The following is a 288358-nucleotide window of genomic DNA, read 5'->3' as shown; positions in this document are numbered from 1 at the left end:
GCGGGTACTACAGGTGCATTCGATTGATAAAATGATTATTAGTGTTCCAAGTTTGATAAGAATGAATCTAAGTGGATGACGTCTCTGAATAGTGTATCCTGGAGAGTGTGAGTATGATAAGGTGGTGAACGTGTAGCTAAATGGGAGTGCGAGCCTAATTTGTGTAAGTGAAGTAATTAAAAAATTAATCTTTCCTTGATGCTTGCGAAATGGATTCAGGGTGAATACAGAGAATAAGAACTACAGTATTGGTCATTAATCATCTGCAGCTGTGTACAATGACATGTTATTATCACACATTGCCAGTGTATGATTAGTCACATTGTTGGTCCTTTTGGCATTTGAGGAACCTGGCACTTCTTGCACATTCTCCTTATTAGTCATTGTCAGAATTCCAGATAAGATTAGCCGTAGTACTGTAAAAGGTACATTTCCTGTTTGCAGCTGTCATAATAGATTAAGATATAAATTAAATATAAGCATATTTATTCCCTTCACTATAATCCTTCTTTAAACTAAATCCTAGGGAGAGTTTCCAAGACTCCACCTCTGACCTTCTGACAGCTCGCCTACTTATTATTCTGGTAGTGCACCTAGAATGTAGGAAATTAGTAGGATTTTACTATCCATATAAATTAAATGTTTGTTAGTACTAGTCAGGGCCGGATTAAGGTCTGTGGGGGCCCCTATTAAATGTGACGAACTGGGGGTATGCACAATGGGGACCCCAGTAGTGTCAGTGCCCACAGTGGTAGTGCCCCGTATGTAGAGCCCACAGTAGTGGTGCCCTTTATGCAGTGCACCCAGTAGTAGTGCCCCCAGGAGTGGTGCCCCTTATGAAGTGCCCCCTATGCAATGCTCCCATTAGTAGTGTCCACAGTAGTTATGTCCCCAATAGTAATGCCCCCTGTATAAATACCCCTGTAGTTGTGCCCCCAATAGTAATGCCCCCCAGTAGTCATGCCCCCTGTGCGTGCCCAAAAGTAATGCCCTAGTAGTAATGCCCCCTGTATAAATTAGAGAGAACATTGGGGATCCGAGTCCACCCGAACGCTGTTCGGGTGTTCCCTGCCTGACTTGGATCCCCGTTCGAGGCTGAGCCGCAGCCTCCTGATGTCAGATTCTCGCGAGAGAATCCGACGTCAGGGCTCCTCTAGTGTAGGGCAGACTGCTGTGATAGTGGTCTGCCCTACACAGATCAAACACACAGCCACCAGCGGACTCTCATTGGCTGCTGCACGGAGGGAACCAGTTGGAGCTCACTCATGAGCGCCGTCTTCCGGCTCCCTCATCGCGTTATACAACAGAGCAGAGCGGACGGTGGCGGGAGCGGGGATTCAGGTACGTTTGTTTTATTTTTTATGTGTGTGTGTGTAAGGGGGCATACTACTACTGGGGGGGGGCATGCTACTACTGGGAGCCTGCTAAGGGTGGGCATACTACTGCTGGGGGCCTGCTAATGGGGGCACTACTACTACTGGGGGCCTCCTAAGGGGGGGCACTACTACTACTGGGGGCCTGATAATGGGGGCACTACTACTACTGGGGGCCTCCTAAGGGGGGGCACTACTACTACTGGGGGCCTGCTAATGGGGGCACTACTACTACTGGGGGCCTCCTAAGGGGGAGCATACTACTACTGGGGGCATACCACTACTGGGTGCATGTTAATGGGGGGCACTACTACTGGGGGCATGTTAATGGGGGCACTACTGCTGGGGGCACTGCTACTGGGAGGCATTACTACTGGGGGCCTGCTAATGGGGGCACTGCTACTGGGGGCATGCTAATGGGGGCACTGCTACTGGGGGGTGTACTACTACTGGGGGCACTGCTTAGGGGGCCCTACTACTAAGGGAACTGCATAGGGGGCACCACTACTGGGGCCATTGTGTAAGGGACACCACTGCTGGGGGCATTGTATAAGTGGCACTACTACTGTGGGTATTGTATAAGGGGCATTACTACTGTGGGCTTTGCGTATAAGGGTCACTAATGTGGGCATTGTGTAAAAGGGGCACTACTGTGGGCATTGTGTAAAATGGGCACTACTGTGTGTCGTAACATAAATAAGAGACACTACTTTATGGTGTAATGTGAATCAGGGGCACTATGTGCGGTGTAATGTGAATAAGATTGTGCACTGTGACTCCTTGGGCAGTAGCCCACTATGTAAACAAGTACTGTGATTCTGCTGGCCGTACCCCACTGGGTGGGTGCACTACTTTTCATTTCTGCCACTGCTGTGTCATAGATGTGCTTTAAATTGTGGTGTCTGTGCCGCTGCACCGCTGCTTTGTCGCTTGGTAACCAGTCAGCTCACTACAACCTTTGGCCAAAAATGTTGAAAACAATATTATAAGCTGTGAGTTGTGTCTAAATTGACTGTAAATGACTGGAAATTAATGATATTGAGGTTAATGATACTCTAAGAAGAAAAAAAGGACCAATTTATGTGATTTTAGCTTTTTTTGTAAATTTTTGTAAAAAAATCCAAATCCAAAGCCAGTCACCGCAGTTTGGCAAATCCAAATCCAAAGACGGACGACGAATTAGAACCAAATCCAAATCCGGCAAAAATGGTCCGGCGCACATCCCTAGTATAAATGCCCTCAGTAGTAATACCCCTGTAGTTGGGCCCCCAGTAGTTATGCCCCCTGTGGTAGTGGCCCCAGTAGTAATGCCCCCTGTAGTAGTACCCTCTGTATAAATGCCCCAGTAGTAATGCGCCTGTATTAGTGCCCCTAATAGTAATGCTCCCTCTGTAGTAGTGCCCCAGTAGTAATGCCCTGCCTTCAAGAAGTAGAGCCTCCAATGGCAATGCCCCCAGAAATGATGCCCCTAGTAGTAATGCCCCCCAGAGTAATGCCCCCTATAGTAATACCCCCACCCCGACTGTAGTAATGCGCCCCCCCCGAGCAATGTCCTCAGTAGAAAAGCTGCTTGCGCTTAAAAGATTTAAAAAATCATACTTACTTTAAGCCCCACTCCTGCTGCCTTCTGGTCCGCTCGGCTGCTCCTCTGCATTACGTCTCTCCCATAGTGCATTGCGTGAACCGGAAGCCGAAGCTTACGAGTGAGCTCCTACCTCTGGCTCTGGCTGCCGCTGCGGGGAGGTAGCCGGGCGACCGCTGAGATTGTAACCAAATGGTGTCTCAGTGCGGTGCCGGGGTTAGGTTGGCCGGAGGAGGCGGAACTGGTTCCATCTCCTCCGATTCACTTTAACCCCGATGGCTGGGTGTAGGGGCCCTTTAGGTGTGGGGGAACAGGGACGATCAACCCCTGTCTCCTGCCCTTTAATCCGGCCATGGTACTAGTGTTCTGTTTGCCCATTAATAGATACATTAATAACCTTACTGACGTCAACTTTAGCCACTGATAGAATTTTGGGTTACATTAACATCTGATGCATACCGCCAACTTGCACATGCATGCCGGTGTTAGCAACGCCAGTATGCATGAAGAAGACCGCAAAGGACAGCTCTCTCGGTAAGAGTGGTCCTTTGTGAATGAGGGACTTCCGGGTCTATGACCCAGAAGCTCCTCTAGCGTCCTTCTGCGCATGCGCAGAAGGAAGCATGTGGGGTTCTGGGAGGGATCCAATTGGATCCCTCTCTCTGCACTCTCCTGATAGAAGCTCATAGGTTTCTATAGTGTAACGCTATAAGATGATGGCATAACACACCGCAACCAAGCCTCGGAATGCATCGCTCGCTGAGGCTTGGTGCACATGAGAAATGTGGTTAAACCCACATTATCTGGGTTTGACTTCATTTTTCCCTTTGCTGTGTCCTGCCCTGTATCTCTGTTTTGATTGGCTCCTGCAGCCTCTTTGTTCTATAATTCATGTTTGTACGTCTGAGTTCCATACTTTTACTAGTTACAGTAGATAAAAACTTAACATGGGTCTTGGTTTAATAATAACTCAAAAAGACAATTTAAGTGGATATGAATAAAAAATGCACCAAAACTGTTGCCTGTGTGCAACAGGAGGCAATATTAAATGAGAGATTTTTATTAGCTAGAGGCAGTTTATGTAGAAGTCATTTAAAAAAAAATGTAGTGTCCCCAAAACCACATGAGATTTTAGGAATGAGTTTATTTTTAAAGAATATTAGTCATTGTACCCAATTCAATTAAGTGAGATGATGAATAGCCGCTGGAGGGAGCTCCCGCAGCTATTCAATACACCGCGCTGTTTGGGTGGGCTAAAGGATTTCTTCACAAACCCCCCTGGGGATGCGAGGAGAAATCCGACAAAAGTGCCGTGCTCACAGCTGTTTCCTGCTTAGCGCGACGCTAACAGCCGCGAGCCCGGCACTTTAGTCAGAGAATGCCAGTTCTCGTGCCTAAACACGCTGGATAAGTCGCGAGAACCGCATTCTCTGACTTAACCAATTCCCGACCAGGCAAACAGCATGGTGTATTGAATAGCTGCGGGAGCTCCTTCTCGCATCTATTCAACATTGCACTGAATTGAATTCGGCCCATTGTGGTAATGCTAAGTCATGCCCCCTTTCCACATCCATGAAAGACTGCATGTATGTATTTCTGGATGTATACTGGATTTCTATAATAATTCTGTAAGGTACCATCTCCTACATGCAAAGGCAGTGGGAGCCTGGGCACGCCGACTCTCCAAAGGTTCCCTCCAGTAACGGACCGGAGCTCCAAATCAGTTCCCAGATTGTTAGTACGCACTCTGCAAGCCGGCAGAGCAGCTCTCAGATGACAGGACCCGCCCATCTGACCTCGGCCCTAACACACTGCTCATTTCTGGATTACCTTTAGTAACCTAGCGTAACCTAGCAACAGGGCCGTAACTAGGGTGGTGTGATCTGTGCCATGGCACCGGGCACCGCAGAGCAGGGGGCGCTGTTTGGGTCTGTCAGTTTTCCTGTTTATTATCATTCTCACATGTAGCTTCCTCTTCTTTTATCCCCAGCATCTCCTGACCTCCCCTATCTCTTCCCTGGCCCTTCCTTATGAGGCCATGGCACTTTTCCATATGCGCTATCTTATGTGCATATTTAAAAATTGGCGGGTGGGGTGCGCCAATGCTCGCTCTGGCACAGGGCACCAAAAAGTCTAGTTACGGCTCTGCCTAGCAGTTCTCACCATTCAAGTCTATGGTGGGAACCGTCCAATGGCTGAGAGATGAGGAGACTCACCTCTCTCAGCTAATGAACGCTCAGCCCTGGCATTTGGGTAATACTGTCCTTAGAGGATGGTACTAAGGGCCTGATTCAGGGTCACTCGCTAGATGGGATCGATTGCACGATGTGTATGCAAATTGCATAGGCAGTGCTATCGTACAGCAATGCATTAGCACACCCAGTATTTCTTAGAGAGCGATCACACAGTGTATGTAGACACCCACCAGCCTGTTTTAAGCTGACCACTTGTGCACTTAATGTCCAGTAAGTGTATGCAACTATCAGTACATCGGGTAACATCGGATGCTATCGCAGCGCTTGAGGTTGACCAGGGCCGGATTAAAGTCTGTGGGGGCCCCTGGGTAACAAACATGTGGGGGCCCCTATTAAATGTGAGAAACTGGGGGTATGCGCAATGGGGACCTTATGCAGAGCCCCCAGTAGTGTCAGTGCCCACAGTGGTAGTGCCCCGTATGCAGTGCACCCAGTAGTAGTGCCCCTTATGCAGTGCCCCCTATGCAATACTCCCATTAGTAGTGCCCCCTGTAATAATGCCCTCTGTATAAATGCCCCCAGTAATAATACCCCTGTAGTTGTGCCCCAAATAGTAATGCCCTCCCAGTAGTAATTGGGCGTGTGCCCAATAGTAATGCCCTCTGTATAAATCCCCCAGTAGTAATACCCATGTAGTTGTGCCCCCAATAGTAATGCCCCCAGTAGTCATTCTCCCTTTAGTAGAGCCCTCTGTAGAAATGCCCCTCTATTAGTGCCCCCAATACTAATGCTCTCTCTCTAGTAGAGCCCCCAATATTAATGCCTCCTGATTAATGCCCCCAGTAGTAATGCTCACCCTCCGAGTAATGCCACCCCCCCCGAGTAATGCCCCCAGTAGTAATTCCCCCACAGTAATGCCCCCAGTAGTAATGCCCCCCCCGAGTAATGCCCCAGTAGTAATTCTCCCCCCAGTAGTAATGCCCCCCGCCAGTAATGCCCCCGTGGTAATGCTCCCCCCCCGAGTGATGTCCCCTGTAGTAATGCCCCCCCGCCAGTAATGCCCCCAGGAGGCCGCTTGCACTAAAAAAAAAAAAATAAAGCTCATACTTACCTTAAACTAAGCCCCGCATCCGCTGCAGTCCGCTCGGCTTCTCCTCAGTACTATGGCAGAGACGTCATGACGTCTCTGCCATAGCGCACTGCGTGAGCCGGAAGCTGGAGCTCACGTGAGCTCAAGCCTCCGATTCCAGCTGCCGCTGCAGGGAGGGAGCCGGGCGCCCGCTGGTTACAGCGGATGCCTGGTAAATGGAGCCTCCGTGCGGTGCCGGGATTAGATTGGCCGGAGGAGGCGGAACTGGTTCTGTCCCCTCCGGTCCACTTTAACCCCGATGGGTGTGGGGGCCCTTAATGTGTGGGGGCCCAGGGACGATCGCTCCTGTCGCCCCCCGTTAATCCGGCCCTGAGGTTGACCATTCCCTGCCACAAGCACTGCGAGCACTTCAGTGTAAAAACAAGCCAGGTGACGTATACTATGATACTGCACACCTCTAAAACGCCGATGAGATGCTCAGGCACGCCTGCTTTTGCACCTCCACTCCCCCGTTTTTAATGGCCAGCCCCTGTTACCACCTACAAACAGCTTCCCCTGTCACTCACTCTGCTGGGCTGTCTATCTGCAGCGAGCAAACGCATTGTGAACTTTCGCTAAGGTATGCACATGCGCACAATGCATACACACTGCATACCATCGGCAGCAGCGAGAGTATGCATCTTAGCCAGCGGGTCTGAATCAGATCCTAAGTTTGTGGGTTGGGCTCCTTGTTTTTTTGTTTTAAGAAGACGCTGGATGCCTACTTGGAAAAGAAGACCTGTTCACGTATTGTATGTATGTGTGAGTGTGTATGTGTATTAAACTTATACTTTCACGGTGTGTGTGTATTGTGTGGAAGTATCACCAGAGATGGTGCTGGTGAGCAGCAGATTCTGTGTGCGGCAGGAGAGATCCACCCACACAGAGTACAAAAGCATTGTGGGAAGATATGTAATGGCTGCCATATGACCAGAGCTCAGGTGAGGCTGCTGGTGGACACAGTCAGACAGTCCATGTGGGGCTGCAGTGTGAGTGAAGCAGACCAGTTGGTAAGGATCATACCTGCAAGGAGACAGGCAGATCCATATACCTCTGACACTGTCCTTGTGAGAGGCGGCAGCCAACAAGCTGAGAAAGTTATACCAGGCCAGGAGGCCAGTGTCCAGTCCTGCACGTGGCAGGAAGGACCAGAAATCTCAGAGACTGTGAAAGACTTTCATGCAGAATAGATGCTTCTATAGAGAGGGTTCAAGAAGTGAGCTAGTGCCCTAAGAAAGGGCTAGGTTGTTTATTGTTTTATTTCTGTTTACTGGTTTCCATGCTGGAAGTAAAGCACCATTTTCGTTTATTTCCCTGGAATGCCACGTGTGGACTCTAATTCTGCACCTAATCATTCCACCACTGACACCAATCTACCAGGCTAAGTACCCCAAGTTGTCACAATTCTCTTTATTTTAACATTTCTTTACAGGTGAACTACAGGTATCAGCGTGCCCTTTATGCTGCACAAGCTGGTACTTGTGGTTCTCAAAGTACCAGCATGTGGGGGAGGCTTGCTGGGACCTGTAGTTCTACTGGTAACACAATGTTATCACTTCTATTTTTACACCACATTTTACATAATCAAACCGACACCCTAGTGCTCAGGTGTAATGCTTTGGTCGGGGGACCCGGTGGTAGGGATCCCTTGGCTGTGTCATTACATACCAGCTAGTTATGGCAACCCCTACTCATTTTGTCCCCTGTATTTTCAAAACCAGGACAGGCTCGCTAAGGCCAGTGCTGGTTGTGCAAAATACAGGAGACCCCTATGTCTTTTGGCCCTCATTCAGAGCCGTTCGCTATTTGCGTTCGTTCGTTCAAAAACAAGGGGTGGCTATTCAAATGATCCGTTCGCACATTGCAGTCTGTTCACACCTCTAAGTCTGAACGAGCAAGCAAAACATATGCTCGTTTATTTGTTAAAAACGCCCCCTGGCCGCTCGCACCATACGTCATGTCCTCTATTTATTAGATTAATCGAGTACATCGAACAGTATATGAACTGCTCGCTATTCTTGTGGTTGGTTTTTTCAACCGCTATTTTGCGAGCAGTTCTGAGTTAAAAAAAACCAAGTGACGTGGTCAATGACGCTGCTGGATTAATTATGCACACCCATAAAACGCCCGTTTTGACCTTTAAGCACGCCTGCGTTCTGATCTCCACTCCCCGTTTTCAAGAACCTTCCCCTGTTACCACCCACATACGCCTCATTCTGTCACTCAAAATAGCAGGCACTCGCTATATTGCGTACAAACAATTTTCAGCCGCACTGACTGGTTCGCGCATGCGTACTAAAAACCGTACAGATGTGCGAACATCGCTCGGAACGAGCGTACTGCCGCTAGCGAGTGGCTCTGAATGAGGGCCTTTGTCCCCTGGACAGGATTGGCTCTGAAATGTTTTTTTTTTTTTAAGTTAACATTTTACAAGCATTTTACACACAGATGCATGCATTGATCTTACTGATCTGTGCATACATCTGTGTGATTCATACCTGCTCATGCTAAAATCGAAAGCATGAAGCAGGTCTATTGATATGGGGATTTTAAGTAAATAAGGGATTTGCTTGTTGTTCTATGTAAAAGGTCTGATGTTTTTCCGATGTTCGATTTTGAGTGGGATTTGAGTGAAATTCGGTTTTATGTTTGATTTGACATTCTATTTTGCCTTTAATAAAAATCCAAACAGAAAATCAAATGCCAAATCACACTAAAAAACTCAAACATTAGTAAAAATACCCATTGGTGTCAGGAAGTGGTGGTGAGTGAGGAGAATCACAGTGGATGAAGTATGGGGTGATACCATACTATGGTGACAGCTATTGAGGGAGGGGTATCAAATTATGTGAGGTATGAGGTCAGTCAGTGATGTGAGTGAGGGGACTTACAGTGGGTGAAGTATAGTGTCGGACTAGTGGTGAGTGAAGGGAATTACAGTGGGTGGGATGAGGAGATAGTGAATGAGTTTATAGAGAGTGAGTGGAATCTACAGCTCGCTAGGTATGGTATGAAGGAGTGATAATGAGTGAGTGAAATTAATACAGTGGGTGAGGTAGGGTATGAAGGAGTGAGAGTAAGTGAGTGAAATTAAACTGGGCAAGGTATGGTATGATGGAATGATAATGAGTGAGTGGAATTAAAGCAGGTGAGGTACTGTATGAGGTCAGAGAGTAGTGGTAGTAGGTGAGATGAGTGAAAGGTATTACAGTGGATTAGGTATAGAGAATTTATCTCATGGCTCCCCTTCTAATTTCTACCAAGGGCTAATGCATTGTTTAAGGTCCATTTGGGTATAATACGTGGGGTTAATGTTGAATTTAACTTATGAGACACTTCAGTTTATAATGTACTAACATTAATAGTGAGAAAAGTAAATGAGGATAACGCATTTCGCATAAGTGGTTGAGAATTATTGATTTCACTATGGGTCCTTAAATAACGTATTCAGCATGTTTCATGACAATTCCATTTAGTTTTATAAGCTATGTTTACTTATGAAAATGATTAGGCAAACTGATTGTTTTAGATTAAGGAAATAAAAACAAAATATATAAATTGGCTAAAACTCACTGCAAACACTGTCATTCTGTGGAGCCGATACTTCCTCTTGCATTGCGCACTTTACATACCTGTTCTTCACCATATAACTGAGAAAATGATCATACAAAAGTATACTTTTTAAATTTTAGGGCATAAAATTGTGTCTTATATGGTTTTCTGTCCCTTCCCAACCTGTTTTAGCATTTAAGTAGCATGTCTGCCACATACTGTATATTTACACATATAACAGATCATTATACAGTACTAAAGCAGAATGATCATATTCCTGTTCAAATGACTGGAATTACAGCAGGAGAGGTATGGTATAAAGGGGTGATGGTGAGTGAGTGAAATTACAGTGGATGAGGTATAATATGGAGGAGTGATAGTGAGTGAAATTACAGTGGGTGAGGTATAGTATGAAGGAGTGATGGTGAGTGAGTGAAATTAAAGTGGGTGAGGTATAGTATGAAGGAGTGATGGTGAGTGAGTGAAATTACAGTGGATGAGGTATAATATGGAGGAGTGATAGTGAGTGAGTGAAATTACAGTGGGTGGGGTATGGTATGAAGGAGTGATGGTGAGTGAGTGAAATTACAGTGGGTGAGGTATGGTATGAAGGAGTGATGGTGAGTGAGTGAAATTACAGTGGGTGAGGTATGGTATGAAGGAGTGATAGTGAGTAAGTGAAATTACAGAGGGTGAGGTATAGTATGAAGGAGTGATGGTGAGTGAGTGAAATTACAGTGGGAGAGGTATGGTATGAAGGAGTGATGGTGAGTGAGTGAAATTACAGTGGGTGAGGTATGGTATGAAGGACTAATAGTGAGTAAGTGAAATTACAGAGGGTGAGGTATGGTATGAAGGAGTGAGAGTGAGTGAGTGAAATTACAGTGGGTGAGGTATGGTATGAAGGACTGAGAGTGAGTGAGTGAAATTACAGTGGGTGAGGTATGGTATGAAGGAGTGATAGTGAGTGAAATTACAGTGGGTGAGGTATAGTATGAAGGAGTGATAGTGAGTGAGTGAAATTACAGTGGGTGAGGTATAGCATGAAGGAGTGATAGTGAGTGAGTGAAATTACTGTGGGTGAGGTATAGTATGAAGGAGTGATAGTGAGTGAATTACAGTGGGTGAGGTATAGTATGAAGGAGTGATAGTGAGTGAAAATACAGTGGGCGAGGTATGGTATGAAGGAGTGATTGTGAGTGAATGAAATTACAGTGGGTGAGGTATAGTATGAAGGAGTGATAGTGAGTGAAAATACAGTGGGCGAGGTATGGTATGAAGGAGTGATTGTGAGTGAATGAAATTACAGTGGGTGAGGTATAGTATGAAGGAGTGATAGTGAGTGAGTGAAATTACAGTGGGTGAGGTATAGTATGAAGGAGTTAAGATAAAAACCAGCGCCAATAGAATAGAGGAATCAGACAATAGTTCAGCAGTCAGATAAGGTTATGTCAACCTTATTAAATGGGATAGAGCAAAGGAAAAAACTGCGCTCTAGAGTCTATGCCGGGACATCAGTTCAAAACATACAATGGAATAAAAAACAACATTTTAATATAATAAGGCTAAATGCCAATTCAAAGAATTAATAATACACACAATAAAATACATACAAGAGAGTTGATCAGACTCTCAGTATTAGAAGAACAATAAATGTAAACACACAAATGACACAAGTGGGTATAATTAACCAATCTATATTGGAGTGTAACAATATAGAAACACTGATAGTAAGGATACTTGTGACCCTGGAGATCCTTAATATTGAGAAAAGTCTCGTAAAATATAAATGACCAGATAAGGTATATCCAACCTTCTAAAGAAAGTCTCGTGTAGAATTCAATATAGAAGGTATATCAAAATTGTAATAGGAATTCTTTCTCCTGAAGGTACCTTATCAATAACTCAACGCTGTATTTAATCACAGCTGATTGGAACACACTTATAATAAAAATATCAACATTCAGCCTCCTCCAACATATGCGGCTGTGTCTCTGTAAACACAGCAACAGCCGTGGGAATGTAGAACTGGAGCCGTAGGTAACAGGAATGGTTAATGTATAAAGCCAGGTATATACCGTCAGCGTGAGGTGATGCCAGCTACCAGCCTACTCCAGAGTATACCAAATAGCGAATTATCAGCAGCCGGGACACTGTAAGGTGAAAGACGTAAACAATGTTTTTCACCTGTGAATGTTGCGCCAGATGACAGCCGTCTCAATGCGGTGCTGATACAGACAATGCCAGACGGTGAGGTCCCTCGGCTCTGGATAACAGCCAGATGATAGTCGTGTCAGTGAAGTAGTGGTAATACAGTGAATACGGAGGTGAGCAGGAGGTGAGCGTCCCAGCGGCACAATTAGTAGATACAATCTCCGCTGTTTAAGCAGTGAGACTCCCGATGGACCGAAGGTTGGTCAGGGCAACAGTTGCCAGCTTGTCTTTAAAAGGCGTGCAGACGGACGCTGAATGTAGATGAGCAGGTAAGGTCTCCAGGCACCGACAGGGAACGACAACGCATTTCGGCTACTGCTGTAGCCTTTTTCAAGTAAAAAGTGTTCCCCATTGTCCATTACATGGTATAAATAACCCTAGGACACAACTGATTGGTTGGTTAATTAGTTCAGTCTGGTCTGTTTTATCCATAATAGCTCATTAGGAGTTCAATTCAGCAGGTTTGTAGTTACTTCCAATGGATCTCATACTATCATTAGCTGCTTCTAAAGAACTCAAGAGAAGATTAACCATTAAACCACAAACCGACTAATATATAGTTCTATTATACTGATAGTTAATACAATAATAAATTGATGTAAAAAAAATATATATATAAAGATAAAATTATAATTAATTATTAGAGTATTGAAAAATATTATTATATAAAAAATAAAATTTGTAAATTTTTTTTTAATAATATATAGTATTATAGTTGATCTGATGTCCCGGCATAAATATGACTTGAAAAACCTAGGTATTAGTAATAAACTTATATAGTTAAATAATAATAATAATAATGATAGTAGTAATAATAATAATAATAATAATCATAATAATAATAATAATCATAATAATAATAAAAGTTATAATAATTAGAATTAATACAATATTAAATCATATTAAAGAAAATAAATAAAATAAAACAAAATAAAATGAATAGCAAGAGAGGAAAGGTCCTTTAAAGGATGTCAAAGATGAATGGTTAGAAAGGAATAACTCAATCCTAAAATCAGCCTAACCTAAGAAGACGTACATAGATTAATACATACATACATGTAAGGACATATATGTGCGTATATGAATATATGGATGGATACCAATAAGGCAAATTGGGCAAATGATAGCCCACTCATACACAAGCAAAAATATAGTAAATAGACTAAAAGCAAATGTACCGAAAGCAAGTGGGGATGGGCGGTGGGGGGTAGACCATAGCCACTTGGTTGACCAGACAGTACATGTAAAGTAGCTACGGTCTAACCCGCACCCACATATAAGACATATATATATATATATAAATGCATGTACATACATAATCACATAAACATACATAAACATAAATCTAATCATAAAAAATTAAAGTGCTTCGTTGAGGCCATCTGCAGAAAGTGTTTGAAGTCTGAAAATCCACTTGGATTCAGCTTCACATAGTCTTTTAAATCTATCGCCACCCCTGTTGGTAATTCCTATGTGTTCTATCCCCGTAATCTTGAGACAGGCTGGATTATTCTGATGAGCCTCAGAAAAATGTCTGGAAACACTATGTGTCGCCAAACCTTTGATGACATTAAGTCTATGTTCACGAAACCGTTCTTTGAGAGCCCTAGTTGTTCGGCCTACATATTGTAAAGAGCAAGCACAACTAAGTGCCTATACAATATAACTAGATTCACAATTGATATGACTGGTAATATCAAATTTAATATCTGCCATAGCTGATACGATTTGCTTATTTTTATTAATATGTTTACACGTAAGACATCTCATACGATTACAGGGAAAACATCCATTTGGTCTCAACGGAAGCCAAGTATTAGTATGTATATTCTCTTTGATATTTCTAGAAAAAGTGCTTGGAGCTAAGAAACTTTTTAAATTCCTATTCTTTTTGAAAATGACAGTGGGTTTTAAAGCAATATTGGATGAGAACTGAGTCACACAATAATATTTTGTAATTCTTATTATTGATTGACTTAATTTTATTTGATTTATTATTAAATTGAGATATAAAGGCCAAAGGAACATCTTTCTTCATAGATTTAGTGGTAGTTTCTAAGGATAGAGAGATATCGACTATATTGTCCAGGGTATTAGTTGGTTCAATAGTATTGTTAGCATAAGGCACAGTCGCATTCAACTTAGACTTATGGGTCATTTCAGCATGAGTTTTAGCACTCTCCACTAGTTCAAGGGGATAACCTCTCATCACAAAATTTTCTATTAGTTTGTCGGCATGAAGATGAAAATCCTCATCTCTCGTACAATTACGCCTAACTCTCCCCATTTGACTCTTAGGAATATTATCAATCCATGGATGATAATGTCCACTCTGGTAATGAAGATAAGAGCTCGAGTCTACTGGTTTAGTATAGAGAGTAGAGATGATTTTATCATCTGCAACCGACAACGTAACATCTAGAAAATCAATGGAAGTATGGCTAAAGTGCGAGGTGAACTGTAAATTAAAAGTGTTAGTGTTCAAAGCAGAGGTGAAATCAGTGGCAGAAAGAATATCCCCATCCCAAATCAAAAATAAGTCATCTATGTAACGACCATAGAACACCAGACCCGCTCCGGCTGATCCATCCCAAATATATTTATCCTCAAATGTACCCATATATATATTGGCAAAGCTCGGAGCGAATCTGGTGCCCATGGCCGTTCCATGAATCTGTAAATAGTGGGTGGAGTCAAACATAAAATTATTGTGCGTTAAAATAAAACGAATGCAATTCACCAAAAAATCTCGTTGAGCATAGGAAATGGTATTATCTTTGTTGAACATTTCTCCATGTATTAATCTATGTACGTCTTCTTAGGTTAGGCTGATTTTAGGATTGAGTTATTCCTTTCTAACCATTCAGCTTTGACATCCTTTAAAGGACCTTTCCTCTCTTGCTATTTATTTTATTTTGTTTTATTTTATTTATTTTCTTTAATATGATTTAATATTGTATTAATTCTAATTATTATAACTTTTATTATTATTATTATTATTATTACTATCAGTATTATTATTATTCTTTATCTATATAAGTTTATTACTAACACCTAGGTTTTTCAAGTCATATTTATGCCGGGACATAAGATCAACTATAATACTATATATTATTAAAAAAAATTTACATATATTATTTTTTATATAATAATATTTTTCAATACTCTAATAATTAATTATAATTTTAACTTATATATATATATATATATATATATATATATTACATCAATTTATTATTGTATTAACTATCGGTATAATAGAACTATATATTAGTCGGTTTGTGGTTTAATGGTTAATCTTCTCTTGAGTTCTTTAGAAGCAGCTAATGATAGTATGAGATCCATTGGAAGTAACTACAAACCAGTTGTGTCCTAGGGTTATTTATACCATGTAATGGACAATGGGGAACACTTGAGTTATTGATAAGGTACCTTCAGGAGAAAGAATTCCTATTACAATTTAGATATACCTCCTATACTGATTTCTACACGAGACTTTCTTTAGAAGGTTGGATATACCTTATCTGGTCATTTATATTTTACAAGACTTTTCTCAATATTAAGGATCTCCAGGGTCACAAGTATCCTTACTATCAGTGTTTCTATATTGTTACACTCCAATATAGATTTTTTAATTATACCCACTTGTTTCATTTGTGTGTTTACATTTATTGTTCTTCTAATACTGAGAGTCTGATCAACTCTCTTGTATGTATTTTATTGTGTGTATTATTAATTCTTTGAATTGGCATTTAGCCTTATTACATTAAAATGTTGTTTTTTATTCCATTGTATGTTTTGAACTGATGTCCCCGGCATAGACTCTAGAGCGCAGTTTTTTCCTTTGCTCTATAGTATGAAGGAGTGATAGTGAGTGAGTGAAATTACAGTGGGTGAGGTATAGTATGAAGGAGTGATAGTGAGTGAAATTACAGTGGGTGAGGTATGGTATGATGGAGTGATAGTGAGTGATTGAAGTTACAGTGGGTGAGGTATGGTATGAAGGAGTGATAGTGAGTAAGTGAAATTACAGTGGGCGAGGTATAGTATGAAGGAGTGATAGTGAGTGAGTGAGTGAAATTACAGTGGGTGAGGTATGGTATGAAGGAGTGATAGTGAGAGAGTGAGTGAAATTACACTGGGTGAGGTATAGTATGAAGGAGTGATAGTGAGTGAGTGCAATTACAGTGGGTGAGGTATAGTATGAAGGAGTGATAGTGAGTGAGTGGAATTACAGTGGGTGAGGTATGGTATGAAGGAGTGATAGTGAGTGAGTGAACATACAGTGGGTGAGGTATGGTATGAAGGAGTGATAGTGAGTGAGTGAAATTACAGTGGGTGAGGTATGGTATGAAGGAGTGATAGTGGGTGAGTGAAATTACAGTGGGTGAGGTATGGTATGAAGGAGTGATGGTTAGTGAGTGGAATTACAGCAGGAGAGGTATGGTATAAAGGGGTGATGGTGAGTGAGTGAAATTACAGAGGGTGAGGTATAGTATGAAGGAGTGATAGTGAGTGAAATTACAGTGGGTGAGGTATAGTATGATGAGTGAGTGAAATTAAAGTGGGTGAGGTATGGTATGAAGGAGTGATAGTGAGTGAGTGAAATTACAGTGGGTGAGGTATAGTATGAAGGAGTGATGGTGAGTGAGTGAAATTACAGTGGTTGAGGTTTGGTATGAAGGAGTGATGGAGAGTGAGTGAAATTACAGTGGGTGAAGTATGGTATGAAGGAGTGAAAGTGAGTGAAATTAGAGTGGGTGAGGTACTGTATGGTATGAAGGAGTGATAGTGAGTGAGTGAAATTAGAATGGGTGAGGTATAGTATGAAGGAGTGATAGTTAGTGAGTGAAATTACAGTGGGTGAGGTATAGTATGAAGGAGTGATAGTGAGTGAGTGAAATTACAGTGGGTGAGGTATGGTATGAAGGAGTGATAGTGAGTGAAATTACAGTGGGTGAGGTACTGTATGGTATGAAGGAGTGATGGGGTTTGAGTGAAATTACAGTGGGTGAGGTATAGTATGAAGGATTGATAGTGAGTGAGTGAAATTACAGTGGGTGAGGTATGGAATGAAGGAGTGATAGTGAGTTAAATGACAGTGGGTGAGGTATAGTATGAAGGGGTGATAGTGAGTGAGTGAAATTACAGTGGGTGAGGTATAGTATGAAGGAGTGATAGTGAGTGAGTGAAATTACTGTGGGTGAGGTATAGTATGAAGGAGTGATAGTGAGTGAAATTACAGTGGGTGAGGTATAGTATGAAGGAGTGATAGTGAGTGAAATTACAGTGGGGTAGTTATAGTATGAAGGAGTGATAGTGAGTGAAATTACAGTGGGTGAGGCATAGTATGAAGGAGTGATAGTGAGTGAAATTACAGTGGGTGAGGTATAGTATGAAGGAGTGATAGTGAGTGAGTGAAATTACTGTGGGTGAGGTATAGTATGAAGGAGTGATAGTGAGTGAAATTACAGTGGGTGAGGTATAGTATGAAGGAGTGATAGTGAGTGAAATTACAGTGGGGTAGTTATAGTATGAAGGAGTGATAGTGAGTGAAATTACTGTGGGTGAGGTATAGTATGAAGGAGTGATAGTGAGTGAAATTACAGTGGGTGAGGTATAGTATGAAGGAGTGATAGTGAGTGAAATTACAGTGGGTGAGGTATGGTATGAAGGAGTGATAGTGAGAGAGTGAAATTACAGCTGGCTAGGTATCGTATGAAGGAGTGAGAGTGAATGAGTGGAATTACAGTGGGTGAGGTATGGTATGAAGGAGTGATAGTGAGTAAGTGGAATTACAGTGGATGAGGTATGGTATGAAGGAGTGATAGTGAGTGAAATTACAGTGGGTGAGGTATAGTATGAAGGAGTGATAGTGAGTGAGTGAAATTACAGTGGGTGAGGTATAGTATGAAGGAGTGATAGTGAGTGAGTGAAATTACTGTGGGTGAGGTATAGTATGAAGGAGTGATAGTGAGTGAAATTACAGTGGGTGAGGTATAGTATGAAGGAGTGGTAGTGAGTGAAAATACAGTGGGCAAGGTATAGTATGAAGGAGTGATAGTGAGTGAGTGAAATTACAGTGGGTGAGGTACAGTATGAAGGACTGATAGTGAGTGAAATTACAGTGGGTGAGGTATAGTATGAAGGAGTGATAGTGAGAGAGTGGAATTACAGTGGTTGAGGTATGGAATGAAGGAGAGATTGTGAGTGAGTGAAATTACAGTGGGTGAGGTATAGTATGAAGGAGTGATAGTGAGTGAAATTACAGTGGGTGAGGTATAGTATGAAGGACTGATGGTGAGTGAGTGAAAATACAGCGGGTGAGGTATGGTATGAAGGAGAGATAGTGAGAGAGTGAAATTACAGCTGGCTAGGTAAGGTATGAAGGAGTGAGAGTGAGTGAAATTACAGTGGTCGGTATGGTATGAAATAGTGATGGTGAGTGAGTGAAATTACAGTGGGTGAGGTATAGTATGAAGGAGTGATAGCGAGTGAGTGAAATTACAGTGGGTGAGGTATAGTATGAAGGAGTGATAGTGAGTGAGTGAAATTACAGTGGGTGAGGTATGGTATGAAGGAGTGATAGTGAGTGAGTGAAGTTACAGTGGGTGAGGTATAGTATGAAGGAGTGATGGTGAGTGAGTGAAATTACAGTGGGTGAGGTATGGTTTGAAGGAGTGATAGTGAATGAGTGGAATTACAGTGGGTGAGGTGTAGTATGAAGGACTGATGGTGAGTGAGTGAAATTAAAGTGGGTGAGTTATAGTATGAAGGAGTGATAGTGAGTGAATGAAATTACAGTGGGCGAGGTATGGTATGAAGGAGTGATAGTGAGTGAGTGAAGTTACAGTGGGTGAGGTATAGTATGAAGGAGTGATGGTGAGTGAGTGAAATTACAGTGGGTGAGGTATGGTTTGAAGGAGTGATAGTGAATGAGTGGAATTACAGTGGGTGAGGTGTAGTATGAAGGACTGATGGTGAGTGAGTGAAAATACAGCGGGTTAGGTATGGTATGAAGGAGTGATAGTGAGAGAGTGAAATTACAGCTGGCTAGGTAAGGTATGAAGGAGTGAGAGAGTGAAATTACAGTGGTCGGTATGGTATGAAAGAGTGATAGTGAGTGAGTGAAATTACAGTGGGTGAGGTATGGTAGGAAGGCGTGAAAGTGAGTGAAATTACAGTGGGTGAGGTACTGTATGGTATGAAGGACTGATGGTGAGTGAGTGAAATTAGAATGGGTGAGGTATAGTATGAAGGATTGATAGTTAGTGAGTGAAATTACAGTGGGTGAGGTATAGAGGGGTATTCAATATGGGTGTTTTTTGCGTTAATATCGCACTTTTTAAAGTTTTTGCGTTAATATCACTTGTTTTACTCTTACACCCTATTCAATTTCAAATACTTATCGCAGTTTTGACAAGTCTTTGATAAAAAATGGTGATAACTTTTCACCATTGAATAGGTGTCGAAAAAAAGTGCAGAATTGGGGTTTAGGGGTGCAGGCTTAAAAAAAATTGCCTGCACCCCTGAGGTTGACATTTTAAAAAGAACTGTGTCAAAAAAAGTTTTAAAAAAAAATAGGGTCACCCCAAAAAATTAATTTAAAAATTGGGGTGAAAAAAAAAAATTGGAAAAATTTGTTAAACAATAGGGAAATAGGTTCAGGGCTATTCTGCAAGTATGCAGCAGGTGTTTTCTAGAATAGAATTATAGCGGCAGGTGCACAAATGCAGAATTTTAAAAAACTTACTTTAGGGACACCAAAATATGCTAGTACCCATTTTCATGTACTGAAGATGGGCAAGAAACTGCGCTAGTGTATAGACAGATGCTAAATATAGATATATACCAAAAATCAATCAGGTAGAGTGTGGAATGGTAGGTATAATAAATGGTGGATAGATATTAGAGGCTATATAAACCACAAACCTCTAGGCAATGAAATTAAGATCAAACATATTATTTAATATTACATAAAAATTAGATACATAAAAAACATACATGTGACATTAAAAACCACATTATCCGCAGCAAAATGTAGACTGGATAAATATGCTGATGCAAAAATTGATATGGATCATAAAAAATGAAACAGTTAAATGACCATCGTAATATGGATTGAATCCAATTGTATCAAGTGGCAATGTTAGTCACGCTAGTTGGTAAATAGCGTTATCTTGCAACATTGTAACTGCAAGCCTGCAATTAAATATCCTTTTCAGTATTCACAGTAGTATGTTAACTGGAGTTTATATTGAACAGAATGGTCTTTGCAAAGTTCAAAGTTTTCACCCTGTCGGGTGCACAGTGATAGGAAGGATATTGATACTGACCGGCTTCAAACTCTCAAACGGCTGTTGGTGTAGAGCATGACTTTCTATCCAGTAATGGGATGAATAATTTTGCCGGAGAGAGGAACACGGCCTCCGTGACTCGCAGTGATAGAGTGTCAGGTGGTATGGCTCTCTATCCGGCTGGACAGTGATGATAGCCTGCCGGTGGGTAAGGCCAAGGTGAGCAGGGGGTGTAGATGGATAAATATGCGCGGCCGCGGCTTTCCAATCCTCTGCGCCAGACGCTTGTTAAATCTTCCCACACCAAATGGAACTGCGGGCACTGGTAGAGTATGCAGGAGCTCGTTACAAGGCAGATTAAATGCAGTCAATACAGGCAGCTACGCGTTTCATCCCGACTCGGGACTTTTTCAAGCTGAGTACCTCTATCAGGAAGTCCTTCCCTTATATAGGGAACTTTGTATGGCACTTCAGACAAATGAAAGCAGGTGTGTTCACCATGTGCAGTCTCATTAACAAATCTAAAGCAATCAGCATAGAAAAAATATATTGCTTATATACCTAGAATTCAATATCTATACACAAAAATCAGAAACAGGGTGCTAATGACATGGAATGCCTTTCCATGCTAGAAACACTTGAAGGAGAAACCAATGAATCCACCAGATTGGAAGGTATGGCTCTTTTTTATATAAATTATCATTTCGATCCGCAAATGGGAGAATTTATGAAAGGAAATCTAAATTTTTTTCATTAAGTCATAAAAGTCCAATGATACAATTGTTTTACAAAAATACCTTGAAAGAATTTCAAATACTCTGTAGTAGAAATCCCCATCTAGATCTCAGCGCTCAGGTTGATTTTTGTTTCCCATTTTCATGTACCCCAAATTTGATGGGACCACTTAAAAAAATAACCTGTGCTCTTCTGCATCACTTCTTCAATGTCAGGAAAAAAACACCTGCTGCGGCTATTTAAATCCCTGACTTTCAATTAAAGGCTAAAACGGGGGTACCCATAGTGTTCCCCCATGTTTTTACAACTTTAGGGGGGACTTACAATTATTTTAAGGAAAAATTAGTAACTTTACGCAAATCCAACTTCGGAGTTTCCCGTATTCGTTAAATTTATTTTGAATACGGGGATAAGCGCGAGCGCGCACCATACCTTTACGCAGAAAAAAACTCCGATATGAAACGTTAACTTCGCCAGGGAAGTTAACCTTTCATATTGAATACCCTTCATAGTATGAAGGAGTGATGGTGAGTGAGTTAAATTACAGTAGGTGAGGTATGGTATGAAGGAGTGATAGTGAGTGAAATTACAGTGGGTGAGGTACTGTATGGTATGAAGGAGTGATGGGGTTTGAGTGAAGTTACAGTGGGTGAGGTATAGTATGAAGGAGTGATAGTGAGTGAGTGAAATTACAGTGGGTGAGGTATAGTATGAAGGAGTGATAGTGAGTGAGTGAAATTACAGTGGGTGAGGTATGGTATGAAGGAGTGATAGTGAGTGAGTGAAATTACAGTGGGTGAGGTATGGTATGAAGGAGTGATGGTGAGTGAGTGAAATTACAGTGGGTGAGGTATGGTATGAAGGAGTGATAGTGAGTGAGTAAAATTACAGTGGGTGAGGTTTGGTATGAAGGAGTGATGGGGTGTGAGTTGAATTACAGTGGGTGAGGTATAGTATGAAGGAGTGATAGTGAGCGAGTGAAATTACAGTGGGTGAGGTATGGTATGAAGGAGTGAGAGTGAGTGAGTGGAACTACAGTGGGTGAGGTATGGTATGAAGGAGTGATAGTGAGAGAGTGGAATTACATTGGGCGAGGTATGGTATGAAGAAGTGATAGTGAGTGAGTGAAATTACAGTGGGCGAGGTATGGTATGAAGAAGTGATAGTGAGAGAGTGAAATTACAGTGGGTGAGGTATGGTATGAAGGAGTGATAGTGAGTGAGTGAAATTACAGTGGGTGAGGTATAGTATGAAGGAGTGATGGTGAGTGAGTGAAATTACAGTGGTTGAGGTTTGGTATGAAGGAGTGATGGAGAGTGAGTGAAATTACAGTGGGTGAAGAATGGTATGAAGGAGTGAAAGTGAGTGAAATTACAGTGGGTGAGGTACTGTATGGTATGAAGGAGTGATAGTGAGTGAGTGAAATTAGAATGGGTGAGGTATAGTATGAAGGAGTGATAGTTAGTGAGTGAAATTACAGTGGGTGAGGTATAGTATGAAGGAGTGATAGTGAGTGAGTGAAATTACAGTGGGTGAGGTATGGTATGAAGGAGTGATAGTAAGTGAAATTACAGTGGGTGAGGTACTGTATGGTATGAAGGAGTGATGGGGCTTGAGTGAAATTACAGTGGGTGAGGTATAGTATGAAGGAGTGATGGGGTTTGAGTGAAATTACAGTGGGTGAGGTACTGTATGGTATGAAGGAGTGATAGTGAGTGAGTGAAATTAGAATGGGTGAGGTATAGTATGAAGGAGTGATAGTGAGTGAGTAAAATTACAGTGGGTGAGCTTTGGTATGAAGGAGTGATAGTGAGTGAAATTACAGTGGGTGAGGTACTGTATGGTATGAAGGAGTGCTGGGGTTTGAGTGAAATTACAGTGGGTGAGGTATAGTATGAAGGATTGATAGTGAGTGAGTGAAATTACAGTGGGTGAGGTATGGAATGAAGGAGTGATAGTGAGTTAAATGACAGTGGGTGAGGTATAGTATGAAGGAGTGATAGTGAGTGAGTGAAATTACAGTGGGTGAGGTATAGTATGAAGGAGTGATAGTGAGTGAGTGAAATTACAGTGGGTGAGGTATAGTATGAAGGAGTGATAGTGAGTGAAATTACAGTGGGTGAGGTATAGTATGAAGGAGTGATAGTGAGTGAAATTACAGTGGGGTAGTTATAGTATGAAGGAGTGATAGTGAGTGAGTGAGTGAAATTACAGTGGGTGAGGTATGGTATGAAGGAGTGATAGTGAGAGAGTGAAATTACAGCTGGCTAGGTATCGTATGAAGGAGTGAGAGTGAATGAGTGGAATTACAGTGGGTGAGGTATGGTATGAAGGAGTGATAGTGAGTAAGTGGAATTACAGTGGGTGAGGTATGGTATGAAGGAGTGATAGTGAGTGAAATTACAGTGGGTGAGGTATAGTATGAAGGAGTGATAGTGAGTGAGTGAAATTACAGTGGGTGAGGTATAGTATGAAGGAGTGATAGTGAGTGAGTGAAATTACTGTGGGTGAGGTATAGTATGAAGGAGTGATAGTGAGTGAAATTACAGTGGGTGAGGTATAGTATGAAGGAGTGGTAGTGAGTGAAAATACAGTGGGCAAGGTATAGTATGAAGGAGTGATAGTGAGTGAGTGAAATTACAGTGGGTGAGGTATAGTATGAAGGACTGATAGTGAGTGAAATTACAGTGGGTGAGGTATAGTATGAAGGAGTGATAGTGAGAGAGTGGAATTACAGTGGTTGAGGTATGGAATGAAGGAGAGATTGTGAGTGAGTGAAATTACAGTGGGTGAGGTATAGTATGAAGGAGTGATAGTGAGTGAAATTACAGTGGGTGAGGTATAGTATGAAGGACTGATGGTGAGTGAGTGAAAATACAGCGGGTGAGGTATGGTATGAAGGAGTGATAGTGAGAGAGTGAAATTACAGCTGGCTAGGTAAGGTATGAAGGAGTGATAGTGAGTGAAATTACAGTGGTCGGTATGGTATGAAAGAGTGATAGTGAGTGAGTGAAATTACAGTGGGTGTAGTATGGTATGAAGGCGTGAAAGTGAGTGAAATTACAGTGGGTGAGGTACTGTATGGTATGAAGGAGTGACGGGGTATGAGTGAAATTAGAATGGGTGAGGTATAGTATGAAGGAGTGATAGTTAGTGAGTGAAATTACAGTGGGTGAGATACAGTATGAAGGAGTGATAGTGAGAGAGTGAAATTACAGCTGGCTAGGTAAGGTATGAAGGAGTGATAGTGAGTGAAATTACAGTGGTCGGTATGGTATGAAAGAGTTATAGTGAGTGAGTGAAATTACAGTGGGTGTAGTATGGTATGAAGGCGTGAAAGTGAGTGAAATTACAGTGGGTGAGGTACTGTATGGTATGAAGGAGTGACGGGGTATGAGTGAAATTAGAATGGGTGAGGTATAGTATAAAGGAGTGATGGTAAGTGAGTGAAATTACAGTGGGTGAGGTATGGTATGAAGGAGTGATAGTGAGTGAAATTACAGTGGATGAGGTACTGTATGGTATGAAGGAGTGATGGGGATTGAGTGAAATTACAGTGGGTGAGGTATAGTATGAAGGAGTGATAGTGAGTGAGTGAAATTACAGTGGGTGAGGTATGGTATGAAGGAGTGATAGTGAGTGAAATGACAGTGGGTGAGGTATAGTATGAAGGAGTGATAGTGAGTGAGTGAAATTACAGTGGGTGAGGTATAGTATGACGGAGTGATAGTGAGTGAGTGAAATTACTGTGGGTGAGGTATAGTATGAAGGAGTGATAGTGAGTGAAATTACAGTGGGTGAGGTATAGTATGAAGGAGTGATAGTGAGTGAAAATACAGTGGGCGAGTTATGGTATGAAGGAGTGATTGTGAGTGAGTGAAATTACAGTGGGTGAGGTATAGTATGAAGGAGTGATAGTGAGAGAGTGGAATTACAGTGGGTGAGGTATGGAATGAAGGAGTGATTGTGAGTGAGTGAAATTACAGTGGGTGAGTTATAGTATGAAAGAGTAATAGTGAGTGAGTGAGTGAGTGAAACTACAGTGGGTGAGGTATGGTATGAAGGAGTGATAGTGAGTGAGTGAAATTACAGTGGGTGAGGTAAAGTATGAAGGAGTGATAGTGAGTGAGTGAGTGAGTGAGTGAGTGAATGGAATTACAATGGGTGAGGTATGGTATAAAGGAGTGATAGTGAGTGAGTGAACTTACAGTGGGTGAGGTATGGTATGAAGGAGTGATAGTGAGAGAGTGAAATTACAGTGGAAGAGGTATGGTATGAAGGAGTGATGGTGAGTGAGTGAAATTACAGTGGGTGAGGTATGGTATGAAGGAGTGATAGTGAGTGAAATTACAGTGGGGTAGTTATAGTATGAAGGAGTGATAGTGAGTGAGTGAGTGAAATTACAGTGGGTGAGGTATGGTATGAAGGAGTGATAGTGAGAGAGTGAAATTACAGCTGGCTAGGTATCGTATGAAGGAGTGAGAGTGAATGAGTGGAATTACAGTGGGTGAGGTATGGTATGAAGGAGTGATAGTGAGTAAGTGGAATTACAGTGGGTGAGGTATGGTATGAAGGAGTGATAGTGAGTGAAATTACAGTGGGTGAGGTATAGTATGAAGGAGTGATAGTGAGTGAGTGAAATTACAGTGGGTGAGGTATAGTATGAAGGAGTGATAGTGAGTGAGTGAAATTACTGTGGGTGAGGTATAGTATGAAGGAGTGATAGTGAGTGAAATTACAGTGGGTGAGGTATAGTATGAAGGAGTGGTAGTGAGTGAAAATACAGTGGGCAAGGTATAGTATGAAGGAGTGATAGTGAGTGAGTGAAATTACAGTGGGTGAGTTATAGTATGAAGGACTGATAGTGAGTGAAATTACAGTGGGTGAGGTATAGTATGAAGGAGTGATAGTGAGAGAGTGGAATTACAGTGGTTGAGGTATGGAATGAAGGAGAGATTGTGAGTGAGTGAAATTACAGTGGGTGAGGTATAGTATGAAGGAGTGATAGTGAGTGAAATTACAGTGGGTGAGGTATAGTATGAAGGACTGATGGTGAGTGAGTGAAAATACAGCGGGTGAGGTATGGTATGAAGGAGTGATAGTGAGTGAAATTACAGTGGTCGGTATGGTATGAAAGAGTGATAGTGAGTGAGTGAAATTACAGTGGGTGTAGTATGGTATGAAGGCGTGAAAGTGAGTGAAATTACAGTGGGTGAGGTACTGTATGGTATGAAGGAGTGACGGGGTATGAGTGAAATTAGAATGGGTGAGGTATAGTATGAAGGAGTGATAGTTAGTGAGTGAAATTACAGTGGGTGAGATACAGTATGAAGGAGTGATAGTGAGAGAGTGAAATTACAGCTGGCTAGGTAAGGTATGAAGGAGTGATAGTGAGTGAAATTACAGTGGTCGGTATGGTATGAAAGAGTTATAGTGAGTGAGTGAAATTACAGTGGGTGTAGTATGGTATGAAGGCGTGAAAGTGAGTGAAATTACAGTGGGTGAGGTACTGTATGGTATGAAGGAGTGACGGGGTATGAGTGAAATTAGAATGGGTGAGGTATAGTATAAAGGAGTGATGGTGAGTGAGTGAAATTACAGTGGGTGAGGTATGGTATGAAGGAGTGATAGTGAGTGAAATTACAGTGGATGAGGTACTGTATGGTATGAAGGAGTGATGGGGATTGAGTGAAATTACAGTGGGTGAGGTATAGTATGAAGGAGTGATAGTGAGTGAGTGAAATTACAGTGGGTGAGGTATGGTATGAAGGAGTGATAGTGAGTGAAATGACAGTGGGTGAGGTATAGTATGAAGGAGTGATAGTGAGTGAGTGAAATTACAGTGGGTGAGGTATAGTATGACGGAGTGATAGTGAGTGAGTGAAATTACTGTGGGTGAGGTATAGTATGAAGGAGTGATAGTGAGTGAAATTACAGTGGGTGAGGTATAGTATGAAGGAGTGATAGTGAGTGAAAATACAGTGGGCGAGTTATGGTATGAAGGAGTGATTGTGAGTGAGTGAAATTACAGTGGGTGAGGTATAGTATGAAGGAGTGATAGTGAGAGAGTGGAATTACAGTGGGTGAGGTATGGAATGAAGGAGTGATTGTGAGTGAGTGAAATTACAGTGGGTGAGTTATAGTATGAAAGAGTAATAGTGAGTGAGTGAGTGAGTGAGTGAAACTACAGTGGGTGAGGTATGGTATGAAGGAGTGATAGTGAGTGAGTGAAATTACAGTGGGTGAGGTAAAGTATGAAGGAGTGATAGTGAGTGAGTGAGTGAGTGAGTGAGTGAGTGAGTGAGTGAGTGAGTGAGTGAATGGAATTACAATGGGTGAGGTATGGTATAAAGGAGTGATAGTGAGTGAGTGAACTTACAGTGGGTGAGGTATGGTATGAAGGAGTGATAGTGAGAGAGTGAAATTACAGTGGAAGAGGTATGGTATGAAGGAGTGATGGTGAGTGAGTGAAATTACAGTGGGTGAGGTATGGTATGAAGGAGTGATAGTGAGTGAAATTACAGTGGGGTAGTTATAGTATGAAGGAGTGATAGTGAGTGAGTGAGTGAAATTACAGTGGGTGAGGTATGGTATGAAGGAGTGATAGTGAGAGAGTGAAATTACAGCTGGCTAGGTATCGTATGAAGGAGTGAGAGTGAATGAGTGGAATTACAGTGGGTGAGGTATGGTATGAAGGAGTGATAGTGAGTAAGTGGAATTACAGTGGGTGAGGTATGGTATGAAGGAGTGATAGTGAGTGAAATTACAGTGGGTGAGGTATAGTATGAAGGAGTGATAGTGAGTGAGTGAAATTACAGTGGGTGAGGTATAGTATGAAGGAGTGATAGTGAGTGAGTGAAATTACTGTGGGTGAGGTATAGTATGAAGGAGTGATAGTGAGTGAAATTACAGTGGGTGAGGTATAGTATGAAGGAGTGGTAGTGAGTGAAAATACAGTGGGCAAGGTATAGTATGAAGGAGTGATAGTGAGTGAGTGAAATTACAGTGGGTGAGGTATAGTATGAAGGACTGATAGTGAGTGAAATTACAGTGGGTGAGGTATAGTATGAAGGAGTGATAGTGAGAGAGTGGAATTACAGTGGTTGAGGTATGGAATGAAGGAGAGATTGTGAGTGAGTGAAATTACAGTGGGTGAGGTATAGTATGAAGGAGTGATAGTGAGTGAAATTACAGTGGGTGAGGTATAGTATGAAGGACTGATGGTGAGTGAGTGAAAATACAGCGGGTGAGGTATGGTATGAAGGAGTGATAGTGAGAGAGTGAAATTACAGCTGGCTAGGTAAGGTATGAAGGAGTGATAGTGAGTGAAATTACAGTGGTCGGTATGGTATGAAAGAGTGATAGTGAGTGAGTGAAATTACAGTGGGTGTAGTATGGTATGAAGGCGTGAAAGTGAGTGAAATTACAGTGGGTGAGGTACTGTATGGTATGAAGGAGTGACGGGGTATGAGTGAAATTAGAATGGGTGAGGTATAGTATGAAGGAGTGATAGTTAGTGAGTGAAATTACAGTGGGTGAGATACAGTATGAAGGAGTGATAGTGAGAGAGTGAAATTACAGCTGGCTAGGTAAGGTATGAAGGAGTGATAGTGAGTGAAATTACAGTGGTCGGTATGGTATGAAAGAGTTATAGTGAGTGAGTGAAATTACAGTGGGTGTAGTATGGTATGAAGGCGTGAAAGTGAGTGAAATTACAGTGGGTGAGGTACTGTATGGTATGAAGGAGTGACGGGGTATGAGTGAAATTAGAATGGGTGAGGTATAGTATAAAGGAGTGATGGTGAGTGAGTGAAATTACAGTGGGTGAGGTATGGTATGAAGGAGTGATAGTGAGTGAAATTACAGTGGATGAGGTACTGTATGGTATGAAGGAGTGATGGGGATTGAGTGAAATTACAGTGGGTGAGGTATAGTATGAAGGAGTGATAGTGAGTGAGTGAAATTACAGTGGGTGAGGTATGGTATGAAGGAGTGATAGTGAGTGAAATGACAGTGGGTGAGGTATAGTATGAAGGAGTGATAGTGAGTGAGTGAAATTACAGTGGGTGAGGTATAGTATGACGGAGTGATAGTGAGTGAGTGAAATTACTGTGGGTGAGGTATAGTATGAAGGAGTGATAGTGAGTGAAATTACAGTGGGTGAGGTATAGTATGAAGGAGTGATAGTGAGTGAAAATACAGTGGGCGAGTTATGGTATGAAGGAGTGATTGTGAGTGAGTGAAATTACAGTGGGTGAGGTATAGTATGAAGGAGTGATAGTGAGAGAGTGGAATTACAGTGGGTGAGGTATGGAATGAAGGAGTGATTGTGAGTGAGTGAAATTACAGTGGGTGAGTTATAGTATGAAAGAGTAATAGTGAGTGAGTGAGTGAGTGAAACTACAGTGGGTGAGGTATGGTATGAAGGAGTGATAGTGAGTGAGTGAAATTACAGTGGGTGAGGTAAAGTATGAAGGAGTGATAGTGAGTGAGTGAGTGAGTGAGTGAGTGAATGGAATTACAATGGGTGAGGTATGGTATAAAGGAGTGATAGTGAGTGAGTGAACTTACAGTGGGTGAGGTATGGTATGAAGGAGTGATAGTGAGAGAGTGAAATTACAGTGGAAGAGGTATGGTATGAAGGAGTGATGGTGAGTGAGTGAAATTACAGTGGGTGAGGTATGGTATGAAGGAGTGATAGTGAGTGAAATTACAGTGGGGTAGTTATAGTATGAAGGAGTGATAGTGAGTGAGTGAGTGAAATTACAGTGGGTGAGGTATGGTATGAAGGAGTGATAGTGAGAGAGTGAAATTACAGCTGGCTAGGTATCGTATGAAGGAGTGAGAGTGAATGAGTGGAATTACAGTGGGTGAGGTATGGTATGAAGGAGTGATAGTGAGTAAGTGGAATTACAGTGGGTGAGGTATGGTATGAAGGAGTGATAGTGAGTGAAATTACAGTGGGTGAGGTATAGTATGAAGGAGTGATAGTGAGTGAGTGAAATTACAGTGGGTGAGGTATAGTATGAAGGAGTGATAGTGAGTGAGTGAAATTACTGTGGGTGAGGTATAGTATGAAGGAGTGATAGTGAGTGAAATTACAGTGGGTGAGGTATAGTATGAAGGAGTGGTAGTGAGTGAAAATACAGTGGGCAAGGTATAGTATGAAGGAGTGATAGTGAGTGAGTGAAATTACAGTGGGTGAGTTATAGTATGAAGGACTGATAGTGAGTGAAATTACAGTGGGTGAGGTATAGTATGAAGGAGTGATAGTGAGAGAGTGGAATTACAGTGGTTGAGGTATGGAATGAAGGAGAGATTGTGAGTGAGTGAAATTACAGTGGGTGAGGTATAGTATGAAGGAGTGATAGTGAGTGAAATTACAGTGGGTGAGGTATAGTATGAAGGACTGATGGTGAGTGAGTGAAAATACAGCGGGTGAGGTATGGTATGAAGGAGTGATAGTGAGTGAAATTACAGTGGTCGGTATGGTATGAAAGAGTGATAGTGAGTGAGTGAAATTACAGTGGGTGTAGTATGGTATGAAGGCGTGAAAGTGAGTGAAATTACAGTGGGTGAGGTACTGTATGGTATGAAGGAGTGACGGGGTATGAGTGAAATTAGAATGGGTGAGGTATAGTATGAAGGAGTGATAGTTAGTGAGTGAAATTACAGTGGGTGAGATACAGTATGAAGGAGTGATAGTGAGAGAGTGAAATTACAGCTGGCTAGGTAAGGTATGAAGGAGTGATAGTGAGTGAAATTACAGTGGTCGGTATGGTATGAAAGAGTTATAGTGAGTGAGTGAAATTACAGTGGGTGTAGTATGGTATGAAGGCGTGAAAGTGAGTGAAATTACAGTGGGTGAGGTACTGTATGGTATGAAGGAGTGACGGGGTATGAGTGAAATTAGAATGGGTGAGGTATAGTATAAAGGAGTGATGGTGAGTGAGTGAAATTACAGTGGGTGAGGTATGGTATGAAGGAGTGATAGTGAGTGAAATTACAGTGGATGAGGTACTGTATGGTATGAAGGAGTGATGGGGATTGAGTGAAATTACAGTGGGTGAGGTATAGTATGAAGGAGTGATAGTGAGTGAGTGAAATTACAGTGGGTGAGGTATGGTATGAAGGAGTGATAGTGAGTGAAATGACAGTGGGTGAGGTATAGTATGAAGGAGTGATAGTGAGTGAGTGAAATTACAGTGGGTGAGGTATAGTATGACGGAGTGATAGTGAGTGAGTGAAATTACTGTGGGTGAGGTATAGTATGAAGGAGTGATAGTGAGTGAAATTACAGTGGGTGAGGTATAGTATGAAGGAGTGATAGTGAGTGAAAATACAGTGGGCGAGTTATGGTATGAAGGAGTGATTGTGAGTGAGTGAAATTACAGTGGGTGAGGTATAGTATGAAGGAGTGATAGTGAGAGAGTGGAATTACAGTGGGTGAGGTATGGAATGAAGGAGTGATTGTGAGTGAGTGAAATTACAGTGGGTGAGTTATAGTATGAAAGAGTAATAGTGAGTGAGTGAGTGAGTGAGTGAAACTACAGTGGGTGAGGTATGGTATGAAGGAGTGATAGTGAGTGAGTGAAATTACAGTGGGTGAGGTAAAGTATGAAGGAGTGATAGTGAGTGAGTGAGTGAGTGAGTGAGTGAATGGAATTACAATGGGTGAGGTATGGTATAAAGGAGTGATAGTGAGTGAGTGAACTTACAGTGGGTGAGGTATGGTATGAAGGAGTGATAGTGAGAGAGTGAAATTACAGTGGAAGAGGTATGGTATGAAGGAGTGATGGTGAGTGAGTGAAATTACAGTGGGTGAGGTATGGTATGAAGGAGTGATAGTGAGTGAAATTACAGTGGGGTAGTTATAGTATGAAGGAGTGATAGTGAGTGAGTGAGTGAAATTACAGTGGGTGAGGTATGGTATGAAGGAGTGATAGTGAGAGAGTGAAATTACAGCTGGCTAGGTATCGTATGAAGGAGTGAGAGTGAATGAGTGGAATTACAGTGGGTGAGGTATGGTATGAAGGAGTGATAGTGAGTAAGTGGAATTACAGTGGGTGAGGTATGGTATGAAGGAGTGATAGTGAGTGAAATTACAGTGGGTGAGGTATAGTATGAAGGAGTGATAGTGAGTGAGTGAAATTACAGTGGGTGAGGTATAGTATGAAGGAGTGATAGTGAGTGAGTGAAATTACTGTGGGTGAGGTATAGTATGAAGGAGTGATAGTGAGTGAAATTACAGTGGGTGAGGTATAGTATGAAGGAGTGGTAGTGAGTGAAAATACAGTGGGCAAGGTATAGTATGAAGGAGTGATAGTGAGTGAGTGAAATTACAGTGGGTGAGGTATAGTATGAAGGACTGATAGTGAGTGAAATTACAGTGGGTGAGGTATAGTATGAAGGAGTGATAGTGAGAGAGTGGAATTACAGTGGTTGAGGTATGGAATGAAGGAGAGATTGTGAGTGAGTGAAATTACAGTGGGTGAGGTATAGTATGAAGGAGTGATAGTGAGTGAAATTACAGTGGGTGAGGTATAGTATGAAGGACTGATGGTGAGTGAGTGAAAATACAGCGGGTGAGGTATGGTATGAAGGAGTGATAGTGAGAGAGTGAAATTACAGCTGGCTAGGTAAGGTATGAAGGAGTGATAGTGAGTGAAATTACAGTGGTCGGTATGGTATGAAAGAGTGATAGTGAGTGAGTGAAATTACAGTGGGTGTAGTATGGTATGAAGGCGTGAAAGTGAGTGAAATTACAGTGGGTGAGGTACTGTATGGTATGAAGGAGTGACGGGGTATGAGTGAAATTAGAATGGGTGAGGTATAGTATGAAGGAGTGATAGTTAGTGAGTGAAATTACAGTGGGTGAGATACAGTATGAAGGAGTGATAGTGAGAGAGTGAAATTACAGCTGGCTAGGTAAGGTATGAAGGAGTGATAGTGAGTGAAATTACAGTGGTCGGTATGGTATGAAAGAGTTATAGTGAGTGAGTGAAATTACAGTGGGTGTAGTATGGTATGAAGGCGTGAAAGTGAGTGAAATTACAGTGGGTGAGGTACTGTATGGTATGAAGGAGTGACGGGGTATGAGTGAAATTAGAATGGGTGAGGTATAGTATAAAGGAGTGATGGTGAGTGAGTGAAATTACAGTGGGTGAGGTATGGTATGAAGGAGTGATAGTGAGTGAAATTACAGTGGATGAGGTACTGTATGGTATGAAGGAGTGATGGGGATTGAGTGAAATTACAGTGGGTGAGGTATAGTATGAAGGAGTGATAGTGAGTGAGTGAAATTACAGTGGGTGAGGTATGGTATGAAGGAGTGATAGTGAGTGAAATGACAGTGGGTGAGGTATAGTATGAAGGAGTGATAGTGAGTGAGTGAAATTACAGTGGGTGAGGTATAGTATGACGGAGTGATAGTGAGTGAGTGAAATTACTGTGGGTGAGGTATAGTATGAAGGAGTGATAGTGAGTGAAATTACAGTGGGTGAGGTATAGTATGAAGGAGTGATAGTGAGTGAAAATACAGTGGGCGAGTTATGGTATGAAGGAGTGATTGTGAGTGAGTGAAATTACAGTGGGTGAGGTATAGTATGAAGGAGTGATAGTGAGAGAGTGGAATTACAGTGGGTGAGGTATGGAATGAAGGAGTGATTGTGAGTGAGTGAAATTACAGTGGGTGAGTTATAGTATGAAAGAGTAATAGTGAGTGAGTGAGTGAGTGAGTGAGTGAGTGAGTGAAACTACAGTGGGTGAGGTATGGTATGAAGGAGTGATAGTGAGTGAGTGAAATTACAGTGGGTGAGGTAAAGTATGAAGGAGTGATAGTGAGTGAGTGAGTGAGTGAGTGAGTGAGTGAGTGAATGGAATTACAATGGGTGAGGTATGGTATAAAGGAGTGATAGTGAGTGAGTGAACTTACAGTGGGTGAGGTATGGTATGAAGGAGTGATAGTGAGAGAGTGAAATTACAGTGGAAGAGGTATGGTATGAAGGAGTGATGGTGAGTGAGTGAAATTACAGTGGGTGAGGTATGGTATGAAGGAGAGATAGTGAGTGAGTGAAATTACAGTGGGTGAGGTATGGTATGAAGGAGTGATAGTGAGTGAGTGAAATTACAGTGGGTGAGGTATGGTATGAAGGAGTGATAGTGAGTGAGTGAAATTACAGTGGGTGAGGTATGGAATGATGGACTGATGGTGAGTGAGTGAAATTACAGTGAGTGAGGTATGGTATGAAGGAGTGATGGTTAGTGAGTGGAATTACAGCAGGAGAGGTATGGTATAAAGGGGTGATGGTGAGTGAGTGAAATTACAGAGGGTGAGGTATAGTATGAAGGAGTGATAGTGAGTGAAATTACAGTGGGTGAGGTATAGTATGATGAGTGAGTGAAATTAAAGTGGGTGAGTTATAGTATGAAGGAGTGATGGTGAGTGAGTGAAATTACAGTGGGTGAGGTATAGTATGATGGAGTGATAGTGAGTGAGTGAAATTAAAGTGGGTGAGTTATAGTATGAAGGAGTGATAGTGAGTGAGTGAAATTAAAGTGGGTGAGGTATAGTATGATGGAGTGATAGTGAGTGAATGAAATTACAGTGGGTGAGGTATGGTATGAAGGAGTGATGGTGAGTGAGTGAAATTACAGTGGTTGAGGTTAGGTATGAAGGAGTGATAGTGATTGAGTGAAATTATAGTGGGCGAGGTATGGTATGAAGGAGTGATAGTGAGTGAGTGAAGTTACAGTGGGTGAGGTATAGTATGAAGGAGTGATGGTGAGTGAGTGAAATTACAGTGGGTGAGGTATGGTTTGAAGGAGTGATAGTGAATGCGTGGAATTACAGTGGGTGAGGTGTAGTATGAAGGACTGATGGTGAGTGGGTGAAAATACAGCGGATTAGGTATGGTATGAAGGAGTGATAGCGAGTGAGTGAAATTACAGTGGGTGAGGTATGGTATGAAGGAGTGATAGTGAGTGAGTAAAATTACAGTGGATGAGGTATAATATTAAGGAGTGATAGTGAGTGAGTGAAATTACAGTGGGTGAAGTATGGTATGATTGAGTGATGGTGAGTGAGTGAAATTACAGTGGGTGAGGTATGGTATGAAGGAGTGATAGTGAGTGAGTGAAGTCACAGTGGGTGAGGTATGGTATGAAGGAGTGATAGTGAGTGAGTGAAGTTACAGTGGGTGAGGTATGGTATGAAGGAGTGATAGTGAGTGAGTGAAATTACAGTGGGTGAGGTATGGTATGAAGGAGTGATAGTGAGTGAGTGTAATTACAGTGGGTGAGGTATGGTATGAAGGAGTGATAGTGAGGGAGTGAAATTACAGTGGGTGAGGTATGGTATGATGGAGTGTTAGTGAGTGAAATGACAGTGGGTGAGGTATGGTATGAAGGAGTGATAGTGAGTGAGTGAAATTACAGTGGGTGAGGTATAGTATGAAGGAGTGATAGTGAGTGAGTGAAATTACTGTGGGTGAGGTATAGTATGAAGGAGTGATAGTGAGTGAAATTACAGTGGGTGAGGTATAGTATGAAGGAGTGATAGTGACTGAAAATACAGTGGGCGAGGTATGGTATAGGCTCTTCCTCAGCTAGTGACCTCCTCAATTCCCTACCTGAACCCTCTGGCACATTCTCTTCATTTGATCTCACAAACGAAGATGAAGTATCTAAACTCTTCTCATCTGCCTACTCTATTACCTCTCCTCTAGATCCTATACCCTTACAAATCTGTAAAGCTCTGTCTCCTGTGCTTATCCCAACCCTAACTAAAATCTGTAATCTCTCTCTCTCTACTGGCAACTTTCCATCACTGTTCAAGCACGCAGTGATTACTCCTATTCTGAAAAAACAAAATTCTGACCCTAATACTCTCTCAAATTACCATCCTATCTCCCAGCTCCCATGCCCCTCCAAGCTACTTGAGAGACTTGTCTACACCCGCCTCACACACTTTCTTAACTCACACAACTTATTGGACCCACTTCAGTCCGGCTTTCGTTCCCAACACTCCACAGAGACAGCACTGACTACGGTAGTAAATGATCTTGTCACTGCCAAGGCTAAAGGTCTTTACTCACTCCTAATTCTTCTAGATCTCTCTGCTGTTTTTGACACTGTTGACTACTCTCTTCTCATACAAACACTAAAATCCCTAGGTCTTAAGGACACAGCTCTTTCTTGGTTTTCTTCCTACCTATCTGATCGCTCTTTGACGGTTCGTTTTTCTGACTCTGCCTCCTCTTCGCTACCTCTATCAGTTGGAGTACCGCAAGGCTCTGTCTTAGGACCTCTGTTATTCTCAATCTATACCACCTTCTTGGCAAACTAATCAGCTCTTTTGGATTTCAGTACAATCTGTATGCGGATGATACTCAAATTTATCTATCCTCCCCAGATTTATCACCATCTGTATTGGTCCGTGTCACTGAATGTCTTTCTACCATTTCATCTTGGATGTCATCTCGCCACCTGAAACTTAATATTTCTAAAACAGAATTAATTATATTTCCACCGGCCAATAACAGTTACCAACCTGATCTCTCTATCACTGTTGATACCTCGACCATCCACCCCGCCCCACAAGCTCGTTGCCTTGGTGTCATCCTTGACTCTGAACTGTCCTTTGTTCCCCATATTCAATCTGTCTCAAAATAATGTTACATACATCTAAAAAACATATCCAAGATTGGACCATATCTCACACAAGACACTGCAAAAACTCTAATCCATGCATTTATTATTTCCTGCATTGACTATTGCAATAGTCTCCTTACTGGTCTTCCCAAAAACAGGCTATCACCATTACAATCCATTATGAATGCAGCTGCAAGGCTTATCTTCCTTGCGAAACGTTCATCATCTGCTGCTCCGTTCTGTCAGTCCCTCCATTGGTTACCGGTTTTCTACCGTATTCAATACAAAATACTGTTACTTACACATAAGGCCATTAACCAAACCACACCAACATACATCTCTTCACTCATCTCAAAATATCTCCCAACCCGACCTCTCCGCTCAGCACAAGATCTGCGTCTCTCATCCCCACACATTACTTGCTCCCATTCACGGTTACAGGACTTTCTTCATGCTGCACTCACTCTATGGAATGACCTACCTCGCACAATAAGACTTTCCTCTAGTCTCCAATCCTTCAAGCGTTCCCTGAAAACTCACCTCTTCAGGCAAGCTTATCAGATTCCAGAACCTCCCACATAACCTTCATAGCTTCCATATCTAATTATATTCCCTTTTACAGTCCACACACAATCTCACACATCGTCTTTCTCTCACATCCTCATGACATTTGGTCGACATTCCTGTGTGACTGGATCATGCAGCCAACCAAGAAACTGTGCATTCTGGCTGGTCCAAAATGCAATATATAGCACCTATCCTTGTGTATCAATGCCTATTTCCCTATAGATTGTAAGCTTGCGAGCAGGGCCTTCCTACATATATATCTGTCTGTTATTACCCAGTTTTGTTCTATTAATGCTTACAATTGTAAAGCGCAACAGAATATGCTGCGCTATATAAGAAACTGTTAATAAATAAATGGTGTGAGTGAAATTAGAGTGGGCAAGGTATGGTATGAAGGAGTGATAGTGAGTGAGTGAAATTACAGAGGGCAAGGTATGGTATGAAGGAGTGAGAGTGAGTGAGTGGAATTACAGTGGGTGAGGTATGGTATGAAGTACTGATGGTGAGTGAGTGAAATTATAGTGGGCGAGGTATAGTATGAAGGAGTGATGATGAGTGAGTGAAATTACAGGGGATGAGGTATGGCATGAAGGAGTGATAGTGAGAGAGTGAAATTAAAGCAGGCTACATATGGTATGAAGGAGTGAAAGTGAGTGAGTGTAATTACAGTGGGCAAGGTATGGTATGAAGGAGTGAGAGTAAGTGAGTGGAATTACAGTGGGTTAGGTATGGTATGAAGGAGCAATAGTGAGTGAGTGGAATTACAGTGGGTGAGGTTAGGTATGAAGGACTGATGGTGAGTGAGTGAAATTACAGTGGGTGAGGTATAGTATGAAGGACTGATGGTGAGTGAGTGAAATTACAGTGGATGAGGTATAGTATGAAGGAGTGATGATGAGTGAGTGAAATTACAGTGGATGAGGTATGGTATGAAGGACTGATGGTGAGTGAGTGAAATTACAGTGGGTGAGGTATGGTATGAAGGAGTGATAGTGAGAGAGTGAAATTAAAGCAGGCTACATATGGTATTAAGGAGTGAAAGTGAGTGAGTGTAATTACAGTGGGCAAGGTATGGTATGAAGGAGCAATAGTGAGTGAGTGGAATTACAGTGGGTGAGGTTAGGTATGAAGGACTGATGGTGAGTGAGTGAAATTCCAGTGGGTGAGGTATAGTATGAAGGACTGATGGTGAGTGAGTGAAATTACAGTGGATGAGGTATAGTATGAAGGAGTGATAGTGAGTGAGTGAAATTACAGTGGGTGAGGTATGGTATGAAGGAGTGAGAGTGAGTGAGTGTAATTACAGTGGGCAAGGTATGGTATGAAGGAGCAATAGTGAGTGAGTGGAATTACAGTGGGTGAGGTTAGGTATGAAGGACTGATGGTGAGTGAGTGAAATTCCAGTGGGTGAGGTATAGTATGAAGGACTGATGGTGAGTGAGTGAAATTTCAGTGGGTGAGGTATAGTATGAAGGAGTGATAGTGAGTGAGTGAAATTACAGTGGGTGAGGTATGGTATGAAGGAGTGAGAGTGAGTGAGTGAAATTACAGTGGGTGAGGTATGGTATGAAGGAGTAATCGGGTGTGAGTGAAATTATAGTGGGTGAGGTATGGTATGAAGGAGTGATGGCGATTGAGTGCAATTACAGTGCGTGAGGTATGGTATGAAGGAGTGTGAGTGAGTGAAATTACAGTGGGTGAGGTATAGTATGAACGAGTGATAGTGAGTGAGTGAAATTACAGTGGGTGAGGTATGGTATGAAGGAGTGATGGTGTGTAAGTGAAATTACAGTGGGCGAGGTATGGTATGAAGGAGTGAGAGTAAGTGAGTGGAATTACAGGGGGTGAGGTATGGTATGAAAGAGTGATAGTGAGAGAGTGAAATTACAGTGGGTGAGGTATGGTATGAAGGAGTGATAGTGAGTGAGTGAAATTACAGTGGGTGAGGTATGGAATGATGGACTGATGGTGAGTGAGTGAAATTACAGTGGGTGAGGTATGGAATGATGGACTGATGGTGAGTGAGTGAAATTACAGTGAGTGAGGTATGGTATGAAGGAGTGATGGTTAGTGAGTGGAATTACAGCAGGAGAGGTATGGTATAAAGGAGTGATGGTGTGTAAGTGAAATTACAGTGGGCGAGGTATGGTATGAAGGAGTGAGAGTAAGTGAGTGGAATTACAGGGGGTGAGGTATGGTATGAAAGAGTGATAGTGAGTGAGTGAAATTACAGTGGGTGAGGTATGGTATGAAGGAGTGATAGTGAGTGAGTGAAATTACAGTGGGTGAGGTATGGAATGATGGACTGATGGTGAGTGAGTGAAATTACAGTGAGTGAGGTATGGTATGAAGGAGTGATGGTTAGTGAGTGGAATTACAGCAGGAGAGGTATGGTATAAAGGGGTGATGGTGAGTGAGTGAAATTACAGAGGGTGAGGTATAGTATGAAGGAGTGATAGTGAGTGAAATTACAGTGGGTGAGGTATAGTATGATGAGTGAGTGAAATTAAAGTGGGTGAGTTATAGTATGAAGGAGTGATGGTGAGTGAGTGAAATTACAGTGGGTGAGGTATAGTATGATGGAGTGATAGTGAGTGAGTGAAATTAAAGTGGGTGAGTTATAGTATGAAGGAGTGATAGTGAGTGAGTGAAATTAAAGTGGGTGAGGTATAGTATGATGGAGTGATAGTGAGTGAATGAAATTACAGTGGGTGAGGTATGGTATGAAGGAGTGATGGTGAGTGAGTGAAATTACAGTGGTTGAGGTTAGGTATGAAGGAGTGATAGTGATTGAGTGAAATTATAGTGGGCGAGGTATGGTATGAAGGAGTGATAGTGAGTGAGTGAAGTTACAGTGGGTGAGGTATAGTATGAAGGAGTGATGGTGAGTGAGTGAAATTACAGTGGGTGAGGTATGGTTTGAAGGAGTGATAGTGAATGCGTGGAATTACAGTGGGTGAGGTGTAGTATGAAGGACTGATGGTGAGTGGGTGAAAATACAGCGGATTAGGTATGGTATGAAGGAGTGATAGCGAGTGAGTGAAATTACAGTGGGTGAGGTATGGTATGAAGGAGTGATAGTGAGTGAGTAAAATTACAGTGGATGAGGTATAATATTAAGGAGTGATAGTGAGTGAGTGAAATTACAGTGGGTGAAGTATGGTATGATTGAGTGATGGTGAGTGAGTGAAATTACAGTGGGTGAGGTATGGTATGAAGGAGTGATAGTGAGTGAGTGAAGTCACAGTGGGTGAGGTATGGTATGAAGGAGTGATAGTGAGTGAGTGAAGTTACAGTGGGTGAGGTATGGTATGAAGGAGTGATAGTGAGTGAGTGAAATTACAGTGGGTGAGGTATGGTATGAAGGAGTGATAGTGAGTGAGTGTAATTACAGTGGGTGAGGTATGGTATGAAGGAGTGATAGTGAGGGAGTGAAATTACAGTGGGTGAGGTATGGTATGATGGAGTGTTAGTGAGTGAAATGACAGTGGGTGAGGTATGGTATGAAGGAGTGATAGTGAGTGAGTGAAATTACAGTGGGTGAGGTATAGTATGAAGGAGTGATAGTGAGTGAGTGAAATTACTGTGGGTGAGGTATAGTATGAAGGAGTGATAGTGAGTGAAATTACAGTGGGTGAGGTATAGTATGAAGGAGTGATAGTGACTGAAAATACAGTGGGCGAGGTATGGTATAGGCTCTTCCTCAGCTAGTGACCTCCTCAATTCCCTACCTGAACCCTCTGGCACATTCTCTTCATTTGATCTCACAAACGAAGATGAAGTATCTAAACTCTTCTCATCTGCCTACTCTATTACCTCTCCTCTAGATCCTATACCCTTACAAATCTGTAAAGCTCTGTCTCCTGTGCTTATCCCAACCCTAACTAAAATCTGTAATCTCTCTCTCTCTACTGGCAACTTTCCATCACTGTTCAAGCACGCAGTGATTACTCCTATTCTGAAAAAACAAAATTCTGACCCTAATACTCTCTCAAATTACCATCCTATCTCCCAGCTCCCATGCCCCTCCAAGCTACTTGAGAGACTTGTCTACACCCGCCTCACACACTTTCTTAACTCACACAACTTATTGGACCCACTTCAGTCCGGCTTTCGTTCCCAACACTCCACAGAGACAGCACTGACTACGGTAGTAAATGATCTTGTCACTGCCAAGGCTAAAGGTCTTTACTCACTCCTAATTCTTCTAGATCTCTCTGCTGTTTTTGACACTGTTGACTACTCTCTTCTCATACAAACACTAAAATCCCTAGGTCTTAAGGACACAGCTCTTTCTTGGTTTTCTTCCTACCTATCTGATCGCTCTTTGACGGTTCGTTTTTCTGACTCTGCCTCCTCTTCGCTACCTCTATCAGTTGGAGTACCGCAAGGCTCTGTCTTAGGACCTCTGTTATTCTCAATCTATACCACCTTCTTGGCAAACTAATCAGCTCTTTTGGATTTCAGTACAATCTGTATGCGGATGATACTCAAATTTATCTATCCTCCCCAGATTTATCACCATCTGTATTGGTCCGTGTCACTGAATGTCTTTCTACCATTTCATCTTGGATGTCATCTCGCCACCTGAAACTTAATATTTCTAAAACAGAATTAATTATATTTCCACCGGCCAATAACAGTTACCAACCTGATCTCTCTATCACTGTTGATACCTCGACCATCCACCCCGCCCCACAAGCTCGTTGCCTTGGTGTCATCCTTGACTCTGAACTGTCCTTTGTTCCCCATATTCAATCTGTCTCAAAATAATGTTACATACATCTAAAAAACATATCCAAGATTGGACCATATCTCACACAAGACACTGCAAAAACTCTAATCCATGCATTTATTATTTCCTGCATTGACTATTGCAATAGTCTCCTTACTGGTCTTCCCAAAAACAGGCTATCACCATTACAATCCATTATGAATGCAGCTGCAAGGCTTATCTTCCTTGCGAAACGTTCATCATCTGCTGCTCCGTTCTGTCAGTCCCTCCATTGGTTACCGGTTTTCTACCGTATTCAATACAAAATACTGTTACTTACACATAAGGCCATTAACCAAACCACACCAACATACATCTCTTCACTCATCTCAAAATATCTCCCAACCCGACCTCTCCGCTCAGCACAAGATCTGCGTCTCTCATCCCCACACATTACTTGCTCCCATTCACGGTTACAGGACTTTCTTCATGCTGCACTCACTCTATGGAATGACCTACCTCGCACAATAAGACTTTCCTCTAGTCTCCAATCCTTCAAGCGTTCCCTGAAAACTCACCTCTTCAGGCAAGCTTATCAGATTCCAGAACCTCCCACATAACCTTCATAGCTTCCATATCTAATTATATTCCCTTTTACAGTCCACACACAATCTCACACATCGTCTTTCTCTCACATCCTCATGACATTTGGTCGACATTCCTGTGTGACTGGATCATGCAGCCAACCAAGAAACTGTGCATTCTGGCTGGTCCAAAATGCAATATATAGCACCTATCCTTGTGTATCAATGCCTATTTCCCTATAGATTGTAAGCTTGCGAGCAGGGCCTTCCTACATATATATCTGTCTGTTATTACCCAGTTTTGTTCTATTAATGCTTACAATTGTAAAGCGCAACAGAATATGCTGCGCTATATAAGAAACTGTTAATAAATAAATGGTGTGAGTGAAATTAGAGTGGGCAAGGTATGGTATGAAGGAGTGATAGTGAGTGAGTGAAATTACAGAGGGCAAGGTATGGTATGAAGGAGTGAGAGTGAGTGAGTGGAATTACAGTGGGTGAGGTATGGTATGAAGTACTGATGGTGAGTGAGTGAGTGAAATTATAGTGGGCGAGGTATAGTATGAAGGAGTGATGATGAGTGAGTGAAATTACAGGGGATGAGGTATGGCATGAAGGAGTGATAGTGAGAGAGTGAAATTAAAGCAGGCTACATATGGTATGAAGGAGTGAAAGTGAGTGAGTGTAATTACAGTGGGCAAGGTATGGTATGAAGGAGTGAGAGTAAGTGAGTGGAATTACAGTGGGTTAGGTATGGTATGAAGGAGCAATAGTGAGTGAGTGGAATTACAGTGGGTGAGGTTAGGTATGAAGGACTGATGGTGAGTGAGTGAAATTACAGTGGGTGAGGTATAGTATGAAGGACTGATGGTGAGTGAGTGAAATTACAGTGGATGAGGTATAGTATGAAGGAGTGATGATGAGTGAGTGAAATTACAGTGGATGAGGTATGGTATGAAGGACTGATGGTGAGTGAGTGAAATTACAGTGGGTGAGGTATGGTATGAAGGAGTGATAGTGAGAGAGTGAAATTAAAGCAGGCTACATATGGTATTAAGGAGTGAAAGTGAGTGAGTGTAATTACAGTGGGCAAGGTATGGTATGAAGGAGCAATAGTGAGTGAGTGGAATTACAGTGGGTGAGGTTAGGTATGAAGGACTGATGGTGAGTGAGTGAAATTCCAGTGGGTGAGGTATAGTATGAAGGACTGATGGTGAGTGAGTGAAATTACAGTGGATGAGGTATAGTATGAAGGAGTGATAGTGAGTGAGTGAAATTACAGTGGGTGAGGTATGGTATGAAGGAGTGAGAGTGAGTGAGTGTAATTACAGTGGGCAAGGTATGGTATGAAGGAGCAATAGTGAGTGAGTGGAATTACAGTGGGTGAGGTTAGGTATGAAGGACTGATGGTGAGTGAGTGAAATTCCAGTGGGTGAGGTATAGTATGAAGGACTGATGGTGAGTGAGTGAAATTTCAGTGGGTGAGGTATAGTATGAAGGAGTGATAGTGAGTGAGTGAAATTACAGTGGGTGAGGTATGGTATGAAGGAGTGAGAGTGAGTGAGTGAAATTACAGTGGGTGAGGTATGGTATGAAGGAGTAATCGGGTGTGAGTGAAATTATAGTGGGTGAGGTATGGTATGAAGGAGTGATGGCGATTGAGTGCAATTACAGTGCGTGAGGTATGGTATGAAGGAGTGTGAGTGAGTGAAATTACAGTGGGTGAGGTATAGTATGAACGAGTGATAGTGAGTGAGTGAAATTACAGTGGGTGAGGTATGGTATGAAGGAGTGATGGTGTGTAAGTGAAATTACAGTGGGCGAGGTATGGTATGAAGGAGTGAGAGTAAGTGAGTGGAATTACAGGGGGTGAGGTATGGTATGAAAGAGTGATAGTGAGAGAGTGAAATTACAGTGGGTGAGGTATGGTATGAAGGAGTGATAGTGAGTGAGTGAAATTACAGTGGGTGAGGTATGGAATGATGGACTGATGGTGAGTGAGTGAAATTACAGTGGGTGAGGTATGGAATGATGGACTGATGGTGAGTGAGTGAAATTACAGTGAGTGAGGTATGGTATGAAGGAGTGATGGTTAGTGAGTGGAATTACAGCAGGAGAGGTATGGTATAAAGGAGTGATGGTGTGTAAGTGAAATTACAGTGGGCGAGGTATGGTATGAAGGAGTGAGAGTAAGTGAGTGGAATTACAGGGGGTGAGGTATGGTATGAAAGAGTGATAGTGAGTGAGTGAAATTACAGTGGGTGAGGTATGGTATGAAGGAGTGATAGTGAGTGAGTGAAATTACAGTGGGTGAGGTATGGAATGATGGACTGATGGTGAGTGAGTGAAATTACAGTGAGTGAGGTATGGTATGAAGGAGTGATGGTTAGTGAGTGGAATTACAGCAGGAGAGGTATGGTATAAAGGGGTGATGGTGAGTGAGTGAAATTACAGAGGGTGAGGTATAGTATGAAGGAGTGATAGTGAGTGAAATTACAGTGGGTGAGGTATAGTATGATGAGTGAGTGAAATTAAAGTGGGTGAGTTATAGTATGAAGGAGTGATGGTGAGTGAGTGAAATTACAGTGGGTGAGGTATAGTATGATGGAGTGATAGTGAGTGAGTGAAATTAAAGTGGGTGAGTTATAGTATGAAGGAGTGATAGTGAGTGAGTGAAATTAAAGTGGGTGAGGTATAGTATGATGGAGTGATAGTGAGTGAATGAAATTACAGTGGGTGAGGTATGGTATGAAGGAGTGATGGTGAGTGAGTGAAATTACAGTGGTTGAGGTTAGGTATGAAGGAGTGATAGTGATTGAGTGAAATTATAGTGGGCGAGGTATGGTATGAAGGAGTGATAGTGAGTGAGTGAAGTTACAGTGGGTGAGGTATAGTATGAAGGAGTGATGGTGAGTGAGTGAAATTACAGTGGGTGAGGTATGGTTTGAAGGAGTGATAGTGAATGCGTGGAATTACAGTGGGTGAGGTGTAGTATGAAGGACTGATGGTGAGTGGGTGAAAATACAGCGGATTAGGTATGGTATGAAGGAGTGATAGCGAGTGAGTGAAATTACAGTGGGTGAGGTATGGTATGAAGGAGTGATAGTGAGTGAGTAAAATTACAGTGGATGAGGTATAATATTAAGGAGTGATAGTGAGTGAGTGAAATTACAGTGGGTGAAGTATGGTATGATTGAGTGATGGTGAGTGAGTGAAATTACAGTGGGTGAGGTATGGTATGAAGGAGTGATAGTGAGTGAGTGAAGTCACAGTGGGTGAGGTATGGTATGAAGGAGTGATAGTGAGTGAGTGAAGTTACAGTGGGTGAGGTATGGTATGAAGGAGTGATAGTGAGTGAGTGAAATTACAGTGGGTGAGGTATGGTATGAAGGAGTGATAGTGAGTGAGTGTAATTACAGTGGGTGAGGTATGGTATGAAGGAGTGATAGTGAGGGAGTGAAATTACAGTGGGTGAGGTATGGTATGATGGAGTGTTAGTGAGTGAAATGACAGTGGGTGAGGTATGGTATGAAGGAGTGATAGTGAGTGAGTGAAATTACAGTGGGTGAGGTATAGTATGAAGGAGTGATAGTGAGTGAGTGAAATTACTGTGGGTGAGGTATAGTATGAAGGAGTGATAGTGAGTGAAATTACAGTGGGTGAGGTATAGTATGAAGGAGTGATAGTGACTGAAAATACAGTGGGCGAGGTATGGTATAGGCTCTTCCTCAGCTAGTGACCTCCTCAATTCCCTACCTGAACCCTCTGGCACATTCTCTTCATTTGATCTCACAAACGAAGATGAAGTATCTAAACTCTTCTCATCTGCCTACTCTATTACCTCTCCTCTAGATCCTATACCCTTACAAATCTGTAAAGCTCTGTCTCCTGTGCTTATCCCAACCCTAACTAAAATCTGTAATCTCTCTCTCTCTACTGGCAACTTTCCATCACTGTTCAAGCACGCAGTGATTACTCCTATTCTGAAAAAACAAAATTCTGACCCTAATACTCTCTCAAATTACCATCCTATCTCCCAGCTCCCATGCCCCTCCAAGCTACTTGAGAGACTTGTCTACACCCGCCTCACACACTTTCTTAACTCACACAACTTATTGGACCCACTTCAGTCCGGCTTTCGTTCCCAACACTCCACAGAGACAGCACTGACTACGGTAGTAAATGATCTTGTCACTGCCAAGGCTAAAGGTCTTTACTCACTCCTAATTCTTCTAGATCTCTCTGCTGTTTTTGACACTGTTGACTACTCTCTTCTCATACAAACACTAAAATCCCTAGGTCTTAAGGACACAGCTCTTTCTTGGTTTTCTTCCTACCTATCTGATCGCTCTTTGACGGTTCGTTTTTCTGACTCTGCCTCCTCTTCGCTACCTCTATCAGTTGGAGTACCGCAAGGCTCTGTCTTAGGACCTCTGTTATTCTCAATCTATACCACCTTCTTGGCAAACTAATCAGCTCTTTTGGATTTCAGTACAATCTGTATGCGGATGATACTCAAATTTATCTATCCTCCCCAGATTTATCACCATCTGTATTGGTCCGTGTCACTGAATGTCTTTCTACCATTTCATCTTGGATGTCATCTCGCCACCTGAAACTTAATATTTCTAAAACAGAATTAATTATATTTCCACCGGCCAATAACAGTTACCAACCTGATCTCTCTATCACTGTTGATACCTCGACCATCCACCCCGCCCCACAAGCTCGTTGCCTTGGTGTCATCCTTGACTCTGAACTGTCCTTTGTTCCCCATATTCAATCTGTCTCAAAATAATGTTACATACATCTAAAAAACATATCCAAGATTGGACCATATCTCACACAAGACACTGCAAAAACTCTAATCCATGCATTTATTATTTCCTGCATTGACTATTGCAATAGTCTCCTTACTGGTCTTCCCAAAAACAGGCTATCACCATTACAATCCATTATGAATGCAGCTGCAAGGCTTATCTTCCTTGCGAAACGTTCATCATCTGCTGCTCCGTTCTGTCAGTCCCTCCATTGGTTACCGGTTTTCTACCGTATTCAATACAAAATACTGTTACTTACACATAAGGCCATTAACCAAACCACACCAACATACATCTCTTCACTCATCTCAAAATATCTCCCAACCCGACCTCTCCGCTCAGCACAAGATCTGTGTCTCTCATCCCCACACATTACTTGCTCCCATTCACGGTTACAGGACTTTCTTCATGCTGCACTCACTCTATGGAATGACCTACCTCGCACAATAAGACTTTCCTCTAGTCTCCAATCCTTCAAGCGTTCCCTGAAAACTCACCTCTTCAGGCAAGCTTATCAGATTCCAGAACCTCCCACATAACCTTCATAGCTTCCATATCTAATTATATTCCCTTTTACAGTCCACACACAATCTCACACATCGTCTTTCTCTCACATCCTCATGACATTTGGTCGACATTCCTGTGTGACTGGATCATGCAGCCAACCAAGAAACTGTGCATTCTGGCTGGTCCAAAATGCAATATATAGCACCTATCCTTGTGTATCAATGCCTATTTCCCTATAGATTGTAAGCTTGCGAGCAGGGCCTTCCTACATATATATCTGTCTGTTATTACCCAGTTTTGTTCTATTAATGCTTACAATTGTAAAGCGCAACAGAATATGCTGCGCTATATAAGAAACTGTTAATAAATAAATGGTGTGAGTGAAATTAGAGTGGGCAAGGTATGGTATGAAGGAGTGATAGTGAGTGAGTGAAATTACAGAGGGCAAGGTATGGTATGAAGGAGTGAGAGTGAGTGAGTGGAATTACAGTGGGTGAGGTATGGTATGAAGTACTGATGGTGAGTGAGTGAAATTATAGTGGGCGAGGTATAGTATGAAGGAGTGATGATGAGTGAGTGAAATTACAGGGGATGAGGTATGGCATGAAGGAGTGATAGTGAGAGAGTGAAATTAAAGCAGGCTACATATGGTATGAAGGAGTGAAAGTGAGTGAGTGTAATTACAGTGGGCAAGGTATGGTATGAAGGAGTGAGAGTAAGTGAGTGGAATTACAGTGGGTTAGGTATGGTATGAAGGAGCAATAGTGAGTGAGTGGAATTACAGTGGGTGAGGTTAGGTATGAAGGACTGATGGTGAGTGAGTGAAATTACAGTGGATGAGGTATAGTATGAAGGAGTGATGATGAGTGAGTGAAATTACAGTGGATGAGGTATGGTATGAAGGACTGATGGTGAGTGAGTGAAATTACAGTGGGTGAGGTATGGTATGAAGGAGTGATAGTGAGAGAGTGAAATTAAAGCAGGCTACATATGGTATTAAGGAGTGAAAGTGAGTGAGTGTAATTACAGTGGGCAAGGTATGGTATGAAGGAGCAATAGTGAGTGAGTGGAATTACAGTGGGTGAGGTTAGGTATGAAGGACTGATGGTGAGTGAGTGAAATTCCAGTGGGTGAGGTATAGTATGAAGGACTGATGGTGAGTGAGTGAAATTACAGTGGATGAGGTATAGTATGAAGGAGTGATAGTGAGTGAGTGAAATTACAGTGGGTGAGGTATGGTATGAAGGAGTGAGAGTGAGTGAGTGTAATTACAGTGGGCAAGGTATGGTATGAAGGAGCAATAGTGAGTGAGTGGAATTACAGTGGGTGAGGTTAGGTATGAAGGACTGATGGTGAGTGAGTGAAATTCCAGTGGGTGAGGTATAGTATGAAGGACTGATGGTGAGTGAGTAAAATTACAGTGGGTGAGGTATAGTATGAAGGAGTGATAGTGAGTGAGTGAAATTACAGTGGGCAAGGTATGGTATGAAGGAGTGAGAGTAAGTGAGTGGAATTACAGTGGGTTAGGTATGGATGAAGGAGCAATAGTGAGTGAGTGGAATTACAGTGGGTGAGGTTAGGTATGAAGGACTGATGGTGAGTGAGTGAAATTACAGTGGGTGAGGTATGGTATGAAGGACTGATGGTGAGTGAGTGAAATTTCAGTGGGTGAGGTATAGTATGAAGGAGTGATAGTGAGTGAGTGAAATTACAGTGGGTGAGGTATGGTATGAAGGAGTGAGAGTGAGTGAGTGAAATTACAGTGGGTGAGGTATGGTATGAAGGAGTAATCGGGTGTGAGTGAAATTATAGTGGGTGAGGTATGGTATGAAGGAGTGATGGCGATTGAGTGCAATTACAGTGCGTGAGGTATGGTATGAAGGAGTGTGAGTGAGTGAAATTACAGTGGGTGAGGTATAGTATGAACGAGTGATAGTGAGTGAGTGAAATTACAGTGGGTGAGGTATGGTATGAAGGAGTGATGGTGTGTAAGTGAAATTACAGTGGGCGAGGTATGGTATGAAGGAGTGAGAGTAAGTGAGTGGAATTACAGGGGGTGAGGTATGGTATGAAAGAGTGATAGTGAGAGAGTGAAATTACAGTGGGTGAGGTATGGTATGAAGGAGTGATAGTGAGTGAGTTAAATTACAGTGGGTGAGGTATAGTATGAAGGAGTGATAGTGAGTGAGTTAATTTACAGTGGGTGAGTTATGGTATGATGGAATGATAATGAGTGAGCGGAATTAAAGCAGGTGAGGCACTGTATGAGGTCAGAGCGTAGTGGTAGTAGGTGAGATGAGTGAAATTTCAGTGGGTGAGGTATAGTATGAAGGAGTGATAGTGAGTGAATGTAATTACAGTGGGCGAGGTATAGTATGAAGGAGTGATAGTGAGTGAGTTAAATTACAGTGGGTGAGGTATGGTATGAAGGAGTGATAGTGAGTTAAATTAGAGTGGGTGAGGTATGGTATGAAGGAGTGAGAGTGAGTGAAATTACAGAAGGCGAGGTATGGTATGATGCAGTGATAGTGAGTGAGTGGAATTAAAGCAGGTGAGGTACTGTATGAGGTCAGAGAGTAGTGGTAGTAGGTGAGATGAGTGAAAGGTATTACAGTGGATTAGGTATAGAGAATTTATCTCATGACTCCCCTTCTAATTTCTACCAAGGGCTAATGCATTGTTTAAGGTCCATTTGGGTATAATACGTGGGGTTAATGTTGAATTTAACTTATGAGAGACTTCAGTGTATAATGTACTAACATTAATAGTGGGAAACGTAAATGAGCATAACGCATTTCGCATAAGTAGTTGAGAATTATCGATTTCACTATGGGTCCTTAAATAACGTATTCAGCATGTTTCATGACAATTCCATTTAGTTTTATAAGCTATGTTTACTTATGAAAATGATTAGGCAAACTGATTGTTTTAGATTAAGGAAATAAAAACAAAATATATAAATTGGCTAAAACTCACTGCAAACACTGTCATTCTGTGGAGCCGATACTTCCTCTTGCATTGCGCACTTTACATACCTGTTCTTCACCATATAACTGAGAAAATGATCATACAAAAGTATACTTTTTACATATTAGGGCATAAAATTGTGTCTTATATGGTTTTCTGTCCCTTCCCAACCTGTTTTAGCATTTTAAGTAGCATGTCTGCCACATACTGTATATTTACACATATGATTTAGAGTGTTGTTTGTGTCCAAGCGCTGAAAGACCTGGTTCTCTTGCTGCGGGATCAGCTGCAGGTACGTGAGGTAACCAACCTCTGCGCTCAACCTTATGATGTGTCTATATGCAAAATAACTACTTGTAGTCAGTGTTTGTTCGTACAGTATTAAGTTTATTAAAATATAGGTTTTAACAAGAATATTAAAATTTGATGCCTTTTGCAATAGTTGTAGGCACCTGGTGGTCAAGTGCATGTTTTTATTGTCGGCCGGCTGATGATCTTTGGATGTGAACCCACATAACAGGATAAATATTGTATGCACAAAAATAACAACAGAGGGAGGGAGTGATGGGAGATGTGTGTGTGGTTGACAGGGACGGCATGTTACACAGTGGGGGAATGAGAAGAGGGGTATTGGGGAAAAAAAAAAACAATAGTAAATTGGTGAAAAAATAATAATACTGGTAATAAAGAGATCATATGAGTATGATCTGTGTTGTGGCAGAGTTTGCTCTTGTCCTGTAAGTTCTTGATATACGATCGTGGGTATTGTCTGGTGGGGAGCTCCCTAATGTTCAGCGGTGCTGCAGTTTTGAATGATGCCGGGCTGCCTGGGCCGTTGGCACTTTTTTCCCCTTTTCGTGTTATGCCCTGGGGATGGTCCTTGGCTGGAATTTTTGGGGGTACCTTGCTTCTCGGACGTGAACCCCTTAATGTTAAGGATGCCAGTATAGAGGAGCCTTGACGATGGCCTGGCGCTTATTCATATATTTGCAAATGTATGTAACTAGTACCTCAGAATCTCTATTATCATGTAGGATTTAAGTATTTTTTGTTGATTTTGTTGCAGTGTGCTGGAGGGCAAATCCCTTTTTTTCTGTGTCCTTTTGGCACCTACCCTTCCTTGCCGGGCGGGATGATGGTCTCTCTGTGTCAGCGTCTTCCAGGCGGCCACTTGCTGGTGCTGTACCAATGTTATTGTGGCACAGTCTTCCAGTACTATGTCCGTGTACTCGGGTCGCGGGTGGTGTCTCGGGACTGCAGCGGCTCCTCGTTATTTGCTGTGATCGCGGATTGCTTCAGCTTGCCAGTCCTGTGCCGCCTCCATGCACCCTCGTCCTCTGTGTGTCTGGTTTCATGGGTTAGGGGTTGTTTTAATCCTGGTGATGAAATGTCCGTGTACTATGTACCAACGTGTTTCGGATTTGTAAAGCCTTTTCAAAGGTGTGTTTTAGCATTTTAAGTAGCATGTCTGCTACATACTGTATATTTACACATATAACAGATCATTATACAGTACTAAAGTAGAATGATCATATTTCGGTTCAAATGACTCTTTCAGGGTGACTCAACTGTTCTGTGGGCACCCAAATGTAATGGGCACCCATTGGAGCAATTCAATTGTTCCCCCCATAGGGTGTAAGTGCCGCGTGTGCCCACCTCAGGAGGCAGCGAGTAGAAGTGTGCGCTCCCATGGATCTTCGTGCCCAAACGGAGCAACAATTGAATTGCTCCATGTTGCACCAAAAAGAAATAGCCGCATGTTCAAACAATTGAATTACTCCCTTTGTATTCACCCCTTGGTTGCTAATAAAATTGTCTAAACAATCCTCAGTCATGTGAAAAAGACATCTGGCCTGAATAGGGCTGTTGAGACAGCCATGGATCCCAACATTTTTCTCCCTCAGCAGCAGGCCCGGGTCAGCACTGGGCCCCTCCAAGAGGGCCAGGCCCCTCTAAAAGGCCTGTGTGATCAGAACCCACCCCCTCCTCTTCTCAGCGCCCCTGGGCCTGATCCTGAAATGGTCAAAAAGTAAAAAAGGGTAAGTAACTGGCCACCTTGGCATAATATTGCACTTTGGGTGGGGGCAGATTTAAAATGTGCAAAGAGATTTAAAGTCATATTCAATTGGTCGCAACGGTTTTGGCCGCAATAAAAATCACACGGACCTCGCAACCAAGTTTTGATTATCACTAGAGATGTGCGCCAACCCTCGTGTTTTGGTTTTTGATCTGGATCTCCCCTGGTTTTGGATCTGAAACTGGTTTTGGATTTTTCCCCTTGGTGTTTTGTTTTTAGGTTTTGGTTTTGGATCTGTATTTTTTCCAAAAAATTATGTAAACAGCTAAAACCACATAATTTGGGCCTGTTTTTGTTCCTACAGTATTATTAACCTTAATAACAATCATTTCAGGCATTTCTAAGCATTTTTAACCACCTCAAAGCTCACAATATTGATTTCACTATTTTTCACCAATACAGGCCAAAGGCTGCAGCGAGCTGGCTGGCTAAAGTAAGCAACAGAGCAGCAGCACAAAGCACGGCAGTTTAAAAAAATATAGAACATCTATGAAACATTGCCACACAGCAGTGGCAGACAGCATGGCAGTTTAATAAACTATAATAACGTCAGTCGGCAATGACCCAAATTGTGCCAAATGTAAAGGAAAGAGGTGCAAGATGGAATTGTCCCTCCCACCTACTCTTATTTGGGATATTAAAAAGGACATGCACAGTTTAACAAACCAAGCACTTTAGCCACTAGGACTGACACTTTCGTGGCTGAACTCCTTGGTTTGTTTGGGCCCCCACAAAACATTTTTTGGAAGGACTACCTTCAATTATAAAGGAGGAAGTTGATGATGAGGGTGTTGGTGATGAAGATTGCATGTGCTGGTCCAAACTGCTGGTAGCTGATACTGGACTGCTTGTTATTAATTTACAAATTATAATTTTGTTAAACAAATTGCATGAACTCGCTGCAAATGACGTAACAGGGAGGAGGTGCCTAGATGGTTAACGTCCCTTCCTCTGCTAACTTTGGCCTTACAAATGGAACAGATGACTTCACAACTGTTGTCATAATTTAGATTAAAATAATTCCACACCCAAGACGTGGCTTTTCTAGCTTTCTTTTTATCATTAGCAAGAACTGCTACCACTGGTGGCTGATTTATGCAAACCACATCCTTATCATTAACATCCACATTAGCGTCAGATAGGACACAAATTTCCCCCTCATCCTCCTTTTGCACTTCCTCCACACTATCGTCCTCATTTTTTATTATTTCACCATCTAATACTAGCACAGCCGTCATGGCATCAGTGATCCGCTGTGAAACTGGGTGACAGCTGTTATACTTACTTCCTCTATCAAAGGACTGTTTAATAGTCAATTGTTTTTTTAAATTATTTCCGATCACGAATGAGGATGTTGAAGATGATGCAGCTGTTGGTGTTGGAGATCAAAGGCGCTTGGATCCCACAGAGAGGGAGCAGGTAGGTGACACTGGACTTGTTACATTTTGAGTTTTGGAACTTGGCGACATAAACTGTGATATTTGATGAATGCGCTCCAAGTGACGTAACAAGGAGGAGGTTCCTAGGTGGTTTAGGTCCCTCCCTCTACTCACTTAACTTGAGAATCACTCTGATATTTTTCTAAGGGCCTGATTCATAGCCGCCCGCTGCTTGCAAGCGCTCGCTCTGAATCAGGGCGGGGAATTTTTTTTTTTCTCCTGCCCGTTCGCTAAGCTGTGAGTGCTCACCCACAGCTTGCGAGGAGACCCTATGGTAGAGTCTCAGCTCTCGCAAGCCCAAGTGGACTCCCTGCTCTAATAGTGATCACGAGTGATGTCAGTAGGGCTGCCCACAAACGGCAGGCGTTCCCAAGGAAACGCCTGCATTTGTGCAGCCACCCCCCCTCCCCGCCTACAAAACGGGGCGAGCTGTCAATCAACATCGACAGCCGCCCCGTCTTGTAGCGAGCCTTGGAGCGAGCCCCGGATGCGACGCATGCACAGGCGCCAAACATCGACCCGTTTGCAAGTGCTATGCGCTTGCGAGCGGGTCTGAATCAGGCCCTAAGTACTCTAATAGATGAAATCTATTATTTACTCATATTTGTGAGGTACATATCAGAAGTCATTGATATCCATACTGCGCCTCTAATCATATAGACTCCCTATACTCCCTATATTGTGATTATTTGCAGGTTCTCTCTGAACTAATCACAGCACATTTGCATACCAAGAATTTAAATATATTATATAGTTATAAATTAGTACCATTACCAGTTATAATATATTCAGTGGGCAAACGCCATCAATCCATTAATTAATAGAGCTAGGATTGCTTGTAACCTATACATATGCCCCATTCCTAGGTCAGAGTAATCAAGGATAAACCACAGAATAACCAATAAACTACAGGTAATTTCTCCTTAATGGGTTATAGGTTAGAATCAGCTAGCAATAACATCGGAAAGTGCTCCTGCTTGGTATATGCATGAGAAAACCAAGCAGAAGAAAGGGAGAGATGTACTTGCTCTTTTCATAGCCCGTGCAACACTCCGTGGTAAGAGTTTCTTGTGCTACTCGTGACTCAATCGGCGCTGTAAAGGAGCAAAGATGGGAAAGAGTGTTTCTCTCAATGTAGTGTGCGTGTGGTTAGCGGGGTGAGCCAGACGCTGGCTGGGAGATCAGCTGTGCACAACTGATTCTCCCAGTTCCTGTCCTGTACGCGCATTTCGCCGGTCAGGCTTTCTCAACAGGGGGCCATATCCAGTGTCATTCCAGGGCAGCTCCTTTCTAGGCTGCTGATTTAATGACCTCATTGGTCTCCTCCCCTAGTTATTTGGTCAGCATCATAATGTGAGAGGGTCGCCGTTTGTAAGAGAAAGGATATTTATTATAAAATGAGATAAATATCTCTATATTCTTAATGTTATTAGGATATCATTATATTAATCTCTATATTCCTAATGATATTAGGATTTAGCTAGCGAGAGCGCTGCTCTGAATAATTATAAACTATAAGAGGGGAGATAAATATCTCTATATTCCTGATGATATTAGGATATAACTAGTGAGAGCGCTTCTCTGATTTATTATTACTTATAAGAGGGGAACCTGATAATGTAAAGATAAAGGTATAAGAATCAGGACATAAAAAAATTATATATAAAAATATATATAAAAAACATATATGTATAAAGATGGGGAAGAGAAAATTGCAATTCATGTAAGGAGGATAGATAATCAAAAATAGATTTACATAGATTCTCAATATCACAAGAGCATTGAAAAAGTGCCCAACGAGAAATGTGTAGGTACATGTCATTTTAATATGCATACCTGTATCACATGTATCACAAAAAATGTATCCAAAACAATGATGGTACTCTTCATATTCCCAGCTACCTAATTGAGATCAGATTGTCTCACAGTGTGGGTTGAATCACTTCAGAGAAAAAAATTATGTTATAGAGGTGAGATCCTATAGCCACATTGACATTTTGGTCTGTGTGCTGTTATGCAGTGAACGGACCTATTTTGAGTATGTGTTGTATAGGGTCCCAATCAGAAAGAAGAAAAGGTCACTTCTGCTGTTCGTGTAGGGTGTTAGCCGGCATAGACCCTAGTGCTATTTAAGCATTGTAGGGTCTGCTTGCCGGACCGAATAAGAGAGTGAGCGATTGGAAGAAAAGAGATTGAAAAAAATAATCATAATAATATGGATCTGGTATATTGATACTTATTGATGTCCTCCTAATGACCAGTTGGTAATAGTCCATAGGACTAAATCATGAGATATAGTTCTAACCGGAACCCATTGTGAAGTGAAATAAATAAATACTCCAACTGGTGACAATCAAATAAGTCTCAGGCCTGGTAACATATTGACATGGAGGCATATAAATTCTCTGAGTACAGTATATGCATAGAAGTCACATTTGAAGCTGACAGATAAGGTGGTATATAATAGAGTTGTGGCTCTACACATACCGTAATCAGTCTTAGTCTGTAAAACTGCAGTGAACGGAATCAGTACAGATCGGTATTGTTCAGGCTCACAAATAGAAGAAAGAAAAGTCACTTCTGCTGTTCTTATGAAATGTTAGCTGTCATAGGCCATGATGCTAAATAGCATTGCAAGACACCTATGCTGGACCAAATGAGAGAGTGACTAAAGCTAGTAGAATATTAGAAAAGCTGGTAGAAAAAACTCTAAGCAATGTACATCTCTTATCATATATACAGGATGAACTATTTAGGGACTGAATAATCCCCAGTATGTTATAGTATTTATCTGTACCACGTCTATGGCATAGATCTCAGAAAGGTTGAGTATTAAATACCATATAACAGATGATCATCTATTCTGGAGAAAAAGTAAAGCTCGTCTCTTAAAGAATCTCCATTAGATTTCAGGTAAAAGTAAAGTGAAGTTTAGCTGTGACAGCAGAATAACTGAAAGACCCAACCATTAATAGATGAAGGAAATTACCAAGCAAAGAATATATGTAATTATTGGGGATATCATGTCATGATGTGATACATATCTATGAGAGGAAGTGAATGTGGGCGGGTGCTTATAAGTGACAACAGAAATTTGTTTGTCGTAACATGATAGATTGACTATACATTCTTGACTGATACCCAAAAACAAAAGGGGAAAATAGTATAAAAGTGTTGCAAAGAGCTATAAATATATGGTAATAAAGGTATACGATAACCGATTAGTGATCTCATTGACGTGCATATAGTGTATAGTGTGTGTAACATGGAGTGTCATGAAAAATAATAGTGTGGAAAGTATATTAAAATGTGAAGGCGGCCTGGTATATATCTTTAATATAGATTGAGTAATGACCCATATAGTTGGTAGGAATGGGTGTCATTTATTTAGATGGTAAAAAGATCCACTGACATTCCTTTCTAAGGAGTTATTTAATCATATCACCACCTCTAATACCAAGTCTCAGTCTTTCTAGGCCAAAGAAATTAATTTATTTATTCTTGTCTGGGTGTTTGATGTGGAAATGCCTTGCCACTGACGTCATTTGTTTCCTTTTGGCAATGTCTTGGCTTGCATTCCTCACATTACCTATATGCTCAAGAATTCTCATTTTGAATGGCCTTGTTGTCATGCCAACATATCTCAGATTACAGTAACAGGATATACAATACACCAAACCTTCTGTGTTAAAGTTAATAAAGTCTTCAAGCTTGATAGTTATTCGATCTTTATCCTGGATATTGTCCACTGGATAGTTTTAATAATGTAGTTACATGCTTTACATGAGCCACATGGGAAAGTGCCCTTGACTATTGGTTTGCCAATTCTGGTGTTGGTGAAATGGCTTGTGAATAAATGGTCGCATAGGCTTGGTGAGTGCCTCCAACTCATGGAGGCTCTTCCTTTAAGTTTGGTTGCGAGATCGGGATCTGATAACAGTATGGGCCAATGTCTGTTAATAGATTCCTGTATATCCTTCCACTACTGACAATAATTGCCCACAAATTTTATTTCTGAACTCTCGGATTTATCTCTTCATTTCTGAAAGATTAGGGATTCCCTATTAGTATTATACAAGGATGTCTGGGCCTTTTTGATGAGTCTATTACTATAGCCCCTTTCCTTGAGTCTTGCAGCCAGATCCACACTTTTCTCTTTGTAGACTTTATCCTCTGAACAATTCCGTCTTAGTCTGAGGAATTCACCCCTTGGTATGTTATTAACCGTGGGCAAGAAGTGGGCACTGGAGCTGTGCAGGAGGCTGTTCGTAGCTGTTTGTTTCCTTTGCAGTTCTGCTGCTAGCATATTCTTGTGATCTTTGTCGAAGCTGAATAATTGGCTGAGACAAGTTCAGTTTAAAATTTAATCGCGGCGACGCCATATTGTGAATGGCTGCAAGACTCCATTTTGGAAATGGGATCGCAAGACACCATTTTTGTGGTCAGCGTCAATTCAAGTTATAACTCAGGAGCTAAGAACAGATGGCAATGTTTTTGTTAACCTACCAAGGGCAACTGGAAAAACAAGCTTTCTGAGTAAAAGTAAATAAGAAGAGACAATGGGTATTTTTACATACAAATTGGGAATCCCTGGATGCAGATAAAGTATAGTTGTGGCAATTGTAATATAATATCTACACAATTGGATTTGTCTGAATCCTAGACAGGATGGCCCCAGATTCCACAGCTGAGGTGGTAATACATTTGCACTTCACACAAGAGTCTGTGAAAACAAAAGAGGTTTTGTTTTCCTTTGAACACACAACAGGTGGGGGTCTGCTGACAGAGGGCATGTAGAACTACAACCCTCAGCCATCCACACTGCTGGATGTTCACTTCGTGTATGAGAAATTATGCACTTAAATCTCACCCATTAATAACTAGCGTCCTTATATCAAACCCCGAATACTCACACACTACATATTCGTACACAAGGTTCCATTAGCATCAAATTGTATGATTCAAGTTGGTTAAGTTAGTTTAAATGCTAAGAAATAGAGGTTTTTGATATCTAAGGTATTATACATGATAAGCAAGGTGTGTTTGGTTTCGTTCTGATGCGTACGCTTTTTACAGAATCCCTGTGTTATCGGTGGAGAGATCGCATCATGCAAACTCAAGTTACGGATCGCAGAACTTACAAGCAACAAAATGTTTAGTTGATGGAATGTTACAGGAGGCGTTACCAGAAAGACTCCGGCTGTTAGAGGCAGGGAAAGTCTATTTGAAACAACCTGTTAAATGTGTCGTTACATATGCTTCTCCTCTGGGAACCAATGAGATCAGCAGGAAGTTCCCCCTTTGTCCTGTTTCAGTCTGGGGGGGAATAAATACATGTGTCCGAACACTGGTTTGCCAGTTCATGCTGAATTTTGGGTGAACTGAGGATATCTAGTCAGAAGTCTATCTCTGGGTCCAGAGGCGCAGTGTATGTATAACCGTACTTGGGTCTGTATTATTTCCTTTTTACGCCTAAATTATGTATGTATAGATTGCGTGTAACTGACTGTACTTTTACCTGAATAATACTTGTGCGTTGGAACCACAGATTCCACTCCTGTCTTTATTTGCGGTTAAACTGCGTACGCAATTAGCGTTCTGTTTAGAGGTTTTAGGCAGGGTTTTCTCTTAGAGGTTCTAGGCAGGTGAATCTTAGAGGTATATAGGAAGGAATATATTAAAAGGTTTATTGACGAATTCAACATCTTTATAGATCACTAAGTCCAGAAAGGTAATCCTATCTTTGCTGATGTCATGCGTGAGTTTGAGATTCAAATTGTTGCTGTTCAACAGATGAATACATTCCAGCAACTTGTCTTCACCACCATCCCATTTGACCAGGATGTCATCAATATACCGCATCCAGCCAATTACATTTTTGGTATACTGATCATTTCTCTCATGAAAGACCACTTCCTTCTCCTACCGGCCTAAATACAGATTGGCATATGTGGGGCACAAGCTGCCCCCATCGCTGTGCCCCTCACCTGCCAGTAGAATATGTCATAGAAAGTAAAGAAATTCTTGTGGAAAATGAAGTGGAAAAGTTCCAGTATAAACTCCTGAAATTCATCTAGTCCCTTCATTGTCAGAAAATACCTCACAGCTTCTATACTCAGTTTGTGTTCGATACTGGTGTATAGAGCTTCTACGTCCAAGTTGGCCAGTATATAGTCATCCTCCATAGTGACGTCATGGAGTTTCATCAGTACATCGGAGGTATCACATACATACGATGGTAGTGCTAATACGTGTTTTCTCAAGTGGATGTCCACGAAGGTGCTGACTTTTTCTGTCAGCCCCCTATACCAGATAAAATTGGTCTTCCAGGGAGTTAAGTGTGTTCTTATGCACCTTTGGTAACATGTAAAAAGTCTGTACCCTGGAATGTGTGGTGTATAGATATTGGTATTCCTGCTTCGTGATGACATTACTCTGCCTTGCTCAATCAAGCTTGTTGTTGTAATAATCCTTACAATTTTCCATGGGATTAAGGAGTACGCGTTTGTAGCAATTGGCGTCATCTAGTTGTCACTGGGCCTCTGCGATATACATGTCTTTCGGCCAAATTACAATATTACCTCCCTTATCAGAAGATTTTATGATCACATCATCCCATTCTTTGATCTCTCTCATTGCCCCATCAACCAGGTCTGACAAAGGTGACGTCAGTCCCCATCACCATGGTAACATAATAACAAAAATGTGCAAACCCTGAGATAAAGTACAATTTCATTACAACATCACCGCCAATGAACATTAAAAGACAAATTCATATGTAAATGTAGCATATAGTTAACAGACAACGCTGTACAAAACCTAAACTAAACAAAATACAAAGCTAGTAATATAATATAATAAAAAGACTATACTCAGTGCTCTGCATACACAAAAAAAGTACAATTACATTAGACATTGCAGGCCATGGTGCTCAATAAGCCCCTTGGGAGCAAGGATCCCCAACCGGTCTATCCACCTGGCCTCATTCTAGATAAGCTTTATTTTACTTTTTTAAACTTTTTTGGGGGTGGCATAAGTCCTCTGTGTATACAAGCTCCGTGACTGCTTGGGCCTTAGCCCTCTATATACAAGCACTGTGACTTCCTGGGCATAAGCCCTCTGCATATACAAGCACTGTGACTCCGTGGGCCATAGCCCTCTGTGTATACAAGCACCATGACTCCTTGGGCCTTAGCCCTCTGTGTGTCCATAACATGCAAGTACTGTGACTCAGTAGAGAGTGGCAATGTTTCTTGGATGTGCTTTAAACTGCAGTGTCTGTCACTTAGTAACCAGTCAGCTCACTGCTGCCTTTGGCCAATAATGGTGAAAACAATATTGTGAGCTGTGAGGTGGTGTAAATGACTGGAAATGAATGTTATTGGGGTTAATAATACTCTAGGAACAAAAAGAACACAAATTATATGATTTTAGCTTTTTTTGTACATTTTTGTAAGAAAATCCAAATCCAAAACCAGTCACGGCAGGTTTGGCAAATCCAAAGCCAGACAGCGAATCAGAACCAAATTCAAATCCAGCAAAAATGGTCTGGCGCACATCCCCAATATATATATATATATATATATATATATATATATATAGCGCGTGTAGAAACTTATATATATTGTGTTATATATATAATGGTACTACAGAGCCATATAGGGATATGGCATAGGTGTATATAGGCTTGCCATAATCAGGGGCGCAGAGAGGGGGAGGGGTGTAAAAATTACCTGGGCCCGGGCTTGCTGGAGGGGCACTGCAATACCCCCCCCCTTACATCACACAGCAGCCCAGCACATGCTGCTGTGTGCTGGGCTGCCCTGGAGACTGCTCGCGGCTACTAAGAAGCAGCCACAGCAGTCTCCTACAGTATGCCTATGGGGGGAGCGATCAAGTTGATCGCCCCCCCCACTGGTTATGCACCGGGCTGAGGGGGCTCACTGCTCCCCCCCTCGCCAGCACACAGCGCCGCTTCACAGCACTGCAAAACTTTTTTTAAAATTTTACCTAAGGGGGCTGTGGCCACGCCTCCCGTGATTAGGCCACACAACCTTTTTTACCGGGGCCCCACGTGGCTCTTGATGGGCCTGGTCATAATATCCTTTAATCCGGGACATAGGTGCCCCAAATTAAAGGTAATTAACACAAGCCGATATACACATAGGGCCTAATTCAGAGCCGCTCGCAAGCGCACATGTAAGATGATGGACAAACATCATCTTACATGGACTTTTGTCCAGGAATGATGATGTTTGTCCATGAAAGATGATATTTTGCCTCTTTCTAAGACCCAATTTTTGGCTGGAAAATCCGAACTAATCCGAGCCTGCACATCCCTAATATATATATATATATATATATATATATATATACATAATCATATAGGAGAAACTCCGGGGTGCACTCACCAGTCTTCTAAAATATAGCCGTTATTATTAATCCATAGAGATGGGATTTTAGTTACCCTGGATGTTTCGTCGTTGTATACGATAATCCCACATGGGGAGGGTTTGAATGCAGTGAGGTTGGCCCTGATGGAGTCTCATCTGGGTTCACCTCCTATTGCTTTTTTGATGGAATTGTTGGAAGTAACCTTGACCTGCAATGATTTCAAATACGGTGGCCAATACTATCTGCAAACGGCGGGTACCATGATGGGCAGTAACATCGCATCGGCATATTCCAATCTATTCATGGATGCCTACAAGATAAATCATTTGGTCCCGTCGTTTGGAGATAGTATTTTTTTTTACCGTCGGCTTATAGATGATATATTCCTTATTTGGAACAACACTGAGGAATCTTTACTGGAGATGCTCAATGTGTTGAACTCATTGGATTCTCCAATTAGGTTAACAATGAATTATGATGTTGCCCAGATTGATTTTTTGGATATTACCATATATTCCACAGGCTTTGGCTATGGTTACAGACTTTACAGAAAGCTAGTTGCAATACACTCCTGAACTATAAAAGTCACCATTCAGTTTCATTAAAGCAGAATCTACCAGTCTCACAATTCATTTGAGTTCTTCGCAACTATTCTGACCCTGAGGTGGTTAACCTCCAGTTGAAAGAGATGCAAGACCGCTTTACAGAAAGAGGCTATAATTTGAATACCACTGAAAGATGCTTAGAGAAAGCCACAAGGATTTTCACTGAATGTAATATAAGGAAACAAATGACCGGTGCTACTAACCCTTTTGTCATGAGTACTACTTTTGAAACGGCGGGCTCAATTGTTCACAAGGCCATAAGAGAACATTGGCATGTAGTGGCTACTGATCCAGCCCTGAAAGATCGAATACCAGATAAACCTCTGGTGGGCTTCAGATGAGGCCGGAATCTTAAGGATATCTTTATGCGACTAGAGTTGACGATACAACAGGATACTAAATTATGGCTTAATCGATCAAAGCCAAGGTGCTACAGGTGTGCAGGCTGTACCACATGGAGGAGCATGATGAGTGGTCAGTTTCTTCATCATCCGCTACGGGACGCAAGGTCCAAATTCAACATCGCGTGATCTGTACCACTGACCATGTGGTTTACATCTTGATATGCCCTTGTTTCTTATATTATGTGGGTAAAACTATTCATTCTTTTAAGAAATGCATGGCCAATCATAGATCTTCCATAAGGGTTGCTCTAACTGATGGGACATCAGATAAGCCTGTTGCTAGGCACTTCATTGAAGTCCATCATGCTTTGTCATCAATAAAATGCATGATTATTGATACAGTAGCAATACCAAAGAGGGGTGGTGACCGGCATAAGTTACTTTTTCGCAAAGAGGCCATGTGGACTCATAAACTGGATACAATTTATCCTCGTGGCCTTAATGAAACTTTTCATCTAAGAATGTTCCTGGATTAAGTATGTTATGATTATGACTACTTAGGGGTGCATCACCAGAGTGACTGTCATAAAGAGACACTTTCAATTTAATTTTTTATTTTCATTATTATTATTTTTTTCTCTTTGATACATGGAAGTTTTTTACTTCTGCTAGTAGCTTATCTGTGAAGTTTGTGGCCATGGTTATCAATATTTGCTATTATGATAATTGTGAACATTAATGAATTGTTATTATTGTTTGTTCCTCTTTGATAGGCAATTGTGAACATTATGTGTTGGTATGGCAGACACATTGGATCTAAGGCCCTCATTCAGAGCCGCTCGCAATTAGCGCTCGCTCGTTCAGAAAAAGGGGGTGGCTATTCAAATGAACCGTTCGCTCCTTGCGGTCTGTTAACTCCTCCATGTCTGAATGAGCGAACAAAACATGCGCTCGTTTATTTGAAAAAAACGCCCCCTGGCCGCTTGCAACATACGTCATGTCCGCTATTTATTAGATTAATCGAGTACATCGAACAGCATATGAACTGCTCGCTAGTCTTGTGGTTGGTTTTTCCTACCGCAATCTTGCGAGCAGTTTTGGCTAAAAGACACCCAACTGACGTGGTTGATGACGCTGCTGTTTTAATTATGCACACCCATAAAACGCCCGCTTTGACCTTTAAGCACGCCTGCGTTCTGATCTCCACTCCCCGTTTTCAAGCACCTTCCCCTGTTACCACCCACATACGCCTCTTTCTGTCACTCAAAATAGCAGGCATCTAGCAGCATCGCTATCTAGCGAACAAACAATTTTCCGCCGCACAGACTGGTTCGCGCATGCGTATTACAATCCGTACGCATGCGCAGTTGTGCAAACATCGCTCAGAGCGAACGAGCATGCCGCTAACGAGCGGCTCTGAATCAGGCCCTAAGTAACTACTATTATTTGGATACTCGGCCATTAGAACCTAACATCACTTGCCGCTGGTTATGTTGTCATTACTATTGTATTTCTGAAGCTGCATACACACACAACGATTTAGTAAATGAACGATTTTAGTAAACGATTTTCGTTAATTTTTTCAAGGGAAAAATGAACGAAAATCATTTACTAAAATTGTTCATTTACTAAATGTAATGAACGATTTTTTTGAACAACAAACGATTATTTCATATTACCTTACTGAAAATCATTGAGTTGGTCAGTCTGACTGAACTACAAATGTGAACGCGCATGAACGATAATCGTTTATCGTTTTAACTCAAAGTTAATGATTTTTTTCAAAGATTGAACGATAAATGATATCGTTATTGATAATCGTTCAAAAAATCATTGTGTGTGTATGCACCTTAACGGTTGATTATCACAGTGCAGGGCTTAGTGACCTCTATTACCTATTGTCCGCATTATTGAATACGCTAACAAGCTAGTGCTGTCATTTCGTTAACAGGAAGTGTTAGTTGGTTACCTGGACAACGTGCTGCAGTGCGTTCCAGGGAAAGGAAGTTGTTGCCTGAGGAACGCACGCTGACTAATAGCAAGGTTCTCTGGATATGCTTGGATTCTGAATACAACGATCGCGGATGTGACTTAGTGATAGATCCGAGTTATGGTAATACAGTTACGTTAATCATTTGTGGCATGCTTACATTAGTGTCTGTCTTCACTATGATCATTAATGCCAATCTTATTGTTGGGGGGTGGGGTTTTGGTGATTGGGGTGCGTATATACAGTATATGTCCCATGTATTACTTGTACTTTATTCTTGACACATCTATATGGATTAATAATAAAGGCTATATTTTAGAAAACTGGTGAGTGCACCCTGGAGTTTCTCCTATATGATTCTGTTATTAGGATATGGGTTGGTCACTCTAGCAAGATATTGAACTGACGTGAGTGTGGACCTATCTTGGACTTATATATATATATATATATATACTGTATATACTGTATATAATATATATTCTAGAGCTAAATAGTTACTTTTCTTAGGTGCAAGTGTTAGAGTTTTAAGGCTAAAAGTTTATATCGAGTCCTGGGACCATATTTATTAACAAATTGAAAAGGGGGAATCGCACAGGGGGGGCAATCTGGGGGGCGAATCGCTAGGGAGTCCCTGGGGGGGAAGTGCATATAAAAATATAGAACAACTGACATGTATACTACTGGAGCTGCGTTGGATCTCCATATATGCCCTGCGGAAGCACTGTAAGGAAGTCCCTGGCCTCCTGTGGACAAAGGGGGGTGGAGCACTGTGAGGATCCTGCGGCTGCAACCCGGAGCTTGCAGCAGGTCCCTTGCGGCCAGAGGATTAGATGGTATGCGCCTGGGGGTCGGAGGTCCTGGTGAGTAGCTGGGATAGCAGACATCAAACGTCTGCTTTCCTGGAGTCAGAGTCTGTAAAAAGTAGGTGGACACTAGTGGCCAGTGTCCGCCTACTTATCGTTCAGTTGGGGGGAAGAGCATAACCAGATACAGGGCCCCATTTACAAACAATGGGAAATACCAGTGACAATTTTCGTTTAGTATCACTGTGATACAAACGAAAATTCCACTGGTATTTAGTAAGGTCCCGCGAAGTCGAAGTTCTCAGCGAGGTCCTCCGCTGGGTTGCTGGCAGTGACGGGCTCCAGTGTCATGCGCATGCGCGACTGTCCGTCTGTGCATGTGTATGACAGGGAGACCCGGCAGTTCTTGGAAGGCTTCATTGAAGCCGGAAAGGCACCGCCGGGTCTCCATTGCCGGCAATGGGGCCCGCATCGCTCTCGCCATCTTTTAGATGGCGAGAGCGATGCTGTACAAACAGCGGTAATCTAAGATTACCGCTGCTTACTAAATACAGGAAGATGGTATAACCCCTTTAGCGAGCGCTAAAGGGGTTATATTTCATTTGTAAATGGGGCCCACAATTAGATCCGACCCTGTATTGTGATTCCATATAAAACATATACGTCCCATAGCCGGCACTAGACGACCTGGTCCCGATATGAAGCCAGGTGAACATGATAGAGCGATGCACAGGATATAGACCTGGAACGTAGTGCCTATTGACACTGCATTCCAATGTCAGCTGTTAGGGAGTTTCATCCCGTCACGTGTTAGAACTGGCCTATCCAAGAGAGGTGAATGTCAACACAGATGGGGACTTAATTGTTTTGATAATGATTTTTCGCCAAGTAAGTGTTTTAAAGTTTATATTTTGCTTTTCTTTGTCATTGGGGAATATTGGTTTGCCTCCTACCTTGTTTTATGAACTTATAATGATGTAAACAGTTTAAGATTTAAGATCGTTTTTGAATGTTTGATAGCTTGGCTATTAGGCACACCAGGTATGGCTTCAGTATTAATGAATGGCACTATATAAGAGCTACATTTGGGATTACCGAGCCACCTTAAAAAAGCTGCACTGGAGCAGTGAAATGCGTTGGTGAATACCCTGATTTCCTGGCATTAAACACCTTTTAAAGACAAGCACCTTTGCACTATATGGGACTGCGTCCAGATTCTGGACTTTCCAGCCTCAATACCAGTAACATTGGCAAAATGGGACTAATCTTATGCGTTTGGGTCAATCAGCCTTGAGACCATCGCTAACCAAAGGAAACCGCTGGACTATCCCACAGCCGGTAATATGTATCAGTAGCTGGACTAATGCTTCCCTAAAGGATTTTGTGCCTTGTGCTTATCCAATTTTTATTAAGTGCCTACAGCAGTGTTGGCTAACCTTGACACTCCAGCTGTTATGGAACTACATAACCCAGCATGCACTGCTACAGTTTTGCTATTAGGGCATGCTAAAACTGTGGCAGGGCATGCTGGGATATATAGTTCCACAACAGCTGGAGTGTCAAGGTTAGCCAACACTGGCCTACAGTGTTCTCTAGCTATCTCATGAACATTTATTATATGCATGCATGCTATTCAATGACCATTTTATGTGTCTATTGCTACATTTTATGCATTTGATTGCTTTTATAACTGAATTTGTTATTAAATTGTATATTTATATATTCATCCTTTTAGCGCTGCTTGCTGTTTTATATCTCTAATGATCTGATATTGTGGCTATTACGAAGTCATATCCTTGAAACTGTCCCCAAATGGACCTCAGTGAATTGGCCGTGAGTATCTGTCCACTTACCCTAATACCCTAACACAGTGTTGGCTAACCTTGACACTCCAGCTGTTGTGGAACTATATATCCCAGCATGCCCTGCCACAGTTTTAGCATGCCCTAATAGCAAAACTGTAGCAGTGCATGCTGGGTTATGTAGTTCCATAACAGCTGGAGTGTCAAGGTTAGCCAACACTGCCCTAACACTAATACCCAAACATTCTTAACCCCCGACCCTAAGAAACCTTTAACCCTATTACCTTAACATTAACCCCTAACTCTAATACCCTAGCACTAATACCCAAACAACCTTAACCCCCAACTCTAATAAACCCCTAGCCCTCTAGCACTGACCCCTAACTCTAATACTCAAACAACCGTTAACCACTAACAACCTACCTTACCCCTGACCCTAACCTAACCCATCCCTAACCCAAAAAGGGCAGACTAGATGGCCATATGGTTCTTATCTGCTGTCAAATTCTATGTTTCTAATGTATCTGCAGGTTATTGCAATCTCAAGTGACCTTTCTCTGGAGTGCTTAACTCCTTGTTAATCATTCATCATTTTTATGCTCAAATTATCTTAAAAGCTTTTCTACAGCTCTGCCAGGTATAAATATTGGCAGACACTACCATGGTAGGTGGCAGCGGTGTGCAATGGAGGGTAGTCCAAATGGCATGTCATTTTAACCAAGTGAAGGTTTATTAACCAGGTAGAAACAGGAACACAGGGTTAATAGCAGGTACGCAATATCTGGATTAAGCAGTTGCAGCAAGGAGCGTTAGGGTTGCTGGGCGTTGTGGTGTGCCAGGTTACACTCGCGGTAAGCAGCTTTAATATTAAGGGGTACAGCGAGAGAGAGGACAGGTACTAATTGCCTGGACTTGTTGGAGGGGCACAGCTCGGATCTTCTTAGAGGGACATTGTCCCCATGTCGCTGCTGGCACCCCCTGTACATCAGTGAGGAAGAGGGGACATGAGGACGGGAGGTGTGTGCAATGAGGAGGAAATCTCTCCCCATCGGTGCCAGATGCTGTGGGCGAGGCTATGAGATCTGCAGGAGGCAAGGCGCCTCCTGCAGATCACATGGCCCTGCTCACAGCAGCCAGCACCTATGGGAAGAGACTTCCTCCTGAGTACAGCCCTTCACCTCCTCCAAGCCATTCTGTGGGTTTATTCTCCTGTGCGGCTGCCAGTCCCAACTGTACTTTGCAACAACGAATACACATTTAAAAAAAAAAATTAAGAGTGGTCATGGCCAGACCTCCCTGGATTGGTCATGCCCCATCTCAGTATCGGGGCTCAAGGCCGCTCATTACGGCCTTGTGGATATCAGTAGTGGGAGCAGGACAGTTAATATATACTGCCGTGCTGGCACAGTGGATATTGGGGTCTATATATGTTCCCACAGTTTGAAGCTACTCGGGCACATCCTTCCACTAAGAGGACAGAGGAGAAAAATGTGTCGGGAAGCCGCACACAGGACCATAACTAGAGGTATGGGAGATTGCTGCCACACAGAGCACAGGGCTCAGTGTGCAGCATCGCTGCTTCCCCACAGCACCCTGCAGCTACTAGCGCTACTCCAAGGGATGCTCCGGGCAGGAACCCTGCTGCCAAAGGATCGGGGCAATGATCTACTTACCAAGAGTCAGACGCTCCACCCCCTGGAGGTGATGTCATGATGACACAGGTATAAGGGGCAGGGCTGGCACAAGGTAGCGCAGAGCTTTGTCATGGCTCTGGTCGAACATGCGCAGTAGCACAGGTTGGAGGTTGCGGCTCTGGCATCTGCCACTCCTCTGACAATAAAGTCTGGGCACTTTTGCAAATCCCTCCTTAAAAAAACTGTTTTTATTTGAATATGCTTAGATTTGTGACTGATTTTTACATGGCAGCTACACCACAACAAACCTCTGCATATAATTTAAATGTGTAGAGACTCATTAGTGGCAGGATTAATCATCTCGCCCGTCCTGGATGTGAAACAGCTAAAGAGGGCTTTAAGTCTTGGGACCTGATCAGGGCCGGCCCGAGCCTAATTTTTTTGGTAAGCGAATATAGATTTTGGAGCCCCTTGTTGAAATAAAGCCTCATTTCGGTGTGTGAAATATCGAGAGTGCATGTATTAATGCAACAATGACAAAATGGAGTCTGTAGATCAACAGACCAGCTTAATATACATATGGTTATAATTTAATACCATACTCAGTGGCGTCACTAGGGTTGGTATAACCAAGTGCAGTAACTAATGGTGTCACCCCACATGGACCTTCTCCTGCATCAGACCAAACATAGGGGGTCATTCAGAGCCGCTCGCAATTAGCGCTCGCTCGTTCAGAAAAAGGGGTGGCTATTCAAATGAACCGTTCGCTCCTTGCGGTCTGTTGCCGCCTCCATGTCTGAACGATCGAGCAAAACATATGCTCGTTTATTTGATAAAAACGCCCCCTCGCCGCTCGCATCATACGTCATGTCCGCTATTTATTAGATTAATCGAGTACATCGAACAGCGTATGAAGTGCTCGCTATTCTTGTGGTTGGTTTTTCCTACCACTATATTGTGAGCAGTTCTGACTATAAAACAACCAGGTGACGTGGTCAATGACGCTGCTATATTAATTATGCACACCCATAAAACGCCCGCTTTGACCTTTAAGCACGCCTGCGTTCTGATCTCCACTCCCCGTTTTCAAGCACCTTCCCCTGTTACCACCCACATACGCCTCATTCTGTCACTCAAAATAGCAGGCACTCGCTATATAGCGAACAAACGATTTTCGGCCGCACTGACTGGTTCGCGTATGCGTACTAAAAACCATACGCATGCGCAGATGGGCGAACATCGCTCGGAACGAGCGCACTGCCGCTTACGAGCGGCTCTGAATGAGGTCCATAATCCTTAGTAATAATATACAGTGGACCCAACCGAATCGGTATGACATACCACTGGGCGTAAGCCCAGCGGATGTAATACCGACGCCGGAAGACAGAAAGCTGAAAATCCCAACTAAGGTAAGTTCTAACCCTCTTCCCCCCCCCAAATGTAACCCTCCCTAAGGGGTGCCTAACCCTAAATGCCCCCCCTAGTGCCTAACCACAACCTCCCCCCAGGGATGCCTAAACCAAACCCCCCCTCCCGCACCCTAAACCTAACCCTCTCGGGGTGGTGCCTAACCCTAACCCCCCCTTCCCCTAGCCTAACCCTAACACTCCCACGGGGGTGCCTAACCCTAAGTCCCCCAGGGAGTCCCTAAACCTAACCCCCCTCCGTGGCTAAGAGGTCCCGACGCCCGGCTTACCTTCGTTCGGTATCCCGTGCGTCTGGATTTCGGCACCTGGATAATGATAGGTGTCTGTATTTTCGACGACTATCATTAGTCCCTTGTCGGGATTTCACAGTCGGGAAGCTTCCTGACTACATACTGACCCAACAGGGGGAAAAAAAAACATACACATTGACCTCCACTGTGTGGGGCCCCAAGTGATAAATAAAATAAATATACATAGGCCACAGCATGAAAAAAAATAAACACATAGATCCACACATGAGAAAAAAAACCACACACATTAGCATAAAAGTATTAAGACACATAGGATTTGCATGAAAAAAACACACACATAGGGCCTAATTCAGACCCGCTCGCGAGCGCTGAGCGCTCGCAAGCGGGTCGATGGTGCCCAAGTGCGCATGCGCACAACGGAGGCTCCTCTGTTGTGCGCATGCGCGAGACCCGAATAACGACGGCCAAGCCGTCGTTAAGGGTCTCGCACCAAAGGGGGCGTGCTGTCGATGGTGATTGACAGCACGCCCCCTTTGGTGGGCGTGCCGGGGGTGTGGTGTCCAGACGGAGGCGTTCCCATGGGAACGCCTACCGTCTGGGTCTGGCCCCACTGACATCACTAGTGATGTCAGTGGGAGTGCTTTTGGCAGCAGGGTCCTACCGCAGGGTCTCGTCACAAGCCCGATGGTCGCGATGGTCTTGACTATCGCAACCATCATTTTGGCCGCTCGCTATAGCTGTGGGTGGTCACCCACAGCTATGCGAGCGGCCAGGAGGCCGCTCAAAAAAGGAGCAGGGACGACCCTGATTCAGAGCGAGTGCTCTGTCAGAGCGTCCGGCTCTGAATCAGGGCCATAGGCCCTACATGAAAATAATTAAACACACACATAGACCACCACATGAAAATGTATGAAGTGTTATAGGGCCCCTATACAGCAGGACCAACCAGGGTGCTAACTGCTAAGCTACAATTATACCCTAAGATATGTATTCAGGGAGAGGGTGACAGCCAGTGGGTGACAGTTAGAGGGTGACAGCCAGTGGGTGACAGGGAGAGGTAGACAGCCAGTGGGTGACAGGGAGAGGGAGACAGCACTAGGTGACAGGGAGAGGGTGACAGCAATCGATGAGAGTGAGATGGCAACAGCACTAGGTGACAGAGTTGGTGACGGTGAAAGCAGTGGGTGACAGGGGGACAATGAGGGACAGGGTGACAACAGGCAGAGGGAGACAGTCAGTGGCTGAGAGGGAGAGGGTGACGACAGGAAGAGCGTGACAGCACTAGGTGACAGGGAGAGGGTGACGACAGGGAAAGGGTGACAGCACTAGGTGACTGGTAGAGGGTGACAACAGGGAGATGATGACAGGGAGAGGGTGACAGCATTAGGTGACTGGTAGAGGGTGACAACAGGGAGAGGGTGACAGCACTAGGTGACAGGGAGAGGGTGACAACAGGGAGAGGGTGATGACAGGGAGATGGTGACAGGGAGAGGGTGACAGCATTAGGTGACTGGTAGAGGGTGACAACAGGGAGAGGGTGACAGCACTAGGTGACAGGGAGAGGGTGACAACAGGGAGAGGGTGACGACAGGGAAAGGGTGACAGCATTAGGTGACTGGTAGAGGGTGACAACAGGGAGAGGGTGACAGCATTAGGTGACTGGTAGAGGGTGACGACAAGGAGAGGGTGACGACAGGGAGATGGTGACAGGGAGAGGGTGACAGCATTAGGTGACTGGTAGAGGGTGACAACAGGGAGAGGGTGACAGCACTAGGTGACAGGGAGAGGGTGACAACAGGGAGAGGGTGACGACAGGGAAAGGGTGACAGCATTAGGTGACTGGTAGAGGGTGACAACAGGGAGAGGGTGACAGCATTAGGTGACTGGTAGAGGGTGACGACAAGGAGAGGGTGACGACAGGGAGATGGTGACAGGGAAAGGGTGACAGCACTAGGTGACTGGTAGAGGGTGACAACAGGGAGAGGGTGACGACAGGGAGATGGTGACAGGGAGAGGGTGACAGCATTAGGTGACAGGGAGAGGGTGACAGCATTAGGTGACAGGGAAAGGGTGACAGCACTAGGTGACTGGTAGAGGGTGACAACAGGGAGAGGGTGACGACAGGGAGATGGTGACAGGGAGAGGGTGACAGCATTAGGTGACAGGGAGAGGGTGACAGCATTAGGTGACGGAGAGGGTGACGACAAGGAGAGGGTGACGACAGGGAAAGGGTGACAGCCATTGCATGACAAATAGAAATTGACTTGTAATATGAGGGTAGTAGAGCGCTGTTAGTATCAGTTGTACCTGATACAATGTTTCATATAAGCTATGTGTCAAGTTTAAAAATCATATGTAGGTATTGCGCTATATATAATTTTTAAACTTGACACATAGCTTATATGAAACATTGTATCAGGTACAACTGATACTAACAGCGCTCTACTACCCTCATATTACTAGTACAGTATCTTTTAATAGAGCTGCTTTTTCCCAGACAAAAGAGCGCGGTATTAACAAATACACTTAATTAAATTGACTTACCTGGGGCCAGAACTGCAGCGCGTGGATGGCTCCTCCTAACCCTGGAGTACTTAACGCCGGGGACGTTCACGAGATCGTGACGTCAGATCCCCGGCGTCCACGCAGTAGCACCGAGAGAGAGGAAGCTGGGGTTGGAGGGGAGGAGCTAAGGAGAGGGGAGAGCGAGGCCCCTCCTCCCCCTCCTGACGGGCCAAGACTCCTGTAAGCTGAGTCACTCATGAGGGGAGGAGTTGAGGGGAGAAGAGAGTGGCCACTCCTCTCCCTCTGGCCGTCCACGGCCTGTCATTAATGAATGTGTGGGCCAGTGTAATTACAATGAGTTACACTGACTCCTTTTATACCTCTGCGCAGCCAGCCATAGCCGTTCAGGCAGCGGCTGTGGCTGGCTGCGCAGCGGCATAAGAGGAACCAGTGTGACTCATTGTAATTAATTTCCGGCATCTTTGGGGGGACAGTGGCGGGACGTTGCCGCCCTTACAACTTGACTCCGTACACGACTGCGTACCTGGCGTAATGGGCCGGCCGGCCCTGGGCCTGATTCAGATGTGGATGGTATTGCACAGCCGCAAGGAAGCAGCTGTGCGGTACCGTCCAACTAATATGCTAATGCAGCAGGAGGTGTCTGTAGGAAATAGGCACCCCCTGCATGCAGCTGCAATCCGAGTTCCTTGGATCAACATCGTGACCTGGATCTGATCTCTCCACCAACAGTCGCAACATCAATTCCTCTAGCAGTCCCTGCGTGGCGCAGTCTCTCTCTTTTTAAGATATAACCGCTGCATCTGCGGTGCTGGAAATGAAATCGCAGCCACATGCTGAAACACGCCCATGCCACGCTCATGCCACCTCCTCTGTTTGCGAAGACTTTAGCTCCCCTCCCAGCCGTCACCCTAAAATGCACATGGATCGCAGAAGCCTATCTCCTTCGCAGCATGAGAGTTCTCTGCGTGTCAAGAGGTTATGCAGTCGGGTAGCCGACGGTCCAAATGCTGACCATCAGCATGATGACTGTCTAATCCTGGCAAGTGTCTAATGACAGGCGTCGAAATCCCGACGCCTGTCATTAGACCTACGCCAGGAGCCCGACACCCGGCATACCGATTGAAGGTAAGCCGGTCCCCAGGCGTGGACAGCCACGGGGGGGAGGGTTAGATTAGGGGCTCCCGGGGGGGACAGGGTTAGGCCCCCCACAGGAGGTTAGGGGAAGGAGGGGGGGTTAGGGTTAGGCACTCCTGGGGGGAGGTTAGGGTTAGGCACCCCCCGGGAGACTTAGGGTTAGGCTGCGGGGAAGGGGGGGTTAGGTTTAGGCACTTAGAGGGGTGTTAGGTTTAGGCACTTGGGGGGAGGTTAGGGTTAGGCACCCCTAAGGGTTTAGGTTAGCGATACTTACCTAAATAATTGATCAGGATTTTCACCCCTACCGGGCTACCACTGTTGGGATAGGAACCGTCCGGCGGTAAATCATACTGATTCTGTTAGGAGAGCCACAGTGTTTGAGACAGGTCAGACTTGACTTACAAGCTGCGCCAATGTTACTGATGTTTACTTTGTTGCAAGTCGTCGGACGGATCTGAGAAGGCACCAGTGGGCATCCATATGCTTAGCTAAGCTTTGGAAGACATTAGCATATTTTAGCAACTGCGATCTTTAAGAGATTGCAGTTGCAATTTCATTAGCATAAATCTCAGAATCAGGCCCTCTGTTTGCTTAATGCAATTGTGGAAGACTTTGAGCTGGAACTGTAAAAATGTAAGCCACAACATTGAAGCATTGGATGCAAATACATTTTTCTTGATTTTTGGAAACATTGCTTGGGAAAGGAAGTAAGATTTCAAAGCAAAAACTGAAGATACTATACTATCAAATTAGAGATGTGCACAGGCCCCCGTGTTTTGGTTCTAACTCATCATCGTGTTTGGCAAAACCACCCTCAAGTGTTTTGGTTCGGATTCGGTTTTGGATCCCTAAAATCTATAAAATTTGATTAAAAAATCTATAAAAATAGGCAAGTTCTGAACTGACAGCAGACCCGAGCCAGGACTAGGTTTTACTTGGAAGCCAAATGTGATTCCAGACTTTGACTTTATTCGTCTCGGAACCTCTAAGTTCGTGTATTTCAGGAAAACCGAATTGCAAATCTCTACTATCAATTGCTGGAGACGACAACCAGAACCGTAACTAGACTTTTTGGTGCCTTGTGCCAGAGAGAGCATTGGAGCCTCCCTATCCCATTTTTTAAATAGGGACATAAGATAGCGCACTTGAAAAAGGGCTAAGGCTTCATGGGGAAGGGCCAGGGAAGAGATAGTGGAACTCTTGGGGCAGCCAGGAGATGCTGGGGATAAAAGAAGAGGAAGCTACAAGTGAAAATGATAATAAACAGGAAAATTGACAGGCCCAAACAGCACCCCCTGTCCTGCGGTGCCCTGTGCCATGGCACAGGTTGCACTAACCTAGTTACGGCCCTGACGACAACCACCTTGTTTTTGAATGTAATTTTTTAACTATATGTTAATGTAGTTAATGACTGTGTTTCAACCTACATATGAAAATGATGAGCATTATCACCTGTTTGGTATGATTGGTTAATCATACACCTGACTAAGGGCCTAATTCAGACCCGCTCGCGAGCGTAGGACGCTCGCAAGCGGGTCGATGGTGCCCTAATGCACATGCGCACGACGGAGGGAGCTCCGTCGTGCGCATGCGCGAGACCCGGCTCGCTCAGGGAATCGTCGCTCAGGGTCTCGCACCAAAGGGGGTGTGCTGTCGATGGTGAGTGACGCCTACCGTCTGAGTCCGGCCCCACTGACATTAGTAGTGATGTCAGTGGGAGTGATTTTGGCTCTGATAGAGCCAAAATCACTCCAGGGCTTGCGGCAGCGAGACCCTACCGCAGGGTCTCGTCGCAAGCCCGATGGTCGTGATGGTCTTGACCATCGCGACCATCATCATGGACGCTTGCTATAGCTGTGGGTGGTCACCCACAGCTATGCGAGCGTCCATGAGGCCGCTCCAAGTTGAGGTAGGAGGGCCCTGATTCAGAGCGAGCGCTCTGGTCAGAGCGTTCGGCTCTGAATCAGGCCCTATAATCCTACAAAATCCCTAACTTTGTGCAAGTGTACCTAGAAGAATTGATGCTGTTTTGAAGGCAACGTGTGGCCACACCAAATATTGATTTGATTTAGATTTCTCTTCTGTTCATTAATTTAGCATGTTGTTAATTGATAAAAATAAACTATTAACACTTCTATTTTTGAAAGCAATCTTACTTTGCAGCGTTTTTTCCACACATACCTAAAACTTTTTCACAGTACTTTGTATGTATATAAACTGGTAACACATCACCGGCACTTTGAATACTTAAAATAGAAAGAAATGGTGATATCCTATGTACTGTAGTGCTTCACAAAGGGTTAATAAGCAGCCTACTAACTATACCTAGGTCATACCCATATGGACCAATATCACAGAGCTGAGAAAAAATAACGGTATGTATTGGCGCTGTATCTTAGGGTGTGGCAGGGGAATGGCATGGTTAATGAATAAACTATATATATATATATATATACTGTATATGTACCCAATGTTGTGGGTGGCACTGGGACCGGCTTCAATAAATGACAGTAGGGTCCCAAAATACAAATCAACGATTCAGAACTTTAATCGTTTCGTCAGGATAACGTGGTTATCCTGACGAAAGAACGATTAAAGTTCTGAAACGTTGATTTCTATTTCGGGACCCTATTGTCATTTATTGAAGCCGGTCTGAATGCCACCCACAACATTGGATATTTATTCCTTGTTCTTCTCCTGGACAAGGTAATTGGAAGGCACCGACTGCAATTAGAATATTGATGGAACGGAGTGCACACAGCTCATATATATATGTGTGTGTGTGTGTAAACATTTTTTTTTTGATTTTTGCAAATTTAATAAAAAAAAAACACTAAGAAATCACATGTACATAAGTATTCACAACCTTTGCCATGAAGCTCAAAATTGAGCTCAGGTCCACCCTGTTTCCACTGATCATCCTTGAGATATTCCTACAGCTTAATTGGAGTCCACCTGTAGTAAATTCAGTTGATTGGACATGATTTTGAAGGGCATACACCTTTCTATATAAGGTCCCACACTTGACAGTGCATGTCAGAGCACAAACCAAGCATGAAGTCCATCGAATTATCTGTAGACCTCCAAGACAGGATTGTCTCGAGGCACAAATCTGGGGAAGGGTACAGAAAAATATCTGTTGCTTTGAAGGTCCCAATTAGCACAGTGGCCTCCGTAAATGGAAGAAGTTCAGAACCACCAGGACTCTTCCTAGAGTTGGCCAGCCATCTAAACTGAGCCATCGGGGGAAAATGGCCCTAGTCAGGTAGGTGACCAAGAACCCAATGGTCACTTTGTCAGAGCTTCAGCATTCCTCTGTGGAGAGAGGAGAACCTTCCAGAAGGATAACCATCTCTGCAGCAATCCAACAATCAGGCCTGTATGGTAGAGTGGCCAGATGGAAGCCACTCAGTAGAAAAGCACATGGCAGCATGTCTGGAGTTTGCCAAAATGCACCTGAAGGACTCTCAGACCATGAGAGACAAAGATTGAACTCTTTGGCGTGAATGCCAGGCGTTATGTTTGGAGGAAACCAGGTACTGCTCATCACCAGGCCAATACCATCCCTACAGTGAAGCATGGTGGTGGCAGCATCATGCTGAGGGGATGTTTTTCAGCAGCAGGAACTGGGAGACTAGTCAGGATAGAGGGAAAGATGAATGCAGCAATGTAGAAAGACATTCTGGATGAAAACCTGCTCCAGAGTGCTCTTGACCTCAGACTGGGGCGATGGTTCATCTTTAAGCAGGACAAAGACCCTAAGCACACAGCCAAGATATCAAAGGAGTGGCTTCAGGATAACTCTGTGAATGTTCTTGAGTGGCCCAGCCAGAGCTCAGACTTGAATCCAAATGAACATCTCTGGAGATATCTGAAAATGGCTGTGCACTGACGCTTTCCATCCAAACTGATGGAGCTTGAGAGGTACTACAAAGAGGAATGGGCAAAACTGCCCAAAGATAGGTATGCCAAGCTTGTGGCATCATATTCAAAAAGACTTGAGACTGTAATGGCTGCCAAAGGTGCATCAACAAAGTATTGAGCAAAGGTTGTGAATACTTATGTACATGTAATTTTTTTTTTTTTTATTAAATGTGCAAAAATCGCAAAAAAACTTTTTACACGTTATCATTATGGGGTATTGTGTTTAGAATTTTGAGGACAAAAATGAATTTACTCCATTTTGGAATAAGGCTGTAACATAACAAAATATGGAAAAAGTGAAGTGTTGTGAATACTTTCCGGATGCACTGTATCAAAATGGCCCTCGGCAGAAAACATTTTCCCCTCCCCTGCTCTATCCAAACAGGTATGTCTGATTACAGCCCAGTGTAAAGGGGCCTATCCATTAGCAGATCTTTTTCTAACAATGAAAGTTAAAAGATTATCCCTTGAAAATTCCTGGGGCTGTGGTGACAGATCTCTGTCATGTACATGACAGCTTTTTGCAAACGACGAACGATATTGCATGACATCATTCAGGGAGTGGATTTTTTTTTATGTTTCTATGAATTTTCATAAAAAATATCGTTTGTCGTTTACCGCTTTGTAATATCTGGCAGCGATAAGTGATAATTGACCAACATGTTGGAGAGACGAAAAACACAATTTATCGGCCGCGGGAGTGCGCATCTGTCATCGTTCAGGGCCTATCCATTAGCAGACCAATTTATCTGCTAATGGATAGGCCCATTAAGAAGGACTTCACCACAGTTGATGAATCTGGAGCCTATCTTCAGGGGAGATGGAGATGACAGAGGAGGAGAGTTCTAGTTTCATATTGCTGGGACTGTTAAATATCCTAATTTTGATTTATGTCTTCTTATATATTCCCTGTTACTGACTATTTTAATCACTGATGATACATTACTTGTTAATATCCAGTCTAGTTATTCTGTGAAAACATATGCTATATTAGTTTCTGCAAAACATTCTCCTAAGTGACTCATCAATGCCTAAATGTTGTTTTAAGGTGCCTCTCCCTTTTTAATTCATAGCTATAGTGTCAAGTACACATGTATACTGCTAATATATTTTATATTTATCGTCACTGCCAATTTATGCCATAAGCCGATTAGACTATATTCTATCATTTCTCGTTATCCCGCTTGGTTACATCTGTGCCTCCGCACCAATTGTCTTGGTTTCCTGCCAGGGTTGTTAGTTTTCAATTATTATTTAATGGGGATGTAGGAGACGATGTGGAAAGGGGGGGAGAATGGAGCTAGAGGGTGCACCATTAAAGACACCATTCGAGAGAGTTGTAGGTAAATGGAGTGGGTGGGAAGGGTGTAAAAGACTGCAGGTATATCTGTCACTATGTATGCGTTTGTTTGTCAGACACTAGTAGCACCTGCAATCCAGTCCAAACAGGCTGTTGTGTATGTTTGTTAGATGTGAACTTAAAGTGAGCTGCACTGACAATTGTTTTTCACAAGGATATCTACACTGCAGTATATATTGGCACGTGTGTAACCTCATATGTACCGAATTTTGCTCTCTAGATGCATCACCTCTAAAACTGGCAAATCTGTGCACAAAAAGAACACGAAGGCTGAAGATTGAACTGTGTGTACACTAATTTCACTGATTGCTAAGGAGAGTCTAAGGGTATTCACAGGTGCTATGTGTGAGTCTAACATTTATGTGAGGATGAGTAGCAGTAAAAGTAATAATAATGACATATAAATTGAGGATGCTACTTTAGAAGCACAATGGTTGAGGGGGATAATTGTGTATCTGACACTAATGAGGATGTTAATGATGAATGTGTTGGACAAGAACAAGTTTATATAATCAGAAGGATGATAATTGTGTCAAAGTAAATCAACCAGCAGTGACAGCAGTTCTTGCCAGTGATAAGAAGCACATTGTCAAGCATAAAACCAAAAAAGCCTTCTCTTCTGTGTGGAATTATTTTTACCTAAATCCTGAAAACATTTGTCAAGGCATCTGTACCATTTGTAATAAAAAAAATAAGTAGTGGTAGGGACATTAACCGACTAGGCACCTTTTCCATGTTATGTCAATTGCTGGGAGTTCATTCAAATTATTTATCACAATCTGGAAAATCATTTAAAATAATAACAAGCAATCCAGCATCAGCTACCAGCAGCATGGATAGATCCCACCACATGTAATCACTGCTAACACATTAATCTACAACCTCCTTATCGATCAGAGGTAGTCTTGCATCCAATTTTCAAAGGCAAGCTAACTCCCTTATCAAGGTTTCTCAAGATACTCAAGAAGAATCCTTATGCACTAGGGCTGCTGCTGGGGGTGAATCCTCATTACAGAAGGGGACCAAGAATAAGATTAGTAGTTTCACACAATATTGTGAAACAATAAATTTCAAGAGAAACCAAGTATGACAGCCTCCATCCTGTTACACAGAGGATCACTAAAGCCATGATGGCTATGTTAGCATTAGATTTGCATGTAAGATCTGCCATTAATGCATCTGGTTTCAGATTAATAATTAATGTTATGTGTCCATGTTACCAAATTCCATTTCAATTCTATTTTACCTGAACAGCAATTCCTCAATTGTGCCGGAACATTAAACAAAAAGTTATTCTTTGCCTAGAAAATGCATTTGTACCGACTATCGACAGAATTACAGATATGTGGACAAATGGTACTGAAAAACAAGCAAGAAGAGAAAAACTCTGTCATGTGAGCACTCTTGGAAAGATGGACTAATTAAAACCTAGCTTTTATTGAAAACCTTCAAGTAAGAAAAATAGTACCAGCAACTATATGTGGCTAATCAATGGTACGAATGAAAAAAAATGGTCTGCGCGGCACAGGACATGCCAGCTATCAGTTTGTACCCTCTTATTATGCCTTTTATATGTACTTGGCAATACATGGGGTATTTATAGAATGGACATGTAACTCTGCCATTTTGCAATGGCGTGTTGATTTATCCTTGAGAGTAATTTCTAACATGAGCATATGTTGCTGTCTGATATGATCTCCCTGCTGACAGGTGTATTAGTTTAAACCTGAGGGTTATACTGCTTAGTATAGAATTCCATTTGTTTGGCTACATACTAAAGGCACATACTGAGGAACACTATGAATGCCAAGCCTACCTATTGAATAGCTATACCATTATTAATACCATTAGCATATGTTCAAAACATACCTTCATATGACTACCTGCTTTGTTGTTTTGAAATCTCTGTGCTAGATATATATTGTCAATCACAGATACTTTGTTACATCATAGACTTATTCCTTCATATGGACAGCTGTATGCCAATTGAGTTCAGTTTATAGGTGTGGACGCATGTTATATTAGTTATCTGCCTCAGAAATAACTTGGAGGATATATGTACATTATGCTATGATTTATGCCAGATTCTAACAAATCGATATTTGTATCAACATGTGCTATTTATACGAACAGCTGTATGCCAATTGACTTCAGTTTATAGGAGTTGATTCATGTTATATTAGTTATCTGCCTCAAAAATAACTTGGAGGATATATGTACATTATGCTATGATTTATGCCAGATTCTAACAAGTCGATATTTGTATCAACATGTGCTGTCATAGTGAATTACTGTGAGAATATTGTATAGGACATTTATAAATATAATTACTGTATATTATTTCTCCATATCTTTCAGTATCCACTACCTCATTTAAAGTAACTCTCTCATTGGGGGTCCAATGCTATCTGTAAGACCCCCAACAGCAGAAGTGAAATTTTGAGAAACGTTGCGGTTACACTGTTGTTCTAAGGGATTAACTGTTCTCAAATAATCTCTCACTCCATATCGATGGTTAAGGCTATGTAAGGAGAAGCAGAATTAAGAGTAACAACGTCTTTACCCTGACCATTCTGGCTTTTCATCTCAGCGGGAATCATATATACAAACTGATGCAGTCTCACATATCATGCCTTTTTGGCTATGAATGGGAATTATTTTTAATATTTCGCCTCTTATGTATTGTATTGTTTTGGAATTTGTTCTTGAGGGCATGTATTGTTATGTGATCATCTTTCTATACTAACTATATAACACCAATAATTTTCACCTGACAAATTTATTCCTATAGTAATTACATCCACCCAGGTGGAATATTGATCATACCAACAGCATCTTTATTCAGCTTATATGTGCACCATCCCAGTTTTTTGAGATTATCTAAATTTATGTTACTTGATAGTATTGATGCACATTTGTCTCTTATTCATGATACCAGTTCAGTTTTTGATACTATGAAACAATAACAAAATTTTTTACCTGACATATTATCCCTTTTTCTAATAAGGATTATATTATGCTTACTCAGGTAGAATACTGATTATCTCCTCATTTCACATTGAAACGAACTTGGGGCCTGATTATGACCCGGTCGCAAGCCAGCTCCATAGTGCGCACGCGCAAGACCCGGATAACGACGGGCAATCCGTCGCTCCAGGTCTCATACCAAAGGGGGCGTGTTGTTGATGTTGAGTGACAGCACGCCCCCTTTGGTGGGCGGGCCAGGGGAGTGGCTGCCCAAACGGAGGCGTTCCCATGTGAACACCTCCGTTTGGGGGCGGCCCCACTGACATCACGAGTGATGTCAGTGGGAGAGATTTCGGCTCTGTTAGAGTCGAAATCTCTCTGGGGCTTGCGGCAACGAGACCCTACCACAAGGGTCTCGTCGCAAGCCCGATGGTCTTGACCATCGCGACCATCTTCCTGGCCGCTCGCTATAGCTGTGGGTGGTCACCCACAGCTATGCGAGCGGCCAGGAGGCCGCTCTAAAAAAAAAATAGCCCGGCACTGATTCAGAGCGAGCACTCTGTCAGAGCGTCCGGCTCTGAATCAGGGCCTTGGATGAGGAGGGACACAGGAGAGTTACTAGAAGCCTTTTTATTCTCCTTACACATCTACCATTCTTGTCTGTTGAGACCATTCTAGTGTGTGCTACCTCACTGTATTGATATATACTTATCTCGCACATTTGACATCAGTGTAGTTTCTGATATGTAGTTGGTATATACACATATATATGGTAACATTTTGCCCCAGGTTCATGAACATAATTCCAATTTTGTGATTACATTTTGAGTCACAAGGTTGAGCAATAGGAGGTCATTGCATTTAGGGGTATACACCCCTATCTTTAGCATCCCTATTATTGTCTCCTCTCTGTTTTTATGTCTTTTTAAATTTATTTTATTCACATATGATACTTTTATTTTATTTTTATTTTTATCATTCGTACCATGGATTAGCCACATATAGTTGCTGGTACTATTTTTCTTACTTGAAGGTTTTCAATAAAAGCTAGGTTTTAATTAGTCCATCTTTCCAAGAGTGCTCACATGACAGAGTTTTTCTCTTCTTGCTTGTTTTTCTTATTCACTTTAACTCTAGTGAGCACCACCACCACCCTAGTGTACTTTTATCTGTGAACAGATACTTATTGATAGGAATAGTGGTCATTATTATCATCTGATTATAATTTTCATTTGTCAGTGCGACGATATTTCCCTTCTCCCTTGTCCCTTATTATTGTTGTAGACAAATGGTACTGATCAAGCTAAATATTACATAATAATTAATAATAATTTTATATAGCGCTTTTCTTCTAAAGGACTCAAAGCGCTTTACATTTACAGTACAAAATACAAAATAAGCTTAAACAAGGGACATTAGTGAAATGCTTGGGTGAATAGGTGAGTCTTGAGTCTATTTTTGAAGGATTCTAGAGTGGAGGCCTCTCGAACTGTGCGGGGAAGTGAGTTCCAAAAGGTTGGAGCCACAAAACTGAAAGCTCGACCCCCAGACGAATTCCGTGAGATTCTAGGTACTGTTAATAGCCCTTCGTCAACTGTGGCAGCTCACTGGGTGGGAGTATCGCCCTAAGCAGCAGTAGTATCTAACATACAACACCAGCTCACTCACATGCAGGCTACTCTCTGTATCAATGGCTTCACTAAGAGGCATACCAGTGTAAATTTTTGGAAAACTCCAGGATGTGATAGCCTACCCTGCTAAGCCTCTCCTCAGGATGTGTAATTTCCGATAAAACATGTTGCATTGTACTAATATTACAGCCAGGCTCGGCGACATGGGGGACCCAGGGGTACAACCATACCGGGCCCCTAGGTCCTAGGGGGCCCCGGGGTGTACTGCTGCCTGCACTGCTGGGAGAAATTAACTGCAGCCACACGCTGCATATACATCGTATTACGTAGAGCAGCAGTGACGCCCAAATCCCAATCGTTTATCACTTACTTACTGGTTACTGCAGTGCTGGCCGCCGGGGCTTAGAGAAGCTGGTGGGGGTGGAGCTACTGCCTGATGTCTCCTCAGATCACTGGATGATAGAAGCAGTCATTAGGCAGCCCGCCCCCACCCCAGTGCTCTGCCTCTCCAGTCCTGCCCAGCAGCAGTCAGGACTCAGCAGAAGGAAAGACTTGAGTCAGCACAATTTGCCCAGGAAGCTCCAACAGGTAAGTGCAGCCTGGAGGGAGGAGGGTAACACAAAATGTGGGAAAGGGTTGGGGAGCACAGGGGGAATGGGAGATCAGAGTGGGGGATGGGATAGCACAGTGTGGGATGGGGGATGGGAGAGCAGAGTGGGGGATGGGGGAGCACAGTGTGGGATGGGGGAGCAGTGTGGGATGGCGGAGCCCAGTGGGGGATGGGGGAGCCCAGCGGGGATAGGGGAGCACAGTGGGGGATAGGATAGCACAGTGGGGGATGGGAGATGGGAGGGCACAGTGTGGTATGGGTGGTCACAGTGGGGGATGGGAGGGCACAGTGGGGGATGGGGGAGCACAGTGGGGGATGGGAGAGCACAGTGGGATGGGGGATAGGATAGTACAGTTAGGGATGGGAGGGAACAGTGTGGGATAGGGGATGGGAGGGCACAGTGTAGGATGAGGTTAAGATAGCACAGTGGCGGATGGGGGGTTACAGTGTGGGATGAGGTATGAGAGAGTATAGTGTCAGATGGGGGAGCACAGTGGGATATGGAAGCACAGTGAGGGATGGGGAGCTTATATGTAAAAAAAATATATATATATATTATAGTATACATATATAAATTCTGCTTATGCAAAGGAGCTAATACCAGCCCCCATGCTGCTTAGGTTAAGTTCTTCGTGAAACAAGTGGCCAGAGAAGGCATGCCAGCACCAAGAGGCAAGAGAGGATCCAGCACATGGCAAGCTGAGGAAAAGACACAAGCAGAGACATAGAACAAGGTAAGTGTGGGACATGGAGGGACACTGGGGGCTCAGGGGTTACCCAGAGAAATCACATACAGATAAAGGCAGATACACACTAGTCCACAGGTTCTCAAACTCGGTCCTCAGGACCCCAACTGTGCATGTTTTCCAGGTCTCCTCACAGAATCACAAGTGAAATAATTAGCTCCACCTGTGAATCTTTTAAAATGTGTCAGTGAGTAATGAACACACCTGTCCACCTGCTGGGTGACCTGCAAAACATGACCTGTGTGGGGTCCTGAGGACCGAGATTGAGAACCACTGCACTAGATGATATGCTCCATGAATGATATTGTCAGTGTTTGCCCTTGATCTCCCAGGCAAACGACATTGTGCATACACACTGACAGATATCGTTAATGATATCGTTCAGTGACGTCATCCTGCCACATCACCAAACAGACAGTTCCCGAAGATATTGTCAAATTGACCTGCCAGTTCGGGTGATAGAAAACATCGTTAACAATTTGGGGGAGCGCGCATTGTTAACGATGTTGTGCATACACACTGGACGATATGAACAAAATATTGTTAACGATATCGTTATCATCCATATTGTTCACTTTTATTGTCTTGTGTGTATGCGGCTTAATGCCAGAAGGGCTGATGATCTGAAGTGCCGCTGCGGCACAAAAGACTGGCCGAGCAGCTCCACCTTACAGTTGGCAGGCAGGGAGGTGATGCGTGCCGCGAGGCCATGCACTGTGAGGCATAGCCATGTCCCTTCTCCACGTTCAGAGGGATGCCCCAGTCCATGCCTGATAATAGCAATTGCCTGTGGATTGTAATAATTTTAAACAACGCCACCAGAGTAGTGTAGTTGGACTCACATTGCTGTGGATGACAGCAGGAATGGCTAGAATGAAAGTGCCATTGTCAACCCACAAAGGGTCTAATCCAGAGTTGTATGGTATTTCACAGCTGCAGGGAAGCAATACCGTATAACATATATGTTAATGCAGCAGGAGGTGTCTGGTGTACATAGATGCCTCCTGAAAGCATTGCAGATCCCAGTTCTGCGTCCTAAGAAGCAGCGTCGAGTCTTCTGCGAGACCATCAGCAATCTGAGTAACCCTGAGGTTTGGGCTGCCGGCTAGCCTCCTCCAAGTCTTGTATGCACAGCTTAAGAGACTGAGGGAATGATTCAGAGATGGACGCCATGCAGATGTTTATGCAGTTGAACGATTATCGGTGGTCTGCGCATGTGTCTGAGTTGCATTGCGCATAAGTCATTACCGACGGCGCTTGCAATGATGATTTATTCGCAAAGTAGTTGACAGGAAGGAACAGTTTGTGGGCAACAACAGGGGGAAAGTCACTCAGATTGACAATCGCAGCTCCGTAGCCAAGGCCAGCAACTCTGCTGTCATGTCTGAGGGTTGGTTTAGGTTTGAACAGGCATGGAAGGACCGACTCATATATAGATGTGAGGAGGTAGAGATATGGCAGTGGATGATGGGCCCGCAGGTGAGGACAGGAACAGAATGTGTTTATTGAACAGCAGGTTGGAATGAGACTGGATATATAATACTGAAGGATTGGGCAGAATCAGACTGGAACTCATGATGCTGGATTCAGAGATGGATCAGTTTGAGACCGATGTTGATGAATTAAAGAACTTAATGGATTTGAATCCGTTCTTGATGAATTTATGAACTTGATCGGCTTGGAATTGATGTTGAAGAATTGGTGAACTTAATTGATGAGTCCAATATTGATGTATTAATGAACTTGATTGTTTGGGACCGATGGCGATGAATTCATGATCTTGATCGGTTGGGACAGATGTTGATTAAATGAAGAACTTAATTGATAAGAGTCCGATGTTGGAGGCATTGGATGGGACCGATGGTTGGAGGTATCGGCTGGAATCGATGGAGGCTGTTAGAACAAGTCTCAGTGGTAAAACGAGACTGGTGTGCAAGATGGTATAGGAGACTTGTTTACCAGATTTAGGAACTGGATATAATGGACTGGGACCATTCAGATACAGAGTACCTGGGAGCTCAGCACAGAGCTGTAACTTCAGCAAGAAGTGACAAGGTACTGCCAACAAAGGCCAGTCAGGAAATGGAATTTATAGAGGAGGATCCCCAGGGATTGGATTTAGTGATCAGCTGGTCTATGAAGAAGTGGAGGAAGAGCGTCAGGTGACAGTCCAATATGGCTGTGCTCATACTGTGGTTTAGGAAGGAACTCTGGCATGCAGGTTGTGTGCCATTATGCTGGGATGACATGCTGTGAGCAAGGAGATGCGGAGAGCCATCTCTATGCTCAGTGACCGGACACAGAGTGGACGGGGCAGGAGCAGCACAGACAGGCCTCAGTACCAGCTGGGAGCGATGTGCAGCGTGAGTGGACCTTTGTGCTATCCGGGAGTGATGCACAGCGCAAGCGGACTTCAGAGCTAGCCTGGACAGGCACCAAAGAAGTAAGAAAGTGGTTTTTAAGAGCCGGGGGTGTGACATCCATGCTGGCAAATGTAAATCCTGGTCTCCACACTCCCAGATATTGGGGATGATGCCCCTCTTTTTCCAGAATGGAGGCCATGCCCTCACCCTGCCTCCATATGGCTGCAGCTGTCAATCATGCTGTAGCTCAGGGGACACTGCATTGAACAACGCAAGACCTGTTCCGCACATCCGCTTCATTTAGTCTATGGTGTCAACATAGGGAAGCTGAGTACTACTGGCAACAATATTCAGGGTTGTAACTAGGACTATGCAAGCTGTTCCACCGTGCAGGGTCTAAGAGGTGGCACAGTAACTTCCCTGGTGGTACCTACAGGGCCGTAGAGAGCAAGGCCCGGTCACTGTAGAAGTGGTGGCCTAATTGTTGATATATGTATGCTAATCATCAGAATGGGCTCTGCAATGTATACTGGATATGTTCTGAAAAGCACAAGTATCTTATTTTATTGGAAAAACTGTCTTTCAGCCTATACTGACTTTGGCGCTACTTTACTCTTGGTGATTTCGGTGCTTCCACCCAGGTGTTCTTGCAATCCCTCTTTCAAAGCCTCCATTTTCCTCTGCAGCCTCAAATGCAAAAAGTGCAAACCCAACTGCTAGTACAATGGTGTGCTAATTAACACTTTCTGTTCTGTGACCCAGTATTTTCAAGAATGTGATAATCTGAGTTTAGAGAAAGGAAACTCACTCAGTTACCACATCTCGTGGTTGGTGGTTTCATCCACCGATGGGCTTCCCTGTTTTAACACTGGCTGGGCAGCAGGCCAATCAGAGAGTGAGGCCGGGGCTTCGCAGGTCGTAGAGGGGAAAAAAACATCTCTTGGCTCTGTGCCATTGATGCTGGTGATCCATTGGATCTCTGCCATCGATGGCAAAACCACTGGCCATTGGTATTTAACCATCAATGATTATTAACCATCGAGGGTCAATGGCCATCCCTAATCTTCACTAGGCAGTGGGCAGGATGCGGAAGATCAAGCCACTCTTCTGGGGGTCTGGGGGGCTACCCAAAAAAACAGGGGCCTTTCACAATGTCCTAAAGAGTAGGCAAGTATGATTTAATGTGGCACAGAGTTGGTCATGGATGGTGCCCCCCCTCTTAGCACCCAACTAATGTTCTGGGTCTGCAGCAGCATTGTCAATAAATAGATATGAATGTGCACAACTGTGCATTGTGTTGCAGGGGTGGCTTTCAGTGCCTGCCCTGGAATTAATAACTGGTTGTTGCAAACAGACTTTTTAAAGAAGTTGTCTATTTTCCCAAAAGACTTGACCTGTACATTCTGTACATGGGAAAAACATCATTATGCAAATATGGCAGCAAAAACAAATGTTGCACTGTTTTCAGAAGCCACGTACAATGGCAGTTACGTTAATTATTAATGTGACAAATAGCGAGAGTCAGACAATGGGGAGGTTATATCAGAAATAATAATGTGTTGGCAGCAGCTTAGGTGTAACAGTAACAACAGTGTGAGATCCACCTTGGTAACAGCAGTAAGGAAATTGCAGTCTGCAGGTACAGTCTGCCTCACAGCAGCTTCAGGATTTGTGACATAAAAAAAAACAATCATGACAATGACTTTGGGTTAAGTCAAAACCTACTAATCCCAGACACCTGGCAGGGTGGAGAAAGTGACAAGTATTATAAGATATTTGCAGAGATTGTTCCACAAATGAAGGTCTCTACCCCTGCCCATATAATGTACAGATACATAGGTTTAATGGATGGTGATTACTATCAGGGGCGTAGAGAGCCACGCCGGGCCCCGGTAAAGAGGGGGCGTGGCCTAATTTCAGAAGGCGTGGCCACGCCCCCTTGGAAAAAAAATAGTGTCTTGCAGCGCCGGGGAGGGGGCGCTGTGAGCCCCTCAGCCCGGCGCAAAGCCAGTGGGGGGCGCGATCAGTGTGATCGCTCCCCCCTTCAGGCATAGGAGATTGCTGTGTGCTGGGCTTCTGCAGAGGGAGGGAGGGAGGAAGTGAGGGGGGGGCGGCGCCAGACCCGGGCCCCCGCCGGGCCCCTCTGGAAGCCCGGGCCCGGGTAAACTGTACCCGCTCCCCCCCCCTCTTGGCGCCCCTGGTTACTATATAGCAGTGGTTCTCAAACTCGGTCCTCAGGACCCCCACACAGTTCACGTTTTGCAGGTCACGCAGCAGGTGCACAGGTGTAATTATTACTCACTGACACATTTTAAAAGGTCCACAGGTGGAGTTAATTATTTCACTTGATTCATTGTGGAGACATGGAAAACATGCACTGTTTGGGGTACTATAAATGAAAAACTATATATTTTAAAAAAAAATATTCTTCCTAATACTAATGGATATGTAATGATGTGGCCACAATCCAATATTGCCATTAATGTTTAACTGGTGCTTTAGCTGCACCCTTAGCCTTTCCTTCTCCCTGCATCAGTGGGGTGAGATGGAAATATGCGGCTTTGCAGTAGCAATGAGCTCAGGAAGGAGAGCAGACCCTGGCAATGGGGGCTCCTACAGGTCTTGCTATGCTCCTACTTATGAGCAACACTTAAAAAAAAACAAAAAAACTCTATTTTAAATAAATCTCTCTGGTTCCAACTTCCATATAGATATTGTGAGGGGATTTTTATATATAATCTTTAATAATTTGGGGGGCACTAGCAATTGCCTTGGCCACTAGCAGTGGGCATTATAGGATTGAGATATTTAATAGGAATGGCCACTGGTGGCTTTCCATCGATGGTACACATGGAAACACCATCTATGGTGAACCATCGATGGTTTGTACCACTTAATGGCCACTGGCATCTAAGCTCAGTATCATGAACAAATAAAGCCCCGTCAGGTTCCAATATGCCATCGATGGTGGAGTACCATGGGCAGAGCCGTAACTAGACTTTTTGGTGCCTTGTGCCAGAAAGAGCATTGGTGCACCCCTAATTTTTCAAAGGGACATAATTCACCCAAAAAAAGGGAATGGCCTCATGGGGAAGGGCCAGGGAAGAGATAGGGGAGACCAAGAGATGCTGGGGATGAAATAAGAGGAAGCTACAAGTGAGAATGATAATAAACAGAAATTTGACAGGCACAAACAGCGCCCCCTGACCTGTGGTGCCCTGTGCGATGGCACCGGCCGCACTACCCTAGCTACAGCCCTGACCATGGGCTCTCTGCCATGGATGGTAACGATACTGCCTTTGAACCTCTATACACCCCTGCCTATACCTTCTGATATCCTGCCTATAAACCTCTAAGGATGACGCTATTTTGCGTACGCAGTTATACAGTAAATAAAGACTCCAGACCTAGAACCTGTGGTTCCAAAGCACAAAGTATTATTCAAGTAAAAGTACAGTCAGTTACACGCTAGTTATAAGTACAATTTAGCGCAAAGGAATTATACAGACCCAAGTACAGTTATACATTCGCAGCACTCTGGACCAGATGTAGGCATCAGCAAGAAACCCCTGGTCAATCAGCATTCAACACGAAGACTAGCAACCCAGGGTCAGAGCACACATATTTATACCCCCCAGAAATAGACAACACAATAGAGAAGTTTGTTGCTAATACCATTGGTCCTAAAGGAGAGGGCATATGTTACAAGGCATCTAACAGGTTGGTTCAAATAGACACAGTCCAGCCTCTAACAACTGGTGGTCTCTGGTTTCCTGCCTCATGCAAATCCTAACAGTTGGTCATATAATGTACATTTTGTTGCTTGAAGTCTCTGCGGCCCATAAGTTGAGAATGCCTTTTGCGATCTCTACATCGATGTTACCGGAATACTAGTGAGAGAGTACACATCAGTACAATACCAAACATGGCTTATTTATCTCGTATAAAACCTTAGTTACAAAATAATCTTTATTTCATAGCAATTATAGTAAATATGCATACTTGAATCTTATACTTTAAAGCTTATGGAACCTTGTATGTGGATATGTAAAGTGTGAGTATGTGGGGTTTGATGTAAAGACGCTAGTTAACTTGAGGCAGATGCGTGTGCATGAAGCTAATATTTGGCGTTTTCATACAGGATCTTATGCATTCGCTAATATGCGACTAGTTAACTGCGCAATTGTGCGTATTAATGTGTGTATGAGAAATGGTGTAAGATGCAATCGCATGATGCTAATAGTAATATCGCCAAATGTACTAAAGTGTGAGTTTATCTAAAATGGCGCTTGGGCGGCCATTCGCAAAATGGCGTCTTGCAGTTTCATTTCCAAGATGGCGCCTTAACCATTGGTAGTAAACTATCGATGGTCAATAGCCATCCCTAACGTTTAATGTATATATATATATATATACATACAATTACACACTTATTGGTTTGAAAATGCTATCACGGCAGCATCATTTCGAAAACCGCTAGAAGAAGATAGGGAAAAACTCACCTCAATAAGAGAGATTAAAACATAAAATTAACAGGATTAGACGGAATCGGTATGATTTACCGCCGGACGCCGGAATCCCGACAGCGGCTGCCCGACATGGGTGAAAATTTCGATCGTCCCTAAGGTAAGTATTCATTAACCCTCCCTTAGGGGTGCCTAACCCTAACCTTCCCCCCAGTGCCTAAACCTAACCCTGCCTTTCCCTCTGCCTAAACCTAAATCCCCTGGGGGGGTGCCTAACCCTAAGTCCCCCCCTGGGGTGCCTAACCCTAACCCTCCCTCCCCCTAGCCCAACCCTAACCTCCCGGGGGGGTGCCTAACCCTAAATCCACCCTGGGAGCCCTAAACCTCCCCCCCTACCCCGCGGCTGTCCGTACTCGGTGCCCAGCATCACTTCAATCAGGATGCCGAGCGCCGGTCTCCCAGCTTCGGTAAAATAACAGGCGTCTAGATTTAGACGCCTGTCATTTAACCCTCACCGGGATAAAGCAGTCGGGAAGCCGGCTGTCGGGATTAGGTCCGCCGTCTTCCCAGCTGCATACCGGTTTAGACAGGGTCTCCATTTTTATAATCAATTTACTCCTTAACATAAACATAAAATTATAGAATTAATTAAAGAAATAAAAGCAACAGACATTGAAGAGACTTACTCAAATCATTCAGACCTTGATTGAGAGGTGCAGGCAAAGCCAATGTTCACGAAACTGAGCGATTTTTGCTACAGAGTGTGCAGGAAAATCCCTAAAAACTCATAAGGTGCATTCGTTACACAGTGTGTACCCACTGAGTCACAGTTGTTAATAGAACAAGATTGGGTTGTAAGGGACATACATAAAGGTAAGAGGGCCCTGCTCACAAGATTGCAATCTATAGGGACATAGGTGTTGATACACAAGGATAAGTGCCAATTATTGCAAATTGGTCCAGCCAGATTGCAGAGGTTCTTGGTGAGCTGTATGATCCAGTCAACCTAGAAAGTTGCTATATGTTGGTTGGTGTAGCTGCGCTATTTTCTATAATGGGGAGAGGGGGTAGGGTGTAATGCTTGGCTGCCACAGACCTCTGTGATCCCTATCTAGATCACTGGGATAGCAAGATTGATTGTGGGTTGGGTCTTATTGGGCGCACAATAAGACAGAACCCACAATCAAACTGGAAAGTTGGCCTAGGGTCAGGAGGATGTGAACGGAAATACTATGTGTGAGGTTATGTGTGGGCTGCGAGAGGTGATGTAATTGGATATGGAAGCTATGAAGGTTATGTGGGAGATTCTGGAATCTGATAAGCTTGTCTAATGAGGTGAGTTTTCTGGGAACACTTGAATGTTTGGAGACTAGTGGAAAGTCGTAATGTGCATGGGAGGGCATTCCACAGGGTGGGTGCAGCATGAAAAAAGTCCTCTAACCGTGAGTAGGAGCAAGTAATGAGAGGGGATGAGAGACGCAGATCTTGTGCTGAGCGGAGAGGTCGGGTTGGGTGATATTTTGAGGTGAGTGAAGAGATGTATGTTGGTGTGGTTTGGTTAATAGCTTTATGTGTGAGTGTAAGTAGCCAGTGGAGTGGATCAGCAGACAATGAACGTTTGGCGAGAAAGATCAGCCTCGCAGCTGCATTCATAATGGATTGTAGCGGCAAGAGTGTTTTTGGGAAGAGCACTAAGGAGACTATTGCAATAGCCTATGCGGGAGATAATGAGTGCATGGATTAGAGTTTCTGCAGTGATATAATATGGTCGAATTTTGGCTATGTTTTTTAGATGTATGTAACAGGATTTTGAGACAGATAGGATGTGGGAAGAAAGGTTCAGAGACAAGGATGACACCTAGGCAACAAGCTTGGGGGGTGGGGTTGATTGTCGCATTATCAACAGTGATAGAGATATCAGGTTGGTAACTACTATTGGCCAGTGGAAATATAATTAATTCTGTTTTGGATATATAATGGCAGAGAGACATTCAGTGACATGGACCAGCACAGATGGTGACAAATCTGGGGAAGGTAGGTAGATTTGAGTTGTAATCTTTAAGGCAAAACAAGAGCTGGGTATAGGGTGGTATTCGACAGCTGCAGTCTACGGAAATACCTGTCCAGTCCCGGTAAGTGTCGGCTGCTGTGTGTCAATTCGTGGGTGCCGGGCTTACGCAGGTGCTGCGTGAACTTTGAATACCTCCCAGTGCTTATTACATACAGTATGTACATGTTATAATTTTACGTTTTCTATGTGGGGATTTCCCTTCCTTTTTTAAGTAAATAAAATGTATTAATGTTATTTATATTGGTGACTATTAATGCTTTGATCAAATGTATAAAAATTTAAACATCTATCTGATATATTGAATACTTCAAGCGCTGCTGTTTTTTCTGTGTGATTTATATCTCTATATTATACCAGGACACTACCTGGTTTTTGTGGCAGCAGCTGAAGTGTTTACAGACAGACAATAAATTGAATTTTAAATTGTTGACTCTTAGCAGCGCTTACCTATTGTTTCTTTCATCAGAGGTGGAGGTAAAATCAGAAAAGCGAACAATGGAAGAGTGATTAGATAAGTAAGAAAGGCAGAGGTGTAGCTAGGCATTTTGGTGCCCTGTGCCAGAAAGAGCATTGATGAAACCCCCCCCCCCCCCTTATATTTTAAACAGGCATAGTGCACAGCGAAGGCATGTGCCAAAAATAAAGGGGGTGTGTATATATAAAAAGTGTGTTTGTGTATATATATATATATGCGCATGTGTACGCGTGTATATAGAAGTTTATTTTACAATATATAATGTGTGTGTGGGTGCATGTTACAGCTACTTACCGCTTCATCTGCTCTAATCCACTGATCTGATGTGTGTATATTAGGAATACAACTTCAATACTCTGGGTCTCATTCAGACCCGCTCGCAAGCGGGTCGATGGTTGTTCATTGCGCACACGTGGCGTACGCAATGCGCGTGCACAAGCCCCGTAGCGAGAGAGAAATTCTCTCGCTCCGGGGCTCGCTACAAACGGGGCGGCTGTCAATGTTGATTGACAGCTCGCCCCGTTTTGTAGGCATCTGGGCAAATGGAGGCGTTCCTGAATGAATGCCTGCCGTTTGTGGATGGCCCTACTGACATCGCCAGTGATGTCAGTAGTGAACTTCCTGCTCTATTAGAGCCGAAAGCTCACTCGGGCTTGCAGCAGACGAGACCCTACCACAAGGGTCTCGTCGCAAGCCCGATGGTCGCGACCATCATCTGGCCACCCACAGCTTAGCGAGCATCACGAGGCCGGGCTAAAATTAAAAAGCGGCCCGCAGATTCAGAGCGAGTGCTCGCTTTTTGCGAGCGGCTCTGAATCAGGCCCTCTGTTTCATCTGCTCCCAGATGCTATTTCTATACCCCTCACCTCACATAGAGGCCTGATTGGTGAGGTGGGCACTGGTAAACATTGGACGCAAGTGTGTGACGCGTGCATGAGTCAGAGACGCACTACTCATCCGTCCAGACTGTTATTGCAGGGAATGCATATTACTGCATGGAAATCCATGCAATTTCGATAGGCATTCCTGGGCAGTGACTAGGGGGTGGCTAATGGCGGTGGGACGTGTCGGCGTAAGGAACTGCATCAAAAGACGCAGTTCCACTGGCACTGGCAGCCATGATCTGACGGACCTTCTGAGTAACCATAGGGTTGCTCCAATGTCCGATGGTGCAGCCAATGTTTGATCGGTGGTGCGTCTTTGTGCGCACATTGACGTATTTGTGCTGCGGCTGGTGGGCGGCTCAAAAGGATGCCCACCATCAGTAGCATTAGCAAAAAGACACAGTGGTGGCTGCAAATTTGTTGCAGCTGCTACTGCAGATCCATCCACCTCTGAATCAGGTGCATTACTACTACACCCCCACCCCACCACCCAGATAGCAGTAATATACCCCCTATAATACTACACCCCCACCCACCACCCAGATAGCAGTAATATACCCCCTATAATACTACACCCCCACCCACCACCCAGATAGCAGTAATATACCCCCTATAATACTACACCCCCACTCACCACCCAGATAGCAGTAATATACCCCCTATAATACTACACCTCCACCCACCACCCAGATAGTAGTAATATACGCCCTATATTACTACACCCCCACCCACCACCCAGATAGCAGTAATATACCCCCTATAATATTACTACACCCCCAACCACCACCCAGATAGGAGTAATATACCCCCTATAATATTACTACACCCCCACCCACCACCCAGATAGCAGTAATATACCCCCTATAATACTACACCCCCACCCACCACCCAGATAGCAGTAATATACCCCCTATAATACTACACCCCCACCCACCACCCAGATAGCAGTAATATACCCCCTATAATACTACACCCCCACCCACCACCCAGATAGCAGTAATATACCCCCTATAATACTACACCCCCACCCACCACCCAGATAGCAGTAATATACCCCCTATAATACTACACCTCCACCCACCACCCAGATAGTAGTAATATACGCCCTATAATATTACTACACCCCCACCCACCACCCAGATAGCAGTAATATACCCCCTATAATATTACTACACCCCCAACCACCACCCAGATAGGAGTAATATACCCCCTATAATATTACTACACCCCCACCCACCACCCAGATAGCAGTAATATACCCCCTATAATATTACTACACCCCCACCCACCACCCAGATAGCAGTAATATACCCCCTATAATATTACTACACCCCACCCACCACCCAGATAGCAGTAATATACCCCCTATAATACTACACCCCCACCCACCACCCAGATAGCAGTAATATACCCCCTATAATACTACACCCCCACCCACCACCCAGATAGCAGTAATATACCCCCTATAATACTACACCTCCACCCACCACCCAGATAGTAGTAATATACGCCCTATAATATTACTACACCCCCACCCACCACCCAGATAGCAGTAATATACCCCCTATAATATTACTACACCCCCAACCACCACCCAGATAGGAGTAATATACCCCCTATAATATTACTACACCCCCACCCACCACCCAGATAGCAGTAATATACCCCCTATAATATTACTACACCCCCACCCACCACCCAGATAGCAGTAATATACCCCCTATAATATTACTACACCCCACCCACCACCCAGATAGCAGTAATATACCCCCTATAATATTACTACACCCCCACCCACTACCCAGATAGCTGTAATATATCCCCTATATTACTACACCCCCACCCACCACCCAGATAGTTGTAATATACCCCTCTCATATTATACTACACCCACTACCCAGATACCTATAATATATCCCCTATAATATTACTACACCCCCACCCACTACCCAGATACCTTTAATATACCCCCTTAATATCACTACACTCCCACCCACTACCCAGATAGCTGTAATATACCTCCCATATTATTACACACCCATCCCATTAATATTATTATTGCCCGTAGATAGCATTAATACACCCACCCCCAGACTGCATTAATATGGCCCTCACACCTCCCCATTGACTTACCTGAGCAGGAAGTCAGCTGCTTGCTCTCTCTGCAGACTGCGGAGCTCCAGGGGAGTAGAGAGAGACAGAACACAGGCAGGGTAGAGGAGAGGTCAGGGTGGAGACTAGACAGGAGGAGAAGCACATAGGAAAGGTATACTGGGGAGCTAGCTACTTCCGAAGCACATACAGAGGGTAGAGGAGAGATAGAGGTGGGACTTCATGGGGGAGAAGGGGCGGAGTCTTGGATAGGAGGAGAGCATCCTCCCCGCAGCCCATTGGTGGCAGTGTGTGTGAATGACAGCGCTAAGCACAGCAGCAGTGCGGTGCTCCCCTCTTTCCCTCAGCCAGCACGGCCAGTGTTAAACACTGAGCCTGCGCTGGCTTTCATGCTGAATTCGGAACTTTGTGGTGGGCGGCCGGTTCCGCCCTCAGGGCTGTTCTGCTCTGTGCGGCGGCACTGACCGCACCACCCTAGTTACGGCCCTGAAGAAGGGCTGTGTCTTGAAGACCTAGGGATTGTAGTGTTTGTATTAGAAGGGAGTGGTCAACCGTGTCAAAGGCAGCAGAGAGATCTAGAAGAATTAGAAGCGAGTAATGGCCTTTAGCCTTGGCAGTGACCAGATAATTTACTACCTTATTCAGTGCTGTCTCTGCGGAGTGTTGGGAACGAAAGCCGGACTGAAGTGAGTCCAGTAAGTTGTGGATGTTAAGAATTGTGTGAGGCGGGTGTAGACAAGTCTCTCAAGTAGCTTGGAGGGGCATGGGAGCTGGGAGATAGGACGGTACTTTGAGAGAGTATTAGGGTCAGAATTTTGTTTTTTCAAAATGGGAGTGATCACTGCATGCTTGAACAGTGATGGAAAGATGCCAGTAGAGCAAGAGAGATTACAGAATTTAGTTAAGGGTGGGATGAGCACAGGAGACATAGCTTTACTGATTTGTGAGGGTATAGGATCAAGATGAGAGGTAGTAGAGTAGGATGATGAGAAGAGTGTAGATACTTCATCTTCATTAGTGGGGTCAAATGAAGAGAATGTGCCAGTGGGTTCAGGTAAGGAATTGAGCAGGTCACTGCAGAGAAAGAGCCCACCATTTCATTTTGGATATTTTCAATCTTGTCCTTGAAATAGGAAGCAAGATCTTGTGCACTGATAGTAGCAGGTTGGGTGAGAAAGGGGCAAGAAATTATTTAAATGTATTAAAAAGTCGCTTGGGGTTAATGGCTTGGGCAGAGATGACAGATTGGAAATATGTTTATTTGGCAGTATCTAGTGCATTACGATAAGAGTGGTAGATAGTCTTATATGTGAAGAAGTCAGATAGAGTACGAGATTTCTGCCACTGACGTTCTACTTTACATGATCGTTTTTGTAGGTGACTTTTCAATTTGGAATGCCACAGTTGATGTCTAAGTCTACGTGGAGTGTGATGGGTAGCTGGAGCTACTTCATCAAGGGCTAGTTCTAGGGTCTGGTTCAGGTGTCAGTCCATTAGGAGAGGCCAAGAGAGGAGGTTATAGAGAGAAGTTTGGAGGCATGAGGAGATTGTGGACTGTCAGTCGGGATATTGAAATCACCCATGATGATGGTTTAGATGTCAGATGATAGGAAGTGAGGGGAGCCAGGCAGAAAAATGTTACAGAAATTTATTAGGTGGTCCAGGGGGCGATAGATAGCAGCAATGCGCAGAGAGAAATGGGTGAAAGTCCTAATAGAATGTACTTCAAATGATGTAAATGTGAGTGATGGTACCTGTGGCATAACTGTGTATGTAAAAGATTGGGACAGTAATATTCCTACTCCACCTCCTTTACTATTACCAGGCCTGGAGGTGCGTGAGAAGTGTAGGCCCCCATGTGAGATTGCTGCAGGGGAGGCAGTGTCTGATTGTGTAAGCCATGTTTCTGTTATTGTCAGGAGTTTGAGGTTATTTGAAATAAAGAGGTCATGGACGGATGTTAGTTTGTTGCAGACAGAGCGTGCATTCCATAAGGCACATTTTAGTGTATTGAAGGGTGATGGGAGGCATGTGATGTGTCTGAGGTTTGCTGGATTTTTATTGCATTGTGAGTGGTGCATGTGGGTAGGGCCAGGATTTGGTGATAGGTCACCAGCTAAAAGAAGTAGGAGAGAGATATAAATATAGTTGTTGGTTTTGTCTGAAAGTTTTTTATGGCGACAGGTTGTGGATGTTATTGTCAACTTATAAAGATAAGTAAATAGGTCATGTGTACTCCTAAGATGGGAGCAGCTTAATGAGGCTGCAATGTATACAGAGGGTTGAGCTGCATGGAAAGTGAAGGATGTAATAGTTTTAGAGAAGATACCATGGAGTAAAATAAGATAGAATAATAATTAGGGGTGAGCGGGTTCGGATTTCTGAAATCCGAACCCCCCCGATCCAAGGCCGATCCGAGTCAGGCTCGACTTTTCCCGCCTGACTCGGATCTGAAATCGAGGCAAAACGTCATCATCCCGCCTTCCGGGTCTCGCGGGTTTTGGATCCTATATAAGGTACCCGCGTCGGCGCCATTTTCTCACTCGGCTGTGGACAGTGAAGAGGGAGGGTGGGAGTTAGGGCTGGCTGGGCTGTGTAGTGTAGTGTAGTGTAGTGCAGAGTAGTGTTGTGCTGCGCTGTGCTGCTGTTGTCCATAGGGGCTGTGTCCACTACTCCAAAGTCCATAGGGGCTGGCTGTGTTGTGCTGTGCTGCTGTTGTTAATAGGGGCTGTGTCCACTACTTCAAAGTCCATAGGGGCAGGCTGGACTGTGTTGTGCAATCAGTTGTCCATAGGGGCTGTGTCCACTCCAAAGTCCTGTGCAGTGTCCCAGTCCTAAAGGGGTGCTGTAGTGTTGTCCAGGGGGTGCTCTGTCCATCAGGGGTGCTCCCCCCAAGTACTAAAAAAAAATAATAGTTTTTCTGTGTTTCTGAATTGTGTGCGCAGTAGCCGCACGTGCATCAACAAAGTAGTGCCAAGCGTGCGCCTGTGTCATAAGTAAAGGGCCAGCTGGCTTGACCGTTAAAGGGTGCTGTAACCCCCAAAGTACACTCCAAACCAAATAAAAAAATATTTTCTGTGTTTGTGAATTGTGTGCGCAGTAGCCGCACGTGCATCAACAAAGTAGTGCCAAGCGTGCGCCTGTGTCATAAGTAAAGGGCCGGCTGGCTTGACCGTTAAAGGGTGCTGTAACCCCCAAAGTACACTCCAGTCCAAACCAAATAAAAAATTATTTTCTGTGTTTGTGAATTGTGTGCGCAGTAGCCGCACGTGCATCAACAAAGTAGTGCCAAGCGTGCGCCTGTGTCATAAGTAAAGGGCCAGCTGGCTTGACCGTTAAAGGGTGCTGTAACCCCCAAAGTACACTCCAAACCAAATAAAAAAATATTTTCTGTGTTTGTGAATTGTGTGCGCAGTAGCCGCACGTGCATCAACAAAGTAGTGCCAAGCGTGCGCCTGTGTCATAAGTAAAGGGCCGGCTGGCTTGACCGTTAAAGGGTGCTGTAACCCCCAAAGTACACTCCAGTCCAAACCAAATAAAAAAATATTTTCTGTGTTTGTGAATTGTGTGCGCAGTAGCCGCACATGCATCAACAAAGTAGTGCCAAGCGTGCGCCTGTGTCATAAGTAAAGGGCCGGCTGGCTTGACCGTTAAAGGGTGCTGTAACCCCCAAAGTACACTCCAAACCAAATCAAAAAATATTTTCTGTGTTTGTGAATTGTATGCGCAGTAGCCGCACGTGCATCAACAAAGTAGTGCCAAGCGTGCGCCTGTGTCATAAGTAAAGGGCCGGCTGGCTTGACCGTTAAAGGATATTTTCTGTGTTTGTGAATTGTGTGCGCAGTAGCCGCACGTGCATCAACAAAGTAGTGCCAAGCGTGCGCCTGTGTCATAAGTAAAGGGCCAGATGGCTTGACCGTTAAAGGGTGCTGTAACCCCCAAAGTACACTCCAAACCAAATAAAAAAATATTTTCTGTTTTTGTGAATTGTGTGCGCAGTAGCCGCACGTGCATCAACAAAGTAGTGCCAAGCGTGCGCCTGTGTCATAAGTAAAGGGCCGGCTGGCTTGACCGTTAAAGGGTGCTGTAACCCCCAAAGTACACTCCAAACCAAATAAAAAAATATTTTCTGTGTTTGTGAATTGTGTGCACTGTGGCTGCACGTGCATCAACAAAGGAGCAGCGCCAAGCGTGCGCCTGTGTCCCATAAGTAAAGAGCTGGCTGGCTCATTTCTTAAAGGGTGGTGTAACATAAATGGAGGACCAAACTTTCTTCGATAAGAATAAAATAGGGAAAGATCAAGAACCACTTCCTCCTAGTGCTGTTGCTGCTGCTGGGAGTTATCATCATCCCAGAGAGGAAGTAGGAACATCACTACTTTTACTAAACAATTGACCCTCCAACAGTCCCTAGCGATGAGGATGAAGTACGACAGCAGTCATCCTGAAGCAAAACGTATAACTGAGGCCTTGACTGCTATGTTGGTGTTAGACGTGCGTCCGGTATCCGCCATTAGTGCCGTGGGATTTAGACAATTGATGGAGGTAGTGTGTCCCCGGTTCCAAATCCCGTCTAGATTCCACCTGCATCCTCAAAGCAGCAGCGACAAGCGTGCGTCTGTCTGTTAAAGGGTGGTGACACCCTCAAAGTGTGCTACACAAACAATAAAAAAATTCTTCTTTTTTTCTGTGTTTGTGAAATGTGTGGGCTGTAGCCGCACCTGCATCCTTAAAGCAGCAGCGACAAGCGTGCGTCTGTCTGTTAAAGGGTGGTGACACCCTCAAAGTGCTCCAAAAAATTAAAAACTATTTTTTTTATGTGTTTGTGACTTGTGTGTGATGTAGCCGCACGTGCATCAACACAGTAGCAGCGCCAAGCGTGCGCCTGTGTCATAAGTCAAGGGCCGGTTTGGACATCTGGTCCGGACTGAAGGACGTGCCAACAATTTCTGACAAGTCTACTGTCACTGCATATGATAATGTCCTCAAAGCAGCAGCGACAAGCGTGCGTCTGTCTGTTAAAGGGTGGTGACACCCTCAAAGTGTGCTCCACAAACAATAAAAATATTCTTCTTTTTTTTTCTGTCTTTGTGAAATGTGTGGACTGTAGCCGCACTTGCATCCTTAAAGCAGCAGCGACAAGCGTGCCTCTGTCTGTTAAAGGGTGGTGTAACCCTCAAGGTGCACTCCACAAACAATAAAAAAATTCTTTTTTTTCTGTCTTTGTGAAATGTGTGGGCTGTAGCCGCACTTGCATCCTCAAAGCAGCAGCGACAAGCGTGCGTCTGTCTGTTAAAGGGTGGTGTAACCCTCAAAGTGCGCTCCACAAACAATAAAAAAATTCTTCTTTTTTTTCTGTCTTTGTGAAATGTGTGGGCTGTAGCCGCACCTGCATCCTTAAAGCAGCAGCGACAAGCGTGCATCTGTCTGTTAAAGGATTACATCGGCGACAGCATCCAAGTAGGCATGTCAGACAGTCCGTACCTGTACTGGCAGGAAAAAGAAGCAATTTGGAGGTCCCTGTACAAACTGGCTCTATTTTACCTGAGTTGCCCCCCCTCCAGTGTGTACTCCGAAAGAGTGTTTAGTGCAGCCGGGAACCTTGTCAGCGAAAGGCGTAGGAGGTTGCTTCCACAAAATGTGGAGAAGATGATGTTCATAAAATGAATTATCAACTCTTCCAGGGAGACCAGCCTCCAGAACGTACAGAGGGACCTGTGGTTGTGGATTCCAGCGGGGACGAATTAATACTCTGTGAGGATGAGGATGTACACAACACTGAAGTGGGTGAGGAATCGGTGGATGAGGAGGATGAGGACGACATCTTGCCTCCGTAGAGCCAGTTTGTGCAGGGACAGATTAATTGCCAGCTTGTTTTGTGGGGGCCCAAACGAACCAATCATTTCAGCCACAGTCGTGTGGCAGACCCTGGCGCTGAAATGTTTGGTTTGTTAAAGTGTGCATGTCCTGTTTATACAACATAAGGGTGGGTGGGAGGGCCCAAGGACAATTCCATCTTGCACCTCTTTTTTTTCTTTGAATTATGTACTGTTTGGGACCTAGTTTTTCAAACTGCCATCCTGTCTGCCACTGCAGTGTCACTCCTAGATGGACCACGTGTTTGTGCCGCCCACTCGTATCTCTTAGCATAGTCATCCAGCTACCTCAGTGCAACCTTTTGGATATAAAAACACTATTGTGAGGTGTGAGGTGTTCAGAATAGACTGGAAATGAGTGGAAATTAAGGTTATTGAGGTTAATAATAGCATAGGAGCAGAAAAACCCACAAATTCTGTGATTTTAGCTGTTTTTATGCTTTTTAAAAAAAAAATACAGATCCAAAACACAAAACCCAGAACCCAAAACACGGAAGGGTGGTTTTGGCAAAACCAATCCAGATCCAAAACACGAAGAAAGATCCAGATCCAAAACACGAAAAGTGGCCGGTGCACACCCCTAATAATAATTGGTACATGGTGATGTAGATTAAAAAGTGAAATTTTTAGAATATTACATACAGGGCCGTAACTAGGGTAGTGCGACCAGTACCATGGCACAGGGCACCGCAGGGCAGGGGGCGCTGTTTGGGCCTGTCAATTTTCTGTTTATTATCATTCTCACTTGTAGCTTCCTCTTCTTTTATCCCCAGCAGCTCCTGGTCTCCCATATCTCTTCCCTGGGCCTTTCCCATGAGGCCATGGCCCTTTTTCGGGTGCGTTTCTTATGTCCCTATTTGAAATATAATGGGTGGGGGGCGCCAATGCTCTCTCTGGCACAGGGCACCAAACAGTCTAGTTACTGCTCTGATTACATAAATATAATTGTGATTTAGAATGTTTAAGATCATTGCACACATTTTGGTCCAACATACGAATAAAAGTACGTATTGACGGGTTAGCTGATTGAGGTTCAAAAGAGGACTTAGGCAATAATTTCATCATGACAGGTGGTATATTTGTAGATACAGCAGGTGTAGGAGTATTTTTAGCAAAATATTATTTTAATTTTAATTGCCGTAAAGTAGAACGTCAGTTGTGTAAATCTCGTACTCCAAGTGACTTTCTCACATATAAGACTATCTACCACTCTTATCGTAATGCACAAGATACTGCCAAACAAACATATTTCCAATCTGTCATCTCTGCCCGAGCCGCTAACCCCAAGCAACTTTTTAATACATTTAAATCACTTCTTGCCCCTCCCTCGCCCAACCCACCTGCTACTATCTGTGCACAAGATCTTCCTTCCTATTTCAAGGACAAGACTGATAATATCCAAAATGAAATGGTGGGCGCAACGGAATATGCTGTGCTATATAAGAAACTGGTAATAAATAAATAAATAAAATAATACCCGCTGCAAGGTGCAACCTCAATAAACAGGAATTATCCCAAAGGGAAGATTTCATATTTCATCCTGCAGACAAAGGAAGGGCCTTAGTGGTCCAAGACCTTAGTATGTATAAGCAAGAAATTAACCGTTAGTGTTCAGACCCCATCACTTACCGTAAATTAGATAAGAATCCTACCCTGGTCTTCAAAAGAGAATTGCAGGAACTCCTACATTCTGCAGTTAGTGAAGAGATCATTTCTAGTAATTTATCAGAAGCACTTGTTCCAGAATTTCCAGTCGTTCCTGTCCTGTATACTACACCAAAAGTACATAAGCCATTAAATATATCCCCCGGAACTAGACTTTTGGTGCCCTGTGCCAGAAAGAGCATTGGTGCTAATCAAATCATTCAGACCTTGATTGAGAGGTGCAGGCAAAGCCAATGTTCACGAAACTGAGCGATTTTTGCTACAGAGTGTGCAGGAAAATCCCTAGAAACTCATAAGGTGCATTTGTTACACAGTGTGTACCCACAGAGTCACAGTTGTGATAGAGATGCATAGTATCAGAAATGTCTTAGAAAAGTGCTGAGCATTCCCAGGCAGTGGCTGGGAGGTGGCTATTACAATGGTATATATGGGCGTGATATGGGGGTGTCGTTAAATTGTTTGCGCACTCGGCCTGATTCAGCAAGGAACGCAGTTGCTAATACGCACGCAACCAGCCAATTGTTGAGTACTGTGTATGCATCACAGTGCGTGAACCGCCCACTGCGATCGGGACTGCGACCGCAGTCACTACGCAGACCCATCTCAGAGTGACAGGAAGTGCTGTTTGTGGGTGGTGATGGGGGGGTGGTCAGGGAAACGCAGGTGTGCCAGTGCTTTTGAACGCCGTTGCCGGGGCGTGCATAAATTATCCACAGCGATGCCTTACGCAGCCTGAGGACACATAACGTGCAATGAAGTTAGCAATTCTGAGTAAGATCAGAGCTTGTGCAAATGTGTGTGAGGCAGCGATGGTACTTGATTGTACCGATGGTTCCGCAGTCTTGCTAAACATTACAGATGTGTGTAAGGTAATGGGGACGTCCTTATGTAGTGCAGCGACAACATTGAGATAGCAGTGGATTATCATACTATCACTATCACAGTTGAACTGCGTGCGTAATCGCTATTGCATTCGCAGTTGTGTTTCGTAGTGAATCATTCCCTCAGATGCTACAACTATCACATTGGAGGCCGTACTCAGATTGAAAATCCGCACCTGCCATAGGGCTGGTGCAAGTTTCGATGGAGACATCTGAAGAGTCACCAGGCGGTATTACAGCAGCTACAGACACTGGCAGTGGGCGTCTCAGCCCTTGCACAGTCATACGCACGGATGTACACCAGGAAAGAACGTTGTGCAGCATTTGCATAAAGTCGCAGACAGATGACCGCCAAAATACGCTGCTGCATCTGGTCCACCTCTGAATCAGACACTCTGGGCCAAATGTAATAGGGTGAGAGTCTATAAAATGTGAGAGTTTAGCAGTGAAACCCTCACACTAATACATTGATCGAGTTGTATTTTCAAAACAGGAAACACCTGGATGAGAGTTTAGAGTTTTTAGAGTCTGAGGGGTCTATTTACTAAGCAGTGTTAGGAGACAGAGTGAAAAGTGATAAAGTACCAGCCAGCCAATCAGCTCCCAACTTTCATTTTTCAAACACAGCCTGTGAGATGACAGTTGGGAGCTGATTAGCTGACTCCTTATCACTTTTCGCTCTGTCTCCTAACACTGCTTAGTAAATAGACCTGTGAGAAACATGCAAGTTTCCATGTTCTGTGACTTTATTACATTGGCTGAGTTTAAAAATGTGAGAGTTTTCTCTCACATTTTCTAAACTCTCACCCTATTACATTTGACACTCTGTCTTTACTGTCCATGATTGTTTGTACTTTAATTCAATATTACATCACAGTATGTAATCTTAAAGTGGGAATAAAGCTAATTAAAGTGTGGATGCTGTATATGATTTCATAGCTGACCTAAATTGATATTCTATAAAGGACACCCCACAGAACATGTGCATTACGCAGATCTATCATTTTGCAGTATTTTGTAGTTTAAAAAAATGAGGTTTCCATGTAATGAATTTAGGAGGCTTCCCATTATGTGGCACAGTCCTACGCTACTGAATGTAAGGGAAGTGTATAAATTACTGCCCAGAGCCCATGGGAATCTAATCCGGGGCTGTATACAGCTTAAACCATGACAAAAACAATATCTAGGTCACCTACCCCCAATCTTAGTAAAACGTTAGTAGCAACCACACCTAATTATTATTGTACATCATACAAAGCAGGCTGGTCTCGCATGACTCAGGGGAGAGGGATCAAACCTAAAGACGACAGAGTCTAGCTATCATTTATCAAGGACATGCTATAATAAAATAGCTTACGCACTTAAGCTGATGGAATGGTATTGTAAATTTCTCCACCTATCCTCTTTGAAGGTGGGATCCATCTCTCCCTCAATGCGACAGTGTTTAGCATTGTTATAACAAGCTATTTCAGGGCCACATTTGGTAATAATGTGAAAGTAATAACAGAGATGTAGAATAATGGACAGCACAGAAACACCAACAGGTCCAGAAGTTTAAAAGCAGATGACAGCTTCTTTATACATGCCAGTAAATGTCACAAAGTGTAGCCCCTAAGAACATTTTGTTATCAGGTTGTTTTAAGTCAGATTGGACATAAGCTGCTGTGTGTTGTGCCAAAGTTTCCGGCAAATTATGCTGACAAAGTCGAACAGTAATTCAGAACAGGTGTGTGTGTGTTTGTGTGTGTGTGTGTGTGTGTGTGCGCGCGCGTGTGTGTGCGCGTGTGTGTGTAGGGGGATCAGCAGACACTGGGTCCCAAAGCACCCAGCCTGACCTGTCCAATGCAACTGCAGACAAGTGGTCAAACAGAGGGCCTGATTCAGAGCCGTTCGTAAGCGGCCGCTCATTCGCTCTAAGCGATGTTCGCACAACTGCGCATGCGTATGGGTCGTAATGCGCATGCGCAAAACAGTCATTGCGATCGGAAATCGTGCGCTTGCAAAACAGCGAGGAGCTGCTAATTTGATTGACAGAATGTACCGTTTGTGGGTGGTAACAGGGGAAGGTGCTTGAAAACGGGGGAGTGGAGATCCGAACGCAGGCGTGCCTAACGGTCAAAAGGGCGTTTTAATGGGAGTGCTTAATTATTAAAGGAGCGTCATCAACCACGTCACTTGGTTGTTTTTTAGCCTGAACTGCTCGCAGTGATAGCGGTCAGAAAAACCTACCACAAGCACTGCGAGCAGCTCAGATGCCTTTCGATGTACCCGCTTAATCAAATAAATACCGGAGATGACGTGTGATGCGAACGGCAAAGGGGCGTCTTTACAAAATAGCGAGTGCATTTTTCGTTCGCTCGCTCAGACATGGAGGCGTCAACAAACCGCAAAGAGCGAGCACTCAATTTAAATAGCCGGCCCCTTTTTTGGAACGACCGTCCGCAAATAGCGTCCGGCTCTGAATCAGGCCCAGAGTCTACTATATATTCAGTCAGTCAGCACTCAGAGTAAGAGTCAGTATCTTTCCATGTATGTATGGGAATTGTAACGGAATTACAGTGTTTCCCCTTTTGGTATCAGCCTGGAGTATTGTGAAATTGGGTGTGAGGGAAGGCAGGGTGGTGGGCAGCGCCAGAATAAAAATGGGGCAGCAGCCCCAGTCCTTCACATAACAATAAGACCATCAGTGGTGGATCCAGAAATAAATGACAGAGGGACTGTCACAAGCCGCCCACTAATGCTGTGCAAAGCGAATGTCGGGCCAGCGTTCGCTGGAACTCCGCCTACCTCCTGTCCATCATTCTGGCTTCGATCCGGATTGGCTCCTGCATCCATGTCCTTCTGCTGTGAACGCTGCTCTGATGCTGGTGATAGCGTTTCACGTGTTTCCGGTTCTGGCATTGTCTCCTGTATCCAGTCGAGTATCCAGTCCTCCTGCTATCCTGTATGCCTGCCGTTTGTGTCATCTGGGCGGCACGGTTACGCTATTATATACCTGCCGTTTGTATCATTTGGGCGGCACGGTTTGCTTACCATCTATCTGCCGTTTATGTCATCCAGGCGGCACAGGCCGCAATCCAGCATCCTCGGTGCATAAGCCAGTGTACTCGCGCTTCTGTCAACCCGGTGGCACAGGGTCCCACTACAGCACCTGTGGCTTGTGTCAACTCAGTGACACTAGTCGCCAGAGCCGTAACTAGACTTTTTGGTGCCCTGTGCTAGAAAGAGCATTGGCGCCCCCTCATTTTTCAAAGGGACATAATGCACCCAAAAAAGGAGAATGGCCTCATTGGAAAGGACTAGGGATGAGCGGGTTCGGTTCCCTGAGAACCGAACCCACCCGAACTTCGGGGATCCGGGGCGATCCGAGCCCAAGCTCGGATCTCCCTGTCTGCCCCGGATCCCTCTCCCGAGGCAAAACCTCGAGATCTGCTGTCGGATCTCGAGGTTTTGCCTCGAGCGGCCATTTAAAAAAAAATGCCTTTGCATTTAATGGGCAAAGTGCTGATTGGCTGACAGAGCCGTCTGTCACGGCTCTCAGCCAATCAGCATTATGGTGCTCATTTGCATGTAGCACGGACTCGTGAGACTGACAGTGACACAGAGCACAGATGGGTCAGTGAGACCCGTCTGTGCTGCTGTGTATTTCAATGACACAGATGCACGCACGGACCAGGAGATCCATGCTACTTGCATCTGTGTCATTGACACAGAGCACTGACGGGTCCGTGAGACCCGTCTGTGCTGCTGTGGTAAAAAAAAAAAAAAAACCTGTGTAAAAAAAGAAAAAAATGGCGTGCCCCCCCCCCCCCCAAAAAAAAGAGCAACCAGCCCTGGGCATTAGTGACCCAGTGCTGGGTGTGCTTAAATACAGGGGACAAACGATGTAGGGGTCCCCTGTACTTAAGCACAACCAGCACCGGGCTAGTCAGAACCAGCGCTGGTTGCCAAAATACGGGGGACAAACGACGTAGGGGTCCCCCGTATTCTGCGCAACCAGCTCTGGGCTCTGATCCGGTCCTGGTTCTGGAAATACAGGGGAAAAAAATTAGTAGGGTTCCCCTGTATGTTCCAGAACCAGCACTGGACTTTTTCTAGCGGGGGGCTGATGCCACAGCCAGGGGAGCCCTTTCACCGGGCCCCCCAGCCGCAGCATCAGCCCTGACCGCTAGTCATCCCAGGCCGGGGATCCCTGGAGAGCTGGGGACCCCCCCAATAAAGGGGTCACCCTCTCCAGGGCACCCCAGGCCCAGGCTGATAGCCCGGGGCTATCCCCGCCACCCCTGGTGGCGGTGGGCGGCGGGTTGATTGTGTGGTGTAAATAAAGAATATCAAACATTGTCTTTACAAGTAGAACTGCAAGTCCCAGCTAGCCTGCCCCGCATGCTGGTACTTGGAGAACCATAAGTACCAGCATGCAGGGCATTAAGGGCCCACTAGTACCTGTAGTTCACCTGTAAAAAAAATGTTTAAAAAAACACAGGACACACACACCGTGACAGTATAAGTTTATTAAACATACATACACACACATGGAATTGTGCTTGGAACCTCCCACCCGCCCTTATGTTGTATAAACAGGACATGCACACTAACAAACCAATCATTTCAGCGCCAGGGTCTACCACACAACTGTGGCTGAAATGATTGGTTCGTTTGGGCCCCCACAAAACAAGCTGGCAATTAATCTGTCCCTGCACAAACTGGCTCTACGGAGGCAAGATGTCATCCTCATCCTCCTCATCCACCGATTCCTCACCCTCTTCAGTGTGTACATCCTCATCCTCACAGAGTATTAATTCGTCCCCGCTGGAACCACAGGTCCCTCTGTACGTTCTGGAGGCTGGTCTCCCTGGAAGAGTTGATAATTCATTTTATGAACATCATCTTCTTCACATTTTGTGGAAGCAACCTCCTACGCCTTTCGCTGACAAGGTTCCCGGCTGCACTAAACACTCTTTCGGAGTACACACTGGAGGGGGGGCAACTCAGGTAAAATAGAGCCAGTTTGTACAGGGACCTCCAAATTGCTTCTTTTTCCTGCCAGTACAGGTACGGACTGTCTGACATGCCTACTTGAATGCTGTCACCGATGTAATCCTTTAACAGACAGACGCACGCTTGTCGCTGCTGCTTTGAGGATGCAAGTGCGGCTACAGCCCACACAATTCACAAAGACAGAAAAAAAAAAAAGAATATTTTTATTGTTTGTGGAGCGCACTTTGAGGGTGTCACCACCCTTTAACAGACAGACGCACGCTTGTCGCTGCTGCTTTGAGGATGCAAGTGCGGCTACAGCCCACACAATTCACAAAGACAGAAAAAAGAAGAAGAATATTTTTATTGTTTGTGTAGCACACTTTGAGGGTGTCACCACCCTTTAACAGACAGACGCACGCTTGTCGCTGCTGCTTTAAGGATGCAGGTGCGGCTACAGCCCACACATTTCACAAAGACAGAAAAAAGAAGAAGAATATTTTTATTGTTTGTGTAGCACACTTTGAGGGTGTCACCACCCTTTAACAGACAGACGCACGCTTGTCGCTGCTGCTTTGAGGATGCAAGTGCGGCTACATCGCACACAAGTCACAAACACATTAAAAAAATTGTTTTTTATTTTTTGGAGCACTTTGAGAGTTACACCACCCTTTAACAGACAGACGCACGCTTGTCGCTGCTGCTTTGAGGATGCAAGTGCGGCTACAGCCCACACAATTCACAAAGACAGAAAAAAAAAAGAACAATATTTTAATTGTTTGTGTAGCACACTTTGAGGGTGTCACCACCCTTTAACAGACAGACGCACGCTTGTCGCTGCTGCTTTAAGGATGCAGGTGCGGCTACAGCCCACACATTTCACAAAGACAGAAAAAAAAAGAACAATATTTTAATTGTTTGTGTAGCACACTTTGAGGGTGTCACCACCCTTTAACAGACAGACGCACGCTTGTCGCTGCTGCTTTAAGGATGCAGGTGCGGCTACAGCCCACACATTTCACAAAGACAGAAAAAAAAAGAATAATATTTTAATTGTTTGTGTAGCACACTTTGAGGGTGTCACCACCCTTTAACAGACAGACGCACGCTTGTCGCTGCTGCTTTAAGGATGCAGGTGCGGCTACAGCCCACACATTTCACAAAGACAGAAAAAAAAAGAACAATATTTTAATTGTTTGTGTAGCACACTTTGAGGGTGTCACCACCCTTTAACAGACAGACGCACGCTTGTCGCTGCTGCTTTGAGGATGCAGGTGGAATCTAGATGGGATTTGGAACCGGGGACACACTACCTCCATCAATTGTCTAAATCCCACTGCACTAATGGCGGATACCGGATGCACGTCTAACACCAACATAGCAGTCAAAGCCTCAGTTATACGTTTTGCTTCAGGATGACTGCTGTCGTACTTCATCCTCATCGCTAGGGACTGTTGGAGGGTCAATTGTTTAGTAAAAGTATGTTCCTACTTCCTCTCTGGGATGATGAACAACTCCCAGCAGCAGCAATAGCACTAGGAGGAAGTGGTTCTTGATCTTTCCCTATTTTATTTTTATCAGAGAAAGTTTGGTCCTCCATTTATGTTATATTGATATATACGTGCGGCTAAAGCGCACACAAACACAGAAAATATTTTTTTATTTTTGCTGGAGAGTAGTGCACTTTGTGGGTTACACCACCCTTTAAGAAATGAGCCAGCTGGCTCTTTACTTATGGGACACAGGCGCACGCTTGGCGCTGCTCCTTTGTTGATGCACGTGCAGCCACAGTGCACACAAGTCACAAACACAGAAAATATTATTTTTTTTGGTTTGGAGTGTACTTTGGGGGTTACAGCACCCTTTAACGGTCAAGCCAGCCGACCCTTTACTTATGACACAGGCGCATGCTTGGCACTACTTTGTTGATGCACGTGCGGCTACTGCGCACACAATTCACAAACACAGAAAATATATAATTTTTTTTTTGGTTTGGACTGGAGTGTACTTTGGGGGTTACAGCACCCTTTAACGGTCAAGCCAGCCGGCCCTTTACTTATGACACAGGCGCACGCTTGGCACTACTTTGTTGATGCACGTGCGGCTACTGCGCACACAATTCACAAACACAGAAAATAATTTTTTTTTTGGTTTGGACTGGAGTGTACTTTGGGGGTTACAGCACCCTTTAACGGTCAAGCCAGCCGGCCCTTTACTTATGACACAGGCGCACGCTTGGCACTACTTTGTTGATGCACGTGCGGCTACTGCGCACACAATTCACAAACACAGAAAATTTTTTTTTTTTTGGTTTGGACTGGAGTGTACTTTGGGGGTTACAGCACCCTTTAACGGTCAAGCCAGCCGGCCCTTTACTTATGACACAGGCGCACGCTTGGCACTACTTTGTTGATGCACGTGCGGCTACTGCGCACACAATTCACAAACACAGAAAATATTTTTTTTTTTGGTTTGGACTGGAGTGTACTTTGGGGGTTACAGCACCCTTTAACGGTCAAGCCAGCCGGCCCTTTACTTATGACACAGGCGCACGCTTGGCACTACTTTGTTGATGCACGTGCGGCTACTGCGCACACAATTCACAAACACAGAAAATATTTTTTTTTTTGGTTTGGACTGGAGTGTACTTTGGGGGTTACAGCACCCTTTAACGGTCAAGCCAGCTGGCCCTTTACTTATGACACAGGCGCACGCTTGGCACTACTTTGTTGATGCACGTGCGGCTACTGCGCACACAATTCACAAACACAGAAAATATTTTTTTTTTTGGTTTGGACTGGAGTGTACTTTGGGGGTTACAGCACCCTTTAACGGTCAAGCCAGCCGGCCCTTTACTTATGACACAGGCGCACACTTGGCACTACTTTGTTGATGCACGGCGGCTACTGCGCACACAATTCACAAACACAGAAAATATTTTTTTTTTTGGTTTGGAGTGTACTTTGGGGGTTACAGCACCCTTTAACGGTCAAGCCAGCTGGCCCTTTACTTATGACACAGGCGCACACTTGGCACTACTTTGTTGATGCACGGCGGCTACTGCGCACACAATTCACAAACACAGAAAATATTTTTTTTTTTGGTTTGGAGTGTACTTTGGGGGTTACAGCACCCTTTAACGGTCAAGCCAGCTGGCCCTTTACTTATGACACAGGCGCACGCTTGGCACTACTTTGTTGATGCACGTGCGGCTACTGTGCACACAATTCACAAACACACAAAAAATATTTTTTTTTTAGCACTTGGGGGGAGCACCCCTGATGGACAGAGCACCCCCTGGACAACACTACAGCACCCCTTTAGGACTGGGACACTCCACAGGACTTTGGAGTGGACACAGCCCCTATGGAGAACTGACTGCACAACGGAGTCCAGCCAGCCCCTATGGACTTTGAAGTAGTGGACACAGCCCCTATTAACAACAGCAGCACAGCACAACACAGCCAGCCCCTATGGACTTTGAAGTAGTGGACAACAGCAGCACAGCGCAGCACAGCACAGCACAACACTACTCTGCACTACACTACACTACACTACACAGCCCAGCCAGCCCTAACTCCCACCCTCCCTCTTCACTGTCCACAGCCGAGTGAGAAAATGGCGCCGACGCGGGTACCTTATATAGGATCCAAAACCCGCGAGACTCGGAAGGCGGGATGATGACGTTTTGCCTCGATTTCAGATCCGAGTCAGGCGGGAAAAGTCGAGCCTGACTCGGATCGGCCTCGGATCGGGGGGGCTCGGGGGGTTCGGATTTCAGAAATCCGAACCCACTCACCCCTAATATATATGTAGAAATAATAAGATATATATAATGTATATATAATTGTTTTTCTACAGTTCCTGAATATATATACACACACACACACACACACACACATATATATTATAAACTAAACCCCACATATTTGCTATAAGAAAAACAAGCACATATTAGAAGGAATACTGAAAGAGAAGTTGTTGGTCCCTTACGAAACTCCTCCCCTACCCAAACACACACACACACCACCTACCCCTACCCTCCAACCCTTTCATCAGGTACACAATGCTCTGCTCCTGGACTTCCCACCTAATTTATGATTGCTGCCAACTGTGTTGAACTAGGTAATTGATGAGAAAGGTGTTTCAACACAGGTGTCTGCCCGCAGTCATATATTAAGAAGGAAGTCCAGGAGCAGAGCATTTTGTACCTGATGGAAGGGGTCATGTTGGAGGGTCTGCTTCCTGGTTCTGGAGATAACGGGGGCAGATGACCACAGGAAGGAGAGGCAGATAAGTTTGAAGAAGACTGGTCACAAGATGGTTACTGGGAGGAGAGAAGTGGGATAGAGAGAGGAGGAGGGTGGGAGACAGGAGAGTAGGGGCCAGTCTGTAATGGAGCTCAGCTCGTTGGAGGCTCGTCTAGGGGAGGGGCCAACCACTGTAAAGCATAGTACTGGCTAGTCATGGGCAGAGTGATTCAGTGTACCGAGTTGAGCCACATGTCTTGGGACACGGCTCTTTTAGTAACAGTAGAGCAGTAGGAAGCAGGGGAGACTCCGACTGGAAGTGAGTCACTGACAGCTCCGCCCCCCGCAGCCCAGCACTGCAGATAATACTTCTGCACTGACTCTCCCGAGTCAGTGCACAATCACAGATCCCGATCCCCTGCAGTAGCAGCGCGACTCCGAGTGAGTCGCTGGCAGTCCCCCCCCCCCCCCCCCCTGCCAGACCCACACTCAATGCTGAACATCCTACTGGCTACTGCACTGACTCTCCCGAGTCATTGCACACACCCCGGGCCCCGGTGGTAGCGGCTCCCTCTGTGTCTGACAGAGAGGCTAGAGAGGTGGGTGTCTTGACACATCAAACTTTGACTCGAATCATTCGAACATCTAAATGATTTGAGTCATTGTGTCGAGACATTCACTTACTAGCCATCTCTAGTACTGACTAATAGGGGCTAGCCCCAGTAATGCCGGACTGCAGCTTTGTATGTAAATCAGGAACCTGCTGTCTGACCCGGACCGCTCCACCCCCAAAAGCTCCGCATCTGGGGCCCCACTCAGCATTAGTGTGGTTCTTAGTGACATTTACTGATAGATTTAAAGCACCATCAGAGCAGCTGGGAGCACACTCTGCATGTCTCTTAGCTGCAATCTCCGAGCAAGCACAGCGCGCCTGTGGCCCTGAATAGCAACATTCTACCGGCCTGGGGGCTGATTGCCCAGTCTGCCCCGGATGGTCATTATTGGCACTTTGGCCTCAGACTGCTACACCTACGTGCGATGCAACCCAAAATGCCCCGAAGGGAAGGGGGAAGGGATAATGCACAGAACACAGGTTACACACAAACAACACAAATTACTGTCACCAGATCTACTCCTGCTCCCTTGAGGGACGAATGATCCTGATCTTGGCACCTGCAAATAAACACAAAGAAACAGCCCAAACTCACGGCTGCAGTACCCTGACCTCTTCTGCCTAATGTATGCCACTCACAACAACCACCCGTCTACTCATTCACACATCAGGTCCTAACTCGGGCTGACCTGGTGGACAACAAAAATATCATAGGGTGTATGTAGTGCACTCTCTTAACATGCTACTCCTAGACTTTTCCAACAATACATTTAAACAATAATGCAGTGACAATTATAAAACAATGCGACAGTACAGTCACAGAACCAAATACTCCAGAAGGTAACTTAGCTACCTTTAATGGGGGCCTGACTGTCTAACCACTGTTTCTGGTAAAACCTCCAATTAATACCTTCCATCAATGTCATCCCTACAGGGCCCGGGCCTAGTGCTGCCTACTATGGGGCCAAAAGCAATACCTATAGGGCAGTGGTTCTCAAACTCGGTCCTCAGGACCCCACATAGGTCACATTTTGCAGGTCACCCAGCAGGTGCACAGGTGTATTCATTACTCACTGACATATTTTAAAATGTCCACAGGTGAAGCTAATTATTTCACTTGATTCAGTGTGGAGACATGCAAACCATGCACCGTTTGGGGTCCTGAGGACCGAGTTTGAGAACCTGTGCTATAGGGCCTGATGCCCGTCCTGTACCCTTGGATCTAGTGCCTAACTTGTGCCATAATGTGGGGACTGTATGTATATGGGACTAATGCCTTCCCTACCTGGGGCCTAGTTTCCTTTATGTAACCTGTGCCTATTGCCCGCCTATTAGACACCTAATGCCCCCTACACCTTGGGCATACTATCCGCCTGATGAGGGCCTTCACTAATGATATTGGGCCTACTGCCCTCTGATGCCCACACAACAAAGGTCTTTAACAAAGCTATGGGGCCTAATGCCCCCTTATGCCTCCCCGGGAGGCTCCAGGCCTAGTGCCTGATGGTGCACACGGGCCTTATGTCCAAACCATGGTGGCCTTGGGGGATGTAACACATTAGGACTTACTGGGCCTGGAGTCTTCATCTGAGCCAAGTCTGGTTCAGTCTATGGGCCCTTTTGCTCGGGCCCACCTGTGGTCTTCGCCTGAGGAGGCTACACAGTAGCCATGAACAATATTTGTTGTTTTCCTTTTTGCCAAAGGAATCTTGCTGTGCAATCTATTTTGTTAAGCTGGCCACACATCTAAAGATTATCAGTCCAACCAGTCAACTAGTTGATTGGTTGGAATGAAAATCTGGTAAGGTATGAAAGCAAATGACAATCAGCAATTTGCTCCCAAACACCGGAAAATGGACAAAAACTGTTTGAACAAATTGTTTAGATCAAACATTTAACAAACTTGTCTGACGACCATTTTCATCTGTTTTCTGGCATTTAGGAGCAAATTGCTGATAATCATTTGCTCCCATACGTTACCAGATTTTCATTCCAACCAATCAACTAGTTGGATGGTTAGACAGAAAATCTTTACGTATGTACCCAGCTTTACTGTGCACCTTGGTAACATCATGTCGCACTGCAGATGGGGCAGATTTAGAAAGTGCAGAGATTTAGAGGGGCCTGCATAAAAAAGCTGCATACACACGTAAAGATCTTCTGTCCAACCATCAAACTAGTTGATTGGTTGGAATGAAAATCTGGTAAGGTATGAAAGCAAATGACAATCAGCAATTTACTCCCAAACACTGGAAAATGGACAAAAACAGTTGTTTGAACAAATTGTTTGGATCAAACATTTAACAAACTTGTCTGAACGACCATTTTCATCTGTTTTCTGGCATTTAGGAGCAAATTGCTGATCATCATTTACTCCCATACGTTGCCAGATTTTCATTCCAACCAATCAACTAGTTGGCTGGTTGAACAGATGAGTGTGCTGTAGAATAATTATTCATTGTCGCCATCTAGTGGTTGTGTTTAAGATCGTCCCATTTTTGATCTTCGCTCATCAGGGTGCAAGCAGATTTCTTTTTCATACATTTTTACTTATGAAAGTGCAAACCCACAGTGCTCTTACTACAAATGTACCCTGGGAAGAAACTTTGACAACCTGTTTGTTAATAAATATACCCCAGAGTCTCTGTATTGATTAATTAGTCCCTCATATTTCAACCTGTTATAGGCAAGGTGTTGTCACATGAAAGCACAGACTGATGATATAGCTATTCCCTTATGGGGCACATCCACTAGCAGACCAAAACACGACTTCACGATTACGACATTGTAATCATGCTGTCGTTTCACAGTCTGTGCTGTGCCTACACTGAACAATTGATCGTTCAGTATAGGCACCCTTCATCATCTGTGAACATGTGACCGGCATGTTCACCCGATGACAGATGTTGGAAACGACCAGTGGGAGTGCGCAATGCTGGTTGTTTCCAACAATAAAGTGCATTTGTGCACGATTACTGAGCGATTGCACGATTAGGATGTCGTAATCGTGCAATCGCTCAGTAATATCGGCATGTGGATGTGCGACTTTAGTATTAAGGGCAGTCTGAGTGGAGAATGTGAAACAAACTCAGGCAAATTGATTTATTACTAGGTTGTACTGTAAGTTGAATGCATTTCTGATACTCACAAAAGCATTTGACTGTCCAACATACTGTATTCTGTATGGGCATATCAGCATAAATATGCTACATGATTAGAATTTCATGTTATTTCTTCTTGAATTTGAAACCTACTTGTTTTAGTTTTAGACCTGATGTATAAGCAGTGTACAGGGGTGCACTGTGTCTCGTGACAATGATGGCAGGGCTGGATTAAGGCTTGTGGGGGTCCCGGAGCAACTAAATTAAGGGGGCCTCCTTCAATAAAATTTACACCCTGCCACTATGCCCCTCCCCCTACTTGCCACATGGTGCCCACCCAATATACCCCCTAGTGCCCCCTAATATGCCCCACAGTGCCCTCCTGTATAGTATACAGTTGTCGTCACCCCCCCTCCCCCCAAGTGCCCCTGATTACTCACCTTCTGTGGCTTGCTTTTGAATGCATTCGGCGTTCTGCATGCACTGTGACTACATACTGTATACAGTACACATTGACTTGAATCATTCAGATGTTCGAATGATTAGTCACTCAACCTCAGTCTCTAACCTCTGTCAGTGGGAGGGGGAGCCGCTGCTGCTGGGGCTGGGGTGTGTGTGTGCACTGATCAGGTCGGATCAGCAGTGCAGGGGGCGGAGCTGGCAGTGACTCACTCGGAGTCGTGCTGCTACTGCCGCGGCTCAGCTCGGTGGGTGTGCACTGACACAGGAGAGTCAGGGCACGATTCAGAGCCGGACGCTCTGACCAGAACGCTCGCTCTGAATCAGGGCCCTCCTACCTAAAAATGGTGCGGCCTCCTGGCCGCTCGCATAGCTGTGGGTGACCACCCATAGCTTATACGAGCGGCCAAAAAGATGGTCGCGATGGTCAAGACCATCCAGCTTGCGACGAGACCCTGCGGTAGGGTCTCGCTGCCGCAAGCCCAGGAGTGCTTTTGGCTCTATCAGAACCAAAAGCACTCCCACTGACATTACTAGTGATGTCAGTGGGGCCGGCTCCAGACGGAAGGCGTTCCCATGGGAACACCTCCGTCTGGGCAGCAACGCCCCTGGCACGCCCACCAAAGGGGGCGTGCTGTCGACGGCATTAGGGCACCATCAACCCGCTTGCGAGCGCTCAGCGCTCGCGAACGGGTCTGAATCAGGCCCTCAGTGCAGTAGGATGATCAGAAGTGCTGGTGGGGGGGGGGGGGGGTGGAGCTGTCAGCCGGCACCCCTGCTTACTACAGCTCTGCAGTGTAGTCTTTATAATCTAAAGAGCTGTATTTCGAGACACTCAACTCAGTACTGTGATTCGCTCTACCCATCACTACAGCGCAGAGCAGCTCCAGAGTCCCCTCATCAGCACCACAGACGTGTTGTGTCACGTGAAGCTGATGAGGGGCCTCAGGAGCCGCTCCGCGCTGCATGCAGAACAGAGCCGCGGCAGCCACCATCCGGGAAGCAGAGCCTGAGGCTCCTGTTCTCGGCATTTACAGGGTCACACTGACCCTGTGTGGTAGCCCCTCTGTGTGTGGGGCGGGGGCCCTGGGGTGACAGCCCTCGTCCCTTCCCCCTTAATCCAGCCATGAATGAAGGGGCCTGGTTCCGTCTGCATTACCAACAATACTGAGCCCCTTTAAATGTGCTTGGAGGACAAGTAGGTTCACTTGCACAAATGAAAAAATTGTTCAGATCTGTTCATCCTAATAATCAGCTTCTGACCACAGACTTATCTACTGCTAGATCTAGTAACCAGTTGTCGAATATGAGCATGGCGGACCTAGCGTAACAAGGAGAGAAACTTCCAGGCTCTTTCCACAGACACAGACCTGTCACGTAGCTCTCATATAGTTTCTTATATAACACAGACGTTGAGAGCAGAAGGAACAGGACAATGGAATGGATAAAGGTTGGAGCGCTCGTGAACACATTTACCATTGTTGCTATGCCAAGAGTTATGGAGCTTACACACGGTCAGATTTGTCAGATGAACGATTTTACCAAAGATTTGAACGATTTTTGACTGCATTAAAATGAATGGAATCGTCCAAGTCTGACTGCAAACACATCAGATATCGTTATCTGACCATCGGGAACGCGCATCGTTCAAATCGTTCATCTGACAGACCTGACAGATATGCCAGATATGTCAGATTTTCCTTCAGATATGAACGACTGAACGATTTTTTAAATCGTTATCGTTCAGATCTGAAGAAAAATCTGACCGTGTGTATGCACCATTAGAATGTTGGATTTGAAGGCTCCATATTGCAATGGGTACCAGGATCAGTTTGACCAAGATATGTGGAAAGGACATGAAGGCCCCGGCCAGGCATACTGTATCAAGCCCAGAGTGTATGGGTGGCATTCTGCCTGTCATTGCTTTTATTTTGTATATTAATAATTATTGGTATAATATGTCAAACATGGAATGAAATCAGCCTGTTTATCAGGGTGCTCCCGCCATGAAGTAAGTAGAAGGAGCAGGGTGAGCGTGCACTTCTTCCTCCACCTGTGACTAGTGCTGCCTTCTCAGCTGACAGAGAACAGATATGTTGGAAGCAGCTTCAGTCTCTCGATACACCTTCCTGTCTCCTCCACTTCTCCTTCTGTCACTGCTTTTATACAAATAAATTATATACCACTAGCAACAACAAAGTGCTGGGAATAGCTCCAATTATACTCTGTAGTTTATATAGATAGCATACAGGGGTGTTGAGCCACAGAGGGATACTACTGATGGGCCTGCTTTCCATTGCGTCAGCACATCGTGTAGTATATGCATCCTGGCCTAGTTCTTAATGTTAATGTCAGTATGCTAAAGTTGTAGCCTAAAGCAATAGAAGGGGGGCGGCACTATAATAAAGCAAGCTCAGCCCTCCGGCTCCTATATAATCAGGTGTCTCGGATACCCTGTTTGCATGAGGAGCTGTACAATGCGTTTGTGAGTACTTGTGTCACAGGCTTGATCAATGTATCGGACAGACTGTTATAGCAGTAACTGGAACGATACCTGATAGCAGGGCTATTTTTCTGGAAAAATAGGTTCAGGAACTGGGGGTGGATCTATAGAAAAACAATTATATGTGTATTTTATATATATATTATACTGTATATATACATATATTTAGTATTTAGAAAAGAAGGCACTCGAAAGGGAATTTAAAATAAGACATAAGGAAAATACATTTTGGCCCAGTACATTATGGCATAGTTAATAAGAGGTTCAGGAACTAAGGACCTCATTCAGAGCCGCTCACAAAAAGCGAGCGCTCGCTTTGAATGAAGGCGGCCGCTTTTCTTTTGAAAGGCGGCCCACCTGGCCGCTCGCTAAGCTGTGGGTTACCACCCACAGCTTTAGCGAGTGACTAGGTGATGGTCGAGACCATCGCGACTTGCGACGAGACCCTTGCGGTAGGGTCTCGTCTACTGCAAGCCCCAGGTAGCTTCCTGCTCTAACAGAGCAGGAAGCTCCCTACTGACATCACTGGTGATGTCAGTAGGGCTGCCTACAAACGGCGGGCATTCCTTCAGGAACACCTCCGTTTGCCCGGCCACCCCCCTACCCCGCCTACGAAACGGGGCGAGCTGTCGATCAACATCGACAGCCGCCCCATTTGTAGTGAGCCCCGGTGCGAGTGCATTTGTCAGGCCCTCACCACTGACCTGCTTGCGGGCGCATAGGCACTTGCAAGCGGGTTCTGAAATGAGGTCCTAAGTTCCTGCTGAATATAGCAATGCCTGATGAGCAATAGACTATCATATCACTCCAGAGTTATCCATCTGCATAGCCCCCACCTATAGGTGACCTCACTGACATGAAGGCCACCGGTTGGTCCACCTTATTCCAAAACACTTTACAGTATTTGTATACGGTGCCTACATTTCCAATGGCGGGTAGGACAGTACACTCTGTGCTGCCCCCTGCTGGTGATGGAAGCTATCACATCCCTTAAAAGATTAGGGCTCTATTTATTATAATTATTTTTACTAAAATAAAGTGAAAAAGGCTGTTTTCACACCCTTTTTACATTATTTTAGTTTCACCTAAAGTTACTACAGGGCAACTGGAGTAGAATTCGTAAAATTCTACTCCAACCCCTAAGTATCACTTATTTTTAGTAATCAGATCGCATTTCCCATAATTGTAATGGGAAATGTGATCTGTCTGCAAGTTACTAAAAATAAATTGTGAAAAAAATACCTGGGGAGGCCCTGTGATAGTAACGCCACCTGGAGGTGGCGTTATCCAGGCTCTCCCCCCATTACCGGACTCCTGCTTCGCTCTAACGGCAGAGCAGAGCCCGGAGCCAGCCCCAGTGATCAGCTGTGTGGTCTAAACAGACCACATGTTGATACCCTGCAAAAAAAAAATTAACTTACCTGAATCCTGTACCTGATGTCCTCCCTCCGGTCAGCTGGTCTCCCATACTGCACTGCGACCCGGTCATCAGGTGACCGGGTCCCAGTGCAGTATGGGATGTCAGCTGACCGGATCCATGGAGGACATCACCAGAGCCTGGATCATGCAGGTAAGTGCAATTAAGGGAGGGGGGGTCGCTGGGAGGGGATGGGGCGTAGCGCCGGGGGGTAGCAGCGGCGAACGGTCGGCGCATGCGCGGGCACTTGTCACGGTATTTTTCGCGAAAATACTGTGATAAGGCTGCAGAGGGGATTCGCAGGGACAGAGCTTTATCGCAAGTTCTGTCCCTGCAAGGGATTTTTAGTAAATCCCTGTGATATTGCCTGAATTCGTAATGCGAATTCAGTCGGTAATATCACACTACAACCTGCATTCCCAATGTGGATTGTAGTAAATAGAGCCCTATGAGAACAGAGGTACATGTGCAAATGGCTGGTTTTTACGCTTCACCAAATCATCGGGTGTGTGATCACCAAAACTAAAAGGACCAGGAATAAATGAATAAATTCAGAATAAACAAATAGAAAACAGTTGAGCTTTTATTTATTAGTCTTTATTTTGCAGTTCTTTGTCACAGTGTTAATGACTGGAATGCTCGTCTCTCTACAGTCAGGCAGATGAAACAATCACATTCCAGTAACCTCTAGGACTGCCTACATAGGTTCCAATAGGTGACAATTGCACATGGGATATATGCCATGACACCTCTAGGGCTGTACACCATACAGAGTGTAATAGCTCGACAACAGACATTAAGACAGCACTTGGCAACCTGGTGGCACAGGGTACACACAGAATGGCACCTAGACTAGAGACATAGTCCGACATCTTTAGATAGACACAGGCACAAAAGATACAAATCAACAATTGGCACCACAAGACCGCAACAAGTACAAACAGTTATATTCTTTACCTAAAACCTGAGCCAGGACCTCTGAGTGCCTACACTGCATCATGTGACCCCACACGGTCACATGACCTAATGGGTGTAAGTATGTTACCTGGCCCCGAACACAAACACTACTCTCAGCAGATTTTCCACAGCTGATGATGAACATCAAATGACCATTGCAGCGCTGCACAGGCTGATGTCCCCATACTATTATAAACTCTATTAAAATATAGGAATATTTTATTATTGCAGAAGTGCAAAAATATATGTATATTGTTCTGTAGGGATAAATTAGTCTTTCTTTCTGCTCACAAACAAACAAACCAAAGCACACCACAGTGGTATCCACCTGTAACAGCCGACAAACATTACATTGTGGTCAAACGCATAGGGTACGGCTCATTTTAGGCTTAATTCCAACATGGTATGCTGTACACCATAGTACCTAAAGGGCAAGGCACAGGGCTTAGAGATGGCCTTGCCCTGAGCCGCTGACAAACATAGCGGGTATATAACACAAGCACCACAGTTTGGAACATTAAAGTTTGAACATAAGAACAATGAACAAGGATATTCTAGAGACACATCCCCTAATACATCAGAGAGGGCAGAACTTCTTTTAAACACAATGGTGGACATTTTTAGAAAACCGGTGCAAAAAAAATATAAAGTGCAACACCAATATTTTTTAGTCCTTTTCACAAATGTAAAGTGTAAGAACAGACACTATATCTACCACTAGCACATTAAGTACTTTTACCTTGCCTAGGAACTGCCACACCTATACTGACAGTGATCATTCCTAGCATGGATTACTAATGTCTACACAATGTTCATTAATGTAAATGCTATGTCTGTCATAGTGCAGAGACAGAACGTGATTAATAGCATTGGTCTCTGATAACAGAGGTCTGCAGTTTGGGAGACATGTGAGACCTTCCAGAAGACCCTCTATCTTCGCTGGCTGCACATCGGAGATTAAGAGATTCAACCCATGTAGCTCTCGAACTAAACCTACTACACATCAGTCTTCAAATATACCCCATCAGTTACCAGTAGGCTTCGTCCAAAAAAAAAAAAAAAAAGATTACCTTTGGCTGGACAATTTTAGACCTGAGTTTACAGAATTAACTACTTGGCATGTATGAGACTGGATAATCATGATATACCATAGGACCTGCCAAACCAGATCTCCTATTTTTCACTCCACTCCACCCTCCATGATTGTCCTCTGAGAAAAACTATTGAGGTACAGTATCAACGTGGAGCCTACAACACCCTGCGTACCGGAAAAGTCAAAGAATGGGACAGAAGGAGCCGAAGCAAGTCACAGATATACGCAGCGAGAAGCCGTGCGCACTAATTCCTGCGAACTGACGAGATGTGCCGGTGGAATCAAGATGGACACGGAATGCTCTGCTCGCGTGAAACAAAGCTACTTCAGATAATTCTCTCGTCTTCTTCTCATTCAAGGTCTTGGTCTCTTCGACACTCAAGGTAATGAGGCATCATAGATGGGTGCTATCCTTAGTGTCATACACGGGGCCCTCGGAACGTGTGACACTGGCCTTCCGGGCATTATTGGGAGCGAGGGTGAGAGGATCTGGGCGAATGAGGTAACTGTGAAGGAGATGATGGGAAGTGTTAGTAAATATAACAAAGCACCTCACTGCTTTCCAGATCTTCATCTCTAACATGTCCTCCTACTGGTCCCTCACATCAAGTGTTAAATTTATCATTGCTATTTGTCTCTCAGCCGACCATCAAACTACCGTACGAGAGATATTACGTCACATAAAGGAACAAAAAGAAGTAAAATGCCAAGGGAACACGAAAATGACACAAAGACAACTCAAAAAAGAAAGACATAGAAGAAGTCATCGTGACACTTCCAGCATGAGAAAGAAGGTCGGTTATTCTGAAAGCTCAATTAAATATCGAGAAAGCACACGGAACATTGTCAAGAGAAAGACGTGATTTGAGAATAGAGATACATGACAATTTGCAGGAAGTGAAGCATCGTCTTGAGAAATGGGACGTAGAGAGTAAAAGAATCTCATTAACTGAAAATAAAAACAAAACACACTGAAAAGATGAATTCTGTATAAGGGAATATAATAAAATGCTTTGGGTTATTTACTGACACAGAGAAAAAGAGAAGTGTCCCATAGCAACCAATCAGCTTGCATTCATCTAGTTCAACAATGAAGCTGTATGACTGGTTGCTATGGGACACAGCACGTATACAGTAATTATGTAAATATTCCACACTGAAAGCAAAACCACTTGGCTCCAGCAGACAAAGACAAGTGGGTATAAGAGACTTACATGACATCATTAAGTTCCAGTTTGGTGTCCGGAGAAGGATTTATAAGGATATACGACAAAGAATTATCTGTGTCCATAATATCCACTGTGGAAGACAGAGAGACAATTTTTATTGTTTATATGGTGCCAGCAAAACCGAAACACAGCAAAAGAGCGTGACTGAGTATCAACAGAGAAGATGGCCCAGCTAGCAAGCTTATAGCCTGTAGCAGGGATAGGCGATCGCAGAGACTACGCAGCCCCTTTGCAGAGTGATTGACAGGAAGTACAGTTTGTGGGTGGTCTGCGAAACGCAGGCGTGCCAGTGCATTTGAATGTCATTGCATGGGCATGCACAATTTATACACTGCGATGCTTTACGCAGCCTGAGGACTCATAACGTGCGATGAAGTTAACAATTTATGAGTAAGGTCAGAGCTTGTGCAAGTGTGTGTGAGGTTGCGATGATACTCGATTGTACTGAGTGTTTCATAGTCTTGCTAAACATCACGGATGTGCATAAGGTAAAGTTGGCGTCCTTATGTTGTGCTGCGCGGGATAGCGATCGCAACGGATTAGCATACTATCGCAGTGCGTGCGTAATCGCTATTCCATTCACAGTTGCGATCGGTAGTGAATCAGGCCCACAGTTTTAGCATGCCCTAATGGCAAAACGGTGGTAAGGCATGTTGGGATGTGTAGTTCCACATATGAGTTTAAAGGGTAAATTTGCTAAGCAACGCATTTTTTGATGGAGTTTTACAAACCACCATTGATGTCCATCTGTTTTGCGGCGGTTTTATTCAATACCCCATTAAAAGAAACACCATAAAACCACTGCAAAGCCATCGTAAAACAGTCACATTTATCTGGCATATCAAAAGAGTGAATTTTATTATGAGCAATATTATTTATGTGGCATGCATAGAAGGACGCCAGAGGGGCTTCTGGTCAAAGGGCCGCTCTTACCAAGAGAGCAGTCCTTTGCGGTGTTCGTCATGCATCCCGCCCCATGTCACATGGCTCCCTCCTGTCTGTGTCACCCTGTGGTGGGAGGGACAGACTCCATGTCACATAGCTCCCTCCTGTCTGTGGCACCCTGTGGTAGTAGGGACAAACTCCATGTCACATAGCTCCCTCCTGTCTGTGTCACCCTGTGGTGGGAGGGACAGACTCCATGTCACATAGCTCCCTCCTATCTGTCACCGTGTGGTGGGAGGGATAGACCCCATGTCACATAGCTCCCTCCTGTCTGTGTCACCCTGTGGTGGGAGGGACAGACTCCATGTCACTTAGGGGGAGATGTATCATCGGCGACATCGCCGATGCGGTACATACCCCCGACTTCGCGTACATACCGCGGTTAATTAACGCGGCATGTACCAAGAATATCGCAAGAACAGCTCTCTCGATGAGAGCTGTCCTTTGCGATGCTGCCGGGCAGAGGGACTTCCGGGTTTAACACTCAGAAGTCCTTCTGCGCATACGCAGAAAGACGCGGGCCGCGGGGGCTCATGGGAGGGATCCGTCCGGATCCCTCCCAGCCCCGAGCGTTGCGCTAAGAAGCCCATAGGATTCTCTTGGGTAATGCCACCTGAAGGTGGCGTTACCTAGCAACGCGAAGCAGCAGAATGCAGCGCATTCTGCTGCTTAATACATACGGGGAATGCGGAAAAACCCCCGAAAACTGCATATTCGGGGGTGTTACCGCATTTTTGCCGTTAATACATCTCCCCATAGCTCCCTCCTGTCTATGTCACCCTGTGGTGGGAGAGACAAACTCCATTTCACATAGCTCTCTCCTGTCTGTGTCACCCTGTGGTGGGAAGGACAGACCCCATGTCACATAGCTCCCTCCTGTCTGTGTCACCCTGTGGTGGGAGGGACAGACTCCATGTCACATAGCTCCCTCCTGTCTGTCACCCTGTGGTGGGAGGGACAGAGTCCATGTCACATAGCTCCCTCCTGTCTATGTCACCCTGTGGTGGGAGGGACAGACCCCATGTCACATAGCTCCCTCATTTCCATATTTATATGTAATCCATTGGAATTAGTCAGGCCCTAAATGACACATACTGTACTCCGCCGTTGAGAGCCCCAGATGTTTCATCCTGGTCTTCACCAAAGCGTTGAGTTCCTGCCGCTCTGATCGCCGGTACAGGCTCATTCTCTGTTGGCTGATCCTTTCAGAAGCAGATTTCCCAGGCTGCCTTGCTCCTTTACGAGACAGCCTCCTAGCCCACTGCATGCTCTTCTTACGCAGTAAGGGGTGCTCGGACTGGTCGCTGGACGTCGAGTTGCGGTGTGGGGCACGGCATTGGATTGTGTCCCCAAAACGGGATTCCCTTGTGTCCTCATAGTCCTCCACGCTGATGGAGACTTGTGACTGAAAGTCAGTGCAAGAAATTAAGATCCAGAAATTGCTTAGTGCGAGTAAGAACATTCTGAAGATGTCAATATAAAGTGCACCTGTCACCTACTCCCAGCATAGACAGCCACCTTGAGGACTGAACCTATGATCATGAGAATGCAGCCTATACATTCGCTAGTAAACGCTGACATCACAGAGACAGGTCATGATCAACTGTTCACAAAGGACAGGATCCAAGTGAAATTATTGGCTGTACACTACCGAATATTATCCTCCCAACCCATAACATGGCCTCCTCCTATCTATGTTACAGGTGCCTTTTAGGAGCAGTAGGTCTGAAATAGTGATAAAATGATCAGGCTATCCACCAACCAAAAGTTTATAATAGCCAAACAGCAGATGTCATTCCAGATACACAGTACTAAAATAGTATTCTCATTATAAGTTCTCGAAGGAGAAGGCGTTGGGGCACCTACTGGATTGTAAATTTACAATATGCAACAATGGAGACAACATGTTTATATTTTATATAATATATCTCCTTGCAGTGCATTTTTAACACAAGTGATTGTAAATAAACCACACAATGGTTGGGAACCCTGCATCAATGCTTCAATCCTGACCTCAAGTTTTTGTTTTTTTTTAGAAAATCCTCCAGGCATAAGGGCAAGCATTGTCAGGTTGTATCTGGAAACACCAGCCCTTCCCAGGAAATGACCCTGACCAATCACACACACTGCACACGAGACTGCTGGGATGTGGATGCAACTTTGAAAAAAAAAAAAAAAAATGTCCCCTTTCAATAGACAGCAACACACACACAGGGCCTGATTCTCAGAAGGGAGAAAAGCAAAAAAAACAGGCTGCCAGCAACAGAGCATAAGGTACCGCTGATAATGGAGATTGTTGCTGGACATCACTTGGGTAGGTAAGTAATGTAGAATACCAGTGGAATAATCATTAGTATCACTGTGATACTAAACAAAATATGCTGGTATTTAGGTATGATTATAAATGGCAGTGTCGTAACTATGGGTGACCGATGCCGTCGCAGAGGCTCTGTGGCCGGCACCGTCGCCACCCAACAGCCATTGTTCCTGGCTAGGAGTGTGCCCGGAATGGCAACCGCGGAGCGTCCTGTGGACGTTACAGTCAGGAACCCTGCGCAATACATGCAGCACTGCACTTACAGGAACTGCAGGTAATGCCCCCTTGCGCTCATTGGTCGGGGCCAGGGTGCTGATGTGCCCAGTTAGGGTCCTAATAAAAGGAGCCCTTTGTATCTAGAACAAACCATGTTGCAATGAAAGGAGTGTAAATACATGTATTGCTTTTGCATACAGGGTAAATACTGGCTGCTTTTTCATGTAGCCCACAAATACTGGACAGCTTTATTTTTACACAGCATTTTAGATATTAGTTTGGACGGGAAGCAATCGGGAAGCCAACTGCCTATATACCGGCAGCCAGCTTCCCGACTGTCTTATCCCGGCAAGGGTGAAATGCCGGGCGTCTAGATGTAGACGCCCGCATTTCCCCGACGCCGGGAGACCGGCGCCTGGCATCACGATCGTAGTGATGCTGGGCGCCGCGAGCGAACAGCCGCGCGGGGGGGGGGTTAGGTTTAGGGCTCCCGGGGGGGACAGGGTTAGGCAACCCCCCAGGAGGGTTAGGGTTAGGCTAGTGGGAGGGTTAGGGTTAGGCACCCCCGGGGGGGACTTAGGGTTAGGCACCCCCCTGGGGGACTTAGGTTTAGGCAGCGGGGAAGGGGGTGGTTAGGGTTAGGCACTTAGAGGGGGGATTAGGGTTAGGCACTTGGGGGGTAAGTTAGGGTTAGGCACTCCTCAGGAGGGTTAGGGGGGTTAGGTTAGGTTAGTGGATACTTGCCTATCCATGATCGGGATTTCCAGCACTGTCGGGCTTCCGCTGCGTCGCACTCTGCTCCTGTCGGGCTGCCGCTGACGGGAATCGAACCCATTCCATTTGGACAAGCCCCTCTAAATCTCTGCACTTTCTAAATCTGCCCCATCTGCAGTGCGACATGATGTTACCAAGGTGCACAGTAAAGCTGGGTACATACGTAAAGATTTTCTGTCTAACCATCCAACTAGTTGATTGGTTGGAATGAAAATCTGGCAAAGTATGGGAGTAACTGATTATCAGCAATTTGCTCCTTAATGCCAGAAAACAGATAAAAATGGACGTCAGACAAGTTTGTTAAATGTTTGATCTAAACAATTGTTCAAACAACTGTTTTTGTCCATTTTCCAGTGTTTGGGAGTAAACTGCTGATTGTCATTTGCTTTCATACCTTACCAGATTTTCATTCCAATCAATCAACTAGTTTGATGGTTGGACAGAAAATCTTTACGTGTGTATGCAGCTTTACTTGCTGTTTTTTGCTTTGCTCCCAACTTAAAATCAGCACCACAGTGACAGATGTACACTATACCAGTGGTTCCCAAACTTTCCTTAATCATGGCACCCTAGAGTATTAGCAATTTTGTTACGGCACCTATAGGCCAAAAGTTTCTTATTCTGAAATTCTGAAAAATTATTAAATGAAGCTAACTGTGCTTACTTTTCTTACTTAGGTTCAGTGGTGTTGGACGGGTTTGGGAATCTGATTGTCCACATATTTTATGATGAGCATCCACCAGCACCGGTTTTGTCTATCACATGGACCATAAATAATTTGATTCGGTCCTGGACCACCAACCCGTGGCACCACTGCAAAGTGCCCTGCGGCACCCGAGGGTGCCATGGCAGCCTGTTTGGGAACCATTCCACTATACATACAGTCCTGTTCAAGATTTGGACACACAGATAAAGTTAAGCCAAGGCGGAGATATTAGCCAGGGCGTACCTCTGACGTTGGCAACATGTGCGTCTCTGTGCGAAAGATGCCAATGGGTATATCCCCAGTGGTAGAGCACAGCTTCTGATACAGGCGCCCATAACAACGGATCCAAAGGTCCTCTTCTGTCACCCGCAGCTGTGAGAAGACATAGGTCGTATTATATACAGAAGACTGCCAGTGGGCGGCGTAGTGACATAACCACTAGACAGTCATGTGACACATAATAACCCATCCTATGGAAGGTGCCACAAAACAACCAGCTATAGAACACAGCTGTGATCACCACAACAGCCTCTAGAAAAGTACAATATTATACATGGCCATTTTATATGTCGGGCCTGCGCTTGTCAAATAACATACTGTCCCAGCAGACATGCTGGTTCTAAGGCGGATAATTCATGCATACATCATTAAAAAGCAAGTTATTTTTACAGCACTTTAGTCTGACTTTTCCCTTACTTGCTTATATCTAATTATAATCTCATTTTAATATCTAAATCTTGCTAGAACACTCTAATGATGGTCGTGATTGCTGGAGGGACCAGCAGAGGATGATGTGCCCAGGGCTTCACTTCCCCTATGAGAAATATCCTTCAGCCCACGGATAACTCAAGAGACAGCTGCTGAACAGCGCGGGATGAGATCTTCTTTTTACACTTCTTCCTATAAGCTGAGATGGTGGAGCCCTGGGCTGAATACAAGCTGAGGCCTCTAACATTATCTGGAGTAATGAAAATAAAATATTATAACTGATTTAATAAATACTCCTCACATTACAAAATAGAGGTAAAGCAAAATACAACTTGTCCTGTGTGTGGCGAAATTCTGTTTTCTGTTAACTGAGGCCTCTGTGGAATCTGAGGCACAGAGCAAATGCAACCACCCCCCTCCCCATAACACTTCTCTCTTGCCTACTACTGCTGTTGGCTCTAGCAGCACAACAGAGCACCAGTGTGCAATTGGGTTCTGAACTATAGTTAGACAGTAAAAAGGTTGACAATGTCTAGATAGAAACCAGATGTTAGACAGTCAATAGGGCGACACACTAAAGGTCGACATGTAGAGTATGAAGGGCGACATTACAAATGGTCAAAAGGACGACAAAAAAATGGTCGACACATGCAAAAAAAAATGATGGTTAGGGTTAGGCACTTACCGGAAGGATACGGTAGGCACTTACCCTGACAGTTAGGGTTAGGCACCAGGAGGGAGGGTTAGGCACCAGGATGGAGGGTTAGGTTTAGGCACTTACCAGAGGGTTATGGTTAGGCAATAGAAGGGATGGTTAAAGTCAGGTTAGGCACCAGGAGGGAGGTTTAAGAACCAAGTGGAGGGTTAGGAGGAAGATTAGGGCTAGAAAAAAAACATGTGTCGACCATTTTTGTGTTGACCTTTTGACCCTGTCAACAATTTGCACGTCGACCTTTAGTGTGTCAACCTTTTGTCTCAGTGGACCTATTGAGTGCCTAACATCTGGGGGTAAATTTACTAAGATGGAAGTTCTATTAAGAAGTGATGTTGCCCCAACAACCAATCAGATTCCAGGTATTATCTTCTAGAAGGTGCAAGATAAATGAGAAGAAGAATCTGATTGGTTGCTATGGGCAACATCACTTCTTAAATAGAACTCCCATCTTAGTAAATTTCCTAAGTGTAACTTATAGGCTACAACAGCACAACGCATTCTAGAACTTGGTAAATCTGACAGCTTTGCAACCACCATAAAAACCTATGGAGGTAGTGGCTGCTACGAGGGACTTCAGTAGATTCAGAGATATCTGCTGCAATCCCTCCATAGTACATCTGGGGGATACTAAATATTTGCAAATATCCCCCCAAAAATGTGTGTTTTCTGGGAATATGTCGCAAATATTAAATGATAAATAGCCCCTTAGGCTCACATATCCTAACTGACCACATTCCTATACCCTGGTCACTTATAATATTTATCAGTGCTTTCCTTCCAATCCTGATTCCTCACACCCCCATAACAGAAACTGCTTCTTCACTTACTGATTATACCACCTCCTAGAATAAAGCTCTAGGGTGGGGACCACAGAGCAATGGCTAACCCTGTGTGGGGAATGTAAACTGTGCTGGAATTTAGAAAATTGTAAGATGGGAGAACTTACAGCACACAGGAATCCAGAGCCAGGCATTGAGTCCAGACCCAGTAAGAGGCGGGTGATCGAGATCATGTAATCCTTAACAAAGGACTGTGCCATACAGGGGAAGAGAGTGAGCAAGAGCAGGGGTTACAGGATGCTGCTACAGGAAAAGTAACTGGAAGAGAGAGGTTATATGGAGTAATAGGAGGAGGTATAGGGAGAGGTTATATGGAGTAATAGGAGGAGGTATAGGGAGAGGTTATATGAAGTAACAGGATGAGTTATAGGGAGAGGTTACATGGAGTAATAGGAGGAGATATAGGGAGAGGTTATATGGAGTAATATGAGGAGATATAGGGAGAGGTTACATGGAGTAATAGGAGGAGATATAGGGAGAGGTTATATGGAGTAATAGGAGGAGATATAAGGAGAGGTTATATGGAGGAATAGGAGGAGATATATTGAGAGGTTATATAGACTAGTAGGTGATATAGGGAGAGGTTATATGGAGTAATAAGATGAGCTATAGGGAGAGGTTATATAGACTAATAGGAGATATAGGGAGAGGTTATATGGCGTAATAGGAGGAGTTATAGGGAGAGGTTATATGGAGTAATAGGAGGAGATATAGGGAGAGGTTATATGGCGTAATAGGAGGAGATATAGAGAGAGGTTATATGGAGTAATAGGAGGAGATATAGGGAGAGGTTATATGGAGTAATAGGAGGAGATATAGGGAGAGGTTATATGGAGTAATAGGAGGAGATATAGGGAGAGGTTATATGGTGTAATAATAGGAGATATATGGAGAGGTTATATAGACTAACAGGAGATATAGGGAGAGGTTATAGGGAGGTTATATGGAGTAATAGGATGAGCTATAGGGAGAGGTTATATGGAGTAATATGAGGAGTTATAGGGAGAGGTTATATGGAGTAATAGGAGGAGATATAGGGAGAGGTTATATGGAGTAATAGGAGGAGATATAGAGAGAGGATATAAGGAGTAATAGGAGGAGGTATAGGGAAAGCTTACATGGAGTAATAGGAGGAGATATAGGGAGAGGTTATATGGAGCAATAGCAGGAGATATAGGGAGAGGTTACATGGAGTAATAGGAGGAGATATAGGGAAAGGTTATATGGAGTCATAGGAGGAGATATATGGAGAGGTTATATGGGGTAATAGGAAGAGATATAGGGAGAGGTTATATGGAGGAATAGGAGGAGATATATGGAGAGGTTATATAGACTAGTAGGTGATATAGGGAGAGGTTATAGGGATGTTATATGGAGTAATAGGATGAGCTATAGGGAGAGGTTATATAGACTAATAGGGGATATAGGGAGAGGTTATATGGAGTAATAGGAAGAGATATAGGGAGAGGTTATATGGAGTAATAGGAGGAGATATAGAGAGAGGATATAAGGAGTAATAGGAGCAGGTATAGGGAGAGCTTACATGGAGTAATAGGAGGAGATATAGGGAGAGGTTATATGGAGCAATAGGAGGAGATATAGGGAGAGGTTATATGGAGGAATAGGAGGAGATATATGGAGAGGTTATATGGAGTAATAGGAGGAGTTATATGGAGATGTTATATAGACTAATAGGAGATATAGGGAGAGGTTATAGGGAGGTTATATGGAGTAATAGGATGAGCTATAGGGAGAGGTTATATGGAGTAATAGGAGGAGTTATAGGGAGAGGTTATATGGAGTAACAGGAGGAGTTATAGGGAGAGGTTGTATGGAGTAATAGGAGGAGATATAGGGAGAGGTTATATGGAGGAATAGGAGGAGATACAGGGAGAGGTTATATGGAGGAATAGGAGGAGATATATGGAGAGGTTATATAGAGTAATAGGAGATATAGGGAGAGGTTTTAGGGAGGTTATATGGAGTAATAGGATGAGCTATAGGGAGAGGTTATATGGAGTAATAGGAGGAGTTATAGGGAGAGGTTATATGGAGTAATAGGAAGAGATATAGAGAGAGGATATAAGGAGTAATAGGAGGAGGTATAGGGAGAGCTTACATGGAGTAATAGGAGGTGATATAGGGAGAGGTTATATGGAGCAATAGGAGGAGATATAGGGAGAGGTTATATGGAGGAATAGGAGGTGATATATGGAGAGGTTATATAGACTAATAGGAGATATAGGGAGAGGTTATAGGGAGGTTATATGGAGTAATAGGATGAACTATAGGGAGAGGTTATATGGAGTAATAGGAGGAGATATAGGGAGAGGTTATATGGAGTAATAGGAGGAGATATAGGGAGAGGTTATATGGAGTAATAGGAGGAGATATAGGGAGAGGTTATATGGAGTAATAGGAGGAGATAAAGAGAGGATATAAGGAGTAATAGGAGGAGGTATAGGGAGAGATTACATGGAGTAATAGGAGGAGATATAGGGAGAGGTTATATGGAGCATTAGGAAGAGATATAGGGAGAGGTTATATGGAGTAATAGGAGGAGATATATGGAGAGGTTATATGGAGGAATAGGAGGAGATATATGGAGAGGTTATATAGAGTAATAGGAGATATAGGGAGAGGACACACAAGGAGTGAAAGTGAGAGTAAGAGATAATATGGAGTTATATTCGGAGACATTAAGATATTAAGAATTATACAGTAGGAGGGAGGAGCTTGTAATAATGTAATATATGGTGCAGTGTAATACTATAGTAATGGATATTGTAAATCGGGTTTTCAGATTACTTCTTACATCAATTACCTGGTATAGAAGAGTATCCAGCATGCTGACACTGAAGACCTTCCCAGCAGCAAAGGGCAGTCTGAACATGAAGACCAGGTTAGACCCCCTCTCACGCTCCCTCTGCAAGAGAACAGAGCTTTGAGGGTGGGATTGAGATGAGAAGAAGAGCTAGGGAAGTGACAGATATTAGAGAGACAGTCAGACAGATATTAGGGGAGAGTTACAGCATGTACCTTCTCCAGTTTAGACAGCACCACTGAGTATTTATCCTTTGCCTTGAATTGCATGAACCTCATGTTTGCTGGATGTGTTAATTCTGTAATGATATTGAGTCCAGGGAACAACCTGAAAGAGGTGGGAGAGAGATTCTTTACCTTCTCTCGATAAAAACAGTAGAATGTATTTATATTATATATTTAAAATATCACATAAGTATTAGCTTCGTTAACTGTTTATTACAAACACACATACGGAGACATGTCATTAACTTTTCCCATATGTACACAGAATATAAGGTACAGTAGGAACTTCCATTACAGAGGCACACCTATAATAATGGCAGAATGATATATAAATCAGTGTACGTACTATCACATTTCATTCAAGAGGACAGATTCAGTGTAATCTGTGGCTAATCTGTACCTTTTGGTTGATGGAAACTAATTTAAATTAGGTACTCAAATCACAATTAGGGGCCATATTCAATTTGAGGCGAAAAGTCAGAGGTCGGACTTTTCGCCATCATCGCCCTTTTTTCCTGGGATAAAGTATCGGGTGCGTGCCCGCTCATCCCCATATTCAATTAGGATCCGGCGAAAACGGGACCCGGCGGAAAGGTAAGTATTGTAAAGTCCTGTCACTTTAGGGGAAATCAGCCTGTCACCCCCCAAAAGATGGTCTGACATGGGGGATCACTATGGGTACCACCGATTTGGCCTGCTGAAGGTAATCAGAGTTTTTAAATAGCCGCAGCAGGTGCATGAATGCGCCTGTGAAGAAGTGGTGAAGAATAGCATTTATCTTTTTTTGGGGGGAAAAATAACTTTGCCCATCAAATTTGGGGTACATGAAAATGGGTGCAAACATATTTTTAAGTCCCTAAAGTGATTTTTTAAAATTCTTCAAAAATCCACCTGCAGCAACCATCCGCATTCTATAAAACACCTGCCGCATACATGGGGACCCCTTCCGGAGGCTATTTCGCTAGTTTTTAAGTTTGTTCCCCAATATTTATTTTTTTGCCCCCCCAAAATTAAAGTACCTTTTTTGGGGTGTCCTAAGGAATTTTTTCCTTTTACACAGATTACATTAAGGGGACATTCCAAAGGCTGCAGGCTATTCTAAAGTCTGCACTTTTTGCACCACCTAAACAGTGGTGAAAACTTATCCCCGTTTGTTTACAAAGACTTTCGCACCTGCAAAAGTCTTTGAAATTGAATATGGGGATAAGTGAAAATGGCAAAAATGACATCATCGGTGATAAATTATTGCCGAAAACGCACTTTTCGCCTCTAATTGAATATGGCCCTAGGTGTTTAAAGGTAGATCAACACTATTTTCTTCAGTTTGCCTTTGTATTTGTAGAAAGTTATATTTAAGAAATGTAAAACAACTTGCAGGGGAAGGACATGGGCCCGGAAATTCTTTATTGCACAATGGAAAATTCAGTAAATAGTTAAAACTGAAGGGGCAGGAATTTCGGATAAGCTACAGGAATACCATCATAGTGGTGCAAATTTATACCCAGGATCACTTAAAATCAAACAAACAAGTTAACAAGGTTTGGGTATTATATGTTGACAGTCGACCATGTTGACATTTATCATGTAGACAGTGAAGTCGACATTAGGTGTCTTACCTGATTCTGATGGCGCAGCTTCCAGATCCCAACGGTCATGTGACTGTGACTTCCAGGTCAGACACCCGATTCTCTCGCATTCGGTTGAGTACTTCTCCCCTACCCCTAGTGCTTAATCCTACCCCCCCCCCACCCAGCCTAACCCTAACTTCTCCCTGAAGCCAAACCAATATCGACATTTCACCTTTTGACATTGCGAGAATGTAGACACATGCCTGTTAACATTTTAACAATGTTGACATAACTGTCGACATTATGAATTATTATCATTATCGACATTTTTTAACCTTTTTACTACATCCTATTAACATATAGGGGTATATTTATTAAAGGTCGATTTTAATCAAAAAAAAATCGATCAACATTGATTTTGTTTTTCTGGGGCTTAATAACACATTTACTAATACTTAAAAAAAACAAAAAGCAATTAAAAACATTGGGCCTGATTCAGACCTGGACGCAGCGCTCGCACACTATGGGCGATTGTCGCCTGTCTGCACATGCGTATGCAGCAAAGTGCGCATGCTCGAGCCAGTCTGTGAGATCGGGAAGTGATCGCTCGAAGCACGCAGACAGGCCGCTTCTTTGAGTGACAGAATGTGCCGTTTGTGAGTGGAGACAGGGGAAGGTCCAGGAAAACGGGGGGGTGGATGTGCGAACGGAGGCGTGTCGGAGCATCAAAACGGCGTTCTTTGGGCATGCATAATTAAAGTAGGGGTGTGCACCGGCCACTTTTCGTGTTTTGTGTTTTGGTTTTGGATCTGGATCTTTCTTCGTGTTTTGGATCTGGATTGGTTTTGCCAAAACCACCCTTCCGTGTTTTGGGTTCTGGGTTTTGTGTTTTGGATCTGTATTTTTATTTTAAAAAGCATAAAAACAGCTAAAATCACAGAATTTGTTGGTTTCTCTGCTCCTATGCTATTATTAACCTCAATAACCTTAATTTCCACTCATTTCCAGTCTATTCTGAACACCTCACACCTCACAATAGTGTTTTCATGTCCAAAAGGTTGCACCGAGGTAGCTGGATGACTATGCTAAGCGACACGAGTGGGCGGCACAAACACGTGACCCATCTAGGAGTGACACTGCAGTGGCAGACAGGATGGCAGTTAGAAAAACTAGGCCCCAAACTGTACATAATGCAAAGAAAAAAAAGAAGTGCAAGATGGAATTGTCCTTGGGCCCTCCCACCCACCCTTATGTTGTATAAACAGGACATGCACACTTTAACAAATCAATCATTTCAGCGCCAGGGTCTGCCACACAACTGTGGCTGAAATGATTGGTTCGTTTGGGCCCCCACAAAACAAGCTGGCAATTAATGTGTCCCTGCACAAACTGGCTCTACGGAGGCAAGATGTCATCCTCATCCTCCTCATCCACCGATTCCTCACCCTCTTCAGTGTGTACATCCTCATCCTCACAAAGTATTAACTCGTCCCCACTTGAATCCACCACCACAGGTCCCTCTGTACCTTCTGGAGGCTGGTCTCCCTGGAAGAGCTGATAATTCATTTTGATGAACATCATCTTCTCCACATTCTGTGGAAGCAACCTCCTACGCCTTTCGCTGACAAGGTTCCCGGCTGCACTAAACACTCTTTCGGAGTACACACTGGAGGGGGGGCAACTCAGGTAAAATAGAGCCAGCTTGTACAGGGGCCTCCAAATTGCCTCTTTTTCCTGCCAGTACAGGTATGGACTGTCTGACATGCCTACTTGGATGCTGTCACCGATGTAATCCTCCACCATTCTGTCAATGGTGACAGTATCATATGCAGTGACAGTAGACATGTCAGAAATTGTTGCCAGGTCCTTCAGTCCGGACCAGATGTCCAAACTTGGTCCTGCCTGCCCTGCATCACCGCCAGCGGGTTGCTTAGGATACCTAAGTTTTTTCCTGGCAGCCCCAGTTGCGGGAGAAAATGAAGAAGGAGCCGTTGACGTGTCACGTTCCGCTTCAGCTGACAGTGTGTTCACCAGCAGGTCTTTGCACCTCTGCAGGCTTGTGTCGGCCGGAATGAGAGACACCACATAGGCTTTAAACCTAGGATCAAGCACGGTGGCCAAAATGTAGTGGTCTGATTTCAACAGATTGACCACCCTGGAATCCTGGCAAAGCGAATGAAGGGCTTCATCCACAAGTCCCACATGCCGAGCGGAATCGCTCCGTCTTAGCTCCTCCTTCACTTTCTCCAGCTGCTTCTGCAAAAGCCTGATGAGGGGAATGACCTGACTCAAGCTGGCTGTGTCTGAACTGACTTCACGTGTGGCAAGTTCGAAGGGCTGGAGAACCTTGCACAACACGGAAATCATTCTCCACTGCGCTTGAGTCAGGTGCATACCCCCTCCTTTGCCTATGTCATAGGTGGATGTATAGGCTTGTATGGCCTTTTGCTGCTCCTCCATCCTCTGAAGCATATAGAGGGTTGAGTTCCACCGCGTCACAACCTCTTGCTTCAGGTGATGGCGGGGCAGGTTCAAGAGTGTTTGCTGGCGCTCCAGTCTTCGGCACGCAGTCGCTGAATGGCGAAAGTGGCCAGAAATTTTTCGGGCCACCCAAAGCGTCTCCTGCACGCCCCTGTCGCTTTTCAGAAAATTCTGCACCACCAAGTTTATTGTGTGAGCAAAACATGGGACGTGCTGGAATTTGCCCAGATGTAATGCCCGCACAATATTGGTGGCGTTGTCAGATATCACAAATCCCCAGGAGAGTCTAAGTGGGGTAAGCCACTGGGCGATGATTTCCCTCAGTTTCTCTAAGAGGTTGTCGGCGGTGTGCCTCTTACTGAAACCGGTGATACACAGCGTAGCCTGCCTTGTAACGAGCTGGCGTTTCTGAGATGCTGCTACTGGTGACGCTGCTGCTGTTGCTGCGTAAGGTGATACATCTACCCAGTGGGCTGTCACAGTCATATAGTCCTTAGTCTGCCCTGTTCCACTTGTCCACATGTCCGTGGTTAAGTGGACATTGTGTACAACGGCATTTTTCAGGACACTGAGGACACTTTTTCTGACGTTTCTGTACAGTCTCGGTATCGCCTGCCTAGTGAAGTGGAATCTAGACGGGATTTGGAACCGGGGACACACTACCTCCATCAATTGTATAAATCCCACTGCACTAATGGCGGATACCGGACACACGTCTAACACCAACATAGCAGTCAAGGCCTCAGTTATACGTTTTGCTTCAGGATGGCTGCTGTCGTACTTCATCCTCCTCACTAAGGACTGTTGGAGGGTCAATTGTTTAGTAAAAGTAGTGGTGTTCCTACTTCCTCTCTGGGATGATGAACGACTCCCAGCAGCAGCAACAGCAGCAGCGGCAGCAGTAGGCGTAGCAATGCAGGATCCTCCGGAGGAATCCCGGATAGGAGAGTCAGTCATGCCAGTGACATGGCCTGCAGGACTACTTCCGATCCTGACTAAGGAGGAAATTGACGAGGAGGGAGTTGACGGTGTGGTTTGCAGGCGCTTGGATACAACAGGACAACGGGATTTAGGTGTCCCTGGACTGCTTACAGTCTTAGCCAAAGTTTCTGAACTTGACAGTAACTTTTTATGAACGCGCTGCAGGTGCCGTATAAGGGAGGATGTTCCTAGGTGGTTGACGTCCCTACCCCTACTTATTTCACCTTTACATATGGTACATATGGCAAGACAGTTGTTGTCCTGATTTGGATAGAAATATTGCCAGACCAAAGAGGTGGAATGTTTGGTCTTCTGCCCAGGCATGACCGTGATGGGCTTTTTCATCCCACGGACAACAACTGTCTCCCCCGGAGCCTGATTTAAACAAACCACATCACCATCAGAATCCTCCTCGCCAACTTCCTCCTCAGCGCCAGCTACACCAGTATCCTCATCCTGTTGTACTTCAACAGTGACATCTTCAATTTGCATATCAGCAAGTGGACTGTGGGTGCTCCTTTCAGCACTTGCAGGGGGCGTGCAAATGGTGGAAAGAGCCACCTCTTCCCGTCCAGTGCTGGGAAGGTCAGGCATCGCAACCACCACCACACTTGGACTCTCCTTGGGGATTTGTGATATCTTCTTAGAAAGCACAGTTCTTCGCTGTGCTTTTGCCAGCTTAACTCTTTTGATTTTTTTAGTGGGAGGAGGGCTTCCATCGTCATGTGAAGCTGAACCACTAGTCATGAACATACTAGGGATCGACCTTAGCCGTTCCTTGCCACTCCGTGTCGTAAATGGCATATTGGCAAGTTTACGTTTCTCTTCAGCTGATTTAAATGTCTTTTTCAAGGTCATTTTCCTGAACTTTGCCATTTGGGATTGTATGTGCCCTCTACTATGACATTGGGCATCGGCCTTGGCAGACGACGTTGATGGCATGTTATCATCTATGTCATGACTAGTGGCAGCAGCTTCAGCACTAGGAGGAAGTGGTTCTTGATCTTTCTCTATTTTATTTTTATCGGAGAAAGTTTGGTCCTCCATTTATGTTATATCGATTTGATATATACGTGCGGCTAAACACAGAAAATAATTTTTTTTTTGGTTTGGACTGGAGTGTACTTTGGGGGTTACAGCACCCTTTAACGGTCAAGCCAGCCGGCCCTTTACTTATGACACAGGCGCACGCTTGGCACTACTTTGTTGATGCACGTGCGGCTACTGCGCACACAATTCACAAACACAGAAAATAATTTTTTTTTGGTTTGGACTGGAGTGTACTTTCGGGGGTTACAGCACCCTTTAACGGTCAAGCCAGCCGGCCCTTTACTTATGACACAGGCGCACGCTTGGCACTACTTTGTTGATGCACGTGCGGCTACTGCGCACACAATTCACAAACACAGAAAATAATTTTTTTTTTGGTTTGGACTGGAGTGTACTTTGGGGGTTACAGCACCCTTTAACGGTCAAGCCAGCCGGCCCTTTACTTATGACACAGGCGCACGCTTGGCACTACTTTGTTGATGCACGTGCGGCTACTGCGCACACAATTCACAAACACAGAAAATAATTTTTTTTTGGTTTGGACTGGAGTGTACTTTCGGGGGTTACAGCACCCTTTAACGGTCAAGCCAGCCGGCCCTTTACTTATGACACAGGCGCACGCTTGGCACTACTTTGTTGATGCACGTGCGGCTACTGCGCACACAATTCACAAACACAGAAAATAATTTTTTTTTGGTTTGGACTGGAGTGTACTTTCGGGGGTTACAGCACCCTTTAACGGTCAAGCCAGCCGGCCCTTTACTTATGACACAGGCGCACGCTTGGCACTACTTTGTTGATGCACGTGCGGCTACTGCGCACACAATTCACAAACACAGAAAATAATTTTTTTTTTGGTTTGGACTGGAGTGTACTTTGGGGGTTACAGCACCCTTTAACGGTCAAGCCAGCCGGCCCTTTACTTATGACACAGGCGCACGCTTGGCACTACTTTGTTGATGCACGTGCGGCTACTGCGCACACAATTCACAAACACAGAAAATAATTTTTTTTTGGTTTGGACTGGAGTGTACTTTCGGGGGTTACAGCACCCTTTAACGGTCAAGCCAGCCGGCCCTTTACTTATGACACAGGCGCACGCTTGGCACTACTTTGTTGATGCACGTGCGGCTACTGCGCACACAATTCACAAACACAGAAAATAATTTTTTTTTTGGTTTGGACTGGAGTGTACTTTGGGGGTTACAGCACCCTTTAACGGTCAAGCCAGCCGGCCCTTTACTTATGACACAGGCGCACGCTTGGCACTACTTTGTTGATGCACGTGCGGCTACTGCGCACACAATTCACAAACACAGAAAATAATTTTTTTTTGGTTTGGACTGGAGTGTACTTTCGGGGGTTACAGCACCCTTTAACGGTCAAGCCAGCCGGCCCTTTACTTATGACACAGGCGCACGCTTGGCACTACTTTGTTGATGCACGTGCGGCTACTGCGCACACAATTCACAAACACAGAAAATAATTTTTTTTTGGTTTGGACTGGAGTGTACTTTCGGGGGTTACAGCACCCTTTAACGGTCAAGCCAGCCGGCCCTTTACTTATGACACAGGCGCACGCTTGGCACTACTTTGTTGATGCACGTGCGGCTACTGCGCACACAATTCACAAACACAGAAAATAATTTTTTTTTTGGTTTGGACTGGAGTGTACTTTGGGGGTTACAGCACCCTTTAACGGTCAAGCCAGCCGGCCCTTTACTTATGACACAGGCGCACGCTTGGCACTACTTTGTTGATGCACGTGCGGCTACTGCGCACACAATTCACAAACACAGAAAATAATTTTTTTTTGGTTTGGACTGGAGTGTACTTTCGGGGGTTACAGCACCCTTTAACGGTCAAGCCAGCCGGCCCTTTACTTATGACACAGGCGCACGCTTGGCACTACTTTGTTGATGCACGTGCGGCTACTGCGCACACAATTCACAAACACAGAAAATAATTTTTTTTTTGGTTTGGACTGGAGTGTACTTTGGGGGTTACAGCACCCTTTAACGGTCAAGCCAGCCGGCCCTTTACTTATGACACAGGCGCACGCTTGGCACTACTTTGTTGATGCACGTGCGGCTACTGCGCACACAATTCACAAACACAGAAAATAATTTTTTTTTTGGTTTGGACTGGAGTGTACTTTCGGGGGTTACAGCACCCTTAACGGTCAAGCCAGCCGGCCCTTTACTTATGACACAGGCGCACGCTTGGCACTACTTTGTTGATGCACGTGCGGCTACTGCGCACACAATTCACAAACACAGAAAATAATTTTTTTTTGGTTTGGACTGGAGTGTACTTTCGGGGGTTACAGCACCCTTAACGGTCAAGCCAGCCGGCCCTTTACTTATGACACAGGCGCACGCTTGGCACTACTTTGTTGATGCACGTGCGGCTACTGCGCACACAATTCACAAACACAGAAAATAATTTTTTTTTTGGTTTGGACTGGAGTGTACTTTCGGGGGTTACAGCACCCTTAATGGTCAAGCCAGCCGGCCCTTTACTTATGACACAGGCGCACGCTTGGCACTACTTTGTTGATGCACGTGCGGCTACTGCGCACACAATTCACAAACACAGAAAATAATTTTTTTTTTGGTTTGGACTGGAGTGTACTTTCGGGGGTTACAGCACCCTTAACGGTCAAGCCAGCCGGCCCTTTACTTATGACACAGGCGCACGCTTGGCACTACTTTGTTGATGCACGTGCGGCTACTGCGCACACAATTCACAAACACAGAAAATAATTTTTTTTTGGTTTGGACTGGAGTGTACTTTCGGGGGTTACAGCACCCTTTAACGGTCAAGCCAGCCGGCCCTTTACTTATGACACAGGCGCACGCTTGGCACTACTTTGTTGATGCACGTGCGGCTACTGCGCACACAATTCACAAACACAGAAAATATATTATTTTTTTAGCACTTGGGGGGAGCACCCCTGATGGACAGAGCACCCCCTGGACAACACTACAGCACCCCTTTAGGTCTGGGACACTGCACAGGACTTTGGAGTGGACACAGCCCCTATGGAGAACTGACTGCACAACACAGTCCAGCCAGCCCCTATGGACTTTGAAGTAGTGGACACAGCCCCTATTAACAACAGCAGCACAGCACAACACAGCCAGCCCCTATGGACTTTGAAGTAGTGGACAACAGCAGCACTACACTACACTACACTACACTACACAGCCCTAACTCCCACCCTCCCTCTTCACTGTCCACAGCCGAGTGAGAAAATGGCGCCGACGCGGGTACCTTATATAGGATCCAAAACCCGCGAGACTCGGAAGGCGGGATGATGACGTTTTGCCTCGATTTCAGATCCGAGTCAGGCGGGAAAAGTCGAGCCTGACTCGGATCGGACTCGGATCGGGGGGGCTCGGGGGGGTTCGGATTTCAGAAATCCGAACCCGCTCACCCCTAAATTAAAGTGGAGTGTCATTGTACACTTCACCTTCCTGTATTTTTGTCTGAAGCCGTCACAGTGCTTGAGGTAGAGTAGGGCCTACCTCAAGCACAGCATCTGCCTCCGATGGTTCTCGATGATACAGATTGTCAAACACTTCCTGGAGATGACGTGCTGCAAAGGAAATGTGGGCGGCATTAGACTGGCCTGCGATCGCGCGGCCGACGTACTCTAAGACATAGTGGGCGTCCTTCAGGAGCACCTTTTTATAAAGCTGTGATTCTGACACAGCGAAACACGTCAGGGATTGGTTGTGACACTCTCCACCACCTTCTTCAAACCAAGAAGTGCCAGTCGCATGGTCTATTTACGTGCCTATCCAGCTATACCAGCTCATCGCCATACCTATGCCCAGGAGACCGGACCTATGCAAAAGCCTGCCAGCACTGCTAATTAGGACCCCAAATTCAAATTGGACATTGGACTTGGTAATTATTTGGTTTGGACTATATACAGCATTTGAGCACCAATACCATTGGATTACAATATGCTTCTGAGCACCCATGGACTAGTTAATTGAATGGTGGATTGGATGATGCTTTTAATATCATTTCTATGCATATATGTACGACATATGTTTTTATCACTAGTTATTAAATTATATTCTTTAATACTCAGTTCAGATTCTCAGCGCTCTTATCGTTGTTGTTGCATTTTTTCCCCAGAGGTCTGACTAACCTTTATATACAGCTGCTTTCTCTCCACGGTTATTCACCCTATATTGGCACTCCTTCAGTAATTTTACTGTGGTTGTTTTTTAAAATCTTTGTTTCACTATTTCTGCATCTCCTCCCAACGCTCTTACGTCAGTCATTTGTGTATGTAAAAATATCCCTAGCCCACCCGTCCCGCAGTCTAATCCTAACCCTTCCGTCCTGCAGCCTAACCCTAACCCTCCATCCTGCAGCCTAACCCTAATGCTTCCGTCCTGCAGCTTAACCTTAACCATCCATCCCACAGCCTAACCCTAACCCTAATGTCGACATTCTGAGAATTACGGGATTTCACATGTCAACATTTGCGATGTGAACATGTCGACGTCATAAATGACATTGTTAATGTTGACCTTATGACTGAATACAGATGTGTCCTCATATATCAAATGATAATCAGATACAACTTTCTAGATTCGTTCAGAGAATAACATAATGTACAACAAGTGGAAAGGAACAGTCTTACCTAAAAAGGGTCTGTACATTGACTATGGTCCGTGCATCTGCCATATAATCTTCCTCTGCGATCATGGAGTTCTCTTCCCCAACGACAACCATATGTGCGGCATAACTCACCCCACAGCGCAACATGTCATCCAGACTGTAGAAAGAGTACAGCCTGCACTGACAATGCAATACTAATACATATAGTAACAATATAGTAAGAAACTGAACATATTACTGCATCAAACTGCAGCCAATCTTTCCTCAAGGTTTAACTGGAATAATTAAGCTGAAATATTTCCTAATTTCTAGGATGTTTGCACGATTACATTATATAAAGTTAGTCTGAGATCTCTTTGATTAATACTGAGGGGCACCATCAAATATACACATAAATTACCGAATGAGCTCTTATCTCTTTTGAAAGTAAAAATTGCAGTTATGTTAGAAGCTTCTTGCTCCACTTGAAGAGAATACTTACCCATGTGCTGAGCTGTATTTCTCTCAAACATTTCTGGGAGATGCCTCAAGCCATGAAGAGAGATAAAGTTGAGTATATGTCCAAAGCAACCAATCAGCTTCTAGTTGTCACCTCAAAGGCTGTGCTAGATAAGTGATTGGAGTGGATTGGCTGTTTTGGGCAACTTCTCCATTTTATCTCTCTCCAGGGTTTGCACATACTTTTCCCATAATGCATTTTAATGGGACTATCAAATGTGAATTTTGAGGCCGCCATTCTGTGGGCTGAACTTCTATTCACTGGAATGCAGCCTACCAGGCCACTAGGAACCAGTGACATCACTGAGGTGTGAGGTGGGCATATTTGTATTTATAGACTCAAAGTCCAACCATAAACCCAGCTACAAGGCCACACCAAAGAGCGGAATCTAGTATATACATAGTATACATTATGTAGCACACATTGTTAGATCATATCTGCCCATCTCTAGATTGCCAGATCGTTCAGGTGTGCACCCCAGCTTTACTCACTTGTCAATGGATCCCACCATGTAGTAGACAAGAGGGAACCAGCAAATAGCCTCAAGGAACTGTGGATCCGGCCTGCAAGATAATCATTAAATAATTGTATAGACGCAAAAACACATTAATATACACAGTGTACATAACAGTAGGAGCACAACCATTGGCACCCTAAGCCCCGCCTCATCCACTAACCACACCTCTTAAGCAGAACATTCTAAATCTTGACCAGTTCTGTGACAAAGAATTAAGGGGTCTAGTTACTAAGCATTGTTAGGAGACAAGAGTGAAAAGTGATAAGGTGCCAGCCAGTCAGCTCCTAACTGCCATCTCACAGGCTGTGTTTGAAAAATGACAGTTGGGAGCTGATTGGCTGGTACCTTATAACTTTTCACTCTGTCTCCTAACACTGCTTTGTAAATAGACCCCTAAATGTTGGCATTTCTTTGCTAATGTAAGATAACTACATTTGACTTAGGCATTGTGCTGGGAAAATGTCCCCTCTGATCCTCTGCAACCTTAATAATCCACTTCCTACAAACAAATCTTCATTTTCTGTGTTATATTTCCCAATACAAGTAATCTGTTGGTGCTCACGGGTTCTCCAGCAGAAGTATGATGGGGCTCAGCTCTTTCTTAGCTCTGTAGTAGGCTCGGAGAGGCACTATGAAGTTATACAGCCCATTTCCCGCTCGCTCCGCTGACACGATTACCAGTGCGTTTCTGAAGCCGTACGCCCGCGCATCTTCATAGGGGAAATGGTGGCAGCTCTTTGTAGGTGCAAAAAAAAAGACAAAAATTAAGAAGGCCAAGTCAGTCCATTATGTGTGATGGTGGAAATTAAAGTGGAGAAGATCACATAGGAAATGTCATGACACATTCTGTGAAGTAAATATTTTTAATCTGTCTTAAATAATATTAATCTTGTCTTCATTTTTTTAAAATCCTCAATCACCCATATTCTACTTTCCTTACAGGAGTATTCAATATGGGAGCGATAAGTCCGTTTTTGCGTTAATATCGGAGGTATGACGTCATTATCGCAGGTTTTACTTTTACACCGTATTCAATTTCAGAGACTTATCGCAGCTTTGAAAAGTCTTTGATAAAAAACGGGGATAACTTTTCACCACTGAATAGGTGGCGAAAAAAAGTGCAGAATTGGGGTTTAGGGGTGCAGGTTAAAAAAAATAGCCTGCACCCTTCAGAATGACCCCTTGAAACGATCTGTGTCAAAAAAAAAAAAATCGGGACACCCCAAAAAAAGCACTTTGAATTTGTGGGCCAAAAAAAAAAATGTTGGGGAACAAAGTTAAAAAATAGCGAACTTGACTCTGGGGGGTCCCCAAGTATGGCCCAGGTGTTTTTTTCATTGCAGCTCCTTGCGCAAGTGGGTTTTTCATGATTTTTTCAAGTCTCTTTTGCAACTTTAAAATATGCTGACCCCCATTTTCAATTACCCCAAATTTGCTGGGCATAGTTATTTTTCGCAAAAAAAAATTCTAAATGCTCTTCTGCACCACTTTCTTCAAAGTCACATTTATGCACTTGCCGCAGCTATTAGAAACCCCGACTTCCTTCAGGAGTTAAAAATGGGGGTACCCATAGTGATCCCCCATGTCTAGACATAATTAGGGGGGTCCCTAGAAAATTTCCCGAAAATTCCTGTTTTTGTTAACCTTTAAAAAAAAAATTGTAAAAATTTAGAAAAAAAATGACATAAGGTCCCCCCCCAAAAGCCAAACCAGCCCCAGGCTAGCCAGCCAGTGGTGGTTTCTAAAAATGCGGGGAACAAAATGTGTAGGGTTCCACTGTATTTTAGAAACCAACACCAGGCTGCAGGGACTAGTGCTGGTTTTAAATATAGGGGCCAAAAACGACGTGGGGTACCCCCTATATTTAAGACCAGCACCAGACCCAACCGACCAGGGTGCAATGCCACAGCCCTGAGACCCAATCACCGGGGCTCCAGGTCCAAAGCATTACACCCGAAGTCGGTCAGCGCAAGCCGGTGATCTCGGGGGAGTCAGCCCACGTGGGAACTGTCAGTTGCCGGAGCCAATCAGCGGGCGCTCTACAGTGAGCGCTGCCGCTGATTGGCTGACGGGACTGCAATGCCCCGTGAAGTGCCGGCAGCGGCCATTCGGGAGCTATCTGTATGTTTTACAACACACATACAGATAGCTTGTAGCGTGGATCGGGTAGCACGTTTTTTTGTTTTAAAACACCCATGGATTACTGCGGAGACCAGCGCTGGATGTAGGGGAGTATGAAATCTTCCTTACAGGGCCAGCTACCATGGATTTCTACTTGACAAGGGGACCGAACATCTGATATAGGTAAGTATGTGTGAATGGGTAGGTGTATGTAATAAACTTATACTGGGCACGGTGTGTGTGTTTTGTCTTTTTTTAACTATTTATTTTACAGTGAAATTACAGGTGCCGCATGTCTGCTGGCACTTGTAGTTCCACAAGTGCAAAATGGCAGGCATGCTGGCACTTGTAGTTCCACTGTAAAGTACAATAGTTTTACATTATTTGGCCCCCCTATTACCATCATACCCACCGCTCCAGGGGTATGGGGATGACCTCCAGGCTTCAGCGTAAGCCTGTGGTGCTCGGGAGAGGGGGAACCCTTTTTTGGGGGGTCCCCGACTCCCCCGAGATCACCGGCTTGCGCTGACCGACTTCGGGTGTAATGCTTTGGACCTGGAGCCCCGGTGATTGGGTTTGGTGCTGGTCTTAAATATAGGGGGTACCCCACGTCATTTTTGCCCCCTATATTTAAAACCAGCACTAGTCCCTGCAGCCTGGTGTTGGTTTCTAAAATACGGTGGAACCCTACACATTTTGTTCCCCGTATTTTTAGAAACCACCACTGGCTGGCAAGCCTGGGGCTAGTTTGGCTTTTGGGTGGGGACCTTATGTCATTTTTTTTGTAATTTTTTACTAATTTTTTTTACAGGTTAACTAAAACGGGAATTTTCGGGAAATATTCTAGGGACCCCCCTAAAGATGTCTAGACATGGGGGATCACTATGGGTACCCCCATTTTTAACTCCTGAAGGAAGTTGGGGTTTCTAATAGCTGCGGAAGGGAAAAACACCTTGCAAAGCTATTTAAAACCCGACTTTCTTAAGCAGGCAAAAACGGAGTTACCCATAGTGATCCCCCCATGTCAGGACATCTTTAGGGGGGTCCCAGGTATATTTCCCGAAAATTCCCGTTTTTTTCCTTAAATGGACTCAAGGGACATTTTTTGAAAAACAGGGATAATTTTTCTAAGCACTATAGCAAGTGAAAATACATGCAGAATAGGGGTTTGGGGGTGTAGGCTTATAAAAAATAGCCTGCAGTTTTGGGAATGTCCCCTTAAAAGGAAATGTTAAAAAAAAAAAATGTCCTACAAAAAATCGGGACACCCTTAAAAAATAAATTTGGGTTTAAAAAAAAAAATAGGGACACCCCAAAAAATGTATTTAAAAATTGGGGTGAAAAAAAAAAAATGGAAAAAAATTGTTTAACAATAGGGAAATGGGTTCAGGGCTATTCTGCAAGTATGCGGCAGGTGTTTTGAAGAATAGAAATATAGCGGCAGGTGTTTTGAAGAATAGAATTATAGCGGCAGGTGCACAAATGCAGAATTTTTAAAAACTTACTTTAGGGACTTAAAAATATGCTAGTACCCATTTTCATGTACCCCAAATTTGATGGGACCACTTAAAAAAACGAAAAAAATAACCTAAGTGCTCTTCTGCAACACTTCTTCAATGTCGGGAAAAAAACACCTGCTGCGGCTATTTAAATCCCCGACTTTCATTTAAAGGCTAAAACGGGGGTACCCATAGTGATCCCCCATGTTTTTACAACTTTAGGGGGGGTCTTACAAATTTTTTATGGAAAAAATCGTAACTTTACGCAAATCCAACTTCGGAGGTTCCCGTTTTTATATTTATATTGAATACGGGGATAAGCGGGAGCGCGCCCGATACATTAATGCAGGTAAAAACTCCGATATGAAACGTTAACTTCGCCAGGGAAGTTAACCTTTCATATTGAATACCCCTCTTAGTCTTATACTAGTGCTAGAGCCAGGAATTATTGCAACATCTTTCCTTGCCAGCCCAACAGATCATGTGACTTGTGTCTAGACGTGCAAAAAGTGTAAGGATTACCGAATGTGGGGAAGGCAACAATATTGTAGACAAAATACTGTTTTTTCAAAACAAATTACACTGTATATAAAGACCATTTTGGAAAATGATATGTAAAACAATGTATCAGGACAGTTTTGACTCAAGGTTGGTAAGAGTTTTCCATTAAGATAATTTGTTTGAAAGAGAAGGAAATGGAGAATTAAACACATGGCCATCTTGTTATAAAAACTACAGTACTATAGATATGTCCTTATACACTGAGGCTTCAGTCACACCAAACAGCTCTGCCATAGGCAAATGCAGGGGGGGGTTCTGGATGCCTGGAAACCCCGCTCCCCAACACACACCATGACCACAGTAGAAATAGTAATATAATACAATTTTACTAGTGCTGAATGTTCAGCCAGTAATAAATAACCTATGCATCAACTAGGAGATCTGAAAAACATGCACTGTTAGGGATGCACTGCTATAGACCCTAATATGTACATATATGTCTAGGGAAGTGGTAGGTTCTTCTGCTGCTCCTTAAGGCTCCCGGACTTGCTCCAATAGTCTGGAATGGTGCCCACTGCTAAAATAAAAACATTCAGCTCAGACAGGATGGCCTACTGCCGCATGAAATGGCTTTCTGTGATCGCTGGTCCTGTATATGCTGGAACTATGACACACAAAACACTTTGTATGATTCATATTAAAGCTGGTTAAGTACTAATTCTGCCCTCTTCATTGACTGGTCGCACTCGCTCTAAAATCAAGCATTTGGAAACCCCCCTCTAGAAATCCTGCATTTGCCACTGAGCCCTGCAGTGCACCCGGTCCCAGGAGATACGGCCGGGCCGAGTATTTTTTCCCCTCAAAATCTGCTTCTTATTTTCATAAATAAAGCAACAAAACTACTCTGCTAGATTGTACTGATCAATTTGATGTGCGACATTTGTATAACTGTGTGCGACTGAGTCTGAATCTGCATACGATGCAATGAATGCGGCTTTTTCTCACGCCAAGTTGTGCGACTTTGCACGTTATTAAAACGAATTCCTGTGCAGTTACGATCGCAGCCCGTTATTGCTAGTAGACTGTGAATGGTGTTTTGCTACGTCTACGGTGTGAATAAAATGCTAAATTTAAAGAAAAAGATAGTATGCTACACCACTTGCTGCGGCTCAGTCACGCCAGGCATACAGTATGTCTCGTGAGGCAGCCATTTTGTTTCAAAGTGAGAACTAGGTATCAGGATGTAATTTAGTGCTTGGAACATGTCAGTCACCATACCTTATCAAGTCGCAAGCAGCAATAAGGACTCTTTTTCTGGAGTAGATGGCACAGAGTAGGTGAGCTACCAATGTAAGGGGTGTTGGAGGGGTAACCCTTTACCCAGCTGGTGGAGAAAGGATAAGAACATGAGGCAAAACAGTTCAGGATGAGGAACAGGATCTCTTATTTCTCGTTGTTACGTCTTTTCCTACTATATGAAACCCACAAATATTACATATCTCCTCCACTGTGAATATGATGCCCTAATCTGCCCCATTTTCAGGCTTCTATAGCTGGAAGAGAGCACCTGCTGGCTACGCACAGTGGAGTTAGCAATTTTTGTGAGTTGAACCAACAATCATAAGGATGCAAAATATGAGTATACTAGAAACCAGGTCATCAAGAATGGCACTAGAAAGGCAACTAGTTATTGAGGGAATAATGGGCTGTATTTTATTGAATATTGGTTCAGCCCACAAAATGGCTGTCTCTGCCATGTTGCCAATTAAAGGTTTAGGTCTTCACATTTCATAGTACACAAATTAAATTTTACGTACTCATTAAATGAGCCCAGCTCTTCATCTGACTGACTGGTTTCATCCTCCGATTGGTCACTTAGTAGGTCAAAGGTTGTGTTAGTGTCACCGTCAATGAGGTCAGGCACAGGATCAATGCTGTGCTTCCTTCTGTGGGAGTCAGCCGGTGGGCTTAACGTGTTCCCGTCAACACCCTCTGGTCTCCTTGACCCCTGAAGATCGATTGCAACTGTACCTAAAAGAGAATGTATGGAAGCTGTGTAAAAGTTACTCTATGATATATGATATATATGTGTATTTTTTGTACAGATCTGATGCCAAAAACATTTGTACTAAAAAGTGGTTTCATCCCCTGAACAAAACAGAGGCAGACATTTTGTCAGCTAAACAACAGTGGTGACTTACAAATGAGTGATGATATTCAGTCTATAAATTCTGTCTTGATAGTGGAGTGCGCTACTGCGCAGACTCCATGCATAAAGTACCTCCAGGTAGGCGTCATTCCCTGATCCAAGATGGCCACCGAGGACTGTACTGCACATGAGCGATGCCGTCTTGTTACTGTGTAGAGTGACATGGTGGGCGACGGATGTCTCCTACTTAGCTATAATATTACCTGCTATAATCCTGTTCCAGCATCCCTGCACTGCTACCCACAAGCTGCATAAACTCACCTGCTGGTGAGCTGTATGGAACCCTGCTCTGCTCCAAGCTCCGTTCCATTACCAGTGTACATGTAACAGTGAGTACAGCTGTACCTCCTATCTATCAATAAACCAACACCACTGGTTAAGTAACTGGGATGTTCATACTTTAAGTAATCCATTGGTGTTTGCCTACAGAACTCTGCAGTATCAACATCTGCACACACATCATTTCCGACATTCTGTAGGCACTAGACACCTAATTGGTGCATGCAGCCCTCTGCTGAGGACACACACATGCAAATATTATGTACAGTATCAACCAAATGTAAGAAGGAGGGACCAGAGTTTGGCTCTAAATCCAGCATTAGCCGCTGCAGCCTATGGGCTGCATTCCACATAAATTACCATCAGCAATTGCCGCCGCACATGTTTAGTCAGCAGACCGCACATGCGCAGTAGGGTCTTGATATCGCATTAGCAGTCACTTTACTTCTATCACATCACAGCCCCTGAATGTGAATATTAATTGTTATTGCCGCAAATAGCGGTGATAAGTTACAATTATCGGGTCTAAAATCAGATAATTTATACATATGCCCCTAACTGTCGCCAGGACAGCTTGGTCTGTCCTGGCATTAAAATTAACTCAATACGGCAAAAAAGCTTTTCCGATATGCCGCAAGAAGCAGTGGTATCGTAACAGCATTTAGCCTAATCTATATAAATAGAGCCCTAAATCTGTGATAAAAGAAATATATGTGGGGATATGGTAAAACTGGTAGGATGTTTATTAGTTTGTCTCCGGTCCCTTATTCATACAGCTTTTCCAGAATCCTCCACTCACTGACCCATGCTGGCTATGATGCTGTGGACTGGGAGTCTCGTCAGGCCATGGTAAGCAGATTTCGGGTCTCCTGATCTCTGCATGTTCTCGTTTTCTTTAAAACTGAAAGCTGAGTTTTCCTCCTTAGATATGTTGATGTAGAAGCAGGTGTCGCTTGAGGACATTATATGGGATGGGCCGGGATTCAGCAGGATGTTGGCTTTATCTTCCCGGCAAACTCCAATTAAACAAACTCCATACCTAGAAATTACAGGGGGCCCAAACAAGAATAATGAAATGAAAAGTTATACATTATACCCTAGATTCACAACATAACATAAGTTTTGAACCATCTTAATGAGCAAAGTGATTGGATAAGGAGCTTGAGGGGTATTGGATAAGGAGCTATGGGCCTGATTCAGAGCCGTTCGCTATTTGCGGTCGTTCGTTCAAAAACAAGGGGTGGCTATTCAAATGATCCGTTCGCAAATTGCAGTCTGTTCACACCTCTAAGTCTGAACGAGTGAGCAAAACATACGCTCGTTTATTTGTTAAAAACGCCCCCTGGCCGCTCGCACCATACGTCATGTCCGCTATTTATTAGATTAATCGAGTACATCGACCAGCGTATGAACTGCTCGCTATTCTTGTGGTTGGTTTTTGCTACCACAATTTTGCGAACAGTTCTGGCTTAAAAAAAACCCAGTGACGTGGTCAATGACGCTGCTGTTTTAAATATGCACACCCATAAAACGCCCGTTTTGACCTTTAAGCACGCCTGCGTTCTGATTTCCACTCCCCGTTTTCAAGCACCTTCCCCTGTTACCACCCACATACGCCTCATCCTGTCACTCAAATTATCAGGCATTCGCTATTTTGCGAGCACATGAATTTCGGCCGCACTGACTGGTTCGCGCATGCGTATAACGATCCGTACGCATGCGCAGATGTGCGAACATCGCTCGGAACGAGCGTACTGCCGCTAGCGAGTGGCTCTGAATGAGGGCCTATGAGTCCTCTGGCTGCGTATTAGTATTGCAGTGACTAATTTATGCACGCCCCTGCAACGTCGTCCAAAAACACTGACACGCATGCCCAAACGGTACTTCCTGTCAATCACTCTGCAATGGGTCTGCGTACACAGTGCACTCTCATTCCCGATCGCAGTGGCTAGTTCACACATGCGCACTGTGATACATCAGTACCTTTGCCACATAGACGTAGTTCCCCATATAACACATTATATTGTAGTACCCCTTACACATTATGCCACACAGTCAGTAATGCCCTTTACACATTATGCCCCCCCCCAGAAAATCACCTCCCCGTGTCCCTCCAGCAGCCTCTCGTTGCCCCCTGTGTGCTAACAGCAGCCTGCAGGTGTGGATTTGGTGCCAGGCCGCCAGCTAATTACAGCTGGCACATCAGCAGGCATGGACAGACAGCGCCGGCGCAGTTTAAATCTTGCGCCGTTCGCGAGCCAATGGGAGCTCACGGACCGGCAGCCAATCAGAAGCCACCACTGCGACTAGCAGCGCTATTTCTCCATGTCTGTCTGCCAGTGCGCCAGATGTAATCAGCTGGCGGGCCGGAACCAAATCAACACCGCTGACACCCAAGCCCCCTTCGATGGCCCTGACTGGATCGGCCCACCTTGTGTGCATGACTGGGTGCAGGGGAAGCAACAGGCCACAGAGGCAGCTCAGGCACCCCTTGCACCCACGGTAGTTACACCACTGTTTGTAAAGTACAAAGTTACAAAACTCTGGCCATGCATAAAGTAAAGGACAAACAGACAGGCAATCAGACAGACACACACACACACTTTCTCGCTTATTATATAGATAAAAAGGACCATAATAAATATAAGCACAATGCCATAACAGTTACATAACAATAAGCACTCATACCAGAAGAATAAAACAATAGGAGACGTAGAATAAAAATCACAAATTGTTATAAGACTTGCAGGTGACTTAGTGCACTTTATTTGATTGTAAAGCAGCAGGATAAAAAGTAATTTCCTATGAGTAGGTGGGCCCACTCTATTAATCCTTTATGCTACCAGGCGGGGTGTCCACCCTCATCCTGCTTTTGTGTTAATAAAAGAACAACTGTTCAATTCATAACAAACAAAGACTCAAGTCACCATTTAAATATAGATGCATGCGATTTCACAGCAGGAAAAAACAAAAACTTTTTTATGTCCATTTTCCCCTTTTTATAAATGTAATATTTAATCCTACATTTTACTGCAGGAAGAGCAAACCACAGACGCCATCATACAGACGCCAAAGACATGATTACTGGTTCATTGAAATAACATTGAGTAAAAAGAGGTTTATGATGATTAGTAACAATGAGATCATGGTTTTGTTATTACAGATGATCATAATACCTAATGGTGACAGTATCCCACATAGCAGAAAGACGAGCAAATAAATTGTTCATCCTACTAAATACATCTTGCAAAATGCAACCAGATTTCCTACATATGATTTATTATTATTACCACTTATTTATATAGCACACATATATTGCAGTGCTTTACAGAGACTATAATGGTCATTCACATCCGTCCCTGCCCCCATTAGAGCTTACAATCTATATTCCCTATCACATGTACACACATAAGAGTGTTAATTTTTGTGAGGAGCCAATTAACCTACCAGAATAGTTTTGCATTGTGGAAGGAAACCTGAGTACCTGGAGGAAACACACACCAGCACGGGGAGAACATACAAACTTCACACAGTTAAGGCCATGGAGGGAATCGAACACAAGACCTCAGTAATGCTAACTATTAAACCATCTGTGCTGACCAATGATAATGATAAAAGGGTTGTCTACCATCGGGTATCTGTCATCTATTTGCAATTTTTATTAATTGCCTTATCTTTTGCCCTTCCTTCTGTGAACTTCAGTTATGTCTTTATATAATCAGGTCAATTGTTTTATTTTCATCACCCCAAGATCAGACAAAGCCCTGTTGTACTCTCTGCATCAGATACAATTATGTCCAGTGAACAGATCTGTGTCATATCCCAGAGCATGATGATAAAATGTTTAGTGTGAAAAGCACAGACATAAACTAGAAAGAAAATGTGGTATATTTAGACTAAATTGCATGAAGGGACACAGAAGCTAAAAAATTAAGGTTATGTGAAAACTGAAAAATTGTTCATATGGGAAGGATATAGCATCTATGCGACACACATTGGGCCTCATTCAGACCCGGTCGCAAGCGCTGAGCGCTCGCAACCGGGTTGAGGTTTGCCCACTGGGCATGCGCACGTCGGCGCCGGCGCCGACGTGCGCATGCGCGAGACCCGGCTAGCGACAGCCGCTCCGGGTCTCGCACCAAAGAGTGCGAGCTGTCGATGTTGATTGACAGCTTGCCCCTTTTGAATGGTGGGCCGGGGGGTGGCCGGCCAAACGGAGGCGTTCCCGACGGAACACTTGCCATTTGGGGGCGGTCCCATTGACATCAGCAATGATGTCAGTGGGGAGCTTCCTGCTCGATCAGAGCAGCAAGCTCCCTGGGGCTTGAGAGTGCCGAGACCCAACCTTAGAGTCTCGTTGCAAGCCCCGATGGTCGCGATGATCCTGACCATCGCGATCATCACCCTGGTCGGTCGCTAAGCTTAGCTAGCAACCAGGAGGCCGCAATTCAAGATGCAAGCGGCCGCCCTCAATCAGAGCGACCGCTTGCATCTAACGACCGGGTCTGAATGAGATCCATTGTCAGAAGCCCTAGGATATCAAGTATAGCAGAAACCGGTGGATTACGATGACCCTTCATGAGAAGTACAGTTCATAAAGAAACAATGTACCAACATGAAGGTGACCAAATGGTTGTGACTTACTTTTTATGGGCATGGAAGGAGGAGTATGTGAAGCTCTTCCCCTCATATTCTCCAAAGAATTTACTCTCACTCAGCCGTATATGGTAGATTTCATTAGCGGAGCACCGACTGTAGTTTTTCTGCCACTGGTCAGGTGAAGTGGGATTATCTCTGAACATAATAAAGTATGAAAAGTACATTACTTCTATGACGTGTATAGGTTTGGATCTCTAAGCCTAAGGCATAAGAACTGGAACTCTGTAACGGCCTCCTCATCCTAGACCTGTTATTTTGGGTTGTGCCTCAGATACTGCCCGCATAAGTTTATTTTGCAGTAAACCTAAAGTAGCCTGAAACTGGTCAACCAGTTGGGAAACTGACGAGAGGTGGAGACTACATAAACTGGTTAATTGTAGGTACGAGGAGAACAGAAAACGGGGTTAGGTCAGAGAAGAGGGAGGTGTAGTCACTTTACAGGGACAGGCAGAAGTAGACAACAACACTCAGAGGCTTTCCCTAAGTAAGGAAGTTTATCAGGCCATGAGGAGGGCGGATGGGGATGGCTAGGCCTCAATGACTTTAAGCCCGTCCATTGTAAAATGTGATCTATGCATGTTCTGGAGAACATCCTATGTAAAAGATGAGGGACAGATCAAACCACAGAACACGCTCCCACATGCGGCTAGGTAAGTATTGTTAGGTGAGAGAGAAGAAAGTAATGAGCAGATAGATAGATGTAGTCATTGTTCCTGGAGAGGGATTGCCAGGGACTGGGGGGCTGACGGACAGGGTCCATCACTGCTGCCCTGAAAATAATAAAACATATATTTGGGGTGGCCAAAGTTACAGGACTGTGGCGTGGGGCGGATATAGAGGCACCATGGTAGGACAAAAACTAGTGTTGCTATATATCCACTAGTCCCGAAATCCCAGAATTTTAGGCCAAAATCCCAGGATCCCAAAGATCCCAATCCCGGAATTGGCCTCCCTAATCGAAGCACACAGGCAGAGATGGGATTAGTACAGAATGCTTTGTGTAAAGATAAGAACTATAATCAAGAAATGACACATTTTCTGCTTATCTGCTGTCTGACTTCATGTACAACCAGTTTATATTAATAAACAATATCATGAAGGTTTGTGTCTCTGCGAGAGACAAAGAGAAGGTGACATTTTCTGAACTGCAATTCCTTAATATCTAAACTTACTGTAGTGTTTACTCCAGTGCTAAACCTGTAACCCAGTCCAGGGAACCAGGCTGCTTAAGTAAAACAAATAAACTGTTTGGAGTTTGGAAAAGGTGGAATAGGTGAAAGTCATTTGTAAAGCTTTATATCGCAGTAGGTAAAAATCTGTGGAATATCAAGCATTATTAGGTATGGGATTGGATTTTAACGGGGAAAAAAACAAGACATCTCTAGTAGATGTGGCATTGGATATAACAGGAGGAATTAGATGCTGGGTGTAAATGACGGGCATGACTTACTGGCCGCGAGAGGTGTGTATCAGTAACGTGATGAGGGTAGAGGTCGCTGGGCAAACACAGTTGAGCGCCAACATGGCATACTTAAATTCTTCTTCACAGACCACATGATCTAAAGAAGAAAATGAATAAATCGTGAGCCTCCTGAACATCTCGGGAGAGTAGGCACCTGTGATTAAAGGCTACCGGCGAGTATTGGTGGTAGCAATCGCTTGGGATGTCTGATGATGACAAAGCATGGGGAGAAAACACAAACAGAAAATTATATAGCCCTAGGCTCTTAAAGCAGAACAGAAAATATGTGGTGACCCAATGGCTTTTCAGATCTTTAAATATTGGATACTCTTTAGCTGCAGTTAGTGTGGTTACTAGCCAATACACATCCAGAAAAGACAGAAAAATTAACCGCAGGTCTAAATAGAATGTTGCAGGTCTAAATAGATTGTTTAATCTAAGGAGGTTATTTAACAAAACAGGTTCTCAAACTCTGTCCTCAGGACCCAAACAGTGCATGTTTTCCAGGCCTCCTCACAGAATCACAAGTGAAATAATTATCTCCACCTGTGGATCTTTTAAAATGTGCCAGTGAGTAATGAACACACCTGTGCACCTGCTGGGTGACCTGGAAAACGTGAACCGTGTGGGGTCCTGAGCACCGGCGTCACAAGGGGGGTGCGGGCCGCAGCAGGTGACACCATCCGAGGGGGTGACACCAAAATAGCTGCTCTGCTATTTTGGTGTCACCCCCTCGGATGGTGTCACCGAGCAGCCACTCTGCAGTGAGAGGCAGGGGAGAGGCTGTTGACTGTACAGCAGTTGCTGCTGCGCTGAGCCGGGATTACTCAGCGGAGCAGCACAGCAGCTACTGGGCAGCCCCTAGCATCTCCCCTGCCCATTGATTGCTGAGGACGGGGGGCGTGACATGCGGTCATGCCCCCAAGAGTGTAAAATATGTATGGGCATGGCTTCGCGGGACAAAGCCGCGCAGCAACGTGGATCACAGATTTGACCACCGCACCGGGTGCAAGTCAGGTAAGTGACGCCACTGGTCCTGAGGACTGAGTTTGAGAACCACTACTTTACTATATGCTTACAACTGCATCCTGCATGAAGTGAATATTTCCATAAACCATACATTTAAATGGTGCAGTGTTATATAAGCTTGTAGAAACAGCGGGCTTTTGAAGGTCTTTTCCATGGATGCCCTCAATGAGTTACTGGTCACATTTCTGTGATTTTAACTAGATTGTACATATAATTATCTCTATTGAATTCTGGATCTATTTTTTAACAGCTGGACACAGCAGCCCCTTTTTCTTTTTAGCAAGAAGAATTTGGCTTCACTAGAGCACACAGCTACAAAACTTCTAACACTCAGTTTCAACTGTGATTACTCTCAGAATTGTAACTTAACAAGAGAAACAAGGGAGCTCATTCAGACCCGGACGCTAAGCTGCGCTCTCACACAGCTAAAAGGGGCCGGGTATGCAAATGCTGCGATCGCACTGTCTGGTGCAAGGACGCCCTCTATGCCTTAGAGAGTGATGGCAGTGAGCGCACGCCGGAATATAAAGACGCCCACCTTTCTTTCATAGCACAAGTCATCTCCAGGAAATGTGTGATTAATCGGTGACATCGAGAGCCATCGGAGCTGCACACAGTGCTTGAGGTAGACCCTACCCCACCGCAAGCACTGCGATCACTGCAGACTGAAATACAACCAAGTGACGTGTACAATGACGCTTCTTTGCTAATTATGCACACCCATAAAACTCTGTTTTGACGGCTAGACAAGCCTGTGTTCACAGCCCCACTCCCCATTCACAAGCACCTTCCCCTGTTACCACCCACAAATGGCGCGGTCACTCAAAGTAGTGTCCAGTCTGTGTACTACGAGCACACGATTCCCGGCCACAGTGACTGGTTCGCGCATACGCAAATGTGTGATAATCGCCCATAACGTGCGTTCACAGCTTAGCGAACGGGTCTGAATCAGGCCCAATGTTTCATGTGTTGATTTAATGTTTTTATACGTATCTCCATTGCTGTGAGTTCTTTATACAGTAAATAGCAATTAGTTATTAAGTCATCTTGTGGTTTTATTGAATCTTTATTTTTGATTTTATTTATTATTATTATTTAATTTTATATGGCACACATGGTGTAATATAAATATATCTATACTGGGTACATGCTTAGGCGTGGTTAATTTTTCTGTCTTTTCTCAAAGCATGGGGATGCCTATTTAACAAGGATATTTGGGGCACATAAAGTATAACTGCTGTACTGAACATTATCACCAACTCATTAAAGGTGCATACACACTTGGCGATATTACTGAGCGATTGTACGATTACGACATCATAATCAATCAATTGCTCAGCAATCGTGCACTATAATGTCGGAAACGACCAGCACTGCTCGCTCCCGCTGGTCGTTTCCATCATCTATCATCGCCTGAACATGCAGGCCAATCTGCCGATATGTTCAGGAATGATGGAGGGTGCCTACACTGAATGACTCATCGCTCAGTGTAGGCACTACAGGGGATCAGGAAAGACTGTACGATTACGATGTCGTAATCGTACTGTCTTTCCTAATCGCCTAGTGTGTACGCACCTTAAGGCAATTGCACAGGACTGTTTTAAGAAAAAATTGTATATTATTTAAATAAAGAGAAAGTATTTAAAACATACATAATATATGCAGAATGCCCCAAGGCTGGCTGGCAAGGCAGTAAGAGTGCTCCTCTTACCATCACCAGCCAATATTGGTCAGCATCCCCAGAGAACCTTTATTAATTATATAGTGCCAGCATATTCTGTTGTGCTTTACAATTGGGTACTAAAACAAGACTGGGTAATTACAGACAGACATAGAGGTAGGAAGGCCCTGCTTGCAAGGGAAAAATTGCTATAGGGAAAAATTGACAGAAGATTATCTAGCACCAGTGGCGGATTTTGTCTAGGGGCTACAGCCCCCCCTTCCAGTAAAATCCACCCCCCCGCAGATACTGACTACCTAGCAGTGGCAGTGACTTCCTATTGGAAGAGATCCCTGCTAATAACAGCCAAAAGGTAGTACCGGGAGATTATGTTTTCTCCCCCTATGATTGCCAGGCCAGATTGTGATAGCAGTGAGAGCGTGTCCCATGGGAGCCACTCCCCTGCTACCAAGGCAACCCTTCCCAGCTTCTAGTGGCTGAAGCCGATGCAGTCTCTATAAGCCGAACAGTGCCAATTTGTGCACGTGATTGCAATCCTACGCACAATTACAGACGCACAATTACAGACCCCCCCATCCAGACAAGTAAGGAGCTGTCACTGCCTAGCACTGTGAATAGCAGCAACAGAAAATATTTACCATACTGCTGCATCTTGATAAATAAACCCCTAAGTCACTAATGTCTTTGGTTTCTAGAGAACTGATTCTAGAGGCTGCACTCTCATGAATATTGGCCCAGCCCACATAATGGCAGCATTCACTGTGTATAGCTGACAGATATACCTTAATGGCTGTATAAAGTGTGCATATGTTTTATGGATACGGTCAGAAACGGGATGTAGTCGGCAGGTCCGCCGAGAGCCGCAACGGGCCCAAGTAATAGGGGGTGTGGCCTAATTGCGGGAGGCATGGCCTAGCCCCCTTCCCGCGGGGGGGCGACGACAGTTTTGCAGTGGCGCGCAGTGGTGCTGCGCACTGGGGAGGGGGGGTGCTCTGAGCCCCCTCAGACCAGCACAAAGCCAGGGGGGGAGTGATCAGTGTGATCGCTCCCCCCCACAGGCGTAGGAGACTGCTGTGGCTGATGCTTAGCAGCCACGAGCAGTCTCCCACTGCAGCTCAGCACACTCCGTGTGCTAGGCTGCTTGGAGGGAGGGGGGGGGGGGCGGGACCTCAGGAAGCCCGAGCCCGTGTAATCTGTACCCGCTCCCCCTCTCGGCACCCCTGGTAGGCGGCATCCCAGCGTGCCGGATGCTGACAGTCAAAATAACGGCGCCTAAATCCGTACAGGTCAGAATCCTGGCAGCAAAATCCTGACTATCAACATCCCGCATCGGGTGTTAGGGGAGGTAAGCGTTAGCTAGCAGGGTTAGGCATTAGGGGGAGGGTTAGGCACCGGGGTTGGAGAGTTAGTATTAGGGTGAGGGCAGGGGGTGGTTAGGTTTGGGCACTAGGAAGGGGGGGTTAGGTTTAGGTACCGAGGAGGGAGAGTTAGGGGGAGGGGGGTAAGGATACGGAAAATACTTACCTTAAGTTCCTATGGGTGTCGGGATGCCGCTGTCGGTATTCTAAGCAGCGGCATCCCGACAGCCGGGATTTCATACCCAACCCATCAGAAACATGAATAAAGCCTAGATTAATTGTATAATCTCATATTAGCCAGGAATACTATCAGGTAATAGACAATTGCCTCCAATTAAAGCCACTTCATCACTATTCAACATGGCACTGAGCCTACCATTTTCCGGAATTGTGCAGGATGGAGGCAACACCATTTTTCTCCCAACTGACACCAGTTTTATTATGGTGGTAAAGATTGTCTCATCTGTTGTTCCAGAATATTAATAAAAATATGTGTGTGTGTTCTTCATATTATATCTACAGATATTCCTCCATAAATCCAGTTATTCTACAAAATTCTTATCATGCCCTACAGACATGCTGAGTACTCAGAATGCTTTGTCTCATTACCTGCAAATTTTATATGAAATTTGTTTTCTGGTTTAAGTATCTGAACATAAAGAGGACAGTTGGGTGCAAAGTCTTTCACAGCCCAGGCGCGGAGTATGGTCTGGTGATCCTGGTGAGCAAAAGAAAACAACTTTTTTAAACGGGTTCCATCATGTTACATTCCCTGACCTGGCCTATCTTATCAAAATCAAGCTACGCACTGCACATAGCACCCCCCAGTGGCCACAGAAAGAAGATAAGAGAACAGATTAGAGTTTATGTCTATCATTTTCTAGCATGCAATAGAGGAATGATAGCTACAATATGATCGATTGCTATGGGCAACACTACCACTTGTCTGTTTTAGAAGCTTTAGTAAATCTACCCCTAAGTTTGATTATACAAACACAACCATTTAAAAAACAGTGTTTATTTCCGTTACTCTGTGATGGGTGGAACAAAGTCCCAGACTCGTAGATTCTTCTGTGTCACATGAATGAGTAACAGCCACGAACCCCCAAATTAACATCAATCGCCACCCTCCTTCCCGAGCCCATTTAGACGTACAGCTGCAATGCGGTCCGTCTCAAAGCGGTTGCTGAGAATAAAACAGGCTTCTGCGTCATCAATTCTAAAGGAGAACGATAAAGGGGAAAGGAGAAACAGGTAGCCGAAATAGAGAAGATCAGATATAACAGAGAGGTTACAGAGGGGGTGGAGGCAGTGATGGGGAGAAGGGGAGAGAGGGGTTACAAGAAAATAAAGATAAGGTTAGTCAGGCAGTTATGGTGTAGGTGACACAGGTTATTAGGACATATTGGGGCTGGCACAGGTAGGAAAATGTGCGGAAATTACTCAAAAGAAAAATGCGTAAAAATAGCATATTGCCGTACATACAGTGCATCCGGGAAGTATTCACAGCGCTTCACTTTTTCCACATTTTGTTATGTTACAGCCTTAATAAATTCATTTTAGTCCTCAAAATTCTACAAACAATACCCCATAATGACAACGTGTAAAAAGTTTTTTCGAGATTTTTGCAAATTTAATAAAAAAAAAACCTAAGAAATCACATGTACATAAGTATTCACAGCCTTTGCTCAATACTTTCTTGATGCACCTTTGGCAGCAATTACAGCCTCAAGTCTTTTTGAATAGGATGCCAAAAGCTTGGCACACCTATCTTTGGGAAGTTTCACCCATTCCTCTTTGCAGCACTTCTCAAGCTCCATCAGGTTGGATGGGAAGCGTCGGTGCACAGCCATTTTCAGCTCTCTCCAGAGATGTTCAATCGGATTCAAGACTGAGCTCTGGCTGAGACACTCAATTACATTCACATAGTTGTCCTCAAGCCACTCCTTTGATATCTTGGCTGTGTGCTTAGGGTCGTTGTCCTGCTGAAAGATGAACCATCGCCCCAGTCTGAGGTCAAGAGCGTTCTGGAGCAGGGTTTCATCCAGGATGTCTCTGTACATTGCTGCATTCATCTTTCCCTCTATCCTGACTAGTCTCACAGTTCCTGTCGCTGCATTATGCTGCCACCACCATGCTTCACTGTAGGGATGGTATTGGCCTGGTGATGAGCAGTGCTTGGTTTCCTCCAAACATAATGCCTGGCATTCATGCCAAAGAGTTCAATCTTTATCTCATCAGAGCAGAGAATTTTGTTTCTCATGGTCAGAGAGTCCTTCAGGTGCATTTTGGCAAACTCCAGGTGGCCTGCCATGTGTTTTTTACTAAGGAGTGGCTTCCGTCTGGCCACTCTACCATACAGGCCTGATTGGTGGATTGCTGCAGAGATGGCTGTCCTTCTGGAAGGTTCTCCTCTCTCTACAGAGGAATGCTGTAGCTCTGATAGAGTGACCATCGGGTTCTTGGTCACCTTCCTGACTAGGGCCCTTCTCTCCCGATCGCTCAGTTTAGAAAGCCGGCCAACTCACTCTAGGAAGAGTTCTGGTGGCTCCGAACTTCTTCCATTTATGGATGATGGAGGCCACTGTGCTCATTGGGACCTTCAAAGCAGCAGATATTTTTCTGTACCCTTCCCCAGATTTGTGCCTCGAGACAATCCTGTCTTGGAGGTCTACAGACAATTCCTTGGACTTCATGCTTAGTTTGTGCTCTGACATGCACTGTCAAGTGTGGGACCTTATATAGACAGGTGTATGCCCTTCAAAATCATGTCCAATCAACTGAATTTACCACAGGTGGACTCCAATTAAGGTGTAGGAACATCTCAAGGATTATCAGTGGAAACAGGATGCACCTGAGCTCAATTTTGAGCTTCATGGTAAAGGTTGTGAATACTTATGTATATGTGATTTCTTATTTTTTTTTTTTTTATTAAATTTGCAACAATTTCAAAAAAATTTTTACACGTCATTATGGGGTATTGTGTGTAGAATTTTGTGGAAAAAAATGAATTAATTCCATTTTGGATTAAGGCTGTAACATAACAAAATGTGTAAAAAGTTAAGCGCTGTGAATACTTTCCGGACGCACTGTATGCAAAGCAGCACACATCTCAAGGTGCATACATATCCACCATGGCAGCATATGCGCCTAGTTTATGACATCATCAGAGTCAATACTAGCCCTGTAGCAGGGGCAAAAGACCCATCTTCTTACAGGGCTATGGGCGCTTACTTGCTGGTCTGCATGAGCCACACTTATGCGAGGACACCATTACTGAGCATTGACTGGGTGACGACACCACTTCCAGTCCTGTTTCACCTCTTTGGCTTAAAGGTTAGTTGTGTTGAAAATGTGGACGGGTCTGCATAGCTGTATATACGTGCGTTCACTTGCTAAGCAAGCATAGTGCGGATTCATGTGAGAAATGCTATGCCAGTGGCTCCCAAACACCGCCAGTGCAGTTCAGATTTTAAGAAGATCCATGCTTGAGCCCAGATGGTTAAATCAAATTGACTGAGGTGCTAATTAAGTCACCTGTGCTCAACCATGAATATCCTTAAAACCTGGACTGTAATGGTAGAGCTTGGGAACCTCTGTGCTATGCAACCTGGCATATCACTCACTCTGCATCAGCCCCAGAATGATTAGAAAGAGTAGGACACTGGTTAGTAAGAGCAGCGGTGAGAAATTATGAGGCTGTCTCTAGGATGAGCAGAATATCCTATTCTGCACTGAGGAGTCCTAACAAGGCTGAAACAAGCTGTCTGTAAGTGGATATCACTAATCAACGTAAGCTCTAAAGCCCCAGTAGGTAAAGGGTTAACTGAAAGGGCTGTCATGTAAGTAAAATGACCCAGATGTCTTCTCTAAACAGTAAAGCAAAAGGCAAACAGCACAACCCCAATATGCAGATGAAGGATGAGAAAGAACCTGTGTCGCTGCCTTCTAGTACTGTAACATACATAATGTTAGGCTGGCTCTACTCTTTGCCCTCTGAAATGGGCATCGGTGGCAGAAGGTTCTCTATATTTTACTGTGGAACATCAACTATCTGTTGGTAACAATGTATCTTAGAATAATTTTTTTCATTATGCAGCAAATATTTAACCAACATTTTATATTCTCAAATGAGAGTATGGTGGGACATTAGGAGGGGATAATATGTAATACTGAACATTGATTGTAAAATCAGGGGCAAAACCAGGGACGGACTGGGGCTGTAGTTCAGCCCTGGCAGTCTGCCCTGTGCAACTTAGGTGCCGGTGCTTGCGAAGGGGCGTGCCGTGAGTCACGGGGGCCTGGCCTAGCGGCACGCCTTTCCCGGCCCATCACTGCATTGACGGCCCTTCCCTCCCCCTGAGCGCATAACCTGTATCCGGTGGCGTTGGGTGGAGGGCGAGGGCACTTCCGCTCTCCTTGTGTCGAGCCAGCCCTGAGGCCATCGGCCCTTTTGGCATTTGCCAGAAGTGCCAAATGGCCAGTCCGGCCCTGGGCAAAACCATAACTAAAACAATTAAAGTACTAATAAACCATCAAAGTCGAATTCTAATATATGAAGCATGAAAAACCAGCGTTCAACTCTAATTACTCTTCTTTGAAAAAATAAAAAAGTGTAAAGGTGTATTTCGTTTTAGCTCCATAAGAAACAGCACAAGACTCACTTCACAACCTTTTAGATGTTGACTAAATGAGGCTGAGATGTCTAAGCTTAAACAGGAGTTTGTATTATGCGATTTGAAACCTGCTGTGATATCCACCAACACCTACATATTATTTGTAACCAATACCTATGGGACAGGCAGGCAATCAGCTTGAACAAGGGAGTACTAGACTGCATGGCGCCTCCCGCGGTACAGCAGAGAGATTACTTTGTCTTTATGGGTGTACTGGTTGCCTGCACATAGCAGCAATCCTCTATGGGGATGGAGATAAATCTTGAACAGGGATGATTAGATAACAATGGTAGACAGTTTCTCATTCAGAAATCCCAATAAGATTATATGTTCCACCCTGAGCACTGAATGTACGTTGCTGACATTTACTGGAATGACTTACTTGGCCCTCATGAGATCCTGATCTTTCAATGCTGAGCCCTGCAGGTAGATGACCCGTTGGGACCACAGAGGAATTTGTAAGACCCTCCGCACTGGCAGGTCCATTTCCGTAGGACACAGGAGGACAACATAATGATCCTGCAGAGAGAAAACCGCTGACAAATGTGACCAAAAAACAAATATATATGATGATATGTAGGAGAAATTTGGAATTAAAACATTGTATATACATTATGGAACAAACAGGTATAGTATTGGTGTTAGTAAGTATGAACAGTGAATTATAAAGAGGTTAATTTAACACACACTATTTAAGCTGCATGACATGTAACAGTGTCTTTATACAAAATTACATATAATCCGTTGCAGCATTTACTATAAAGCAATACTTAGTCTAATAAAGTTTCATGACAAATATCTATATATAGTGTAATCAAATGATTTTTTTAAATCCAAATGAAGTCATGAGTGTAAAATATGTAACCATAGCATGGCTAAAAAGCCTCATATTGCTACTCTTTGCTGTTAGGGAACCTGCTCCCTCTATTATATAACTATCTGTCTGTGGATTCTTTTTGCCTTCACCCCCTCCTCATATCACAACTGTGCTGTTGGGTGATCCTGCTCCTTCTACTATATAATTCTCAGTCTGTGGCTTCCTGATAACTTATTCCCCTCCTCATAGCACTACTCTGTGCGGTATGCAGTCGGGAAGCTGGCGGACCTAATCCCGACAGCTGGCTTCCCGACTGCTTTGTCCCGGCGAGGGTTAAATGACAGGCGTCTAAATCTAGACGCCTGTCATTTTACTGACGCTGGGAGACCGGCGCCCGACATCCTGATCGAAGGGATGCCGAGCGCCGCTGCGGGGAGGGTTAGGTTTAGGGCTCCCGGGGGGGACTTAGGGTTAGGCACCCCCCCGGGGAACTTCGGTTTAGACGGCGGGAAAGGGGGGGTTAGGTTTAGGCACTTAGAGGGGGATTAGGGTTAGGCATTGGGGGGGAAGGTTAGGGTTAGGCACTCTAAAGGAGGGTTAGGGTTAGGGGGTTAGAAATACCTTCGACGATCGGGTTTTCCTCCTCTGCCGGCCTCCTGGTGTTGGCATTCCAACCGCCGGGCAGAGGTACGGCGGTAAATCATACCGCTTCCCTCTGTGCTGTTGAGGATCCTGCTTCTTCTACTATATAACCCGCAGTCCATGGCTCTATTGCACTCCTCATGTCACTACTCATGCTTTAGGGGTCTCTGCTTCTACTATATAGCTCACAGTCTGTTGCTTCCTGCTGCCTCTATTCCCCTCTTCATGGGAAAATGTGGTAAAACCCTCGAAAATGCAGTTTTCAGGGGTTTTAACACATTCCTCAAATGTACTAAGCACCAGAATGCACTGCATTCCAGTGCTTTGTCCTGATAAGTAACACCATCTTCATGTAGCGTTACCCAATAGAAGCCTATGGGCTTCTTAACACTCCCAAGGGATCCGATCGGATCCCTCCCATCACCACCCGCGGCCCGCAGCCTTCTGCAGAAGGACGCCAGAGGGACTTCCGGGTGTTAAACCCTTTGTCTGGAGTCATTGCAAAGGACAGCTGTTATCGGGAGAGCTGTCCTTTGCGATATTCTTGATACATATCGTGGTATGAACCCAAAGTCAGGGGGGATGTCATGCATCGAGGATGCGATACTTAGTACATCCCACCCACTACTCAGTGCTGTATGTGTTCCTGCTCCTACCATATTATTCTCAGTCTGTGGCTTCCTGCTGCCTCCATTACCCTCCTCATATCACTACTCTGTGCTGCTGGGGATCCTGCTCCTTCTACCTATTCATTCCAATAATTGTATACACACTCCTGCTTGCGCCTGCTGGAAGCAGCGGTAATATGGCTGTATCTTTTAGTCACTGTGTGCACTATTTATTGATGTTAAATGTCCACCATTTCTTCTGGCACCCACCAACCAAAAGTGTAAACACTGGTTAAATACCTCATGTCAATAGCAATCTTAGGTACGCAAGCTAAGTACATATAATCTATCTTCCATTTCATAAAACTTCTCAATAAACAGAACAACCTCACTATACAGAGAGCTCCCACTGTCTTCCATTTAATTATTACATATGATATGGATATGATGTCGAAAAGTGTCTCAAACTATAGCTAGTGTTAGCTACACTAGCAATCAAGAAACACAGGACTTATATCGACACTACCATCCGATAAAACAAAGGACATGAATCCCAGGGCTGCGACTACAATGGTGCACCCTGGGCAGCTGCCTTAGGGCCTGATTCATTACCGACCGCAACTGCGATTGCAATAGCCATTACACACTCACTACGATAGTATGCTAATCTATTGCGATCGCTATGCCGTCACAGCACTACATAAGGAGGCCCACTTTACTTTACACATATCCATAATGTTTAGCAAGACTGCAAAACCATCGGTACCATCGCAGCCTCATGCAAAATTGCAAAAGCTCTGACCTTACTCAGGAATTGCTAACTTCATCGCACGCTTTGAGTACTCTGGCTGATTAAGGCATCGCAGTGGATAATTCATGCACGCCTTTGCAACGGCGTTCAAATGCCCTGGCACGGCCGTCACCTCCCACAAACAGCACTTCTTGTCAATCACTCCGCGATGGGTCTGCGTAGTCACTGCGATTGCAGTCCCGATCGCAGTGGCCGGCTTGCACACACGCATATTCATGCGCAGAACACAACAATCGCTCAATTGCGTGCGTAATTACAGTTGCGATCGGTAATGATTCAGGCCCTTAGACAGCAAGTTATAGGGGGCAGCAAAATTAAGGGTAATAATTTAAAATAAATGCCCATTTTCTTGATACAGAGGTTCCCAAACTCGGTCCTCAAGGCATCCTAACGGTCCAGGTTTTAAGGATAACCATGGTTGAGCACAGATGATTAAATCAAAAGACTGAGGTACTAATTAAGTCACCTGTGTCCAAGCATAGTTATCCTTAAAACCTGGACCGTTAAGGTGCGTACACACTAGACGATATTTTACACGATTCGCCCGATTTCTACACGATTTCATACACGATTTTGTGCAATAGATAGATTTTGTGCACAATAGATCTTAAGTCAGATTGCACACTTTTTAGCACCATATCGTGTCCTGGAGTGCCGGGGACAGTTCAAGGGAAATAGCTCACGATATCGCATTGTTAGCACATCGTCTAGCGCAGTGGTCTCAAACTTGTGGCCATCCAGCTGCAGTGGAACAACACATCCTAGCATGCACTGCCACAGTTTTGCTATTAGGCAGACCCGGCGACAGGGGGGTACAAAGGGTACACCTGTCCCGGGCCCCGATGCGTAGAGGGGCCCCGTGGTTCAGGGGCACAAAATGGGGCCCAGGCACCTAAAAGTTAATTATAAACTAAATGGTCCAGCTGCCCGACTAGCGTATTCCACAAATAGGCCAAAAAAAATGATTAAGCTGCCCCAACACCTCCCCCTTACCAGTGCTGTCACTTGGTCTGGTCCGTTACTCTGGGCAATGGGCATATGGATGACACAGCGACGCGCAACGTCATCACGCTCGATGCTGTCCCAGGCGCCGGCTATTTCCTTCCACTGCGGCCCCCAGGAAAGCTAGAAGAGCAAGACTGCAGCCGAGGAGCAGGGAGTAACCGTCAGTGCCGACCCCTGGTGAAAACTCAGTTCATGGCGGCATAAAGCTGCAAGCCTGCATCTCTCCTACAAACACCTTCCCTGGATGTCAGTCTCCCCCAGGTGCCGGAGTGACTGGCAAATCAGCAGCCTGAGCCTTCACCAACAAAGTGTTGTGAGGTAAATTAGCCTATTTGCTTTTACTTTCATTTTGTTGATACTTCTTTTGCTGTTACCTCCAAATAATACCTCCAAATAAATACTATGTAAAAATGGGGATGTGTGTATGTATGTGTGTATAACTGTGTGTATATATATGTATATGTATATATATATATATATATATAATATATATATATTAGGGGTGAGCGGGTTCGGATTTCTGAAATCCGAATCCCCCCGAGCCCCCCCGATCCGAGTCCGATCCGAGTCAGGCTCGACTTTTCCCGCCTGACTCGGATCTGAAATCGAGGCAAAACGTCATCTTCCCGCCTTCCGAGTCTCGCGGGTTTTGGATCCTATATAAGGTACCCGCGTCGGCGCCATTTTCTCACTCGGCTGTGGACAGTGAAGAGGGAGGGTGGGAGTTAGGGCTGTGTAGTGTAGTGTAGTGTAGTGCTGCTGTTGTCCACTACTTCAAAGTCCATAGGGGCTGGCTGTGTTGTGCTGTGCTGCTGTTGTTAATAGGGGCTGTGTCCACTACTTCAAAGTCCATAGGGGCTGGCTGGACTGTGTTGTGCAGTCAGTTCTCCATAGGGGCTGTGTCCACTCCAAAGTCCTGTGCAGTGTCCCAGTCCTAAAGGGGTGCTGTAGTGTTGTCCAGGGGGTGCTCTGTCCATCAGGGGTGCTCCCCCCAAGTGCTAAAAAAATTATATATTTTCTGTGTTTGTGAATTGTGTGCGCAGTAGCCGCACGTGCATCAACAAAGTAGTGCCAAGCGTGTGCCTGTGTCATAAGTAAAGGGCCGGCTGGCTTGACCGTTAAGGGTGCTGTAACCCCCGAAAGTACACTCCAGTCCAAACCAAAAAAAAAATTATTTTCTGTGTTTGTGAATTGTGTGCGCAGTAGCCGCACGTGCATCAACAAAGTAGTGCCAAGCGTGCGCCTGTGTCATAAGTAAAGGGCCGGCTGGCTTGACCGTTAAGGGTGCTGTAACCCCCGAAAGTACACTCCAGTCCAAACCAAAAAAAAAATTATTTTCTGTGTTTGTGAATTGTGTGCGCAGTAGCCGCACGTGCATCAACAAAGTAGTGCCAAGCGTGCGCCTGTGTCATAAGTAAAGGGCCGGCTGGCTTGACCGTTAAGGGTGCTGTAACCCCCGAAAGTACACTCCAGTCCAAACCAAAAAAAAAATTATTTTCGGTGTTTAGCCGCACGTATATATCAAATCGATATAACATAAATGGAGGACCAAACTTTCTCCGATAAAAATAAAATAGAGAAAGATCAAGAACCACTTCCTCCTAGTGCTGCAGCTGCTGCCACTAGTCATGACATAGACGATAACATGCCATCAACGTCGTCTGCCAAGGCCGATGCCCAATGTCATAGTAGAGGACACATACAATCCCAAATGGCAAAGTTCAGGAAAATGACCTTGAAAAAGACATTTAAATCAGCTGAAGAGAAACGTAAACTTGCCAATATGCCATTTACGACACGGAGTGGCAAGGAACGGCTAAGGTCGATCCCTAGTATGTTCATGACTAGTGGTTCAGCTTCACATGACGATGGAAGCCCTCCTCCCACTAAAAAAATCAAAAGAGTTAAGCTGGCAAAAGCACAGCGAAGAACTGTGCTTTCTAAGAAGATATCACAAATCCCCAAGGAGAGTCCAAGTGTGGTGGTGGTTGCGATGCCTGACCTTCCCAGCACTGGACGGGAAGAGGTGGCTCTTTCCACCATTTGCACGCCCCCTGCAAGTGCTGAAAGGAGCACCCACAGTCCACTTGCTGATATGCAAATTGAAGATGTCACTGTTGAAGTACAACAGGATGAGGATACTGGTGTAGCTGGCGCTGAGGAGGAAGTTGGCGAGGAGGATTCTGATGGTGATGTGGTTTGTTTAAATCAGGCTCCGGGGGAGACAGTTGTTGTCCGTGGGATGAAAAAGCCCATCACGGTCATGCCTGGGCAGAAGACCAAACATTCCACCTCTTTGGTCTGGCAATATTTCTATCCAAATCCGGACAACAACTGTCTTGCCAGTGAAATAAGTAGGGGTAGGGACGTCAACCACCTAGGAACATCCTCCCTTATACGGCACCTGCAGCGCGTTCATAAAAAGTTACTGTCAAGTTCAGAAACTTTGGCTAAGACCGTAAGCAGTCCAGGGACACCTAAATCCCGTTGTCCTGTTGTATCCAAGCGCCTGCAAACCACACCGTCAACTCCCTCCTCGTCAATTTCCTCCTTAGTCAGGATCGGAAGTAGTCCTGCAGGCCATGTCACTGGCATGACTGACTCTCCTATCCGGGATTCCTCCGGAGGATCCTGCATTGCTACGCCTACTGCTGCCGCTGCTGCTGTTGCTGCTGCTGGGAGTCGTTCATCATCCCAGAGAGGAAGTAGGAACACCACTACTTTTACTAAACAATTGACCCTCCAACAGTCCTTAGCGAGGAGGATGAAGTACGACAGCAGTCATCCTGAAGCAAAACGTATAACTGAGGCCTTGACTGCTATGTTGGTGTTAGACGTGCTTCCGGTATCCGCCATTAGTGCAGTGGGATTTAGACAATTGATGGAGGTAGTGTGTCCCCGGTTCCAAATCCCTTCTAGATTCCACTTCACTAGGCAGGCGATACCGAGACTGTACAGAAACGTCAGAAAAAGTGTCCTCAGTGTCCTGAAAAATGCCGTTGTAGACAATGTCCACTTAACCACGGACATGTGGACAAGTGGAACAGGGCAGACTAAGGACTATATGACTGTGACAGCCCACTGGGTAGATGTATCACCTTACGCAGCAACAGCAGCAGCGTCACCAGTAGCAGCATCTCAGAAACGCCAGCTCGTTACAAGGCAGGCTACGCTGTGTATCACCGGTTTCAGTAAGAGGCACACCGCCGACAACCTCTTAGAGAAACTGAGGGAAATCATCGTCCAGTGGCTTACCCCACTTAGACTCTCCTGGGGATTTGTGATATCTGACAACGCCACCAATATTGTGCGGGCATTACATCTGGGCAAATTCCAGCACGTCCCATGTTTTGCTCACACAATAAACTTGGTGGTGCAGAATTTTCTGAAAAGCGACAGGGGCGTGCAGGAGACGCTTTGGGTAGCCCGAAAAATGTCTGGCCACTTTCGCCATTCAGCGACTGCGTGCCGAAGACTGGAGCGCCAGCAAACACTCTTGAACCTGCCCCGCCATCACCTGAAGCAAGAGGTTGTGACGCGGTGGAACTCAACCCTCTATATGCTTCAGAGGATGGAGGAGCAGCAAAAGGCCATACAAGCCTATACATCCACCTATGACATAGGCAAAGGAGGGGGTATGCACCTGACTCAAGCGCAGTGGAGAATGATTTCCGTGTTGTGCAAGGTTCTCCAGCCCTTCGAACTTGCCACACGTGAAGTCAGTTCAGACACTGCCAGCTTGAGTCAGGTCATTCCCCTCATCAGGCTTTTGCAGAAGCAGCTGGAGAAAGTGAAGGAGGAGCTAAGACGGAGCGATTCCGCTCGGCATGTGGGACTTGTGGATGAAGCCCTTCATTCGCTTTGCCAGGATTCCAGGGTGGTCAATCTGTTGAAATCAGACCACTACATTTTGGCCACCGTGCTCGATCCTAGGTTTAAAGCCTATGTGGTGTCTCTCTTTCCGGCCGACACAAGCCTGCAGAGGTGCAAAGACCTGCTGGTGAACACACTGTCAGCTGAAGCGGAACGTGACACGTCAACGGCTCCTTCTTCATTTTCTCCCGCAACTGGGGCTGCCAGGAAAAAACTTAGGTATCCTAAGCAACCCGCTGGCGGTGATGCAGGGCAGGCAGGACCAAGTTTGGACATCTGGTCCGGACTGAAGGACCTGGCAACAATTTCTGACATGTCTACTGTCACTGCATATGATACTGTCACCATTGACAGAATGGTGGAGGATTACATCGGTGACAGCATCCAAGTAGGCATGTCAGACAGTCCATACCTGTACTGGCAGGAAAAAGAGGCAATTTGGAGGCCCCTGTACAAACTGGCTCTATTTTACCTGAGTTGCCCCCCCTCCAGTGTGTACTCCGAAAGAGTGTTTAGTGCAGCCGGGAACCTTGTCAGCGAAAGGCGTAGGAGGTTGCTTCCACAGAATGTGGAGAAGATGATGTTCATCAAAATGAATTATCAGCTCTTCCAGGGAGACCAGCCTCCAGAAGGTACAGAGGGACCTGTGGTGGTGGATTCAAGTGGGGACGAGTTAATACTTTGTGAGGATGAGGATGTACACACTGAAGAGGGTGAGGAATCGGTGGATGAGGAGGATGAGGATGACATCTTGCCTCCGTAGAGCCAGTTTGTGCAGGGACACATTAATTGCCAGCTTGTTTTGTGGGGGCCCAAACGAACCAATCATTTCAGCCACAGTTGTGTGGCAGACCCTGGCGCTGAAATGATTGATTTGTTAAATTGTGCATGTCCTGTTTATACAACATAAGGGTGGGTGGGAGGGCCCAAGGACAATTCCATCTTGCACTTCTTTTTTTTCTTTGCATTATGTACAGTTTGGGGCCTAGTTTTTCTAACTGCCATCCTGTCTGCCACTGCAGTGTCACTCCTAGATGGGTCACGTGTTTGTGCTGCCCACTCGTGTCGCTTAGCTTAGTCATCCAGCTACCTCGGTGCAACCTTTTGGACATAAAAACACTATTGTGAGGTGTGAGGTGTTCAGAATAGACTGGAAATGAGTGGAAATTAAGGTTATTGAGGTTAATAATAGCATAGGAGCAGAAAAACCTACAAATTCTGTGATTTTAGCTGTTTTTATGCTTTTTTTCAAAAAAATACAGATCCAAAACACAAAACCCAGAACCCAAAACACGGAAGGGTGGTTTTGGCAAAACCAATCCAGATCCAAAACACGAAGAAAGATCCAGATCCAAAACCAAAACACGAAAAGTGGCCGGTGCACACCCCTAATATATATATATATATATATATATATATATATTTATATTGTGACACAGTCAGATTAGGGGTTCCCTCCTGGGTAGAGGGACTCATTTTTTACACCCACCCACAGCAGCAGGGAAGCAGCACACCATTCTGGATGTGAGTACAAGCTGGTCGGCGCCAGTCTTTATTGTACAATGTCAGAAATAACATAAAGAAAACATAAACATAAATCCTAGCCCTGTCGGGGCACTAACTTCACAGGTGGTTCCCTCACTACCAGAACCTGGCAGGGCCTAATGCCCTCACCAGCAACAAAGGCACAGCACAACACTCACAGTTAGGTTTCCAAGTGTCTCTGAGCAAACTCCCTGCCTGCTCTCCCAGGTGAGACACTCAGCCCTAAACACACTAGGCTTATATTGGCCACTCTCAGGTGGAAACCCTAACAAGCCTGTTACCAGGCTGCGAGAACCAAAACCTGGAGTGGCCGTGGGTGGAGCCCTCCCTCTCCTCTCACCCACAACCCCCAGGTCCCAAACCGGCTTTTCAAAAAGCCGAGACTCAAGCCTGCTACACTGCAGACTTTCTCCTGGGGGTTTAAAACACATAAGACAGGAATCTGGGACAAATGTACCTGCCACAGACCACTTTACCAGTGATCCTATCACAATAATATGAGATATGGTAAGAACTTACCCTTGTTATCTCTAGTTCTACGAAGTCCATAGGGTTCCACAGGATACCTTGGGGTATAGGTGTGACGTCAGTCGCAGGGCACCAAAGAGTTAAGCTTTCAGCCTCCCAGGATGCACTAGGTCCCCCTCCTATACCCCGCCCCCGAGCCAAGGCACCTCAGTTAGTTACCAAGCCATAGGCCGGAGGAGGAGAAGGAAGATAGAGAACAAAGATCTGGACACATACAAGAATCACATTCTCACCAGAGGGAGATGGAAAACCGGTGACCAGAGCAAAGCCCATTTGCAGCACAGGTGCGACAGGGCGGGAGTCCTGTGGAACCCTATGGACTTCGTAGAAATAGAGATAACAAGGGTAAGTTCTTACCATATCTCATATTTTCTACTTCAGGGTCCATAGGGTATCCACAGGATACCTTGGGGATGTCCCAAAGCAGTATCCTTTAAGGGTGGGGACGCTCATGTGCAGAAAGGAGAATCCGCCGCCCGAAGGAAGCATCCTGAGAGGCGAAGGTGTCAAACCTGTAATACCTCACGAAGGTATGGACAGAGGACCACGTAGCAGCCTTGCAGATCTGGACTGCAGAGGCACCACGTCGAGCTACCCACGAAGGACCCACAGACCTAGTGGAATGAGCCTTCAGAGAAGGAGGAACCGGTAGGCCTTCATGAAGATAAGCTTCAGAAATAGCCATACGGATCCAGGCTGCCAAAGTTTGCTTTGAAGCAGGCCAACCCTTTTTACGGAAGCCATAGAGGACAAACAAAGCGTCCGACTTCCTAAACGAAGAAGTGCGGTCAACATAAGTCCTTAAGGCCCGCACAACATCCAAAGAGGCCTCACCCATGGAAAGACCCGGTGAGTTAAAGGCCGGAACAATGATTTCCTCGTTAACATGAAACTGGGAAACAACTTTGGGAAGAAACTCGGGCCGAGTGCGGAGTACTGCCCTGTTCCCATGAAAAACCAAGAAAGGGGGTCTACAAGAAAGAGCCCCTAACTCAGAAACACGTCTGGCCGAAGCAATAGCCAGAAGAAAAACAGTCTCAGCTGTTAGCCATTTAAGATCCACTGATCCCAGGGGTTCAAACGGCGGTCCTTGGAAAGCCCTCAGGACCACAGCCAAATCCCAAGGCGCCACAGGTGGAACAAAGGGCGGCTGAATGCGGACAACACCTTGCATAAAGGTGCGCACATCCGGGATTGTAGCAATCCTACGGTGAAACCAGACAGACAGGGCCGAAACCTGTACCTTCAAAGAAGCAAGGCGAAGCCCATGATCTAGTCCCGCTTGCAGGAACGCGAGAATCCGAGACAGACGAAACTCCCGCGGTGCATAACCTCTCGGTCGACACCACTGGAAGAACGTATGCCACACGCGATGGTATATCCTCGCGGAAGACGGTTTCCGAGCTCGCAACATGGTACGCACCACAGAGCTGGAAAACCCCCGGGACCTCAGCATGGCCGTCTCAACAGCCACGCCGTCAAAGACAGCCGAGTCAGGTCCAGGTGACGACAAGGACCCTGAGACAGGAGGTCCGGTCGTAGCGGCAACCGCAGAGGACTGTCCACGGACAGACCCTGAAGGTCTGAGAACCAGTGCCGTCTGGGCCACGCGGGAGCTATCAACAGGAGCGTCCCTCCTTCCTGTTTGAATTTCCGGATTACCCGTGGAAGAAGGGAGACCGGAGGGAACAGGTATGCGAACCGGAACGTCCACCGGACGGACAGAGCATCCACCAGAGACGCCCCTTCGTCTCTTGTGCGAGACCCGTACACCGGCAACTTGTTGTTGTGCCGGGACGCCATGAGGTCGATCTCTGGAAGACCCCATCTGTCCACCAGTAGTTGAAAAACGTCCGGGTGCAGGGACCATTCCCCCGGATGAACGTCCTGGCGACTTAGAAAGTCCGCCTCCCAATTGAGCACTCCCGGGATGAAGACCGCTGATATGGCCGGAAGATTGCGCTCCGCTCAAACCAGGATCCGAGACACCTCCACGAGAGCCGCCCAGCTTCGGGTTCCTCCTTGCCTGTTTATGTAGGCCACGGTGGTAGCGTTGTCCGACTGGACCTGTACCGGGTGACCCTGGAGAAACCGATGTGCCTGCTGGAGAGCATTGAAGACCGCACGGAGTTCCAAGATATTGATTGGAAGCTCCGCTTCTGTCGGCGTCCACCTGCCCTGGAACAGATGTGGACCCGAAACTGCTCCCCAGCCCCGAAGACTGGCGTCCGTTGTCAACAGGACCCAATTTGGAACCCAGAACGGACGTCCCTCGCTGAGGTGGGTCGTCTGTAACCACCAAGCAAGGGACAGGCGAACCCCCGGGGTGAACACAATCGTCTGGGACTTCAGAGACTGAGGCAGCCCGTTCCACTTTGACAGGATCAGGTGCTGCAGAGGTCTGGAGTGAAACTGGGCATATTCCACCATGTCGAACACCGACACCATGGAGCCCAGTAACCTCATCGCCAAGTGTAGAGACACCCGGCGGCTGTACAGACAACTGCGCACCCTTGACTGTAAAGCAGAGATCTTTTCCTCCGTCACGAAGATCTTTTGCTGTCCCGAGTCCAATAAGGCTCCAAGATGCAGAATCCTCCGAGACGGGATTAGAGTGGACTTCTGCCAGTTGATTAGCCAGCCGTGCCGTTGCAGCAGGGCAATGGTCAGGTCCAAGTGGCGTAACAGGAGCAGAGCAGAGAAGCCGCCATGACCGCCATCACCTTGGTGAAAACACGTGGTGCTGTCGCCAGGCCAAAAGGTAACGCCCGAAACTGGAAGTGGTCGCTGCGGATTGCAAACCTGAGGAACTGTTGATGGCGCAAAAGAATAGGGACATGCAGGTAAGCGTCCTGTATGTCCAATGACACCATGTAGTCCCCAGGTTCCAGCGCCAGAATGATGGACCGTAGGGTCTCCATCCGAAACTTCGGTACCCGCAAAGACTTGTTGAGTGCTTTGAGGTTGAGAATCGGACGATACGACCCATTGGGTTTCTGTACCAAAAAAAGAATTGAATAGAAACCCTGGCACCTCTGGGAGAATGGAACAGGCACTATAACTCCAGCCTGGAGCATAGTGTGCAATACCTTCCGCAGCTCCGTAGCCTTGTTCCGGTCTGATGGTAGACCCGTGGTGAAGAATCGAGCCGGGGGTCTGTGCCAGAAGGAGAGGGCGTACCCGTGGGAGACCACCTCCAGAACCCAAGTGTCTGTCGTAGTGACTGACCAACACTGGGCGAACTGCAGCAGGCGGCCTCCCACCCTGGGATCCCCCAAAGGGAGGCCCGGACCGTCAGGCCGCAGGCTTGTCATCTGGCTTGGGGGCCGGACGTCTGGTACTCCATGCCTGCTTCCGGGGCTTGACCGATTTCCTAGGGCCAGCCTGACGAGGAAACGACTGTGGTTTGGGCCTGCCCTGGGCCCTAGATGACCGAAAGGACGATGGTCCAGAACCAGAAGGAGCACCGGCCGACGGGAGACAAGCCGATTTGGCTGCCGCCAGCGTGGCCACAATCTTATCCAGATCCGGACCGAAGAGAACTTCTCCGGTAAACGGCAATGCCTCCAGACCCTTCTTGGAATCTGCGTCCGCCTTCCAGGATCGCAGCCACAAGGTGCGACGAGCAGCTACCGCTGCTGAAGAAATTCTAGACACCAGAGTACTAATGTCTAGAGCCGCCTCATTGATGTAGGTGGCCTAATCACAGAGATTGCCAATCAACTCCGCCTGTTCGGCCAGACAGTCGGAATCAAAAGAAGCCTCTAATGAATCCGCCCAGTGCTCCATCGCTCTGGCAACCCAGCAAATGGGCATAGCCGGCCGTGCTGCCCCCCCCCGCAAGGGAATAAGCGGACTTCAGGCAGATTTCCACCTTGCGGTCCGTAGCATCCTTAAGGGAGGACATGGATGGCATCGGCAATGTGGCACTACGGACAAGACGGGTCACGTGAGAATCCACCTGTGGAGGGGATTCCCACTTAGCAAAATAATTATCCGCGAACGGATAAGCCACCGCCAGGCGTCTCTGCGGCTGGTATCTTTTGCCAGGCTGTTTCCACGCCTCCTCTAAATTGTCCACCAACTGACCCGAAAGAGGAAAGACTGTGGCATCGCCCTTCACGTCTTTGAAAAAGGCATACTTAGACTTAGCCGCTGGGGGAACTTCGTCCTCAATCACCAAGGCTGTGCGGACCGCCCGAATAAGTCCAGGAATATATACTTTGGACTTAGCATCAGCGTCCTTAGTATGGAGAGGTTCCTGATCGTAACGATCCAGAATCTCCCCATCATCAGACGTCCCTTCGTCATCCTCATAAGGAGCGGACAGAGACGCCACCGGCCGTTTATGAGGCCGCATCACAGACTCCCCTTGCAACACATCCAACAAGTGCTGTACAGAACTCGTCAGGGAGTTAACCCACGCTGGCTCCTGAGAAACCGGGAGCGGGGAAAAAGGGAGACTGTGGGGTACCACCAATTGTCGTGGGAAACCCTGCATGGGTGACGACACCACAGACTGCTGGGACAAACCCATCGGAGTAAACGCGGGCTGCGGAGCTAACTGGCCCACTAAAGCTGTTAGCGCCTGAGCGAAACAAGCCCAGGGCGGCTGCTGTAACCGTAAGAGGCCGCGCCATGGACAAACACTGCCGGCAAAGGCCCTCCACGCTACCCTCCCCCTCCGCTAACGGTACTTTACACGTGGTACACTGTAGCCGGAGGGGAAAATCACTTTCAGACATGATGGCACCACGTATGTGACCCCTCTCACCAATTATATATTAAATAGGCGAGAGACCACCCTGCAGCACCGCACCGCAAGGGCTTAGCAGAAAGAACAGGGACAGTAATAAAGCTGACAGTCTTGAGAAGAAAAGTTACAGGCAGCAGCGCTAGCACAGTCACATACAATGCAAAGAAAATCAATTCCTGCACTAACAGCGCTGATCACTCAACTACACAGACACAGGGCCTGGTAGGACACAGCACTGCATACACAGACCTGACCACAGCGGAGGAGAGGTATGCGGGGGGACCCAGACCACGATGCTTCCAATGCAGGCTTCCAGCAGCGTTCACCATGCTTCTGAAAAGATGGCCGCCAAGGAGCAGAGAGAAGGCTGGCCTGGGGGAGGAGCGCTGACACATGGCCAGTCAGCACAGTGCAGAGAGGGCTGTGTGCAGCGGGGGAGGCGCCGGCTGTGAGACAGGGAAGGCGCGCTCCCCTGGCATGCATTTAACCCCTGGGACGCCGCAGCGCTACCGCTCTGCTGCGGTCCGCTGTCCCAGGGGGTAGTGGAAGCGCAGGTTGGTCGCCTGGCTCCACGCTGCAGCAGTCCCCAGGGAGCCCCCTGCCTGGGGACTTAGGACCATGTGATCAGTTGGGACCCACCGCGGGACCCCGCTGCTTACCTCTGTCCCCCTTGAATCCGGCCATGGTCCGGAACATCTGGGGTCACCGCTAGCTGTGACCCCAGATGCCCACCAGCATCCCCGGATCAGTACCGGCGTTCTGGTACCGGCGGGGTGTAGGGAAGACAGCATGGACGTCAGGACTGACTGTCCATGCTGTTCATCCAGATGTGCAGCCACAGCTGCATGAAGAAAAAGCTTCAGGGGCTCTTCTAGCCCCCACTCCAACAGGTGCACCCGACTCCGGCCGGGCACCAAACTGAACTGAGGTGCCTTGGCTCGGGGGCGGAGTATAGGAGGGGGACCTAGTGCATCTTGGGAGGCTGAAAGCTTAACTCTTTGGTGCCCTGCGACTGACGTCACACCTATACCCCAAGGTATCCTGTGGATACCCTATGGACCCTGAAGTAGAAATATATATATACATACATATATATATATATACATACATACATACATACATACATATACACACACATATAGACAGACATAAGACCAGCACTCCATTGGTTGAATATGAGAACTTGTACCTTGCCCTGGTGCCCTCACCAGATGAAAGACTACAACCTCCAACCACTATTTACCAAGATACTGATGGCGGCACTCACAGGACTTAAAAAGGTTCAAGAAATCCCCAATAGTGAGAGGGCAGTTAATATGACCTACTGGTAATTTATAGAACTCCTGTGAGTGCTGCCGTCAGTATCTTATATTATATAAATATATATATATATATATATATATATATAATTTTTTTTTATGCTACCCTCAGGGATAGGGGGGAGAGGGGCCCCAGAGTTATCAGTGTCCCGGGCCCCAAGATTTCTGTTGCCGGCCCTACTATTAGGGCATGATAAAACTGTGGCAGGGCATGCTGGGATATGTAGCCCCACAGCAGCTGGATGGCCATGAGTTTGACACCCCTGGTCTAGTGTGTACGCTCCTCTAGGTTGCCTTGAGGACTGAGTTTGGGGACCTCTGGTCTAAACTAAAGCTATTTACATTTGTCGGTATACCTAATATATCGAAGATATAATACTGCTTAGACACGACAACAGGTGCATTTTAAAGTGTAGAGAAGTCTTAGGGGTCTATTTACTAAGCAGTGTTAGGAGACAGAGTGAAATGAGATAAGGTGCCAGCCAATCAGCTCCCAACTGTCATCTCACAGCCTGTGTTCGAAAAATGACAGCTGGGAGCTGATTGGCTGGCACCTTATCTCATTTCACTCTGTCTCCTAACACTGCTCAGTAAATAGACCCCTTAAATGTTAATCGCAGTTTGTGAGCAGAATGATGGCACTAATTCAGTTGCCACATCCTACAGAGAAACTAGACATAATCCTGGCAACTCTTAAACTTTACAGCAGTCTCCAATGTTCTTACCTGCAGCCGAGGGTGGGCGTAGAACTCATTGAGAAAATCCATCAGAAGATCTATTTTGAGGAAACTGACACACAGGACCACGTGTCTCTCTGTCTGTGCACGGTAGCGGCTGTAATTCCCCCCGGACTTCTGCCTCTCCATCCAGAGGAACACCAGCTGCTCAAACTAAAATATATCAACAGCCCATGTTTAGGACTTGAGTCTCTATAATCTAATGCTGTAGATGTAGGGCACATAACTCCTCTTCATTACAAGACTACAGCCAATATACATAACGCAGTGCAGAGATTGAGATGTGGATGCGTCTATAAGTACAAAATAAGAAAAAGTAATAGGAATGACAGCTAACAAAGAGAACAAGGGAAGTGGCACTGTGCAGTTTTTCACAGCTACTTAATAAGAACATATGCTGAGAATTAGGAGTGGCAAAAGCTTTCTTTGCAAAGTAAGGCGTAGGACCCAAAACTTTGTGGGGCAATGTAATTAGACTTTATTTTTCAGGGCAAGATATATGGGTTAGAGAGTGCGCATTTTCGGGGCTTTGCTTGCAGGGGTAGGAGGCATGACAGTTAGCTAAAGCTAATCTGGTCTTATCCTATACTTTAGATGAGACATATCTTGCATTTTCCAGTTGTAGTTCAGGGGGAGAAGTCAATTTCTAAGTGCACTTTTTCCAGTGTAAAACAGTTTCAAACACACAAAAGCGACACAAATTATAAAAAGGGAAGCATTTTAATCATTGCAACTCTGTCATAGCATTTCTACCAGCTTTAAAAATGACATATTACATGCACAGGAAAACAATAGGCGCCAATGTCTTAGTGGCAGTGACATAGTTAAAGGGGCTGATCTACTGTGCAGAGCTCCTGACAGTAATTACAGGCTTCATGTGACAGTGATGGGGTTAACTGTCAGTTAGTGCCGAACTTGCTCCCTGCCACTCTTGCAGAGCACCCACATCTGTCATCTCATGACAACTGACATCATTGGCTGATCAACCCATCTCTCTGAAGCTCAGTGCGTTATTCAGGGAGAGCTAAAGAAAACAGAGGCGGTAGGAGGGAGAGAGAGAGAGACATGGGGGAGAGTATGGAGGAAAGGGAGACAGCATTTCAGGCAGACATAGACAGAGTATAGATAGATCACTCAGAAGTAGACACACAAGGGTCCCTCTGTCACCTGTATAGGCAGCACTATAAGAGCAACGCAGATCATGATGACCACCAGCAGCTGTGACGGCCAGATCTTGGGGGTCACGTCCCCAAACCCCACCGTGGAGAATGTGACAATGCAGAAATATAACGAGTCAAAGAGGGTGAGATTATTGCCAGCTCTCTCCAGGTGCTGAATACCACAGATACTGTGGGGACAATAAAAGGAGAGTGCATAGAGATGAGAGGAAAGAGAGACAGATAGCCAGCATGGCAGACAGGTGAGAGGATTCAGTGGTGGAGGAAAAATAGGAGATGGGAGAGAGTAAAGGGGTTATAAGAGCAGTGGAGATGGGAGAGGATACAGGGGTTGAGATGGCAGAGAGTCATATGGGTAACATAGAGAAGATTAGAAACAGTACAGAGGTTGAGGGATCAGAGTAGATGGGAGAGAGTATATAGGATGAGACAGCAGAGCAGATGGGAGAGAATACAAAGGATGAGACAGCAGAGTAGATGGGAGTGAATACAGAGGATGAGGCAGCAGAGAAGTTGGGAGAGAGTACAGAGGGTGAGGGAGCAAAGAAGATGGTAGAATACAGTGGTTGAGACAGCACAGAAAATGGGAGACGGTACAGAAGTTGAGGGAGCAGATGAGATGAGAGATAGTACAGAGGTTGAGGGAGCAGAGAAGATGAGAGAGAGTATGTAGGTGAGAGGAAAGAGACAAATAGTGAGGCAGCACAGAAGAAAGTTTAGAGGTCAGAGGTTGAGAGAAAATAGGAGGCAGGAGAGAAGGTACAGGGGTTATAAAAACAGTGGAGATGGGAGAGGATACAGGGGTTGAGCAAAAAGCAGAGATGGGAGAGAGTACAGAGGATGAGACAGCAGAGGAGATGGGAGAGCGTACAGGGGGTTATAAGAGCAGTACAGATGGGAGAGGATAAATGAGTTGAGATGGCAGAAAGTCATACAGGTAAAATAGAGGAGATTGGAAAAGGTACAGGGGTTGATGGATCAGAGTAGATGGGAGAGAGTATATATGATGAGACAGCCAAGCAGATGGGATAGAATACAAAGGATGAGACAGCAGAGCAGATGGAAAAGAGTACAGAGGATGAGACAGCAGAGTTGATGGGAAAAAGTACAGAAGTTGAGACAGCAGAGAGGATGGAAGAGAGTACAGAGGTTGAGACAGCAGAGAAAATGGGAGAGAGTACAGAGGTTGAGACAGAAGAGAAGTAGGGAGAGAGTACAGAGGTTGAAGGAGCAAGGAAGATGGTAGAATACAGTGGTTGAGACAACAACACAGAAAATGGGAGCCAGTACAGAAGTTGAGGGAGCAGATGAGATGGGAGAGAGTGTGTAGGTGAGAGGAAATAGACAAACAGTGAGGCAGCACGGAAGACAGTTTAGAGGTCAGAGGTTGAGAAAATAGGAGGCAGGAGGTTACAGGGGCATAAGAGCAGTGCAGATGAGAGAGGATGCAGGGGTTGAGACAGCAGAAGAGTTGGAAGAGAGTACAGAGGATGAGACAGCAGAGGAGATGGGAGAGAATAAAGCAGTTGAGATGGCAGAGTAGATGGTGGAGAGAGTATAGAGGATGAGACAGCAGAGGACACAAGAGTGGGTACAGAGGAAGAAAAGCAGAGGAGATGGGAGAGAGTACAGAAAAGGAAACAGTAGAGGAGATGAGAGAGAGTATAGAGGATGAGACAGCAGAGGAGATGGGAGAGAGTACAGAGGATTAGACATCATTGGAGATGGGAGGGAGTACAGAGGATGAGACAGCAGAGGTGGGAGTACAGAGGACAAGGGACCAGAGGAGATGGGAGAGAGTATAGAGGATGAGACAGCAGAGGAGATGGGAGAGCGTACAGGGGGGTTATAAGAGCAGTGGAGATGGGAGAGGGTAAATGGTTTGAGATGGCAGAAAGTCACACAGGTAAAATAGAGGAGATTGGAAAAGGTACAGGGGTTGAGGGATCAGAGTAGATGGGAGAGAGTGCATAGGATGAGACAGCCAAGCAGATGGGAAAGAATACAAAGGATGAGACAGCAGAGCAGATGGAAAAGAGTACAGAGGATGAGACAGCAGATTAGATGGGAGAAAGTACAGAGGTTGAGACAGCAGAGAAAATGGGAGAGAGTACAGAGGTTGAAGGAGCAAAAAATATGGTAGAATACAGTGGTTGAGACAACACAGAAAATGGGAGACAATACAGAAGTTGGGGGAGCAGATGAGATGGGAGAGAGTGTGTAGGTGAGAGGAAAGAGACAAATAGTGAGGCAGCACAGAAGAAAGTTTAGAGGTCAGAGGTTGAGAGAGTACAGAAAAGGAAACAGTAGAGGAGATGAGAGAGAGTATAGAGGATGAGACAGCAGAGGAGATGGAAGAGAGTACAGAGGATGAGACAGCAGAGGAGATGGGAGAGAGTAAAGCGGTTGAGATAGCAGATAAGATGGTAGAGTATAGAGGATGAGACAGCAGAGGACATGGGAGAGGGTACAGAGGAAGAAAAGCAGAGTAGATGGGAGATAGTACAGAAAAGGAACAGCAGAGCAGGTGAGAGAGAGTACAGAGGATGAGACAGCAGATTAGATGGGAGAAAGTACAGAGGTTGAGACAGCAGAGAAAATGGGAGAGTAAAGAGGTTGAGACAGCAGAGAAGTAGGGAGAGAGTACAGAGGTTGAATGAGCAAAGAAGATGGTAGAAAACAGTGGTTGAGAAAACACAGAAAATGGGAGACAGTACATAAGTTGAGGGAGCAGATGAGATGGGAGAGAGTGTGTAGGTGAGAGGAAAGAGACAAATAGTGAGGCAGCACGGAAGAATGTTTAGAGGTCAGAGGTTGAGAGAAAATAGGAGGCAGGAGAGAAGGTACAGGGGTTATAAGAGCAGTGCAGATGGGAGAGGATACAGGGGTTGAGACAGCAGAGGAGATGGAAGAAAGTACAGAGAATGAGACAGCAGAGGAGATGGGAGAGCATAAAGCAGTTGAGACGACAGAGGAGATGGTAGAGGGTACAGAGGAAGAAAAGCAGAGGACATTGGAGAGAGTACAGAAAAAGGAAACAGTAGAGGAAATGAGAGAGAGTATAGAGGATGAGACAGCAGAGGAGATGGAAGAGAGTACAGATGATGAGACAGCAGAGGAGATGGGAGAGAGTAAAGCATTTGAGACAGCAGAGAAGATGGTAGAGAGAGTATAGAGGATGAGACAGCAGAGGACGTGGGAGAGAGTACAGAGGAAGAAAAGCAGAGGAGATGGGAGAGAGTACAGAAAAGTAAAGAGCAGAGGCGATGAGAGAGAGTATAGAGGATGAGACAGCAGAGCAGATGGGAGAGAGTACAGAGGATTAGACATCAGAGGAGATGGGAGGGAGTACAGAGTATGAGACAGCAGAGGAGATAGGTGGGAGTACAGAGGATGAGGGACCAGATGAGATGGGAGAGAGTATAGAGGATGAGACAGCAGAGGAGATGGGAGTTGGGGTTATAAGAGCAATGAAGATGGAAGAGGATAAAGTGGTTGAGATGGCAGAAAGTCATACAGGTAAAATAGAGGAGATTGGAAAAGGTACAGGGGTTGATGGATCAGAGTAGATGGGAGAGAGTATATATGATGAGACAGCCAAGCAGATGGGAGAGAATACAAAGGATGAGACAGCAGAGCAGATGGAAAAGAGTACAGAGGATGAGACAGCAGAGTTGATGGGAAAAAGTACAGAAGTTGAGACAGCAGAGAGGATGGAAGAGAGTACAGAGGTTGAGACAGCAGAGAAAATGGGAGAGAGTACAGAGGTTGAGACAGAAGAGAAGTAGGGAGAGAGTACAGAGGTTGAAGGAGCAAGGAAGATGGTAGAATACAGTGGGTGAGACAACAACACAGAAAATGGGAGCCAGTACAGAAGTTGAGGGAGCAGATGAGATGGGAGAGAGTGTGTAGGTGAGAGGAAATAGACAAACAGTGAGGCAGCAAGGAAGACAGTTTAGAGGTCAGAGGTTGAGAGAAAATAAGAGGCAGGAGGTTACAGGGGTTATAAGAGCAGTGCAGATGAGAGAGGATACAGGGGTTGAGACAGCAGAGGAGTTGGAAGAGAGTACAGAGGATGAGACAGCAGAGGAGATGGGAGGCAGTAAAGCAGTTGAGATGGCAGAGGAGATGGTGGAGAGAGTATAGAGGATGAGACAGCAGAGGACACGAGAGAGGGTACAGAGGAAGAAAAGTAGAGGAGATGGGAGAGAGTACAGAAAAGGAAACAGTAGAGGAGATGGGAGAGAGTATAGAGGATGAGACATCATTGGAGATGGGAGGGAGTACAGAGGATGAGACAGCGGAGGAGATAGGTGGGAGTACAGAGGATAAGGGACCAGAGGAGATGGGAGAGAGTATAGAGGATGAGACAGCAGAGGAGATGGGAGATAGTACATAGGATGAGACAGCAGAGGAGATCAGTGGGAGTACAGGGGATTAGGCAGCAGAGGAGATTGGAGGGTATACAGAAGAAGACACATCAGAGGAGATGGGAAACAGTACAGAGGATTAGACAGCAGAGGAGATGGGAGGGAGTACAGAGGATGAGACAGCAGATGAGACAGGTGGGAGTAGAAGATGAGGGAGCAGAGGAGATGGGTGAGAAAAAAGAAAGAATGACATAAGTTAGGAGAAATGTGACAGCATCGACTAGACAGTAAAAAGGATCACAACATAATTAACAGTATATCACTTTAGCCGCAGTTTTGTCAGCTACATTATCTCTAGCCTGTGGTCCCGTATGACATCACCAGTGCTCCACAGACTACAAACATTTGTTAAGTGACTAATGACACCGCCAGCTTCATTATCATTAACTATTCCCAATGTAGAGCACAGATATGAACATTGATAAATCTATTCCCATAAATAATGTCATGATGTACAATATGTTTCATTATTACTATCATTATGAAATGATTCCACAATTAAATTTTTCTTTAAATGCTCATTAACACAACTGGGCTACAGTGTTTCTCCACAGAGCTTAGGCTGCATCGGTGTACAGCAGGTATGTCAAACATGCGGCCCGAATAAACATTTTCTGCGGCCCCAGAGTGTGGGCTCACATATATATAATATGCGGCCCACACCACTGCCAGAATCGGAACATAGCTCCGATCGGGCAGTGTTTACTTTACAGGCTGGCAACAGTGGTCTCTGAAGCGATCAGTAGCCTCTGATCGCTTCAGAGGTCAGCGTTCCCAGTGATGCAGCGTGTGGGTGACGTCATGGCGTCACCCACGACGAGGGGGGGGGCTTTACTGGGGGCACAACATAAGGGGCATTACTGGGGCACTACTAAGGGCATTACCGGGGGCTCTGCATAAAGGGGCATTACTGGGGGCTCTGCATAAGGGGGCACTACTAAGGACTTACTGGGGCTCTGCATAAGGGGCATTACTGGGGCTCTGCAAAAGGGGCACTACTAAGGGCATTACTGAGGACTCTGCATAAGCGGCATTACTGGGGGCTCTGCATAAGGGGCATTACTGGGGGCACAACCTAAGGGGCATTACTGGGGGCTCTGCATAAGGGGCATTACTGGGGGCTCTGCATAAGGGGCATTACTGGGGGCACAACACAAGGGGCATTACTGGGTGCACTGCATAAGGTGCACTTCTAGGGGCATTGCTGGGGCACTGCATAAGGGGCACTACTAGGGACATTACTGGGGGCTCTGCATAAGGGGCATTACTGGGGGCACAACCTAAGGGGCATTACTGGGGGCAAAACATAAGGGGCACTACTAAGGGCATTACTGAGGCCTCTGCATAAGGGGCATTACTGGGGGCACAACACAAGGGGCATTACTGGGGGCACAACACAAGGGGCATTACTGGGGGCACTGCATAAGGTGCACTTCTAGGGGCATTGCTGGGGCACTGCATAAGGGGCACTACTAGGGACATTACTGGGGGCTCTGCATAAGGGGCATTACTGGGGGCTCTTCATAAGGGGCATTACTGGGGGCACTGCATAAGGGGCACTACTAGGGACATTACTGGGGGCACAACATAAGGGGCATTATTGGGGCACTGCATAAGGAGCATTCCATAATGGGCACAAATTCAGGGGGCATTGCAAAAGGGGCTCTAATACAGGGTGGAATTGCATAATGGGCACTACTACAGGGGGCACTGCATTGGTTCTTATTAATAATAAACCTTTCAAAATTGCATATAAGACTTTTTTTTTGTTGCGGCCCACACACTCGTAGACCTTGAATATTCGGCCCGGTTGGTATTTTGAGTTTGACATGCCTGGTGTACAGTAGTAGCATGAAAATAACCTGCTGTATAATTATTAACCATTATTTATATAGCTGTTATACTGCTTTTTTTAGATAAAATCCAATAAAATATTCACAGGCTGCAATGGAACTGAAGAACATATCAAGGAAAAAGTCATATCTCTTGAACGGGGATGTAGTTTGGAAGTCGACGGTCTAAATGCCAACCGCCGGCTTACAGACTTTCTAATCCTAGCGTGGTACTAATGACAGGCGTCGAAAACTCGACGCCTGTCATTGACCAGACGCCGGAAGACCGACGGCCGGCAATACCGAACGAAGGTAAGGCACGGGGGTGGGGGGGGGGTGGGTTGGGTTAGGTTTAGGTACTTAGAGGGGGGAGACTTAGGTTTAGGCTGCGGGGAAGGGCGGGTTAGGTTTAGGTACTTAGAGGGGGGATTAGGGTTAGGCACTTGGGGGGGAGGTTATGGTTAGGCACTCCTAAGGGAGGGTTAGGGTTAGGGGGGGGAATTAGGTCAGCGAAACTTACCTTAGGGACGATCAGGATTTTCACCCTTGCCGGGCTGCCGCTGTCGGGATTTGAACCGCTTGCCCTGCGTCCGGCGGTAATACCTACTACACCCCTTCAACGAGTATCTCCAGAATGAGTTTAACCTCATTTGTCCAAAGTTTTATTTCCCCAATAACTGGAAAGCAGCAGGTTACCTATTTATAAACATAAAATACTGTATTGACAAAATATTTGATATTTTAGGAGTCCGTTTATTAAAATGTGGCGATAAGGCAGATTTCCTATGGCGGCAATCACACATCGGTGCTGTTTGCCATCAAAACCGTCTCGGAAGGAAAGGGCTAACTTACAGCATTTCCAATTGGTCGTGAAAAATCTAGTTAAAAATAGAGCAAAAATATTTTAAATCGTTCAACAGATGGGGGTTACCGCTGGCAACAGCACTGCTATATATTGCTCTGATCCTTGGTGTTTTCAACAATGATAGAGCTTTTCATCATTTTATATTTAGACTGCCTCAGTTGATATGTTTCTCCATTTATTTTGTAGGGTACTTATATTTTGTGCACTATATAAATGTACCTTTAGTCCAGGGCTCGCTCCAGGGGTCGGTGCACCCTGCGCCGGCCCTTGAGAAGGCGCCCTTACATCGCATGCGGTGAAGCCGCGCGCAACCAAATTTGGGGGCGTGGCCTAATTACCATAGGCCACGCTCCCTACGTGACGTTATTTGGTGGCGTGCCGGCATGGCACGCCTCCAAATAACGTCAGGCTGGGGGTAAAGCCCAGCACTCCGTCACTGGCTGGGCTTCCCCCAGCCCTCTCCCGTCAGTGACTGGTTGCCACGCGCATCCATTCACACTCTAGGGGTCCCCAGCCTCGCAATTTGACCACCTGCGTGCCACTTCGGCCAGCGGGTGGAACAGAGGGACAGTACTGTCCCGCTGAAATCGGGATGCTGGGGAGGGGTGCACCCTCTACGCGTGGCGCCTATGTGCGACCACACTGGTCGAACACCCCTAAAGCCGACCCTGCTTTAGTCTTTACATACATACTGCATATTAAGAAGACTGCCTTAGCAAAAACATTCTACAGTACTTACTTTAAACCCGTAGAGGGCGCTCTCATTTTTTTTTAGTAATATTAAAGCAGTAATTGACAAATCACACTCTCCATTGAAATAACATAGATAGCACCGATCACAGGTGCACTCACACCTGTCATATCCTCTATCTCCTGATTGGCTACAGATATGCTAGAAACACATGACTCCAATGTGTACTTACCAAGTAAACATAAGGCAGACAAGTGTACAAATCAGGATGAAAACTTGATTGAACATGGCAGAGTGCGTCCTCTGTATAGCTCGATGCAAGTCATTCTAATAGAGAGATGAGAGATACATAAACGACTGACAGAAAGAAGCTACACCATTATTATCTTCCAACACAATCATGCCCTACGTCAGTCTGTCAATTTAAAGAGCAAATGAATTTTTATTCAGTCATTCTGTTGTCTAAGGAGGACATAGAACTTAAAATATCTGCCACACAGTGCAGAAGATTGCACCCTGGATGGCAGGAGTTTGGAGGATTGAACGTTCCGTGTAACTATGGAGTAGGCCTGCTTAGGTTTGTAGAGTATTGCACAAGCTTCTTTATGTCCCTTAGTGGAAAGGTTACTATCACTTGATGATCTTCGTAATGATATGAATTTCATACTAGCTTAGAGCAGACAGCCTTTGGGTCTTGTCCGATACTTTTAATGGGTCCCGGTTTGCACCTCCATGTTGCACTGTGGTGATGGATATTTGTAGGCACACTCTGAGCAATGCAATAAAAAGTTCCATACACAAGAGAGTGACACGTGTAATAATTACAGCCTAATAGTGCACACTATAAAAAGCAACTAGTGTCACTTTAACCACTACTAGACTCACCACTGAGGTATAAAGCAAACGTTCAATCTTTGGAAACAAATTTCTATTTTATAATTTAGCTCCTAATATTACGTCCACAACTCCTACACCTACTGCCCCAACAATGCAGTTAAAATTGGGACAATCGACCATGGCCATGATCTCCATAGACACACCTCTGACCCAATTCAACCATGCCCCCAATCCACATAGCCATCTCAACATTCAGTTGAGGCCATTAACCCAAAATAGATGCACCCCACCAATTCCGCCCATGAAAATTCTTCGCTAGTAGGAGTTAATTATAGGCATATTCATGAGGGCAAATATGCCTGATTTATAAATAGGCTTCACTTATCACTGCTGCACAAACTATTGTAAAACTATTAATTATAGATATTGTATTCGAAAGAGAAAACTCTATTTATCTGCATTATTAACACCATGGGAGACCATGCAGCTTGTTCTGCAGATGTCAAATTAAAAATTAACCAAAGGAATTACAGAAAACGGAACACTTGTTAAGCTTTACCAAGAAAAAAAGAATTTTCAACAAAGCAACTTTAAGACGTGGGAGAAAGCGAAAAAATGTCAGGACCACAGTATTTTAAATTGGTGCTAATATTCTAGATTTATAATGGGCCATTATTTCACATAGAGCTGTAAAGAGTAAACAAGACATATTAGGGGATGGGTAAGGGATGCCAGCGCTCGGGATCACAGCGGTCAAAATCCTGATCCTGGCATCCCCGACAAGGTTAGGATACCAACATCTGTTGATAGTTATCCTAACCCTCCCCCTCTCCCTACCCTAAACCAAACCCTCCCCTAGTGCCTAACCCTAACCCTCCCCCCAACCCCGCTACTTACCTTCAGGATGTCGTCGCCTGGATTCTGACAGGTGTCGGGATTCTGGTGCCGGGATTCTAAACACCGGCATCCCCTGTGTCGGTATACTGAACATATCCCCATATTAGCCATTATAACATTTATACAGAGATTTAGGGGTCTATTTACTAAGCAGTGTTAGGACACAGAGTGAAAAGTGATAAGGAAGTGATAAGGTGCCAGCCAATCAGCTCCCAACTGTCATTTTTCAAACACAGCCTGTGAGATGACAGTTGGGAGCGGATTGGCTGGCACCTTATCACTTTTCACTCTGTCTCCTAACACTGCTTAGTAAATAGACCCCTTAGACTTGTAAGGGCATAGGACAAGTAACTGGTGAAAGCTTTGTTGTCTCATAGTGTCTACCCAACTCAAGCATAGCAAGGCACTAAGCTTTGCATGCAGTGCTCTGGAGATTATCCTGGATGTACCCTTAGCAGATCCAAAAAAGAGATGTCCCAACCTCTACACAATTTGTATATAAGGAAATTGATGCGCTCTAGGGTACTGGCATTATATTTTAGTGCATTGTCCCATAGCTTGTCTCTGTTGATGGTGTCCACACATATATCCTAATTTAAATAAAGTCTCCAATAGATGAGTAGACAGACTTGGAAATCTATTGGTAAGGGGTTCTTAAAATGTCCTAAATACAGCATGTGTAAGTTCCTCTGTGTTCTACCGCTGTAATTCTCACTCCACTCTCTCACAGTCTCTCCAACTCAAAATGATTGAATGTGCACAATGTCAGGAACTATATCAGATGCAATTGTACAGAGTAAGGTAAGATGTTGCAACTTACTTATTACATACATTTTGATGGGTTGCATCTGTGGCTAGTATTCGAGAGGGTTATTAATAAACCTTAGTGTGTTAATGAACCTTAATGTGTTAATGAATAATTGATGCTTTGACTGTGGAGTTTATGAATAATTTATGTGTCAACCCGTCAGTATCTTAGTCGCTGTTGAATGAATGATGATGGGTGTATAATCCCATTTTCGGAACTTGGTTATACGGGTGACAGAGGGGATGTAGTTGACATCCTTACGGTCGGGATGCTGGCGCTCAGAATGCCGGCCAGTGTCAGAATCCCGGCACCAGCATCCAGAGGGTTAGGTTTAGGGGTTAATCACTAGGGGGAGGATTAGGCTCTGGAGGTGGGGGATTTAAGATTTGACTGCAGGAGAGGAGAGTTAGGGGTAGGGTTAGGGTTAGGGTTGGACAACTTACCTCCAGGTGTCGGTATTGCAAACCAGTCGGGATTCCGGCATCGGCATTCTGACCACCGGTTATGTGTGCACCGGCATCCCGTACAAAACCCGTCACAGAGTATAGGCTTATAGCTTAAAGTAAAGTCCAATGCCTCTTATTATTTGCAAACCACCATTCAGTTTGACTTCCAAGACATGACATATGTAACCTTATGTCTAGGGATCTATGCAAAGTCCTTTTTGGGTGAGTTTTTTTTTTGTCACTTTATAATTGTTCCTATGCCCGATGCACTGCAGCAGAGGCTTCACATGTGATTGTAAGTCATTGTAAATAACACTGTGTTATTCTTATGAAGCACAGATACATTGTAATTATTTATTGCTCACTGCCTGCTTACTAACACACACCGCACATCATTGTACAAAGGCACCGGGACTGGCAGGACCATAAGGGACCATGGAACCATCCAGGCAAGTCGCAACACCTTACCTTACTTTGTACAATTGCATCTAATATAGTTTCTGATATTGTGCATATTCTATCATTTTGAGGTGGAGAGAGTGGAGCAATAATTACAGTGGTAGACACAGAGGAACTTACACATTGGGGCATTTTAAGAACACCCTACCAGCAGCTTTCCAAGTCTGGGTCTCCTATTGGAGAACCTATTTAAATTAGGATTGCGTGTGGACATCATCAACAAAGACAAGCTACAATATGTGACATTGCACTAAAATATAATGCCAGTACCCTGGAGCGCACCAATTTCCTTATATACAAATAGCATTCTGTATTTGGCGCTGGTGTCCATATACAGCCCAAACACTGCCCGGACTGACTACAGCTAATGCTGCCTCGGCTGCTCGGGCTGCCAAGTAGTGGTATCCAAATATAATCCGCACACTCTACAATACATTAGGACACAGCAGATTTAAAATTGGTTTTCCACATTTGAAGAACTGTAATTTATTGATTTGTTGATGCCCTCCTGCAACTTTTGCTAAATGGATTGTTTTATTGCAGGGGTGTATCTACCTCTTGGCCAGGATGGCACTCGCCTAGGGAACCAGCCAAAAGGGGGGCCAGGGGGTAGTGAACCAGCCAGTGCCCCCGTCCAGTGAGGAGAGCAACTTCAACAAGCTGTTGCTGCCATGAGTACTGGGGCGTAGTGTGGGCAGTACACCTGGAGCATGAGCTCGGGAGCGATCAAAGACGGGGCTCATATTACTACTGTGCAGTGTAATATGAATAAGGTTACACTACTGTGTGGCGTAATTTGAATTGCTACCAATGTGTGGCTATACTCCTTCCCCATGAGGCCACACCCACTTATTTTTTCCACACGCCTTTGGTGCGCTACATCCCTGTTTGGAGCATGAGGGGGACGACAGTGCATTATTTTGCCAGTGGCGCTCAGACCCCTAGATACACCCCTGATTTATCATTCTGGCTTCAATCTGTGTCTGTCAACAATGTATTTCTCTCTCCGAGTGGCCTCTTTATCAATATTGGGAATTAGGACCTGTTAATTATCGTGTATATCTCTGCAATAAGGAATGATTTTTAGAAGCCATTTATCAAATAACTGTTGCTGAGACAGCAGTCAGCAATGATAGGCTGTCCTGGCAAAGATTGTGCCAATAAATCCTTTTTTTGAGACTGCGCATATGCTGAGGATAGAGGGCGGGTGCGAGATGCATAAACCATCGCTTTTTGAATCCGGCCACTGATCGCATGCATAGTAGCGTCTATTAACACTGTATGTATGTAGATTTAAGCAAAGAACAGGACTCCCGATATCAGCTGTCCTTTACATTGTGAGGACTTCCGAGTTTATGACCTGCGAGTCTTCTGCACAGAAGCGCCCATCGGCCAACACATGCTCAAGCCGCAGGAGACCCTGGGAGGAATCCTGTTGAAACCCTCGGGAAAGTCACTGTAAAGAAACCCATAGGTTTCACTTTCTTGAGATTGATGCAAATGGTCAAACTTCCGAAAATTGCATTTTCGGAGGTTTGACAGCAATTTTGAGGATAGTGTAATACTGCCCAGGAGCTTCCAGAGAGGAATTAGAGGATCCCTCTCTCGTGAAAACGCCTCCATTGGCACAAAGTGACTAATTCCATCTGAAGATAGCGATAGTCAACTCTTCAGGGCTTGGTAAGTAGGGGCCAGACCACAGTTCCCATTCAGAATAATAGGGACTGCAGATACAGTATCTGTGATAGGTTGCTGTTACTATAAATAGCCCTGATCGTTAAATCATGTGGAAACTGCAGTTTTCACAATAGTCTAAGTAAAATAGGATTTGACATATATGCCCCTTAGGCATTTAATTTTGTCGCCTGTGAACACAACATGGTTCAGCTCTCTCCTGTACATTGGGTTCTATTATATCTATAACTGAGCAGTTTTGTCTCATACGCACAGGCAGCAAAAAAAAGCCCTGTAAAACTTTAATGCCCCTAATTATAGAGCCCAATGGATGCATGACCAAAATGTGCGCAATATAGATTTTTTCTCTTCCAAATACTATACCATATACATTTGGGGAACTTTATTTCCTAGCAAATAATTTGCAACTATCCAGCGTTTTTCCTAAATTTGGAGAGACTTGACAGTCCTGCAGGTTGTTATTCTATAGCTATGTGCTAAGTATGCATGTGCTGCTGTGATTCACACAACATTATATACTATGGTAAAAATAGATGGTAGAAACAGACCACGTGAAGTTACGGAGCAATTAGGCATGGTAAGACGGAGCACTTCGCATTCATTAGCAGCACGATACATGGCACTGTGTGAGCGGCTTCTCCCTGAGGCTGGATTAGCTGCACAGATAGAAGCAGCAGCTAGGTGAGTAAGGAGATTTTCACAGCTGTGCTCCAAAGGGCTTTGCTGCAGCAGCTCATTATATTGTACATATGCTGCGGATAGTACAAAAGATATTTCTGTGCCTCGCGCTCATTCGCGATTGTGTGGAGAGGCTGCCTATTATCCGCTGTGCTGCCAAGGCGGTATTGCCCCCAATGATATGGTATGGGGAGCCCAGTTGTATAGCATTATAAATTTCTCAGCAAGTTCTCATTCATCAAAATATACATTTACTGTGCAGACACTTCTAGCTCTCTATCAAATGCAGTTTCAAACATACCATCAAATGTACAATGTACACAAGCAACACAAATTTTTAAACACATAGGGGTTTTATTTAGTGATACGGTGGCACAGAGCAAGAGCCTTATAAAACACTGTTGGCAAAAGGGGTGTAAATTATTCTAATATAGAGTTTCCCAAACTCCACTATTACAGACAAGGTTTTAAGATATCCATGCCTGAGTCCAGATGATTAAATCAAATTGACTGAGGTACTAATTAAGTCAAAGATATGTATAGACTGAAAACATTGTCAATTCACACATTAAAATGCCTTAGGTGGCTAGTATTGATGAATATAGATTGACTTGTTCAGACAAAGAGCGCTATATTTATAAAATGAAACAATTTATTATGCAATAATACAAAAAAAAAACAGAAATGTAAATGAATGAAGGAAAAAAGAATACATACACATATATAAAATACAAACTGATAGATTATTTCAAATAGCGGCTCACAAAAATTTTGTGTATATATATATATATATATATATATATATATATATATAGATATAAAAGAGAACTTCACCTCTGCAGTAGGTGTTTTTTTTTATTAAAGTGCATAGTGTCCAGCCATTTAATGTTCCAGCTCCACAAATCCGTTATTGGCATCCAATAGGATAATAAGGTCAGTATTAGATCTTACTCTGACGGTTAAGCGATTCCAGGTATTGTATTTACTGGTATATAAAGAGCTTCCGGTATTTCTTTATAAACTTCTGTTTGGATACTTGGTGTCCGTATCGCCACAAAGTTCAAATGTTGTGTACAGCTGGTGATCAGCCTGAACTGTTTGGACAGACCGCAACAAAATTGTAACAGTTTATGTATCTGCTTCAATATTTGTAGATCAAAGCCCGTGTGCAGGTAAACAGGGGCTATAATTAGCTCACCCACAGTGCTAGAGTGGTAATAGATTACCGCCGGCCAGCTATAGAAGAGGGTATGACAGCCTGTCTGTATGACTCAGACGGGACTCCGCAATCGGCACTGACGGACCTTTGACTCTTCCTCGTGTTGTTAGAATCCTATATACGGACATCAATTTCTGACTGGAACAGTTTTTGCCTGGAGCATAAAAACAGTTTGTAGCAAACAGGGGAGACCTCTCTGACGAAACCAAAATTACCTGTAGTGGAGAAACGCGTAAGAATTCTGCCCTGTTTGCTACAAACTGTTTTTATAAAGCTATTACCACCCTAGTACTGTGGGTGAGCTAATTATAGCCCCTGTTTACCTGCAACAAAACCTGGACTGTAATGACAGAGTTTGGGAAACTACCGCATGCTCTAAAATAATTTGCATATTTCAGTCCATATGTATAGCCGTACAGGTATTATACTGTGTCCATCTCTGTATTTTCTTTTTCTATATAAAAAAAGCTGGAGGTGTTGGACTTTACCCCAACATGTTTAGCTAGTGTATTGGGTTTGTGTATAGAAAAGACCAAAACAATTATGGTATACTACAGCTTTTTACCCCAAAATACTGCCTCCCCTTTTATGGTGATGACAAAGTAGCTGTTAGGATCTGCAGTTAAGCAGATCATATTGCTTGGAGTTCCAGCCTTTGTTGCTACTGAGGAACTGCACTAATTACTGCCTGTCTGTGTGCAGTGTCAGGTGCACTAATTGATTCTCCTGTCTGGACACAGCCCAGGTGCACAGTAGCCTGTCATTAAGGGAGACTTGCTTTGATTGGACTCTGGGCCTGATTCAGACTCGGTCGCAAGCGCTGAGCGCTCGCAACCCCAGAAGCATCTGTCACCATCCTGGTGGCTTGTGTCAACCCGGCGGCACCCATCGCAGTTTAGCGCTCCACATGCGCAATCTAGCACACCGTTGCCAGTGTCATCCCGGCGGCACTGGTAGCTACTCTGTGTTCCAGGTGCGCAACCTAGCACACCATCGCCAGTATCCTCCCTGCGGCGCTGGTAGCAGTTCTGCGTTCCAGGTGCGCAACTTAGCACACCGTCGCCAGTGTCATCCCGGCGGCACTGGTAGCCACTCTGCGTTCCAGGTGTGCAACCTAGCACACCATCACCAGTGTCATCCCGGCGGCGCGGGTAGCAGTTCTGTGTTCCAGGTGCACAACTTAGCACACCGTCGCCAGTGTCATCCCGGCGGCACTAATAGCAGCCCTACGTTCTTGTTGCATACCTCACCACATCACCAGTCCCTTGGCCACAACTATAAAGGCCACAATCAGCCTCCAAGCCTACTCCAACAGCCCCAAGGCTGCTTCACATCACCAGTCCCTTGGCCACGACTATAAAGGCCACAATCAGCTTCCAAGCCTGCTCCAACAGCCCAAGGCTGCTTCACATCACCAGTCCCTTGGCCACGACTAAAAGGCCACAATCAGCCTCCAAGCCTGCTCCAACAGCCCCAAGGCCGCTTCATATCACCAGTCCCTTGGCCACGACTATAAAGGCCACAACCAGCCCTCAAGGCTGCTCCTACAGCCCACAGGCTGCATCTCATATTCTACACTTGGCCACAACTAGTCAAATGGCAGCAGTCCTCTGACAACTGTTGTCTGATTAACCATCCAATCCATAACATTATCACCAGCCAAAAGAAAGTAGGTTATTCATGGAGCCCAGTCAGAATCCGGCGCAAGTCCTGGCCTTCCAGATTCAGGTGTTAACTCAAAAAGTCCAGGAACTCTCCCTCAAAGTTGAGGAGCCACAGTCCGCTCCCCTTCTTGCCACAGTTTGTGAACCCAAACTTCACTTGCCCGATCGCTTTTCTGGAAGCCGTAAAGACTTTGGCAATTTCAAGCATGCTTGTAAGCTGTACTTTAGACTCAGGCCTCACTCCTCCTGTTCCGGTCCAGCGAGTCGGGATTATTATTTCCCTTCTGCAGGGGGACCCACAGACCTGGGCATTTGGGCTACCTCCCACTTCTTCTGCACTCCAGACGGTGGATGCCTTCTTCGCTGCCTTGGGACTGCTTTATGATGATCCCGACAAAACAGCTATGGCAGAGGCCTGCCTCCGCTCTCTGAAACAGGAAAGCCAGGCAGCAGAGGATTACTGTGCAGAGTTCCGGAAGGGGGCCGTGGACTCTGGATGGAATGATCCTGCGCTGCGTAGTCAGTTTCGGTGGGGGCTGTCTGACCAGATGAAGGATGTCCTTGTCCAACACCTCACCACAAGCACCCTGGATGACCTCATGAGTTTGTCTATCCGTATAGACCGACGTCTCCGGGAGCGCAGGCTGGAAAGGAACATGCCATCGTAAGCTCCTCGTTCCTCTCTTTGGATCCTGGCCACCGAACAGGAGGAGCCGATGCAACTGAGAGCCTACTGTCTTCCAGCAGAAGAGAAACAGTGAAGGTGCTCGATGGGTCTATGTACGTATTGCGGAGACAAGGGACATTTGGCCCAACACTGTCCTCTAAAGTAGGGAAAAGACAAGGTCTAGATGTTTGTGGAGAGATACATCTGGACCTTGCATCCATCTCTCAAAAATATTCAGTCCTTTCTCTGCTTTGCTAAAAACCTCTCACGGCCAAATTCCTGTCTCTGCATTTATTGACAGTGGAGCTGCAGAAAACTTTATGGACCAGTCATTTTTGAGAAATTAGGTCTTCTTTTCTAAACCTCTAGATACTCCAGTTGCTGTCGTTGGTCTGGATGGGAAGAGTCTGTCTTCAGTCCCTGTTACTTCCCGGACGCCACCTATTCAGTTGACAGTAGGTGCCTTGCATCAAGAAGAGCTTTCATTTCTTCTCCTCCAGAGTCCGATGGCTCCCATTGTGTTAGGCTTACATGGCTGAAGAAGCACAACCCGGTTATTCAATGGCAGAGGGGGGAGATTCTCCAGTGGGGTCCTTCACGTTTGTCCATTGCCTGTCCCATCCGGTTCGTCTTGCCACTGTCATCTCCATGGACTCCTAAGATTCCTGCTCCATACCACGATCTCGCAGAAGTTTTTTCTAAAAAAATAACAGTGAAGAATGCATACCCTCTGCCTCCGATCTCGGTTCTTTTCGATCAATTACGGGAGGCCTCAATCTTCTCCAAGATTGATTTACATGGAGCCTACAACCGCATCCGCAAAGGAGACGAGTGGAAGCCAGCTTTCAACACCCACTCAGGGCATTTCCAGTACTTGGTGATGCCATTCGGTCTGTCCAATGCCAAGAAGGTCACCCACAGCTATGCGAGTGGCCAAGAGGCCGCTCCAAAAGGTAGGAGGGACGGCCCTGCTTCAGAGCGAGCACTCTGTCAGAGCATCCGGCTCTGAATCAGGGCCTCTGTCTCTGTTAAATTCCAGCCAGTCCAGCACTCCATGCCGGTGATAGAAGTTTTTTCGTACTTCCGGTTCCTGTCTCCTGCATGTCAGTCGAATTCCTGAATTTGTCTAGCTATGTTTCAGTTGTGCCGTTTATTCCATCCAGGCGGCTCCACCTGCATCTTGTCCACACATGCTGCTTGTTCCATCTGGGCAGCACGGAGCGCTTCCTACCCCAAAAGCATCTGTCACCATCCGGTGGCTTGTGTCAACCCGGTGGCACCAGTCGCAGTTTAGGGCTCCAGGTGCGCAATCTAGCACACCGTCGTCAGTTTAATCTCAGCGGCACTGGTAGCTACTCTGCGTTCCAGGTGCGCAACCTAGCACACCGTCGCCAGTGTCATTCTGGTGGCGCTGGCAGCAGCTCTGCGTTCCAGGTACGCAACTTAGCACACCTTCGCCAGTGTCGTCCCGGCAGCACTGGTAGCAACTCTGTGTTCCAGGTGCACTATTAAGCACACCGTCGCCAGTGTCATCCCGGCGGCACTGGTAGCAGCCCCACATTCTTGTTGCATACCTCACCTGAGTCTCATCAGCCCAAAGGCTGCAACAGTCCTGGGGCCCCAGGTCACTATCAGCCCTGAAGGCTGCTTCACACCATCAGTCCCTTGGCCACGACTATAAAGGCCACAATCAGCCTCCAAGCCTGCTCCAACAGCCCCAAGTCTGCTTCAGATCACCAGTCCCTTGGCCATGACTATAAAGGCCACAATCAGCCTCCAAGCCTGCTCCAACAGCCCCAAGGCTGCTTCACATCACCAGTCCCTTGGCCACGACTATAAAGGCCACAATCAGCCTCCAAGCCTGCTCCAACAGCCCAAGGCTGCTTCACATCACCAGTCCCTTGGCCACGACTATAAAGGCCACAATCAGCCTCCAAGCCTGCTCCAACAGCCCAAGGCTGCTTCACATCACCAGTCCCTTGGCCACGACTATAAAGGCCACACTTAGCCTCCAAGCCTGCTCCAACAGCCCAAGGCTGCTTCACATCACCAGTCCCTTGGCCACGACTATAAAGGTCACAATCAGCCTCCAAGCCTGCTCCAACAGCCCAAGGCTGCTTCACATCACCAGTCCCTTGGCCACGACTATAAAGGCCACACTTAGCCTCCAAGCCTGCTCCAACAGCCCCAAGGCTTCTTCACATCACCAGTCCCTTGGCCACGACTATAAAGGCCACAATCAGTCCTCAATGCTGCTCCTACAGCCCCAAGGCTGCTTCACATCACCAGTCCCTTGGCCACGACTATAAAGGTCACAATCAGCCTCCAAGCCTGCTCCAACAGCCCAAGGCTGCTTCACATCACCAGTCCCTTGGCTATGACTATAAAGGCCACAATCAGCCTCCAAGCCTGCTCCAACAGCCCCAAGGCTGCTTCACATCACCAGTCCCTTGGCCACGACTATAAAGGCCACAATCAGTCCTCAAGGCTGCTCCTACAGCCCACAGGCTGCATCTCATATTCTACACTTGGCCACAACTAGTCAACTGGCAGCAGTCCTCTGACAACTGTTGTCTGATTACCCATCCAATCCATAACAGTAGCTGGGAGCTCCTTGTTGGACTGCAACACTTCATTCACAGATGTCACCCCCATAATGATCATCTAGGGCCATTTACCAACACAATAACATTATTTAGAAGAAGTCCTTGCTGATGAGCAGAATCATAAGAGCACCAAATTTTCAGGAGTGGGAACTTGTGTACTGCAATCCCCATCATGATATAGTTACTACCTTCAAATGTAACATACATACCTCGAACATTTCCAATCCGTGAATTGGGAGAGGTAGCTTAGCGATATAACAATGGGTGCATGGTCTCATTGGTGTGTCCCCCAACACAGTGGTGGTATAGCGACACCCACTGGTGCAAGCTAGCCCGATCTGGTTGTTCCCTAAAAACACCAGTTCATTACTATGCATATCAGCGCTGAACGGGTGTTACCACCCCACTTTCACACCCTAGGACAATGCTGTACCACTTGGGAAGGCGGGACATACAGACACGTGGCCTTAATACATTGTGCACCATGAGATGCTTAGCGCGAGTGAGTTGCCAGGGCCTGTGTGACTCGGCTTGCGCCGAGCATTTTTATCACCTGAAAATGCGTCTCAGTCACAAACTATGCGATAAACCACTTCACAAAACTGCATTGGTTAATTTCCTATTCAAAAGCTAATTAATGAAGAAGAAAAAACTAGACGATACGACAGGTTATGACTATAGCATTCGATACAGAGAAAAAGAGGAATTATACTTTTCACTTTGGACATTTCTCGATGATAGGAACAAACTTTTAAAATGTGGAAGTGTCCCTGGGGACTAGGGATAGTTGGTGACAGAAGGCTAGAGTCCCTTCTAATTGAAGACAAAAGTTTAGGCTGAATAGTCATTAGTAGGCAAAAAAGAGAGGATGCCTTACTATCATGTTCTCCAGCGCATGCTTCGCCAGCCAGCAATTGAGGAATACAGGGATGTAAAGACTTCTCAGCGGGGGCCAAAATACCTGAAATACAGAGAGGGCAGATGTCATATGGGTAGATGTACGGTATCAAACCTTGGAGAGAGATAAAGTGGAGAGAGATAAAGGGGGAGATGTATCAAGCTTGGAGATAGAGTGAAGAGAGATAAAGTACCAGCCAATAAGCTCCGTAAGTTTACAAGTTGTGTTTGAAAAATGACAGTTAGGAGCTGAGCGGTTGGTACTTTATCTCTCTCCAAGGTCTGATACATCTCCCCCACAGAGAGCGGAGAGTGAGGAACTGATTAAGAATGAGCGGTGATAGCTTCACCAGCCTATTTATCAAAGATCGCAGCGGTACAAGGACAGTGGTAGGAGAAGAAATTCTATTGCTTTAATTAAACATATATTTAATATTTTCATATTTTTATTTTATTTTTTGATATTTTTCACTATTATTTCATTCATCATATCTAAAATGTATCTGGTGGTAATTAGGTTTGGCGCATGGAGTTCTACCTAATTACCGGAGGAATTAATAATTTCTCCTCTCCATAACTATCTATTTCGAAAAGCTGTCATTTTTGCGATGACAGCTTTTCAGGAAATAGATAGTTATCCCTCTCTACACTAACTTACCGCAGCTGGAGTCTGTGCTGCGCATGCGCCGTTACATCCGTAAAAGCAGCGCAGCACTGCCTACAGCTGCGGTAATTCTGTGTGCCCCTCCCAGCCCCCTCTCCCCCTCCTCTCACCTCCCCCCGTACCAGACTTACCTGCCTGCTGCAGCCTCCTCCGGTGGCTGTTCAGACACGTGTTCTCCAGACAGAACACAGTAAAGTTTAGAGAAAAAAAAAAATAATTTCTAACCTTTACTGTGTTCTGCCTGGAGAACACGTGTCTGAACAGCCACCGGAGCCAGAGGAGAGACCAGGGAGTGCCGGAGGAGGACCTGCCCACGCTCACACAGGTAAGTGTCACCTACTATACGCCACCTCACAGGTGCGCATAGTAACTCCATCAAATTCCGAAAATACATAATTTTCGGAATTTGATGAATAGCATGATTTCCATATCCCCATACTAATATACTAATGTATGGGGAGTGTGGAAATGAATGCAGGGGGACTTAACCAGGAGATATCAGTGATATCTCCTGTGTTAAGTGTCTTCATGAATACTAAAATAACAGTAATTAAGGAAAATGTCCTTAAAAGCGTTGTTTTAGTGTTGATGAATAGGTCCCTATATCTTTTAGTGGAGCTGAGAGACAGTGCCTTCAGTTCCTCTGTGCATGCGTGAACCAGCTAGCCAACTCACACATTTGCGGATCCCCTATTACTGACCCAGCGAATCGTCAAAATGACGCTTATGCTGCAGGCCATTATTACGGTAATATATTATATTAAGAAATTGATCTAAGTTATTATTTTTTTTGTCGTTGCAGTAAGCAATGATAAAAAGTCATGCATAGTGAAAATTGATAATCCATTAGGACACAGAGAGAAAGAGAGAGAGGTAGAGAGAAAAACAACATTAAAAACTATATATACCGACACACATGAACATGTGCTATATACAAACACATAAAGGGGTTGAATTACATTTGAATGTAAATTGGCCTCGGGAGCCAAGCGCCGGCATCTATCGGCCATGCTGAGTCATACTCAAGTCAGTCGCGTCTCCACTGTATGGTAACTGAGTGTTAGCACGTAGGCCAAGTTTAGTGAAGGCAGGCCGAGGTTGTGTCGACGGAATTGCGCACGGTGCAAAGATAACCTGTTTATTGACTGATCTCTTGCAGGAAAGGACTGATGCAAGTGCGCACCGATAGTGGCAACAGCTTGGTAACCGAGAGTATGAAAATGGGTGTACAATTCAGCATACTGCATACTCAGCATACTGTGCAGCGAATGGTCTCAATTACCTTGTACATGCAATGTGGGTGTAATTACAGAATCGGTATGATTTACCGTCGGACCTGTGCCCGGCGGTTGGAATCCCGACAGCAGGAGGCCGGCAGAGCAGGAAATCCCGATCGTCGACGGGAAGTATATACTAACCTAAATCTAACCCTCCTTTAGGGTGCCTAACCCTAACCTTCCTCCCCCAGTGCCTAACCCTAATCCCCCCTCAAAGTGCCTAAACCTAACCCCCCCTTCCCTGCCGCCTAAACCTAAATCCCCCCCAGGGGTGCCTAACCCTAACCTTCCCCCCAATGCCTAACCCTAATCCCCCCTCTAAGTGCCTAATCCTAACCCCCCCTTCCCCGCCACCTAAACCTAAGTCCCCCGGGGGGGTGCCTAACCCTAAGTCACCCCCGGGGGTGCCTAAACCTAAAATGTGGCTGTCCGCAGCGGCGCCCGGCATCACTTCGATCGGGATGCCGGGCGCCGGTCTCCCAGCGTCGGTAAAATGACAGGCATGTATATTTAGATGCCGGTCATTTAACCATCGCCGGGATATACGTCCGTCGGCTTCCCGACTGCATACCGTAATTACAGCCATCTTGTGTTCACCTTTGAATTGACTCCAAAGTGTTTCAGCACCATAGTGAGGTCACTGATTTCTAAATATTGACAGGTTGTATTTTGATGAAAAATGTCTCAACCTTCAAGATGGCAGCCTGTGCTGCGAGTAGACGGCCGGTGCGCTTTAATGCAGAATGGCATTAGATCCTCTCTCAGCTACAGTATGAGACAAAGCGACACAGTAGAGCAGCTGAGGGTAAGATAGAGACGTATCAGCAATAGGAAGTGTAGCAGTTTGGACCCAGTTCATAATAGTATTTAATGTTTACAATCCACCTACTGTACCAAGCACTAATAACAGCAGCATCAATCTTGTTACATAGCACCTGGCGGCTAAAGTAATGGGAGCCCTATGAGAGGGAAGGCCGTGTACTCATCAGCTTGGCTGAAAAGTGACGTCTGTGGGATGTGAGTGGCAGTGGTGCCCAATCTCAGCATCATTCCACACACCCAGAGTGGGCAGCAAGAGAATGGGAGTAATTACTTTATCCAACAGCTGCTATGTAAGAAGAAGGAATAAGAGGGCGAAGAGAGGGCGAGAACACACAGAGAAGGGAATGAAGAGAAAAAAGACCAATAGTATAAGAATAACAGGCACAACAATGCTTGTCACCACTGTGTAGTTTACTTAACCCTTTATTTCCCAGATTTCTTTTGTAATGAAAGTCTAAAGAGTATATAGGATATAATCTGATGCAGGTCACATGACTTCCTCTCCCGACCTTCTGTGTCTGACCAGTAACCAGGGCTGTAGCTAGGGTAGTGTGGCCGGTGCCATCGCACCACCACAGGTCAGGGGGCGCTGTTTGGGCCTGTCATCTTTCTGTTTATTATCATTCTTGCTTGTAGCTTCCTCTTATTTCATCCCCAGCATCTCCTGGCCTCCCCTATCTCTTCCCTGGCCCTTCCCCATGAGGCTATGGTCCTCTCTCAGGTGCACTATATTATGTCCCTATTTATCCCCAGCATCTCCTGGCCTCTCCTATCTCTTCCCTGGCCCTTCCCCATGAAGCCATGGTCCTCTTTCAGATGCACTATATTATGTCCCTATTTATCCCCAGCATCTCCTGGCCTCTCCTATCTCTTCCCTGGCCCTTCCCCATGAGGCCATGGTCCTCTCTCAGATGCACTATATTATGTCCCTATTTATCCCCAGCATCTCCTGGCCTCTCCTATCTCTTCCCTGGCCCTTCCCCATGAAGCCATGGTCCTTTTCTGGGTGCATTATGTCCCTTTGAAAAATGAGGGGGGCGCCAATGCTCTTTCTGGCACAGGGCACCAAAAAGTCTAGTGACGGCTCTGCCAGTAACCAACCAGTATCCAGCAGCATGGTTTCCAGATACAATACTGCAGTTCTGGGGTGGCAATGTGTACTGTGCCCATCAGACTGACATTTAAATAGTGGACCCATGTATCCGTTAACCTTTGCCAGCAAAGGCATTTGAGCCTCAAAGGAAACTGGAGCCCTGGGCAGTTGTCCAGCCTGTCTCATCCTTATACAACGTCAGTGATATAAAGAAGGGGGATATAACGTGCGATGAGAAGAGGGGAAAACACGGAAAGAAAGAAATGTGAGTAGCAGAGACGGAACAACTTGGGGTGCTGCAGCATTTTGGAAGTTGTACTTCAACAGCATCTATAGAACTAATTAATGGTTAATGACTGGTGTGATCTGAGCCCTCTCCTTCATACTTTGTGCTACTCTGACACCTTTCCATTTTGCTGATAAAGCATATTCCCCACTGTCCTAAGGAAATCTTACTGTATATGGCTTTTTCGACAAAAAGTTCTTGTAATTCAATTCTTGTTCCCTGGTGGCTCTATATGTGAATTATGATGTTAAAGCTCTGCACTTACCACTTATCGTTATTCACCAATACAAAGCTTGTCAGCAGCAAATGTGTGACCCCTGTGCCCCAGAGAAGATGCACTGAGCATTCTATGCCCTATATATAAGTAGTGCACATCGTATTCTTATACAACTACCTCTTGTACGCTTGAGTGCGTTCCAGCAGGAGAAGTAACATTACAGCATCCCTGCAGATTAACAGGGGTTGTGCAGGAGTTCCTGTCATTATTGGTTTACGGGTCACCGGCTCTGTATTTAGGCCCCTTAGTGTAGGAGACGGGAAGGAGGGGACAGAACAGGTGACAGATGGGAATGCAAAGGGTAATGTAGGGGAGATATATACTCACAGTGACAAAGAACGGCAGTGTATTGAACATCTCCAGAATAAAAGGGAATCTGAGGAGCTGCTCCCAAATGTTTCCCTAAAATAAATATCAGCAGCTGATTAATTCATAAAGCTGTACATGATCTAGTTGAAGGCATATTGTTTTTTTTTGTATGGGTTAATCCATTGGGGGGAATGTTTGAAAACTGGTGCTAGTGTAAAAGACGCTGTAACCCATAGTAACCAGGGCACTTGCTTTGATTTTGTAAACCGCACTTGACAGAATCTGCTTGGTAGTTTTGTGTTAGCAGTTTGCATAGATGTCCCCTACAGGCTGTAAAAGTAATGGTAATAAAGGAAATGTAATGAAACAATACTATGCTGCAGATAGCCAGCAGGGAGCGACCATAGTGCAGATTGATAGCCTAAAGCTGGCCACACATCTAAAGATTATCTGTCCAACCAGCCAACTTGTTGATTGGTTGGAAGGAAAATGTGGTAAGGATGAAAACAAATGACAATCAGCAATTTGCTCCCAAACGCCAGAAAATGGACAAAAACTGGTGTTTGAACAAATTGTTTAGATCAAACATTTAACAAACTTGTCTGACAACCATTTTCATCTGTTTTATGGCATTTAGGAGCAAATTGCTGATCATCAGTTACTCCCATCCGTTACCAGCTTTTCATTCCAACCAATTAACAAGTTGGCTGGTTGGATGTAAGTTGGTCTAGTGTGTGGCCAGCTTAACTCAGAAAATAAGTCAGGCCTCCAGAGCAGAGAGCTCTCTCCTGGGCCGGCTTCTGGCAGTGCAGGCTGGAGGATCTCTGCCCAGGAGAACATAAACAGTGCACATGGGTGGATTCATCAAAGCTTCTAAAGTGGACCAACCAGCTTCCAGCTGTCATTTATCTACATGTTATAGAATGTTAGCCAGAATCTAATTGGTTGCCATGGGCATTAGCTCCACTTGTCCTCTTTAGAATGTTTGATACATCTGCCCCTCAATAATATATGTTCTGCAGATAAAATGGTGGTGCACAAGAGAGAGATGTACTAAGCCTTGGAGAGTGTTAAAGTATCAAGTGATAAAGTACCAACTAATCAGCTCCTAACTGCCACGTCACAGGCTGTGAAAAATGACAGTTAGGAGCTGACTGGTTGGTACTTTATCACTCTCCACTTTATCTCTCGCCAAGGCTTAGTACATCTCCCCCAAGGTTCTATGTAGTAAAGCAAATAGATAACATCAGGGGATCCTGTGACATGTCCATTTTATGTCAAGGGTGTACACAAGTTTTAGCACTTAAGACCTACTTAGTCATTTAAGGAACCAGCAAAGACTTGATAGTACCAAACAATTACCAGCAGTAAATATTATGGGCACAGCGGCTACCAGGCTCCGCTGCTATGTTATTTACTTACTGCAGATCAATAGTAATAAAAATAGATTGAACGCTTAAAACTGGAAATTACCTGTTTCTCAGTGCCACAGTGATTTGTGCGTCCATTTGACAGATATATCTGCCTTGTCCTAATGAAATTGCACGAAGCCCCAGGTGATATTCATCCACATAAGAACACAACAGTGTCATCCCTTTCATCATGACATTTTTGATTGGTTGACTAAATAGATCAGGGGGGGGGGGGCATAAATGCAGCTTATCTAGCCTTTAGTAAGGCTTTTGACACAGTCCCATATCGCAGACAGCGAAATAAACTTGACAGTGTTGGATTGGAATCTAAGGGCTATATTCAATTTGGAGCGAAAAGTCAGTTTCGGCGATACTTTTTCGCCAATGACGTAATTTTCGCCGGTTTCAACTTATCCCCGTATTCAATTGTAGCGTCTTTTTGCCTGCGCAATAACGCAATGCAATGTAATAGGCGAAAAAGTTGCCTATGAATACTCCACGGAAAAAAGTGCAGAATTGGGGTTTTGGGGTGCAATGTTGCGGGAACCACCCTGCACTCTTTGGACACCCCCCTGACGCCAACTGCATCCAAAAAATGCAAAAAAAAAAAAACACAAAGGACACCCCAAAAAAGCACTGCAAAAATGGGCGAAAAAAATCAAAGTGGGGGTACAAAATCAAAAACTAGCGAAATAGACTCAACCACTACAGTGAAACTCCCATAAGACGGACTATGGGCCCGATACTGGGATGGACGTAACGCCGATGTTTACGCAGTTAAGCGATTATCGGTGGTCTGCACATGTGTCTGAGTCACACTGCACATGCTTGAGTTAGCATTTTCTTTGTCGCTTGCAGTGAGGATTTATTTGCAAAGTGACTGACAGACAGGGGCCGTTTGTGGGTGGGAGGTGAGGACTCAAACGCAGGCGTGTCACAACTGTCTGCCACTGCGATCCCGTACACAGTGAAAATGGCTCCAGCGTCTCAGTTCCGGCAGCCATTCCGCGTGACCATAGGGTTATCAACTGATCTGCGACCAATGTTGCGTCTCCTTACACAGTCACTTGGATTTGCAATGCCGCTGGAGAGCGTCTCAATACATATATACCGGCAACTGTGACATTTGCACATTTTCACACAGACGCTGCATACAAATTCGCAGCATTAGCGTACATCGCTGAATGAGGCCCCATCTCCGTGCGTCTGTATAGCCTCCTCCCAGTCACTACCCTGGAACGCCCAATACATTTCTGATACTGGGCGTCTTAATCACAACTGCCCCTCTGTATACACACAGGTAACACATGCGCTAAAGGAGGTTTTAGGGATTATTGCGCAGGAGCAAAAATTTAGGCCCTATGTTTTCTAACTCATTTCATATATATATGAACAGCCCAATTACTTAATCAGTGCTGTTATTTTATTGAAAGATAGCAGGTACAGCCGTATTCACTGTTACATGTACACTGGTAATGGAGCGAAGCTTCAGCGGAAAGGGATACTCTACAGCTCACTAGCTAGCGAGTGTATGCTGCTAACATGTAGAGGTGCAGGGATGCTGGAACTGCTTTATGCAGGTATAAACTGGAGACTCTGTGGAGCATCTGTCTTCCACTGAGACACTATCACACAGTATGGCTGCAGTGACATGTGTACTAGCACATCAGGTTAGAGGATGGACCCCAGACTCTGGGTTCTAGTTAGGGGATAGCGGGTTCGGATTTCTGAAATCCGAACCCCCCCGATCCGAGGCAGATTCGACTTTTCCCGCCTGACTCGGATCTGAAATCGAGGCAAAATGTCATCATCCCGCCATCCGGGTCTCGCGGGTTTTGGATTCTATATAAGGTACCCGCGTCGGCGTCATTTTCTCACTCGGCTGTGGACAGTGAAGAGGGTGGGAGTTAGGGCTGGCTGGGCTGTGTAGTGTAGTATAGTGCAGTGTTGTGCTGTGCTGCGCTGTGTTGCTGTTGTCCATAGGGGCTGTGTCCACTCCTCCAAAGTCCATAGGGGCTGGCTGTGTTGTGCTGTGTTGCTGTTGTCCATAGGGGCTGTGTCCACTCTCCAAAGTCCATAGGGGCTGGCTGGACTGTGTTGTGCAGTCAGTTATCCATAGGGGCTGTGTCCACTCCAAAGTCCTGTGCAGTGTCCCAGTCCTAAAGGGGTGCTGTAGTGTTGTCCAGGGGGTGCTCTGTCCATCAGGGGTGCTCCCCCCAAGTGCAAAAAAACTAAATATTTTTTCTGTGTTTGTGAATTGTGTGCGCAGAAGCCGCACGTGCATCAAGAAAGTAGCGCCAAGCGTGCGCCTGTGTCATAAGTAAAGGGCCGGCTGGCTTGACCGTTAAAGGGTGCTGTAACCCCCAAAGTGCACTCCACACCAAATAAAAAAATATTTTCTGTGTTTGTGAATTCTGTGCACTGTGGCTGCACGTGCATCAACAAAGTAGTGCCAAACGTGCGCCTGTGTCCCATAAGTAAAGGGCCGGCTGGCTTGTCCGTTAAAGGGTGCTGTAACCCCCAAAGTGCACTCCCAAAAAAATAAAAAAATATATTTTTTTATGTTTGTGAATTGTGTGCGCAGTAGCCGCACGTGCATCAACAAAGTAGCGCCAAGTGTGCGCCTGTGTCCCATAAGTAAAGGGCCGGCTGGCTTGTACGTTAAAGGGTGGTGTAAACCTCAAAGTGCGCTCCACAAAAATTAAAAAAATTCTCCTTTTTTTTCTGTCTTTGTGAATTGTGTGGGCTGTAGCTGCACCTGCATCCTCAAAGCAGCAGCGACAAGCATGCGTCTGTCTGTTAAAGGGTGGTGTAACCCCCAAAGTGCACTCCAACAAAAATAAGAGTTATGGTATGACATACCTTTGTTAACTCTTTTTCTTCGAGGTCCATGGGGTCCACAGCCATTACGTTGGGGTATGAATCCCGGTCACCAAACAGTTAATACAAACGAGCTCTCTGCTCCCAAGATGCACCGGGTTTCCTCCTCATATACCCCACCTCCTACCTCAGGTAGCCAGTTCATTACCAAGCTCAAGCAGGCAGAGACAAACAAAGGGTAAGAAAAAAAAGACCCATACTTACTCTCAAGAGAAGAAACTACAGAAAACCTCCCCCAGAACTACAGGTGCGTCTGGGTGCGTCCTGTGGAGCCCATGGGCCTCAAAGAAAAAGAGTTAACAAAGGTATGTTATACCATAACTCTTATTTTCTTCTTCGGGGTCCATGGGGTCCACAGCCATTACGTTGGGGATATCCCAAAGCACTAACCCTACGGGCGGGGGCGCTCCTGACTCTCGGAAGAGAGGAGAATCCTACGCCCGAAGGAGGCATCCCGAGAGGCAAAAGTGTCAAAGGCATAAGATTTGACAAAGGTATGGATGGAAGACCATGTGGCTGCTTTGCATAATTGCTCAGCAGAAGCACCCCGGCGGACCGCCCATGATGGACCTACCGCCCTAGCAGAATGTGCCATCACTGAATCCGGCACACGCATACCAGCCTGTGTATAAGCTAATGAAATTGCCATGCGAATCCACCTGGCCAGTGTCTGTTTATTGGCTTGCCAGCCACGCTTATGACAACCATAAAGCACAAAAAGTGAATCGGACTTCCTCCATTTGCTCGTGCGTTTAACATAAATTCTCAACGCACGGACCACATCCAGGGAAGCCTCACCTTGTGAGAGACTTGTGCCCTGAAATGCTGGAACTACTATTTCTTCATTAATATGAAATTTAGACACCACTTTCGGAAGGTAACCCTCCCTAGTTCGTAGTACTGCTCTATCCAGATGAAATATCAAGAACGGCTCCCGGAAGGAAAGCGCAGCTAAATCCAACACTCTACGTGCAGATGCCATAGCAAGGAGGAATACCGTCTTTGCTGTTAGCCACTTGATGTCTATTGAATTTAAAGGCTCGAACGGAGGAGCCTGTAAAACCTTCAGAACTAGAGTCAAGTCCCACGGAACAACCGGGGAAACGAAGGGAGGCTGAATCCTCAACACCACCTGAAAAAAGGTCTTTATATCCGGTCTCAGAGCAATTTTATGTTGGAACCAGACTGAAAGAGCTGACACCTGTACCCTTAAAGAGGCCAGGCGCAGCCCTTTTTCGAGACCGCTTTGAAGAAAATCCAGCACTCTGGATATCAGGAATTTATGTGGATCATACACTTTCAGTTCACATCACTGAAAGAAAGTATGCCAAACCCTATAATATATACGGGCTGAGGATGGTTTCCGTGCCTTCAGCATCGTCCGTATAACAGACTCGGAAAACCCCTTTTCCCTCAAGACGGAGGCCTCAAGAGCCATGCCGTCAAAGATAGCCGATGAAGATCCGGGTACCAGCAGGGACCCTGTAGCAACAGATCCGGTCTCAATGGCAGAGGCCATGGAGTGTCTATGGATAGAGACCGTAGATCTGTGAACCAGTGCCGTCTCGGCCACGCCGGTGCTATTAATATAACAGTGCTGCCCTCTTGTTTGATCTTTCTGACCACTCTGGGCAGAAGAGCAAATGGGGGAAACAGATATACAAGCTTGTAACGCCACTTTACAGTCAGTGCGTCTACAAACTCGGCTCTCGGATCTCTTATCCAGGATCCGTACCTGGGAACCTTGTTGTTCCTTCTTGATGCCATCAGATCTATTTCTGGGAGGCCCCACCTGTCCACAAGGTTCCGAAAAACCTGTGGATGTAGGGCCCATTCCCCTGCATTTATCTCTTGCCGACTGAGAAAATCGGCCCCCCAATTCAGGATTCCTGGAATGAACACGGCAGATATCGTGGGCAGATGAGTCTCTGCCCATACCAGGATTCTTGATACCTCTGCCAAGGCGGCCTGACTCTTCGTGCCCCCTTGATGATTTAGGTAGGCGACCGCGGTGCGATTGTCCAACTGTATCTGCACCGACCTGCCCTTTATGATTTCCTGAGCCTGCACTAAAGCTTTGAATATAGCTCTTAGTTCCAGGATATTTATCGGTAGCCGGCTTTTCGTCACTGACCACTTTCCTTGGAAAGTGTGTGACCCCATCATCGCCCCCCAACCTTGAAGACTGGCGTCGGTTTTGACTAATGTCCAATCTGACACCCAAAAGGGGCGACCCTGCCTGAGATGCAGGTCAGGGACAACCGTACCTCTGGAGAGAGATGCAGCATCTGGAACCTGATCGTGCGATGATCCTTGTTCCAGCGAGACAGAATTAATTGCTGCAGTGGTCTGGGGCTCTATTTACTACAATCCGCATATTGAATGCGGATTGTAGTGTGATATTACCGAGTGAATTTGCATTGCGAATTCAGGCAATATCACAGGGATTTACTATAAATCCCTTGCAGGGACAGAGCTTGCGATAAAGCTCTGTCCCTGCGGATCCCATCCGCACTCTAGTCGCGGTATTTTCGGAAAAAAAACCGCAACTAAGAGCCCGCGCATGCGCCGACCCACCGGCGCTGCTGCCCCCCCACCGGCGCTAAGCCCCGCCCCCCGGCGCTAAGCCCCGCCCCCGCGATCACGGACCCCCACGACCCCCCCTTCCCTTCATTACACTTACCTGCATCCTCCTGGCCTCCGGTGATCTTCTCCGGGCTTCCCGATCAGGTGATCTCCCATACTGCACTGGGGCCCGATCACCTGATGACCGGACAGCAGTGCACTGTGGGAGACCAGCTGACCGGAGAGGAGCCATCACCGGACGCCCGATCACCGGTCCCTGGAGTCAGGTAAGTAAAAAAAAAATGTTTCATTCTTTTTTTTCTTTTTTTTACAGCAATCAGCTTGCGGTCTATTTAGACCACATAGCTGATTACTGGTACCATCTCCCGGCTCTGCTCTCCCCGTTAGAGCAGAGTGGGAACCCGGTAACCGGGGGAGACCCTGGAAAACGCCACCTCCAGGTGGCGTTATTATCACAGGGCTTCCCCCGGTATTTTTTTACAATTTATTTTTAGTAACTATGGTCGGATCACATTTCCCATTACAATTATGGGAAATGCGATCTGCTTTACTAAAAATAAGTGATACTAGGGGTTGGAGTAGAATTTTACTAATTCTACTCAAATTGCCCTATAGTAACTACAGGTGAAACTAAAATAATGTGAAAAGGGTGTGAAAACACCCTTTTTCACTTTATTTTAGTAAAAATAATGTTAATACATAGAGCCCCTGGAGTGGAATTGAGCGTATTCCACCATCCTGAAGGTGGCCACCATCGACCCCAGGACCTGCATGGCTACTAGAATGGATATTTGCCTGTTGCGAAGCAACCTGCGTATTCGTGATTGTAGAGCAAGGATCTTCTCCTCCGGCAGATATATTCTCTGCACCACGGAGTCCAATCTCGCTCCCAAATGACACATCTGTTGTACCGGACAGGGTGACAACTTTTGCCAGTTTATGATCCAGCCGTGACTGTACAGACATGATACTGTCAACCTCAAATGATCCTGTAACTGCTGTGGGGACTGCCCCAGCAACAGTAGGTCGTCAAAGTAAGGCAAAATCCTGACGCCTTGGCGCCTGAGGCATGCCATCACCTTAGTGAATACCCGAGGGGCTGTGGACAGGCCAAACGGCAGGGCCTGGAACTGAAAATGTTCCTCCCCTAACGCAAAACTAAGAATTTTTTTTTTTATATTCGTCTGCAGGACTGCTCTAGCAGTCCCACTGTCTATGTGGTGAACACACCAAACGGGAAGAACTGGCTACCTGAGGCAGGAGGTGGGTTATATGAGGAGGAAACCCGATGCATCCTGGGAGCAGACAGCTCGTTTGTATTAACTGTTTGGTGACCAGGATTCATACCCCAACGTAATGGCTGTGGACCCCATGGACCCCGAAGAAGAAAATAAAATATTTTATTCTGTGTTTGTGTGGACTGTACGTGCATTCTCAAAGCAGCAGCGCCAAGTGTGTGTCTGTCTGCTAAAGGGTGGTGTAACCCTCAAAGTGCGCTCCACAAAAAATATATATATATTTTTTCTGTCTTTGTGAATTGTGTGGGCTGTAGCCGCACCTGCATCCTCAAAGCAGCAGCGACAAGCGTGCGTCTCTCTGTTAATGGATTTCATCGGTGACAGCATCCAAGTAGGCATGTCAGACAGTCCGTACCTGTACTGGCAGGAAAAAGAGGCAATTTGGAGGCCCCTGTACAAACTGGCTCTATTTTACCTGACTTGCCCCCCCTCCAGTGTGTACTCCGAAAGAGTGTTTAGTGCAGCCGGGAACCTTGTCAGCGAAAGGCGTAGAAGGTTGCTTCCACAAAATGTGGAGAAGATGATGTTCATAAAAATGAATTATCAACTCTTCCATGGAGACCAGCCTCCAGAGCATACAGAGGGACCTGTGGTGGTGGATTCCAGCGGGGACGAATTAATACTCTGTGAGGATGAGGATGTACACAACACTGAAGAGGGTGAGGAATCGGTGGATGAGGATGAGGACATCTTGCCTCCGTAGAGCCAGTTTGTGCAGGGACAGATTAATTGCCAGCTTGTTTTGTGGGGGCCCAAACGAACCAATCATTTCAGCCACAGTCGTGTGGCAGACCCTGGCGCTGAAATGATTGGTTTGTTAAAGTGTGCATGTCCTGTTTATACAACATAAGGGTGGGTGGGAGGGCCCAAGGACAATTCCATCTTGCACCTCTTTTTTTTCTTTGCATTATGTACTGTTTGGGGCCTAGTTTTTCAAACTGCCATCCTGTCTGCCACTGCAGTGTCACGCCTAGATGGGCCACGTGTTTGTGCTGCCCACTAGTGTCGCTTAGCATAGTCATCCAGCTACCTCGGTGCAACCTTTTGGACATAAAAACATTATTGTGAGTTGTGAGGTGTTCAGAATAGACTGGAAATGAGTGGAAATTAAGGTTATTGAGGTTAATAGCAGCATCGGAGCAGAAAAACCCACAAATTCTGTGATTTTAGCTGTTTTTATGCTTTTTAAAAAAAAAAACAGATACAAAACACAAAACCCAGAACCCAAAACACAGAAGGGTGGTTTTGGCAAAACCAATCCAGATCCAAAACACGAAGAAAGATCCAGATCCAAAACCAAAACACGAAAAGTGGCCGGTGCACACCCCTAGTTCTAGTTAACAATTATTTGTAACTCATAGTATTATCAGTATGGATTGGGAACACACAGAGGTTTAAGAAATGGTGGATGGCCCTGGTGGAATAAAACTTACCTTATACCCCAGGTAGGTAAGAAGCATTGTTTCCAGAAAGCTAATTAATGCAACTAGAACCTAGTAGAAAAGGGTGAAAAACATGGAACATGATTTTACAAAGTGTTAGCAACTCAACAACTTTAACAGCACATATTATTTACAAAGCCTGTACAATACCTGGTTAAGAAATATTTGGATGCACACCTGACAGATATATCTGCAGATGATGGTCGTTCATACACACAGAACGACCATCATCTGCATGCTGTAGCGGGTCCCGAGGGTCGGGTAAGGGGCGTGGCCTAATGTGGAAGGCATGGCCACGCCCCCTTCGGGGGAAAAAACATTTGCGGCACTGGGGAGGAGGGTGCTATGTGCTCCTCAGCCCGGCGCACAGCCAATGCGGGGCGCGATCAGCATGATCGCTACCCGCTTTGGCATAGGAAACTGCTCGGGCTGCTGCTTTAGAAGCCTCAGACAGTCTCCCAGTGCCGCCCAGCACACAGCAGTGTGCTGGGCTGCTGTGGATAGGGAGCTGTGCCGGACCGGGGTAAGTAGTACCCGCTCACGGCTCCCCCCCTCCTCTCTGCACCCGTGTATGGGTGATCAGCTGATCGCCAGCACACACTTGCCGATGGACAGATAAGTCTGCAGACATATCTGTTCATTGGCTGTGCAGCACAGCCAATGCGATATGTCTGTGAACGACGTTCACAGACATATCGTCTGTACACACTGGCCGACGGGGGCATGATATATTGGCCGATCAATTGATCGGCCAATATATCGGCCAGTGTGTACCCAGCATTAAAGACAACAATTTTTCTGGATAACAGATCCCATATCTGTACTTATCAATCAATCTGGATGTACTAATATTTGTTTGTAATGCACCAATGTGTATAAACCATGTCCTTGTCCTGCTTTGTATTATATAGTAATGCTGGGTACACACTGGCAGATATATTGGCCGATCAACTGATCAGCCACTAAGGGGTCTATTTATCACTGCTTGATAAATAGACTCCTATATCTTGTGTGCGTCGGCCAGTGTGTACCAGTGATAGGTCTGTGAAGGATGTCGTTCACAGATAGATCGCATCGGCTATGCATCACAGCCAATACCCAATATAACTGCAGATATGTCTGCTCATCATGCTGTGTCCACCCGTACACTTCCAGCAGACGCTGCGGGGAGGGGGCACTATGCGACCCTCGGCCAGCGGGACCCGCAACCAGATGACAGATGATGGTTGTTCAGTGTGTATGAACAACCATCATCTGCAGATATATCTGTTAGGTGTGTACCCAGTATAAAGCTGGGTACACACTAACAGATATATTCGATCAAATGATTGGCCAGTGTGAACCAGCGATATGTCTGTGAACGACGTCGTTCATAGACATATCGCATCAGCTGTGCTACACAGCCGATGGACAGATATATCTGTCCATCGGCAAGTGTCTACGGGCGGTCAGCCAATGGGGAGGGGGGCAGACCCGTCCTCGAACGGGAGGCACTCGGGAAGCCGACTGCCTAAATACCGGCAGCCGGCTTCCCGACTGTCATTTCCCGGCAAGGGTGAAATGGCGGGTGTCTAGATGTAGACGCCCGCATTTCCCCAACGCCGGGAGACCGGCGCCCGGCATCCCGATCGTAGGGATGCCGGGCGCCGCGAGCGGACAGCCGCGGGGGGGAAGGGTTAGGTTTAGGGCTCCGGGGGGGGACTTAGGGTTAGGCACCCCCCAGGGAGGGTTAGGCTAGGGGAGGGAGGGTTAGGGTTAGGCACCCCCGTGAGGGACTTAGGGTTAGGCACCCCCCCGGGGGACTTAAGTTTAGACAGCGGGGAAGGGGGTGGTTAGGGTTAGGCACTTAGAGGGGGGATTAGGGTTAGGTACTTGGGGGGGAAGTTAGGGTTAGGCACCCCCAAGGAGGGTTAGGGGGGGTTACGTTAGGTTAGTAAATACTTACCTATCCACGATCAGGATTTCTAGCACTGTCGCACTCTGCTCCTGTCGGGCTGCCGCTGACGGGAATCAAACCAATTTTGATACCAATTCCCCTCGACCCACCCCCCGGCTATCGGAACCCAAAGCTGCATGAAAGATGATGGTCGTTCAGTGTATATGAATGACCATCATCTACAGATATATCTGCAGATCACTCGATGTACTATGTAAGGCGCTGCAGAAGCCTTGTGGTGCCATATAAATAAAGGATAATAATAATAATAATAATAATAATAATAATAATAATAATAACAGCACTGCCTTGCAAAAGGAAAGCTGATTTAGCTCTTCTGTCTGAAATCACATTTTGATAACTGAGAATCACACTTTTGCTGCCATTTGATTGTTTTGAGTGACTTTCCTTAGTAACAGCTTTAACTATGTGGGCAATCAGCACAGTCCCCAATTTGTTTCCGTGGTCGCTCACAATCTATGTCAAACGGCAGGTCTCTTAGGATTCAAAGCAAGATTTTAGGCAGGTAAAACTTATTTGATCTATCACAGGTTATTATAGTAAATTACCCAGCATAGTAATTTTTATTAGGGAAAATAATTTTGGTGGAGTAGAAAATGTGTATGCAAAAATATATATTTGACACATTATTGGGATTTTTTAGTTTAATAATGGCTCATGTGCAATTGCAAAACAGCACATATGAATGGCAGATGGCAAGGGGAACAGGGGTATGCATTGGTCATATGACGTAGCATAAACTCTAGTGAGACAGCTAGGTGTTACGTTATCATCTTGGTTGAGCTCACCTGCAGTCCCCACAATGGAAGAGGCCTGTTCACCCAAATAATAGATGTCCTAGAAGAAAAGCAAGTGACTATTAGACTAATCAGTTAATGAGACATTACTATTTGTGTACGTGCATACAACATGTTCTACAGCAGTTCTTCTGTCTACTCACCATCAAATACCTCACCCCAACCCTACACCCGAATCTTCATAGTTGTCATTTGTCCCAGGGTTTGTTCCCGGTTTGGTAAAGATTTTCCATTGGAAATGTCCCAATTTTTGAATATTGACCATCATTAATATTCTTCTTCTGCATGTTAGATGTAATCCTTTTATTTTCTCCTTCTCTAGACTTTATATGTTGATCATTATTATTTTTTTTTTCATATATTAAAAAATGAAAACCATATCTCTCATTTTTTAAAATATGAAAAAAATAATAATAATAATGATCAACATATAAAGTCTAGAGAAGGAGAAAATAAAAGGATTACAGCTATCATGCAGAAGAAGAATATTAATGATGGTCAATATTAAAAAATAGGGACATTTCCAATGGCAAATCTTTACCAAACCAGGAACAAACCCTGGGACAAATGACAACTATGAAGACTTAGCTTTGTTATCTCTCTCTTTCTACGAAGTCCATAGGGTCCACAGGGTGACCTTGGGGTATAGGTGATAATGGGAGTCATCCGGGCACCACGCAGTTAAAATATTCTCCCTATACCCCACCCCGGGCCAGAGGCACCTCAGTTTCATAGCAAGCCAAAGGCCGGAGGAGGATAATAGAAAGAGAAAAAAGTCTGGAACACTCAAGAATCACATTCTCACACAAAAGGAGATGGAAAACCGGTGACCAAAGCGAAGCCCAGCTGAAGCACTGGTGCGACAGGGTGGGTGCCCTGTGGACCCTATGGACTTCGTAGAAAGAGAGATAACAAAGTTAAGTTCTTACCACATCTCTAATTTTCTATTTCAGAGTCCATAGAGGTCCACAGGGTTACCTTCAGGATGTCCCAAAGCAGTCCCTTTAAGGGTGGGGACGCTCCTGTGCAGAAAGGAGAATCCGCCACCCAAAGGAAGCATCCTAAGAGGCAGTGGCGTAACTAGGGTAGGGCGAGCGGGGTGCGTGCCCAGGCCGCCGTTGGACCGGCGGCGCGGGGGGCGTTGCCGGCCACGGTACCGGCCCGCCCGCCCTAGTTAGCCAGTGTAGCGCCAACCGCAATGAGTGCGGTCAGCGCTACACATTTACACAGGACCGGCGCTAGGCTTCCAGCGCCAGTCCTGTGCTGCACACCTGAGCCAGTTCCCTCCCCCTGAGCGCTTGCCCAATAGCGCTAGGAGACGGGCTCAGGCTGTGCATAACACACGCATTGCTGCCAGCGCTGGTGGCGATGCGTTTGTTAAACAGCAGCCACTGCAAGAGCCGGCACAATGGGGTAGGTGGGTGGCTACTACTGGGGGGACCTCTACTGGGGGTGGGGGCACAATGGGGGAGGGGTGTATACTACTGGGGGCACCATTATTGGGAGGACCTCTACTGGGGGGGGCTACTACTGGGGGCACTATAAAAGGTGCCTACTACTAGAGGCACTGCACTCAAGACAGTGCCTCCTTGTTTGAACGTCCCAAAATTACCGAGGAAGAAAGGAGATTGGAGGAAACAGGTATGCAAACTGGAAGGCCCACTTGACTGACAGAGTGACTATCAAGAGAGCCTTGGCAACTCTTGTCCTGGACCCATACACTGATCATGTCAGGAGGTCATGAGGTCCACGTCCAGAAAGGCCCCATTTGTCCACTAGGAGATGAAAAACTTCCTGGTGAAGAGACCATTCCCCGGGATGCACGTCACGATAGTCCGCATTCCAATTGAGAACTCCTGGAATGAACACTGCCGATATGGCTGGGAGATGACCTTCCGCCCATGTCAGAATGTGTGACACCTCTGTCATTGCCGCCTGACCTCGAGTTCTTTCTTGAAGGTTGACGTAAGCCACGATAGTGGCATTGTCTGACAGAACAAGCATGGGCTTACCGTGAAGCATGAGTCTGGCTTGTTGCAGGGCCCTGAAGACCACCCAAAGTTCCAATATGTTGATTGATAGGGCAGACTACTTTGCTGTCCACCATACCCGAAATGAGTGTGGACCCGTCACTGTGCCCCAACCCCAGAGACTGGCATCCGTTGTCAGACCGGGATCCAAAAGGGGCGCCCCCTGGCGAGGTGGCCCATCCATAACCACCAAGCAAGAGACAGACACACCTCCGAAGAGAGCACAATCGTATGCATCTTTATCCAATGGGGTAATCCGTTCCAACTGAGGAGGATCAATTTTTGCAGAGCCTGGGAATGAAACTGAACAAAGTTCACCATGTCAAATGTCGACACCAAGGAACCCAGTAACTGCATCGCTGAGTGGATGGACCCTTTGCAACTGTGGAGGCATCTACATACTTGTGTCCGCAAAGTGGAAATCCTTTCCGTAGACAGAAAGATTCGCTACTGTTGTGAATCCAAAAGAGCTCCCAGATGGAGCATACTTTGGGATGGGATCAGGGAGGACTTTTTTTCCAAATGATTAACCACCCGTGCATCTGTAACATAGATATAGTCAGCTGTAGGTGGTGGTGAAGTCTCTCTGGAGACCCTGCCAACAGTAAAAGGTCGCCCAGGTATGGAAACAGGTGGAACCCCTGCAGCCGCAGATGGGCTGCCATCACTGCCATAACTTTGGTAAACACCCGAGGTGTAGTCCAGTAGATAGACCAAATGGCAGAGCCCGAAACTTTAAATGTTGTTGCAATACAGCAAACCTGAGAAAAAGCTGGTAAGCCAAAACAATTGGAATATGCAGGTATGCATAAAGTCCCCAGGTTCCATATCCAGTAATATTGAGCATAGGGTTTCCAACCTGAACCGAGGTGCCCTGAGGGGTTTGTTCAGGGAGTTAAGAATGATGATAGGCCAGTGGAATCCGGTCGGATTTGAACCAGAAAGAGATTGGAATAACAACGCGTTCCCCTCAGGGGCAACGGGACAGGTACAATGACTTCTGTCTTGAAGCAAAGATTGTACCGTTTTCTGGATTTGTAAGACCTTCCCATGAGAGACTAATTCTCTTACCCATGTGTGAAAGGTGGTCCGACACCAACACTGTGTGAACTGAAGAATTCGGCCTCCCACCCTGGTATCCCCCAGAGGGAGGCCCGGCCCGTTAGGCTGAGGGTTCATCCTCTAACTTGGATTACTCCAGGCCTGTTAGGTTTGACAGCCCTACTGGAAGCTGACGGCCCTGGGAAGGCCTGACCTGTGAGTTAAGCCTGAGGACGTAAGGATTGAAAGGAGAAGGTGCAATACTGTCCATGTCAGGACCGAACAATACTTCTCCTGTGTATGGGAAGCATTGTAGGCCTTTCTTGGAAACAGCCTCTGCCGTCCAAGAACTCCACCACTGGAAACGGTAAGCCGACACAGCTGCAGCCGAGACACTGGAAGTCAGGAGACTGATATCCAGAGCAGCCACTCCAATATGTGTGGCTGCATTTCTGATGTTACCAACCAAAAAAACTCTTAGGCCTCAGAAGCATTTGAGGGAAGGTATATAGACTTCCGGCAAACCTCCACCTTCCTAACCTTCAGGTAAGAAATGGAAGGCATAGGTAACGTAGCACTTGTAATTCACCATATTACATGGCCACTGCAGGGGATGAGTTCCATTTCGAGTAAAAAACTTCAGGAAATGGATAACACACAGCCAAACACCCTGAGGTTGATACCTCTTAGCCGCTGTTCTCCAGGCTGTAGCCCTCGATCAACTAACTGATCAGGTAAAGGGAATTCCGCAGAAGTAGCCCTTTATTTGTACAAACAGAGCCTGCTTGAACAGAGGAGCTGGTTCGTTATCCTCTATGACCCAGATGACTCTGACAGTTCACACCAAAGCAGGAATAGTAAGCCCAAACCGAGTCTCCATCTCCAGTGGAGGGGACTCAGGGTTAGAGACATCCGCAATCTCTCCGTCATCAGATGACATCTCAGAGGAGTGTGTGGACTATGCTGACACCAGAGGACGCCTAGAAGGCCTAGCGGCTTTCTCCTCCAGCAACAAGTCTGTAGAGCAGTAGAGGTAGCCGCCATCTACCCCTGGCGGGGGCACAGGAGGAATCTGCATAGCAGTAATCTGTTGTGGAAATCCCTGTGAGGGAAAAAAAACAGACTGCTGTAGTAACCCCATAGAGGGGAAAGCAGCTGGCACCGTTAAGCGGCCCTTAATAGTAGCCAGGACCTGAGATAAAAGGAAGCCCTTCTAAAGGGGTTCCTGCACAGGGACCAGGACATTAGAAGGACCTGGTGGATCATAGCACCTAATCCATCCTGTATCATCTCCTCCTCACATAAACCTGCAGCACCTGACCTGTAAATAGCAGAGTGGGTGCAGCAGAGCGCACATTATTGTCCCTCCCAGACGTAGCTGTGCACACAATACGGCACTGAGTATTAATGCCACCACTAAGTATATATATATATATACACACACACATATATATATATATATATATATATATATATATATATGTATGTAGGTAGGTAGGCAAATTACCTGACCAGTCTGATACTTGGGCAAGCTGCAGGAGCTTACTGTTCAGATATGGCAGAGTGCAACGTACAACAGTATGTGACAGTTCTATACCTAGCTTTATATATGTGAGATATCAGAAACACTCTGACTACACCTGTAAGCAGGGCCTGAATCAGAGATAGAGACAGTTGGAAGAAATGACAGTTTGTGAAAAAAATAGACACAGACAGACAGTGCTGGCATAAGTCACATACAATGCAGAAATGATCCTGCTCCATGGCACTATAATCAACTACGCAGACTTAGGGGTAAAGTTACTAAAGTGAGAGTTTTTAGAAGTGAGTTTTAAAAGCGATGTTGCCCATAGCAACCAATCAGATTCTAGCTATTATCTTCTAGAAGGTGCTAGTTAAATGTTAAGTAGAATCTGATTGGCCGCTATGGGCAACATCACTTTTAAAACTCGGGGCCTGATTCAGACCCCGAGTTTTAAAAGCGAGCTGAGTGCTCGCAACCGGGTCGATGGTGGCCCAGAGCGCATGCGCACGATGGAGCCGGCTCCGTCGTGCGCATGTCCGAGACCCGGATAGCAACGGGCAATGCGTTGCTCCGGGTCTCGCACCCAAGGGGGCGTGCTGTCGATGTTGAGTGACAGCACGCCCCCTTTGGTGGGTGGGCTGGGGGGGTGGCTGCCCAAACGGAGGCACTCCCATGTGAACGCCTACCGTTTGAGGCCGGCCCCACTGACATCACAAGTGATGTCAGCGGAGAGATTCCGGCTCTGTTAGAGCCGAGATCTCTCTGGGGCTTGCGGCAATGAGACCCTACCACAAGGGTCTTGTCGCAAGCCCGATGGTCGCGATGGTCTTGACCGTCGCGACCATGTTCCTGGCCACTCGGTATAGCTGTGGGTGGCAACCCACAGCTATGCGAACGGCCAGGAGGACGTTCTAAAAAAAAAAAAAAAAAAAAGACCGGCCCTGATTCAGAGCGAGCACTCTGTCAGAGCGTCCGGCTCTGAATCAGGCCCTCTCTTCTAATAAATTTATCCCCTAGTGTTTGGTAGGCAATCGTGCTGCATACACTGACCCAAAAGGGAGAGGTATGCAGGGGGACCGTGCACACGTTGGCCAGAGAGAACTGCAACATTGCCATCCAAGAAAATGGCCGCTGGAGACCTCAGAGGTGGCGTGGCCCGAGGAGGAAAGCAGTTTAGCGTAGCCAGACAGCAGTGGAAAGGCCGCTTTAGCTGAGAGGAGGAGCTGAGAGGAGCAGCCTCCCCTGGCCACCGTTTAACCCCCGACACGCTGGAGCATTTCCGTTACCCCTCCAGCATGCTGTCCCTGGTGGTCTAGTGGAAGCGCAGGACTCAGTGCCTGGCTCCACATGCTGGCATCCCCAGGGAGTCCCCAGCCCAGGGGGAAAAGGACTGCATCTCGGCGGGTCACCACTGCGGTGACCCGCTGCTTAGCTTAGTCCCCGAGATCCGCGGATCTGTACCGGCGTCTCGGCGCCGGCGGGGTTACGGAGCAGCAGCTCAGACGTCCCCTGGACTGTCCGCACTGTCTGCTCTTTAAATATATTAAAATCTTCGGGGGCTGTTTTAACAGCCCCACCGCGTGCTGTGATCCGACTCCGGCCGGGTACCCAACGAAACTGTTGTGCCTCTAGCCTGGGGGTGGGGTATAGGAGAAGTGCATCCTGGGAGAAAATTTTAACTGCGTGGTGCCTGGATGACTCCCATCATCACCTATACCCCAAGGTCACCCTGTGGACCCCTATGGACTCTGAAGTAGAAAGTGCATTATCATTAAGTTCAGAAAACATAGTATGATGGGTATGGTAGTTCTCCAGGGTCTGCTGAGACAGTAACACCCTTGGGTAGACCAGCTCTACAGCAAAGTGCCCATGGAATATAATTGAATGTGCTGGTAATAATATGCCACACGTCTATAGGATTCACAAAATCAGAACTGTACTGCTGAAACATGGGACTACTGGGTAGTATGTCTCTGCGTCACAGGATTCTTACCAATCAAACTTGTGTTGTGAGGAGTAATTCTGTTTCGGGCACTCCCAGCTGTAAGAAGAAATATGGGTCAGATGAACAATGACTACGACCCGGTTAATCTAATAAGGGCCAGCAGCATAAGGTACATAAAGGTGTTAGGGAATATAGGGCGTCATTCACAAGGTGAGACGTATAGTGTAGTAGAACAGTGTTGCTTGCAAGGAGCCTTCAGAGGGACTCAGCTTTCAACTAACCGGCCCATGAATGTGTCCTTGTCACTTTCTGCTAAGCAAGATAACACAAGCAGCTTCTACCACCAAATGGGCTAGCCCTGGGAGAGACAAGGCTAATATGTAAGCATACTCACAGCGGGGAAGGGCATTCTTCAGGAATACAGCATAGAAATTCTCTAGGAACTAGCAACATCAATGGGGCTCATGTCCCAGTGATCTTGTTAGTCCCTAGTGATTTAATAGGCTGTATATTTGTCTAGGCCACAAAATGGCTGCCTTTATTGTGTGTAAAAAGGAGATTCCACTTAAGAAGTGAAAGACAAAAGTAGGAGACTCTGGTGTTAGGGGAGCAGTCAGGAAAGTTATACTCACCAGTTGCCTTTTCCTTCTCGTGGATCATCTAGTAACACTCGTATAATGTACAGGAGACAACTCAACAACTTCAGTGAGAAAGTAAACAATCTGACCCTTAAACCTGAAATACACACGATAAAGTCAGGCTAAATTGTACAATTTAATAGATAAGGTGGTTTCCTAATGGCAAAACTGTAATCCCCAGGAAGCTACCTGACTTTATTTAGATAAAATCGGCCCTGCAAACAAACATGTGAGTCTTTCAATAACCCCCTCAATATGGTTTTCTGTAAATTTATTCTGACAGCCACTGGAGATCAGAAACTGGCTAGCTGCCATGTTACACGAGCAGTCAGGTGTTTTACACCTCCTTCCTGATTTAAATAAATTTGTTTAATGTTAAATATTCTATTTGTTTTCTTACTCGTTCTTTTCTAATTACAGCAGCGTAGTCCATAGCTGCTAAGGGCTCAAGTTTAATGTGTTTCTTGGGAAGATAGCTGAGAGCAGCAGCAGCTGATCTCAGTGAGATTTGTACATGCTCACTAGTCTCCAGTGGCTAGTTTTGGGACAAGGTTAAATATTCAAGATCTGTTTATATGTTTAGACGTCTTATTATTAATACCCGTATATTAGATGGCAAGAATTGTAACAATAAAGCCAGGATTGACTTCCTCCTAATTAATTTTTTGCTGCTCTTATTCATTTAAATTGAGTTATGTCTACACATACTGTAGCTCCCTTCTGTCTGTGTCACCCTGTGGTGGGAGTGACAGACCCCATGTCACATAGCTCCCTCCTGTCTGTGTCACCCTGTGGTGGGAGGGACAGATTCCATGTCATATAGCTCCCTCCTGTCTGTGTCACCCTGTGGGGGGAGGGACAAACTCCATGTCACATAGCTCCCTCCTGTCTCTGTCACCCTGTGGTGGGAGGGATAGACTCCATGTCACATAGCTCCCTCCTGTCTGTCACCCTGTGGTGGGAGAGACAGACCCCATGTCACATTGCTCCCTCCTGTCAGTGTCACCCTGTAGTGGGAGGGACAGACCCCATGTCACATAGCTCCCTCCTGTCTGTGTCACCCTGTGGTAGGAGTGATAGATTCCATGTCACATAGCTCCCTTCTATTTATATTTATGTGGTGGGAGGAACAATGGTTTAATATCTAGGTAAATACTTACTTGACCTCTGATTTTTTATAAAAAACAGTTTCATGCGTTCTTTGAAGGAGTTTTCATTCACATAAAATTCGACTTGCACCCTGAAAATAGAGGAAAAGAAAAAAGTAAAGGGAATGCATAAGATCACACCTGACAACACATGACATCACATTCGTAAATGTGATCTGGGGGGTTGGATGGATATGCCATAAAACTGGCATACCTTACAATAGTCCTGATGCAGACTTGCAAGTAAATTGTATGGAAATAAAGGCATAAATTTGCTGATCTGCCGAATTGTACTCATCTCGAAATGTGGCCGCAACTGTTTGTGGGTTTTCTACTCATCAGTGTGCACTTAAATCTGCCCTATACTAGAAGCAAAAGATAAGCCTCTAATCAGGTGTATTTTGCCTTATATCCAACCTTGCATAGCCAGCATGCTCTCATTAACCTTTAAGAACGCCCCATTACAACCCATTTATGCCTATTCAATTGTAAGAGGGAATGCAATTAAACTGCATGTGACCCTGCATCGTACACACTTGCGCGCGCGGCACGCCCATTTCCAGAGTATGGGCAGTGCAAAGTCACACAAGGCATGCTCTGCATATGGTTGTACCTACAGCTCTGCATCAGCCGGAAATATCCAGTTCCACAAATTAGTCCCAGCCTCAGATGCACCCGTCCCATTGGCACTATCCTGCTAAACAAGGTTACATCCCTTTCCCATACTGAAGAGGCAAGAAAATGGTAAAATTGCATTTGTCAGATGTGTTGTGAGCAGGATCATACTGTTAGGCTGTCCTTGCATTGTGGTTGTATTGTGTGCCCACTGCTCATTGCATTGCATCCGACTCAGAATCCTCAAACACCTATCCTCAATAAATCATGCAGCGAGAGATGCCTGGCATGCGTGAGCCGTGACGAGGGGTGTGGCGACTCCTTAAAATATATACAAAGTTGCAGATGAAGCACAAGCGGAACTTGGCGTGAAAAAAAGCCACGGCCGCTGCATTGTAGCATTACGCATTTAGATTCAGACTCATTCACACACAGGAGTGTTGTATATCAAATTAATCAGTGCAGTCTCATTAAGCGGTTCGTTGCATTGTATTGCGTCTAGGGGCCATATTCCACAATACTTTATCGCAGATGACGTCATTTTCGCCTGTTTTGAGTTTCCTCCGTATTCAATTTGGAAGACTTTTCGCCTAGGCGGAAGTAAATACAATGTAATAGGCGAAAAAGTTTCGCCTATGAATAGCAGACAAAAAAAGTGCAGAATTTCGGTTTTGGGGTGCAACGTGTGGGAACCCCCGTGCAGCCTTAAGACAGTCCCCTATAAGGTAAACTGCGTCTAAAAAAGTTTAAAAATAATCGGGACACCCCAAAAAAATTATGTTTAATTTTCTTCATTGCGGGGACAAGCGGCAGGTGCAATTTTGCAGATTTTTAAAAATAACTTTAGGGACTTAAAAAAATGCTTACCCCCATTTTCATGTACCCCAAATTTGATAGAAATAGATTATTTTTTGGGGGAAAATAACTAAGTGTTATTCTTTACCACTTCTTCATAGCCGCAAAATTGCACCTTGCGCTGCCATTACAAACCCCAACTTCCTTCAGCAGGCAAAAATGGGGGTATTCATAGTGATCCCCCATGTCTGGACATCTTTAGGGGGATTCTACAATTATTTCCCAAAAAATCACGTATTTTTTTCGCCGATCCAAGTTTCGCCTGTTCCCGATTTTGCCTACATTGGAATTGAATACGGGGAATACCGGGCACAAGCGCAATACTTTTCTACCTGGAAAACAGGCGAAGGAAGTGAAAAGTCCAGCAGGCGAAAAGTCTGGACTTTTCACCTCAAATTGAATAAGGACCTTTGATGTACATTCGAGCGAAAAAGGTGCTCAGTGCAAGCCAAGTGGCATGGAACCTGGCGTGCCGAAAAAGACTGTTTGGCGTGATTGCGGCAACAGTGTAAGCATCTGTAAGCATCACTATGAAATATGGATTCCTTATGTTCCCTGTCAGGTTGGTACAGTATTTATGGATAACAACACATTTCAAGAAGCTTGTTTCACTGGTTACAAATATGTACAGTGGGCCCCCCAAAAGGATTATGAAAACTTAAGTACCATTTTTTTATGTATATAAAAAATATATCAGACCCTGGGAATGATCACAACATTTTGCATCAACAGCATCTGGGCTGTGCTGTAAGCTATAGGTGACATGCGTACCTTTTGTTGTGGCTGGGAACTGCCAGTCCTCTCCATATATAAACAACCCTGCGACAGGCCACAGACATTTTAGATTTAGCATTCATTAACCTCTGGTTTACTAACATACAGTTGGGCTGATGCAGAGTTTAAAAGCAATCACAACCCAAACTGTAGGCATAAAATGGAAAAATTGCGAGCCTATGCCAAGTGGTAACAGTCGCAAGCTACACCCGTTTTTAACAGCTTGTTTATCTTGAGAAATACGCATTCGGTATTCGATATCAATTGAACTTAATAAACCTTTCTAAAAGGGCAAACACATAAAATGTTAGAACATGCTAACAAAAACAAAAAATATGCAGAAGCAATGAAGAACTTAAGTAGCTGATCACAACCAGTATGCTCGTGGTGGCGAACATAATCATCACAATAGGGTTAATATTTGTTGGGGGCCAATTAACCTTCCAGTATATTTTTGGAGTGTGGGAGTCAACCCAAGCAAGCACGGGGAGAATATACAAACTCCACACAGTTAAGCTGGCCACACACCTAAAGATTATCTGTCCAACCAGCCAACTAGTTGATTGGTTGGAATGAAAATCTGGTAACGTATGGGAGTAACTGATGATCAGCAATTTGCTCCTAAATGCCAGAAAACAGATGAAAATGGTCGTTCAGACAAGTTTGAACAAATTGTTTAAATCAAACATTTAACAAACAACAGTTTTTGTCCCTTTTCCGGCATTTGGGAGCAAATTGCTGATTGTCATTTGCTTTCATACCTTACCAGATTTTCATTCCAACCAATCAACTAGTTGGCTGGTTAGACAGATAATCTTTAGCTGTGTGGCCAGCTTTAAGGTCTTGGTGGGAATCAAACCCAAGACCTCAGTGCTGTGAGGCAGTACTGCTAACCATTATACCAACTGTGTTGCCCCATATTACTTAGAGCAGGCCTGATATGACTAAACAAACATAACCTAGGGCTCCATTTACTAATGAGTTTTAGGTGTTTTTAAACTCGTTCCAAGTGAAAACTAGTGATGCTGGTATTTATTAAAGTATGTTAGCACCTCTGTAATGCAGAGTTGTTGTTTTTTCGTTTGTACATTGCTATCAGTAGGCTGCCTTTAATTATCAATGAGCGGTATTTGCTAATTACCGCTCGTTGTGTTATTTGAAACTCTCCAGCCATATCCTTCAATTAATCTGCGCTCACAAGCGCTGTGGTCCCGTCGGCCAGCATCTACTCATGTCCCCGCCCCTCCCACATTGATCAGCAGTTGGCGCCCCCTTCCTCCCTCTCGCAGTAGCCGACGGATAATCCCCCCTTCCTCCCTCCCGAATCCCATAGTAGAACAGGATACCCCCCTAATTCCCGAGTCCCATGGTATCAGCAGGTGCCCCCCCCCCCCCTGAGGCCCATGGTATCAGCAGGCAGCCCCCTTCCTACCGAGTCCCATTGTATCAGCAGGTGACCCCCCTCCCTCCCGAGTCCCATAGTAGAACAGGCGGCCCCCCTCCCTCCCGAATCCCATGGTATCAGCAGGCGGCCCCCCCTCCCTCCTGAGTCCCATGGTATCAGAAGGGGACCCCCCTCCCTCCCGAGTCCCATAGTAGAACAGGCGGCTCCCCCTCCCTCCTGAATCCCATAGTATCAGCAGGCGGCCCCCCTCCCTCCTGAGTCCCATGGTATCAGCAGGCGGCCTCCCTCTCTCACGAGTCCTATAGTAGAACAGGTGGCCCCCCTCCCTCCCGCAGTAGCCCAGCACACGGCAAGCTACCTCTTTATCCCTGCAAGGCAGCGGCAACAGACTCCTTCCCAGCCCAGCAAACAACACGATGTGCTGGGGAGGGAGGATGCCGCCGCTGGTGGGCAGGGATCCTACAGGGAGCCAGACTGCATGTGCTGTGAATGAGAACACACGGCGCATGCACAAATTACAGAAAGAAAAAATTTCCATTTGTCAGTGTTGTTTGGAGATAAAAAACAGCGCTGACAGGATATTTAGCATTACCGCTTGCCGGGGAGCAAACAATTGATAAATTCAAGTAGAGAAAACCTAAAAGCCGCAGCGAGCGGTAATGCTAAATAGCGTACATACACAAACTCGTTAGTAAATGGAGCCCCTAGATTGGCAAACTGGGGGCTCCATTTACTAACGAGTTTTAAGGGTAGTGCTAAATATCTTTTTCACTCGCTGTGATATTTATAATTTTATTGCCTTTATTTATTATTGTCCTTGTCTGCGGCGAGCGCTAATGTTATTTTCCCTGTCAGCGCTGTTTCTCTATGTAATTTTAGCTGACACACGATATTTTCCTCCTTGTTTGGGGCATGCGCAGTGAGTCTCTTTCTTGGCACATGCGCAGTGAGACTGGACACTGGAGTCTTTATGGGGGTTTTTTTGTGTGTGTGGTGCTTCCCGGTCGGCTTATTGCATGGGTGCACTCCACCAACCCTGCAACCTACTTTCCCAGCCCAGCACACGGTGTTGTTTGCTAGGGAGTGAGGCTGCTGCAGCTGCATCTGCCTCACAGGGATGAAGCCAGACCCGTGCTGGACTGATACGGGGGGATGGAAGGGGGGGTCACCAGCTGCTGCTGGAGGGAGAGCGCTGGCTGTTGTGCACCGGGGGAAAGGGCCGCTGGGTTCTGTACACCGGAGGGACGGGACGGGACGGCCCAACAGACCACAGCGCTTGTGAGCGCTGTTTAACAGCAGCCAGCACCTGGAGAGTTAATTTTAGGAAAACGAACAGTAAGTTATCATTACCGTTCATTCATAAATAAAGGTTGCCATCTGATTTCATGGGGAAACGCTAACAAATAGCGCTTATATATACAAACACTATACATGCAATAATAAACATCAGGAACACTTGTTTATCATAACTAACGAGTTTAAACAGCAAAAACTCGTTAGTAATTGCCCCAACCTCTTACTTCCTGGAACTATGCGGTTAGTAGAGTTTACGCACTGTGGGGTCTATTTACTAACACTCCACATAATGTGTGGAGTTAATGCCACTCCTGCTAGCGCTGCAAAGCAGGAGTCAGCTGCCGCACCTTTTACTAAGAAACCAGCTTAACGTTCACCCTACAGCGGTTTCTGCCCCCCGTCTAAATATTAATATATTTAATGTAATTCCACGCAGGGCCGTAATTAGGAGTATGCGAGCAGTGCTGCTGTCAAGGGTGCAAGGCCGAGGGTGTGGCACCATTGCTGCCCCCTTAGCACCTGCATTTGGGATGAAGGTACAATGCAGCCTGTAGATGCACCTGAGAGCCGCCCAGTGCTTTCTTAGGATGCATCCAGCTCTAAGTTTTGTGGTCCCAGATCACATTATTGCCCCACTATGGAGCCAATTCTCATGGAGCATACACACGGTCAGATTTGTCAGATGAACGATTGAATGATTTGAACGATCTGATGAATGATTTGACCAAAGATTTGAACTATGAACGATTTTTGACTCCATTAAAATGAATGGAATCGTCCAAATCTGACTGCAAACACATCAGATGTCAGATATCGTTATCTGACCATTGGGAACGCGCATCATTCATCGTTCAGATATGACAGATTTTCCTTCAGACATGAACGATTGAACGATTTTTTAAATCGTTATCGTTCAGATCTGAAGAAAAATCTGACCGTGTGATTTCCTGGGCAGGACAACACGATACAATTCCACAATTAAGTCCATATTCATCAGGATAAACTTTTCCAAGGCCAAATGCGGAACAAGGGAAATGTTACATGAAGATGTTTTGGACATTTTTAGGCAGAGCTTAGCTACTTGAGGGCAACTGGGTGTTCGCACATAGGCCCAGTTTATTGAGAGGGTCTTAAAAGTGTGTAATTGATATTGTTCACTATGCCAAGGGTAGAATACACATGTGACAACTACCCACTCACAGGAGCATGGCATAGCACCCAGCAGCTGGGACTAAAGTATTCACTATTAGGATGGCGGGGCAGTCTCATAATAGCTCCATTTTTAGCTGCATGTATTTAGATGCTAAAATGTAACAGACAAAAATCAAAGTGCAACTTTTTTAATTTGTACATTCTCTCATGTAAATAACGCATAAACAAATTATTTTTTGTTATAGAGATAGGTGAATGAAGGACTTACTGTAATTTTGCCATAACATAAGGTCATCTTAAACACACACATTCCGATGCTTGTATCCTAACCCACTGCTCCATGCTCCTTCCTCACTATCTACCCCATCTGTGTCACCTCTGTCTGCCCCTCCCTTTTAGAATGTAAGCTCTCACGAGCAGGACCTTCGTCCCTCACGTGCTTCTCCTCCCCCTACTAATATTATCATTTACTCCGAGTCCTAACTCCCCAATTATCACCTGAAACACTTGGTTGCTGTCTCCCTGCTGCTTGTGTTATGCAGCTATGTGTATAAACAATGGGCCTGATTCAGAGCCGCTCGCTATTTGGGTCGTTCGTTTAAAAAAAAGGGGTGGCTATTCAAATGAACCGTTCGCACCTTGCCGTCTGTTCACGCCTCTAAGTCTGAACGAGCGAGCAAAACTTGCGGTCGAAATTTTGAAAAATACGCCCCCTGGCCGCTCGCATCATACGTCATGTCCGCTATTTATTAGATTAATCGAGTACATCGAACAGCGTATGAACTGCTCGCTATTCTTGTGGTTGGTTTTTTCAACCGCTATTTTGTGAGTAGTTCTGACAAAAAAAAAACAAGTGATGTGGTCGCTGACGCTGCTGTATTAATTATGCACACCCATAAAACGCCCGTTTTGACCTATAAGCACGCCTGCGTTCTGAATTCCACTCCCCGTTTTCAAGCACCTTCCCCTGTTACCACCCACATACGCCTCCTCCTGTCACTCAAAATAGCAGACATTTGCTATTTTGCGAACAAACGATTTTCGGCCGCACTGACTGGTTCGCGCATGCGTATTACAATTAGGGATGTGCGCCGGACCATTTTTGCCGGATTTGGATTTGGTTCTAATTCGTCGTCCGGCTTTGGATTTGGATTTGGATTTGCCAAACTGCGGTGACTGGCTTTGGATTTGGATTTGGATTTGGATTTTTTTACAAAAATTGACAAAAAAAGCTAAAATCACATAAATTGGTCTTTTTTTTCTTCCTAGAGTATTATTAACCTCAATAACATTAATTTCCAGTCAATTTAGACCATATCACAGCTTATAATATTGTTTTCAACATTATTGGCCAAAGGTTGCAGTGAGCTGACTGGTTACTAAGCGACAAAGCAGCGGCACAACGACACAGACACCACAGTATAAAGCACATCTATGACACATTGCCACACAGCAGTGGCAGAAATGAAAAGTAGTGCACCCACCCAGTGGGGTACGGCCAGCAGAGTCACAGTACTTGTTTACAAAGTGGGCTACGGCCCTAGGAGTCACAGTGCACAATCTTATTAGCATTACACCGCACATAGGGCCTGATTCACATTACACCATAAAGTAGTGTCTCTTATTTATGTTACGACACACAGTAGTGCCCCTTTTACACAATGCCCACAGTAGTGACCCTTTTACACAATGCCCACAGTAGCGGTGTCCCTTACACAATGTCCCCCAGCAGTGGTGCCCCCTATGCAGTCCCCTTAGTAGTACGGTCCACTATGCAGTGCCCCCAGTTGAATGCTCCCCAGTAGTATGCCCCCCATTAGCAGGCCCCCCCAGTAGTAGGCTGCCCCAGTAGCAGGCCCCCCCAGTAGTAGGCTGCTCCAGTAGTAGCCCCCCCTGTAGTATGGGCCCCCCCTGTAGTATGGCCCCCCCTGTAGTAGGCCCCCCCAGTAGTATGGCCCCCCCCAGTAGTATGGCCCCCCCAGTAGTATAGCCCCCCCAGTAGTATAGCCCTGCCCAGTAGCAGACCCCCCCCAGTAGTGCAGACCCCCCCAGTAGTATAGCCCCCCCCCAGTAGCAGGCCCCTCTGTAGTATGGCCCCCCAATAGTGCAGATCCCCCCAGTAGTATGGCCCCCCCAGTAGCAGACCCCCCCCCAGTAGTATAGCCCCCCCAGTAGCAGGCCCCTCTGTAGTATGGCCCCCCCAGTAGTATTGCCTCCCCCAGTAGCAGACCCCCCCCCAGTAGTGCAGACCCCCCCCCCAGTAGTATAGCCCCCCCAGTAGCAGGCCCCTCTGTAGTATGGCCCCCCCAGTAGTATAGCCCCCCCCAGTAGCAGACCCCCCCAGTAGTGCAGACCCCCCCCCAGTAGCGCCCCCGGACCTTTGACAAGTAAAAAAATAAAAAAAATAAAACTTACCTGTATCCCCGCTCCCGCGCCGTCCGCTCTGTCACACGCTGAGGAGGGAGCCGGAAGACGGAGCTCATGTGTGAGCTCCAGCCGGCTCCCTCCGTGCAGCAGCCAATGAGAGTCTGTGTGACTCTCATTGGCTGCTGTAACAAACACACAGCTGCCGCTGGCGGCTGTGTGTCTGTGTCTGTGTAGGGCAGAGCGCTATCACTGCGCTCTGCCCTACACGCGAGGAGACCTGATGTCGGATTCTCTAGTGAGAATCCGACATCAGGCGGCCGCCGTTCGGCCCCGAACGGGGATCCGAGTCAGGCGGTGAACACCCGAACAGGGTTCGGGTGGACTCGGATCCCCAATGTTCGGAGCGGTTCGGATTCCACAGAATCCGAACCGCTCATCTCTAATTACAATCCGTACGCATGCGCAGTTGTGCGAACATCGCTCAGTGCGAACGAGCGGCCGCTTACGAGCGGCTCTGAATCAGGCCCAATGTCCTTGTCCAGCATTGTTTTGCATTACTATTAACTGTTTCTCTTGTGTGCTCATGTATGTACTGTGTAAGGCGCTGCGGACCCTTTGTGGCGCCATATAAATAAAGGATCATAATAATAATAATGCGCAGAGATTTGTCTGATTTCTGACAGACCTCTTGCACCAAGGATAGTCCTGGAGCAAATGTGCACTGATCGTGATTAAGTCGGCATACTGGTAAATATCCACTCTTCATTCCATGCACACAATGCGAGCGAGCGCAATTGCTGCTGACTTGTGTGCAACTATAACTCCTTGATGTTTATCTAGAGGTTTCTTGGTTTTGACAATTATTAGACTCTCCATCAGAATTGTTTCTTCTTTAGATGAATCATTCACTGCCTTAGCAGAGAAAGGAATCAATAAAATGGGTAATAAAAATAATGCTTGGTCCCACAAAGCGGTTTAAGCATTTCAAAAGTAAAAACAAGCTTTTATCTCTGGATTTGTATTATGTTATCCAGATACCTAACCACCATGTATTGTGGAGGTCGATGCCTCTGAGGCCCTACATTAAGCAGTACTCTGTCGATATTCCGGTAAATGAGCCTAGAACTCCTTGGTTCAGCCTCATGTATGTCTTACATTAGGACATACAGGGCCTGATTCAGACCTGCTCGCAAGCAGGTCGACGGTGGGCTCTGCGCACGCGCAGCAGCCGCATTGCGCGTGTGCAAGCCCCGGAGCGAGAGAGAAATTCTCTCGCTCCGTGGCTCACTACAAAAGGGCCGGCTGTCGATGTTGAATGACAGCTCGCCCCGTTTTGTAGGCGTGGCGGAAGGTGGCTTCACAAACGGAGGCGTTCTCAAGCAAACACCTGACATTTGTGGGCGGCCAAACTGACATCACCAGTGATGTCAGTGGGAGAGCTTCCGGCTCTATTAGAGCTGGAAGCTCTCTGGGGCTTGCGGCAGATGAGACCCTACCACAAGGGTCTCGTCGCAAGCCCCGATGGTCTTGACCATGACGACCATCATCCTCGCCGCTCGCAAAAAGCCCTGATTCAGAGCGAGCGCTCTTTCAGAGCGTCCGGCTCTGAATCAGGCCCACAGCTTCTATCATCTGTGTCCCTTTTGTACGTTTGAGGGATGTAGAGGATGGTGCAGACCAGCTTGTCCTAAGAAGCTTGGCTAATTAGCACCTTCACCTGGATTCTGACAATGGCCTCAGGTGCGACCTATGACACCAGGATATTATGTGGCAGCCATAGCTCTCAGCAGGAAACTACCTTTACCAATACAGATTACATAACGCACCAGCTGCTTCCATGCTATGGCGCTGTAACCGCTGTTCTGGACTGACAGCCTTATCACAAGAACAAGCTAAACTCAGGCAGTGGAGCTTCTCGGCTAATTTCACACAGCTGCACACAGTATTGTGCATGTTAACTCTTCCGCTGCCAGACAAGCCTGGAATACAGTACAATGCTTCTATTAAGCTTCGCTAGAACAAAACAGCTGTCATCTGCTGATTTATCCATTGCAAAGCACAGATCAGAAAATATCAGTCAGTCCCAACCTGTTAATATTATTTGATACACAGTTACTGTCTTGTTTATTGCTTATATCATGGGTAGCCAAATTCTGTTGCAAGGACCTCTAACAGTTCATGTTCTCCAGACCACCTGTGGATCTTTTAAAATGTGTCAGTTAAGGTGCATACACACACAACGATTTTTTGAACGATTATCAATAATGATATCGTTTATCGTTCAATCGTTGAAAAAATCGTTCACTCTCTGAGTTAAAACGATAAAGAATTATTGTTCATGCGTGTTCACGTTTGTAGTTTATTCAGACTGACCAACTGAACGATTTTCATTAAGGGAATATGCAAAAATCGTTTGTAGTTCAAAAAAATCGTTCATTACACTTTAAAAAATCTGACAGAAAATCGTTCATAAAATCGTTGGTAACAAAATCGTTGTGTGTGTATGCAGCTTAAGTAATGAATACACCATGTGCACCGGCTAAAACATCTGGAAAACATGAACTGTTAGGGGTCCAGGAGGTATGAGTTTGGCTAACCCTAACTTATGCCATAACCACCGCGAAGGGGAAGCTACACCTATGGCTAATGCTACATACACATGGTACGACTTGAACAACCATAGATATCGTTGATAGATTTCCCTCCAACTTTCTGTAGTGCAGGTCAAACGATTTTGTTTGTACACACTGATCGATATCTATGATAGATATTTCATTGAAGCTATCTTTATACAGGCAAATCTTTACAAAATCGTCCAAGTTGGCCTGCATGCATGAAAGACCATAGATATCGTTATCGTTCATGCGGGAACGCGCATTGTTGGTCGTTGGTTGATTGTTCACTGCATAAAAATGAACGATATGAACGATTTATCGTTAAACAAAATTGTTATCGTTCATATCGTTCAGGAAAATCGTCCCGTGTGTATGCAGCTTAAGCCTAAAATTAAATCGGAATCAGTTGTTTACTGTACACTGACATGTATCCGTGAAAGTTTACTTCTCATCATAAGGGCAATGTTAGATGGGAATTTTAGCACCATAGACCAAGAACTTGCAATATGAAAAAGCGAGGATATGCTCAGTTACAGCAACATGGTAGTGACTGGAGAACGCTGTTTTTTCATCATACCTACACAATCACTCTATGAAAACGTTGACACATTCAGCTTGACACTTTTGTGAATGAAATCTTCCAATTGTACAGTACTCACAATGGAATCGGTATGATATACCCGTGGACAGGTTGCCGGCGGCCAGAAGACCAACAGTGGAATCCCGATCTTCAATATCCCGACAGGGGCTGGTAAGTACCCTAACACTCCCTCTCCCGCTAACCCTCCCACAATAGTGCCTGACTCTAACCTCCCCCCAGTGGTGTCTAACCACCCATTCCCACACACTAAACCTAACCCTCCCGGGGTGGTCCCTAACCCACCCCACCCCAGGAGGTCCCTAATTCTAACCCTTCCCCCCCATCCCTGGGCTAACACTAGTATACTTACCTTCGGGATCACAGCGTCAACTTCCTGACGGGCGTCGGTGTACCGACGTCCGGCATCTGGTCTGCCGGCATCTTAATCGCATTCCCTCACAATAATACAAATTATTTCTATTATAGGGCCTGATTCAGCAACGATCACAACTGTGATTACGTACACAATCGGTCGATTGTAGGGTTCTGCGCAAGCATTGCAGTGCACGAACTAGCCATTGACTGCGATCACAGTGAATAGGCAGATCCATCGCAGAGTGATTGACAGGAAGTACCATTTGGGGGTGGTGACAGAGGGTGGTCAGCGAAATGCAGGCATGCCAGTGCGTTTGGACGCTGTTGCAGGGGCATGCATAAATTAGGCACGGTGATGCCATACGCAGTGGGACTGTGTGAGTAATCGCTATTGCATTCACAGTTGCGATCCGTAATGAATCAGGCTCATAGTCACAACTTTGTACAGCTATAGGGACCCAGTAGCAGAGGTAAACAGTTCAGTGTTAAACCTAATTTTCCCCCAGTGACATTGTATGGCTGTGTAAGGCTGTAGGTGAAGGTATGGACGACTGGTACTAACTCCAGATAGGATTATATATGATATAATAATACACCCATTGCCATAGACTATAAGGATAGTTAAAGTCATTGTGCAGATTCATGAGCCAATAAAAGACAAAGCGCAGACCAAGTGTTTTGATGCAGGTCATGAGTCTCCACTAACATCTGTAATAGGCTACAATATGGCGATTTATGCCTTATAAATGTGGTTTAGAGTTACTTTTGGTGGATATATGTGTTTTTATTCCTTTGGGGGACTCTACATGCACACTATCATTTATTTGCAGTGTTAATCTATAAATACATCATAGTAAATTGCTTAACCTCATACAATTTGGTTTAACTTGATTTTTTTTTTAAACTGGGGTGTGAGGGTGTCTGAGGAGAGGGAAACTAAGAAGAGGGTCCCATGGAAGAGTGGAGGGAGTCTGAGGATATGGTGCTAATGTAAGCTGCCCCAGGAGAGGCAATCAGGAGATGGACAGGATGTCTGAGAAAAGAGTGCCAGAGAGAGATAAGGGTGTCCGAAGAGAGAATGCCAAAAGAGGGTGTTCAAAAGAGGTGGTGCTAGGTGAGATAGGAGGGCAACCGAGCAGAGAGTGCCAGGGAAGAAGAAAGGGTGTCCAAGAAGAGGATGCCAGCAGAGGGTGGAAAGTGTCCAAGAAGAAGGAGCCGGTGAGAAGGAAGGGTGTCAGAGGAGAGGGTGCCAGGGGAGGGTCTCGAAAGAGAGCATGCCAGAAGAGAGGGAAGGGTGCCTGGGGAGAGAGTGCAAAGGATGAGTGTATAAAGGAGATGAGGTCAGAAAAGACTGTTCAAGGAGAGGGCGAAACTGTTCAAGGAGAGGGGAGGTTGACAAAGTAAAGGGTGTTAGGGTTGAGTGAAGGGTGTCCGAGAAGAGATATGGTGCCAAGAGAGAGGGGAGTGGGACTCAGTTGATGGTACCATGGAAGATAGAATGGGGTGCCAGGGCAATGGGAGGATGTTAGGGTCTAAGGAAGAGGAAGGTTGTCGGGTGAAGGAGCTCAAATGATTATATAGGGTTGCTGTGGAGAGGAGATGATGTTAGAGTGCCAGTAGAGACAAGAGGGTACCAGGGGATCTGGATGTTGTCATGGGAAAGGATAAGGTACCAAGGAAGAAGGTCCCGGGAGAAAGAGAAAGATGGGGAGGGTGTAAGGGCACAGTATTTCTAGAGAGATAGGAGTGGATCCCAGTTGAGAGGGTGCCCTGTGAGATGAGAAAAGATGGATATCATGGTGCCAGGGGACAGGTTATCTGGAGAGGAGAATGGGGTTTATAAAAAAAAATCTGGTTCTACGTAAGAGTGGAGCTGCATTGATGGAAGGGGAACCCCAACTAAAGTGCTGGTGGAGAGTATTTAATGTCTGCTGACAGGCAATCAGGTTTCTGGCTTATTCAGTTTTAATCACAAATGTCAGGAAAGCCCTATTTTTTCAGGAAAAAAATAGGATCCTTACTTATAACACACGTTTTCATAAAGTGTGGTATAGTGTCCACTGGGTGTAGTTTGCCATTTAAAATAAGGGGTTATTATTAAAGATGTGCGCCGACCCTCGCCTTTTGGTTTTGGATCTGAATCTGGTTTTGGATTTTTTTTCCTTGGTGTTTTGTCTTCGTGTTTTGGTTTTGGACCTTTTTCTTAAAAAATAAAAAATACAGCTAAAAGCACATAAAATAGGCCTTTTTTGTTCCTAATAACCTCAATAACATTTATTTCCACTCATTTCCAGTAAATTTTGGTTACCTCACAGCTCACAATATTGACTTTTTTCATCTAGTTAAAGGGCCAAAAGGTTGCATCCAGCTTGCTGGCTCAAAACTGATTGAGATAATTATTAATAGAGTTTAGAACTGTGCAAAGATGATGGTTGGGATACCTTTGAAGATTGAAGGCATGGGCCTTCATAGAGGACAAGGAAGTTGACGGCCTTGCATTATCATGATGACTGCTGGCGGCAGCTACAACATGTGGTTCTTGGCCTTGCTCTCCTGTCATGTGATAGCCCTCCATATTTTCTGCGGTCTTGAAGCAGTGTCACAAGCACCAATAGTGTAGCCAAGGTGCGGTTACAAAATTCACACACAAGCAGTCATGCGTACACAGAAAAAAATATACAAAAGACTATTTTTATTTTTCGGGTCCAGAACTTGGGCCCAGAGCACAGATTGATGACGACTGGAGTCGGGCAGCACTAGGTTGCGTTGCAGACTTGCTAGATCTTGTGCAGCTAAGCCTAACATGCACAGACACACAGGCAATTATTAGTAAAAAAAAACAATTGATTTTTATTTTTTTCAGCTCCAGAACTTGGGCCCAGAGCACAGATTGATCATGACTGGAGTCGGGCAGCACTAGGTTGCAACTTGCGTTGCTGACTGGATCTTGTGCGGTACTGCGGTTAAGCCTAACACGCACGCACACACAGAAAAATATAAAATACACTTTGATTTTTTTTACTATATATTTTTTTTTTTTGGAGTCCAGAACTTGGGCCCAGATGGACACAGCACAAGCCTAGATGTATCTGCAGTCCTGCACCAGCCCAGATGGACACAGCAGACATGAAAAACTCCAGCCCAGAATGGATCAGCAGCACCAGCCCAGGACACAGCAGTCAGCCCAGATGGATCAGCAGACAGTACAGTGACAGTGACAGCACCGTGACCAGAAACCAGAATGGATCAGCAGTCACCAGCCCAGGACACAGCAGATAGCACCAGCACCTCTCCCAGCCCTACACTACCTACCCTCCCTGTTCAGTCTCCACAGCCGGAGTGAAATGGCATACGCGGTCCCTTATATACTACATTGATCATAGAGACGAAAGCTCGCGAACCGCGAGATTTCATCTCTATGGTTTTGCCTTGATTTGAGAAATCCGAGTAAGGCGGGAAACTCTGAGCCTGCTTGGATCCGACTCGTTTATGCTATATTCGGGTGGGTTCGGATCTCTGGAATCCGAACCCGCTCATCTCTAGTTATTATGTATTGTTTGTCCTGATGAAAGTGCTGTGATATTAAAGGCACTAAAACGTTAACTATACAGATGCTGTTGTTGGTGTGATTTAACTTATGCACGGAGTGCCGCACCCTCTATGTGAAAGTATATATAAAATATATAAAGGTAGATGTACTAAGCCTTGGAGAGAGATAACATGGAGAGAGATAAAGTACCAACCAATCAGCTCCTGTCATTTTCAAACTCTGCATGTAAGATGATAGTTAGGAGCTGATTGGTTGGTACATTCTCTCTCTCCAAGGCTTAGCCCACCTCCCGCAGAGTGTGTTATATTACTATTACAAAGGATGCAATATTGCTGTTCTGCATGAAGGTGAGGGAAGAGTCTACCCTATTCGAATACAGCCCAAATCTCACTCTCTTCTCCTGCAACTTGCATATTGAAAGTTTGGTGGACGTGAACACAAGCAAACGGTTTATAGGCCATTCCTGGAACCAGAGGCTGTCACTTCATTCACCATGGCAGCTCCCAGTTAGGAGTTTACAAATAATTGAGTTTTTGGTTTTAGTTCCACTTGAAGCATTTAGCTCTGCAGCAGGCGGCCATTCCATGCACGAGCGCCCCCGCCACAATTACCTCCAGCTGGAGGGTGGCTACAGCCTGAAAACCTGGCTAATTAGCCTGAGAAGGATGTGAGGTGCTGAAGTATAGGTCTGACACAGAGCAGAGATCATGAAAACACCCTTCTGAAAATTAATTCTATAATCTGTTCTTTCCGGCAGGTTAGGTTGTGATTTCATGCCTGACAGGAAAACGAAAACACAGTTTAAGAGCCCAAAGAGAGTGCAAGGGAGAGGAGGATTAAATGCATGAGGGAGTTGGGGAGCGAGGGAGAAAATAAAATGGAAGTATATATAAAGCTGAATGTTATTGTGAGTGGGAGATACTTTTATAGTCATTTTTCTGTAAGTCAGGAAAATGGAAGTCCTAGGAAGCGTGGAGGGGGGAGAACAGGAAAAAATAAGACAAATTGAAAGCATAACAAGAATCATTACACAGACAAATGTTGGCATAGAAACGGGAGAACAAGATGGAGGAGACCTGAATAACAAGTTGGGTACTGTATATGAGATTTTTTTTTTTTTTTACTTTAACAGGATTTATATACAGGTTGAGTCTCCCATATCCAAATATTCCGAAATATGGAATATTTTTAGCATGACTGAGAAAGTGAAACCTTTGCTTGCTGATGGTTCAATGTACACAAACTTTGTTTAAAGCACAAATTATTAAAAATATAGCATAAAATAACTTTCAGGCTGTGTGCATAAAGTGTATAAAAAAAATAAATGAATTTCATTTTTGTACACAAACCTTTTTTGATGCACAAAATTATCAAAAATATAGTGTAAAATGACATTCAGGCTATGTGTATAATGTGTATATAAAACATAAATGCATCCTGTGTTTAGATTTGGGTCCCATTCTCAAGATATTTCATTATTTTATGCAAATATTCCATAATACGGAATATTCTGATATCCAAAATACCCCTGGTCCCAAGCATTTTGTGTAATGGAGACTCAACCTGTACTAACAAAGTACAAATGACAGTAACTACTAACAAACATTAACCAAATGGATGTTTGCTTTTATTATCTAATGTACACTAGACCATTGAAAGCTTATTTCTGATTAGTTGCTATGTCTTACAGTCCATTTACAAACTTTATAAACATTTTATCCAGTGAAATGGCCATAGCAGGAGCAGCAACTCATTGTACTTGAGTCACAAGTCTCTAATGGAAAGTGTTACATCATCTCTCCTTTTCGCATCATGGAATCCCAGGGAAAGACTGGGGCTGTAGATGAGCCCTGGCAGTCCGCCCTGTGCGCACGTGCTTGCAAAGGGGAAGTAGTTAATTTTCCTGGCCGAGCAGAGCACATCGGCCCATCACTGCCGCCACCCCTTCCGTCTCCCTGAGCTAACATAGTCAATCCGGCAGCAGGGGGTGGAGGACGGTGACTTTTCCGCCCTCCTCGAGCCGGCCCTGAGGCCATCGTCCCTTCTGGCATTTGCCAGAAGTTATAGGATGGGGAAAGGGTGAAAACTGGGATACCCTAAGCACTGGTACCAAAATTGAGAAAGAATGTATGGTACTAAGGTAGAAATGCTCCACAGTTGAGTATTATATAAGTATACTCAATTACCAAAGTAAGTTTGTGTGGAGGTGCATCCATGAGAGTAAAATTGAACATAGAAAATAGGGAAAGAAAGTACTTGTGCCCCAGATGTTTTGGGGCACAAGTTCTACCTAAATGGTAATTAAAAAATAACCTTTATTACATTATTATTAAAATTCAACTATTACATAGGATGATCCAGGATACAACAGACAACACAACAGCACCAAAAACAAGATCAGAAAAACTCATAGGGTAGTATGTATTGACTTTATCGAGCAGGAACCTCACGGTTTTCCAAAGCTTGCACCCATTGAAGAAATAACACGGCTGTCTGGAGTTCCCAGAATTCGGTAAAATTTGGTTGGACTACCCAGATCCCGGGTTGGGTGATTCATATTTGTTTACATGCATTGTGTTAAGTGGTTTTCATGTACGTGTTTTTAATCCTTACTTTGATAAAGTCGATACTACCCTGAGTTTTTTCTGATCTTGTTTTTGGTGCTGGGCTGTATTCTAAATTTGGAGGCTTTAAAGAAGTATTGGGTCTTGATTGATCATACTATCGATCAAGGTTCAATTGAGATAAGCTTAAATATTCTTATTTAATGTAAGCACTATATATATATATAAGCAAAATTGTGTTAAAGGCCCAAAATAGGCCTTAAGAGTAGATTATGCATGTGGCCAGCTTCATCTTGTGCTGTTATGGGATATAAAAGATATCCCTCAATCATAGAATCCACAGGGTCAGCCTTTTTGGTTGTGATCATAAAGTACCAAGGTGAAATATTTAAAGAACGGTCATTCTATGAATACAAAATACTGAAGAGCATAAATGTATGATTAAAAACAGTCCTGCAGATCAATTACAAGAATACAGAAAGACATAAAAAATGATTAAAAAAAAGGGATAAAAAAAAAAAAAAATACAAAATAAACAAAATATTAAGGCAAATGGTAAGAAGGAAGTATGGGGGTAAGGGGGGGGGGAGGGAGCTAGCAAGATGCACCAAAGTCAGAAAGGAGCACCTCTATCCAATAAAAATACAGATTATATAAAAAGAGCAATTGAAGATAAACAGAGCAATTGAAGTACAATGCGAGCACAAAAAAGAACAAATTTTTTTTCTCTATGTTAAAAGGCTACTGAACCTAAAACTACAAGCTGCCACAAAAGATTTGTATTATATATATTTCATTCATCCCTATATAGGTAAGCAATGCTTTCTATTTTTATTTATACCTTGACAAAATAGCCAAAGGGCTCTGAAACGTTGGTGTCTTTCTAGTAAAAGTCTATTTTTGCTAGACGAAGCAGCCTGAGAAGGGCATTAAAGCCAGCCCGAAAAGTTGGTTCGGTACAGCTGAGAGGAGTCGTTTTTTTATCAGAACGCTGAGTGCTGCTCTTTGGAGTTGTTGTATATGGATACTATAGCGTGCACTGCGGCGACTTGTGAATACTTGGGAAGGAGTGCTAACTGAGTGTTATATATATATATATATATATATATATACATACATACATACATACATACATACATATATATATGCGCATGCTAAGATTGTCCATAAGAGCACCAGCCACTGACAGTCGATGGTTTCTATGCATCGTCAGGAAACCTGCAAGGGCTTCTGACTCTGGGAATTGTAATCCTCCTCTAGTGTCTGTGTATAACGTTATATTAGAAGTACGACTACAACTCCCAGGAGCCCATGAGCAGGTCACATGGACATGGTGTTATTTGACCACAGTCAGCAGTGAATGAAGAGACAGCTGCTGTCACTGGTGGTCAGAGTTATGGAGGGAACATGCCCTGCAGCTGATCATCTCATTTTATGATTATGTAAAGCTGACTATTGTGTCTGTGTGTGTATGTGCGTATTCTATAGGAGTGACTATCAGGGGTATAATACACAATCCAACCGCAGCAAAATTGGGGGTGGCCTTCGTGACTTCCCCCCATAGGTGTATGTGCAGTGTATGATTAACAACATAGTGCAGTGGTTCCAAACCCGGCCTGAGCACAGGTGAACTACTTAGTACCTCAGTCATTTTGATTTAACCATCTGTGCTTTGAACCTAGACTGTTATGGTGCCTGCCTCGAGGACCATGTTTGGGACCACTGGCACTGCAGATGAACAGACATTGCTAGGCAAAACTCTGCTCTGGCTCCTACAACTCTGCCCCAGGTAACTTGCTGTGCGCTTGGACCCAGGACTTTAAAGAACTTTGCAACACTCCTTGGGATACATGAATATGGTGCAAGAAGAAAAAGTTAAGTCTCACTTACCCAGAGTCCATTGTGCCTCCTGCTCCATTGTATCTGCCAAAAAACTTTAGGTCAGCCATTTGAGCCCCTATCTACTGCTTCATTCATCCAAAAGCTCCATCATCTCTTCATATTATCAGTCAGTCCTATGTCCACCCCTACCTCAAATACTTCTCAACATTCACATTCAGCAAACTCTGGAAAACATTTGCAGCCACAGCTCTGAGTGCTTGTTTGTCCAGGACAATTAGGCCAGCAATTGGTGTTGGAGCTTTCAAACAAATGTCTTTATGCCTGAAACGGTTTCTTAGAAATATAAAAAAAAAAAAAAAAAAGTCTTATCTAAAATATACAAAGGCTTTAGATAGCAAAAGACAACAATCCAAACAAGTAGGCCAGAAAGAGAAAAATTAGCAGCTCGTTAGCAAATTGGCTGCTGTTTAACTCCCTCCCACATTGTGTAATAGGTTTAAATCCCCTTTTTTTTTATCTCCTAACGATGCCACCTCGTTAGAATAACTGAGAACGTAGCAGGGACACTTAGGCTGGAGGGGGTTGCCATGACAATACGGGCCTGCTGGTGTGCGGGAGGCCTGCCCTGATACTTTTTCTAAATTAAATATAGAGAGAATGGAAAATCACGTTAGGAGACATTAGAAAGCCTGGCAAATGCTTTGTGCGCTGATCTGTACAGTCAACAAGTTGTGTAACATTTGAACTCCATAAAAGAAAGGGTCAGCCTGCCTGAAACAACCAGTGATACAATGACGGCAATACATGGTTGTTCTGATGGGGATCAAAGTAACCAAAAGAAAATGTTATATTTAATAGAGGAGTGCTTTAGATAAAATAAAATGTAAATGTCAGGTTTAATGATTGGATGTGCAGAACAAAATATAATTTTTTATTAACTTAATAACTGCGTTTCTCAGTAATCTCCATTCGCCGCGTATGTCGCCGGAATAAATGCATGATAAATAAATCCAAAATGTTTCAATACAAAGCTGTTTCCCGTTAATCTTAGAAAACATGTTTAAGCAAATACAGCACAGATGCTTAACACTCAGATAAAAGCTCTTTTGTGTGCTCTGTGGTATTAAACAAATACGGAATTTAATAGAAGCCAAGGCACACACACTGCACAGCCAATTCCGATCTTACAAAGATCCGCACATTTATTATCTGTATTGAAGTGTAGCAAATGAAAGCTCAGTTTCCGTTGACTTTTAAAGGGTAGCAGTTCCAAGATTGGGCTCTTTTAAAACTCAATGATTTTTTAATAAAACAAATTTGTGTTGGGCGTGGAGGAGAAAAGGGTAACACAAGCTGCCCCAATGAGCTTACCACATACACTACATTCCAGTCGGTAAGTTTGGTAGTTTTGGCTGGAATTGGCCAGGCATATATAGAAATGTGATGATTACAAATGACCACCAATAATTGTTCTGCTACAGTACTGTATATCGCAATTTGATAGGTGTCGGATGATGACACCACACATGCTCATTTGACAATTGGCCAACCTAATTGCCTGGTATGTGCAAAAATCAAAATCCGAGGAACAGTGTGACATTGCCAAGTTAAAGGGATCACTTACAGTTCAAGGGAACATGCAATGGACTTGCACAGTGACCTTAAACTTAGTAGCTTTAAGTAAGTACTGAACTTTGTTATATTCAAAATGTCTTTCATTCTTCAGAGGAGGGAAAGTGTCTCTTAATGTGAGCAAGTGTGCAGGGGAGAATGAAGCAAGTACAATGCATAGTTCTTAATACCTTTTCATGGTTAAGAGGTTTGTGTCTTTAAACCCTACCAGGAAATGGTTCATCCATTGTAGATGTACTGTATAGCCATCAGGTAAAAAGCCCTACTGTATTCGTATTGAAATGCTACAGTGATGTCAAACATCTGTCACCTAGAATTAATCTGTAGAACCAGAGCTGAACATGATCACCAATACGGAGTTGCCTGGTGGTCTTGAGCAGGTTGTAAAACAAAAAAAAGTCAGATATATCAACCAATACCAGCAGCCTAGTTTTTACAAAAGGAGACACTCAGCTGCTCTAACAAATACAATGTACAAAAACAGATACACACAATGGAGCTTGGAATAGACATTTACAAAATTATGTAATAGTCATTTCACAAATTCCTGACCGGTATTCTACCAATTTCCAGGTAAAATCAGAACAAGAGAAAGATAAAACAAATATATAAAAACATTTATTGGTGTCTGTGCATTACGTCACAGCCGCATTGCGCACCCACGGCGAATGAAGTGCATTGGAGCTCGCAGTGAGAATTTACTCAGAATTGATTGACAGGAAGAGACCATTTTGTTAGTTACATGGGTGTGTCGGGGCAGTTTCCTGGGGGTGTACTAGCCAGCATCTGCGATCGCGCGTGCAGAGAACAGAGCTCCAGAGTCTCAGTTACCGCGGCCATTCTGAGTGACCATAGACTCACTCGAGTCGATTTTTTCAGGATCTGCGTTTGTGTACACAGTTCCGGGGAGTTGCAAGGGCTCTGGTGGGAATCACAATACAAATTCCGCCGGCTGAAGCATTAGCATGTTTTAGCAATTGCTAAGTGGCAAAATTCGCATATGCGTTTGATTGGCATACAACGCAGAGTCAGGCTCATAGAGCAGTATATAAACAACAAGACAAGAAGGCGCTGATAGTGTAGTATTTTCAAAACCTGTTTGGTTATTATGGTAAGTATTGTGCGTACATTAAATAAGAATATTTAAGCTTATCTCAATTTCACTTTGATCAATGGTATGATGAATCAAGACCAATACTTCTTTAAAGCCTCCAAATTTGGAATACAGCCCAGCACCAAAAAACAAGATCATAAAAACTCATAGGGTAGTATGTATCGACTTTATCAAGCAGGAACCTCACGGTTTTCTAAAGCTTGCACCCATTGAAGAAATACCACAGCTGTCCGGGGTTCCCAGAATTCGGTACCATTTTGGTTGGACTACTCATATCCCGGGTTGGATGATTCACATTTGTTTACATGCATTGTGTCAAGTGGTTTTCATGTGCGTGTTTTAATCCTTACTTTTTTGATAAAGTCAAGGAGAGCGGCAGCCAGAGGCAGCTCGGAAACCATAGCAGCCGCACCCCTTGCATCCCCCGGTAGTTACGCCACTGTTTTCAAGCATGTTAGCAAACATAGGCAAGGACAATGTAAACAAATAAAGGCTGCAGGTGTACTTCAGGATCTAGTCATCAACCTGGGCAATGCCGGGTATCCCAGCTAGTTATATATTATGAAACATTCATATTTTTCACTAGCCGTTGCCTGCTGCTTCACCGGTGTTGAAGTTGCTTATGCAGACTTTTTTTTTTTTAATTTCTTTTAATTTGAGGTGTATTAGTTCAAGTTTCACCGCAACATATATCTGCATCGTGTAAAGGCCAGATCATATGAGTGGGGATTGGCAATGGCTACACCTTCATCCACCACTCGACCTGAGGTCACGCAGCCCAGCACAGACTGCCGCCGGGTGCACCTTCACCTACCACAATGATATATATCCAATGGTATTCCCTGATATACCAAATAGTATAGGGATGTTTTATCAAAATCGGTTCTGCAGATTTTGAGACAAGAGACAGACAAAAATAATGTCTATATGTCTGAGCTGAAACGGTCTAAAAAAATGTTCAATTACAAAGTTACAATTTAATTTAGGTATTGATGATTATAGTTGATTTAATATTGCTTTGCATTTCTTAGCAAGCTAGCAGTGTCTTTTATATATATTTGTGCCTATAATACTGATGACTTTTATATCATTGTTTACATACAATATCAATTAGTCATTTGGATGGACTTAGCCAAGAAATGAAATGACCGACTGCATGCAATTTGTTTATTTAATGTATTTGTAAGGCTTTTTATATCAATGGATATGAGCAATTATTATAATTATTATCATCATTTATTTACCAACTGCGCAGCGCTGTACAGAGTATATTTGTAATTTCACAGCTCATGATAGGTTCTAAGAAGAAAGAGATGACCCGTGCTGTCCTGTCTTCTCATGTGACAACCCCCTCGCGATAACGTTGGTCATTCGAGGCTCAGTCTGGATCTTCGCTCAGCTGTGGCAGTTTCTACCAGCCTGTCCACATAGTATCTGTGTTTTGCCTGTTTTAGGGGATCAGAGGGTGATGGACTAACCAGTCCCCCATATGATTATGTTGGTGAAGATCTGAAGAAGTTCCTTAATTTGTGAAAGGCTCATTCCAGGATTATCCAGTTACATGCAAGGGAGGGGCGAGATAACTTACATTAAATCCTTTAATGTTGTATTTAGCTTATGTTTGGATGCAGTGACTGCAATATTTTAAAAGTATTTTAAATTTCCCATGGTTCAGAATGTTCCAACTTGTTGGTTTTGTAAATGCTAACCGCTAATTAGGTGCTCTGGTTCAAAGAAAATTTTGCACATAATTCCGAGGTTATAATCAATGCCCTACTGACTTACAGGGGTCTATAAAATCCTAACTTGCTGATCTCTCCCATGGCAGCAAATGCAGCATGGTCTGTTACTTTATGCACCATATCGTCCACAGACTCTGTTGGGATAGCTCTTAATGAGGTTCCTGGTCGAAAGTGACTCTGGCGTCAACGATTTCAGATTTATTAGGCTCCAAGCAGCATACACCTCAGTCAGTCTTTTCCAAGCTGTCACTCAGCCGGGTTGTAAATACAGACACAGTGAAGTCAGGGTCTCTCTGGGACAGTAAACACAGCATTTCCATGGAAACCCTCTTGGCTGCTCTCCTTGGTCCTGTATTAATCACCTCACTGGCAGCATCCATTAATATTGATTTCCGTTCTGTATTTTGATAAGAGATAATGGCAGGGACATGGGCAGGCGGCCAGGAGCCTTTGCTCATTGGCAGCAGGAGGGATGGAGAAATCATGCTCACTGTTGTACACACAGCATGGGCCACTTCAGTAGCTAGTTACATTTCTAATTAAAGTCTTAAAGTGTACCTGTCCAATAATGACAATGGAGGCAGCCATATTGTGTGCTGAACCTTAATAGATAAGAATACAGTCAATCAATTCACTTGGAACTTGTGACATAAGCGAGGCTGCCTCCACTTTCTGTGGGGGATCGGACATTTTAATTGTGTACCTTCCCTGAACAAGAACTAGATTAATTCTCCATATTAGAGGTTCAGGTTTTAGTATAATGCAGAGTTTAATCTGATTTTTTTTTTTTTTTTTAAACTGTAGAGTGAACCTACGACCAAAAGGTGAGTGATGCCTACCTCACCTGGTGCTATACAGTGTGGAAAGGAAGGGGACACTATCTAGATCAAAAGCTGAAGTCATTTTAATAAAGTGTAGGTGCTGCCTCGCGTAAGGTCAGAGAAGATGGTTGTCTGGGCTTCACACTATCATGAAGGACGTTGTGGCCTATCCGTGAGGAAACAGCTGTCTAGGCCTCAAGCCAAAGTGAAGGACTAAGGGTTGTGTCCTCTAAATCTGTATTACACACCCCAATGCTCATCCTCATCTCTCCCGTAATGGAACTCTCTGTACCACTATAGGCAAGGCAGTGTGATCGAGTGTTGTGAATGGATGGCATTGTTTTGCTGATATAGGTGGCTATCATCTCTCGTGTAAGTATCGGCATGTAATGCCGCCGGATGTGTTCCAGTTGGACGTAATACCGATGCCGGAATCCCGAACAGTGGAGATCCCGATTGCGGCTGGTAAGTACCCTAACCCTCCCCTCTAACCCTAACCCACCCTTAGTGGTGCCTAACCCTAACCTCCCCCCCGGTGGTGCATAACCCTAACCACCCCTTGACACACCCTAAATATAACCCTCCTGGGTGGACAGGGGGTATCTAACACTAACCTCTACCCAGTGGTGCCTAACCCTCCTTCCCCTAGCCTAACCCTAAGTCCCCCCAAGGGTGCCTAAAGCACACTGCTGATCGTAGATTCACGATTATCAGGAATTTGCGCGTACGCAGGACCCATTCTGTGAGTGTGCAGAATGGGTCCTGCGTAGTCACACGCAGATCCTTGAATGCCTCTGCCTAATTGACAGGCAGAGGCATTTAAGGGGCGGGGCAGGGGTGGCCGGCGTTCCTGGAAACAGGGGCAGTGTCAACGCAGTGTCCTGAGTTCGCAATCTGGACGGAGGCTCGGCGCTGTCCACCATCGTGACCATCGGTGGTCGCGATGGTGATCCCAGCCTGCGACCTTCGACGCAGTGCTGGAATCGCAAATGCAGCAGGGGTGTAATACACCTCCTGCTACATTTGCATAATAGCAAGGATCGCAATTGCAAAGCAGCAAGCAGGCAGCTTTGCAATTGCGATCCTTGGTGAAACAGGCCCTATAATATAATATTATAATGCATTTATTTACAAAGTCACTTTACACAGTGCTTATTCACGATAGTTTCTCACACTTCACTTAGTAGACAAGTCCAGTCTCAAGATATATTTCACATAACATTAACTTCGAGTGCACAATCATCCTTACAATCCCAACATTCCTCAGGGTTATTGAGTGGTACTCTGCTCACTTGCATGAAGAGCTTACAATTGGTTGTAATTTGACAGATGTACTCTACCTCTCTCTTCCTGCTATGTGGCTTTAGGATAACAGATTATGGTTTTCCCATGCTCTCTTACTCATGCAAGTAGTAGTATTGGAGTTCACTCTTCTAACATTTAAACTGTACATCCATATTATTATTATTATTATTATTATCATCCTTTATTTATATGGCGCCACAAGGGTTCCGCAGCGCCTTACACAGTACATAGACACATAAGCACACAAGAAAACAGAAATTAACAGTACAAACAATACAGGACAGATACATGATTTATACATTGCTGCATAACACTTAGATATGCAGCATGGTGTCTGTAACCAAGGGTTGGGTGCTGTTGTGAATTAGAGTATAATTAAGTGAAGGATAAGCACATGAGGGAAGAGGGCCCTGCTCGTGAGAGCTTACATTCTAAAGGGGAGGGGGCAGATGCCGAACATCTGACTCTCAGAGCAAGTTCAGCTGCAGCTTTGGAATAAGTATTTGCTGTCTATGGAGCTCACATGAATTTCACCTAAAGTGAACCCGTGCTATTGGCATCCGATTGTTACACTGATTTTTTTTCAGTAGCACATTTAGCTGTCGCAGTAGGCACATTATGTACTGGAACACTAGTCTTCCCTTTCTCCGAATCTCTATCCCGGACTATGGAGCGTCAAATGTTATTATCTCTCTGCACTTACGTATTATTACCATTAATTATAAGGCACCACAAGGCTCCACAGCACCATACACAATAAGATAAAGCTTAGAACAGAAGAACAAGTAGCAGAGAGGTAGAGCATCTGTCTATGGGGCTCATTTATGAATGATAACATTTCACAATTGGAGCTGGGCATGACATTACTGCCCATGATTGCATTGCAATATGCAATCTCAGCGCCTGGAAGTATCATCCGGCACACGCAGGGACAGGGGCTATGAAAGGAGAACGTCACTGTGATGTGCCCAGAGTGCTGTCGGGGCTACTGCACATGTGCAGTCACGCTGACTGCAAATTGCAGCTGCCATTGCTGGGGAGGGTTTCAGACGAGCACTCTTCCGGATAATTATGCAATGTGTAATCCATAGGCAGCAGTGGCTAATGCCATCTTTTATTGGTGTTAGCTGCGGGGCCAATCTCCAGAATATATCACCTATAGGGGATGCGACTGTCAGTGTGAATGGAGATATCGGCTGCTGTCCTTCCTTCATACATCTGGAGGACACTTAATATTTGTGGTTAACCCCCAAAAATGGTTGTTTTCTGGGATTAAGCTGTAAATATACAATAATAAATTTGCCCCTATAAGTTAAATGGCAAAATAATGACGTGATGGGACAGAACAAGTGGTAGTAGATGATTATTATTATATTTTTTTATTATCATTTATTTATATGGCGTCACAAGGGTTCTGCAGCACCTAACAAAGGGCATAAACTATTTATTTGAACAAGAGAACAGTGACTTACAGTACAAGACATTGCAGGACAAGTACATGGTATATACACATTGCTGCAGCAGCGGTCTCATCACTCAAATAAGTACCAGGGTGGCAGAAGTCAGGGGTTAGGTGCTGTTGTAAGGAGTAAATAATAATATAAGACCGTAAGGAAAGAAAAAGCACATGGGGGAAGGGGGCCCTGCTCGTGAGAGCTTACATTCTAAAGGGGAGGGACAGACAGGGTGACACAGATGGGGTAGACAGTGACCATGGGACAAAGGGTTAGGATAAGAGCTGGTTGGCTTCCTATATGTGCAGAAATCAAAATTTATGCCACTGACATTCCACTTTATGTGGTCTATTTACTAAACATTGGATACAGATAAAGTGAACAGAGATAAAGGGCCTGATTCAGACACACTCGCGAGCGCATAGCGCTCGTAAGCGGGTCGATGGTGCGGCGTGCGCAAGCCCCGGAGCGAGTGAGACCTTCACTCGCTCCGGAGCTCGCAGCAAAACGGGGAGGCTGTCAATGTTGATCAACAGCTCGCCCCGTTTTGTAGGCAGGTAGGGGGGGTGGCTGAATGAACGGAGGCGTTCCCGAAGGAACGCCTACCATTTGTGGGCGGCCCTACTGACATCACTCGTGACTTGGCATTGCGAGTGCTGAGACTCTACCACAAGGGTCTCCTCGCAATACCGATGGTCGTGATAATCGTGACCATCGCCAGGCTGCTCGCACAAGCTGTGGGTGGTCACCCACAGCTGTGCGAGCGGCCTTGAGGCCTCTGAATCAGGCCCAAAGTACCAACCAATCTGTCTATATAGATGACGTACACAGGCATCAAGCTATGCAGAGCAGCGGTGTTAGCGAGTCCTCCCCAACTTCCCCCGCCCGCGGAATACTGCGGGCCGTGGGTGGGATAGTGGCACAATGCCTCTAAAACGGGACTGTCCCGCTGAAAGCGGGACAGTTGGGAGGTATGTTGGAAATCTGCACATGTGCAGGACCCTTTCTGCGCATATACGGTGATGAGACGGGGACGATCTGCATGCCTCCCCTCCCAGTTTTCTGGGAGGGATGAGGCCAGGTTGAGCATCCATGTAGGCTCACTCAGCTGGCCGATGCCACAAAACGTGATCCCAGGCTGCGACCTCGGTCGCAACACTGGAATCGAAGATGCTGACAGGAGGCGTCACTTCACTTGAGACGCCTCCTGCAGTATTTGAATTTTAGCAGGACGGAATTGCAAAGGCACATTTGCATTCCATAAGGCACATTTTAGTGATGTGTGTGAGGTTTGCAGGTTTATTATTCTGTAGTGAATCTGCTGTATGTATATGGAGCCTGGATTTGGTGATATGTCACCAGCTAATTAAAACAGGAGAGAGAGATAAATATAGTTGTAGGAGGTGTGTGAAAGTTTTTTATGGAAACAGGATGAGGTTGTAATAGTCAAAGTAAGAAGAAAAGAATAAAGGCCATGAGTGTTAGAGGGGAATAGATCAATAAGTGCGAGTTGAGCCTGTGCCCTGGAGCCAGGGCCGGGGAAGCAGGACCAGAGCCTCTGAAGGAGGGGATCCAGTCAGAATGTCGACATCAGAATGTATACAGGTTCTGAATGTAGACGGAATGACGACATGGATATAAGATCGTAAATTCATAAATGTCGACATGTTCATAATGTCGACATTTAACATGTCGACAATAGAATGTCCACAGTGCATTAGTGTGTTCATTTTAAGGTTAGGTTTAGGCTAAAATATGCAAAAAATGTGTGTCAACATTCTGATGTTGACATTATGAACAGGTCAACATTTTATGGTTACATATACGAATGTCAACATATTGCTTGTCGACCTAATGTCCATGTTGACATTCTGTCTGCCAGATCCCTCCGCCGGCAATGGGCACCGCTCATGTGCAGTCCGCGGGACTGCGCATGCGCAGAAGCCCCGACTGCCCTCCAGAGACATCGCAGGGACGGGCTCTTTTCGGAGCCCGTCTCCCTGCATGTCCCGGATAATACATCCGGCAGATAGGATCGCATTTTGCAATGCGATCAGGGGCGGTACTGCATGCCCAGATCGCATTGCAAAATGCGATCATTAATAAATGGGCCCCCTGATGAGCTCTCCAAGGGAATAAGGGGTCATTCAGACCCACTCGCGAGCGGCAGTACGCTCGCAAGTGGGTCGATGGTCCCCACTGCGCATGCGCACGACGGAGGGAGCTCCGTCGTGCGCATGCACGAGACCCAGCGAGCGAAGGACTTTCCATCGCTCCGGGTCTCGCACCAAAGGGGGCGTACTGTCGATGTTGATTGACAGCACACCCCCTTTGGTGGGCGTACCGGGGGCGTGCCTGCCAGACGGAGGCGTTCCCATGGGAACGCCTACCGTCTGAAGCCAGCCCCACTGACATCACTAGTGATGTCAGTGGGAGTGATTTTGGCTCTGATAGAGCCAAAATCACTCCTGGCCTTGCGGCTGGGAAACGCGACCGCAGGGTTTCCCTTGCAAGTCCAATGGTCGCGATGGTCAAGACCATTGCGACCATCTTTTTGCACGCTCGTATATGCTGTGAGTGGTGACCCACAGCTATACGAGCGTCCAGGAGGACGCTCCATATTAATGTAGGAGGGTACCTGATTCAGAGCGAGCGCTCTGGTCAGAGCATCTGGCTCTGAATCAGGGCCTAAGTGCTACGGAGAAGGCAATGGACAGAGAAGGGACCCTCAGAGTCCCGACACATAAAGGTGGGATTAAGGACAGGTAAGGGGTAGAGACAATGAAGTATGAGAACAGCCAAGAGAATACAGGGCCAAGAAGACCAAACTCTCTTTCTCAGGGGCCTATTTATCAATTAATATTGGCAGGATGATATCCACCAAAACACCCATTTTCAGAGGTACCCACAAATATTAAGTATTCCCCAAAAGTATGTGCAGGGGTCTGATGGAGATACCTAGTTTTTTATCGCAAAAGCAGCCCCCACAGTGATCACTTTATTTCAAACACATAGCAGGGACAGGCTCCTTTCAGAGCCCCTATCCTTGCGTGTGATTTTTTTAATACATTTTGGCCAACAATCAATTCTTATTGCCACAAATAGTGGCAATAAGAAATTCTAATTATCAGTGCTAGAACCCGATAAATAATAAATATGCCCATCAGAGCTCTCAGATGACTCCAACCTAAAGCCAAAGAACTCACTCAGTTGTTCCCACTCTGGCTATCACACACACATATGCCACCAGGGAGCATTACACATGTTACAGATTTTTTTTTCTTAAAGAGGCACTTAAAGGAAACCTTCTAAGGCATGTGAAGACTACCAAGGTTCTCACCGGTCTTGCCTCCTCCTGCGCTTCAGGTAGGTGAACCTTTGCAAACATATGACTAGGGCCATTCCATGTACAACTTGTAAATCAAAATTTCTATTTCATCAGCACAACATACAAACTAAATGAATGAAATAAAAATCAGCTAATATAAACTTATCAGAATTGTGGAGGATGTTGACGTTATATACTGACTTACAACTGGACCAGGGAAACAAATTAATGGTTAGTGGAAGATTAAGAAGATGCAAAGCTTGTGTGCCTACAGGCCCCAATGATGTAAATCCAGTTCTGACTTTCAGCCAATCAGGAAAGGGGCAGGTATTGGAGGTCATATCAGGGGTGTAGCTGAGCTCTGTGCCCTCCTACCTTCATGCTGCAAGGGAGATAAAAATAAAAACATTGCCTCCTGCTCTGCCATTGATGGCAAGACTATCGACCATTGTTAACCATCGATGGTCAATGGCCATCCCTAGAGAAGAGAGGGGTGGCGTGACACAGCTATTTGATTAGTCCTGTCAGGGAAAATTGTGCAGAGTGATACAGGGCTGTGGTGATGTCTGTCAGTAAGGACAGTATGGGACATCCCATAAGGGGCCATAGGGAGGAGTTCCTGTGATCCCTGATACCATAACTTTTTGAAGAGATGAGTCATCCCCAATTATGCCGTGATGGGGAAATACCACACAAATCAGGGACAAAGATCCCAAATATGAAGAGAGGAGAGTGCTCATATAAAGGGGACATGAGAACAGCTATGGAGAGAAGTAGTAAGTCCCCACAAACAAAAAGACCCCAGAAGACAGTAAAAGGAGTGTCACTACAAAGGCAGCCTGGCTAAACTAAATGAAAGAAAAAGCAGGAGGACCCATAATAATGGAAAAGATGGAGTGAAACCCTAATGCTGGGTACACACTAGGGCAATGTCGGCCCGATATGTGGTTTCAGGCCAAATCGGAATGACCTATCAGCCGGATTGTCCAGTGTGTACAGACTACTTGCGTGCTCCCACGTTCGCATGGTCTGTAGTCCGGACTGCCGTTCTGCACGGCCAACCAGATATCGCATGTGGTGCTGTTGCAGGTAATGAAGGATGGAACGAGGAATCGTTCCATCCTTCATTGCATCACTCAATGTGTACCCGCTGTACGGTATGTCGGCCCATAGGGTACACATCGTTAAGTGTGAGGGGAAGTGAGTTTTGATAAATAAAGAGATGCAAAGCTGTGATAAAGAAAAGCAGAGCTGTAATAAATAAAGAGGTGCAGAGTTGTGATAAAGAAAAGCAAAGCTTTGATAAAGATATGCAGAGCTGTGATAAAGAGACAGAGCTGTGATAAAAAAAATAGATGCAGAGCTGTGATAAAGAGAAGCAGAGCTGTAAAAAAAGATATGCAGAGCCACAATAAAAAAGTGGCATTGCTGTATTAAAAAAGATGTAGAGCTGTGATTCTGGGACCTATTCATTAAACATAAAAATTCAATGGAGATAATTAGCTTTAGAACTCTCATGGAGTTCTAGCTAATTATAGGTGGAATTCATCATTCCACCTCTCCATAAGTATCTATTCCGAAAAGCTGTCATTTTTGCGATGACAGCTTTTCGGGAAATAGATACTTTTCCCTGCCTACACTACCTTATCGCATCTGGAAACAGTGCTGCGCATGCGCTGTTACATCTGTAAAACCAGCGCATGCGCAGCACTGCCTACAGATGCGTTAAGTTTCATACGACCCCCCCCGACCTACCTGTCCGCGCAGCAGCCTCCGGCTCCGTCCTGCTGGTCTGTCATGTGGTTTCCCAGCAGACCACATGACAGATTAGAAAAAATATATATATATTTTTTTCTTTTTCTAAACTTTCTTGTGCTCTACTGGGGAGCACACATGTCCGACCAGCCTCCGGAGCCTGAGGACAGAGCAGAGCGCTGGAGGGACTCGTCGGGGGACCTGCACACGCTGATACAGGTAAGTGGATTCTGCTATTCACCACCTCACAGTGGAGATGTAGAGCTGTAAATAAAGAGATGCAGAGCTGATAAAAAAGGATGCAGAGCTGTGAGATATAGGGGTCTATTTAACAAATACTATTTGAGGGATATCCCCCCATAAAAGGAGATTTGTGTGCTTACCTGTTAAATCCTTTTCTTCGATTCCATATGAGACGCATGCTCTATGCTGGGTATAGGTTGGTGGGTTGGAGTCTGGGCTCCACATAGTTAAACATGTTCATAGTCCAGGCTCCCCCCTCCCCCTATACTCCACCTCCAGCCACAGGCACATTAGTTAAGTTAGCAAGTCTAAGGCAAGGAGCGAGAAGAAGAAGAAGGAAGAGCGGCACACACTCAGGTCCAAACACACAGGAAATGTGAACAGGAGACCCGGAAACAGAGCAAAGCCCCACAAGCCAGGTGTGTCAGGGTGGGCACCCTGTGTCCCCTATGGAATCAAAGAAAAGGATATAACATGTAAGCACATAAATCTCCTTTTATTCTCCCCCTATAGGGGACACAGGCTCTGTGCTGGGATGTCCCAAAGCTACTCCCCTAAGGGAGGGGACGCTCCTGGGCTGCGCTGAGAAATCTTCGCCCCAAAAGCCGTATCAGGGGCGGCGAAGGTGTCAACGGAATAGAACCTCAGAAACATATTGGCAGAGGACCGGAGTCAGAGAGGATTTCTTCCAATTGATGACCTATTCATGAGCCTGGAGAAGATCCACCGTGACCCGAATGTGCTCCATGAGAACCTCCGGAGACTGGGCCAGAAGAAGCAGGTTGACCAGATATGAAAATATTCGGATTCCCCTGCTCCAAAAATGAGCCAGCATGACATTTGTGAAGACACGAGGAGCCGTGGAAAGTCCAAATGGCAAAGACCAAAACTGGAAATGATCCTCCTGGACCGCAAACCTGAGGAATAGCTGGTGACTGAGATGGATGGGAACATGCAAATCGGCATTCTGGATGTCTAAAGAGGCCATGAAGTCCTGCGGCTACATGGCTAGAATAATGGAGCGAGACTTCAGGTTAAGAATCGGTCGGAAGGATCCGTTCGGCTTCCGAACCAGAAACAGACTGGCATAGAAGTCTGTGCCTTGCTAAGACGCGGGAACCGGAACAATGACCTTGGAGGCCAGTAAAGAGTGAATGGACTCTCTCAAGGCTCCTGCTTTCTCCTGATCAAAAGGAAGACCTGTGGAGTCAGAAGATGCTCCCGAAAGGTCAACGCGTAACCCTGGGAAACCACCCCTCTTACCCAGATGTCATCCATGGTCGCCTTCCAAATTTCAGAAAAACAAAGAGGCCGGCCTCCCACGCTGGTGTCCCCGAGGTGGAGGCCTGCCCCTTCATGCAGCAGGCTTGTTGGCTGGTTTTGTAGCAGGGTGTCTGGTAGACCAGGGTTGCTTACCTGTTGGTTTAGAACCTTTAGCAGAGGATCCATGGGACCTAGAGAACAACAAGCTTTTGGCTTTACCCTGCGGACGAAAGGAGCAAAAATAAAAAGATCGAGACCTAGGGGCTGCCTCAGAAGGCAGAAAGGCTGTCTTAAATGCCGCCACTGTAGCCACTATTTTGTACAATTCCGGAAGAGAACATCCCCCGAAAAGGGCCTTCTTAGAGTCAGTATCCACCCACCAGGAATAAAGCCAGAGGGCTCTTCCAGCTGACACTGAAGAGGCCGAAACCTTGGAAGTTAGTATATCTGTGTCTAGCGTCGCATCTACAAGATAAGAAGCCGCCTACGAGAGACAATAGCTTGTTCCTGTGGGTACCTGAGGTGGGTACCTGAGGTGAGGCCATCCTCCAGGGCGTCCTTAGCAACCAAGGCTGATGCGAGGGTGGGACGAGATACTGCACCTGCATAAGAGTAAATAGACTTAAGAAAAGTTTCCAACTTCCTATCTGTCAGATTCTTAAGGGAAGTTAGGAAGAGGTAGAGTGGTATTTGTGACCAGGCGGGCATCATGCACATTCACCAGGGGAGTAAACTCCCATTTAGCCTAATCGGCAGCCGGCAGAGGATAAATGGAAGTAATGCGCTTAGAAACTTGGAAGCGCCTATTAGGATGGGACCATGTCTCCGCCAAAAGGTCCTCAAGCTGCGCCGAAAAAGGGAACTCTGAAACGGCCTTGATTTGACATTTAAACATTTAAAAACTGGACTATTGCACATAGGGGCTGGTTATGCATCCTTGATTTAACTGCTTTGATCAAAGAAACTACGTCTACCTGAGTTTGGGAATCCTCCGAAATAGAAGAGAACTCAACATCAGAGGCTACAGATACGTTTTCCTCATGGCCTGAGGAAACTTCAGAGTCTGAATCAATACCAGACAGGGGTGTAGAGCTGTCCCTTTTAAAAGGCTTCCGTTTAGATATGTGCTCCCTGTCCAGCATCTGTTTGAAAGATTCTGATACCTGTGCCAAACCCTGAACTGACTGTGTAAAAGGACTGCATCCAAGGAGGCTCCACAGCAAAAGGCAGAAGAGGGGATGGCTTCACATTGGAGGACTGGGCCATACCCGAGGGGCCACCAGCAGGAGGAGCGGACCCCAGGGATGAGAGCCTATCAACTACCTGCAACATTACCTTGGATAGCAAAGAAACCCAAGCCGGTTCCTGGCTGGCAGGTAAAGTTGAAGGAACCTCCTGCTGTGGGGTAGTAAAACAGCGAACACAGAAATTATCGTGGTCCGGAACCTGTGAAGAAAAGACAGCAACACAAGGCCTTCAATTACGCAGCTTTGAAGCACCCACCTCCCTGGGTGTTTTACCCCTGGTACCATAACCCCTGGTAACATAGTACCGAAACCAATAAGGTCCCCACATACAAGAGCCAGGAACTGTGAAGTGCCAATAAGGATACAGCAATGAATGTAAATGCACCACAAATAGAAAACTAAGTGGGGCTATACAGAGACTGAGACAATGCAAAGTACATTAAACAGATATACACACAGAAACATTCAATGCACAGTAGAAAAGGCAATAAGCACTCAACAAACCAACCCCAATAAGGAAGGAAGGAGCTATATGTATAACCTGACCGCTGAGGGCGGGGAACACAGGGAGATCAGGAGCCTGCAATCTCCGGAGACGAGCTGCAAGAGCAGGCACTGTGAAAATGGCTGCCCAGTGCCTGTGAAGAAGGGGAGAGAGGAGGAGTGACCCTGGGATAGAATGCCTCTTAAAGGATAGCACCAGGGGCGGGGGAGGAGCTAACAGGGAGAGTCTACCTCCCCCTTATGGCATGGACCCCAGGGCAAATGGCCGCCTACAATGCGGTACCCCATTGCCAGCATGCCTTGGTGGTCTAGTGGGCATGTGGTGAGGACCTAGGTTCCCATTGCCAGCACCACTGGTGTCACCCTGACCGGCAGTGAGAAGCCGCGACAAGCAAGGAGCCATCTTACCTGTCCCCTGGTGCGCTGGGCTGTGGCTTGCAACTCCCTGCTGTGTCCAGGGCTCTGGCTGAAGACGCTGACCCAGTCGCCCACGCTGCACCCGCTGGCGCAGGGGCGATTATGCGGAAACGTGGGCGTCCCTCTGGATGCCCAGCGCTGCCCACTCAGTAAAAATAAAAATACATAAAAGTGAAAAAAAGAAGCGGTTTTCACAGCTTAAAAAACTCATGCCTGTGGCTGGGGTATAGAGGGAGGGGGGAGCCTAGGTTTTGGTGACAAGTTTAACTATGTGGTGCCCAAACTCCAACCCACTAAGCTATACCCAGCATAAAGCCTGTGTCCCTTATGGAGGAAGAAGAAACACTAGTTTTCAGGGGGTACCTGCAAATATTAAGTATCGCTTCAATGTACAGTACATGGGTCCCTCCATTTACAACAGCAGCCAAAGTGTTTTGATAAAGAGATGCAGAACGCTGATAAAAAAAAAAAAGAGAGATGTAGAGCTGTGATAAATAGAGGTAGAACTGTGATAAATAGAGATGTAGAACTGTGATAAAGAGAAGTAAAACTGTGATTAAGGGCTCTATTTATTAACATTATTTTTACTAAAATAAAGTGAAAAAGGGTGTTTTCACACCCTTTTCACATTATTTTAGTTTCACCAGTAGTTATTATTACAGGGCAATTGGAGTAGAATTAGTAAAATTCTACTCCAACCCCCAGTATCACTTATTTTTAGTAAAGCAGATCGCATTTCCCATAATTGTAATGGGAAATGTGATCTGTGTGCAAGTTACTAAAAATAAATTGTAAAAAAATACCGGGGGAAGCCCTGTGATAATAACGCCACCTGGAGGTGGCGTTATCCAGGGTCTCCCCCGGTTACCGGGCTCCCACTCTGCTCTAACGGGGAGAGCAGAGGCCGGAGCTGGTACCAGTAATCAGCTATGTGGTCTAAGCAAACCGCAAGCTGATTGCTGTAAAAAAAAGAAAAAAAAAATTAAACATTTTTTTTTTTACTATCCTGAATCCAGGGACCGGTGATCGGGCCTCCGGTGATGGCTCCTCCCCGGTCAGCTGGTCTCCCACAGTGCACTGGGACCCGGTCATCAGGTGATCGGGCCCCAGTGCAGTATGGGAGATCACCTGATCGGGAAGCCCGGAGAAGACCACCGGAGGCCAGGAGGATGCAGGTAAGTGTAATGAAGGGGGGGGGGTCGCAGGGGGGGAGGGGGGGTCGCGGGGGTCCGCGATCGCGGGGGGGGCTTAGCGCTGGGGGGGCGGGGCTTAGCGTCGGTGGGGGGTAGTAGTGGTGGTCGGTCGGCGCATGCGCGGGCTCTTAGTCGCGGTATTTTTTCCGAAAATACCGCGACTAGAGTGCGGATGGGATCCGCAGGGACAGAGCTTTATCGCAAGCTCTGTCCCTGCAAGGGATTTATAGTAAATCCCTGTGATATTGCCTGAATTCGCAATGCGAATTCACTCGGTAATATCACACTACAATCCGCATTCAATATGCGGATTGTAGTAAATAGAGCCCAAAGACAGGTAGAACTGTGATAAATAAAGAGAGGTAGAACTGTGATAAATAGATGTAGAACTGTGATAAATAGAGATGTAGAACTGTGATAAATAAAGAGAAGTAAAACTGTGATAAAGAGATGTAGAACTGTGATAAATAAAGAGAGGTAGAACTGTGATAAATAGAGATGTAGAACTGTGATAAATAAAGAGAAGTAAAACTGTGATAAAGAGATGTAGAACTGTGATAAATAAAGAGAGGTAGAACTGTGATAAAGAGATGTAGAACTGTGATTTAGGGGCCTATTCATCACTTAATTTCTACAATTGCAGGTGAAAATGTTATCAGGCCATTCATTAAGAAGGTAAAGCAGGAGATACAGAATCACAGATATGGCCCGCTGTCCCCACTAGTATGGGGACAGAATTCATCAAGCTCCAAAAATACAATATTTTCGGAGCTTGATTGCGGGAGCATTCGTCAACTTCAGAGGGCGAGTGCTCCCACTACCAGCTCCGGATCCCTTCGCCCCTGTCTGGCTCCTTCCGCAGGACATTGGGGCTCTTGTGCGCATATGTGATCTGTAGGTCACGCATGCGCACTAGTGTCACTGCTCTGAAAGGAGAAGCTGTGACCGCGCCGGAGCAATGGTGTCCGCGGCGCATTAGAATATTAATTAAAATCATGAATAAACCCCAAAGAGATGCAGAACTGTGATAAAAAAAAAAATTAAGAGTTATGGAGGACTAACCTAGATAACTCTTTTTCTTCGATGTTCATAGGGTCTACAGGGATACCATGGAGGTATTATGGTTGGAGAGATCCAGGCACCAAACAGTTAAAGCTTCAGCTCCCAGGATGCCTCGGGTCCTACTCCATGTATACCCCGCTCCTAGCCAAAGGCCTTCAGTTTAGTAACAAGCCAAGGAGCAGGAAAGAGGAGAAGGAAGAGCAATCGTACACCAGAAACTCTTACACAAAATTAGGGAATCTGTGACCAAAAGAAAAAACTACCCATGCAGCGTCAGTGGGTGCTTTGTGGACCCTATGGACATTGAAGAAAAGGAGTTATCTAGGTAAGTCTACCATAACAGTTCCCCTAGGGTGGGGGACACTCCTGAGCAGAAAGGAGAACTCGTTGCCCAAAGGAAGCATCCTGAGAGGCAAAAGTATCAAAGGCATAGAACCTAAGAAAAGTGTGGACAGAAGACCACGTGGCTGCCTTGTTTAGCAGAGGCACCACGACTAAATGCCCATGATGGCCCTACAGACCGAGTAGAATGTGCTGTCACCATGCTTGGGACAGGGAGATCAGCCTATGTGTACGCCAGAGAGATAGTAATGCATAGCCATTTCGCCAGAGTCTGCTTATTAGCTGGCCATCCTCATTTGTGAAAACCATATAACACAAAAGGAGCATCTGATTTCTAACAGAGTTTGTGCGCTCCACATAGATACGGAGAGCACAAACTAAATCCAGGGAAGCTTCACCTACAGAAAGATCTGGAGCCTGATAAGCTGGAACTACAATGTCTTCATTTACATGAAAAAGGGACACTACCATAGGAAAACCCTCCTTTGTACGAAGAACATCTCTATCCTGGTGCAAAATCAAAAAATGGTGAGCGATAAAAAAAAGCTGCCAAATCAGAGACTCTGCAAGCAGAAGAGATAGCAAGAAGAAAAAGTGTCTTCACTGTCAACCATTTCAAGTCTACAGAGCCCAGAGGTTCAAATGGGGGAGCTTGTAGCCCCTTGAGAACCAAAGACATATCCCACAGTGCTACCTGTGGGACAAAGGAAGGCTGAACTCGGAGAACCCTCTGAAAAAAAATTCTAACATCTGGTAAAGAAGCAATCTTTCTCTGGACCAGACTAACAGTGCAGAAACCTGCACTCTCAAAGTGGCCAGGTGGAGACCAAGGTCTAATCCAGCTTGGAGAAAAGCCAGTACCCGGGAAACCCTAAACACTTAGGGTCATATTTTCTGTAGGAACACCATTGACCAAAAGAATGCCAAACTCTAATAGATGCGGGCAGAGGAAGGCTTTCGTGCCCTAAGCATTGTATGAATCACAGAGCTGGAGAAACCTTTGGCTCTTAAAATGGAAGATTCAAGAGCCACGCAGTAAAAGACAGGTGAGGTAAGTCCGGATGCAGGCAGGGATCCTGTGCTAACAGATCCGGCTACAGAGGAAGAGGATACGGACTGTCTATGAATAGATTCCGTATGTCGGTGAACCAATGAAGTCTGGGCCAAGCAGGAACCACTAGTGTTACTGTTCCGCCTTCCTGCTTGAATTTTCCTCCGTGGTGAGAAGCACCCAATTTGGAACCCAAAATGGGCGACCTTTGTCCAGATGATCCTTTTGTAGCCACCACAAGAGAGAAACGAACCTCTGGAGAGAGAAGGACCTCTGGGACCTAATTATATGATACTGTCCATTCCCACCTGGAGAGAAGCAATTTTTGCAAAGGCCTGGAATGGAACTGAGCATATCCCACCATTTCAAAAAGGTGGATACCATTTACCCCAGGACCTGCATCGCTGATAGAATGGATACCCTTCGCTTGCATAGAAATTTGTGTACACACAATGATAGGGCCGCAATCTTGCCCTATGGCAGAAACACCGTTTGTTCCTGAGAATCCAGAAGTGCCCCCCAGATGTACCATCTGCTATGTTGGAGAAAGAGAGGATTTCTTACAATTGATGATCCAGCCATGCTTCTGTAGGCAGGCAATGGTCAGTTGGAGATCGTGTTGTAATACAGCTGGAGACTGCCAAGATCAGAAGGTCGTCCAGATATGGTAGTATTCCGATACCCTGACACCTGAGGTAGGCCTTCATAGCCGCCATTATTTTGGTAAAGACCGAGGGACCATTGATAGACCAAAGGGTAGTGCCTGAAATTGGTAATGTTGTTGTAGGACAGCAAACCGTAGAAATTGCTGGTGGGATGGCGTAATAGGCACATGCAGATACGCATCCTGAATGTCCAGGGAAACCATAAAATCCCCAGACTCCATTGCCAAAATAATTGACCGAAGAGTTTCCATACGGAACTTGGGTACATGGGTAAATTTGTTGAGGGTTTTCAGATTAGACCCATTCGGTTTCTGAACCAAAAATAGATTGGAATAATAACCCCTTCCTTGTTGCAACACAGGAACCAGGATTATTACCCCTGCCTTCAGCAGAAAGTAAATGGCTTCATGAACGGTCAAGGCCTTGACCGTATCTGATGGAGGATTTGTGCAGAAAAATTTCTGGGAAGGATGGCTCCGGAAAGTGAGGGCATACCCCTGAGAGACCCAGGCATCTGTTGTTTGTTGCCAGTACTCCGCAAACTGAAGAAATCGGCCTCTCACCCTGGGATCCCCCAGGAGGAGGCCCACCCCATCAGGCCGAGAGTTTGTCGTCCGGGTTAGAACCTGGACGTCTGGCTGGCTCATACCTCTTAGTTTGTCGCCTGGTTGTTCTGCGAAAACTAGGTGGCCTGGAAGAAGAATGTTCCTTTACTCGTCACGGAGGATGAAAGGACCAAAAAAAAAAACTGCCTAAACTTGAATGTAGCCGTATATGGCAGACCTGCAGGTTTTGAAGCTGTCAGAGTAGCTGTTATCTTATCTAACTCTGCTCCAAAAAGTATAATTCCATAGAAAGGTAAGGATTCCAGAGCCTTCTTTGACCCTGTACCAGCTTTCCAAGATCTTAACCAAAGCACCCTACGGGCCACCACTGAGGCTGCCGATGCTTTAGAAGCTAAGATTCCCGCTTCTATTGCAGCTCCTCCCAAATAGAAGGCTGCTTCCCGTATGTGGGAGATATATGTGAGCTGTTTTCTGGCAGCATCTGGTAGAGAATCCTCCAATGCCCTCGTCCATTTTTCAACAGCTTTGGCTACCCATGCCCCAGCTGGACGAGTAACAGTTCCAGATGATGAAAATATTGCCTTAAGACATGTTTAAATTTTCCTATCTGTAGGATCCTTAAGAAAAGATTCTGACGGAATAGGCAACGTAGCATTCCTGACTAAGTGTGTCACCATAGCATCCACAGTAGGAGGGATTTCCCACTTAGTACATTCAGAAGCTGGGAAAGGATACAACAATGCTAATCTTTTAGAACCGTTTATCCGAGTTACCCCATGCCTCTTCCATAAGCTCAGTGAGCTGCTCAGATTTAGGAAACTCAGCTTTTACCACCTTCTGGTTTTTAAACACTGGAGCCTTCTTACTAGGAGCTGGGTCATCATCCTGTATATCTAGGATTGACTTGACCGCCCTCTCCCGAGATAGACCCCGAAGAAGAACCCTGTGCATCATCTGATTCCTCCGATTATGCGTCCGAATCCATATGTTGAACAGACCGATAAAAAGAGAATTTCCGTTTAGGCACCTTAGTGACTACCGGCCTGCTCGCAACAACTAACTGAGTCATACTCTGACTTGAGTGGGCATAAGATCCATCGAGGAAGGATGTGTAGGAGGTGCAAACATAGCTGCTGTGGGTACCCCATACAAGGAGGCAATGTGGGAGTAGCCATACAATCCACAAACTGCTTCATTACCTGAGACAAGGAGGACATCCAAGATAGCTCCTGTACAGTGACTGGTATACTGGACTGGTGAGGTGACTCTTTATAACAGACAGCACACAAACCATTCCTTTATAAAGTCCTCAGAGGACAAACCTGCCAAACAGGGTTTACATGAAACCAGCAAAGGGTCCTCCCCCTCCTGATTCCCTTTAATGTTTGACATACCAATTATAAAGTTAACAAAGCAAAGTAATGTAATGTGACAGCCTTCACAAATAACAATGAAATGTGAAGTATAAAGAAAAAACCGCACACACCTGCAACAGAGGGATGAGGAGAAAAACAGTGATAGTTATAACTGACAGTCAGAAATAAAAGGCAGTATCAACACAGCAGCTAGCACACAGTCACAAACAATGCATATGTAATTTAGTTACAATGGGCTCTGAATCAACTACTCAAAACACGATGCCTGGTAGGATATAGAGCACTATATACCTGACCCATGGGAGAGGTATACAGGGAGACTGAACCAAAACCTCCTGAGACCAACAGCTAGAGCAGCGCACCAATAGTGGACTGTGAGCATCTCATATACACGAGGCGGGTAAGAGGAGCGACCCAAACGTGCGAAAACCTTTGAAGGAACTGCGTCTGGGTCGGGAGAGGAGCTGTAGGGGGAGAACCTACCTCCCCTAAGCTGCATCAACCAGCCGGGTATGCTGGCCTCATGGCAGCAGAAGTGTCTGCTGCCGATCCTCGGCGTCAGACGATAAGGTCCAGATGGTCTAGTGAGGACGCGGGGAAGCGGCCGGGCCTGCACTGCAGTGGCTTTCGCAGCGTCTCCAGCGCCGGAAGCAAGGACTGCCGAGCGCGATACCCCGTAAGCAAGGAATCACCTTACATGAAATCTCCATGTGTCCGGTTGCAGTCCGGGCCCCAGCATTGCTGCTAGCAAGCTCTGCCGTGACCCGCCGAAATCGCCAGAGATGTTAAACCTCTCATTGCATAAATTTATTCAACTCATACACAGATATGCATATAATCAATAGTATGGCCTTGGTACAGATTATTTTTCCACATAGTCCCCATACTTGTCTAAGCATTTGTTCCAATGGTACACCAAGGCATCTATCCCAGCATAGAAGAAGGTGGGGATGATGCGAGTTTCCATGTCTTGTATGCTTGCTTCGTCTCCGGTGTCACATGATGCACAAGTTTCATTTGGGCCTATTCATCATTACTAAAAATTCTCTGGAGGTAATTAGGTTTAGAACTTGCATGGAGTTCTACCTAATTACAGGAGGAATTCATCATTCCTCTCTTTGCTCCATAAGTATCTATTCTGAAAAGCTGTCATATTTGCAATGACAACTTTTAGGAAAATAGATACTTTTCCCTACCTGTTCCTACCTTGGAATCATTGCTGCGCATGCGCTACCTCTATTCAGAGAAGCAGCGCTTGCGTACCACTGACTACAGATGCGCTAATTGAATATATATATTTTTTTCAAAATACTAATCTATGTTCTGCCTGCCGCTGCTGACGGGAAGCGTCTCCCCTCTGTTCCCTGGTGGCACTTCTTCAATTGTTAAGCTTACTTACACCGGGGAACGGAGGGGAGACGCTTCCCGTCAGCAGTAACATGCACTGGCAGGAAGAAAGTGCCACCAGAGCCGTCAGAGGAGGGAGACCGAAGGAATCAGCGGGAGGAGTCAAAGAAGTGACCCGAAGATGAAGTTGGAGCCGGAGGGACCTGGAGGAGGGAGCTGAAAGCAGGTAAGTATTGTCCCTTTCCTACACTATCGGGGGCTGTACGCCATCTGGAAATGGCGTACAGCAGGGATGGGGAACCTCCTGCCCGGGGGCCGTATAAGGCCCTCGGTATCATTTGGTCTGGCCCTCAGAGCTTTTATCTGCTAGCCTCATTTGGCTAGCAGGGTGCCTAGAATGGCTCCCTGCAGCCAGAATCTATGCAACAGTGCTACCTGGAGCATCCTTAGGACTCTTCAGATGGTCACACCGCTGCCCTTATAGATCCCCGAAACATCCTCTGGATGATCCAGGCATTGCTGTAATCACCGGCTATTGTGGCACTGCCCCCATGTGACATCACACGGAGGGGGCATGGCCTAGACTAGGCCCGCAAATAATGTTATATATATCAAAATGGCCCTTGGCAGAAAAAAGGTTCCCCACCCCTGGCGTACAGTAACACCATCAAATTTAGAAATTACATAATTTTGTGAATTTGATGAATTGCTTAATTTGGAAAAGTGTAAATTAACACAGATATCACTGATACCTCCTGGTTAAGTCTATCTCCTGCGTTAAGTATATTAATGAATACCGAAAAACTGTAAATTAAGGAAAAAGGTCCTTAAAACTGTTAGTTTGGTGTTGATGAATAGGCCCCATCACCTGTAACAATACGCTGCAAGAACTGTACTCCCTCCTCATGATACCGCATCACGTGTATGAGAGATAATCCCACCCTATTGGTTTTATGAACTTCTGTGAGATGCTTCGGCACCCAGCGTGAACACTTTTTCCTGTACCCCAGTTCTCATGAACCATGTTGTGCACAGCACCCACTGAGATGTTCAGTTAGTCAGCAATATCACTAACTCAAATGCGTCTGTCCTCCTGAATCAGACCTTCAGTGCGTCACAAATTGTCATATGTGATGGACGTGCCTGGCCGTCCGGATCGCTGCTCATCTTGAAGGTCTGTCCTGCCGTTATCAGAGGTGGTGCACCAAACCCAAACCTGTTCTGTTCCCGTACACCTCAAAAACATCTGGCTCTATGACTGATATGAGGCAGAGTCTAATGGCTGTGAGGGAAAGCAGAGGGCAACCTGCTCTGGCCTGGTGGGAAATTAGAATGAAATAGAGAACATTACACATGTGATAGGTCTCGTTACCTTAATTATTGAACCACCCTTGTATATATTTTCATTGTAAAAACCCAAGTAATGTGAATACATTATCAATTTGTTTAATAAAGAAATCATAGGGGCCCATTTATCAACAAGTTTTATCATAAGCAACGTGTTTTAAAACTTGTAGCGTACAATAATGATGCTACAGCCAATCAGTTCCCAACTGTCATCTGTTTGATAACTGACATTTAGGAGATGATTGGCTGGAGCACCATTTATCAAACTTTTAAAAACTTGTTGCGCATGATAAAACTCGTTGATAAATGGACCCCTTAGTCTAGAATACAGAGGGTCTAGCACCCAGCGTATTGTATTTGCACTGCACATCCACCACGTAACATCACCACACAAACAAATACTTTGCTATAAAGCCTACATGACCGGGACCCCTTAGTTGCTAACTGCCCACAACCATAAGCTAGTCAGGGTGAAGGAATGTATCAGCAAGGAGGAGATCTGTGTACTCACACACCGCATACCAGTTACACAGTGAGTAAGGGGCCCATCTATTAATGATCACATTTGCAATGCGATCTGGGCACGACATTACCGCCCATGAACACACTGAAAAATGCGATCATAGTGCCGAAATGTATCAACCAGCACCTGAAGGGACAGATGCACCGAGGGACAGGAGCCCTGAAAGGAGCCTGTCCCTGCGATGTGCCCATAGTGCTGCCGGGGCTCCTGCACATACTCAGTCCTGCTGATTGCACATGTGCGACTGCCATTGCCGGGGAGGATTCCGGGGGAACCATCTGGTGGCTAACTATGTGATGTGTAGCCCATAGGTTACATCGGCTAATGCCATCTTCAGATGGCATTCGCTGCGGGGGCAAATCTTCAGAATGCATCACATTCCAGAAGTTGGTAAATTTGGCAGCATCGCAACCTCCATAGAAACCTATGGGGGAGGCGGCTGCCTGCAGGAATGGATCACCTTCATACTTCTAGGGGAAAATTAATATTTGCTGTTAACCCGCAAATACACAATGATAAATGGGCCCTAAGGAATAAACTGGATATAGGGTGTATAATTATCTGCCAACTATGCATGCGCTGCACCATATACGCACCTTGACAGAGGCAACAACCACAGCCTGTACTCTGGTTCAGTGCAGACACATACAAGAGAACCGTTTTGACAGAGTCTCCTAGGCGTGTAGCCAGAGTTCCCTACTATTCTGTGGAGTCTGTATGGTGAAGAGATGCCTGTGTCAGACAGATCTCTAGCAACCAGCATGGGGTAGGTGTAAGTGCCGACACTAATGCCGACACATTATATGCAAGAAGCCATGTGGTTAGCTGCATTAAGCACATGGTCATATATCTGCCCGACACTCATAATCAGCCCCAAAATGTTTCTATCAGAAAAATCATTGAACATCACAAGAACACCTCACAACAGGACTATTGCCTGCCCTGTTACACCTGCTTGTGTGTATAGCGCTAAGGCCAGACTCCAGCCAGTGAACTAAGAGAATACATCCTCATTAATAGGAACATTGTGACACATGAATGATTTTACCCCATGGTAGCTGAATGGATTCTGTACATTAAATCAGTCAAGATTATATCCCTTTTATTTCCTGGAGCTTTCAGTTAAGATCAACAGATTAAGCGCTAGCAGATAATGGACAGCATGCCCTTGTAATCTTTCCAAATCTCCGGAAATGTGTACAGAACAAGAAGTATCTGTCCGGATATCACAGGAAATACATAGTTTCTTCACCTACTAGAATACAATAGGGCAATTATACAGCTTTTTATCTACGGTGTAGACATCTTATTCAGGGAACAATTTGAATTGTACATCTCCTCTGTATTACACTATAGACAGCGCAGACACCTCTGGGGGGAGATCCCAGTAATATCTGTGTATTATACATCTCCTCTCTATTACATTATACACAGCACAGACACCTCTGGGGGAGATCCCGGTAATATCTGTGTATTATACATCTCCTCTCTATTACATCATACACAGCACAGACACCTCTGGGAGGAGATCCCAGTAATATCTGTGTATTATACACCTCATCTCTATTACATTATGCACAGGGCAGAAACCTCTGGGGGGAGATCCCAGTAATATATGTGTATAATACAGCTCCTCCCTATTACACAATACACAGCGCAGACACCTGTGGGGGGAGATCCCAGTAATATCTTTGTATTATACAGCTCCTCTCTATTACATCATACACAGCACAGACACCTGTGGGGGGAGATCCCAGTAATATCTGTGTATTATACAGCTCCTCTCTATTACATCATACACAGCACAGACACCTGTGGGGGGAGATCCCAGTAATATCTGTGTATTATACATCTCCTCTCTATTACATTATACACAGCGCAGACACCTCTGGGGGGAGATCCCAGTAATATCTGTGTATTATACATCTCCTCTCTATTACACTATACACAGCGTAGAAACCTCTGGGGGGAGATCCCAGTAATATCTGTGTATTATACAGCTCCTCTCTATTACAATATACACAGCTCAGACACCTCTGGGGGAAGATCCCAGTAATATCTGTGTATTATACATCTCCTCTCTATTACATTATACACAGCGCAGACACCTCTGGGGGGAGATCCCAGTAATATCTGTGTATTATACAGCTCATCTCTATTACATTATGCACAGGGCAGAAACCTCTGGGGGGAGATCCCAGTAATATATGTGTATAATACAGCTCCTCTCTATTACACTATACACAGCGCAGACACCTGTGGGGGGAGATCCCAGTAATATCTGTGTATTATACAGCTCCTCTCTATTACATTATACACAGCACAGGCACCTCTGGGGGGAGATCCCGGTAATATCTGTGTATTATACAGCTCCTCTCTATTACATTATACACAGCACAGGCACCTCTGGGGGGAGATCCCAGTAATATCTGTGTATTATACATCTCCTCTCTATTACAGTATACACAGCGCAGACACCTCTGGGGGGAGATCCCAGTAAAATCTGTGTATTATACATCTCCTCTCTATTACAGTATACACAGCACAGACACCTCTGGGGGGAGATCCCGGTAATATCTGTGTATTATACATCTCCTCTCTATTACAGTATACACAGCGCAGACACCTCTGGGGGGAGATCCCAGTAAAATCTGTGTATTATACATAACCTCTCTATTACAGTATACACAGCACAGACACCTCTGGGGGGAGATCCCAGTAATATCTGTGTATTATACAGCTCCTCTCTATTACATTATACACAGCACAGGCACCTCTGGGGGGAGATCCCAGTAATATCTGTGTATTATACATCTCCTCTCTATTACATTATACACAGCGCAGACACCTCTGGGGGGAGATCCCAGTAATATCTGTGTATTATACATCTCATCTCTATTACATTATACACAGCGCAGGCACCTCTGGGGGGAGATCCCAGTAATATCTGTGTATTATACATCTCCTCTCTATTACACTATACACAGCGCAGACACCTCTGGGGGGAGATCCTAGTAATATCTGTGTATTATACATCTCATCTCTATTACATTATACACAGCGCAGACACCTCTGGGGGGAGATCCCAGTAATATCTGTGTATTATACATCTCATCTCTCTTACATTATACACAGCGCAGACACCTCTGGGGGGAGATCCCAGTAATATCTGTGTATTATACATCTCCTCTCTATTACATTATACACAGCGCAGACACCTCTGGGGGGAGATCCCAGTAATAACTGTGTATTATACATCTCCTCTCTATTACATTATACACAGCGCAGACACCTCTGGGGGGAGATCCCGGTAATATCTGTGTATTATACATTTCCTCTCTATTACACTATATACAGCACAGACACCTCTGGGGGGAGATCCCGGTAATATCTGTATATTATACATCTCCTCTCTATTACACTATACACAGACACCTCTGGGGGGAGATCCCAGTAATATCTGTGTATTATACATCTCCTCTGTATTACACTATACACAGCACAGACACCTCTGGGGGAGATCCCAGTAATAACTGTGTATTATACAGCTCCTCTCTATTACACTATACCCAGCACAGACACCTCTGGGGGGAGATCCCGGTAATAACTGTGTATTATACAGCTCCTCTCTATTACATTGTACACAGCACAGACACCTCTGGGGGGAGATCCCGGTAATAACTGTGTATTATACAGCTCCTCTCTATTACATTGTACACTATACACAGACACCTCTGGGGGGAGATCCCGGTAATATCTGTGTATTATACATCTCCTCTGTATTACACTATACACAGCACAGACACCTCTGGGGGAGATCCCAGTAATAACTGTGTATTATACAGCTCCTCTCTATTACACTATACCCAGCACAGACACCTCTGGGGGGAGATCCCGGTAATAACTGTGTATTATACAGCTCCTCTCTATTACATTGTACACAGCACAGACACCTCTGGGGGGAGATCCCGGTAATAACTGTGTATTATACAGCTCCTCTCTATTACATTGTACACAGCGCAGACACCTCTGGGGGGAGATCCCGGTAATAACTGTGTATTATACAGCTCCTCTCTATTACACTATACCCAGCACAGACACCTCTGGGGGGAGATCCCAGTAATATCTGTGTATTATACATCTCCTCTCTATTACATTATACACAGCGCAGACACCTCTGGGGGGAGATCCCGGTAATAACTGTGTATTATACATCTCCTCTGTATTACACTATACCCAGCACAGACACCTCTGGGGGGAGATCCCGGTAATAACTGTGTATTATACAGCTCCTCTCTATTACATTGTACACAGCGCAGACACCTCTGGGGGGAGATCCCGGTAATAACTGTGTATTATACATCTCCTCTCTATTACTCTGTACAGAGTGCAGACATCTGTGGATTAATGCTATGCCTGCTCACCATAATATGGGTATACCTGCTATCTCTATTGGAGAAGGAGAATTTGAGCATTCCTAATCATTTAAAAAAGTTGGCACCTAGAATAGGGGGTACTCCTAGGTTTTTGCATGTCCCCCTAAAGCATTTGTCATAAATGTTTCTCTCATAAGTTAAGTATAACTCTTTCTTTCCCTCGCACTCCCCCCATGTGCATCGGCATTACCTGTCATCCTGCTGCCAGTCACCCATCAGTAGGTCGCGAAAACGATAGCGTGGAGGTAGAGGTTGCACTTCTTTCTCCAGTTCCATGGTTCCACCCGCCCAGTGCCAGTCTCCTCAGGGAACTTCAGTTGCCAAAAGCTGTTCTGGGAGCTGGGTATTTTAGCCGAGCATGTCCAGTTTTTAAGGAGTGTTCTCAGTTAGCATAACACCTATCACCTTCCCTCTGTGCTCCTCTACTCCTGGCTTTGCTAGCATCCTGTGCAATCAGTGTTAGCCTATGGAAGGGGGTGAAGAACAATACCTTATCTAGGGGACAGAAGGGGATCTGAGACTTAGTATAGGCTGGGATAATAGAAACTCATCCTGAATGCCCCAGGTTAAGAGAACCCCCTTTGCAGGAAGCTCATACAGGGAAGAAATCCCAAGTGGGAATTAGACCTAAATCTCTTTACTTTCAAACTCGTTCCATGGATTCTCTCCTGTACATCAAAGTGTTAAATCCTTAGAGGCTATATAGGGTCTATGCAGGATAGCAGGACCCGGAGAGGTTTGAGTGCTACATCCAGAAACAGGTGGCAGATTAGATGGCTACAAAGGATGTGCAGGAGGACAGGTATAAATTCCTCATCCCTGTAGCTTATACAGGAGACACCTATAGATCTGTATAATGCACAGCTCTATAAATTCTCAATCAGAGGAGGGGGCAGGAGGTGGAGCAGAGAGCGAAATGGGTTTTATTCACAGACAGTTAAGTGGAAAAGACTCTGAAGGAAGAGGGGAGGGAGGGGGAGAGAGCAACAGGGGGGAGGGGGTTGGAAAGAGAAAACTGAGCAGAGAAGGGGGCAGAGAAGGAAGAGAGAGGGTTACAGTGAGAAGGGGAAGTGTGAAAGTGCAGACAGAAATTGTTATTCTGGAAGAGTAGATAGGAAGAAGGGAATAACATGGGAGCATAAAGTGAGATCAGTCAGATTAGTATTCTGTAGCGAAAGGGGACTTGCCGAGCGGAGAGAGGGGCGCAGGCTACTGCTACACAATGGCTGGTTATACCACCATAACTCAGGAGACAGACTGAAGAGAGACAGACGAGAGAGACAGACGAGAGAGAGAGAGAAAAAAAACATGGAGAGTCTACAAATAGAACAGACTGCTGCAAATGGAGAGAGTATTAGGGAGCCTAAATATGAATGGATTGCGGAGATGGAGGCTGCTGCAGGAGAGACAGCTGGGAAACATGGAGAGAGACATGTTCCGTACAAGTGACTGCAGGGGGGGGGGGGGAAGAGACTAAACATATGTGACAGATTCTAGAGACAGGTAGGGAGATTGGGGGTGACAGGTGGGGTTATTGGGTAACACAAAACATAGAAATACTAAGCTGCATCGGGAGTAAAAGCAGATGAGAGATGCAGGGAAGGGATCTGGAATGTGCTTGGTTAGTAAGCAACAGGTAAATGCTTATAATTCAAGTTTCACAGCAAGTGAATTATATGGAGCAGTCATATCATACATACAAATGTCCTCAGCCCATTGTATAATTTCTTAAGACAGGCGTAATAGTGAGATATCTAGCAAATGATAAATATGATAAATCATGTTTACATGAATTTTGTAGAAAAAATAAATTACGTGTGTGAAGCCTATGTTGTAATGGCTCTCTGGCGCCCTCTTCCTGCAAAGTGACAAAACGCCATCCTCCATTACTTGAGTGCAGTGTTTCTGAAGCACTACTCCATGAGCCTAACTATAGATATAAATAACTGGCCCAAGAAGGTGCTCAGTACATGAAACTTTAAAATAAGTCAGCATGACTTTAGAAAAAGAATTCTATAAATAAAACTGTTGAACAAGTGACCAGAATAGCATACAGCAAGCTCACCTGTGGCTATATCTGATATCTAGCCTCCCGCATGCCCTACATCTGCCTGGCTGGATGGTAATTATAGGTTGCTGAAACCTGGCTTAGTGTGTGCATTAAATGAGATACATTTATATAGCACCAACAGCGTACAGACAACATAAACAGGCCTGTCAATCACCCAGCAAGTGAGCAAGTAAAATTAATTGTGAGCAATGTATTAATAATG

General features: G+C 45.2%; 1 protein-coding gene across 4 annotated transcripts; it reads right to left on the bottom strand.

Annotated features, from left to right (window-relative positions):
* Positions 1-125250: 125250 nt before the first annotated feature.
* Positions 125251-286955, bottom strand: LOC148517162 (potassium channel subfamily T member 2-like). Of its 4 annotated transcripts, none has more exons than XM_088479045.1 (29): positions 286276-286955; positions 235375-235454; positions 234209-234311; positions 233625-233672; positions 227027-227075; positions 224273-224332; positions 214682-214756; positions 209916-209999; positions 197295-197389; positions 189234-189414; positions 188055-188219; positions 171808-171944; positions 167905-167968; positions 167359-167467; positions 162670-162778; positions 161205-161354; positions 157364-157599; positions 155890-156103; positions 155351-155456; positions 150514-150686; positions 149926-149997; positions 148958-149092; positions 138203-138314; positions 137988-138089; positions 135271-135354; positions 133145-133273; positions 129984-130293; positions 127929-128013; positions 125251-127220 (listed from the first exon to the last, which is right to left on the bottom strand). In XM_088479045.1, exons 1-29 carry the CDS (start codon positions 286359-286361, stop codon positions 127109-127111), a joined length of 3465 nt encoding a protein of 1154 aa, XP_088335171.1. In that variant the 5' UTR covers positions 286362-286955; the 3' UTR covers positions 125251-127108. The 4 variants fall into 4 exon arrangements, with proteins under 4 accessions (XP_088335171.1, XP_088335172.1, XP_088335173.1 ...); XM_088479046.1 differs by lacking the exon at positions 286276-286955 and adding an exon at positions 255401-255550; XM_088479047.1 differs by lacking the exon at positions 135271-135354.
* Between the last annotated feature and the right edge of the window lie 1403 nt (positions 286956-288358).

The sequence above is a fragment of the Taudactylus pleione genome, unplaced genomic scaffold, assembly GCF_031769625.1.
Source record: "Taudactylus pleione unplaced genomic scaffold, aTauple2 ptg000226l, whole genome shotgun sequence".
Taxonomy (NCBI): domain Eukaryota; kingdom Metazoa; phylum Chordata; class Amphibia; order Anura; family Myobatrachidae; genus Taudactylus; species Taudactylus pleione.
Note: the sequence above shows the minus strand (reverse complement) of the source record. Positions and strands in the feature narration are given on the sequence as shown.

What these genes read in the sequence shown, in the direction of transcription:
- LOC148517162 (XM_088479045.1), bottom strand. Translation starts at nt 286,361, where the DNA reads ATGGAACTGGAGAAAGAAGTGCAACCTCTACCTCCACGCTATCGTTTT. An exon ending in CGAGAAGGAAAAGGCAACTG is followed by an intron (nt 233,673 to 234,208) that starts GTGAGTATAACT and finishes TTCTTCTTACAG; the next exon opens with CTGGGAGTGCCCGAAACAGA. An exon ending in CACTGCCGTTCTTTGTCACT is followed by an intron (nt 210,000 to 214,681) that starts GTGAGTATATAT and finishes TCTGTATTTCAG; the next exon opens with GTATTTTGGCCCCCGCTGAG.